The sequence below is a fragment of the Gavia stellata genome, chromosome Z (genome assembly GCF_030936135.1).
Source record: "Gavia stellata isolate bGavSte3 chromosome Z, bGavSte3.hap2, whole genome shotgun sequence".
NCBI lineage: Eukaryota > Metazoa > Chordata > Aves > Gaviiformes > Gaviidae > Gavia > Gavia stellata.
In genome coordinates, this window is record NC_082637.1 from 38780543 (window position 1) to 39024335 (window position 243793).

The 243793-nt window shown below is 40.6% G+C and overlaps 1 protein-coding gene across 1 annotated transcript; it reads right to left on the bottom strand.

Moving 5' to 3' along the window:
- Nucleotides 1-105121: 105121 nt before the first annotated feature.
- MLLT3 (MLLT3 super elongation complex subunit) lies at nt 105122-243443 on the bottom strand. Its single transcript, XM_059833848.1, has 12 exons — nt 243413-243443; nt 242714-242894; nt 172400-172482; nt 168201-168344; nt 153427-153546; nt 141744-142352; nt 123525-123603; nt 118770-118902; nt 117095-117194; nt 113852-113923; nt 112483-112554; nt 105122-105253 (listed from the first exon to the last, which is right to left on the bottom strand). Exons 1-12 carry the CDS (start codon nt 243422-243424, stop codon nt 105122-105124), a joined length of 1737 nt encoding a protein of 578 aa, XP_059689831.1. The 5' UTR covers nt 243425-243443.
- Nucleotides 243444-243793: the final 350 nt, after the last annotated feature.

Consider the following 243793-nt stretch of genomic DNA (forward strand, 5'->3'; position numbering starts at 1 on the left):
AATACATTAACATTGGGTAGCACAAATAAAGGCATTAATCATAATTTTCTATATTTGTGGTTTTCCCCCCCTTTTCCCTTTCTTGAATTCTATTACCTCTCTAGAGGATGTCTCTATGGGAACAGAAGAGGTACAATGAAAGTGAGGTGAGCTGGTGGCAAGTAATAATAATCACAAAGCATAAATTTAGCAGCTTTTGTTATTTCAAATTATAATTACCCTGTTACTCTTCAGTCATTGTGCCTGTCACTTAGGAAAGGACAGAATGAGGCTATTCTGGTTGACTTTATTTAAAATCATTAGATTTTACACATAGTACAGACTTCCAAAACCAGAAACACGAAGAGAAAACAGTTAGTTTAATCTGTAAGCAAAGTAAAACATCAATCACTGGAAATAATATAACTACAAACAATGCTAAACAACACTATTCTTCATGAAGCACCACAGATTATGGTACACAGATAAACAAGAGACAGACGTGTTTTACCATAAGATTCAAATAAGGCATCAATAGAGAACTAGTAATGCAAATTGAAGAAGATCTGAAGGTAATATAATTTAAGTGACAGGATTACCATGGGTTACTTTATATTGCACATCTGCTTGGTTTTCCTTTTTTTAATTAATTTTTTTTTATTGCTTTTCTGCTTCTATTTGCACTGATTTATCATAGTGATTGAGGTAAACACTGGAGGAATGATTCATTACTTGAAGCTACTGTCCCTCAGTCATAGTGACCAAATAATTAATTGTGTTGCCCATCCATTGCATAAGTTATTTTTACAGAGAAAGAAGCTCAGGCTAAGGTAAAACAAGTGACTTGCCCATACTTTGCTGGGCAAAGAATTCAGGAACTTTCTTCTACACAGGGCTCCAATCCCTGACAATGATGGCATGCTGAACTCACACCTTCTGAAAGAGCCATAAGGGATGGAGATTGTCTCAGGTTTTTTGATTTCGCTCTCTAAACTGCTTTCACACTCTGTTCTTTTTATCAGAAAAGCACTTACACATTATACTTGCACTTCATACAGAGCGGCATGGAGGACAAAGGCTATGTATATTTCTTTAAGTCACTGAAGACAGTGGAAGGGGAACAGAAAGCACAGAGGCAGAAACTGAAAAAGCAAAGTAAGAATGGCAGGGATCGCACATGAACATACCAATGGTTAACGCTCTCTGTTTCGTTATGGTGTAAGTTTGCCTCCTGTTTCCCATAATCGGCATAGATACTCTACACAAGAACAAAGAGCAGCAAATGGACAGGCCACTTTAGTTCCAGCAAATGGCATTACTAACATAACATAATGTTATGCTATTTGTGCTTGTGATCCAGTCGTTGATTAATTGTCTTGATGGTATTTGTTGTAACATGCACTGGGAGTCTCCCTGCAACCTTAGCAAACGTCACCGTGCAATTAGCACTGCTTCCTTTTACTGCCAGTTTTTAAACATTCCCATCTGAAATACACTTCAGACTGCTCCAACATATAAGGTAGACACTTTTTCAGCAGTTCAGGGTATGTGCCAAGAGGATTCGCTGCTAACGACTTGGGAACACAGACCCTGTTAACAGTAAGTGTTGAAATGCCACATCTTCTTGTATTTCACTCTTCAGTAATGAATTCAGGCATCTGGAAAGAAAAACTCATCTTTAGCTCTTAATTTTAACTACTGGCAGGAGGAGAACAACCACCAAGTCTGAACTCTTCTATATTCTTAAAAAGCGGAGAGTAGTGCAGAGAGTGTCTGAAGACATTGCCTTCCTGTAATATGCTGGTCACCCAGCTGCTAGACACTTTGCTGTCTTGAACAAAGTCATTAAAAAGTTGTTAAAACACATCATCACATTCGAAGTTCATCATTGTCCTGGATACCCTGGGGACAGACTTTAGAGCAACTCATGGAACACATAGTGTATTGATCAGTGATATTTTTGCACCCATGTAAATCAGCAATATTCATATTAATTTTACTAAGTTAGTCAACTGCCACTATCACAGTTACACAGAACAAGCTGTGATCCAGTCTGTCTCTCCTACAAAGGATAACTGGGACAGTAATACAAATAATTTGTTTCTGTGGTATTTACCAAAAATATTTACCAAAAATATTTATTTATTTACCAAAAGTATTTCAATGCAGAGATCCATAGAGTACAATCCTTTCCTGTTGAACATTTCTGCTACAACACTGGTCTAAGGTCATGGTGAGCTGTTTGCAAAAGTGTATTAAATGGTTTTCAATTAAAAATTTGAAAAAAATATATTGGAAACCAGAAAAACACTGAGGTCTGGCAGCAGCCCAGTGGTTTAAAACACTTTGAAACAGCTGTTCTAGAGGCACAAAGGAAGTCTGTGGTCTCAAGTCTGAACAAAGCTGTTAGCATATTGTGTTTCATTCTCAGGAAAAGACAGCACTGCCATTACCAAAGATACATGGAAATAAACAAGAATCTGTATGAAAATCTTCCAGCTATTTCCATTGTAGCTATTCATTCATTGTCCGGTGCTAGAAATCGAGTTGTCAGTCTTCCTCTAAGAGCACAGTTTTCTATGCTCCCAGGCCCTCAGCAGCCCACCTGGCGGCTACATCTAAGGAGAGGTTGGCAGGACTTCTGATATTACTGAATCCAAGCACCCTGCAAGGAAGAAAACTGGGGTTGCAGGATCTAGTTTTCTGATTACCTCTGTAGGTTGCTGGGGACCCCAGGGAAGTTGGAACAGCAAATCAACAAGGAATCCCAATATGGGTCTTCTGAAGGGGAAAGGTTTTTCTTTAAGAACATCCTCCACATGGGAAAAATTCACATATCTGAATTTTCACCCAACCAACTCAGAATACTAAATAAAAGAAGGAATGAACAAGGTTAGGAAAATGCAAGAATTTCCTCATTCGTTGAAAGGTTCCCTGCACAACGTGATTTTCTGCCACATGTTAAGAGCCACCTCTCTACCTGCAAAGCACATGCTTCGCTAAACACAGTTTTACCGCATTTTACTCTGTGCTTCAGCAGGGAAATTCTAGCCCCTGTGCCACCTGCATACCATTTTCCATTATCTGGCACATTGCATGGCAGCACACAACTGCTAATTACCCCTGTGTGGTAAGAGGAGGTTGCTGACTCTGGCTATGCTACCACAACTTGCTCATGCACTGGGTTCAAGTACAGGTAGTGGGATTAGGATAAAAGCTCCCCAGATGATGACTGGCTGTTTTCCAGACGCTTTGCACTGCTTGACTGGCAGAACACAATAGAAAACCTGGCTTTACATGAAGGAAGGTAAATAGTACGAGAAAAACTTGATGTGAGAACAATATGGCTAATTTAAAATTCTGTGAATAATTGTAGCTTTTGGATTGCATTAACTGCTGGACACTGGACAGAACTTTAAGGACATGGATTGTTTTTCATTTCTTATTGTGGGAGAAAGTTTGCCATTATTTTCTCACCTCTTAGACAGCAAGAGCAGAAAGAGACATACACCTTTTTTGACTGCAGTGAACTTGTATCTCTGAAGTGAAACCTAATTTGTGTATTGAATGAAACAAATGAACCTGTAAGCAATCATTCCTTCTTTCCTCCAGGATCAGGAGGAAATAAACCCCCATTTCAGTTTCAGGAGGAAAAAAATTTGTCTTAAATAAACAATTAAAAACACTGAAGTCTAGAAGAATCATGTGTGAGAGAAGATAAAGCAAACCAGAATTATTTTTTTCCCTATTTTAGCACCAATAAAAGTGATATCCAGTTGCTGAATATTGATAGAAGTGTTTATTTAATGAAAAACTGAGAGTAAAATAGCTGTTTAGTTTTACAGAGTTCCCTTTGCAATTTCTTGACGCATATTATTGCAAATTTTCATCCGAAGCATTAGCTCAAAAAACAAACAAACAAACAAAATGAAACAAAAATGAAAACAGAATTTACTAGATTGCTCTTCAGAAGAATGGGGAATGCTTAAAGGAAAACTGAAAGATAAATGATTAGGTGAGACTGGAGGAGGAAGCTAAGCCCATTCACCCCCAGGTTTGCGAACACGGTTCCAAGAGGTGGGAACTGGGGCAACTGACCTTCCTGTACTTGGCTATGTGACTGCAGTTTGCCCAAACCCAAGCCGAGGTTGACCTCCTCACAGTCATTTTTCAGGTAGGCACAGGCTCAGTTGCTTCCAAGATACACAATGTGCAAACACCACAAGTAAAGGCAAGAGAGTAAACTTAAATGGTGCGTTTGAGTGATTAAATTGCTTTTTGAGTAATTGTTTTTCCTGCAAATTTTTGTTTTCTTTTAATGTCCTCACATTCAGAATCCTTAATGGACTGATTTTTTTCATATAAAATGGTGGATTGGGCTAGTTAAAATATGCTTACATGCACCTCTGCAAGAAGTTCTCCTATACTTTGCATGTTAGAGAATGAAAACAAAAGATTTCTTAGCTAAAGAGCTGAAAAGAGAGTTCTTCCTGCACTCATCTCGTCTGTGGCTGGACACCAGAAAATTAGTCCTTTCTACTCTTGCTGTCTTTCTCCTGCTTGGTTCTCAAGTGATAAGGACATTAATGCTAATTTTAAAGGGCACTTGGTGACATCTCTGGATAATATCCTGGAGCAAGGTGCAAGTATGAGTTGTGCCTTAAAACATCTGTTTGAGATTACTAAAGGTGTTTTCCCCCCTACATAGGAGAAAAGAGATGAAGAGCTAGAGAAGAGAGGACCAGCTCTGTTTTCCTATATACCTGTAAAAAACAGGCATTAGGGCTGAAGTAACTGAAGTTAAACCACTCTGTAAAATAACTGCACCTGAAATCTGTACTCAGTTTTAAGCAGTTTCTGATGATATATAGCCTGTGCAGTGCAAACCTCAACAACTACACTTGGAGATCAATCTGGCATGCACATATATGGGCATTTTCCATCCAGTGTACATTGGCTGAGAATAACACAGCAATTGAACTGAAGAACAACATTCACAGGTGTACATCATAGCCTTCTTCCAAGCTCTTTGCGCCCATTTCTGTGTATGTTAGACACTGGGTGCAGATGTGCAAAAAATAAAAGCCGTTGCTCTGTGTGCTGCCCTTTGCCCCTCACTCACCATTATTGTGAAAAGCTGGATTTTAAAAAAAGGAAGGATACAGATCGAAAGAATGAATGAATGTTCATCCCCTCCTCTTCTTTTTACCATCATCACTTAGGCATGTAGCAAGCATGCAGTACATATTTGGAGACATTTTTGAAGGTTGTCAGTGAATTATCAAATTCTGTTTAAAGCTGTAAAGCCACCTGCAAACCTTCCCCCATTTTCCTCCAACCTGAAATGTTAGCAATCAATTACTGTCCTAGAAGCCGTAAAGCAGACCCACAGGAGCCAGACGATGGTGTATAATCCATCGTATATCCATGCAGCCAAAGTGAAAGGAAAAGAGACAAAAAGTCAGAACTGGACTACAGTTTTAAAGCCTATCAACATTTAATTTTTTTCTTTTGACTTAACGACCCGGCATGATGGTACATTATTTCTTTCCTGCAATGGAGTCCTACCAAGTTCTATCAACATGTTGAAACTTAAGAATTTCTCTTTGTTGTTTCAATAATATATCTGGCCCAGTGCAGAAAGGCAAGTAACATTGAGGAGCTGCATTTTCTTTCTTCTATAAATCTAATTAAATGCATGAGTCTGGGAGATGTGAAGTGCTGTTCTTGGTACTTTTTATATTTAGTAATAACTATACCTAATTACAATGTGCCAAGGCTGGAACAGTACTGTGGCAGGTGTTACAGAAACCAAGAGAAAAAAGACTTGATTTTACACCTTAGTTATAGCTTTTCTGCCTTCAGCACTGTTATTCCTGGTATCGTCCAAAGTTAACAAGAGAATAATCACATGTAGAGAGTTTCAGCTGTTTTACCAGTAAAATAACAAGAGGCTGGAAGAGTGATTTTTCTGTCTAGCAACAAAAAAGCCAGATCTTTTAGATATACGTGACATAGCCTAGTCTTGCCACGGGGAAGTTTAGCTTAAAGTTCAAGTGTTCTTAGCCATGTATGTTTTCTCAATATCAATATTAAAGACATACTTGTGTCCCCGGGGCCCACTTTAAATAGGGGGAAATACCATGTATGGAAGAACCAGTGCACGCTATTGAACGCACTGAGAGGAGTCTTAATTACAAGCTCTTCTCAGTCACAGAAAATACATTTCTGTGGTCTTGAAAGCTGATATGAGCTTGCAGAGAAGACCCATGCCTAGGATAGTACAATGTCAGCATGAGTACTTGGGCAACTGGTATCCTGTGTGCTATAGCAGCATGTTTTTTGTGTTGTTCCAACAAACACACTCCTCTCAGGTCTTGAAAGCATATGCAGGGTGTACCAATATGTGTGGAATGGATAAGTCCAGAATTCTTTCTGCATGTGTGATGGTATGAGCTTGTAAATATGCATTCATATAGACTTCACTGAGATACTTTTTGTCTCTAATAAAAAGTGTATCCATTCAACACAATTTCTAAAATGGACTGTGACCCTTCCAAGGAAATGCTTATGGAAAAATTTCACAGGTAACAGTTTATGCACTGTTAAAATAATGAGAGCTTCATACATAGGAACACTGTAAAAAAAAAAAATCTGTTAAAACAGGCCGTATGATAAGTTGTAGCGCCACAGCCAGTCTGGACACCTTGGGTTTTTTGTCCTGTTCTATTTGTTTCATGTGCAATGCACACTAAAGACTGGAAAACAAATGCAAATGCAACTGAATCCCTGAATAATATCTCTCAGTGATTTACTTTTTCATCAGGGTGTGCCTCAGCACCTATCTTACCTATGTCATATTTTGAGGCCAGTTTGTCCCTGAGTTCATCCAGCTTCAGGACTCCTTGGGGATTCTTCCCTGAGAAGATTCTTCCTGCAAAGAGGGCAAAAGACTTCTGCGACTGGCAGAAGTCTCACAATTGCAAGCCCTTGTTCTTGTGGGGGACTTCAACTTACCGGACATCTGGTGGAAACATAACACAGCCGCAAGGGAACAGTCCCAGAGGTTCCTGAAGTGTGTGGAAGACAACTTCCTGACAAAGCTGGTAAGGGAGCCCACCAGGGGAGGTGCCCTGCTTGACCTACTGTTTACAAACAGAGAGGGTCTGGTGGGAGAAGTGAAGGTCGGAGGCCTCCTTGGGCTTAGCGACCATGAAATGATAGATTTCTCAATTCTTGGCGAAGTAAGGAGGGGGGTCAGCAATACCACTACGATGGACTTCCGGAGGGCAGACTTCATCCTGTTCAGGACATTGGTTGAGAGGGTCCCTTGGGAGATGGTCCTGAAGGGCAAAGGGGTCCAGGAAGGCTGGACCTTCTTCAAGAAGGAAATCCTGAAGGCGCAGGAGCAGGCAGTCCCCATGTGCCATAAGAAAAGCTGCCAGGGAAGACGACTGGCCTGGCTGAACGGGGAGCTTTTGCTGGGACTCAGGAAAAAAAGGAGAGTTTATTACCTTTGGAAGAAGGGGCAGGCAAGTGAAAAGGAATACAAGGATCTCGTTAGGTCATGCAGAGATGGAATTAGAAAGGCAAAAGCACAACTAGAGCTCAATCTGGCCACGGTCATAAGGGATAACAAAAAGAGAGCCAAGGAGAACCTCCATCCTTTACTGGATGCAGGGGGGAACATAGTGACAAAGGATGAGGAAAAGGCTTCTTTGCCTCAGTCTTTAATAGCCAGACCAGGTATCCTCAGGGAATCCAGCTCCCTGAGCTGGAAGACAAGGATGGAGAGCAAAATAAACTCCCCATGATCCAGGAGGAAGCAGTTAATGACCTGCTATGCCACCTGGACACTCACAAGTCTATGGGGCCTGATGGCATCCACCCAAGGGTGCTGAGGGAGCTGGCGGAGGAGCTTGCCAAGCCGCTCTCCATCATTTATCAACAGTCCTGGTTAACAGGGGAGGTCCCGGATGACTGGAGGCTTGCCAACGTGACGCCCATCAGGGCTGTAAGGAGGATCCGGGGAACTACAGGCCTGTCAGCCTGACCTCGGTGCCGGGGAAGATTATGGAGAGGTTCATCTTGAGGGCGCTCACAGGGCATGTGCAGGACAACCAAGGGATCAGGCCCAGCCAGCACGGGTTCATGAAAGGCAGGTCCTGCTTGACCAACCTGATCTCCTTCTATGACCAGGTGACCCGCCTAGTGGATGAGGGAAAGGCTGTCGATGTTGTCTACCTGGACTTTAGTAAAGCCTTCGACACTCTCTCCCACAGTATTCTCCTGGAGAAGCTGGCTGCTCATGGCTTGGGTGGTTGCACCCTTTGCTGGGTAAAAAACTGGCTGGACAGCTGAGCCCAGAGAGTCGTGATGAATGGAGCGAAATCCAGTTGGCGGCCGGTCACAAGCAGAGTCCCCCAGGGCTCAGTTTTGGGACCGGTCTTGTTTAATATATTTATCAATGATCTGGATGAGTGGATTGATTGTTCCCTCAGCAAGTTTGCAGACAACACCAAGTTGGGAGGGAGTGTTGATCTGCTGGAGGGTAGGAAGGCTCTGCAGAGGGATCTGGACAGGCTGGATCGATGGGCCGAGGCCAATTGTATGAAGTTCAACAAGGCCAAGTGCCGGGTCCTGCACTTTGGCCACAACAACCCCATGCAATGTTACAGGCTTGGGGACGAGTGGCTGGAAAGCTGCCCTGCAGAAAAGGACCTGGGGGTGTTGATTGATTGCTGGCTGAATATGAGCCAGCATATGCCAAGAAGGCCAATGGCATCATGGTCTTGTATCAGAAATAGTGTGGCCAGCAGGAGTAGGGAGGTGATCGTGCCTCTGTACTCGGCTCTGGTGAGGCCACACCTCGAATACTGCGTTCAGCTTTGGGCCCCTCACTACAAGAAGGACATTGAGGTGCTGGAGCGCGTCCAGAGAAGGGCGACGAAGCTGGTGAGGGGTCTGGAGCACAAGTCTTATGAGGAGCAGCTGAGGGAACTGGGGTTGTTTAGTCTGGAGAAGAGGAGGCTGAGGGGAGACCTCATCGCTCTCTACAACTACCTGAAAGGGGGTTGCAGAGAGGTGGGTGCTGGCCTCTTCTCCCAGGTGACTAGTGACAGGACTAGAGGAAATGGCCTCAAGTTGTTCCAGGGGAGGTTCAGGCTGGATATTAGGAAAAATTTCTTTACTGAGAGAGTGGTGAGACACTGGATTAAGCTGCCCAGAGAAGTGGTGGAGTCACCATCACTGGAGGTGTTCAAGGAATGTGTGGACGTGGCATGGTGGGACATGGTTTAATGGGCATGGTGGTGTTGGCTGATGGTTGGACTTGATGATCTTACAGGCCTTTTCCAACCATAGTGATTCTGACTCTGTGATTCTGTGATTCTTGAATACAAGAAATATCCCCGTACTGCAAAACTGTTGAGGACATCAGGTACATTTTCCCAAACAAACAGTGGAAACACCTTTTTTCATTGCTTTAAAGGCCACAGGAAGCCCACCAAGCCCCTGTAGCTCAGCCTCTAAGTAAAACCCACAGTGAGATCTCATCACTGTAAGATCACACAGCACCGTACCTCAAAAGTACCAGGAGAGCCATGACCAAAAATAAGAGCATCTAAAGCTCTAACCAGATTTGGGATGGATTCATCCAACCAAACCATAAATTTACACAAGATTCTGCCTATGTGCAGCAGTCTGCTTTCAGCTGACCTGTGTGCTATTTATGACACGTTGGAGCACCTCCTCACCAACTGGGAGAGGCAGAGACAGAGACAGGAAATGTAGGGAGCAGGGACCAGCCTGCACATTGTGACGTCTAGCCCTCTCCTCCTTCACATCACAGAAACGCAACGCATGTGAGAGCTCATCTCAACTATCTGCTGTAAGTTGGTGGATAAACATACACAGGGCAGGAATCCTTCTGCAAATTAACACATTAGCCCCAGGAGACCAGGAGGAGAAGGAAAAACAATGCCTTAGCACAGGAAGTCTTGACAACAATGACTGTTTTACCTTTTGAGACTCTTGTTGATGGTGCCAGCAAGTAAGCAGGTAAGAGAGGCTGTAGTATCTCTCAGGCTGCTGTTCCCAGCTGGGTGGAACTGCAGGTGAAGGTGAGGGAGGAAGAAACATGAGGCATGTATCCTTGAAGAAAAGGGAAATAAATAAACCTGTGTACAGTGAGAAATAAAGCATGAATCTCAGTTGGAAATACTGTGTTGTCCTGAGGAAAAAAAGAAATAAATGGGAAAAAAAAGTTGTTTTCAACTTTACCCAACCAAGTTTTAAAGAAACAAGATTATTTAAGATTAAATTGTTTCTAGGGTTCCAGTAGTTTTCATTGCTATTTCCCTTGAATCTCTCAACTGTGGTTTCGGAGCTGCAGGTGTTGACAGCTCTGAGAAAGACTACCTGCTTTCCAGTGCGCCTTGTAAGAACGGCTTTTTCTAGGGCATGAATAAGGAGTTTTGCGAGACAAGGAGGAAAGAGTACATAAAAGGAGGAAAAAAGCAAATCAAGATGTTTGTTTAAAGTCCATGCATATTTCTTCTTAAGTATTCAACTGCTGAGCAGCTGACAGACTTGCTGTAACACTTGATCTTCCAAGTATTCTTCACTCTACAATCCTATACTTTAGAAATACACAGTTTGAGGGAATTCTGTCAACCTATGTATATTTTACTTTCTTCTCAGAGAAAGAGGTATCGTTGGTGCCTCTAGTGATATTTCAAAAACAGTTGGCTCTTGGCTTTTGAACAAATATTTTTGAGAGTGCCAGGGATTCTAACCCCTCAAAAGGAGGTTAAATGTAATTCATAAAAGTCTTTCTTTGTGCTCTGTCAAGAACACACACACACAACTTACAGAAATGCATACCACAGGACAAAAAAGCAAAAGGAAAAAGGAGGGTTGTATTCAATTCAGAAATAAACCTTAACGATAGAACAAGAAAGCCTGTTGGATTTATTCCAACAAATCTGAGTCTAATATAAAAATACAACCTAAGTTTCAGGGAAGTACCTCTCTGGTTAGTATAAGATACCAGAATGCAGGATATCAGCCTATACCTGAGTGATACAGGATGCAACAGAGGAGAAATGTAAACCATAGAGGCATAGGAACTGAAGGGGCACAAACATTTTTCTACATATCTCAGACCTGAATTTGACCCCGAAGAAAGGCTATCCCACCAAATCAATATTTAAGAAAGAAGAGCAGCACTGGGCACAAAGACTCTACTTTCTTCAAAACATCACGGTAATTAATTCAAGATAGCATTGGGAGACTTGCAGAAATTATTTAAAAATGCCATCCCCATATTGATGACCCAGGCCCACACCATTCATGTGGATAGCTTACGTTCACTAATGGTGTACTTCTGAAGTCAATAGGGGTGCTCACGATGCCTCATGACGTAAAGGAGGCAAGGTTTGTAGAAAGACATACTGTTTTTCCTTAGCCAGGTGATGAATCTGGCATTCCAAGCTTTGTATGCACATGCACTTTTTTATACCTGTCCAAGTAAAAAAAGCATGTGCAAGACAAGATTCTAATAATGTGTCAGATAATTTCAACAGGGTGAAAAGACATTGACAATAATAGGACTAAGAATTCACAATGTCCAGATGTGAGTTTAAGAATGACATGAAAAAAATTCATTAAGGAACATATGACCTGAACAAAAACAGGGTAAAGAATGACAAGTATGTAATGTCAGTATGTAACATAACTACAAAGGCATATTAAGATACCTGGCAAGTACACAGAAAGAACACTGCAAGGGAGACGATTGTTATATGAATGGGGCAATTGCCAATATTCCCCAAGAGGCAGACTTTCGGGCCACTGAAATGTTAGCATTTCATTCCTAGTCATCTGTGTGGACACTGTTAAACTGAAGGATTTCTAAGTTAAACTGGTTCCACGCAGCAGCTCTATGGTAGCTTTGGACAGAGTTTTCCCTTCTAAATCACTTTGGAAATTTAAGAACCATAAATCACTTCTGTGCCTGCATCTGTAGACTAGACATTTGTTTTTCTTCTTTGATGAGCAAGTTTCTTGCAGAAATAGAGCAAAAGGGTTTTTGGATCCAAACACAGCATGTGAGAACAAAGGGACAAATAGGATGCAAATTTTATTCTTTCTCTTGAGGAATATAAGGTTACACTGATGCAATTTTGAACTGCCTTGTCTTGGTTCATTTGAGTATACTACAAATAAAGAGATCACATTTACATGCCAGAAAGAGTAGAATGATTTTGCTTCTTTTCTTTTGGCAACCAGTCCCTAACTAAGCGATCTCACAAAATAAGTTTTGATTATTTTTGAAAATGATCTAATTGTATTAACTTGGGCTCAGCATCCCACATAACAGTACTGAAAGAGACCAATATGATTGCAAAAATGCTCCAGATGGATAGAACAGTGAAAAAGGAGCTACGAGTTTTAGTGGGGAAGGGAAAATTTCTGTGGAGCCCAACTAATACAAATCTTTCTGTTTATTCACTGCAGCTAGAATTACATGATTTCACAGGCACATGGATAGCAACGTGAAAATATTCAGCACAGTAACGATGTCCAGATAAAAGAGATTTGACAGACAAAGACATCACTCAAATGTAACTACTTATTTTGGAGATCAGATGACAGCAATATTTCAGTATGTACATGCTGTACCTCACAAGAACAGCTGCATGCCGGTGCTGTACTATGATCTAACATTCTTCTTGATAATGTTCTAGGAAAACACGCACACTGTGCCTTTAAAGGGTGCTCTCTCTGCTCCACAGATGCTAGTAGAAATATCCTCTTCAGAATGCTCTAAACCCAGAGGCTTTTCACCACCCTCAGAAGAGTTTTATTTTATATAACTGAAAAAGCATACATCATCCTGCCAAACAACGTACATTTTTATTTATCTGTATCCACAGGCAGACTGGCACAGTGTCCAACACCTACACCTGTCTTGCTTTCTTCCAGGGGAACTGGAGTCAGCTGCTTAAAAACTGCTATATAAAATTAATAGCTAAGTGGGAATGCTAATTTACACAAAGTATTAAGGAGATAGGCAGATAAGAAATCACAGAAGTGCCATAAGACATCACAGAAAGACACAGGCATATAATTTAATTATTGTATTGTACAATCTTTGATGCAGAGACTTTACATTTTACCCTACTCCTTCAATGGAAGAAAAATAAATAAGTGCATCTTGTTACTACTTTCATAAAAGAATCTTATTCTGGTGTCAGATAATGACAGCACTTGAGGTGATCATGCCGGAGCTGAAATCAGTTTATCACCACCTGTGCTTGTTTTTTGTGACTTTTGATTTGCCAGCTCTGCAATACATTCAGCAATATGGTATTAAGGACTTAACTGAAGTCAGCTTGGATGATGGGCTGGATGTGTAAGTCACTTTCTTTTGTTTAAGCTGGCCTCTGCAATGGGAGGTACTTCCCACTGTGAAAGGACAGGCTTGTGTTCAAAAAAGTGTGCAGCCATTTAGACTCTGCCCCAGTTACTTTGTCCTAAAAGAATCCATCACACTGAAGGATTGCTGCTCCCTCAGCAGTCTGGTGCATTATGTTTCAAAAGTGACTCATGCTTTAAACAGTACGTCCAGCAGTCCAGGTCAGGGCAGGTGGGATATTCCAATTCAGTATTTTCTTAAAGAAAGACCCAAAATGCTATTGAAAGCAGAGCAGTATAGCATTATTAACAAGCTGCCTTCTTACAGTAGGTGGTTACCTGTTGCACGTACTGCAATTGCTCACTACAGCACACAAAGCCAAGACAGTCATGGCAATTAACACTAACTCAATCTCTATGGTTTAATCAGTAACGATAATAATCCTCAGTGATAGTTGTGCTGTTACTTAATGATCTAAAGAAACATGCAAACCAAGGTTTTTAGGTAAGTATTTTATTAGGCTAACCAGTATCACTGAAAAAAAGTCCTCCATCTTGTGGGCCTCAAAATCTTCCTTCAGATTGTGGCTCTAAAGTTGCCTACTTTTTTGTCTAATAACCGTGAATGTTACTCATTCTAATAAAACACATCCCCACCTACCACAAAGTTTGTCTTGTAAAAAGGTTCTGTGCAATATTCTTGCTTATGAAACTCCCTTGATTCTTCCAAGCACTCTAACACCACAAAGATCACTGGAGTCCCTTTTGACTTTCTGCTAAAATAATACACTCTGTTGTAGTGAGGCATGGTTTACAGACAAAAGGTAGCATCTTTTATTGGACTGACCAATATAGCTGAGGAAGAATACCAACTACAGAGAAGTTCTTTGGTACATAAATGTTGCTCAGGGTGCCTATTTTGATAAATCAGGTACAACATGATCCTTCCACTTAGGAAAATGATTCTGAATGTACAGTCATAACCAGTGTCACTCTTATTCAGCTATCAACTTCCCTCAATAGTCTTAAACTGACTACATCAACATGTCATTGTTGCTTTGGTACTTACTCTCAAAGGGAATTTTGTTTGGAATCCTCATTTCCATCCTATTGGCACAGATTTTGTATTTTATTTATATGCACCCACTTTTTTCTGAGTGTCTCACAAGCATTTACCTTACAGCACTCCAAAGAATCAGGAAAGTAGTTTTAGTGTTTTCCTAATCACAAAAGTGAAGACAGAGAGATTCAGTAATATGCCCCAAGTCACAACGTAAACCCATGACAGAGCTGAAAACAAAACCTATATTCTCCTGGCTGGCTGTCCAAGTCCCTAGAGACATGTCATTAAGGCTGCTTTGCAGTCAAAGGTATGATTGCAGCAGGAATAGAAACACACAGATTCACTTTAATCTGGTTAAGAGGTCTAGGAACACCAGCATGAACTTTAGCCAAGGCAATGCAAGTCAGCTACAGACTATGAGTGGTTACTTATATTGTGAGCTTGCCTGATGTCCCTGGTGCTGTACAATCGATGCTGCTTATAGAAAAACTAGCAGAGCTAGGCCTGTAAGGGCTGAAATTACCCTTCTGACTCTGGTTATACATAGCTGCAGTCTGGTCCTGCATGTTTGATGTGTACTGTACAAACAGAGCTTGAGCCGAGCTGTCCCCCAAGACGAATACTTATTTTCTGTCCACCTGTCACAGGAAGAAGAATGAATCCGTAAAGCAGCTTTTTCAGGTACTGTTGGGTTTTCAAGTACGCTGTTTCTGTCACATCCTAATCAGCTTTACAGCAACTAACTAGTTCATTAGGGGTGAACTATGAATGGCTGTTGTTTAGTATCAGAGGGACTCTATGGCAAATCCACGCAGTGAACTGTCATATGGGCTGAGAATGCACCAAATGCTTTGCAATTTTTCTTAGTAGTATTGCATGTAAAAGCAGTTGTAAAGGACACAACTGCTTGGAAGGACCATCAGGCAGGAAATTCCTGTATGGAGAAAGCCCTGGATAGGAAAGAAACTCACTCTGTAGTTGCGAGGAGGAGAGAGTCAGACTGACCAGAACTGAATGCATTGGGCTTGCTCAACATTCTGCCAGCCTTCAGTCTTGTTTATATCATGTATTTGCTCAGTGAGGTTTCTCTGGAGCTGCAGCTGAGTGCTGGAGCCAGGAACACATACCAGGTGACAGGCTGTGGGCTTCTTTCTGCCAGCATTGAAAGCACCGCTGACAACATAATTCAGGTTTCAGTGCATATCCTTCTGTTGCCTTGCACTTCACTCTTCATCAGGAAGCATAACCCAAGAAATGGGATGGGTGTTGGAGATATTTTCCTTTCCCATATTTATCCATCTACAACATCAAACATTTAATGGACAGCTACTCAGAGATGGATGGCCTTTGCCTTTGAACTAACTGCTGGCATGCCAAAGGATTTGTTAGATGTTCAGGTGATTTAGAGCCTTTCTTCTGGAGATACCACATGCAGCTCCTATTTGGAATACTAATGTTTGACCTCTGTTGCTTCTCAAGTGTTCCTGGTACATAGAGATGGGGAAGGAAAGAAGAAAGAAATGAAGAAGAGTTGTGGTGGTGGCAGAAGGCAGCTGTGATCAACAGTCAAATCTCTTTTCATTTTATCCCCCGGTCATCTTGCACATTTTTACCTGTTCTGGCACGTAAAGGGTGGGAGTCACCACTAGTATGTAGAGGCTAAAGGAAACTCTGAAGTCAGACCACGTTTGCTAAATGTTAGTGAAACTTTGGCTAAGTGATTTGAGTACGGAGGAACAATGTCCTAAAAAGCAGTTTCTTCCTGATTTCACAGCTTTCAACCAATGGCACCATTAAAACTGTACCTACCAATTCCTTCATGCAGCACCCTCAGCAACAACCTAGGCAGGCCCTGAAAACATGGTATCACCATTCAGAACTGTAGGTAATGACTCATAAGCCAAAAAGAACTCTATAGAGGGAGTAAGCCAGCGGCTGCCACCAAATAGTTACTGTCAATTTACTTACAGATAAGAATTTCAGTTGGGGGATATAGAGCATAAATCATGACCCTTCTGGGAAATGACAGCAGAAATAACAGGGCAAAAACTTACTGTTTCTTATCAGAAGACTTGGCTCTAGGCTGCTTTTGATATTATTCCTTCTCAAATGTAGGATTACAGATGCATTAACAGCAAAATTGTAATTCATTCAAGTCTCACAATGTCTAGGAATCATTTTAAGTGTAATTTGGGAATATGTTGATGGCTTTACGATAGCATGCTACCCATTCAAATTATTATTAAACTCACACTTGCAGAGATTTGTGAAGAAAGAAGAGTTATCTTCAGCAAAAGACGATGCTTATGATTGTTCCTTTAATGATTATTCATTTAGGAGCATCTTGCTGTGCACTAAGGCGTCAAATAAATTGATGCTCACTAATCTGGACTCTATTGAGAACTGAACATTGAGTAGCTCATACTATCATTATGTCCCCTTTGATTAGGAAGGGTTTTGTTCACACATGGTAATGGGTGGTTGTATTCCTTAAGGAGGGTGACACTACTCAAATATTTGCTGTGATGCAGAAGTAATTTCCTTTCTTTCTCAGTTACCTGTTAACCCTGTTACAATGAATCTCCAGTCTGATTTTCCTGATAATGAGCAAATGCATCCAATTACCCCTCTGGCAGAAGTGGTGTTACAATGGGAAGCAAAACTTCAGCTTTATTAAAATGTAGGGGTTATATAAAAGCAACTCCCATGGTGTATTGGCTCCCAGATCTGTTTGTATAAATGGCACTGCCAACTCCCATGCTGGAGGACCTCAGGTTCTGCAATTCCCCATTGCACCACAGAGGAGTTTTGCAGTGTGGTTTTGGTCTGTTCACCAGCCAGTGGAGAGAATGTGAGACCAGGTTTCAGTGGTTGTTGACATCCCCCAGACACTACCAGCAGACGTGCTGGGGGTGCAGTCTGAGTGCTCACAAGGCTGCCACTTATGCCCAGATGCCTGGGATCTTTAAACAAGAGCTTCATCCTCATGGTTCCCTTTGGTTAAGGAGATGGGCTCTGTCTGCTACTCTTTCAACGGAGGTTTTCTCTGAACCTCTGACGTCATGAACTTTTAGGGCAATGGGGTGGAAAAGCAATTTCTGCCCGGAAGCAGTGCTCTGGCCATCAGCCCTTCTTTTCACGCCTACATTCCCAAGAGAGGGGAAGGGCAAGAGCAGGAGAGGAAGCTGTGTAAGCCTTAGAGCCACATTCAGCTGAGGCAGGCTTGTGCCAGTCCCTGGTGTGGGGCATTGTGCTCAGCACTGCCTGCTTCTCCTCCACCTTCTGACACAACCACCTTCCTGTCTATCTTAACCCAACCTCTAAGTCTGATACACCATTTCTGAAACAAAACAGAAGGTCTTTCCCTCTCATCCCCAAGATTTGCCACCAAAATCATCTGCCCAAACAGCCTGAAAGTCAGCAGAGCTCACAAACGTGTCGTGGCTGCCTGTAACTGCTAGCATTCGTCTTCCCCACCTCTGTCTTCACACCCCTCCTTTGAATGCAAGCTCCTTGGGACACTTACAGCCTGCCCACCCTCTTTGAAATGTGTTGCTCACCCCACAGCATCATGAACAGTCTATGCATGTAGGCTGAGGGAGATCCTGGACTTACTATCCTATTTATCTATGGGGTTTTTTACTTATTATTTATTTATTTACTATTCATTTCCACTGAAATTTTATAGCTGCCAGCTGGCTTCCAGATTGAGAGCCAGCAAACATCTGGGGAGTTTTCAACCTCACTTCTCCGATCACGTCTTCTGCACTGTACGTCAGGAATTTTTTGAACCAGATTTCTTTCAGTGCATAGGCCACAGATAGACTGGGTGAGGCACATGGGGAACAAAACTCTCTCTCCCAATGCCCCTGGTAACAGATCTGAGTTTGTTCCAAACAGTAGCTCATCATTGTGCTATTACTTTTAAGGTCCCTCCCTTCATACGGAACTGTGAATACAATGGTAGCGCTTCCCAGTGCAGGCTGCCTCACTGGCAATGAGAATCATCTTGCTATTTCTACACAAATGGATTTAATTACATTATTATAATCTGTTATTAGTAAAAGGCCTAAGCAGAAAAGCCTGACACTTCCTTAAGCTCCACTCCAACAGCAAAGCTGCTCTTCTAAGCCTACATTGCAGAGGATAGGAATTTCACATGTCTAGACTGTTCTGTGCAAGAATTTCACAAGTGGAGTGTGCCATAATTCAAATACCCATCAACAGGGCAATAAACTACATTTGAAGTATGGTTCCGACCAAGTAACATTATACAGTAATTTTTGTCCAAACATTTGAGACTGGAAACGCAATCACTTTCCCACTGAAACTGATCACAAAGAAAACACTTACATGTTAATAGGATAATTTGGTCAGGAATGCATCACTAATATTGTCACCCATACTGTGCGTTTGACAAAATCAGACCGTGAGGGTTCTTCGTAGGAGCTATGTTGTATAAAGCACCATCTTCACTGGCAGAAGTATATACACGATCTGAGCTCTATTTACAGTTTTAAACAACTGGGAATGTTTGTGAAAACCCGGGTGCCTCAGCCATTCAAGGTTATATTTAGGCATGAAAAAAAGTGATCTGACTTTTAAAGGTGCTGAGCAAAGCACCTCCAACTGCAGTCAATTAGCGGCATATATAATTTCAAAGTGCATCCTGACCACACACAAACATAAAAATGCCTTTGGCCAGATTGTGAGCTAGCACATAAGCTTTATACCAGTTGAGAGCCCACCCTGGTATTTCAAGACATTTTGCTGTAATTATGTATGTTTTTAGGTGGACCTGAAGCCCTGTTTGCATTTTTGCATGTCCTTTTTTAAGCACAGGACAAGTCCATCATCCAGAAGAGCTGCTTGTCCATTTTTCAGCCCTGGCTTTGTTTTTAGGCAGTTTAAATGTTTCAGGCCTTCAGCACCCCTGAATATAAACTGGTAGTAGTGTTTTCATGCACATGGTGCAAGCATTGTCATTCAGTGAGCTGAAAACATTACCGTTAAGAAGAAAAAGAAGAATTTTTCTGTGATATAAAAGCACTATGGCACACACAGAATCTGGACTGGATATTCCAGGAACACAGGCAAATAGGACCCTTCAGAGAAATTAATTCACCAGTCATCAGAGAAACAGGAACACCACAGATCTCTTCCTAAAACAAATCTCTCTGTGTGTGCCCTTTTATTGTTTATCTGCAGAACAGAGAAATGGATACATTTCAGAGACGTTATTTCAGTAGTCACCTTTGGAAAACAGTTTCTAAAAATAAAATGAAATATATAGTTCTGAAAATACATTCTAATATGGATGATCAAGGTGGACAAATTCAACTTTTTTTTTCCCCACAAGAAACTTCAGAGAAAAAAGCCCTTACTACCCAAATTGGGTTTTGCAACTCATAGCTTCTCCTATATTTCAAAGTCCTTTTCAGCTACGTAAACAGGCTGTAAGAGAAAGGAACTGTTTCACTTATACTGTTTCTGCATCCTCATGTAGACATCCACCTGTACCACTTCAAGCAAAGAGGATGTAGAGAATGTCCATCTACCCTGCAGAGCCTCTCAGCTGAAAACTCCTAGGAGTTTTTCTCTTACAGCATTCTTATAAAAAATTGGAAGGAAATGGCATTGTCTATCTCACAACACCATCTTTTCTTTAAATTCCAAACATAAACCATATGTGGCTTCTATTGCTTTCTTTTCCTTTGCGTTCTTTACAGATGTTGCATCTCTAGAAATACTCCTCTCAAAATAGACACTTTTTTGATTTTTTTTTTTTTTTTTGGAAATGTGTTTTTAATTTTTATCTCATTTTTCCTGGAGTTTAAAGGGAAGCATTAAAGGTGACCTAACATAATGACTGTCTGTTTTGTAAACATACATAGAGAGAGGAAGAAGTGTTGGCAAATAACAATGCAGGCTGGAACACAAATAAAAGTAATTTTAAAACCAGTATAAAAATATAGTTACAGCTTCAAAGAAAAGCAATCAATTTTAAAACCAAATTCTGTTCAAACACTGTTAAAATTTTATGAGTTTTAGTATAATACTATCCTCAGACTGACATGCTGCATACGCACAGCAGAAGTGTAGTTCCAAACATTTTCAGTCATGTTAAACAATCTGACTCCAAAACTAAGGAGAAAGTCAAAGGAAATGGGATTACTGGAAGAGATGTTGAAATGGTCACGCTGACTATCAGAATCTGGACTACGGTAAAAGACAGGGACTGTTTTAGGGAGAAGAGCTCCTGCTCCAGATTATCAAAACAGACTAAGTGGGAAAAAATACCATATTAAGAATGGTTTAGAGGATGACAATTTTGTTCTGTGTAAGTTGCCAAGTTTCAAAAGCTATTTTTCTTAATTGGTACAAAAGTAGAACCTTTCAAAAGCTTTTGTGAAATACAATGATAAAGAAAGCTGCATTTTCAGATAGAAAATATCAAGTGTTTGATTCAGGTCCCTCTGCCTCTTTTTCTCTCATCAGAAAGAACCAATAAGATCAGCACCTCAAAACTTTTCTGTTGAACATTTTATCATAAATGATGGGTGTAAATATTCGTGCTTTAAAAAAATTAGCTTTTTAGAAAAACAGTAATACACTGTCAAGAATACAGTCTGCAACCCATTTACAGAATGGAAGTGAGGAACAGAGAAGGCAAATGGCTGCTCAAGGTCACAGAGAAAGTCTTTTGAACCCAAATCTCCAAAGAATACAGTGCTTCAGTTACAAGAACAAACATCCTCCCACTGTCCCCAAAACTGATGAAGGTGCTGGAAGTACACATCATTTTTCTCAAAAGCTGCCAACTAATGTAAGAATTATCACTTGCTGTTAAAGTGTGTCAGATCTCTCTTTAAGAAGTGTATTATTTATGCTCCACAAGAGAATTTATTGCTAACAAGAGAGTCAGCACCAAAACTGTGCACCATCAAAATGCCTCTGTGAGTGTGAGGAAAGATTTCACCATATATATTTCTTGAGGGTACAAGGACATAAAGGTGGAACTTGACCTCATCAGTGGTAATAGATGGGAAACTTGAAACACAGATGTTTCCTCACCAGGCTGTCTAATGACAGATACCTTGCTGAGACAGTCTGATTTTAAAGTATGCTGACTTCTTAGGATGAGAAGTACAAAGCGTTACAGATACAGATATCTTTAACTCATCATCTGCCTGGCTTTTGAGGCAAAGTCTAGTGAGATTTTTCCTAAGAAAGAATAAGCAGGAACTTTTTCAGCCAGCTAACCCAGAGTAAAAAACTATTTTCTTCTGTCTCACATGAACATGGTGGACTTCACCCAGTACAAGGCTCAGGGTGCAGAAGATGAACCTTCAGTTAAGTGCTGCACCTCAGTCCTGTGTGGGGCTGCACTATTATATTCCTGCCTATCAACAGCTGGGCGAGGGCAATGGGCTCGTGAAACAGCAGCCCTTACAGCTGAGCCTGCACTGTAAGAGGTGGAGAGGTGGAGTGGCCATCTGTGGGCAGAAAAGCCTCTTCTCCACAGGAGGCAATAGCTGTGGCAATCCCAGCATGCCAGGGCATACCCACGGCACTGCACCTGCCGTTGCCAGCTCACTCAATGCAGTCTGGCCCAGTGACTCATGGTAACCCACACTGAAATCAAGGATTTGTTCATTGACAGAGCTTCCCAAACTGCAACACAAGTCCCAGATTCTCAGTGCTAGTCCCCTCCTCCCCAGCCATGGTCACTATCCCTTACTCATTTCAAATCATGCAGGTCTAGCCACCACTGGTTTTCAAGAGCAAAGGACAAACATTGCTAATCAAACTTCCTTCCTATGAGTTTGTTTGCTAAGTGGCCTAAGAGACCACCTTTGTTTCAAAGTGCGAACAAGTTAAGAGATTCCCCACTTGTCCATAGGAAACTTGTTAAATTCTGTCAGCACAGATTACATCCAATACTTTTGAAATATTGGCAGCACATCAGTCCCTGATACTACTGGAAGCTCTGTTTTCCATCTTAACCGTGTATTTGGTCAACTCATTAAGAGGTAAGTCTAATTTTGACAGCCTTAGGCTTACTATATCATGTTTATTTTAATTGACTACCAGATGTAAGAGGTTTAACTATGACTGCTCTTTCTGTGTCTCGTAATTTACCTGCATATAACTCTAGCCTGTGAGGATTTGTGAAAAGACATATAATTCACTGTAATAGTCCCATCCCCTATGCTTTCCCCAGCCAGCCCACCATGAAAGCAGTCCACAACTATTCTTCCTAACTTACAGAAGTCCTCTTCCACCCCAAATCTTGCAGTTCAAACTCAATCATATCTCCCACTGAAATCACAGTTGTGTTTACTGGACAAAGGTTATGGAGTTTGGCCCAGGATTACAAAATCATTAATGGTTTATATCTGAATTAAATCGAGGGAGGGGAAGGTGTTTTAAATTGCCCCTTACATTGGCATCTCCTCCAAAATGTTTACCTGTTTGAAACACATGTGGCTTTTGTGTTTCTGTGTACTAAAGAACCTGTTTGGAAGCTGGGACTGCTGCCAATTTGTGAAATTGGGTTAATGCAGTCAGCTACAAAAAAAGATACTAAACTGGTAGGTAGGAACTTATTTTAGATTAAAGGAAAACAAAGAAATAACTGTTAAAAGACCATTCAGAGGGAAAAACCATAACATTCCTTTTTGTATGCAGGAAAACCTGATGCTATTTTCCTTAATTTCCATGAACAACACATCATTTGAGCTTTTTTATCTCCTGTCATCTCTGCAGAAGACCAGACCTAAGAAAGAAATGCAGGCCAGCAGGCAGATCATCATTTTGATTGCACAAACCTGATTAAAAGCAGAAAAATTAAAAGACTCTAAAAGCAGAGAGAACCACAAAAATCAAAGCAAAAGAGAGAAATGTTTTGCCAAGTCTTGGCAATAAATAAAGTTGAGATTCTTAGTTCAGGATCAGCAGACAGTAAAGGTTTTAAAAGAAGTGGGCAAACCAATAAAATTTGATCTTTGTTGGAGATGAGGACAAGATGTATGGGAAGAGAAGGAACCATGTTTGAACCAGGCTGACCTGAGTTTCTCTCATGAGAAAGTGGCGCAAAACAACAGAAGTGTCCTGAGATCAGATTAGGTTTTGGGATTGAAATAACAGAACCGCTGTTCTTTACTGGTCTTTACTGGTTTGGGAATCTGAAAACCCAGGGGGACACCAAACAAGCAGGGCTCAGACAGGAATATGGGAGTTGGGATTCCCTCAGTCTCAGCTCAAGGCTTCAAGGGCATCAGAGGCTCTGGTTACAAGACAGCAGCAGGCCTGGCAGATCAGGGGCAGTTGGAAACTTCATTTTTAAGCCTTGCTTGTCCACTCTGGCCCAGCGGCACTTGCTGATTATCACCAGTTCACATGGTCTCATGTTTATGCCTGTGAAATAGTATATAACAAACTTCCCTAGATTAGAAAGAAATGGCTGAGTTGAAGCAGTAAGAAGGACAGCTGTAGTCCATCTTTCTGCGCTGATTTTCTCTCATGGCAATTCCAGATAGCCACTGTCAGCTCTCAAAGTGCTTTGGAAAATAGGTAGTCTGCCATTGTTATAGCAAAAATCGTGTGTGTGTCTGTGTATCTGACATGCGCACATATGTGTGTACAGTGGAAGATGCCTGGCTTAGTGCCACCATATGCTCTTTACCTTCGCAGGGGCTCACACTGGATAATAGGCAGCAGAAGAGGAAACAATGGCTTTCTGAAGAACTCAATGTGTTGGTAAAGATGAACAGATGCACACACCAGATTTCACTAACTCTGATAATCAGGTTCATAATGCTGAGTTATCAGCTGCGCTACAGAAGTCACTCTCCCTTTCCCTTTACCCAGGAGAAAAGACCAGGTATTTCTCGACCCACGCTCATTAAAACAATTGCCTGCAAGTTTAGGAAGCTCATGTGACTAAGCTGTTGTTGCAAAAGCACTGCCTTCAGCTAAGGTCCCCAGTGCTTACGGCATTAAAATTATTCAGAACCTTTAAACACACAGCAGATACTGACATTAATGCAAGCCTGGAGCTTGTTGATTTGCTTCTGTGCAGTGATCAGCAGTTCCGATGCAGACCACCAATACTGCTGTTTGAAGAGACTGGAGTAGGGCAAGAGATGACTTAACAACTCTGATACACATGCCTGCTGACAAGTAATAGATTCAGCTTCTTTGGTATCAACCAAGGTTTGATAGAGTCCAACTTAGCTGATCAGACAAATAGTCGCCATGTGTATATGAGATAAAAATGTGTGTTTGGCAGGGGTAGGGCATCTGCTCTCCTGTGAAATTCTGAGTAGGTTTTCCTGAAAAAGTAAATTCACATTTTTTCCCTCAAGTAAATATCACAGTTTTTCTGTGCTTTGTAATGCAATATTAATATTGCATTATGCTATTCTTCATGTATCGGATTAAATGAGTCCTGACATAAGGCTTACTGCAGAGAAGTTTCATTTTTCATAGTTACTGAAATGCACTTTACAAGTGTTAGACTTGCCCCCCCCCCAAAAAAAAAAAAACAAAACTGGCATTGCACTTTCTCACAAGTAGTGAAGTGGGTTTTTTTCCCACCCAAATTGCATGTAATAAACGAGAGGCCACTGCATTCTCACAAGAAACTGTAAACATGCTGTTAATACAAGCACTTACTCCTTTGAAATCCCTGATTCTTGGTAGACAGACTCTGCTATTTTTGCTGGGTGTTATGTCAATACAGAGAATCTGAAGCATTTCCAAGAGGTGGTCTAGAAGAGGCACTAATGCACAGAAATGAGCACTAAGATATTTTTCCCACATTTGACACAGTCAAGAGAAAGCCCCAGTAACTCCAAACCTGTAGTGGGTGGCAATGGACATACTGTGGCTAAGGAACCAGTTTCAGGTTTTGATGCCAACAGTCCTTTACTCAGACATTACTTCTTCAGCCCTCTGGGTTTGTTTTTTAAGGTTGGAGGGGTCATTATTGCCTCCAACATAAGCCTCAAGGCGCCCATCTCTAGAAGGGATCCCAAGCCACGGGGCTTTTATGATGGCTAGGCAGCCCTGTCTGATGCCATTACAAGTAAGCAAAGCACAGTTTACCATGGATGGCATGCAATTAGCATGACATTTTGCTAATGTCACAACTGTTTTGAGGTCTGATGTTGCCAGTCACTAACACATAAAGTGGCAAATGCTCATTCAGCAACCTCAAATTAATAAAAATTTATTATTGCTTGTCAATACGTGAAAAGGAGCTGTCTACACTAGTTGGGCAAAAGAAGAAACTAAGAGGTGTGAGTTTTAAAAAGTGATTTTTAGCTAGTTAAGTTATGTTTGTGAAACTTAATGACACTATTAAAAATGTCTGAACTCAAGGGTGCCATAAAGTATTCATATAACTTTAATCTTGGTTTTGTTTTGATAGCCAGAAAATGGTAAAGTGTAATTTAGTTATATTTATAATTTTGATTTTATTTCAATTTTGATGTTATTTACATTTTATTATTGCGGCAGGTACATATGTAAGGTGCTGCTTGTACTGTTTCTTTTCAGTGAAAGGACATCAAGCAAAGCTGGGTTTTTCGGCACCAAAACATACATCAAAAAGATAACCAACTCTCTTTAAATTATTTTCATTAAGGATTACTTTCCATTTCACACCTGAACCTAAAGATTTACCTGATAATATGAAATAGCGTTTTCATACTAAGGATTTGTTGGATACTTCAGTTGAAAAAGTCCATTAAGTTGAAAGAGTAACACAAAATTTCCCCTTGCATTCAAATGATAAGTTGTCCCACTTTCATTCAGTGGGTCAGAATAGATTTTGACTGATCTAGGCTAATTCTAAGTCTATCTTTATTTATGGAACACATTGGCTTTATTCAGGAAAGGTCAGTCATAATAGTATGGTTACCCACCCTCATGATTATAGTCAGGACACTGATTTAGTCTATTCATGCCACACCAGCACAATCAGACTCAAAACATTGGAATTGTTTTGTGTCCCAACATCGACATTTTTCTCCCATTCACAAGTAACTTTTCAGGACAGCTAAGAGGCAGATTTCATTTTTTTAAGCTGTCCTTCTTCTAATTAAATTTGGCCTTAATGGAGGAGGAAAAAAGCAAAGGGAGAAAAATAATCTTTCTTGGTCCTTCTGCCCACAAGGTACAACATGTTTTTAGAATTTAGGATAAGGAAAAGTGTGCTGGATTGATTCTAGTTACTTGACTTATAGAGGGAATATCCATCCCCAAAATAACTTTCATGGTTGTTACTTGCCAATTGACACAAATTAAGAGCAGATTGGTTTTCATTTGATTTCTTCTTTTCTCCGGTCTCTAACTTCATATTCCTGCTATAGCTTCCCCATCTTATTTACCACCTCCCTCACTTCCTTGCACACTGCTATAAAAAGGAGCATTTTCTTCCTTCTTCACTGCTCAGAAGCTTGATTCAGAGCTTGAGTATGACTAATGGAAAATAATGTTTACAAATATAATTGAGTGAAGAAAGGTTTGGAGAGGATTTTCAGCGTGCGTACTTATGTTTGTTCTGATGTGGTTTTGTGTGATTGTTAGGGAATGTGTAGTTAATTCTATAGAAAAGAAAAAAGTTGGTTTTCTGTAGCTTTCTGTTTACTCAGAAAAAAAAAAAAAAAAAGGAGTTTAATCTCATCAAAATATTCACCTTCCACAACAAACAAGTATGAAAAAGAAAAAGGAAGATACTTGGTAGATCTACAAAAACCAGGGTTTTTAAGACAGAGCTAGGTGGCATTAACATACCTCTGAGTAAGAGGATTTGTTTTTAAAATCAGGCACCAGGTCTGGAAATAAAACTGGTTTTGTGCCATCTTCCCTGCTGTATAAAATTAATAAAAAATCACCTCATCACTTTGATATCTATTTGATCTCACATGCCAGGAGGACTTCCTCTTCATTGCTGTCATCCTGGCAATCAGAGAGGTATGTGGTCTGTAAGAGGGTGTAGATTTACAGAGGAAGAAACACACGACAGGAAGTTCAGAACTGTCGGTGTAAGAGGATAAAGAGGCCATTGTAATGACTCGCATGTTACTTAGTATTTTTTAGCAGCAACTGCTCCGCTCTGTACCTGAGCATCTTCCATTATAAGTTAACCAGGTTTTTAATGTGGAGCTAGAACAAAGAGCACACATACTAGAACTTGCAGTACAGGATCTCTAAAAGCCTCATATGCATTGCTGAACAGCAGCTTGTAAAGGAACAGCCCAACTCATTTCTCGATGACCTGACAGTTTAAACAAAACATATAAATAAGATTGTTAATGTTCAGTGGTAGTGAACAGCCCAAGCTTGCTCTAGGACAATGGAGCACTGCAGGCCTATATCTGTTGATGGGCAACTTAAAAAGTTATTCTGAAATCACATATATATAATAAAATAAATGTATCAAGGTAATGATCAGTCATTTTCTAAAGTGTTGTTAAAAATATAGGATGAGAGAGGGAATGTTGTGGGCTTGGATTAAATAACAGCAGAAAGAAATTCAAACTGAATTTCAGTAGATTTAGCAAACCATTGAGGAATGGCTTAGAATGGTTTGGAACCATTTAGGAATGGATACTACGGATCTTCACAGGCCATTAAGTTAGCATAAGCCATAATGTCAAGAACCTGCTGTAAGCCTACAGCTGTTTCATAACCAGGACCAGACATGGCTGGTATATAACAGACAATTAGTTACAGCTTAGTGTGACAAGTATGCTTTTGTCTCTAGATCAAGCTGCCAACTTCTTTTATTTTATTTTCCTCATTACAATGACGAAGAAATAAGAGAAGAATTAAAATGCAAAGGGACAAGTTAGGTACAATTGCCATGTCTGCACCATGCTGGGTTGAAATCCCTCAGTGGCCTGTCTTGCATCATATAAGATATTTGCATGCCCCTGGAGTGTCATTTATTCCTTATTCCTTCATGTAAATTAATGAAGTTGTTTGGTTTGTGAACAACACGCTGTTAGTTTTTACAGTTGTTTGCAGGGTGAAAGAGTGTTATGTTTAGAAATACATTATCGCAACAGGAGTATTCTCTGGAGCTATGTCCTCAGCTAAAATACTGATATGAGGAAGAAGGGGCCTGAAAAAGCCAGCCCTTTATGACAATGTGTAGGGCAAGGTCAATTTTATTCTAGAAAAGGCTTTAGTTAGGGCTATTTATATTAGCATTCAGCCTTTGTTGAACACCTCCGTCATAAAATTGGCCTATCTCTGCTTAATAATAAAGTATTTCATTTCTCTGGGCTTCTCATTAAAGGAGAAGCAACTGATCATGCCCAAGAGTTGCACTACTGCTATTCAGCTCCCACCTCTCATTAAGTATTCCCAGGTCACTGGGTCTGTGGTTAAGTAACATTACCATAAATTTTCCAGGGGAAAAACTACAGCACAAACAGACTCCAGGAGAGAAAGAAAGGTGCCCTAGCTAATGGCTAGGCTTACACACCGTGTCCTGCAACTCCTTCCATATTCAGGGGACTTTACTAGGGGTGGTCTTGGGGTCAGAGAGGAATCTGCAAAGCAAGTGTCGTGACACCTTTTGCAGAGATAGTGCTGGGGAAAGAAGAGCCAATGTAAGACTAATACAAATCTATAGATTTAAAAGAACTGAACAGCACTGGTGAAAAGCCTTGCAATTGTTTTCTCAGATACTTGTGGAACCTCCTGAGGCAACTGTATGCTAAAAAGTCTCATAAAACACAGGTTTAACAGCTCAGTCTATCTTGTCTGCCTCTGGTATAATAACCAGATTCTACTTCAGTGTGGCCCCTTTCTCAGACAAAAAATGAGAAATCTTTCCTTATGCCTATAACTGCCTTCAGATATTACTTTCCATCTACTACTGATACGCGGTGTTGAACAGACACTGTCCAGCACCAGAAACAGAAAGCATATAAACTTATCAAGATGCTGCTGGACCTAGGCTAATTAGTGGTAGGCCTAGTGAGCCCAGGCAAAACCCCACATTAATTCAGTTTTCATGCTCTTAGGACACAGGCAAGCATGTCCGCAGCACGCATCTGCACCAGCTCCCTTCAAGCACTGCTGTGCTCTGCTCCACTGTGGGGTACATAGATGTCCTCTGTGGACATTCTTCATCTCACCTATGTGTTGTAAGCTGTTGGGGTGGTGGAGGGGTAGGAGGGGCTTCTCTTTTTGTGTCCCTGTGGAATTGAGTTTAGAACGTTTAAAATCTTTGATGGATTGTGTCTCACAGGATTACAGTAAATACGTGCATGATGGCATAATAGGGAACACATTTACGTCATAGACGCAATTTTTTCTAGTTGTAGAAAGTATTTGGAAAGCTATGAAAATGAAAGGGTGCATTTGTACTAAAAACCTAATTCAAAAGTTATAGCTATTCAGTCTACCAAGTAATAGATAAAAATATGCAATTAATGTGACCAATAAAAAATAAAGCCTTTCCCCCTCCTTCTCATTCAAGGGTAATAATTCTTTAAATAGTTTAAAAAAATGTTGAGGCTCACTCGTGGGAGGGAAGCAGAGAACAAGAGAAATAGCAGTTATTTTCTTTCTCCAAACTCTTTGTCATGCAAAGAATTGAGGTCCAAAATTCCCAGATGGGTTTCCCCTGTGATGGAGAGTTTGTGCGTGTCTGATGGTCCTCCTGAGGCAGCTCTCCTAGTAAGCCAGTCCTTCCTGCAGCAGTGTACAGGAGCAGCTCCAGCGGCAGCCGGGGGGGGGCAGTGAATGGACTCGTGTAAAATTTCTGTCATGTTCAGGCTTTGACCTGCTTCTTCTGGGTTGTTACTGCTCAAGTCAGTTGCTGGCCTTGGACTGACCAAAATAGGTGCTGCTTTCTTGAGGCAACATATGGTTTTACAGCTTAACTAGACTACCTGTAGAAATGTGTCTCTTTGTATAATCATCTACTTATCATGAATAAAGCTTAAGACTCCCTAAATTTGAGCTTATCAATGCATCAAACACACAGTTTTCTTGTGCTCATAAGCAACAAAATAGTCTACCAAGTCTAGAAAAGCAGGTAAGCTCACATGGTAATGTTCCTCATGTGAACAGTAGAATGGAAGTAAATGAGAAGTTGCCCATATTAAACACAGGCAAATTCTGTTTATCTGTGCTAATGACTTCATACCAGAAACCTATTACATTAAAAAAAATTTTTAAAAAGAAAGAAAAAATGTCAAAGCAACCACACTGGATGAATGCCAGTACACAGAGTTACAGACATGCAAAATCAGTTTATTCGGTTTCTTTCCTTTCTACATGGACGCCCCATGGCACTGCTGGGAACTCAGTAGCATACTTTGTACTTCGCTGACTGGGATTTTCTGTGTCTACGTTATTAATGGTAAGTAGTTGGTAAATGTGTAAATCATTGCATATCGAGATAATTCAGAACAGTAACCACTGTGGTATTATAAATTTCTAAAATTGATTCTTAAACTAGCTGAGATGTTGTCTAGGGTTGCTTGTTCAGGTTTAATTTGACTTATCAGCTATGATACCATCTGTATTTGAAGAGAAACAGCTGCATTTTCAGCTACTAAAACTGACTTGAGCACTTTATAAAAGAGACTAGTTGAATCAACACAGATACGATCTCTTTTCTTTCATATTCATTAGCTGTCCCAGCTGAAAAATGTTCCAAAGGAAATAAATGAAGCAAAACCAAACAATAATGCAAGTGTAGTGTTTCAGTGAATGGAAAAAATTTCTGTTTCTGAAACCAGTGAGACCCTTCCCCACCCCAGTGACAGAAAACTTTTTATCTAGGCATGCAAGTGACAAATGGGCTCCTAGAGGTCTTCTAAAGAAAAATGCTATTCCCTGTATCTGCGCACTGCTCCCTGCCTCCCAGACCTCCCCAGGGCACAGGTTGGGAGCCCATCAAAGCACACTGGCTCCCTGTACTCGGTCCCCTCAGAGGAGGTTGGGGCATGCAGAGGGCAGGCAATGCCATGCCATGTGCGACCATTCCTGCTGGGGCCCATCGTGCTGCTGGGGAGCAACTGCTTCCTGCTTGGCTGTCCAGCCACGTGAGCAGGAGCAGGTAGCACCCAGGTTCTTTGTCCTGTGACAGCCTTCCCACAGCAGGCTCAGGACTCCCAGTCCAGGGACTCTGTCACCATTAGACTTTCTTGAATGCAGCTTGGTTTATTTCCGACTGGGGTTTTTTTTAGGGAAAAGCTATTAGTTTGAGATTTCCGGAAAGAACTGCTCTTTCAACCAGTTGCGTTTGACTAAAAATTACATACCGGTACCCCTCAGAGAGGGCAATAAAAATCCAGGCCCAGAAGAGGCAATTTTGCCTGCTGCTGTTTTAGTCTTTTGCCCGCTGGATGCTGCGAGTCCCTGAGGTGGAGTCTCATACATGCCTGAGGCTAGCTCCTCCCCTGGGGCCGTGCTGCACATCTCAGAGGTGGCTTGCCAGATCTCATGCAGAGCTGCAGCTGAGGGAGACCAGAAGGGACTGGCCTTGCAGTTAAAACCCCTCTGATGTTCAGGAGGCTGGAAGTGTGACCACCCTGGGGACTCCAACATGCTTTTTCTCCAAGCAAGTGATCTGTCACAATCTTAATTTAAGAAATACTAAATCAATTAATTTTATTGTTGTCCCCTGACTAGTGCAGATCAGCCAAAACTAATCATGGTATCAGAAAGAGAAGCAAGTTTAAAATGATGCCTGAACACAGGCTTGGAAATCACAGCCCGTCCCACACCATCATCTACCAAGTGAAATGCAGGCACTTGGAAAGTGCTGAGGAAAGAAATAGTCTTTATTGCTGTACTCCAATTTCATTATTACTTTTGCCTGTGCTGAAGGGACATGACGGAGATGATTAACTCCCTCTGAATAGCTGAGATCCCTGGGCAAAGCCCTCCAGGTAGCTTGCCAGCACTTTCTCAAAGCTTTGCATGTGGTGCTGACTTACGGCACAAGCGTCACGAATCCATCTTTCCATAAAACATGCTGGAATAATGCAGACCCTCCATGGGCCTTTTCCAAGCCTGGACGATGCTTCAGTACAGCCGTCTGCACCAGTCCACGTCACCACAGGACAGAGCCCAAACAGAGGGGATGAGGAGAGTTTTGTTCATCTTCTGAACACACCTTTCATCAAACACTGAACGCAACAGACATGCTGCCAAAGCTCCTTCCTCCAAACAGCTTCATAGAATGAACGCATCCAGCTCCCCAGGGAATTAAAACTTTTGGTAATATATTTATGTGCAACAGAAATCCTAAATAATGAAGCGTCAAAATGAGACAAACAAGGCAATCTGTTTGCTTGAGCAGGGACGGGCAGAACAGAGCCTCCTGTGCTGTGAATGTCACAAAACTAACTGTAACAGCATAGCCCGAAACCTTGTTCCTCTGCACATCTTTTCTCTCACAGTGTTTACCTGGCCTACTTAAAAACCTTCCTAAGTTTCAATTTTGATGGTTTTGTTGTTTTCCTTTTTAAATACAATAGGCAGAATTCTTTCTCCAAGGATAATGTAGATGATATAGCAGGATGGTGCCACAAATGGCAGTGTGTTTTGGCAGGTTGGAGACCTTAGAGGGTTTAGTTTCCACTTGCAATCCCAGGGCCCGACAAGAATTATATGAAGCATGCTAGCAAAGCCAGGCAATGTCTTTACTGAGCATTTTAATTCAGTATCCTCATTTTAATGAGGCACAGAGAAGAATCTTTATTTTGCAAACCTGACATATTATTCAGCTTACAAGATACACACCCAGCCTTTAAACTCCGCTAAGCAGCAGAGACTGGCTGGAGAACAGTGTGTAAATACACTGCTTAACTGGAAATCTAGAACTTTTAATAAAGAAAAATAAACAGTGTTTCTGCATATATTGTATCTGTCCCATGTAATACACAGCAGAGCATTACAAAGGAAATGACAATAATCAATTATAGCTTTCTTTATACATGCAATGTAAGACAGAAATTTACTTTCCATGCAGACACTCCAATTGGACATTCTGGTGAGCTATTATTAAGTCCAGTATAAACTGATTTCTAGTAACATCTGTGGCAGCTACTCTACAGAAATTAAAAAGATGTGAATTTAAGTGCACAGGTAATTGGAAAATGTACACATGGTTATGAGAAATGGATTTGAATTAAAAAGGGATGCTTCTCGGCTTTTGACTAGAGCATTTTTGAATCTGTGTTACTACAGAGGAAGCATAATGAAGCCTGATGAAGAGAAATTGCAATGGCTCATTGCACAACTACTTCTCTTTCTTGCTACCTTGTGGAACAATAGAAGTGACATCTCACTACACTCCTGACAGACCTGAGATGACACCAGTCGTCCTCTCAGCAGGGAACTCATCATGGGCATTTGAGAACTCCAGCTACCTAGAAACCCAGTATCATAAGATGGCCCCTTAAGTGATGACACAAACTGCCACCTGCTCTGGGTAAAAGGGTGCAGACAGGAAGAAAAGATGAGTGGCTGCAAAGGAAAGACTGTAAGGAAATTATTTTGTGCATGTAGTAGCTGTGGCACTTAGAGTCACCACACTGAGAAATGTGTTCTCGGGTAAAACCCAATACTTGGACACTGATGTCCCTAGCAAGAGCCGGTACACCAGGCAGAATGGCAATGATAACCAATGCATCATTGAGGTGAAAGGGCACACAGGGAGAAGGTCAGCTGCCAGGAAAAGGATCTCCCTTCATCACTCCTTGGTCACCTGTCAGGAAGTTATCACCAATGCACTCCAGAGACTCCCTACCTTACCAGGGTGGCTGAAGTCCTCTGTGAGGACTAGGACCTACAAATGTGAGGCTTCTTGTAGGTGTCTGAGGAGGCCTCAGCTACTTACACTTCCTGGTCAGGCGATCTGCAGCAGATACCCACTACAACGTAGCTCATAAGTTGATGTGCTCACTAATCCTGACCCACACGCTCTCAGCTGGCTCACCACCCATCCCAAGGCAGAGCTCCATCCATTCCCACTGCTTTCGCACAGAAAGGGCTCACATAAACTCCTCCTCCTTGCCTTCCTGGCTTGTCCTTCTAAAAGGCCTGTATTCACCCATGGCAGCGCTCCTGTCATGCAGACTACCCCACCACATCTCCGCGATTCCAGTGAGACCATAAACCTACAGATGCAGACAGGCCTCTGATTGCTCCTGTGTGTTCCCCAGGCTGCGGGCATTAGTGTACGGGCACTTCTGACAGGCACCTAGTCGTGCTGGTTTCCCAGAAAGGATATGGTAGATTTCCTCACTGTGCTATGGTACTTAGACTGAAAGCTCTAACATGCAAGGGTTTTGCTGATACAGCACAGGCTGTACAAAATCATTCAAATCAGACTATTAACATTTTCCATTTTAGTAATGGACCTTGCTCACAAACACTCGTATATAAGCACACACCTATAAAAACTAAAAAAATCACACGTTAGCCAGAAATACCAATTCATAATAATGACAGACAGCACACTAACAAAGAGCTAAGTTAGCTGCCTCTAGTAAGATTCAGTATGTCTGCCTGAACAGTAAGTTATAGTTGCTTTAGCAGGTGTTTGTGAGAAATGCAATGCCATATATTCCCCACATGTAATAATTTTGTGTATTTGTTACGGTTTCATGTTATGGAATGACTGCTCTGAAATACCCACTTGATGTACCTTACAAATCCCCAGTGAAACTAATGGTCCAGAGAAGAAATAAATCTGCTTTTGTGTTTGCACCAGGAATCGTTTCATTTGGCTTGTTGGTTTTTTTCTTTCCTGGAGATGGCCAAACACCTGCCTGACAGTGGGAAGTAGTGAATGAATTATTTTGCTTTGCTTGCATATGTGACATTTGCTTTATCTATTCAACTGTCTTTATCTCAACCCATGAATTTTCTCACTTTTACCCTTCTGATTGTCTCCACCATTGCACTGTGGGGTAGTGAGTGAGCGATTTCATGGGGCTCAGCTGCCAGTCAGGGTTAAACCATGAAAGGACCATTCTCTGTAATGGGTATTCCCTCCCCTGCAAGGGCAGATATATCTGGACACAGTTAATGTAACATGGTGGTTTAATTGTCTGACTCCACCTTCAAATCAGGTACATAGACATCTGGGGCCTGATGATGCAATCACACTGCACCTGCACCTATTTGCTTTGGCAGCTTTCCAGCACACACACAAAAAGATAATAATGCAGTTTCTAAAATCTGTCCGTAAAAGAAACACAAAACAATTAGAGAAGGGTCACTGAAGACTATTTCTGCTGGACCTCCAGAACATGAAGAACAGACTTTTCATTCACCAGCCAACTACACTAAATTCAAAAAGTGGGAAACAGAAAAAATCCAGACTTCTGTAATTTGCAGTTATGCTCAGGAAGGGTATTTATTATAAAAACTAGAACTCAGCAGGTTTAAATGACAGTGGATTAAAACAACAATGTCCACTGCTGTTCTGTCTAGCCTAACACATCTTACAAATACATCCCATCCCTTGCTAGGGCTACGTAAGTCTTAGTGATTGTTAGAAGCTTCAGCAAATGTGTCAACTGCATACAGAATCCGACAAATAAGAAAACTGGAGAATAAGAAATTATCTAAAGGGATAGAAAAACATTTCCCTTACATTTTCTGGATTCTGCTTTCAGAACATAGAAAACTTTCCACTTCTAAAGAATGTTATCAAACATTCTCATACTGAAAACTAAATTTTGATTAGGCTGAAGACATGGCTGCATGTTGCAGGAAATGCTTCAATAACATTTTTATTGTTATAGTCACTAAATAGTTTGATGAAAACACCACAAAGTTGACACAAAGAAAGGAGAAATACTAAAACACTATTAATTTGAGATTTGCAAACAAAGGAAATCCCCACAGTCTTTGCTGCTAGCTGAGTACAAACGGACATGTTGAAAGTAGATGCATTAGTTGCATTAAAAACACCTTTTGACAGTTTATGTCCTGAAAACAAAAAGGGTACTCAGATTGCTGTGGTTGTCAAAAAAAAGAACAAAAGCATAAAGTGTGCTATCATTTTCACCCCTTATTAGTCTCTTATTAGTTTCCTTATCTGAATGTTCTTTTATGTTTCTGTTGTTTTTCAGGGCCATCACCAAGTGACACCAGCTACACTTAGCTAGTACAAGGACTATTTGGTCCTGAAATAAAATAGTAGGAAAGATGTAGACTGAAAAAGCTATATTTACAAGAGGAAATAAAAAAGACAAAAATTCTGGAAAATGAGATATCATTAGTAAGTTAAAAAACTCTGTCCCCACATTGCTGACACCAACAAAAACATGACATCAGTCTGTAAGACAGTGAAAGGCAGTACATCTGCCACAGTTCAAATCATAAAATATGTCCAGTTATTTGGAGTTCCTATATGAGATATTTAAGATTATGGTGTAACTACTTTCTAGAAAACTGACTGAAGCGATGGAGTTACTGTTTTTTTCCTCTCTAATAGTGTTTGGTTCTCATGTGTATACGAAGAAGGGAAAGAGCTCAACAGATGAACTATTCAATCAAAAGCATGGAGCATAGGATTAGGATTTCCCAAATCCTGTATTCTTTGTTTCAGGTTCCTTTCTTTTCATGGCAAATTTAACAAAAGATTTCTCCCTCACCTTTTCATTGCCTTCCTCCCCCCTTGCCTATTAACCTGATCCTTCAGTTACCACACTTGAGTTATGCCAGTAGAAATGTTTGAGGATGCTCAGTGTGAACTGGTCTTGCTGCCTCAACATAAAGACCCCAGGCAGGTAGCAGAAGTCAAATTTTGGAGCCTACACAAGTCCAAGCACAGGCACCTAAAAAGCATCCTGTCTTGAAGAGACAAATTTTTCTTTGGAGAAGTCAGTTCTTCCATTTGAGACTGAAAAGCACTTGGAAGAAAAACAATAGGTAAGTGTTATTGATACTGCTTGATAAAACTGAGACTATATAATCATCCTCATTCTATTTACACAGATAAAGGGGCCAAAGAATTTAGCTCAAATGACTTCTGAAAACAGGTTTGGGAACAACTCAAAGCATCCTGCAGAATATTTACTTTGAATTTGAGGTCCTGTCCAGTGACCATTGACATAGTAAATCCCCACAAAGAGATCCCCAACACATGCTCCCTGCTGGATTTACATGTGGTAGACCCATATGCAAGAGGTAAGTTGTGAGACGACACTATTCTCTTTACAGGAATTTCATTCACAGGATAAAATTGACTTAGCTGGCAGCCTGGAAGTCTTTGTCTCTGTATAATCTTCCATCTCACAGAAAGGCAAGTAGTTTTTTTCCTGATTATTTTTGGTAGAGGGAAGAATCCTACTGCCTTTCTGTCCTGCATGGTATCTGGAATAGAACTACAGGGTAAAACTTCAGGATAGCGTTGTAATAAAATATAGGTACCCCTGTACACTTTCAGTAATCTTTATAAAAGCAACTAAATTTCTTCAGCTCCTATCATCATCAGGTGTTTTCATGAACTGGGTTTCTGTACACTTCTCTGATGTCTAAGCTGCTTCTTGCAATCCCCGAGTACCAAAGCTCTTTCTGTTTTCCTCTCTAGTCTCCATTGCACTAAGACAACTGCAGAATTATGCTTCTTATTGCCAGAAAGGCATAAGAATGCCTTTCTTCTCTTCTGCCCACTGTCTGAATGTTTCATTTGGACTCTAGAAGAGTCAAAACATTTTTATATCCAGCTGAAATTTTCCACTTCACTGAAAACTTGAAAATATGTCAAATATTTTTAAATAATCCACGTATGTTTTTGTATCATTGAAAATACTTTTTAATTGCAAATACCCAGGCAAAAACTTCAGCAAATTGTTGAGGACAGGACAATATTTACTGTAGAGAAACTTCTCTTCTTAACTAATTATTGTTTGTACAACGTAAATTCTTCTCCTTCCTCATTTGTCCATTCCTGTGTCCTTGGGATCTGGTGATTTAGTGAAGCTGGGCAAGGCTTCACCTTACTTTGAATAATTAAGGTTCTTAAGATTTTGCAATGCACAGCCCGCTTATTCTGAACTTTAAGATTAATTTCTTTTTTAAAATGTACTGTTATTTGGGACTTGCTTGTGCTTTTCAATACAATCTTCATACTCTCAGAGTCTGATTAGTCTGTGAAGGCCAAAACTCACATACTAACAATGAAGTTGTCATCTATTGTAAAGAACTAAATCAACAGTTTCAGGCTTCTGGATCTTGGCAACAAGGCTAATCAGTCATAGCAATCCAGGGGATAAAAAAATCCTAGGGCAAAAATGTTTGAAAAAATAGTGCTTTCAATGAAAAAAAGAGATAAAAATACAAAAGTCAGTGCCCTCCCATGAGAACTTCAGAACTTTTTATTAGTGTTGGTTTGTAGCGAAGCCTTAAAAAGCGATGTTAGATCTATCTCTACCATGAAATTAATGTGACATTATGAATCGTAAGGACTGTTTGAGCTATCCATTTTGAAAGATCTCATCAAAAGGAAAGATTTTAAAGGCTTTATATTTAGTATAGCATGGTACTTCCTTTGGATAGCTAACAATGAGCTTGACCAGAGTCCTGAATAGGAGTTCGAATACTACATAGTCTCTTTAGCACCCAAAGCTAAAACCTTTTTTCTCTTCCCAAGTAAAGCTGCTGCAGAATTCAGCTTTTAGAATCATAGAATCATGGAATCGTTTAAGTTGGAAAAGACCTTTAAAATCAAGTCCAACTGTTAACCTAACAGAGCCAAGTCCACCACTAAACCATGTCCCGAAGCGCCTCATCCACACATCTTTTAAATACCTCCAGGGATGGTGACTCCACCACCTCCCTGGGCAGCCTGTTCCAATGTCTGACAACCCTTGAAGTGAAGAACTTTTTTTCCTAATAGCCAATCTAAACCTCCCCTGGCGCAACTTGAGGCCATTTCCTCTTGCCCTATCACTTGTCACTTGGGAGAAAAGACCGACACCCACCTTGCTACAACCTCCTTTCAGGTAGTTGTAGAGAGCGATAAGGTCTCCCCTCAGCCTCCTCTTCTCTGGATTGAACAACCCTGGCTCTCTCAACTGCTCCTTATAAGACTTGTGCTCCAGAACCTTCTCCAGCTTCATTGCCTTTCTCTGGACACGCTCCAGCACCTCAATGTCTTTCTTGTAGTGAGGGGCCCAAAACTGAACACAGCATTTGAGGTGCGGCCTCACCAGAGCCGAGTACAGGGGCACGATCACCTCCCTGCTCCTGCTGGCCACACTATTTCTGATACAGGCCAGGATGCCGTTGGCCTTCTTGGCCACCTGGGCACACTGCTGGCTCATATTCAGCCGGCTGTCAATCAACACCCCCAGGTCCTTTTCTGCAGGGGAGCTTTACAGCCACTCATCCCCAAGCCTGTAGCGTTGCATGGGGTTGCTGTGAGCCAAGTGCAGGACCTGGCCCTTGGCCTTGTTGAAGTTCATACAATTGGCCTTGGCTCATCGATCCAGCCTGTCCAGATCCCTCTGCAGAGCCTTCCTACCCTCAAGCAGATCAACACACCTGCCCAACTTGGCGTCATCTGCAAACTTGCTGAGGCTGCACTTGATCCCTTCATCCAGATCACTGATAAAGATATTAAACAAGACCAACCCCAATACTGAGCCCTGGGGAACACCACTTGTGACCGGCTGCCAACTGGATGTAACTCCATTCATTGCAACCCTTTGGGTCCAGCCATCCAGGCAGCTTTTTACCCAGCAAAGAGTGCACCCATCCAAGCCATGAGCAGCCAGTTTCTCCAGGAGAATGCTGTGGGAAATGGTGTCAAAGGCTTTACTGAAGTCCAGGTAGACAACATCCACAGCCTTTCCCTCATCCACTAAGCGGGTCACTTTGTCATAGAAGTAGATCAGGTTAGTCAGGCAGGACCTGCCTTTCATAAACCCATGTTGACTGGGCCTGATCACCTAGTTGTCCTGTACATGCCGCATGATGGCACTCAAGATGATCTGCTCCGTAATCTTCCCTGGCACTGAGGTCAGGCTGACAGGCCTGTAGTTCTGTGGGTCCTCTTTCTGGACCTTCTTGTAGATGGGTGTCACATTTGCTAACTTCCAGACCTCCAGTACACTTTTGATACAAGTGATGTACTCCTAAAAACTCCTCTTCAGTTTTCGATGCAAGTCCTGTGCTCCTAAAACTCAGTTTTCCCCTAAATTTGTGCACCAAGAAGAATTGATTGACCAGGAAATGGAGAAAGTGTTGGGTTCTTTAAAATACTATCAAAATGGGCAGTCCAACCCCGTGGAGTATCTGTGGGTCTGGTGAGGGTTAAGGTCAGAAGAGTCACGGTTTAGAATTAGTGATGGTTGCAAAAGGAGAACTATGAAACTATCTGGGAAGAATTACAGCTTAATCACAAGCTCCCTCTGTGCAGCAGTGATACAGGTTAATTCATTTCACAGCCACACAACTTCCCATGAGATCTTCTGCTGGCTCACAGCTGCGCTAAACCACAGTATATCCAGCACCAGACCCCATGCAGGGAATGAAATTAACTTACGTGTCACTAGTCATCACTGAGGGCCCATGATCTTATACTGCTTTAACTCCAATTTTTTTGAGTGTGATTACTCCACTTCACGCTAGGGGATTGTGCTGGTTTTGGCTCGCATGGGCAACCCCGACCGCCCGGGAATCCTGGAAGTGATCATGGACTGGCCAGAGGGCCGAAACTTCGGAGTGTTGCTAGAAGAGGTGACTCATGCTGAAGAGGCCCCTCTGTATAATAAATTATTAGAGACTGAGAAGCTATATGCCCTGTTTACAGATGAATCCTGTTGTATTGTGGGAAAACATTGAAGGTGGAAAGCTGCTGTGTGGAGTCCTACAAGACAAGTCGCAGAAACTGCTGAAGGACAAGGTGAATCGAGTCAGTTTGCAGAGGTGAAAGCCATTCAGCTGGCTTTAGATATTGCTGAACGAGAAAAATGGCCAGTACTTTAGCTCTATACTGACTCATGGATGGTGGCAAATGCCCAGTGGGGGTGGCTACAGCAATGGAAGCAGACCAACTGGCAGTGCAGAGGTAAACCCATCTGGGCTGCTGAATTATGGCAAGATATTGCTGCTCGGGTAGAGAACCTGGTTGTAAAAGTACGTCACGTAGATGCTCACATACCCAAAAGTCGTGCCACTGAAGAACATCGAAACAACGAGCAGGTGTACCAGGCTGCTAGAATTGAAGTAGCTCAGGTGGATCTGGACTGGGAACATAAGGGTGAGCTATTTATAGCTCGATGGGCCCATAACACATCAGGACATTTAGGAAGGGATGCAACATACAAATGGGCTCGTGATCAAGGGGTGGACTTGACCATTGATGCCATTGCACAGGTTATCCATGAACGTCAAACATGTGCCACAATCAAACAAGCTAAGCGGCTGAAGCCTTTTTGGTATAGAGGACGATGGCTGAAATATCAATACGGGGAAGCCTGGCAGGTTGGTTATATCACACTACCATGAACCCACCACGGGAAGCAGCATCTGCTTACAATGGTGGAAGCAGCTACTGGTTGGTTGGAAACATATCCTGTGACCCATGCCACTGCCCAGAACACTATTTTGGGCCTTGAAAAGCAAGTTTTATGGTGACACAGCACCCCTGAAAGAATTGAATCAGACAATGGGACTCATTTCTGAAACAATCTCTTTAACACCTGCGCCAAGGAGCATGGCATTGACTGGGTGTATCACATCCCCTACCATGCACCAGCCTCCGGGAAAATTGAACGGTATAACACACTGTTAAAAACTACACTGAAAGCAATGGGTGCTGGGACAGTCAAGCACTGGGATACAAATTTAGCAGAAGCCACTTGGCTAGTTAACACTAGAGGCTCTGCCAGTCGACCTGGTCCTGCCCAATCAAAACCCCTGTGCACTGTGGAAGGAGGTAAGGTCCCCGTAGTACATATAAGGAACTTGTTGGGAAAAACAGTCTGGGTTATTCCTTCCTCAGGAAAAGGTAAACCTATTTGAGGGGTTGTTTTTGCTCAAGGACCTGTGTGCACTTGGTGGGTAATGCAGAAGTATGGGGGAGTCCAGTGCATACCTCAAGGTGATTTAATTCCGGGTGAAAGTAATCCATGATTTGAGTTACATGTTACAGGAATTACTATAGCAGGAAGCACCTGAACCAATGAAGGACAACTCTTACAAGAAGCAGTGCAGGTGCAGCAGTGACCTGACCTAAGCTGGCTGTAGTGCCCAATAACTCCATGCACTACAACACCTCTTCTGTCCTGAGTGACCACCGTAACAGACAGAGCCCAAAGTCATGGACTAAATGAACTCAATGGACATTTTGTGGACATTTGTGAATATTTATGGACACTTCACAGACATTTCACAGGGGTGATCCATAGACTAAGGGAATGATAACTATGTACTGTATCACAGGATGGAAAGGGTGATGGTAGGTAATGAGAATGTGTTGGATAGTGTGTTACCTGAGTATGACATAAATGGTATGGAATAAGGGGTGGAGAATGTGCTGGGTTTGGCTGTGATAGAGTTAATTTTCTTCACAGTAGCTAGTATGGGGCTATGTTTTGGATTTGTGCTGAAAACAGTGTTGATACACAGGGATGTTTTAGTTACTGCTGAGCAGTGCTCACACAGAGTCAAGGCCTTTTCTGCTTCTCACACCACCCCGCCAGCGAGTAGGCTGGGAGTGCACGGGAAGTTGTGAGGGGACACAGCTGGGACAGCTGACCCCAACTGACCAAAGGGATATTCCATACCATATGACGTCATGCTCAGCATATAAACTAGGGGGAAAGCTGGCCGGGGAACTGCTGCTTGGGCTGGGCATTGGTGGGAGGGTGGTGAGCAATTGTTTTCATTTGCATCACTTGCCTTTCTTGTTTGCTGTTGTTATTGTTGTTATTTTCCTTTTCATTACAATTTTTATTATTATTATTATTTTATTTCATTTCATTTCACTTATTAAACTGTTCTTATCTCAACCCACAAGCTTTCTCACTTTTAGTTTTCCGATTCTCTCCCTCATCCTGCTGGGGCAGGGAGGGAGTGAGCGAATGGCTGTGTGGTGCTTAGTTGCCAGCTGGGCTTAAACCACAACAGGGATATCAGAATCAGACCCCACCTTTCACAGAGTCAGTCTCACTCACACGCATGAATATGATAACATGCAGGAGAAGCAAGACTAGGAAGAACTCCTAGAGCAACCTCTCTGGAATCACAGAGTGACTGCCACAGTGTGGGACATTAGGCATTTAGTCTAGAAAGACTTATGGGAAATCCATTCCTTTCTCTTTTGGTGCATGACACTGGCCAACAACTTTCATCATCCTGATGACACCATTCAAAGGTCACAGACAGAGAAGCAGAAAGAGCTTTGCTCATCACACGGTGCTCATAAATAGTTTACCTCACCCTTGTTTTTATAACTTGGATACAGCACTTAAGTATGTACCCAGATTGAATTTGTGTGCCTTGCAAGTTCTACAGTTGTTATGACTAGGTCATACAGCTAGAGAGAGAAGGGTTGAAATATATTTTTACTGCTCCAGAAGAATGATCATACATATGGTCTTCCAGCAGTGTATGTACTTGACGTTGCTGGTCCAGAGGGGCAGAGTAGACTGCGGTGTCCAAATGCAGTGTACTACCATCCTCTGTCTCCCCAGTCTGCTGAGAATCTCCACTGAAGGAAGAAACGCAATTAACTGGTAGCACACAACAACCAATAAGCTTGTGGAAGGATGAAAAAAACCTGAATTGATGTTTCCTGATAAACAGAAGAAAAAATAAAACCGAATAGATATGGCAATAAATAATATCCAGGCAGGAACTCAAAGGCATTTTCAGAAAGAAAAAACTATTTGTTCTCTTGTGATTTAGGGAATTTGTATGAGGTTATACTCAATTACATTGCCTATTAGAATCTCAGTTTGTTTTGCTGTGAACCAAACATATATTTCAAGGAAGACTATGACACAATGTTGTGCACAAATCAGCCCTAAAGCTGTGGACTTGGCTTATAAATTCACATGACAGAAAATAATATTTATAGAACTTTTGTGTCAAGATACTGTCTATATCAAGACAGCAATGAGGCATGACACACCTTGTGGAAAGAGTAGTACTTCAGTCTTTTGACCAAATCAGCATCATTAAAATTATTTTCACATTTCAATGAATAGTTCCCTTTCTTCCTAAAGCATTCTTGAAATTCAAAAGTCTGGTGCTTGAAACTAGACTATGCTATATCACTACCTGGTAATATGCAGTTACATACACATATTTCTGGCTCCTCTTTGCAGAATGCTTTCTTCTTGGCAGGAGTGGCATTGAGGGACTTTCCCATATAGTTGATTAACACTGTATTTTCTTTATCAGGCTGGGATAACATATAGCCAAATTTCCCAGAGCTTCCAGTAAAAAATTCACTAAGGAAGAAGTGCTGTTGTTCACATCTGAACTTTCTGTTCATTCTTAGAAGATAAAACAAACTCTACATCCTTTCCCATCTAAGGAAAAAAAAAAGATCTGGGTTTTGCATTTCCCCTCTCACCTCAGATCATAAGTTGCTCACAGCTGTCTCAATTTGTGATGAGCCACACATCTGCAGACGGTCTTTGAATCTCATCTGTTCCTTCTAGAAAACACAGCTCCTATGGTATATGTTTCCAATAGCGAATGTAAAATAGTAGCTGGAAATCTACAGACACACCAGAAAGCAGGTTCTTTGTGGTAATGCTGTGAGTAGAAAGGGATAGCAGGGGCACAATGACATTTCAACTGAGGAACTGTAGAATGTATGAAGATTTGAACAAAGGCAATTACCATCATTCCTGGTAAACATATTAGCATGTCTGTTTGTTTGTATGTTTTAAACACACATCTCTATGATAAGCACACAATTCTGGTGGAAACTAGTGTTTTTCACCTTAAAAAGACTTAAGCTGAGGTCTTGGCCCTAGATTTAATGGAAAACCTAAAATTTCCTCTTTGACAAAGCTATGGAATTTTTTGACAAAGCTGTGAGAGCAAATGGTAAGTGTCATTGGTCTAAATTTCACAATAGCACTGCACACTTTCCCAAGGTGTACCATATACATAACAGTAAAAGCATGGAACTTGCATTTTTATATAAAAAGCAGATCATACTCACTGATTATGTGTGCCTGTGTATGAATTTCTGACACTGCAAACATATACAGACACCTTATTTAGATTTAGTTTAGCCAGGCAGCATTTACATAGAATAGCAAGAACATATGCATGTACTGAACAACTTTAAAGCTAAGTAGTTCTTACATTGCTGAAAAAAAGATCAGTGGAGTGGTTTAGCTATGGGACAGAAGGCATGCTTAACATGTTGCTTACTAGCGTGAGTAGCAACTGTGACCTTACCCTTGTTTCTAATATGTCTAGAAAATCCTAGAAATCTCAGACAAAATAGGAAAATTTTCTACAGAAATTCCTATAATTTAGACACTTCTAGGGTCAGTTCTGTTCTGCTGAATTCAACTGGAACATTATATCATAGCTATTTGTCATCTAGACTAACATCTTACAAAATGTAAGACCAGATAGATAATTCATAAATAATTCACAAACAGATAATGGTGCTCTCAGCATTGAATTTTACTTTCTATGAAGCACCTACGTTTCTTCTTGTAGTTGTAATATCTAAAAATGGGCAAGATTAAGAGAAATTTATTCCAGACTTAAATTTTTGGCCTTTGGGCCAAATTCTGCCTTTGGCTGCATTCATGAATTCCCCTCACCCCCAACCTCAATACATTGGATCTATTTGTGGAGAGCAGTGAAATAGTCTCATAGACAATAGAAAGCCCTTCAACTATACCAACTGAAATCTGTTGATGTCCAAACGCAGGGCTGTCAGCAAAAATGCAACCCAGAAGCTCCGAGATGATCCATGCTCACATTTCAGTTTCATTCTTTGTAAGTAGGGATAGCTATTAGAGATTTAGGGGTTGTGGTTGTATCTATTCTTGTTTCTGCTTTTTTCAGCAGTATAGCAGATGGTCCACAACACAGGACAAATGACAGAGAAGAACTTCTTCCATGAGGAAAACCTGATGTGACCATTTTCAACCATTCTGTTTTCACCATTTCAAACAAATCCCATCCTCACAAATTCAAGGCCCCTTTCTCCCCTTAAATTGACAAATATTTGAAATTAAGGAGCCACAATGTTATCAGGTGTCCTCCCTTCACTTTTCACTATTGTTTATCATCTCACTTATTTTTAGTGCTAATTCTTCATTCATCTGAAATGCATGAGATCCAGACCTTCGAAAAGACAGGAGCAGGGAAAAAGGGTGGCATTCACAGCTAAATACTGATGTGATAATGTTTAAAAGCTCATTTGCAAAGAGTCTCCAAAAGCTGAATTTCTCTGGAAGATAGCAGCACATTTCCCAAAACCAATGGAGAGACAAAAACAGGGATGTTTTTCATTCCTAAGCTTCTTCCACAGCTCTCTGTGTGCCTTTTTTATCCACTTCTGCATTTTCAGGAGTCAATTTCTACTCCTCCACTTTGCAGCAGTCTCAGTTGTGATCTTGTCAGCTACTCCCACAGGGTGCATTTTTCCTAAACTGTCCACATGTCCACAACTCTCTGATCCTCAAATCCTGCCACTAAAGCCATTTTCATATACTATAAAAACTAAGCACCTAGCAGGCAGCTGTCGTGAATTGTGCTTTCTAGCTGCATATTAGCAAAAAACAAGACACAAGCAGCTTTTAAATTCGCAACATAGCTTTTCACTTTCCCTCTCCTGTTCCTTTTCTTTGTCTCCCAGCAAGCTTTGATTCAGCAAAGCACTGAAGCTTGCAGTTGACTTTAAACTGGTTTTAATCCTCACTCAAATTGCCTCCTCCCCACCACAGACACACGTGTGTGAGTGTACAGCAAAACATGAGTTTTGCTCAACTAGGGCCTTGCACTGTAAGTTGCACCAGGGGAGGTTTAGGCTGGATATTAGGAAAAATTTCTTTACTGAGAGAGTGGTGAAACATTGGAACAGGCTGCCCAAGGAAGTGGTGGAGTCACCGTCACTGGAGGTGTTCAAGGAACGTGTGGACATGGCATTGTGGGACATGGTTTAGTGGGCATGGTGGCGTTGGGTTGATGGTTGGATGATCTTACAGGTCTTTTCCAGCCTTAGTGATTCTGTGATTCTGGGAAGGCATCGCTCTTTCGATGCATTTGCAAAGTACTTAGCACCAAGATTTAAGCCTGTATGGACACTTCAAGGTGATGCTCAGTGAACAGCAATCAAAGTGACACTAGCTGCCAACTTTCATAGTTTGGCAGCCACATGGAACTAAGTTAAAACCCAATTATGTCTTTATGCATTGAAGAGATTATCTGGGGAGTCATAAAGACTAATAGGACACATTTGAATATAGATCTGTATATGGTAGAGAGAAGGCCCCCTGAAGCCCACCATGTTCCCAGCACCAGAGGTGCTATGGTCCCAGCTCATTCCAAGCACCTGCATCTTCCTGTCTGGGGAGTAAGAGACATGGCAAACAGGAGTACATTGTTGGATTTGAAAATCTGCCTCCAAAGGAAGGCAATGGTCATACTTCCGAGGTGTGCAAGATAGCAGTGGTATGAAAATATCTAGATGCACTACCAAGGTCCTCCAGCCTTCTTTACAGAATAGGTGAGTCCAGTAGAGATGGCCAGCTTACCTTACTAACTGAGAGACTCCTTATCACTGTGGCTATGTGTAGGGATCATACAAGTACTTAAAGCTGAGATGGTCACAGCTAGTTGTCAGTAAAATTTGCCTAGTGAGTCAATAGTTCCTGAAGTATCTGTGACAATGTCCCGTTTTGTATGTATGTTCCCACTAAGTTAATGGATTTGCATGTGCTTGCTGATGTGAGCAAAAGTGGTGGTTCATTTTTAAGGCCCTCATTACACATTTTTGAGGCAGTGTGCTCCACATGTTTCCCATCCTAGGCACAAATACACAGATAGTACCAGATGTTGTCCATCGGACAGAGAGAAGCTAAGCTTCAAGTTGACAGCTGTAGCTGATGAGGTCATCAATATAGTTTGGAGATGGAAAGAGTTCATTGGAAAAAATAATGTCACTTTTTCTTTTTCTCTTGTTTGAAGTCACTGAGCTTCAGGGTTCAGGGGAATTGTTGCTTTGACTTTATTCTTCTGTAGGCGGGTGGCTGTCTGCCAGTGGCAGCTGCATATGGGATCATTTGCATTGCATGCGGAGTCTCTTGTTTAAAGGGAAGGCTCTTCCTTCCCTTAGATCATCTGCTTCTTTAGAGTCAGGGCCACTGTTTCACACAGATTGTATTCTTCCTTTAATCTTTTCTCCCTGCTTACTCTGTACTCTTTAACAAGTATCCGAAAGCCAGGTCTAGCAGACTTATCTGGGATAGTTGAAAAAGCCAGTCTATGGACAAAGAGAGAATTATTTGATATTCCTGTGGTTACAGACTTATAAAGAGGGCTTTTGCAGTGCACATATGCTCTCTTACATCACCATGCTACAAGCAGGAGTCTAAAAATCTGTCATTTGCTGCACACAGGGCACAAAATGGGTATTAAACCTGTCTGGGGAACAGTGTTCTGTATTTGCACCTCACGCAGACAGTGGGGCACCCCTCCCAGAGGCCCACATCAAACAACTGAATGACTTTCATCTCCAGGAGCAATGCAACTCCTTTCTTTTGCACCTGACAAATCAGGGACAATCAACTATTTTAATGGGTTTTGTGGGGGCAGTAAAGAGTGAGGGAGAGAAAAAAGAAGTTCCCCTAAAATGACCTTCTAAAAGCTGTGACTAAGATATTAGCAATTTGGCTTCATACCCTGCACACAGGAGAGTGCCTATAAGTAAAATAAGATGAAGTGACTATGATATAGCTCAGGCGCTCAAGTCCAAACTTGCTGGATGGTTGCCTTTTTCAGAGGTAAGGCACACACTGTAAACTTACTCCTTTCCATCTTTAGGATGTAAGTTGTCTTTCTATCCCCCTTTGTTTCCTCCATCTCCTCTTACGTCCCTCCCGGAACTTTCAGTATGCAAGAGTAGGTGTTTTCGTGTTGTCTGCCATACATTTGAGACTTGCTGTTCATTCCCTCTCTAGTTAAAGACAGCCAGCAAGACCCACATACAAGTAATGGCTGCCTCTGAATCCTGGTCTGTAAAGTAATTTTGCCTTCAAAAGGGAAGAATCTCATAAATTATAAAAAGCCCCACAAGTGGACAGACCTAATTAAAGTGCAACGGCATTTTAATACATGGCATCTCATAAAGCAGAGCAGACATGGTTTTAATAAGAACTTTCTTATTGTAATCTGCTGAGCTGGTGAAAAAAAGAAGGAAAAACATAGACTTTTAAAAAGTCTTGTTAACCTCCTCTCTGTTTTGAAACTCCTTTGCACCATCCCAAAAGAAAGGAAAAAAAAAGGAACAAGGAGAACATGCATAAGAACATGCTAGACAGTTTGCTAGTTCACAGTGTCTTTACTGGATATATACACATCAGTGACTGACTAGAAAGGGGGGAAAAAAACCCAAAACCCAGCAAGAGGAAGCATGTCCAGGCGTCTAATCTTTGGGAAGCTAGCCAGACTTCATTTATAGCCAGCCAATTCAGATTTGCCAGCTGAGACTCTCTCCCTCTCTGTGTCTGTAAGCTGGTCCAGACATGGTGAGTCAGGGAGTCGCAGTGACTTGCTGTGGAATACCAGGAAGAACAAAGTGCTGTTAGCAGCAGTTGCAACCCAAACGTATCTCAAAGAAAGAGCTATGTTTTGATCGTGATCTGTTCTAAAAGCAATTCCTATGTATCACAGAAAGAAAGAAGAGAGGGTCCAATTACTGCTTGTTTTGTAGGTGGTTTCTTTTTTTTGTTAACACAGGCTCTGTTAAACCCCTGGCATATAGTAACTGTAGATTCCACGTGGTTCATTCCCTTTGAAGTCAGTTTGCTTTTGTTCTTTACCTAACTTGATACCATTTTCCACAAGCTAATTTGTATGCAACCCTGGTCAGACCCTGCCACCCAGAATTCTGTATGGGAGTTCACCAGCAGGGAGAATGAATTTACTGTAGGGATAGAGATGGATTTTATGAGCTTGTGTGGTTGGTAAGTTGGGAGTAGAAGGAATACAGAAAAGCACACAAGAAAGAGAGAAAGAAAGAGAGAAAGAAAGAGAGAGAAAGAGAGAAAGAGAGAAAGAAAGAGAGAAAGAGAGAAAGAGAGAAAGAGAGAAAGAAAGAAAGAAAGAAAGAAAGAAAGGAAGGAAGGAAGGAAGGAAGAAAGGAAGAAAGAAAGGAAGGAAGAAAGGAAGGAAGGAAGAAAGAAAGGAAGGAAGGAAGAAAGGAAGAAAGAAAGGAAGGAAGAAAGGAAGGAAGGAAGAAAGAAAGGAAGGAAGGAAGAAAGGAAGAAAGAAAGGAAGGAAGAAAAGAAGGAAGGAAGAAAGAAAGGAAGGAAGAAAGAAAGGAAGGAAGAAAGAAAGGAAGGAAGAAAGAAAGGAAGAGAAAGAAGGAAAGAAGGAAAGAAGGAAAGGAAGCAAGAAAGAAAGAAAGAGAAAGGAAAGAAAGGAAAAAACAACAAGAAAAAAACCTAAGTTGTCAGCTTTGCCAGGTTTTTGCAGACACAAATATGGGAGAGCTGAACATGTTTGCGGAAAGGATGACAATAGCATACCACTAACATGGTGGCAGAGCAAAGGGAGGGGGAAACCACAAAGACAAAGAACAACTACAAATCACGCTTTCCTTAAATGTTCCGTACTTTTCAAAATATTCCATATTTTTCACACTATGGTATCCACTAACAGGAAACCAAAAAGCCCCACAGAACCCTGAAACACTCAGGGACTCAGAAAAGTAAAACAACAAAAAAGTAAGTTATGACGTGAGAGTAGAAAAAAAATGTGACCTAGAAGTCTGTCTGCATTACGATGCTATCAAGATTTCTGTTCCCTCTGATTTGCTGTTTTATTTTTGTATTATCAGCAGTCCATAATTTGGATTCAAAACTAATTTGGTGGGGACAGTAGAAAGGTTTTAGTAGAAAGCTAATGCTCCTATGTCAAGGCCACCTATGGGATTTTGCCAAAAAATTACAAAAAATTAAAAAGACATTGCTTCTAGGATGATCACTGTGAATTTTGTTTTGAAATCACCTAGAGGAATCTAACTGAGCCTTAAACAGAAGAGTGGACTTTTATAAAGAAATACTTAAAACAGCAGGCATTATAATCAGTGGAAAATATTTTGGAAGGGATAGTAAAACTCATACTTCAGGGCTCAAGCTAATATTTATTATGGACCAAAATGAGACCTAATACAGTAGTAGAGAAGGAACAGGGTAGCTTAGTCCACATCTGCTTACTGTTATTTTCTGTCTTTGAACAGTATCATCAATGTGAGAGAGAGGAGTCTGGAATAGATGGACCTGAAGTCTGATCTGTTCAGACAATGCCTGTGTTTTATTAGGTTTATTTTGTTTAGCAGCAGCACTGTTTCTGGCATTGTACCACTCCCAAATACAGAGAACCCTGACTAAGCTGAATCATCATGAGATTGAAGTGATGCTGATGGGAAAGTGCAGCACTCTGCAGAGCTCATCATTTCTCACATAAGACTGCCATGAAAGCTTCTGCCCGCAGCTGGCCCACTGCTCAGGATTCACATGGCATCCTCACAGCTTCTCTGAGCAAATAGCACCTTTCCCAAGACTCCTCTTGAGAACACACCACGCCCCCTTGTTGGATTTAGTGGTTCTTCCCTGGCAGCAGAGATGTTTGTTAGGCAATTTCAGAATTGGTTGCTGCACTTCCCCATAAGTAGGTAGGAAATTCCTCCAAGGGTTTAAATGATGGTAAGGTTTCTGTTCTACAGTATGGCCATGCAGAGACCTTTGCCACAGCTCTCGCCTTCCCCCACCAGATCAAGTTCAACACTCACTCACACAGAAACAGCCTGATTTACCAGCAGACCCTCCTCAGCCTGCACCACCCATCATGCCTGCACCGCATATGCAGCCAGAACTCATGTTCAGCCTTATGGAGCCTTCATGCATCTCATTAAGCGCTGAAAATCAGCCTGTTGCGCCCTGTTGCTTGGGTCTGGACAACATGCTGAGAAGGAGAGTCCAAACTGTGGAGCAGCTTCATTGCACCCGAGCCTTGAATAGCCATTTCCAGCAAAACCAGAGCCTGACTGTGGTAGCAATCCTCTCCATGAGCACAGCCTCGCGGTGGACACCTCTCCCCAGAAGAATCCATCAGTGAGGAGCACACCCACCACTGTGCTCAGGACTCAGCCACAGTGCATGGGATGGCCACAGAGTGAGCAGTGCCAGCTGCCCACCGGCCAGCTGCTGGCACTTGTGGGCAGGCAGCTTGGCCTTGCCCACTGGCGGGACAGCGTCACGCTGCCTTTGTGGGGAGGCAGGCGTTAATGGCAGGTGTCTCTCTGTGCCCATGGAGACCTTCTTGGAGCTAAGCTGTTCGGCTCCAGGCTGAGGTGCGGTGGCTGACAGGGTCAGCTTCCCCTGGGTGGAGGGGGCTGCCATGCCTTTGTTCACAAACTCCAGCTAGAGATGGTGGTGGTCCTCCTACCGCTTTGCCTCAGCCTCTACTATTTAAGGTCTAGCTTCAGGCCTAATTTTGGCTCAGTTCTCTCTGCTTTAAAGAAAAGCAACAGTGGCAGAGAGGCTTCCTTCAAGTCTTGTTGTGAAAAAGGCAGATGACGATAGTGTTTGCAATAGTTATGGCTATCTTTTCTTCAAACAGATGATGCAGAGTATCTGTAGTTGTCCAGCTGCCCAGAAGCCAGAAGACTCCTCCATCCTCCCTTCACTTTTCTCATAGACTGATTTCACTAAATCATGAATCCAGAACTCTTAAAAAGCACTACAGGTGTAATACTTTGCTGGAAATATGGTGCTTCCTTCTAGCTTCACACAGTGAACTTCAATGTTGTTACTGGAGGGAATGGCCTGTTTACTGCTTGTTAAAGAGAATGTTTGCTCAATTACAATTTTCACATGCTTCTTCGCAAACTAGCTGACTGACCTGTTACTGTTACTTACGTCATCATATAAACTTCAGCCTCTGTGATTAAAATGAAGTGCAAGAGCCAATGTATAATCAGTCTCAAAATTAAACTAGACAACAACAAATATAAGCCACATTTTTTGCATTAAAGATCACGATATTCTCATTTCACACCTTATCTAAAATTAGTGGCTTGCTTTACAGGCCAGACTTTGCTCACCCAAAGAAGAGCTTTTAGCTTTTAATTCGTTTTAACTGGGAAGGAACAATCCCTAAATTGTCACAAGTGTTATTCAATGCCTTGATAGTGTTTCAGAACTTCTCATTCAGCAATTGAGTGACAAGTATTTCTGCTCATGAACAAATTTGTTTCACCTAGCTCTACCATTTTTTTAAACTAACTTTCCTTATTCCAGCATCATTAAAAGCCTTAAGGGCTCAAGTGAGAACAAATTTTTTTCTGCAGCTGGCTTTATTTATTTCAATTCTAGAAATTGCAAGACAAACAACAAAATTTCTTGTTGAACTCTTTTATTTATCAGATATTAAAACATTGAAAATAGCTAGCACTAGTGAGCTCCCAGTATTGCTACCATTGATAGAGCTTTTCAGACCTGACTGAGAGAAAGTGCCAGGTCAGTAGGCACTATGGGCTGTGTTGCATGTTCAAAATCTCTCATTGTATCTTCTATATACCTAGTAGTATCTCTAAAGCTAGCATGCTTCTCCAGCATTCATTGGCTGACATATAGGGCACATGGAAGCATCCCTATAAGTCATCCCCATTTTCTTCGATTAAAGCCATGAAGAATGTTTGCAAATCTGTAAGTAGTGATGAAATGGCCTTTGCTGCCCACAGTACTTATTAGAAGTATGTTGCTTGGCTTACATAAACAAGGTCAGACACTGCCCAATATTTTTGGAAATGAGTTGGAGTTAAGTTTCGTATTGGCAGCATCAAAGCTAAAGTGTTATTTCAAGAGTCATTTCAAGATACTGCTCTGTGTGTGCCGTGCCACAGCCTCTTCTATTTCTAGCTGTTATATGTATCTGCAATAAACCAAAGTGACTAATGCATGACAATATTCATTCAGTTTCTCCCTGTTTTGAACTGTCATCTATAAGCCTCATTGTAATTGTTATGCGAAGGTGTTTCAATAAGTTACACGTATGTCCACAAGTTACTTTTGAATTGCAGCCCATTTGCACGTGGTCTGTTTCACATACTTAAAGATCTTTCTTGAGATTGGACTTGCAGGCCTTTCAACACACTTTCCAGTCTGAACAAAACAGCTCGTGATATCACACAGCATACTCACACAAAGTATGTTACATGGCTGAATTCAGCAGAATGGGCTGTGTTGGTGGGGAGTCCAGCTACTTGCGTCATGCGCCGGGCCAGGAAGGGTGGTCCTGCAGCAGCACGTGCCCAGTGGAGTTGGGTTCATGTGGAAGACTGAAGGGATATTCCTGAACTTGTTTGCAGTTTCATCTGGTTCATCAGCAGAGATGTAGCATTGCTCAACTGATTTGCACATTGGCTCCTGGTGTTTGCAAGCCCATGCTGAACAATGCAGTTTGGGTTATACCACAGGCCCACTACAGTAGCATGAACTTTGCAGCAGTGAAGCAGTGTTGCTCATGGTTGCTGCTCTCCCTTGTGCTTCCTCCTGCCCTAGCATCATCCTCTCAGTGATGTGTTTGCAGATAACCCCAGTCTCAGTATTGTGAGCTAGATCAGGGAAGGGGTGGCTTGAAATAAAACCTTAATCAAAAGATGTCTTAATCTCAAATCTGGGGCATGTGCCCCATTGCACTGGTAGAGCTGATGGAGCAGTCATTAGTAGGATGGAGGAAATCTTTATGTTAGTATCACCCCTCTCTACCATCAAACTAGAGCCTCAGTTACTTTCAATGCTATGCACAACCCCCTGGTCATGTGGTGGGCATGGTTTTTTTAGTAAATCTTTTTTCAGCTACTCGGTTGCTAGCAAAATACAGCCAGTCTCCAGCTTCTCATTGCAAGTGACTGCATTTGATAGTGATGGTGTGCTTCACGTTCAAGCTTTCAAACAATTGTACTCCTGCACTGGGAAGCATGCAGGTATCCTGTAATGTGGAGGGCACCAGTGTCTGGGCAGGTCGCGAGCGCGTCTATAATGATGGGAGAGTTTCGCTGCTTGCAAATGTCTGGGCAGAAAAACAAATACAAAAGGTCAAAGCTGGAAGAAATTCAGTCTTGGAATCTATTCAGCTGATTTATAAAGATCTGCCAAATGCATACCTGACCTATATTTGCTCTTTGAAAGACCACTGTTACTATCAAGCATCTGATGACGATGAAGTAGTGAAAGACTGTGAAGAACTTTTATTTAGTCTCATTCAGCTTTTATTCCTCTATAGTAAGGCTAATGCTAGAGGTAGCTCACAGCAACAGCTGATGGATTATCTGACAAGTTGTTCAAGAGATTTGGAAGGGATCTATTAGTCCAAAGCCAGTGTACACTAGAACTAGATGTTCCCATATGCCTCTTCCCTCTAGAAGCAAATGAGCTTGTTACAGACTTGAGCCAAGAAGTATCCTGAACAGTGCCAAGTATTTTCCAGAGTAAGAAACTGCTGAGAAGAAAGGTCCTTTCTACTGCTGAATATCTGAGGCCAAAAGGGAATATGGGTAAATTTAACCATAGTAAAAGAAAAATCCAGCAGATATGCAGGAGAGACATTTAGACCAGAGTTGCCTGATGGGTACGTGATGCCATGTAGAACTGGAGTACCTGCTTCTTTAGGCAAAGTATGGTAAGAAACTACAAGAAAAGAAATAGATTGCAAAACCTGATTGTCACCTCATTAGCCAACACTCAGGGAGAGAGGTGAGGAAGGAAGAAAGAGTTGCTGGGAAGTTAGAGTTGCTCCAGATTTCAGCTGGCACAAGGAGGACATACATTATCCATTTGCTAGAGTCCAACACACTTGAGCACCATTCATCTGAAACTGTGAGGGGATCACACAATAGATTATTCATAGCACTAATTGGTTTCCCCCTTGGTGGTCTCTCTGCAAAAATCAAGGACTCAGCAAAAGTCCTTTTGCCTCCTCCCCAAAGACAGCCTGCTTGTTTCACCACCTGTGGGGTTCCCAAGCACCCCTCACAAACAGTTTTGCTCACCTCAGCCTGCCCTTTCCTGAAGTTTGGATTCATTACTGCAGCCCATTATGCCATGCTTCTTGATGCCCATGAACCTGGGCTGCTGTCAGGCCAGATGCTTGGAAATGCCACCATTACCCCCTCTCTCCAGAGGCCCTTAGGAAGCAGTGTTTCCCTTATCTTTCACCCCAGCAATCACCTTTTCCTGGGTGTTCTTTCTTCCAGCTGGCCACAGCATTACAGCCCCAGCGTGCCAGCTTCATGCGTACCCCTAGGATGCCCAGTCACCTGATGACCCAGCCTGATGCCCAAGGTGCTGTCGGTCACACATTGCCTGCATAAGGCTGCTCAGTAAAATGCTCTGCCTTTTTATTAAAAATACCTGGATTAGAAGTTGCATTAGAAATTTAATAGCTCGTTCATTCTCTTAGAAAGGGAAATGCCTTGTACACATTTTTATGGTCCATCTGATGACACAAAACCTTTTATTGTGTGGACAACCAGCATCCCTTTGGACACTCTGTAAATAAAGAAGTGAAGTTACAGATGATTATGGGTGTGTCAGCCCCGCATCTTCCCACCAGGTTAGTCATGGGTCTTTGTAGTGAATACTGGCATTTGTCCTCTAGATAATTAATAAACAATAATTCATGGCAACAGAAAGATAATTACAAGTCAAAGTAATTATATTGTATACGTAAAATATACCTAAATCAAATAAAAGCACTGTCATCAAAGCAAGAACAGTAAGTACAATTCAGCCATCGATAACTTTGTGTTTATATCCTTTAGGAATGACTAGTCACAGGATAAGATAACAGCTCTCTGTGTAAGGCAGTCACAGACGTGAGTCAGAATCAGTTAGTGGGGACCAGATTTTTAAGCACAGAGGCATGACCTTGCAAGACTTCTGGAAACATCTAGGCACAGACATGAAGTTGTTATTTGCTTGGACAATAGGGAAGTATGTACTTAGGCACGCTAGTCTAGCACATAATAGTTTTTTAAGTCATATACTAGTGTCCTATTCTGATCTCCTTAGACATCTGCCAGTGAAGGTCACTGTTCCATGCAACATAATGAGTTTTAGAGTTAAATCTAGTCTCACTTTACTCGTGCCCTGACTTTGGAGGTCCTTAGATAAGAGATCAGTTGTAAAATACCTTGAAGCAGCATGAACTCATGGGGACAGGGCTGGTCTGGTACTCAGAAAGCTCTTGTGGTACTGTTGATGCTCTGCCATTGGCCTGGCAGGCAGCCTTGAACAGAACATTTTCACTTGTCTGTGCCTACTCTTCTCTAGTGGTAGCTGCAGACCAAAAGAACTGCACAAAACCAGAAAGGTACTATTTCCAACAATTTCTTTTGGAGTGGGGTTTCCCAATGCTGCATTGCTTTGTCATCTAGGACAACTCTTTTGAATAGAAAAGTTTGACAGCTAAAAGTATCTACAACAGATAATGATGCCAGAAGTTGCTTTTCTTTGAAGAACAAGCAGAAGCAATAAAAATTTAGCACTAAAGTGGGAACTTCCAGCAAACAGGCAAAAAAAGCAGAGAAAGCATGGGTTTTCTCCCCACACAGGACATGAAGAAAAAAAAAAGAAGCAGATCTAACTCATAGTGATGACAACTTCTGCTTAAGGTGGCTATTATTGGCACTTCTTACTGCCCAGAGGGAATGGCAGCAATCAGTCTTCCAAGGAGACTTAGGGGTGCTGAGACACATTAGGAAGACACAAGCCTTGCTTTTACATAGTGCAAGTAGAGATATTGCCCCTGAAGAGTCCTTGTAGTCACTCGTTCAGTCAACACTTTGCTGGGATGTGTAAACTATGTCCTGAAGTGTTCTGGGCAACCTACAGTCTGGATCTTGGGGTCTGTTTGATTCCAGAAACCTTGGTGGAGCTTTCTCCCTTAACATTTTCTTTTGAATACAGATATGATAAATAACTTTTTTTTAAAAAAAATCATAAATCCTTAAGCAGGTAGACTGGAAGGAAATTTTTTTAAAGGCAAAACAGGAGGCTCTCACATGTATTTTTCCTTATTCATATTGCCTCACCCTACCTCCATTTTCTGAAGAGCCAACAGAGATGCCACAACCAAGGCAACCTGTCTTCCTTCCCCTGTCCCTCCTCCTCCTGTCTGCGAGCCCCTCACTGGTCCTTTCAGCACTGGCTCAAGGGGGCATGAGAAGAGCAGAATAAAAAGGACCTGAAAAAGAATCAACAGATGGCCCTGGAGAGCAGTGGAGATGGAGGGAAAATTCCTCTGACTCACAGAAGGCAGTCTGAGCAAGGTTAGGGAGTGAGGAAACATGGCAAGCCAAGGAAAAACAGCTGCAGCAAGGGGAAGAGCAAACATGCACTCCGCAGTCTTCTGTTTCCTACCAGATGGAAAGGCTGGGCAGCTTTTCTCCCTCCTTCCCCTGTCTCTACCACTGCCCCTTTCATTTATTTCATGTTGCTCCAGCTAATGTTTAATCTCCTGCTTCAGTCTTTCTAAACTGCCTGACAAGAGCATTTGGACTGCTGATGTTAGAATTGGGATGTTTTCAGGTCCTTCTATTGGTTAAGGGCTAACAAAGAGTGCTTTGGAAAAGTACGACAAAACAGAACAAGGCAAGCAAGGTTGTTTCATATGGAAAAATATTAGGCCTCAGAAATGGAAATATTTTGTGGACATGCCTTGGTTTTTAAAAACTTTCCTATTGAAGACTTTACCAGTCCAAGACAGATTTTTGGGTAGAATTGTGGAATTGCTTTAAGAGGAGAGTCTGACCCTATAAAGCCCTGTCCATGGTTAGCGCATTGAACATATGTCTATATACTGCAAACATGTCCTTAGCCCTTTAGCCTTCTCTCTCTCATTTCTTCAAGAAAAGTTTCATTATGAATCTTGTTGACATTTTTGAAGAAAGGGAATTGCAGTTGTCTTACCCGTGCTTGATCTGTTTCAGCATCAAGGACGCTGGACTTACAAATTTGTATCTGGACATGCAATTTGCCCACCAGATCAGCACATTACTGTTCATTGTTGTGAGGAAAAGGAGGCCACGTATACGGAGTACTGGTCTGATCAGAAGAAAGAGCAGGCATTAGAAGTCCACTAGCTTAGCCTAAAGATAACTGGGAGAAAAACATGCCTCGTTCCTCAATCTCCTGTCCATTCTCACTTGTTTCTCTACCAGGGACTAAAGCTGTTGTGCTGACTCGAGACTAGACTGTGGATTGCCTCCTTTCATTTGCTTGACTACCTGCAGCCCCATATGCTTGCTTAGCTGAAGCTACACTAATCTATGGTGGTCTCTGCACCTAGCCTTGTCCCAAAGTCCTGAAGACAGGGGAAGCTGAAGTAGACAAGAGTGGCCACCAGTGTTTGGTGTGAACAGATGTTGATGGCAACTATGGAGGTTTTGCAAGGAGAGCTGCATCCAGCCACCTTGAGCAATATGTGCAAGAGTCAATGGTGTTTGACTGTAATTAGACACCATCAGTTCCTGTACAGTTTTAAGCACACATGCTGTACAGCCTGTTTTGGAGACACTCCATGCTACATCTTTTCATATTCACAGCACTGCAGCTTAGAAAATTGCTGTAGGAAACACCTTATGTCATTATACCTAGAAGTAAATACCTTCAGTCAGCTCTCTTTGCTGTCAATCCTCAGAGAGGCAGATCTGCTGAGGCAACACAAAGGAACTGAACCGTATTTTGAGGTGACAGGATCTGTAAATATCAAATAATATGTGAGCACAATGATGTGTGCTGCAACGCTACCACTTACAGACTGAGTGTTGTAACCTCCATCTCCCCTGGCCACAGGTTAATCCTTGCCCACCAAATGCAGCTTTTTCTGAAAGGAATCACTTCCTTTGTGCAACAGCTGAACAGATTCTGGCTGAGATTTCTGCCAAAGGGTTGTGAAAAACAAAACTGATGAAGACACAAAAGGATTCCACTTGAGAGACAAGGTTAAGTGCCAGCAGTGCGTGAGTGTACACCATTCCTGGTGGTATGTGTTTCTAGGTGATCCCTGTAAATGCACTGATTTTATCATGAGAATTTTATTTACAAGGAACTGAAATCTAGGCCTTCAAATCCTTTTGGAGATATATGTGTTAATGAATGCTGCACTCAACTATGGAACTTCACCTGAAGGTGTTTTTTGGGTGCCCAGCTGCAAGCCCTGTGCTGGTACCTCTTTTGGCAGATTTAGATGCCTCCTTAAAAGCCAGTTGTGGACCAGACTTTCAGCAGCACTGCTCTCCAGTTACAGCTGAAGTCAATAGGTTCAGTAGGACTGTAACATTTTGGAAAGCATGTATTCTGTAAGAACACCTGTCTGCCAGAAATACCACATCTCTGCTTCCTCATACAAACTGATGTCCACATGACTTGCATGCATATTCTTTTTAAATGGCAATGGTGTTAATTCTCCCTTATTTTAATGACTAAGCTTGTTACCACATCCAGACACAATTAAAAATACAAAATGGCTGCAAGCAGAAGAAGACCAGTTTGAAAGTTTGCAGTGAAGGTAACAAGAAGAGCTCTTTCAAGCCCCAGCTGTAGTCACTCACACAGTGACCCCACTTGCTGCCAAAAAGCTACAGGTGTATAGCACACCAGCAGTTGGATAGATGTGAGTGGGTAGGGGAGAAAAAAGGGTGTGCGTGGCAAGCTGGGTGTCCATAATACATTTACCTAAATATATTTTCCTGCTTATCATACACATTCAGCTAATGAATTTGCATATGTTGTATTTTTAGAGATTTAATTAGGAGAGCATTTATTACTAAATTGTTATATGAAGGGTTGTGAGTGGGAAAAAGGGAACTAGAAGCCCAAAGATCTGATCTGAACCACATTTGAGAAATTTCTCTGTATGTGCAAAGATAATAATTTAATAAAAGGGCACTGCAATCAAATATACTTTTGCCTTTCAAATGGCTCAACATGACATTGCCCCTTAGCTTAAGCTAAAGTTTTTTGGACCCCGTAAGCAAATGCATTAAAACCAAGGATTGTTCCCAGAGCCAAGTTCAAATTTACATTGTGAAGTTCCACTTTCTGTATAAACATTCATCTACAGCGAAGCATGAGTCACGAAAACCTATGATCATAACAGGTGCTTCATGTACACACCTTTAGTTGGTAGCTATAGTTTTCCCTTCATGTGGAAAGCTCCCTCACATCTGCTCTCCTCCTCCACCCTCCCCACCCTTCAGGCACTTCATACAAAATACAGCCACTCTCAAAAAGCCCAAGGTTTTTCTACACCAAATGGGTGTTCCTCACCTGTTCAGAAGACTTACCAGATTGTCATAAACAATGTGGCTGTGCCAGCCAGGCAAAAGCCTACTCTCAGAGGGTGTTTTTAGATCCCCTACAATACTTTTGTTCAGTCACACACCCAGTTTCTTCCCTTCCCCTAAAAGCTTTTCCTTTTGAGCCATATGTTAGGAAATATCTCAAGTTGCATCTTTCCTCCACAACGTCAAGTGCTGACAAGTGAACAGCCACCCGAAGTGCTGCGTTGTGTCAAAGGACCCATCCCAAAGCTGCACTCCAAATGGCTACAGGGGAAGCATCCTGGTGCTAATTAAAAACCGTATCTAGGAAAAGAAAAAGTAAACATTATCTAACATCTCTCTCTGTCATCTGCCAAAACATTCATTACTTGCTTCATTAGTTTTATTTATTAGGCCCCCACTGTTGAGCCATTACTATCATGTGGTCTGGTTATTGTTACAATATATATGCGAGTCACTTATTTTGCTAAGCAGACTGGGTGTTATTTTACTTTTTTTTTTTTTCCTTTGGAATCACACATCACAAAAAACACTGTGATTTTGGTCAATTTTTTCTTTATTGTCTGAAAAGGCAGAGCTCTGTTGACTGCAGTTTTTAAAATCTTCTAATCCATTCTCAATCTTAGCACACGAAATCTTAATTATGATAGCATCCCTTCTAGTTTCTCAGTATGCACACACTCTACTTATTTACAGCTCAACATTACTTTCTCCAAAGTATTTACATTATTCTGAATTTAAAAAAATATTTAAAGAACAGACTCTCAGCTAGAATAAATCAACCTAACTTCACTCTCTTCGGTGTATTGACAGTTCTACCAGCAGGAATCCAGCCCTCGAACGGTAAAAAATGTCACTCTTCCCTTTCCCCATTATATTCCAAAAGAGAACAAATAAACCATTCTGCAACTGTAAGGGTATCATCACAAAGACACTTACAGGACTCATGCTGCTTACAAAACCTTTCCTTTCATTCTGTGAGAAACTCACAGTCTAGTCATTATTTATCATTATTTTTTGAGTAAGGAAGTCAAGTTATGCAAAACTTCATAAAAAATGCGACCAAAACAAAAGAGCAACAGCAGCAGCACTGGGGCGATAGAAATAAGCGGATTTGGACTTTCATTATAGCCTGGAGGAAAGTTTTGTATTGAATTAATTCTTCAAAAAAAAGTGAAAGAAAAAAGAAAAGAGAAAGAGGGGGGGAGAATAAGAAGAAAGGAAAACAGAACAAATGAGAGTTTTGTTGTTGGTGGTAGTTTAATGACTTCCCTTTTCAGTGCTCTTTGACTGCTTTCCAGTCGCTCCCCTCCGGGGCCCATTTCTGTGGCACGCTGGGCTTGGCTGGGTGCCAGGGTGACAATCAGTGCCTGAGCAGGCTCTTCGGCCAGAGATTATTCCTTGTGTTCCTTTGTTTTAATAGTGGGGAGGTGAGGGGGCCGCGGGGGTGATTTCTAAACTGAAAGAGGATGTCCCACTGTTGTCCCAGGCTGTGAAAGACTCCGTTTCATTGGCTGTGCCGGTGACGCAAGGTGGCTTAAGTTAATCCAGTGAGACTAGGCTGCAGATTTCTTCTTTAGCTGTTTTCCTTTAAGACACAAAAAACCTCAGAGGGATACTGCCTTAACAGGCAGCTCTAGGGAGGCGGTTCCTCAGGATAATAAGCCAACTAGAAACTATCATGTTAAAACACGTATCTGAATATACCTATTATCCACAGACAGAGCTTTCTGAACTAACTGTGATTCAGTCCCCCAGACATTATATAAAATGCTCCATGCAAGTAGGTGGTTGTGCAGGTATGCAAAATCACAGACAAACAGATATTAGTCAAATAGTTCTCAAATTCAAGTTTTTGATGTTTCTAATGCCTTGTGCAGTGAATGACATGCCAGCAGGTTAAAAATCACAAAATATTTAGTTTATCAGAATTTAGTTCAGCATCTATTGTTTTTGAACAGTATCACCTCAGAAAAATGGTATGGTTGTTACGCATGAACAGTAGTTACCAAGTATATTGGTATTTTCCATGGTTTTTATTAGAGAGAGCAAAGAACAGAGCACTGCATTAGAAAATATTATATATACAACATTGTTAAGCTCTTGCACATCTTTACAGAAAGCCTTTTCAAATAAATAGGTAATTTTTCTGTATATCCTGCTGATATAAAAAAATCTGATATAGGCAACAGCTATCTTAGGTAAATTATGGTATCTGTCCTTATTATGAACAAAGTTTCTTTACGGTTGCCATCAGCAATTATCTGTAAACACAGTGCCATATGAGCTACATTATTATATGGGTAGTAAAAGCTGAAAAACTGTAAAAGAGTCAACCTTCACAGCCTGCCAGCCATTCTCCAATCCCTCACCAGGAGAGAGAGCACCACACCAAGCAGAGATTCAACCACTTGCACAAAATTGACTCACACTGAGTCCATAGCAAAACTGGCGTTGAGCACCAGCCTTCCTCAGATCCAGACCAGCAGCCAGTGTGCTGCCCTGAACTATTCTGGATATGCATCCTGACAGTGGCAGCACACCAAAGAAAGCACACCACAGCAAGACACAGTTTCGGTGTACCTCTCCTACAGCCTACAGTAATCCCTCAGAAGTTTTGTGGTACTAATAGTTATCAGGCAGTCAGTCAGTTATTGTTATGTGAAACTGCAAGTCCAACACCTGAGAGAGACATAAAATTCAAAAGTAAAATAGCATTTTTGCTGAAGACTTCACCAAAATCAATGTGTGCTGTCTTGTTTCCTACGGTGCCAACGGGTTTCAAACTGGCTACTACAGGGAAGAGAAAAATAAATGCACAATTTATGTTCGTATTTTGTAGAGACAATTGAAGAAACCTAACAACAGGGATAAATAATTCTCAATAGAAAAAGACAAAAAAAAAGAGAAGTCAGGTAAGCAGTGACTTGACCTCTCTACCCTTACATCCTAGAGAGTTTAAAAAGCAAAAATAAGAGTAAAAGAGAAGGCTCATCAATCCAGAGAGTCTTAATGGGCGGGCTTTGGCCAGTTCTGAAACATTTTGCAAAACATGGTATGCAGATCTTAATTTCTTGCTTGAAACTATGGATGCTGCTCACAGACATTGTAAGACTAGATATTTCCCATGTACAAACTTGGAGAACAGCTGCATTTCACAGGCACAGCCAGGTGCCCAGGCCAGAAAAATGAATTCACAGGAAAAAGAGCCTTCTATCAGTCATGAGTTTCTGCCATCCACAGAATGGGACTCGCTGCGGTTTGCAGGCACTTGCCTATCCATATGATGCTGACCGTCCCGGGTTTTCCTGCTTCACCACTAACAGCTGAAAACCCTTTAACAGGAATACTTTTTTAGCAAGTGTAAGGCTATTGTAGTTGCCATGGAGACGTTGTAAAACTGTGATTGGAGAAGAGGGTGGCACTACTGGTACAAATGACATGAGATGGCCCAAAAGGCAGAACCTGTATTAGAGTGTAAGGTGCCCTCAGTCCAGGCATGCTGGCCTCTGAAATCCAGACCAGCTTCCAAGGCAGTTGAACAGCATCACACCCTGTAATAAGGATGACACACTGAACAGCTTTGTGAAGAAGAGAAAAACCAAACAGCATCAACATGAATATCTGCATGTTTGAATCACTCTGAGATTTTCCTATTGCTTGACAACAAGAAGTCCATGTGTACCTGCCAGGAAGATGCTTCAGGAGCTACCTACAGTTGGGTTTCAGAACAGGAAGACCCCAGAACAAGGCAGCTTCCATCTTTCCTCTGGTTTCTTTACTTATTTCCATACACCATCAGTTACACTCTTCTGACCTCCATTTCTATTTTTATTTTTATTTTTATTTTTAAAAGAGCACTAGAGCCATTAGATGCAACAGCTATAGTTAATTAAACAACTTGGAAGATACATGTATTCCCCTTTCCACGTGGGAAGCTAATGAGGATTTAAGGCAGCACAGAAGACAGCCACTTTCCTTTCACAGTCAGTGTGAAATGAACTGCTAGTCTCAGGATGAAAACTCAGAGGCATCTCACTGTGTTCACGACCCAGCTATCTGGGAAATCTAGGTAAGGAATACTGTGTGTACGCAGGTGTATGCCCACGCTATGCTCCCTAAGCAGGAAATCACTCCTGAGGAAGGAAGAATGAAAGATGGCAAAAATGTTCAGGAGACACACAGCTGAATGTTGCAAACATCTTTCACCTTTATTATCATGCAATACATCTGCTCTTTATTTCCAGCTATCAAACAATATAATAGATAAACATTTGTTGCCTTTATAACCATAGAAATATGGTGATGACCGCCCCACTGAGCTGTGGCTACACTCAGAGCTGAAAAAGAAACTTGGATGTATCCACAGGTCCCTGTTCAGCATTGTTCCCTATATCCCTGTGGGAAGGCACCATTTCAACCACTAGTAATCCTACCAGCATTGCAAAAGGTCATTACCATCTCTTCCCTTCTTTGGCGGGACTACTTTTCAGTTCAAGTGTAACGTGGATGCTCATACGAGCGCCGATGTTTCTATAAGCACCAATTTTAGTGGCTAGGTGAAACTGCATGCACAGAGTACTTGAGTGAGAGCACACACAAAACCTTTGGTTTCAGCTGCACCGTCTGCAGGAGGATAAGAAGTAGGCACAATAGTCAGCCATGCCCAGTGTTTGCCTGTAACAACTGGCTGTACCCATAGAGCAGGTAGGTACATCAGTTTTAAAAATTCATATGGAAATGAGCTGCAAATTGCCTGTGTGCCCTGGAAGACTCTCTGGAGTTGCCCGCTATATGTACATCAGTCATCAGGTATGCCTGTGTCACATACTTCTTACTCTCCTAGAGCTTTCCAGGTGCTAGTACAGCTTTGCCTCCCTTCCCACCACCACTCAAATGAGGCATTCAGTTCTCTGCAGGCCTTTACAGATAAGAAATAACTTGGCTTAAATTAATGGGGAAGAAATCAGTTCCTATACACGTATACACCAACAAAAGATACAGACACTGAAAAGATCCTGTCTTTCTGTGCTGAGCACACTGACAATTTGCAGTGGAAGAATGCAGCACAGACTATTCCTTTCCTTATGATCAACTCATTTAAAATAATTGTTTCAAGTCTTAGACCCCAACAGCCAAGAAAAGAGAACTCTGCTGTATAATGGAATTTCTTTTGCAGGAATGTGATTATACACACCAGAACAAAATATTATGATCTGTGGGTGTGCAAAAGATTGTTCTGGCTACCAAAAATGGAGCAGAAGTTACTGTACATTTTAACTTACTAAAAAAAATTTTGTGGGACTAATTGGGCTCAAAAGCAGAGGGCTTAATTAAGTGTTATGATATACTGTGATTTTTTAAAGTCACTGTGATTCTGCCAGGTCAGAATTTGTTACCATGAATTGTATGTATATATGTGTGTATGTCTGAAGATGACTGCAAGCACATTTTGCACCAGATGCTGTCTAGGGTGAGATACAGAGCCCTACAGTGCAGGTTAATATTGGTCTCTGATTTTGACTGTGCTGAAATCCAGCCATGCCAGCCAAGTCATTTGTAAGGATCTCCCCAACTCTTGGGACTTCTTCCTCTCTTGAATTTGAGAAAGCCTCTGCAAACTCCATCTTCAGCTGGCACTTCCTGCTATCGTTTAAGCCTGTGCTCCACTGACAGCAGAACCAAACCACAGTAGGAGTTCAGGGCTCCAAGCTCAGTTTCAGCACTGTGGCTGATTTCAAGGTGCTGCAGAGCTTGTGTGCAGTGAAGGTAGTGGGGATTGGTCCCCCACCTCAGGTACCCTGGGGAGAAGGTCCTATTGAGGTGTCCCGGCCTACTGGTCTCTGCCCCAGTTCTTTACAATGTCAGATAGCTGAAGCAATGACACGTTACAGCCAATGCAGCCTGCATGCCATTGCTAGTTTTTCATAGCTTTGTAGGAGGCTTTACAGGCAACACTCACTCTGTGTGTGTGATGGAAGCGAGGGAAAGACTGAAGAGGAAACGTGAGGTGTTATCAGCTCCCTTCTCTCTTTCAGGATCAGAAAGATCAGATAAGTCAACATTCAGCTTGCACAGACATTAGTGCAACGAACTGCATTGAATAAACTACTTTCACACCACAGGGAGGAAGGAGACTGTCTGGCTATGCTGTTCAGTGTGGTTTTCCACAGGTGGGAACGATCACTTTTACATTCTCACCTGCAACAACAGAAAACAGTGGTACACACATCCCGTTTTCCCGCCAGAGAGTATCCAAACCAGCTCCAAGCCCGCTATGCCTCAAGTCATAGCATTTGCTGGTGCTTCCCCCAGGCTCCCTAGAATCAAAGCTAACTGCATGCTGAGGGTGACAAAGCCTACACATTTGGGGTTGTTGTCTTGATTTTTTTTCTTTTTGGTTCATACTCAGAGCTCCTAGCATTTCCCAGTAATGGAGAACTGCTGGCTACCTGTTCTGTCAGCAGCTGCATGTCTTCTTTCAGCAGTCACTGTACTGTGCTGGAAAACAATGATGGAAACACAAATGCTCCTTTCAATAGTATTCCTTCAGCAATCATGGTGCTCTGCTGAAAAATAATAATGGAAACACAAATGCTGTTTTAAATAGTATTACTGAAGAGCAAGTGCAGAGTATTGGTCTTCTAAAGGTGGAGAGAAGTCACAATCAATCTACCTTTTATTTTCTAGACAAAATGCAGTGAAAAATATGCTTGCATTCAAATATTCAACACCTCACAGTGATGGTAAGAATCTCTTTCTTCTTCTATGAACATTTTTTTTTTCTTTTGTTAAGATTTCTTCTCCCTTTCTTAGTTGGCAACATCCCAATCATCTACAATTGAAATGTTGACACTACCATATTTTTTTTTCCTGTTTTTTTGGCATTATTTTCTAGGACTCTCTTTTCCCACAGCACTGTCTCTAAACACACACAGATGTTAATATTGGTGATTTGTAGACATTTCATTTCCCCCCCAGCTCTGTAAAGAGAAGCACCAATCCAATTGTCTCTTTTCAGCTGTGTCATTGCAAAGACCATGTATGTTGAAATCTGCTCAGTTGACCCCAACTAACTCCATTGGCTTAACAGAGCTGAGTGACTCATTAAAATCATAAACAAATTTATAGAGACCGGTGTTAACCACACTGGTTACAAAGGGGTTTGTAAACCTTGTTACCTAAGACGTGCCTTTGATTTCCCAGCAACATTATCTCAGACACTGCTGTTTGAGAAAGCTTGGAAAATGCCTTTTTAAATCACAACTCCTACACGCTTCACAATGTGTTTCCAATATATTAATTAATGCACAGGTGGCATTTACCTACTTCCATAGTTCCTGTAGTGATCCATTACTTTCAAACCTGAATATATGAATGAATATGTGAGTCTGAATACCCACAAAGCTTTTCCTTTCAACTGCCCTACTGACCTATTCTGAAGGATCTTGCTAATGTTTTGTTTCCCTCTCCTGCTGTTGTGCAAGACTTCAGTTGCTGATTCTAGTGTGGAACCAGGTGTGATGGATAAGGATTTTGTCTTCTCACCCTAGGAAAAAATTAGCAATGAACAAACAAGAACATAGGACACTTCTCGTAGTTAGAGAGAAGCACGTTCCTGTAGAACTGCTGCAACTTTTCTCCATGGTCCATGCCTTTTCCTCCCCTCAGCATTACCTTAAAGCCCTCATTAGAATTGCTGTACCAATAAGAATGCAGCAATCAGATTCCATATGGCCCACAAGAGACACACAACTGTCACAGTTATTGCTGCAATGCTGTGTGTGAGACTGGCGCAATGCGGGCTCTCTGCCTTTGCCACATGCAACTGCAGTAGTCTGCTGTGACTTAGAACCCAAGTGGCTGCAAATTGACAGAAAGGATCCCATATATTGCCAAAGGCTCAAAATTATCATCTTTCAAGCATTCAATGGCCTGATACCAAGTTGGTACCTCGTGACAATACTTTGTGATATGTAAAAAGAAAAACAGACAGAGACAAAGCAAAGGGATGCTTGCAAGGATGGTGACTTTCTCTGTTTGAGGCAATGAAAAAGAAGAGAAGAATAACAAGCCTCTATAACCATTTTAAAGGCAAAGACCTTGAGATCATGTTTCCGGCTAGTTGGTTTTTGTTCTTTAATACGGTGACTCTCATTCATTTATTGGTTTTAGGAAGCAGTAAAGATGGCACTGAAAAAGTCTTGGTCATGAAATCTGCATTCTGCTTCCTTTTCTGCCACTGACCTTTCACATGACCTGGAGCAAATAATTCTAAATTTGCCTTTTTCTGTACTCAAGACAATTGGTTGCCAGTCCACTTTCACAGATAATAACTAACTTCAAGACAAGGGTCCTCCAAATATTTGAAGATGGTCCTCTGTAATGCAGTAAGGACCAATACTATGAAGGTGAAGTCATGCTTAACCAATCTGATAGCTTTATGCAAGGTGACCAGCTCAGTGGAGGAGAGAGATCAGTACATTTTGTTTACTGTCAACTTTAGTAATGCTTCTGACACAGGCTCCTGTGACAATCATGTAGACAAGATACTGAAGTTCCGGTCAGGTAAATGGACAGTGAGGTGTACTGAAAACTGACTGAATTTCCAGGCTTAAAGAATTGTGGTCAGCGGCACAAAGCCCAGCTGCAGGCTGGTAATCAGCAATATGCCCCAGGAGTGGATGGTGGGGCCAATACTATTTAATATCTTCATGAATGCCCTGAACAATGGGACAGAGGGCATCTTGCGCAAGTTTGAAGATGACACAAAACTGGCAGGAGTGCTTGCTAGACCAGCTGGGTGGTTTAGCCATCCAGAGGGACCTGGACAGGCTGGAGAAATGGGCTGACTGAAATCTCATGAAGTTTGACACAAGGAAATGCCAAACCACACAGCTGGAGAGGAATTAGCCCAGCACATGCTGGATGCTGACTGGGTGGAAAGAAGCTCTGCAGACAAGGTCCGGGAGGGTCCTTGTGGACAACATCTGACCATGAGTCAGCAATGTGCCCTTATAGCAGAGAAGGCCAACAGCCTCCTGTGCTGCATTAGAAAGGTGCCAGCAGGTGGAGGGACGTGATCCTTCCCCTCTGCTCAGCACTGATGAGACACATCTGTGTGCTGGGTCCAGCTCTGGGCCCCCCAGTACAAGGGAGACATGGACATAATGAAGCAAGTCCAGTGAAGGCCATGAAGATAATTAAGGGACCAGAGCATCTCTCATACGAGGAGAGGCTGAGAGAGCTGTAACTGTTCAGCATGGGGGAGAGAAAGCTGAGGGCGACCTTATTCATATGTATAAATATCTGATGGAATGGTGTAAAGAAGACAGAGCCAGACTCTTCTCAGTGATGCCCAGTGAAAGGGCAAAGGGCAATGGGCACAAAGTGAATTTCAGGAAATTCCACCTAAACACTAGAAAACACTTCGTTGTGGTGAGGTTAATCATGCACTGGACCAGGCTGCCCAGTGACATTGTGAAGTCTCCACCTTTGGAGATTCTCAAAACCTGGCTGGACAATGACCCAAGCAATCTGTTGTGCTTAAACCCGCTCTGAGTAGGGTGGGGTGGTCTAGATGATCTTAAGCGATCGCTTCCAATCTCAATTGTTCTGTGATTCTGTACACGTTGGGATTAGCCTCGCAAGGTAGTGGCAGAGATGTCCTCCAGTGGTCCTCAAAATCTGAAACAGAAAATTTACAGAAGCAACAATCTTTTTTGGTTTTGTTGGAATAGCTATTCTGGTCTGCAGTTTGGTGGGGTTTTGAGGGTTTTTTTCCCAGATGATTAAAAACTGTCAAAAAAGCTTTTTTTTTGTCAATGATGAAACAAAAAGAAAATTGCTAAATGTCTGATAGCTATTACAAGTACATTATTTCTATCACAGATATGCAGGTATCATGCACAGGCCCCTGTGTTCACCTGCCGTTGCTTGCTGAGCCTGATTCATCTACATGACTGTGGCACTGCCACCTCCAGCTGCCAGGGACATGGGAATGATTCTGCCCTTTGGTCATGAAAAGCGCCCATGTATTTCCCCCACTACATAGAATTTGCATGATATAGCTCTACATCTGAGACAAAGACAAAAGACTATGCTAAGAGGATTGTTTCTGTGGGTTCAGGTACACCAGCACTAAAATAGGTCTGTAATCTCTTCCAGTATATTTTTCAACATGATTTCAAAAAACAGTAGCCAGTTTAATGGCTCCGCAAGACAAACCTCTCTCAGCATGCCTGTATCTGTCAGGATGTGGCTGAAGAAAGGTATCCCACATGGATTAAAAACAGTCATCTTACTTTTCCAGTTGGAAAAATACCTAGAAATCAAGATACTGGAGCAAAGGGATTTCCAGCTGTGGCTCACTTCTTAAGCTAGACTATGTCAGTAGGATCTCATGGAAGAGATGAAAGAATTGAGATGAATTTAGATAGTCCACTCTCTTTCTTTGTGTTCTCTTGCTTAATCAGTCAAAATTTAGAGATACTAATTCTGCACTGAACTATGGGTAATGAAAGCATTTCTGTCATGCCTGTGAGAGAAGCTCTAAATTCACCCTGAGAGAGGAAACAGTACCCTGTTTCTACAGGGATTTTTTACATACTTGATATTGGCTTTGGCATAACAACAAAAATTAAAACATTCCACATTGCTATTGCCATGTTTTTGAGGAACATCTGTCTATTTGTCCCTGCCCTCTGTAGTGAAGAAAAAGGTAATATAATGCATTCTCTTTCATCTTCTGATACAGCAGAAACTTGGGTTACGACAACAAACTTAGGCTTTCCAGCCCTGTTGTATTTGCAGCTCAGGGTAGCTCCATGCAGAAATAAAAGGCAGAGTTCATTATTTTTCTTGTAACTTTTGACCATGACGCAGTATAAGGCTAAACTCTGACATGCAACATTTAAGCATTTAAAACTAGTATCAACACTTTAATGGGCCTGCTTTTCAGATAAGCACATTAAATGAGATTTCAACTATGTAACATCGCAAGCATACCCATCTACTGCTGAGGCACACAGCTGTTCCAGTTACTTAAGTAGAGCTTCTTGTCAGTTATTTCAAAGAGAGGGCTTAGAACATATTTTGCGCTTCAGTTTATTCTGATCGTACCAAAAGTTTTTGTCTGTGCTTCAGCACTAGTCCAGAGGACAGGACAAGCAAAAGCAGCTTACCATTCCATGAACAAAATGAAGACCTAGGTTCTCAAGACTATCATAACCTTTTCTATTAAGGCTTACCAAGGGTTTTCCATAGATTAAGGAGATGATAGAACACAGTATCAAGGTCAAGACATCTCCCCCCACACCAGGAGGCTGGGACTGCAAAAACACGGACAACAAAGCAGAAGAAATTTCTTCAGCTAAATTAACAGATGTGATGTATAAAATACTTTACAATTATTAGATTACAGTGTGAAAATGAGCATGTTATCAGAGATCCCTTTTTCAAAAGCAAAACACTGCTGGTTAACACTATAAAAACCTTTTGAGTTTAAATAAGGAATCTGGGCATTCAACTGCCCCCTCTGCATGAATATGCTAACACGAGGGCTGCAGTTATTTCAGATTTCCTACTTACACCAAATGGAATTGATGCCAGACAGCAGCTTTGCTTGTACAGCTGAGCTGAGTTTACAGCTCTTCTCACTTTTATGGACCCAAAGAGCTGACTGACTTGCATGCTTCATCCACTTGAAATATAAACAGGGCACAGTGTGGAGAGGAAAGCTGTTGCCGAAGTCATAAATGATTAGATTTTCATCAGTTCATTTCAGTACAGCAAATGGTGTTCGCAGACTGTTTTCAATGGACTGTTGTCAGCTCTTTAAAAACATTTATTCAGTTCATCATGTTTATTATGCAATAGGTCATGAGTGTGACTAAGTGTAATGCTGATAGCTGGGTAGCTAAAATTAATGCAATGTCTTTATAAATTGCTGAATTTCTGCATCTCCTGTTATCACAGGAGTTACAGGAAGTATATTATGGAAAAATGATGTAATCTTTAATCATATGACTACCTTTTAAGAAAGACTTGTATTAAAAGAAGAAGTTCATCAAATGAAAACAAACAGTCAGGACTTTCAGCATGAGTTCTGAAGAGTGTTCCAGAGATCACGAGGTTAAAGCCTGACCTCTTGAATTTTTAATCTTATTTAAGAAGTAATAATAATAATCATCAGTTTTTCGTAAGTTAACTAGAAAACAAAGATCATATTTTTTTTTAATAAGGATAATATTGATATGCTCTGAACTAGTAATGTCTTTACTTTTAACAGACTACCCCTAGATTAAAATTTTCATTGAAACATCTCAGCTTCTTAAAACAGCAATTATATTCAAAAGATATTACAAAAACATTGCTACTTATTAAATGCCAATTTGAACACAGTAGACCAACACACTAGTTTTTTAATCTAGTATTTTCTTCACCACAGTTACACTGAAATCTCAGAAGTCATCCTGTGAAAGCTGTAGGCTGCAGGAAAATCAGAACTGTCATATCCAGTATGAGAACCAGAACTATGTATGTAGCTGACAGACAGAGTGGTAGCAAGCAGCCTCACAAGGTTTGACACAGCTCATAACCAAGTCATGCTAATCCTACCCATGCCTTGCTCTGATTCTTGTACTGTTGCCAGCTGGTAGGTAATCTGTTCAGTCCAGTCTAGTAGTTTCAAAATGCCTTACCAGTTTCTCCCCTTTCTCAAGGCACAGGAGACGTCCGGGTAAATGCTAGTAAGAATTGCACTCATTTGCCATTGTCTGGGTACCAGCCATACTAGTGTGCTTTGGCTTAGGATTTTTGAGTAATTTCATCCAGCATTTGAACATGACCAAGTCTGGGATACAGGATTTCAGCAGCTGAACAGTGCACAGCATCACAGAAAAGCACAGCGTATCATTTCCCCTTGAAGTACGATAGGAAATTGTATAGGCAGAACCTAGATGATCTGAGACTGGTACTTGACAGAAAGATCCAAACACAGCCTTTAATTAGGATGGATGTCCAAGGCTAGGTTTCACTGCACATCTCAACAACTGGAAAAATATGTTTACAGAGACTGTATATGATAAGAAACCAAGAAGTAAATAAAGCAGCACTTGCTTTTGGCCTGTAGTTAAACTATGGTTACTTGGCATAGCCCATTCTAAAGGTTCTTGCCACATGACGATTATACTTCCCACATGCAAAAGAGGATGTCCAATTTATTGCTAGATTGTACCGTCTAGGGTATTAGAGGTAAAGGTTTTGATTTGCAGGATGCATGTGGGCTGGGTGAGCAGCAGATGACCAAGGGAAGCCTTGCAAGGCCTCGTGCCAGGAAGCCAGTGTATCCAGCAACAGTAAGGGTCAGAAATGTCACAGAGTGGAGAGGATGCATGCTGGACTTAAGTATGGACATTTCCAGTGTGTCTAGAGAGACCCATTCTGAATTGCCATCTGGAAAAGCATAAGTTTGCAGATGATTTCTGTAGGAAAAGATCAGAGATAGCTAAAGGTATGGTGGCTCATCATGCCTGGCCATTTCCACATCTCATTGGATGGTATCTGATGCATTCTCTCAATGGCAGCAGCACCATATGCTACCAATCCTATTAAACATGTATGGACAGAAATTTGTGCAGTATAATGTATTTTGCAGGTTACTGCTGTCTTGTAGTTGTGCCAAAGAAAGCACTGCACTCACATTAAAGAAAATAACACGCAGTGCACTCATTCATAGAAACACTTTCAGCCAACAGAGTCTGCACCTAAGCAGGAAGCAAATGTCAGTGACATAACTTCGCAAGTCACCTTTAAAAGAGATAAGATTTCAGAAAAAAACTCCAAGAACTAAATTAACAAGTATTTAAAAATTATCGAAGGCCTTTCTGAAAATCCCCCAGTTTAGCACTTGTACTTATTTCATCAGTAAGCTTGTGCTTATTTTTAAAACAGGCTGTATTTATATGAAGTAGGAAAGCATTCATAAGGTCATATCATTTCACCATGCCTTATCTGCATTTTGTAGAGCACATTGCATATTCTTGCTTTTCATTTTCACCTTCTAAAACAGATCAACACCAATCAAGAAGTTGAAAGATAGCTCTGTGCTTTGCCAGCAGACACACTATTGTGTTCTCTATTAGATTCAGTTCAGGATTAGCTGGATAAAGTTTTCATCCCCTGTTCACCAGGGGATTAGACTCAATAATTTAATAACTCGTTCTGGTTCTATAAACAGACTGACAAACCATTCAGCTAGCATCCAAGACTGCTACTGAGGAGAAGGCACTAACTGAGAGTCATTTCTAGACACCACATGGTATTGCCATGTTGAAGAAATAAGAATCACCTTAAACTTGTGAAATGTGCCTATCTGTACTACAGCCACAATCAATCATCTGGAAAGTCATCTGCAAAGTAACTCACTACATAGAGAACATACAAAAATTAGATATCTTTAACAATGACAAAAAGACTCTGTCCAAACACTTTTAATTAATACCCTCAAATAAAAGAAAATTATTTGCCACACAGGCTTTAGATGTTTTAAGGCCAGGGCATCATTATCATCTTTGCATTGCAGATCAATACTGAAGAATTGTGGCTTGAGATGTATTTTTTAAACTAGAGCTTGTGGTACAATGTCTGCAAGATACTTAGGATAACTCAATAGAAACAATGTAAATTTCTGTTTATTCCTTTAGAAAAGTAATCAAACTTTTAAGAATGGGTTTTATGATAACAGAAAAAAAAGAGGTTGGAAGAATACTGTCTCTCACTTCCAAATGTTGATCTGCATTTTGATTACTGTTTCATTATAACATCCACTTGGCCTGCTGAATCCATACTTTATGCTCACCATAAGGGAGTCGCTCAATGAATAATAACCCCGAAGATGTCTTAAGTGACAAGGTAAACACTCTTTCAAGACTATCTTTAAAGCATTTACAGTAGCAGGCTACTGCCTATTAACCTTGATGTATTATATTCTGTTTCCTAGGATGAAATTATAAACCTGCTGTTTACAAACAGAGAGGGACTGGTGGGAGAAGTGAAGGTCGGAGGCCGTCTTGGGCTTAGTGACCATGGATAGAGTTCTCAATTCTTGGCAAAGTAAGGAGGGGGGTCAGCAAAACCACTAAAATGGACTTCCAGAGGGCAGACTTCGTCCTGTTCAGGACATTGGTTGAGAAGGTCCCTTGGGAGACGGTCCTGAAGGACAAAGGGGTCAAGGAAGGCTGGACTTTTTCAAAAAGGAAATCTTCAAGGCACAGGAGCAGGCAGTCCACGTGTGCCGTAAGAAGAGCTGGTGGGGAAGATGACCGGCTTGGCTGAATGGGGAGCCTTCGCTGGGCGTCTGGAAAAAAAGGAGAGTTTGTCACCTTTGGAAGAAGGGGCAGGCAACTGAAGAAGAGTACAAGGATCTCGTTAGGTCATGCAGAGAGGGAATTAGAAAGGCAAAAGCACAACTAGAGCTCAATCTGGCCACGGTCATAAGGGACAACAAAAAATGCTTCTATAAATACATTAACAACAAAAAGAGAGCCAAGGAGAATCTCCATCCTTTACTGGATGCGGGGTGAACATCGTCACCAAGGATGAGGAAAAGGCTGAGGAACTTAATGCCTTCTTTGCCTCAGTCTTTGACAGCCACACCAGGTATCCTCAGGCAATCCAGCTCCCTGAGCTGGAAGACAAGGATGGAGAGCAAAATAAACTCCCCATGATCCAGGAGGAAGCAGTTAATGACCTGCTATGCCATCTGGACACTCACAAGTCTATGGGGCCTGATGGCATCCACCCAAGGGTGCTGAGGGAGCTGGCAGAGGAGCTTGCCAAGCCACTCTCCATCATTTATCAGTAGTCCTGGTTAACAGGGGAGGTCCCAGACAACTGGAAGCTTGCCAATGTAACGCCCATCTATGAAAAGGGACGGAAGGAGGATCCGGGGAACTACAGGCCTGTCAGCCTGACCTCAGTGCCAGGGAAGGTTACGGAGAGGTTCATCTTGAGGGTGCTCACAAGGCACATGCAGGACAACCAAGGGATCAGGCCCAGCCAGCACGGGTTCATGAAAGGCGGGTCCTGCTTGACCAACCTGATCTCCTTCTATGACCAGGTGACCCGCCTAGTGGATGAGGGAAAGGCTGTTGACGTTGTCTACCTGGACTTCAGTAAAGCCTTTGACACTGTCTCCCACAGTATTCTCCTGGAGAAGCTGGCGAATCATGGCTTAGACAGGTGCACTCTTCGCTGGGTAAAACACTGGCTGGACGGCTGAGCCCAGAGAGTCGTGGTGAATGGAGTGAAATCCAGTTGGCGGACGGTCACAAGCAGAGTCCCCCAGGGCTCAGTTTTGGGACCGGTCTTGTTAAATATCTTTATCGATGATCCGGATGAGGGGATTGAGTGCTCCCTCAGCAAGTTTGCAGATGACACCAAGTTGGGAGGGAGTGTTGATGTGCTCGAGGGTCGGAAGGCTCTGCAGAGGGATCTGGACAGGCTGGATCGATGGGCCAAGGCCAGTTGTATGAAGTTCAACAAGGCCAAGTGCCGGGTCCTGTACTTGGGTCACAGCAACCCCATGCAATGCTACAGGCTGGGGGAAGAGTGGCTGGAAAGCTGCCCTGCAGAAAAGGACCTGGGGGTGCTGATCGACAGCCGGCTGAATATGAGCCAGCAGTGTGCCCAGGTGGCCAAGAAGGCCAACGGCATCCTGGCCTGTATCAGAAATAGTGTGGCCAGCAGGAGTAGGGAGGTGATCGTGCCCCTGTACTCAGCACTGGTGAGGCCGCACCTCAAATACTGTGTTCAGTTTTGGGCCTCTCACTACAAGAAGGACATTGAGGTGCTGGAGTGTGTCCAGAGAAGGGCGACGAAGCTGGTGAGGGGTCTGGAGCACAAGTCTTATGGGGAGCCGCTGAGGGAACTGGGGCTGTTTAGTCTGGAGAAGAGGAGGCTGAGGGGAGACCTCATCGCTCTCTACAATTACCTGAAGGGTGTTGCAGGGAGGTGGGTGTTGGTGTCTTCTCCCAAGTGACTAGTGACAGGGCAAGAGGAAATGGCCTCAAGCTGTTCCAGGGGAGGTTCAGGCTGGATATTAGGAAAAATTTCTTTACTGAGAGAGTGGTGAAACACTGGAACAGGCTGCCCAGGGAGGTGGTGGATTCACCCTCACTGGAGGTGTTCAAGGAACGTGTGGATGAGGCATTGTGGGACATGGTTTAATGGGCATGGTGGTGTTGGGTTGATGGTTGGACTTGACAATCTTACAGGTCTTTTCCAGCCTTCATGATTCTGTGATTCTATGCTTCTGTGATTGTACTCTATCCAAAATTGATGGAAAGCCATGAAAATGCTGTAATTAGTTTTACTGAGCTTATCACCAAATGCTTTGAGGCCAACAGTTATAGCAGAACCACCAAAACTATTCACAGGGCTTTTATTAATCATGCAATTCCATACTTCTTTGGTGATCATTTTCTGTGGTGTTTCTAGGTGAGTTTTTCACAGGCTTTTGCATTTTTGTTGTGGGCTGGGGTGATGATTACCAGGCAATTGTCTAACTGTATCGCATGCTCCTCAGTGTGCAATGATTTCACAAGGCATAATAGACTCCATGATGCTCTCAGCTAAATTTCAGTACATGGTTATAAAATAGTTCCATGGATTAATTTGTTAGTCTTCGATTATATATGTATCAGAGCAAAACCACTCACCTAACATGGATAGCTCTTGTTTCTACATGCAATGCTGCTGTGACGTAATATGACAAACTGTAGAAGTGATGTATCATTTAACCATTTTCCTCCTGAGTCTTTGCACTCATGGTGTCTGAAAGATGCATCGCTTTCCTGTGGCTTTAACTGAGTATCACAGCCTTTCTGGTAATACAGGAACATAAAACATGCCACACCAGATGACAGTAGCCTTCTGCTTATAGCAAAAATGTTATGAGGCAACTTTTCTTTCTTTTTTTATGCTCTTTCCAGAATTCTTGGTGACACTATTAAAGCTGTAAAAGTGCTAGTAAAATAAACTACATATAAATAAGAAATTTTTAAAAAGTATTATGTAGAACTTGAGCAAGGTTCACCAGCATGTCTGCAGCATATAAGTCAGTTGACATGAAATGTGTTATTTGATGAAACAGCGGAGTAAACTAGAGACTAGCTAAGAACCCTGTGCATTATCAGGGTCTGATGCAAGCCTACATTATGCCTGTTTACCAGCCCTGAGGAAAAAGGGCTGAAATGATCATGCCATCTGTGTAAATACTCTGCCTCACTTCCTGCACAAGTAACTTCTGAGACCTTGCTGGGGGAAGAGGAATCATCTGTGAAAAGGTGGTGTTTCTGGGACCCTGCTCAGGAAAGCAGAGAGCTGCCAAAGGTTGACACCTCTGCATGAGGCCATGGGGAGGCTGTGAGGGCTGGTTGGGTGTGGGGAACTCCCAGGGGCATGAAGGAAATGCCCCAGGAAAGACTTTGACTGCAACTCATGGCTTACATCAGACATGAGAGAGGCTTTCTTCAGGACAAATCCACTATTGCATCAGCTGCTGTAGCCTCCAGCTAAGCTTTTGTTTGGATGATTGACCAATGCTCTTCTGCATTGCCGGTTACAGGTGGCCGGATCCATAAATGCTCCTAATATTCATTTAGTAGTGTAAACTTCCACTGAAAAAAAGAAAGATGAGTTGCCCTTGAAACATTTTCTCCCCTCATGCCCTGCAACCTCTGTATTCATAGCTAACTTGCATGACTCCTAAGCCACCTATGAAGCATCTCTTTAGATCTTAGCCACTAACACGAGAAACATTTGCTTTTAACTCTGAAACAACTGCCTCTGAATACATGGGATTTAAAATGCAAGACACACAATTCCCGTATCTTTGTGTCAACAGCTCCTTGACTGTTTTAAAAAAAAAAAACCAGAATCTTTAGTAGTCAGAAGTTTGGTTAACATTTTATCTTCAGGATCCCCATTTCCTCCCATCCTCCTGAACTAGACATGTAAAATATTCATAAATCAAAGAAGGTGAACACACCCCTCAAGGAGTTTTACTACAAAAAAAAAAGTGACGTTTCGAAAAGGCAAACCGACTCTACATTTCTTTGGTAAAAAAACCTGTCCAGATGATGTCTGTGATCTTCTCCTCCATTTCCATTAAATATGAGGTAGCTGAGAATAAGTCAAGGGGGATTTAAAATCTGAGCAATGTTATTCACTGTGCAGATGTCTATTTTAGCCAATTATTTGCATTTATTGTCCATAGCAAAAGAGATTTCTTTTCCTTTAAAAACAGAAAAAAAATACATGTGAAGCTAGATGCTGAACACAACTAACAACCCAGTGCAGGTACATCTAATGGGGAACATTGCCAAGAACTTGAGAACTTTGACATTTGGTTTCACAGGAGTGAGGGCCTGACCCATGCAAACTGTTTGGCCAGTCCTTCAGCAGAGATGGGGGCCCACCAGCTCCAGGACACAAGAGTGGTCTGTGACAGCCACTTTTCATTAGTGTGCTTTGTGTATTTCATTGCTCTTCCTAGAGCTCTTTCAATAAAGGAAAGCAAAAAGCATGTGGGTGGAAAGTTTTCCCTGTTCATTTTACTCACTCCATCTTGTTCACTAACTACAACAGGAAAATAAAGACAGACTCACTATCTCTTCTCCTCTTTTTAGTCTTATAACCCACTCCCGAAAGTAGTCAACAAGCCGTTCCCATGCATTGTTAATGGCTGAGGAGAAAAACCACCTTGGCTAGAGAGTAAAAAGAAATACTATGTCCTCAAGTCTGGGGTTCGTAAGCCAACAGACTTCCCATAAAAACTAGTTAATCCTTATTTTTCAGCTGTACATTTTCCTTTATTTTCCTCTCAAGGATTTTTGGTGGCTCCTGTGAGAAATAAGGCATTGGACTATAAACACGTCAGTCTGACAGGGATTTCAGTATCATTAGCAGTTAAAATGAGCAGTAGTATAATAATCATATACTCCCCATGTTCTCACATATTAAACCTCCTGGTCCCATCTAAGCAAGAAATGGGAGACTCTTTCACCTCACATTATTTTTAAGAGGTTGTGGTGAAAATTAGCGTGTAACCAAGCAAAATATAATGGATGTTTACACATATATATACACACAAAAAAAACTGTAGCGTTATCTTGCTGTCAAGATTGCCAGCGGGACAGCAGCAACTGGAAACATTCAAGTGGTTGTTTTGCATATTTTAGCATTTATACGCCAGAGTCTCAGTGCAGGACTGAATCTAATTAACATAAATGCATCTACATGGAGATCAAAAACCACAAAGATGTTTTGAAGATTGCAAAGGCTGGAAGAAAAGGCTTAATTGAATGCAACCTCATTGTTCCTTTAGTTTGAAGAGAAACATAAACAAACTGCATGTTTCTAGGTATCTATTTCCATTTTAGGAAATCTAAGACTGTAAACTCTCACTTGCTCTAAAAGGGAGTAACACAGGAACATAAGACACTTGCTGGCATAGAATTACTCACACTATTCAAACTGCCTATAAGTAGATTAATGTGTTTTGTGCCATTAACTTCAAACATCCTGATTCTCCATATCTCAGTGTTGATACAATATCCATAGCAAGATTGCCCAGTAAAACAAAGCTGGAGGACAATAAAAAAATGTAATCAGCTGAGGTAATGTTCTTTTATGCCCTGCATATTCATGCATCGTTTGTTTTAAAATCAAATTTCACTCAACCGACCACCCGCCTAGTTTCCTACTGCAATTATATTTTATTGCTTTTTGAAAGAGTGGGGTCATAATTATTAGCCACAAGTAAATTTCTACATCCTCACCAAAGTCAGTGGCAGCCTAGGAAAGACCTTTCTTCCCCTACCAAACCAGGGCATCTCATCTCATTTAAAACCCAGTGTCTATATCTTCTTTCATTTGTTACCCAGGCATTAATTTCAGCCCAGTGTTATATGTATGTATGTAATGGCATGGAGGCAACACAGAGCCTGCGAGGGGTGGGGGAGGTGGGGAGAGTGCGGAGGGAGAAGGAGAGACCCGTGCGAGCACTCCTCAAGTTACAGGTGGGGTTACAGTGTCAGACACAGCAAAGCAAGCTGATTGCTGTTTGGAGCTGCAGACCTGAGGACGCCAGGCCACAGGACTGGAACATGACACTAGTTCTTTGGAGGGCTGCTGCCGGGGGTTGGTCATGCATGGCTGGGGGTTCTCTGGCACAGGTGAAGCACCTCTACACAGAGGAGAGAGCAGGCTGGAAGCCACAGCTATCCAAGGAGAAAGTCTCCTCAAAGTCTGAGCAACCTTCAGGTCTGCACTGAAGTACAACTAGCAGTGTCAAGAGAGGGTGGAGGCATTTATTTTGCATAAACTCATCATCTGCGACACTGCCACACAGTATTTTCAGTCTCCTGTAGGCAAGTACTTTCCTTAAACGTCAATTTTAAAAAGCAGTAAGCTGAAAATACAAGTCTTACTGTTCATTTTATGTCCACAGCCCACTGCTGCTGAAGGAGCACTGCAAATGCCAAGCTGATCTAGGAAGCCACACATCCTGTTCCACCTTGCCATTACTCTGCTCCTTGACAGCTTCCATCCTGGTCTTTGAACCAGGAACAAAACACAACAGTAAAGACAAGAATCAAAGAAAAAGAAGAGAAAGGAATCAAGACTGAAAATAAAAAGCATGCTAGAAGAAAGAACTTTCTTAATTTTTAAGAGCCAGTACATCATTAACGTTTCAAAGAAATTTTAATGAAAGACAAAAGTCTTGAAACTACTTAGTATTCCAAATTAGTAACAGACTCATGTTTGCACATGCATCTGTATAAACGGTATACACATTTACTCATGAGCTCTCACAAAGATATTTAAATATGATTTAATTGTACCTTTTTTCTTCTTTTTTTTTTTAACTACTGAAACCATGTCCTTTAATTGCGTGCCAAGGCCTGAGAGAGTTTAATGGCACTTGAAAATACTGGCCAAATAAGTGAACCAATTAGATTAATTAGCACCAGAGGTACTGTGTGCTTTTGGATAGTACACAGATGGAAAAAAACCCTCAACGTTTAGTAGTTTTAAAGCTCTGTTTGTAAAGCTTCGCTTTCTTTAAGGATTGTGTCTATGTATCATGCTGCTATTGATTTTTACAGAAAAGAAGGGGATGTACACATCCTGTCACAATGCACATCCACAAAATATCTTCCAGACCCAGAAATAGAGACTCTGAAAAATATTGATCATTTCCGATTTTCAGTCACAAAACAACTCAGAAAACATACTGTGCCTGCTTCTGGAGAAGAGAGGGTAGAGGAGAGGCACACAAAACAATCCCTCAAATAATTAGCAGATCAATTATGTTAGTATTTCAGGAGTGCCATAAACAAATAAATGCTTAGGCTTACACACAGGTTCCAGGTTCCAACTTCCAGAAGTTCTCCACTTTTTCAATCTTATTTTCTTCAGTCCTCACCTTGCAATACCCTAGAGAATTTCGGTAGGAATTTTCTTTTGGGGTTGGCAACATACAATCTTTAACAGCACTCAACATTTTACAGCACCACATGCCTTCTACATTCCTATGTTGCTAATTAGGAGTTCAGACTATTTGCATCTTCTGCAACAGTCACAGTAGGCAGCTGCAAGTGCTCAAAAGACTTCTACAGTTGCAGTAAGTGGCTGGGCATCATGGGATGAAACAGCTAGCCCAACAGCTATTGCAGAGTTGGTGGCATATTTGAGAAGCTATGTAGCTCTTTCCAGCACACCTAATACTCTGAACTCACTCTATTTAACTGAGAAGCAATGAAAGAAAGCACTGACTGACTGTAAATTAATAATAAAAACAGCTTCAGAAGTCCCCTGTGAGGTAAAGGAATAGTCCCACTTTACTGAACTAAAACTAATATTGAAAAACCAAGACTCTGATGACAGTCAAAGAGAAGCACTTTGTGGAAGCAGCATTATGTTCCAACAATCCTTCCCACCCAGTTCTGTTGTGCATATATCTGTGTCTCTTCACCAAACTTGCAGTGAACTGGGAACATACTATCAGCTCAGGAGGACTGGTAACTTAGAATCATAAAATCATAGAATCCTTTAGGGTGGAAAAGACCTTTAAGATCATCAAGTCCAACCGTTAACCCAACACTGCTACGTCCACCACTAAACCACGTCCCTACGGGCCACATCCACACATCTTTTAAATACCTCCAGGGATGGTGACTCCACCATTTCCCTGGGCAGCCCATTCCAATGCCTGACAACCCTTGCAGTGAAGAAATTTTTTCCTAATATCCAACCTAAACCTCCCCTGGCACAACTTGAGACCATTTCCTCTTGTCCTATCACTTGGGAGAAGAGACCAACACCCACCTCTCCACAACCTCCTTTCAGGTAGTTGTAGAGAGCAGTGAGGTTTCCCCTCAGCCTCCTCTTCTGCAGACTAAACAACCCGAGTTCCCTCAGCCATTCCTCATAAGACTTGTACTCTAGACTCTTCACCAGCTTCGTTGCCCTTCTCTAGACAACTTGGTGGCAAGCAGTTAGCAAGGATAGAATAGTTACACTCCTAAGGTTTCAAAATCCTTAAAAAAAATCTAACCTCACTAAGTTCACTGCATAAATGATCCATTACTTTGGTCCCATACAGCACCACAAGGGAAAGGGGAAAAAAATCCCCAAACCTTCCCATGATAGCTACTTTTTTGCTATAGTACATGTTTGTAGCATCCAGTTTGTAGTAACTGGATGATGAGATCACTGATCATGGACCCTGCACATTTCAAAACTCAGGCAGATCTCCTACTTTGATGAGGACTTGCTATGAGACATGAGAACGGGCTATGGCCCATGTACAAAAGAAAGTGTATTATTTTGATCACATGTGAGAAAAACCTTCCCAGATGGGTGACAAGAGAAAATGTCAGGAAAGATGAATTGAACTTCTTCATGATAACTAACTAACCAACTAACTAACTAACTAACATCACTAACTATCCTCAGCTTTCAATCTCAAACATGAAAACATTTACCTTGCAGACCTTTTCAATGAATGCACTTCCGCATTCACACTTCCAGGACAAGGTCTGTGATGGTACGTCATTGTTTGGAATCAGACCTGGGCTGGCTAGCCAATGAGCAATGAGCTAAGACTCATTGAAGGAAAATAGTATTTGATTCTGTTTCAATCATTTGATCTATTTGTTTCCAAAAGCACGGCACACAGATGGAATAGGTCGGCGTTGTCTAACTTTCCCTGGTATAACAGTGCTTTTGAAACTGGTGCATTGCCTACAACAAATTCAGTACAATTGCTCCTGGGCTTCTTAATTTTTTTTCTGTTTTTACTAGCTGAATTATATCTTATTTATATGGTAAACTTCTCCATGATGTTCAGACACCTGTGGAGCGCTGTGCCTACTCACAGTGCTGTGCAAGCAATACTTTGATCTCTAAAGTATTATAAAAGTGATTTACAGTGAGTGACAATAAGTGATTTAATAACTGTTTCAGTTAAGGCTGTAGGGTATATAGTAAACATCTTGCCTGCAAAACCTATTTCAGCTACTGTGGCTCTCTGCAGAACCATAAAAATTCGTGTGTTTAGTTACTTAAATTTAGAGACAAAACAAATTCTCCTGGAAGTTTCAGATGCTGTAAAGAGACCACACTATTAACCATTAACTTAACCATTAATAACCATTAAATTTTCAGCAATAGTAAGAAAATATAACCGCAAAACCTCAAGCGTTCACTAACAAAGGATAGTGGTTGGGCTTTGTGTAATAAGAAAAGTTTAAAAAAAAAGCCAAACACCCCAAGCCTTTAAGCAAAAGCAGCAGACAAAACACTTTCATATTTTCAGGTGCATTACAGTTTCAGACTAGTATTGCAAATCCAGTGTGCAGGCTGTACAGAAAGTGTAGCAAACTGAATGAGTTCTCTGTATGCTTTCACTGTGATACATAAAAAACAAACATTGACATACTCTAGTTGTCTTCTTTACTCTTCAGTTTCACAGTTTACTAAACCTCTGTGGGGACTGTTGTGAAGATTATATATCAAATGTATAGAGACCTACTGCTGTACATTTGTTGCTTGGGGTCAGAGCTCATGGTCCAATATTGTTATATACTCATGCAATTTACATTTAATAGGAGGCACATGGGTGTTATTTTATAAGCCCCATACTATGGTACACAATTTGGGCAACACAGGAGGATACTCACTACAATGACAAACACATAAAATACTTACGCACATGAAGAACAAAATAGAATAAAAGCCTCAGTGATTGTAGGACCCTTTTAAAAAGTGATGTTAACATTGCTCATATACTGTAGAACATTTTACCATGTTACTTTGGCAAAAAGCTTCAAATGGTTGTTATTCCTGTGCACTTCCAGAGGTGGCAGAACAGTGAGGTATAAAGTCCCTAGTGCTTTTCTTTCATCTCAGAAAACAGAGTACAAGCCCTGACTTTGCTCCTTTTAAAGCTAATATTCAATCCAGAATATGTTAGACTAGTTACAAAGAAATTACTTCTCTCTCATGTTTCGGCATATGGGGTTGAAAAACCAGGCAGAATGGTCTGAGTGCTATTTTTTGTTTCTGTTGTTTTGATAAGGAGATGAGAAAAAGAAAGAAAAAACCTCCACCACAGATAAACTGTAGGATTACCAAAGCACATTAAGTAGGACACAATGAGTCAGTAGCTCTGCTGAGAGTTTAACAAAGACACCATTATACTGCCAAGCAACAGGGGCGAAAGGTTAGTCAGAGGTAAGAGCACACTAAAATTTAGGGACAGGAAAAGTTATTAAACCTTCTGAAATATATCAAAAGCTCACTTTTGAACTTTTTCACCCTGATTCTTTGGCTTCTTCACCTCCCCTGGAACAAATCAAGATAACCTCATCTCATTAAATGACTGCTTAACTTGCTTTTCTCAGAAATGTATTCCATACAGCCATCATTCACCATGTGAAGAAATACTGTCAGTTTTCTATATTGACTCAGTTTGCTAGGGTAGAGGCTGCATCTGTGTTTCAGCTTTTGAGCACCAGAAAAAGCTGTGGTAGTTTCACGTTTAAAGCCCCTGTACTGAGATTTAGAAAGTGTCCACAAAACTATGCCTGATATTCTTCAACTTAAAAATACTCTCTGAAGATTAGCCCCACGAAGCCCCATTTTCTTAGTTCACATCTTCCTCTTTCTCCTTCCCACTAGTAAATTAACATGCCTTCATCCACACCAGCCCTTTTGATTTTTTTCTTCTAATGAAAGTAAATTCTAACATTAATGTTAATGCCTCATCCTCCCTCATCTCAGTTGCACATCTGTCAACACCCTGCCTCTCTCTATAGCCCAGTCTCCACCCCTAATGATTTCTTCTGGTATTCCCCTTGAAAACAATTAGCAACACCAAAGCTCATTCCCTCCTTCCTATTAGCAGACACACAGTACCTTTTCTCTCAGCCTGTTTGCCTGCAGGCAGCACAGTTGGGAAGACAGTGTTCCCTGTTCTTGTCACAGCTCCTTGGTGAGGGCATTCCATGTGCCCCCTTTCCCTCTAGGAGACAAAGCCAGTAACTTCAAGAGGGCATTATTAATCATTTTTCATCTTTGGTGTTACAACTGCTCACACCTTCAACTACAGCATCTTTCCCTTCTTCGTATATGTACCTGTACCCTTCACACTGCACCAACACTGCAAATGGGTATATTATCCATTTATTCTGTTCTCTCTGATTGCCCAGATTTGATTTGAACAGCAAGTGTTAAATGTTTCACCATTTTTCTAATGGTCCCATTTCTATTGTCTTCTCCTCCCAATTTAGAGGAAATCAAACTTTTATAACTCCTTAATTTAGAACACATTTCAGCTGAGTTCTCAGTGCTCAAAGGCAAGACGTTTCATACTGGTCAATTTTGAAATACAGTGACTACTGAGTGCTCTCTAAAAGGTTTATATTTTTTCTGGCTTCCATTGAAGTTTAGAGGTAAAATTTGGCCACATCTTTTCAGACCTTCTGGACCATTGTGGAGCATGCTGATCTTGTCTTTCTGGTGACCAGTGATAGGACATGAGGAAATGGAATGAAACTGCATCAGGGGAAGTTCAGAAGGACATTGAGGTGCTGGAGCGTGTCCAGAGACGGGTAACAAAGCTGGTGAGGGGTCTGGAGAACAAGTGTTATGAGGAGCAGCTGAGGGAACTGGGGTTATTCAGTCTGGAGAAGAGGAGGCTGAGGGGAGACCTTATCACTCTCTACAACTACCTAAAAGGAGGTTGCAGAGAGGTGGGTGTTGGTCTCTTCTCCCAAGTGACAAGTGATATGACAAGAGGAAATGGCCTCAAGTTGCACCAGGGGAGGTTTAGGCTGGATATTAGGAAAAATTTCTTTACTGAGAGAGTGGTCAGGCATTGGAACGGGCTGCTCAGGGACATGGTGGAGTCACCATCACTGGTGTTCAAAAAAACATGTAGATGTGGTGGCACTTCGGGACATGGTTTAATGGGCATGGTGGTGTTGGACTGGTGGTTGGACTTGATGATCTTACAGGTCTCTTCCAACCTTAATGATTCTGTGATTCGGAAAAGGTTCTTCATAGAGAGGGTGGTCAGTCACTGGAACAGGCTCCCCAAGGGAGTGGTCACAGCACCAAGGCTGTCAGAGTTCAAGAAGCATCTGGACGATGCTTTTATGGTTTAGTGTTAGGTGGTCCTGCAAGGAGCAGGGAGTTGGACTCGATGATCCTTATGGGTCCCTTCCAACTTGAGATATTCTATGATTCCTGCCAAACTACTTCAGTAAGATGAACAATAGTCACACTAGAGAAACGGAGGAGAGAGCATATCTGTACTCTGTACTTCATGCATCTAGATTAAGGACAGAACAGGCAGTTAAATTAGAAACTTAAGTTGCAGTTAATGGAAAAAGAAAACCATGCCCTGCAGGTACTGAAAGAAAAGTGGGGTTCGATTCAGAGGATAAAAGTTAGGTACTAAAGTAACTAAAAGTATATAGTTTAATTAGCCCGAATTGGCCACTTAAAACAAAGGTAAGGTTAGTGATTTTAGGGACAGGGAACCAGGCACAATTTTCTGTCATGTAGCATTCTCAGATTAAAAGCAAATGTCATTCAGACATGAGGCTGTAGTTCAGCTACGCACAGTTGGGAACAACCACACGGACAAATTCAGCATTATGTTATGGAGATGGTCAAAGTAAATGATCACTAGTGACATGTTGGACATGAAAACTCATTCAACATATCTCCTGGAGACAAACAGATACTTCCCTTGGTTTTTAAGTTTTCTATTTATCATATCATCATCCTAGATTGCTTCAAGTCTTTCTATAGCTTCACTCCAGTTTTACATTTCACCTTTTACGGTAAAAGCAGTCACTCAAGCAAAGATTCTCTCTGCTGAGAGAACTTCCTAGCATAAGAAAAATATTGCCCAGGAGTTTTTCCGTACCACCTCTCATACCTCCTTGATCTTTCCCAGGAAGTTCAAAGAAGACCACAGTCCTCTCTGACCCTTTATGTTACACAGTATTCATTGCTAAGCAAACTTAACATTTGATTCATTAGTTTAAGTTTATATATCACTGTGTTTCTTGCTGTTGTTTCTGAAAAAAAGGATATGCGTGGCCCAGTTTTCTGGCATCTGCCTTGAGAGAGTAGGAGAAAAACAACACAAAAACTCTACAAAGAATTTATCTGTTTATTTATCTATCTTCAGATAAAGAATGCATCCTCAGCTCTCTTCCAGACCCTTTGTGCTGCTCTGACAACAGGAAGAGCCAGAAAATCCTTGTAACTGGTTACCTGACATCCTCATTCAAGAGAAGAAATCCCCCAGACAGGATGATGGATGCTTTTCCTACTCTAAACTGCAGTCCCAGCTCAGACTACATATGATCAAGCTTCATGGTCTGATAACTGTCCCACTCTTAATTATCCAGATACTATTTAGTGACCATAGACACAGATAAGGCTGTGGGATGCTCAGTGCCTTCTTCACCTTGGCCTTTGCTGAAAGGGTGTCCCAGGCCTCTGTGCCTAGGGACAGGGTTCAAGGAAGAAAGGAAGTACTGGGAGCAGATGTGCATTGAGTCTAACATCTCTTGAGAAATCCTGACCCCCATGTATCCATGGGACCTGAAAGCATGCATCCAAAGGTGCTGAGCAAGGTGGCTGGCACAATAGCACAGCTACTCCCTAACATCTTGGACAGGTCATGCAGCTTGAGAGAGCATCTTCTAATGACTAGAGAAAGGCAAATGTGGTACCCATCCTTAGAAAAAACAAGAAGGGTGATGTGCTGAACTACAAGCCAGTTAGCATCTTTTCAGCACCTGGGAAATTCATGTAGTGAGTCCTCTTGGAAATCTCTTCCAGGCACATGAAGGTGGTGGTGGCAGCAGGTAGTGGACAGCATGTATTCATTAAGGGAGAGCAGTGGATGTCATTTACCTCAACTTTAGCAGAGATTTTAACCTATTCTCCCACAGTATTTTCATATTCAGGTTCAGACATTATGTTCTGTGTGGGGAGACAGCTATATGAGTAAAAAACCTGGTTGAGCGGTCAGGTTTAAAAGCTGGTGATTAGTGGTTTGTTCTCTACCTGGAAGCCAGTTACAGGTTGCATTCCTCAAGAGTCTCTGGTGGGATCTGTCCTGTTTTACATGTTTATCAGTGACCTGAAAGAGGAGATGGAGTGCACCTGCCTCAGCTTTACACAGGACACCAAGCTGGGGCGCCTGTAGTCAAATACTTGAAGGCAGGGCTGCATAACCTAGACAGATGGGAGGAAGAGGATGACAGTGACCCTATGAAATTTAACAAAGATGAATGCTGACCTCTGCCCTGGGAAGGCAGAGCCCTGCAGTGATACACGCTGGGTCCGGGGAGCAGCTCTTGGGGAATAGCCAGGTAGTAAGCTGAGCAAATGCCATCCATGTACCCAGGTAGCAATGAGGGCCAGCAGCACCCTGGGTGGCATGAGCAGTACGTGGCTCTAAAAGGCAGGGGAGGCATCATCCCCTCTTCTCTGCATTCATACCACATGAGGAATACTGCCTCAAATGCAGAAAAAACATTGACAGACTGGTGGGAGTTGAGGGGAGGCAACCAAGGCAGTGGGGCTGGAGCCCGTGCCATGCGAGAAGAGCCCATGGGACCAGGGCAGGTTCAGCTGGGAGGCGGGATGGCTTTGGGGGCACCCAAAAGCATCCCAGGCACTGACAGGAGGGTATGGAGGCAGCCAGGCTCTTCACAGCAGTGCATGTGGGGAGGGCAAGAGGCAGCAGCACAAGCTGAAACAGGAGAGGATCAGGCTGGAGATAAGGAGAAGCCTTTTCCCTATGAGGACAGTCCATCAGGCCCAGGGAGGTTGGGTTGTCTCCGTCCTTGGGGTTTTTCACACTCTGAGTGGGACCAGCTGAGCCTGCTCTGGGCAGGGGCTGGGACTGGAGACCTCCCTAGGTCCCTTCCTATTTAAAATATTCCATTATTTTGTTTTTCTGCTAACGTATGTGCTCTCCCTCTTTTTCTCCACTTAGACAGATTACAGCCTTGGATTAGAAAAAAATTAAAAACATCAGGCCTTGGTGAAACAAAAAGCATTCAGGAGCTTTCCAGGAAAGTTAACAAGTCCTACATCACTGCTTCAATCCTATTAACCAAAATAGGTTCTTAATAAACTCTAGAAGGAGCAGTCAGTTCCTCCTATTTCTTAAATTTCCCTTTTAGAAATCACAGATTCATTCTTTATCCAAAGCTACCATAACATAAAAGTCAAAACCATTACTTGCTCAGGATTTCACAGTAGTCATTGTGGTAGGACAGTCAGGTTTTATATTTGCTCTCCTTTAAGAAGTAACCATTGAAAGTTTACCACAGACTCACTGTCCAGTCAGCCATGGTGATTCAGCAGCATTATAGGTTTTCACCGTAAGTTTCTCCTATTCTACATACAGTAGAAATTTGGTAGGAATGCTGAGGGGTCCCCCATAATTCCACCTTTAAGACCCCGATCCTGCAAACAACATCCCCCTGACATCCACGTAAGGGTCATAAAGAAGACTGCAAATCACATGTATCTGTCTTCATAAGGGGGAAATTACATAGCTTTGTCAGCTCTTTCAATAGATTTTTTTAAATCAATCACCATACAATAATGACAGAGGCATATGAACCCAGTGAAGCATGCTGCTGAAGTGGGACTGTTCAGCCTAGAGAAGAGAACACTCAAGGGTGATCTCATGCCTACAAATACCTGAAGGGAGGGTGTAAAAAGAGAGTCAGGCTCATTGCAGTAGCGCCTAGTAACAAGAGGCAGTGGATAGAAATGGAAACACAGGAGGTTCCCTCTGAACATGAGGAAACACTTTTTTCCTGTGAGGGTGACCGAGCACTGGCAGAGGTTGCCCAGGGAAGTTGCAGAGTTTCCATCCTTGGAGATATTCAAAAGGTGTCTGGGCATGGGCAAGTGGCTTTATGTGTCCCTGCTTGAGCGTGGAGGTTGGACCAGATGATGCCCAGAGGTCCCTTCCAACCTCAACCATTCTGTGACTCTGTGACCTCCATCCTGCTAGATACTGTTGATCTATAAATTGTTATCTTGCAGACATACAAGCCATCACTGGAAGAAGAGCAGGGAAGGTGAAAATTGTGCTAGTCTCTTACTACAGCCAGAGAACTGAAGAAGCAAAGTGGCATAATGCCTTGTTGAAGGCCACACATGATATATGTGGTGAGACTAATCAGCTGTTTGCTTGATAGTAATGACATTTCTAGAGATATGTGGTCCATTCAGAGGCATACATATGCATGAAACACAACAGCAAGTTAGCTTGCCAACTCAGCTACTTTCTGATATTGTGTAGTGCAGCAGTGAAAGGCACAAGGCAGTCATACTCTTGACCAGTAAAATCTTAAAAAATGCAAGCTTCTGAATAATAGCACAGGTAGATTATTGAAGATAGGTAACTACACCATGACATGACTGCTAGGAGGAAATAAGTAGCCAGTCTGAGATAATTTCTGGAGCAGTATGTTACTTCTGCCAGGAAACACAACAAGGAATGCAGGCATACAACTGAAAAGGCTGGATCCTGTCCAAGCTGAAAAAGAAGGCAACCAGCCAGTGACACCCAACAGTTTCACTACATTTGCAGTAGAATGGAATTCTGCAAAGAAAGTGACTAACACCACCAGTGTAAAAATGGGAGGCTGTCATCCGATATAAATTTGGGTGAGATTTAAGGACAACTGATTCTCACAAAAAAAAAAAATCATATTTATAGGAGATTCCCTTAACACTGGGCTCTTTGGTCTTCTAGGTGATGACTACCAGAAGGGCATTTTTCACCAAACAAGAGCAAAGGCTACAGTCTCTTAAGGGACATCACCAGACTAGCCACTAATACTGTAAGAGAGGCATTTGGTAGCTGGTAAGACACTTCAGTGAATTCCTTTTAGAAACCTTATGGCTACTATGTGCAGATAATGTCAGCCATAAATTAATCAAATGAGCCTTTTTTCCCCAAAGCACTACAATAAAGCTGACTTACAATTCCACAGGTTGTAGGGTGAAGTTTTCTAATGGAAACAGAAGTCAAGAAAGATGAAAAAGATTGCTAACCAACCACAGTAAAACAAGCTCTTCCAACCTTCCCTGCAGGTTTGTCAAAACTCTGTTTTGGTGTGCTAGTCTTTTTTTTGCATCTACCAGCAAAGGTGTCCCTTTCAACGACATTTGATCCAGGTAGAAGAGAGATTATTGTGCGATATCAAAGTTCAAACTCATGATGAGTTTGATGCCCCAAATTAGTCATCTATCCCATGCTAAGGTGTGATTATGTTGCTATACACAGTGTCTTTTCCAAAGTACAGAAGAAACCAACAGGAGAATAGGTCATGGAGCGAAGAAAATCTTTTAGTTATCTTCTCCAGAAACAGAAGTATTTTTCTGCTGCTGTAACACTGCAAATGGACTGTCTGTAAGAAATCCCTATCAGAAAAATACTGTAGTTTGTTTAAGACCAGGATAACTCTCTATAAAGTTGGTTCTCCAAGCTGACAAGAATTCTGACACCCGGTGAAGGTACCTGACAAAACAATATGAGCAAGATTTTCACAGGTTCCAAGGAGAGATCCAATTTTGAAATGGCACAAAGTACTTATCAAATTTCTTCAGTCAGAGGATGATATAGTGGGGGAAGAGGAAGGAGTTTTGAGCAACAGATAATAGCCAGGGGCTGACGACATATTAGGAACCACAGGGAAACACCTGTGAAATGCCTCAAAGGGTGTAGGGCATGTTCCTCTAAAAAGGTGACACAGACAGTTACCCAACTGAAGTGCCTCTATACCAATGCACGCAGCATGGGTAACAAACCGGAGGAGTTGGAAGCCACTGCATAGCTAGAAAACTACCATCTAATTATTATCAGTGAAACGTGGTGGGATGAACCACACAATAAGCGCTGCAGTTGACGGCTATAAACTGTTCAGCAGGGACAAGACAAGAACGAAAGGGCAGGGTAGTTGCTCTTAATGTAAAAAAATTGACCACACAGAGCTGTCTTTGAAAACCAGTGATGAACAGGTTGAGAGCTTATGGGTAAAATTTAGGGGCTAAACCAACAAAGGAAACCTCATGGTTGTTGTTTACTACAGGCCCACCAACCAAGGGGAGCCTGTTAACAAAGCATTCTTACTTCAGGAAGCATCACGCTTGCAGGCTCTGATCCTGCTTGTGCATTGAGGATCGTTTCTTAATCCAGGTGACAGACAGCCCAATCAGAGAAGTGTTAGCTAGACCTGTTGCTTACCAACATGGATGAACTAATTAAAGATGTCAAGACTGGTGACAGCCTGGGCTCCAGTGATCATGCCCCGGCAGAATTCACAATCTTGAAGTACATGGGACAGGTGAAGAATAGACCTCAGGACCCTGCAGTGTAGGGGAGGAAACTTCCAGCTGTTTAAGGAATTAGTGGATGGGACCCCCTCGGAAACTGCCCTGAGGGACAAAAGAGCTGAACAGAACTGACAGCTTTTTAAGGACACTTTTCTTAGACTGCAAAAGCTCTCGGTTCTCATGTGCAAGGAATCAGGAAAGAAAGACAGGAGACGGCATGGCTGAGTAAGGACCTCCTAGTCAAACTAAGATATGAAAATGCAATGGAACCAGATGCAATGGAACCACATGCAATGGAACCAGACACATATATCCTGGGAAGAATACAAGGATGCTGCCTGGATGTGTAGGGATTGGATCAGGAAAGCTAAGGTAGAGTTGAAGCTGAATTTGGCAAGGGATGTAAAGAATAATAAGGGCTTCTGCAGGTATGTTGGCCAGAAATGCAAGATAAAAGAAAATGTACATTCCACCTCCCCACCCCACCCCAGATAATACAGAACTAGTGACATCTGAGAAGGCTGAGGTATTCAAAAAATTTTTTGCCTCAGTTTTCAATGGTAATCTCTCTTCCTACAGCTCTGAAGCCTCTGAACTCAAGGCAGGGACTGAGGGAATGAAGTCCCTCCCATCATAAGTGAAGATCAGGATCAAGACCAACTGAGAAACCCAAACATACATATGTCCATGGGACCCAGCAAGATGTATCCCAGGTTCCTGAGGGAACTGACTGATGTAGTTGCCAAGCCACAGTCACTCTCCACCGTCTTTGAAAAGTCATGGCAGTCAGGCAAAGTCCCCAGTGACTGGAAAAAAGGAAATATCACACCTATTTTTAAAAAGGGTAAAAAGGCAGACCATGAGAACCAATGACCAATCAGCCTCACCTCTGTACCTGGTAAGATGATGGAAAAGATCCTCCTGGAAGATTTATCAATGCATATGGAAGACTGCAAGGTGATTAGAGACAGCCAACATGACTTCATCAAGGGTAAATCATGGACTCCATCAGTGGCAAAGGTAAGAGCTACAGTTGTCATTTACCTGGACTTCTGTAAGGCCTTTGATACAGTACCCCACAACATTCTTGACGCTAAATTGGGAAGATATGGGTTTGAGGGATGGACTGTTAGATGGATAAAGAATTGGTTGGAGGGCCACACCTGAAGAGTTACAGTCAGTGGCTCAATGTCCTAGTGGAAACCAGTAACAAATGGTGTACCTCAAGGGTCCGTACCAGGACCAATAATATATAATATCTACATCAACAACACAGACAGTGGGATTGAGTGCACCCTCAGTAAGTTTGCAGATGACACCAAGCTGAGTGGTACAGTAGATTCACTTGAGGGAAGGGATGCCATCCAGAGGGACCTTGACAGGCTTGAGGAGTGGGCCCATGAGTGGGCCCATGTGAACCTCATGAGGTTCAACAAGGCCAAGTGCAAGGTCCTGCACATGGGTCAGGGCAATCCCCAATATCAATACAGACTGGGGGATTAAATGATTGAGAGCAGCCCTGTGGAGCAGGACTTGGGGATACTGGTAGACAAAAAGCTAGACATGAGCTGGCAATGTGCACTCGCAGACCAGAAAGTCAACCGTATCCTGGGCTACATAAAAAGCAGCATGGCCAGCAGTTCATGGGAGGTGATTCCCCTCTGCCTAGTCTGCTCTCGTGAAACCCCAACTGGAGTACTGCATGCAGCTCTGGGGTCCCCAGTACAAGACAGACATGTTAGAGCAGGTCCAGAGGAGGGCCATGAAAATGGTCAGGGAGCTGGAACATCTCTCCTGTGAAGAAAGGCTGAGAAAGTTGGGGTTGTTTATCCTGGAGAAGACAAGGCTCCAAGGGAGACCTTATTGTGGCCATTAAATAGATAAAAGGGGCTTATATGAAAGACAGAAGAAGACTTTTTACCAGGGCCTGTAGTGACAGGACAAGGGGCAACAGTTTTGAACTGAAAGAGGGTAGATTTAGATTGGATATAAGGAAGAAAATTTTTTTTACAATGAGGGTGGTGAGACACTGGAACTGGTTGCCCAGAGAAGTTGTGGATGCCCCATCCCTGTAAGTGTTCAATGTCAGAATGGATGGGCTTTGAGCAGCCTCATCTAGTGAAAGATGTTCCTGCCCCTGGCAGGGGGTTTGGACTATGTAATCTTTAGAGGTCCCTTCCAACCCAAACCAATGTATGATTCTATGATATAGTATCTGCATTAATAAATACATAAGAAGAAACATTATCATTAGTATAAAATCCACAGCCAAGAAAGTGCATTTGGACTGTAAGGCGGTATATCTAAATTGTTGAAAAGGCTCCTTTAAAATTATTTCCATATACTGTTAATAGAGGGAGACCTGTACCAGCTTCGGTCCGTAGAGAAAACCTCCTTATCCAGGAAGAAAAAAGCTTGTTCTTAAAGGAACAATGACATAAGGTTTCTAAGAGTCTGCCTAGATGCTCAAAGCATTATTTCATTTACTTGGTCACTCAGTGCATGAGAAAGGCCCAGTATCAAGAGCTTCCCAAAGGGTCTGGCAAAAGCCCAGTAGGACTTCCATAGAGGAACCATGGGGTTGGACTAGATGACCTCTTGAGGTCCCTTCCAACCTCAACAATTTTGTGAAACAGAATCGAATCAATCTCGCTTTCCTTGCTTCAACTCCTTTTGAAGAAAAAACTGAAGATCCAGTGTTGATTTAGGTCATTGAAGGTTCACCAGATGTCTCATGCATCACATTGTCAAGGGAAGAGCTTGAGTCCTGATGTTTTATTGTTAACTATTTTAAGAATGAGAACCAGGAAGGAAGGAAGACATTGCATAGACGGAGAGAGAACAACTCTCTCTCTCAAAAAAAAATTAATCTGTAACTGCAAAAGAGTAAAGGATAAAGAAGATTTATCTGAGCAACTAACATCATGGTTATTCCTGAACATAATTCAACCTAAAGCAAAGCACTGCAGAATTCTGTTCCATAGTTGCAAGACAGTAGCAAGTGCCTATTCTAGCCACCCGCTCCTGATACCTGTGATAATGGAAAGAGAAAGGGCTGTTCAGCACAGAAAAATCCGAGCAGATGCTCATAATAATTCATTTTTTACATAGGTGGTATGCCGATGTCCAAGGGAGCTTAGGCAACAGACAGTCAAAAACTGAGTACCTTAATCACTTACTTCGCTTGCTACACAGACTGAGATAGTCTTATTCACACATTGCTACACTAATAATAAAAATAACACGGCTAGGATGCCCTGCTTGCAGTGGTCCAACAGACCAAGCACTCCAGCAAGCAACACCCTAATCTCAGATGCGTACACTTTCACATAAGCTTCATCTTAATTCATCCTCTTATTATACACTGTACTAACAAAAAGTCACACTAATGAAAGCAGTATTAACTTCTTCCCACACATAAGAGAATTTTTGAGGGAAAACATTTCAGAGGTTTCTGTTTGTTGGACAGAAGTAGAAAATAAAAATAATAATAATAGTAAAAAAGAAGTCACTACCACATTCTACTTATATCTTCTCATGCCCTGCCCAAAAAAAGTAACAACCGCATCAAAATAATCCCACCCCAAACCTAACCAGGTCCCTAGCAAGCATGAAACTTCTGAGTGGGGACTAATACAGTTGCAAAAAAGAATTCAAATATTTAGATGAATAAGCAAGTGAAAACTTAACTGCTCATGAAAGCTGAAAGAAAACTGCTTTACCTTGGACAGCCTGAGTGGTGCTGGCTGAGCCTATCCTGAATGTCTCCTCTGCACTGCTCAAAAACTAAGCCCACCTGTGGCATTTTGCACTGTTTTCTAGACCACCCACTCAGACGTGGATACACAAACCACATGTGCTAGGAACATCTGCCCAGCACTGAAAGCAGTATCAGCATTATAACCTTATTACTTGCACAGCCAGGCTTTTAATACAACTTATTTATCTTTTTAATACCTTTGATTCCTTAATGGTTTGTATTGTAGTCTGTCTACTGACCATTAGATGTTTAAGGATTTGAAAGAGGAATATAACTGTTGGAAAAAAACACCATTATCAGAGTGAAAATATTTTCAGTGGCTTTTTCCTCCCCTTCTTTTCTTCCCCTAAAGAGATAGGCTTTATTTCCAGGTCTTACTAAAAAGATAGCTGACAGCTTCACAAACCTACCATTTCCTGAACAGGACCCAGACCATGAATTGTCTCCCTATGAGCAATGATAAAAGGTAATCATTTATTCCTCACTGTGATGAGAAGGGTAAAGTTTATTAATGAAAATTCCAGCTTTATAGCATCAGTCCTCTGAAGGAACATAGGAAAATGCATAAGCCATTTGATGTAACATTCGGGAAAGGGTTACTTCCCCTCAGAATTATACTGAATTATGATGAAAATACATCTTCTGCTCTATTCACAGACCTACATTTGACTTTGCTCAAATTTCCAGGCTGGAAAAAATAAAAGTAAATTAAGAATTAAAAATGCAACATTATCACTTTGCAGTAGAATCAGTCTGGCTGAGGTAAAACACAGAATACAAATAAGATGAAATATTCAAACAAATAGACATCAGAATCTCAAGCCATAAGACAGCTTACATTTTTGTATGATGCTGCAATACATCTCTCTCTCATCAAGTCAGCAACAAAATTATTACAGCAGTGAACCGAAGAAGCTGCCACTCTGCAAGCTGTCACCCTGTCTTAGAGCAGACAGAACTGCTGACCAGCAAACTATATTCTCTATGTTAATGTAAGGAACCACATCCAGCTATTAGGGGATCTCTTTTTTACCTTTTTTTTTTGTCCCCCCCCCGCCAAAGGGTATTATTCTCACTGTGGTAATACTTCTTTTTCCTGTCTAGTCACAGTGGCATTTCTTGCTGCTCAAGTAAATGCAAGGCCCTTATGTGATTGTGCTTTGATGTTAATTTATCTGCTCACTCAGACAGAGAGGCAGCCTTGTAAATGTCGTTTGTTTAGGTCTGTTAATGCACTGATTAACTCCCAAGCACACACAAAAGCATTGCAGATAGATGAGTTTTAGTCCCCATCATCTGTTTATGCCCCACAGTAAAGCTTCTTGGTACAGTATACAGAACAACATCCTGGTGTACACTACATTCTACTGTATACTGCTTAACAATTAAGAAAACTATCGAGGGTCATAAAAACATATGCCTTGCGCTTGTTAAACTTTGGAACATGTTTTGCACTGCTTATTTTTGCAGTTCCTGCTAGCTCCTGCTATGGCTGAAAGTCTGACAACATTTTGACCATAAATCTCAATTTCAGTGCATTGCACTACAGAAAACTGTGCAAATCAATGGACCAATGAGAAAACACAAAAATAACAAGTCCCTCTACAGACTGAAACAAGAGTGTTTTAAAAAATACACTGTTTGCCATTAAACTGCAAGTGCTAAAAGATGGGATACGATGTGTATGAACAAAGACAGTATGAAGCAAGTCAAACATCCTACCATCAGAGCAGTGTCTGGAGTAAGATAGTGCACACAATAACTGAACAGGGCAGTTTTCTCTTCAGACCATTCTACAGCTTTCCTATTAATTTTGCTACCTGAGTAATGGGGCTTGAAATCAACGGGTTGTTCAAGAGACCCCAAAACACTAGTATAGCTTCTAAGAAAACAAGATGATACTTACCAAGTAAGGACCAAGAACTCAAACCAGATTGTGAACATACTTTCTTACCCATTTCTCACAATGAAATAAAGAGAATGGGTCAGGCAAAACCCAAGAACTTTAATAGAAATATACCAGGCTCTCCAACTGCACTGTACTCTCCTTCTGAAACTGAAAGGATAGACTTAACCTAAAAACACCCAATCAATGAAAAGAAAAGAGAGAGAAATGATCAGCGATTTCTTAAGATCCAAAAGCTGGAGACTGAGCATGGGTTTTATTTTACCTTGGAAGACTCTCCTCACTTCAGTCTATGCCCCTTCCTCTTTTCTTGCTCTTTCTCTTTTGCATAGACTAAGATGGCCTTCAAATCTAGATGATATTGAACTTTTGTAAAGCCTCTCAGTGGATTCAAACTTCTACAAAGATATTAAAACTTGTCTACTCAATTGGACATCCACTTTCTGAGGTGAAAAGTTAGTGGCGAGATGAAAGCTGTCCTTACTATTGGATACTGTTCTAGTAACAGTGACTCACTTATGCTGAAAATGATTTTTTAGATATTGCAACTTACTGCTAACCTCTGTCTGGTCACCTCAATGCATTAATCCAAATTCTCACATATAATTTTGTTTTAAACAGATTGATGTTAAGTAAAAGTCCAAACATTTATTGCCAAAACATTTTAACCCATCCCAAAGATCAATGCTCATATACAATAAAGACTTGGAAGGGTATCTTACTATTTTTTCTTTAAGAGAAATATGAATGTCTGAAATTAAGTGAACAAGGATTTATTTTGTTTGTGCATACAAAATTAGATCAAAATTGCTAATTCTTCAAAAATTAGATCAACACTTAGTAACTCTTACTCTATCAGAATTTTGTGAAAAAGTCAACATGCACACACACACGCTGCAGTTTATTTTCTTCCCTCTCCCACTGAATTAGAAAATTTAAGAGATTAAGGATGATCCACAATTTGCATGAAATTCAGCACTAACTTGATACTATAAGTGCTGTCATCTCCCTTTTATGACTATTCTCCTATTTGCTGTTTTCTTCCACCCTGTTCTCAGTGTATAATAAAGCTTATCTGGTATTTTAAGGGTAAAATGATTCATTTCACCATTTCTAACAAAACAGTGCAACAGCCACACTAGAAGTATCATGGGATTCTTCCCCTCCTGAAACTCAGTGAGTTTTTACCACAAAAATCAGAAAAGTAAAAATGGACAAAAGTCCATATGTATCTGGTATAACTAAAAGATAGGAAGTTGAACACACACTAGTAGATCAAATGTTTTTAAGGTTGCTTTTAGATTTCCAAACATTTTCATATAAAATAATCAATAAAAAAAATTGAAGTTTATCCCCTTCACATGCACGCCTTCCCTCTCCCCACCATCACCTGCCTTATGTCAAAAGTAACTTTAAAATTACACTCCCACTCCCCACCCCCCTCCCCAATTGCACATTAAGACATGGACTTAAAAGAACAACATAATGCTTCAAGTATGCTTCATGCCAATCGTCAATAAGAGTCATAACATTACTGAAAAAGTACACTTATTCTTGGGAAGCCTGAGAAGGGCTTCCTGCAGAGTGTGGTCAAACAACATTTTAAATAAGAAAAAGCCCCTCAACCCAACGTGTATCCCGCCCTCTCAAAAAGAGTTAAGTGTAAAATCTTCTTTGGACTTAAAGAAACAGTATTAAGATTTAACATCTGAATAAGAAATAACCCCAATAGGAACTTAGTTTTACAGTGCTGCACAAACTGTGTGCATGAAACAGTAAGTCATACAGATACTACTGTTCACCTCTACACATACAGACTACATGTGGCATATAAGCGTACACATGACATACTGGCCTATCCAGAAACAAGATACATTTTTTTAAGGCTGGTAAACCTGAATAAACCTTTGCATCCAGAAGTATTTTTTTAATTCTTTTCTCTTTTCATTGGGGGATTTGAACTTCTAATAGAAGGCTGATGATTTCATCAAGAAACCATCAGCAATATGAGAGCATGGAGCTTTGATGTGAAAGTGAGTACACATCCTCTCATTTGATCATGCATAAACAAGGATCCTGATTTTAAGAAATAACAGGTGATAGGAAAGAATACTCATTTTTATAGACAAGAAATCCTTCTGGAAACACAAGCAGGTTATTGAACAGATACCAAAATCTGGGAAGTGTAAAAAGCATATATGCATGTGTGTGTATACATATATATACACACACACACAGAGGGGTGTGTATATGTATATATACACACATATATATGATATATCACATATGTATTTATTGCAACATGTAACTGTATAACGACATATTTTTTCTTTTCAAATAAATGGTGTTAATTTAACAGTTGTAAAAAAACAACAAAAACAGGAACAAAATCCCAAAACGAACTAAGCAGACCAAATACTATATGAACAAACAAAAATGTTACGCAAGTAGTTTTATGGTAAGAGTGAGTCACATACTGGCAGCAAAGGAGTGTTGAAACTCATAGTAATAAATAGGTCCAAATTAAGAATTTTCTACAACATTTCCTTAGAAGACAGGACCAGTACTACTTCTTTTATGATGATCCTGCGGAACACCTTCACTCTTATATATATTTAATTTTATAACATTAAAAACAGACACAAGAACGTAGACTGCAAATGATGCTGGATTCAGGACAGTATACTTAATATTTTTTGTGAAAAGTCCTACTGGTTTATTCACTAAGGCTAGACAGCAAGTCATATGATCCTATTTGGTGCATTTTGTACCATGGTCAAGATCAATAAATGGATAGAGCCAAGGCCCTGCTGTCCAGCCTGCTGTGGTCCAACCCACTGTGGCAGATGGGAAACAAAATAGAGGACCACTGTTTGGTCCTCAACTTTGTTTCTTGTTTCCTGGAACTGCAGAAGTGGAAACAAGACTGTAGTGTTTTAAGTGACTAAAGAAAGGTAGCAAGAAGCGACACTTTAACATGAATACGGTTATTAGGCTTGTGATAGTACTGCACCAAAAGAGCACACATGGGACCCCACTACTTGCAACATCTGGTAGTGGCATTCAATGACTCATTGACTTTAGAATACATGTATGCAATAATAAATAGATCAGTTATGTAATAAGGCAGTGTGTTGAACATGCATTCATCTTGTGGACTGGAACACCACAGAGAGAGATACATGATACCATACACATTCATTAAGACCAAGTATTTTTGTTTGTTTTTGTGTGTTTGTTTTTCAAGGCTATCCAGGCAAACTCTTCCAGAGCATTTTCTTCTTGAGAAAAGCAGTCCTGTGAGTCATGTCACTTTTCCTCTCCCTTTTCAAGAGATGATGACTGGCTTTAAGAAAAAATAAAGCTGAAGAAGGTTGTTTAGTTTCTTTTCCCCATTTTGGTTGCATCATTCTGGATGTTTCATTTAAAGAACAATTTTTGATGCAGCCAGATGCTGAATCCTCAGGATGTTCCAGATGTTTCCAGATAACTCTGTAGTTTACGAACTGTAGTTTTGTCCAGTGAGCAAAGATCAAAGTCAAAGGTTGTATTTGTGATATGAAAGTGTCCAGTTTCTTCTATAAGATTTACTATCTGAAAGAAAAGATGCAGTTGAAAATTTCAGCAGTTTTACATGCCCACTGAATGTATTAACATGCCACTAAGTACCATATGAAAGGCATAAAACAAGCCCAATTGCCCCAATACAAGCAAGTTAAACCATTATCCTTATCACTCACTTCATTTCTGACACAAACTATGGTCCAGACCACAGTCCTTCAGGGGTGGGGTTTTTTTTTTTCAGATCATCATTGACCATAATGCCAGCCTAGCCTTCTGCTGTTCCAGCAAACATTACCACTGAGAAAATATTTTTCAAATGTTAAAAGAAAATCTGCATATTTTCTAAGTCTTTTTTTTTTTTTTTTTTTTTTTTTTTGGCAGGGGGGAGCGGGAAGAGCAACACCTTGCTCCCACAAGCCCAAACAAATAAAAAACCCCAGGTAGATCTCTGTCTGGAATGTTTACTCTGTGCATAGCTGCTAAGCAGGTTACTTTAGAAAATAATTGGGGTAAGCCTTTCTGCAAGCAAGGGTAGGAAATAAATCCTTATAGAATCTAGTCCATATCGAACAAAAAATTTATTCAAGAGCTCTCACATCAACTGTTAGTTAGTTGTTTCTTGAGTAACAGACTTAAATCAATTTTTTTTTAAATGAAATCAACCATGAAAGACTCCTACCAATGGCATAAGATCACTTCTTCTGGTGACTATTTAACCTATAATCACAGCTTTCATTCAAACACGAAACAAAAGAGCTGTTAGGAGTTCTAGAGAAGAACAGGGACTAAAACATCTCTCCTGTGAGGAAAGGCTGAAAGAGCTGGGATTCTTCAGCCTGGAGAAGAGAAGGCTGAGGGCAGATCTCATCAATGGATACAAATACCTGAAGGGAGGGTGTAAAGAACACTGAGCCAGGGTCTTTTCAGTGGTGCCCAGTGACAGGACCAGAGGCAACGGACACAAACTAAAATACAGGAGGTTCGTTCTGAATATCAGGAAACATTTTTTTTTTTCTGTGAGGGTAAACAAGCACTGGCACAGGTTGCCCAGGGAGGTTGTGCGGTCTCCATTCTTGCAGATATTAGAAAGCCATCTGACATGGTCCTAGGCAACTAGTTCTACATGTCCCTCCTTGAGCAGGGTGGAGTTGGACCAGATGACCTCCAGAGGTCCCTTCCAACCTCAACCATTCTATGATTCTGTGAAATCAACAGTACGTATCTAACTTGTGCCCTTCTGCAGTTTTGACATTTTTAGTCTCTGAATTGTAGTGTACATTTTTAAAGCACGGTCATACTCCACACTGAATTGCTGTAACAAGTGACTCCAGATATGTTAAGTTCTAGGATGTGCACCTACCTAAAAAACCCATCCAGCATCTTGGAAAGCCAAAGCATTATTTGTCAGATAGGGCTAAACCAGTGCCAACACACTATGGCTGTGAATCTCTTATGCGTCATTTCATTGCAAGAGACAGACATCCCATGTGACCGCACAGAAAGGCACCCCATTCTGAAGCAGGCCTCTAAGTAGTGTCATGGACTGAGAGAACATTGCTCTTCTGCTCAGTCTTTTCAACCATCCCTTCTGCAGCACTCAGGCTAGGCTCAATGTCCTGTTTGCTTCCTTCAATTTGAAATCCATTTCTAGGGTTCTAGTTCTAGGGCTTCCACATGTACCTCCACTGAAACGCTGCTGGTAGATATTCCTTGCTTGTTTGAGCTTTACTACTCTGACTGTAATTCCTTTTCCACAGCTGGAGGAGATAGAAATGTATGCACACATGGTTTACAGAGTATATCTTAAAATGACAAATCTGGTAGGAATACACCAACTTGAAAAAGAACAATGAATTTAAACTAAATATTTTGTAATTTTCTGCTCCCCATTTCATTATAAAAACAGATGTTTTTTCTCCTCAGACCACAGAAGAAGAGACTATGTTGATGATAAATGAAATAACTTCATGTGTATTGTCAGGCATGGAATGACACTGCTCAGGGTGGATTAAACAGAATGCAAACAAGATAAAATAATGAGAGAGAAATGCCTGTTACAGTAAAATCTCCCTTTCCAATAACCTCCCATTTTCCGGATTGGAAAAAAATAAAAGTAAAATCTGTTTAATTTGGTTTGCAGCTGTCCAAAATTCTGAAAGTACTTAGGAACAATCCTGCTTTATTAACACTTCATTTAAATATGTGCCTCTTGGCTTTAGTTTTTTTTTTCCAAATGGGAATTTTTAATCTAAAATTGTCAACTTCATTTGTCCACTTGTTCATTTAGAGATTCTTGTAACACTTTTCCATCTCTTACTGTTCTGCAATTAACATGAGAAAAAAATCAAATGGGAAAAAACCTGATTGCTACCAGAAGGAAACTTTGATATGTGTTATTTGCCATTCTCATTTTTAGCACTCTCTTGAGCCTCATCTAATAAAGAATCTAAGGAGTCAATGCAGCCTCCTTTTGTAAAGTTAGGAATCTAATCTCAGGCTTGGTCTCCAAATATCCACTGTGTAATAAATAAATGGCTGCATAATAAGTTTACAAAAGCCGAGGCCAGGAAGATGTAGCTACGCTGAACAATTCTGCCTACCGTGTTCAGCTATGCTGAACAACTCCAATTCCTTGTGTTACAGTGGAAGAATACGTGAAACTGTTAACACATATATTTTTAAACAGCACTGTATATTTTAAAAAAATTGATAAGCACTTTTATTGATCAGGTTCTGATTTGGGCTTTTAAGCTCTAGGCCAAAGCAAATATAAACATTTTAAACATATCCATCATCCACCCCTCAAGAAATATAGCCACTGTGTCAGGGCACCTGGTAAATCAGACTGAAATGAAACCCAAATGTTTTAATGGATGTACAAAAATGTATCAAGATAAACCAGACAGCTCAATGAAAAACACCTGCCTGTGTGCCAGTCAATGAGGAATTCATGACTTACAGTATTACCATATGCACCCTTATGCTATTTAGGAATACTTGAAAAAGAATAAAAGGTTGAGATCAGTTGCCAGGAAGTCTGACAGCTATAATATTAAAAACACAGCATTAAAATGTTTTATTCCAAGGGCTCAGGCTGCAAAGAGCAAAAATATCCCATTTGTTCCCGCTATAGTAAGCTTTGCTTTTCTGCTGTAATGTACATCTCTGTTTACGTCATGTCTCTCCAGCTCAGTTTCATCATTATCCATCATAGTACAACTATTTATCTGCCTTTAAACAAGCAAATGAGTATGTGTGTTTAAGGAAGCCAAAGTGCAACTAATGACATAGTCATTTTTCAACTTATGGAGGGTTTCAGGCCATTTGATAGTTTCCAGACCTGCAAGCTGCCCCTTGCAGAAAATTCTCAGAAGATAGTTGCCATTTGAAGTTAAGCACCTTGTGGACATGAGCAATGTAATTTTCAGCAGTGCTGCATACTCTCAATTTCTTCCTCATGCCTGTGCTGTCTAGTGCGCTGGCTTTAAGGAGATTTTTCACCAGCTGAAGACAGAACTTCTGATGCCTCAAAATAACAGGCAAAGTCTTACCAGAAATCTTGTTGCCTTTCATGGGGTCATGCTAACATCACCTGCACTGAAAATGCTGAGTTAGGAACCCAGCTTTAGCCAGCCAATTTGAATACATGGGACATACAGCATTAACATCTGATTGCAGACTCAATTATCCCTACTATTTTACTGGAAATCACAGAGTTAAAAAAAGCTGCCTCATCTCTATAAATATCAAATCTTTTCTTTACAGTGAAAGACTTGGGAGAGATATTTCTTTTTAAAATGTAATTTCAGACCAATTTCTGTCTAGCCATGGTCCAATATTAATATAAAAATTGCTCAGGTGATTTTCACAGGACTAATTTCTTGGGCAAATGTTCTTTTTCACCTGCCTTCTCCCTCCTGGGCAACTGTTACATATCTATAAGTATAATTTTGCATTAGGATTACTTAGCTACATATGCAGGCACTTGCAGTTCAGTATCACATCTCTCCGGCCTCCTCCCTCTTTTTTGCAGATTTATTTCAGCTTCCTTTACAAACTGTCTCAAAGAGAAATGCCTCTCTTGGGAAAAAGCCACATTCTCAGATACATTTTTCTCATTTCCAACTCAAATGCATTCCTGTTTGCTGTCGTGCCTATAGACTTGGTAACAACTGAGACTGCAAGAACCTGTCATCTCTTTTTCACATCTCTCAGCATAAGTTTCAAAAGCCATTGCTTTTGAATGATCAGTGCCTTCATTCTTCTCTTGTAAGTCTTTTCTCTAAAAATTCCCTAGAAGTTTGTGACTTTGACATATTACCTGCCCTGACATAAGCCAAAGAGATGCCAATCACCAGTCAGGAACATAGATCTCTATCACTGTTCAACACCGCCATCGCTTTTAAAACTCTTGCAGCTATTTACAGTTTTCTGTTGCACATTTTTGCATTCAATCCCTCTTCCCATGTAGTAAACACCATCCCTTTCAGCAGTTTTATCCCTTGCTCTCCTGACCTCTGTACTTCCTATAGTCTCTATATACTTGTATGTCTTGGTCTAGAAGTTCACATTCATTCCTAAAAACTTTCTCAGCTCTGTACTCTTTTTATTTCTGTGTTCACTGGAAGTATTTTACGTTAATTACTGCAAAGCAGTAAAGATATTTAAGATGGGATGACAGTCTATATGTAATGGAGAGAAGCACTGATTCTCTGCAAGTTATCCATCCAATATTGTGAACATATTTCTGTAAACTGATAGAATCATACGAACTAATGCATTGCAGAATATTAAGGGATTAAAGGCTTTAAAACTAAACTGCATTATTCGATTTGTAACAGCATAGACCATTTGCAGACTGGCTAACAGACAACTGGTAAGTAACTTGGCTCTTTCACTGAATGCTGGTAGACCTCTGTAGTCAGTATTACACAGTTACCAGCTATCAGTACAGAACTGCACCACTGTGCTAGCCTGCACAGTCCAGCCATAAATCCAGCTTTCAGGAGGGCTGTATAGACAGCCTGCACACACTCCAAATGAAGGGAAACAATCTGCAAGAACAGTCCCCCTGGAAACAAGGCAAAACCGACTCTACATCAACCTAAATTTTATATTATAACTAATTAAACACTACGCTATGAGAAGTCATGGGCTACAGTACTGAAATTATACTCTTCGAGTTGTGAGATGAAAGACAATGAATGAATGCTTTCTCTTGTCTGATAAATACACTGAGGAGAAAAGAAAAAGTCTATCTTTAGTTTAAAATGCAAAAGAATACACTGTTCTTTTTTCATTTACTCGGAATAGGAGACTCTAAATTTCCAGCTCAGTTTTGTCTGTTTTCACACAGTTTTGCCTTGTATTAGCAGCTTCCCATGAAGCAGATTATGACAGTACTCTTACATCAGACTGAAGAAGCTTTAGTGGATGAACCCATCATTTTTCTAACAATGGTAAATATTTCTTCTCAACCAGATACATTTAAATGCTACTAGATTTGACAGAGGATTATGGATTCAACTTGAACCACCTTATTTGCTTGGAAAGTATTTCTTAGGATGACAGGAGAATTCCAGTTGGAAGGGCTTTTGCCAGTCTCAGCCCCTGTCCAGCGCAGGCTCAGGCATGGGGTCAGATGAGGCTGCTCTAGGCTTATCTAGTCAGGATTTTAAAAGCTCCAAGAATGGAGACAGCACAGTCTCTCCAGGACTCTGTTCCACTGCTAGACCACCCTCATGGGGAAAAAATGTTTCTTGCTTGATTTTATCCTAGCTTTGCAGAAAAGGTTTTGAAGATGTTTTTCTTTTTCAAAATTTCACGTGAAGCCACCTAAGCCCTGTGCTCTGCAGGCTGTTGATAGAGCCCCAGTGAAAGCTGGATTTATGGCTAGACTATGCAGGCTAGGAGAGTGGTGAAGTTCTGTACTGATAACTGGTAACTGCGTAATACTGGATACAGAGGTCTACCAGAAATGAAACCTTTAAAAAGCTATGCCTTGGGTAACTGGGGAAGTAAGTGCTCAGGGAGCAAAGCTAGAGCATGAATTTACAATACAGTGGCTTTTTCAGATTCACTTTTTGTGTGAACTCTCTAAGAATTAATGAATAATGTAAAGTTGGAGAGGGTGTTGCAATTCCTCCCTTTTAGCCTCCTGCACAGTAATTTCCCAATGTACACAAAAATTTGCCTCTGCCACCATTCTGAAAGTGTGCTTTGGTTCCCTTTGCAGACAAAAGGGAACTTGGGAAACAACGGTACATTAAATATGACGGGTAACCAGTATGCATCATTGTGTATCGTAATTTATGAAATCTGACAAAGCTATCAGAATTCCTCTTCAACTAAGAATATCCATGACCAAGGTATTCCTTTTCACTGATCCCTCAATTGTTTTCTCATCTTTCCTCGTAATATTGAGCCTGAACTAATAAACAGTTTAAGGCTGGGGCCTACAAAAGGTTTTTAACACACTTATCCAAGCATTGAGAAATCTGATGAATGATTGCAATCATTTAGAAGTGGTACAAATTTCCCTCTTTACAACAACTGGCACATAATTGTGCTAAACGTAGTAAAACCATCTGTGCTACAATTACATCTGCTTTGTTAACAGTGCTTATTGTTTCATCTTCACAATTTGTAATGCAATAGTACCTGACAATGCTGCCCAAAACAGAGAATACTATTCTTTATTCTTACTATTGCATAACCTTTCAATAAATTTGGAGCCTTCTTGGTTTGCACATTTTCATATTTTACTCCTTCCATGACTTCAGAAGACTCAATTAATATATTGTGGTTTTGCCCAAAGTGAGTTTTGCTTTGAATTCCATGTTTTCTGTTTGCCATAGAAAACATGTTTAATTGTTTCTGAGAAAACGCCAGTCATTTTCAGGAAAAAGCAATAATATTTTTATCAAGTCACGGTGCACAGCTGTATCCATTCTCCCATCCTGTCTTCATAATTATTAATACAGTATGTTGAGAAACATAACAATGAACTGGTGAAAAATTTCGCTCAGATAGGCATTTTTTAAAATTTGTCATTTAGTGTGACAACACAATTTAAAGTATGTGTAAAAGTTCCCTAAGCTGCACTGAAAGTAGTAATGGGCTGTATATGGATTATACAGGCTTGAAGGCTATTAAACCTGATTATAGAATTTTAGATGAAGGGAGAAAAAAAAAAAAAATAGATGTGACTTCACAATTTCAATGAGCACACTGTGATATTGCATGAGAGGGCTCCTCACCTGCTGCAGTACATGCCTCTCTCTCAACGTCATTAATCTTCTGTGGAGCTCTACTAGTTCATCGAGATATGCCTAGAAACAAATCCCCCCCCATAAACAACTTGTTAATTAAGTCATAACTATGTATTTCAAAAACTTCAGATGTCTTCAAAAACAATACAAATTGAAATTTTATTTTAAATCTTGTTTGAGCTAAATTTTCTTATTTAGTAGTCTGGCTTTCTCTAGCTTAATACAACCCAAATATAAGTTTCTGTGGGTTTTCTTAGATACTTCATGCTGATGAAAATCTTATCGGCTGGTCCTTTGCTGTAGAAGATAACCTTTATGTCTCAACTGTGGCAAAAAGTGTCAAACAGACGGAGGATGCCAAAACAGCATCTTTGAAAAAAGATCTCCTATCTTTCCACGTAAGACGCAGACCACGTAAGGCTCACAATCAAATCCCTCCTTTTCTCTAAAACTACATAATTAATTTGCTGTGTCAACAAGGAGATATAAGGGGAGAAAGATCAAGCAAGATTAATCCAATGGTAAATTCCACTGTTTTCCTTCCTGGGATGTCAAACATGTCCCACCTCTCCACCCAGTTATCAACTTTCTCCTTCAGCCTGAGCCATTAGAAACCCTTTTTTCTTTTAAGCAGAGAGAGATACAGCACCCAGCCTAAGAAACCAAAAAGCGTATGGATCAGGCCACGGAAAATCTAGCAACATATACTGAGACTTAGGTCTCCTGCCGCACGTATCAAAGTTGACACCAATACCTTTAAAATATGAACCTTCAGAGAAACTTGTCCACACTGGGAAATTGTGCTATGTTCACTCACACAAGGACTTAGAGCTCTTACCTATGGCCAGCTGACATGATTTCAAACAAAACTGTCTTTCTTAGTGTTAAATGGTAACTGTTGCTTCATATAATTTTAGTTAACATGCCATCACACCGCCATTTCCTAATGCACAGCCCTCAGAAAGGATTCTGGAAAATATTTTTATTTTTTCTAATTGAGTGATTTATTGCCTAGGAATACATCTGTGAATTCTCCTCTTCAAAAATTATCACTTCATCTATCAAGCACAATGCACACTCATGGTAGAGAGTAGATAAAATAAATAATAGATGGCAGATTCCCACCTGGTGACATTTGCCAAATCACCACATAGATTGAAGAAAAGGAAAACACTTTCAAAATAAGACAGAAGAAAAAAGGATTACGAAAAAAAAAAAGGAAGATCTGCACCTAAAGGAAACCAAAGCAAAGATGTACTAATTACTAAGATTTTCATTCTGTAACAAAGGTTGCAGTTTAGTAAATACATTAATATCCCATTCTGTACTAGTTTACTTTTACCTCATTCTCATTTACCTTATCACAATCCCCATTCTTTATTTGTTTATCAGATTTGTTTTGCTTTACTGGACTTTTCACTTCTAAAATCTGGAAAAGAAAGAAAATCCTGTAAAAATTAAATGCATCATTGGATACAATTATATATGAAAAATTCTGCCATCTGTTAATAACACAAAGAATGTAACACCTGGAGAAAATGTAATCAAAACTCAAAACTGAGCTTTTCGTTCTTTAACCCATAGAACCTACTCATATTTTTCAGAAAAAAGCAGCTTACAGCAGAAAATGCTGAGCTGCTGGAATGAGGTGATATTGATATTATCAATCCTTAAAAGAATTAATTTCATATCATTTAAAGCCTTCTCACAACACTATCTTTTGCATGCTGGTAGGATAAGAGGTCTGATTTTGCAGACACAAAATGATGCTGAGGTACTCTCCAGTGCCTTTGAAATGTCACATGACCAGTGTATTTTTCCTTTTCTTTTTTTTTCCCCCAAAATTGTCTCTTTAGTTCTACAATAGAGATTTTGGAACACAGGTTTTGAAATGACTGCAAGAGTTGTAACTGAAAGAAAAAAAGTGACGGTAGTTTCTCTTGCACTTATACGGTACCCTTCCTTCAATGCCATACAAAGCCATTTACTACCACATACACAAAACAAGAATGCTTCATCCAATACAGAACCACAGTCAAGAAGAGCATGTCAACAAGCAGCAGAACACCATGCTTCATATGAAAATTTGAGGACTAAAGTGATAGATATTTTGGGGAAACAGAACTGTTGATTGTCCTTCCAATTTTTTTCCACACATAACACACATTTTTGGAAGCTAGAAGTAGAGTTAAAAAAAAAAAAAAAATCACCATGTCATTCCTAACCTGGAATGTGATCAGTTCTTCTGAAAAACATCAAAAGAAAATAAATGATCACGGATCATTTTGTTTCACATTTCATTGTAAGTAAGACTAACATCACTAGCATGATTATCTCCAAAACCACACTGGACAGTCACAACACAGGAAAAAACTCAGCAAATAAAACAAGGAAATAAGGCCTGTAAAAGCAAATCTTCTAGACTAGCAAGAAGCATCACTGACAGCTTTCTGTAGTTCCCTCTCATTTCTACTACCCTTGGTAAAAATGACTAAAACTGCATATATGCTCTCCAGGGTGACAGCACCATAAGAATACATCAGGCAGGCAGCTATTTCCCTATATATAGAAAGTGACTGAAGACCTGAGTTAACCTTACCTAAGGATTTACTTAGCCAAGAGTGATGCATGCCAGAAAGCAAAACATACTTTTCGAAAGAAAAATCCCAGTTCTTCGATTCAACACTCCCTGGGGTTACTGCTGTGTAGGCCAGTGGAAGAACAAGTCTTGTTTTGAAAAAAACCCAGACCTCTAGGCATGGATCCAGTACCTTTTAGATGCTTTTCTTGGTTTTAAAGGAAGAAAAGTCTTGGTTTCAAATAGAACCTTAGCAAGGACACAGTATATTTTGAAAAAGTGGCTTCCTCACAGTGCTCTTGATGTGTCGTTGAAATCTAACATCTTAAGCACTTTCATTTAGATGAGACACAGCACTTATCACACCTGAGGAAGCTTATAGAAATAGTAACTCTGTCTCAGCTCTTTAGTTGTATGAATGGACTTAGTCAACACAAACATGATTTCATCTGTCGAAAGCATCATCCTGACAAGCAGCACTATGCCACCAAGCAGAGATTACAAATGTGGCTACAATCCATAAAATTTCAATTCTCATAATGCTTCCCTAAATTTCTGATTCTCAGCTCGATTGTAAAATTCAGCTCAGTTGGAAAAATGGAAGAAGGTATGTGACTATATACTTAGCTGGGACACTACTATTGTTTGGAATGTCTAAATGCACAGGTAGACCTTCTGTTACATCACTGAAGCAGAAAGGAACATGAAAGATGTGACTTAGTGGGCTGCTGATGTTGAGACTTACAATTACTTAACAATTACATCACTTCTGTAGAAGTTAGTCTTCATTAAAAAACAAGCCATAGACAGGTGTTTTGTTTCTCCTGTGCTTATGTCTCCAGTAAATGCAATGTTCTTCACCTTTATAGTTTGCTTTTTTACGAAAGACTCTTAAAAACTCCTAATTTTTGTACAGGTCAACTTAGAAAAGCCTACAGAGTTTCTGGTGGATAATAAGAATGCTTTCTGGACATGCAATCTCCTCCCTCTCTCTGCGCACAAACTACTCCGTAGATTTTTTCCCCATAGTGTTTTTGAACTTAACTGACATGAATAATAACGTTTCGGTTCTGCACTATCAGTAAGCTTGTATCGGAAACCTTATTAGAAAAACAATGACAAGTAAATAATTTCTGCCAGATAATTGAAGCAGTTAACCTAAGAGACATAGGAAAGACTCATCCATAAAACTCACCATCTAAACCACAAACTCTTGTTAATTCATGTAGACACTATTCTAACTACATCAATACTGTAAGGAGCCATTTATTGCCAGTCAGTAAATTTCACGACTGCTTTGTGTATGGTCCAACTGCCAGTGCGAGTGAATTATGGCTCCCTAGAATAAGAGACAAATAATTTTATGAATTATGTTTTTTTTAAAGAGTATCAGCTTTTATGTTTATTTTTTCTGATAGAGAGCCTTACTTTATTGGTCACTGGGGGTGAGGTAACTCCCAAACTCTAATTCTCCTTTGTCCCTGACATGTTTTGTAGCTCTAGATTATTTAATTTCTTTTCTCTGAAAAAACAGAACTACCCTACTTTCCTACCTCAAAAATAATAACAATGTTAGCTGTTATAGATATGGAACAAGTACTCTGATAGTGAAGCAAAAACTGTTGTGTCTTCTAGTGAAGCAAAAAATACTGTATCTTCTAGATAAACACTGGTGGGGTGAGAGGGGAAGAGATCAATGAATAAACTCCTGAGAATAAGCCTCTTGATGCGAGTTGTGTCTACTGCTAATACAAACCCAAACCTCTATCAGCTGAACGACTGATGCTGTAAAAGCCAGTTTGCATTGTTTACCTTACAAAACTAATTCATACAGAAAGGACGCATTTCTTAAAATACTGATGAAAACATTATGTTGGTCTATAGTATTTGCTAAACCAAATACTTCTCCTGAAAAAAAGCTCTTTACAGAGCTAGTCAGTTTACAGACTAAGTAACCGCACTGAAGTAATCAGAATGTTGTCATCAGCTCCCCAGGACTACATTTATGAATCCTGACTTTACCTGGTTGCTATTGGTTTTCAGTAAAGGTGGTGCTGGTTCATGATGTAACGGAGAGGAAGCTGAACTGCTGTCACTGTCACTGCCATCACTCAGACTAACCCTATGGAAAAACAGAGCCAAGAGATTACACCTTCAGACAAAGGGCTGTTAACACGGGTGAACCGAGCTTGCACTTTGAGGTAGGACACTAAGAATGACCCCTCGCTAAGCAAGCCATCATTAATCAAGGTCACCTGGAAGAGAGGCATCCAAGCAGGGCTGCAGTCTGAAAAAAGTTCTGGGGAGCATGGAGAACAAGGCTGTCTGCATCCATTTAGCTGAGATGACACGTCCGGTTAACAGCAGCTAATGTTAGAGAAATGGTTAAATACTTAGAACATTAAACTGCTGTTTCCAGCACTCCTGGAGCAAGTCTGTATCTCAGTTCACAGCCATGGGGAAGGAGAAAAATTTCTGGTGGAGATACTTTCCTGCTCTTCTAAAAGCTTTCTAAACAGCTGTACTTCCCACCTGGACAAGTGCTTCACTGAAAAGTTCCTTGTTTCTTGTCATAAATAACACTCTTTTTCCTGGCTAAAATTTAAAAACTTAGTATCTCAGGAGAGGCCACATGAAAAAGTTCAGCTCCTAGTCAGTCTCACCCTTCATTTACTTATGAACAACAGGGAATATTTATGTGTTGGAAGAAAAAACAATAGTTATTTGGGATAAAAGGAAGGTAGAGAAACATTAGCCTTAATGCTTTGTTAAAAAACTGAAACAGAATCTCCACACTTAGAGACAAGTTGGGCTTGAGACAATCCTTTATACAATCATTAACTTGAACAAATTTCGGTAACAAAACTGCTAGTGATCTTGGTCTTTTTTCCTTGATTCCAGCTGCTAAAGCGCCCCAGGGAAGCAGTTGACATTCATTAATATTTTCCTATACCTTCCCACTTAAGCAGCAGCTGACACTGGCTTTCAGGTGTTATGCACTCACAGCAAAACCTTGTGAATCAGATAAACAATCCACTATGAAAAGGTTTGAGAAAGACTGTGTCAGGTTTTCGATAACTTTCAAAAACATTCAGACAGAGCTTCAAGCTTCCTGAAGAACAGATGATTTTTGGAACGCCCTCTTAAGGGTGCAGCTAGGATGCAGAACCATTTTTAAAAATAAGTAATTTCTGTGACAGATGCTTGCTTTACCTTCTGTCTGCACTTCTACACATTACCTACTGCATGCAGCACAGATATTACTTGGAATTCAAATTTCATTGACTCTGATCCGATTTAACAACCTAATTTAAACTGGCAAGCAGAGAGATCTTGAAAATGAGACACTATGGACAGAATAGCTCATCCAGCAATTGAAGGACTTAATTTATCTCATTTATGCCAGAGAGTAATTATGACTACTCCCCTGAAGTCACAACAGCATGAAATCAAGGAAAGTGAAATGAATGAAGATCATCATAACCATATGGATTAGCACAGAAACAGTTTCTATTGGGAATGGCTAATTCTGATGGTTTTTAGAAGAGGTACTTTCACATGCATATGCTTTAAAAAAAGAGTCTGAACTCTCTGCCCATTCACTACTCAGCGCTCTTTGAGAGCATTAGACCTCACCCCATTACTAACAAGCACAACATCTTGGCCACCAGGCTACTTGCAATCACAGGACAATCACCTGCGACTCCTGCTTCCTCCTCGTGTATTTACAGGTCGATCCAGCTCAGAATCATTGTCATTCTCATCTGCTCCATCTGATTCACCTTCATTATCATCTGAATGCAGATCTTTCATTATAGACCTCAACGGACCTGAAACGACAGAGACAATAAAATACACAAATTAAGTTCACTTTGCAGTGTTCCAGGCAATGCACCCAGCTTTGCAGATGATAGAAACTACCCTCCCCACACAGTGTTCGGAAGGGAGAATCTTAAACATTAAACAAATGAAATAATGCACTGGGGGCTTATACTGCAGGGACTTAGCCATGAATCATTTACTCAAAGGACCAACTCAGTCAGCTTCAATAAGACTTACTCATGGCAGTGAAGTGACTCATATGTTCAAGTGTTTGCACAGTTGGCCCCCCAGACTACAGACAGCTGAAGTAAGTAAAATACTGTCACGCCAGAAGAAATTGACTATTACTGTATTATTACTAGAAGGAAGATTCTTTTGCATTGCTGGGTTTTAGCATTTTTTGCTTTCTCAAAGGGTATATACAAGTGAAGATGTACAGGGACATGCTGGTCAGTAACAGTACATTTGTTAGGTTAATCCATGTATTGAGAAGCAGAGTCTAACAAATCATTCCAACTAACTCATGCTGGCCAAGGCACTCTTTGTCTTCCTGTTTTTTATATGTTTAGCTTTAGTTGTTCCATTTCTTTCAGGGTCAATTTCAGGTCAAGTAAGCACTTTGCCAATATTCATACCTAGAAAGTGCATCAATCCCATGCAACACCATGCTATCTCTTTTCCTGAATTAACTGAAAGTACAAAGCTTGACTTCCTCATAAAACGCATTAAATTCAGATTGGGATTTTGGTTTCATTTTACTCAATTAATTTTGCTGCAAAAGACAGTTACAGAAAGAGGAGTATGTTTAACATATCTGGGAAATACGAAACAACAGTTGCTTGTAATAAGAATGGGCAAAAGCATCTTAGAAGAGGCAAGGAAGCAAGACAGATGCCACAGGGCATTTAACTCTGAAGTCCAGCACATCTGAGACACAAAGCAGCAAGTAAAAGCAACAGTGATGGCTGCAGGAACAGCGATTACTATTAAGGTTCTGTAATTCCTTCAGCCCAGGAAACACAAAGTACTAACATGAACGAAGTGAGCTTCAGAGTGTTCTTCAAAGGGAGATGAAGCTTGCAACTGTCTATTTGCTAATGGGGAAACAGAGCCAAGGACTGTCATCCCTGGTGACTTCCACAACAGAAGACAGACCTCTGTCTGCCAGAGTCATACTCCTAACAGGGAGGGTGTCCCCTTCATGGGAGGAATGGCTTTATGGATTATTCCAGACCTAGCAACGTACAGGTCACAGGCATTTTGACTAGTTTTGTGTGAGTGACTTCAAAGCCGATGTTGAGAACGATTTACCACTAAGGTTGCACTAGAACTTCAGTAAATTGGTGCAGTTTGGGAAGGTTCAGATCAATGGTTTCTTCTCTCTGTTTTTACACCTTAAGGTTGGCTGGGAAGAAGCCCAGATGGTGCTGACGGGCAAAGTCCTGTTGGACCAGAAGCTTGTACAGGTGACAAGGAAAGGGGAGCTGTACTGAAGTGCTTCTTGTCCATGCAACCACTGCAGAGGCAGCTGATGTGTGCTCCATTTTCTCTTCTTGTTTTGGTCTCAGGCAGACAATGCTCAGCTATTTGCAAATGGTAACTAATGAATATCTAATCATCTGACCCCTGAAGGAGGAAAAGCACTCCTTCCTTGCCTTTTAATAGGAGCAGTAATAAACATATTCCCTTTAACAGGGAGGAGAGAGGGCACTGTCAGCAGCATCAGCACAGGGATGAAGGAAGAATTTGCCCATCTTGATCTTTTGGAAAATATTCCTATTGACCCTTGACTGTTAAGGTTGGTCAATGAGACACATGGCACAGGGAGCTAAATGAATTGAGGTAAAGGGTTAGAAAAGACAATTAAATTATAAATATATGAAGGATTCCATGTTTCAAGAGAGATAAAAGGGTAGAACACAAAGGTATTTCCACAGGTTAGGCTCAGCCTAGAAAAGCTAGTTTCCTTACACCTTACTGGGCAAAGACACTAACAAAAACACCAACAAAGTCCTACTGAAGATGGTCATCTTTGTACTAAGAGCAGATGAGTCTCACTCCACTTCATAGGCCAAAGTCAGCTTCTGAGAATGCATTCTCCTCTCCACAACATACAGGAGGAAGAAAGTGATAGGAAAGACTTGGTAAAGGACAGCTGAAAGGAAAGCATCATCACAGAGCAGAGGAAAAGGTCAGTGGGAGGAAAGGTAAAATAATCAACCAAATCCTAATTTTGTAATGAAATTTAGTATGACATATGAATAGCTGATCTTGCATAAAACACCAGCACGTAACTCTACAACATGGAAACTGGTAGCTGTGCTTGCAAGTCATACAAAACATCAGTCCTTGATTTTATTTTTAAATGGAAGCAGAAAGAAAACCAGCACATTCCTCACGATTCCTACACAGCCTGTTCTCCCAAACTTAAGCTAACTCATTATTCTTGCCTATGTCCTTTTTCCAAGTATAACAGAGGGCCATTTTATCCCAGAACCCTTGCTGTGTTCACAGACAATCAGACAGTCCTGTGTCAAGTTGCCAATAGGCTTATTCTTCTTACTTGGAGAAAAAGAAACTTGGACTCCTGAGACACATGCATCACTGACAGCCCCACAGGCATTGAAAAACCTGTCATTCAGACAAGTTTTCACTTAACGTAGGACCATGTCTGGGACTCTGAATAGGCATTTTGTACCCAGCCAGCTAACTTTTTCCGTAGACTTTCCTAACAATCAGCAAAGCATTAATTTTTAGGTCTTTCGTTTCTAGCACTGATAGTGATGTCGCTGTTAATCTGCTCCTTGCTAACACTTAATTTAAAATTCCATTACAACCTTTGTAAGGGTTTGAGAAGTTGATATCTCCTAAAGGGTCAGAATAGTTAAGGAGAAACCAAAAACTAGTAGCTGCCCAACAGCAAGTGTTCTTGGTAAGGAAATGGAGAAATATCAGAGTAAGCCCCAAGGGCAGAAGAACTTGAAGAACCTGAGGTTAGCCCACTGCTTATGCAAAAAGAGGTGAAAAAAGTTCATGCTGCAGTTTTCTGACACTTGAGTGAGCACTGGAGTTTGAATGCAATGGAAAAAAAACCATGGCCCTGTCAAGTAACTTCTAGTTAGGGAAAAAAGCACGGGTTCTGACCACAGCACAACATACAGCGTGAACATGCCACATTATGCCTGGTGCTTCACCCCTTTAATATACAAATGCATGGCCTGGGCAATGAAAGCATTTAGTTAACTAGGACTCACAGAAAGAAGCAGTAATCACTATTTACTGTGGCAAGAAAAAGGAGACATATATACCACTTGCACTTCAGAGTGGTTCACATCAGAGGAAAAGTCTCCCATCTATTTTTGAGAAGGTACAAAAAATTAAAAGAAAGTCTGTGATATGTCTTGTATATGACCCAGAAGAGATGGATGGATCCAGTCTGCTCAGAACAAAACAGTAAGCCAACGGGTTTTTGCCCAACATAACAGAACAGATACATGAATGGGTATCCAAATCTTTTGGCTTGTAATGGAGAATTCACACCACTAATGAGGTTTTCGTGATTTCATGAGGGCTTCAGCAAGAAGGGATTCTGTTTAGCCTTAGATAAAAATTAAATGCCTGAAGCCAGTCATCAACCACAGTTCACTTCAGCTCTTGTTTGCCTTGACCTGGAGTAACGCTGCCAGAACACATAAGAAAATCAGTACCAGTCATCCACAGAAAGGCAGTAGGACAGATATGCATCATGTGTAGATCTATTTAAAAACAAACTGTCTGCCTGAGGCACTAATGTATTTTCATAACTTTAAATCAAGTCTACCACTGAGGAATATAAATGGATAAAACAAATGCAATTTTAATTAGTCAAAAACTGCTTTTTTAATGCTCCTGATCCAAAGAACAAAACAAAAGCTGATTAAGCATGTATCAGTTGTAAAATCTTATAAACCCAGGGAAAAAGGCCAAGCAGGAACTAAGTAGTTTAACAGATCACGTGGAATGAATTTCAACTTATTTACAGAAAACCTGCCTTGGCAAGTTCTCTGGGAAGAAAAATGCATTTCCTTACTGAGTTCCAAGTAAACCGTAATTATTAGCCAGAAAACCAAAAGGCAAACTTAAAGTCAACTTAAAGTCTAACCATGATCTTCCCCCAACACGTATCTAAAGTAAATCCTGTATGCTTCTAAAACATTCCAATAGGATGGGAAGATCACAGCCCTTGGAAAGGGTCCACATACACACATGCTTGGGCTTCCCATGGAAAGCCACACCTTCCTGAGCAGGGCTTCAGATGGAGCTAGGTGCCATGGTATCTAACCCTGCAAAAGGATAACCTCAGAAACAGAAGCTCTTTTGAGTTTAGCATCTGTTAAGTGACTGGCATGTATTTAATGCTTCAGAACAAATACCCTTCACACCCTTTTCTCAGATACACATTTTCTCCCTTTTTATTTTGCCCTTACAGCCACATCTGAAAACAACCCAAGAAAAAGTCTCTAAAGCAAAACTGTGGCCAGTTCAGGCTGTGAAAGGCAGCAGAAAAATGATAATGAGATGCCACCAGTTCTGTTTTTATTGGTCCCTTCATTGCACACGTTCCTTTCCATTTCTTTTCCTTTGCTGGTACCTTGTTGTCTGCTGTTTTGAGAAGGCGTAAAACTGGAACTGGAACTGGAGCTGGAACTGGCAGGACTGGGCTGTTCAGACTTAAAAGGAAAAAAAAAAAGAAAATAAATAACATTGTAAGAAACATTTTTGCCTAAAACTCTTACTGTTAGTTACTACCTAAGGCACGCTGTCAAGAAAAAAGAACTATGGAACAAAACAATACTTGAAGATCTTTATTTTAGGTGTCAGTGAGGCAAACATTATGGAAATTGCTATGCACTCAACATTCATACACACTACTACATCATGTCTACCTCTTTACCAAAGCCAATGTCATAACAAGGAGTTCCCAACACCTTGTTTGAAAGGCCATACAACATGAGAGCCTAAATGAGTTTATAATAGACCTAAGGCTCCTGTGTGCTTGTCATACTGTAGTTGCAACATTTTCCAAATTTGTAATGATGTAGTAGAATAAAAAAAACAGAGGAAGACCTGAGCAGACCACACTAAATGCCAGAAAACCTCAGTCAGTTTTCTTTCTTCTTCCTTAGAGAATAAGTCTTAAGCTGAGGACTCAGAATAAACTTTTCTGCTGTTACTGGATTTCTCCTCAGCTACACACTTCCCATATGCATTAAGACCCCACAGATTGTGACAGTGATTAAACCAGAAAGACTGCCTTGTTACACATGGAAATTATCTGGAACCCACACATTACAAAAGAGAACAATTCTGTTTTAAAAATCTAGTTAAAATCAGTTTACGTTATTTAACAAACAGTTCTATACATTGTTTTTCCACTACTGTTTAAAATGTATAAATTTCTCTCTAAAATTCTATAAAATTACTGAGAAAGGCCTACTACTTCATCTAAAAATTCTGTATATTTTTTCTCATAGTCATTATGGCTTATGCGGGTTATACTGACAAGTCTTGCTTCCTGCTGCTATGTTACATGTCTCCATATACTTTTTTGCTGTTTCTTAGGCTCAGTGACTTGAAGTGTATGGGTGTCAGTATGCACTTGCACACTTATCTGTGTACATGAGACAAAGAACAAATCCGGTATGTGGGCACAGGGGATGCTAACAGAGAACATAAAACAAGAAAGAAGTGCCCATACAGAAGGAATGGTGAAAATCAGGTTAGGAAGTAACAATCTAAAAATCTACGATCAAAAAGAAAACGTGCTTACACTTTAAATTTTATACAACTGTGTTATCGTGACATGTTATCCAGGCTATCAAAAGTTTTCTGACTCTCCTTGCCTGTACAATATCCGTTGTCATTAAGTTCGAACTAAATTGCTCTCAAAAATAACAGCAGTAATATCCAGTCACTGAAAAACTCCGTTTTCACCCACACAGGTTACCTAAGCCTAACAGTTGCTTTTTCTCCATAAATCAATCTATTGTTGCATTTCATAATGAGCAGGCAGATTTATGGCCTTTTACTGCCTTTTCTCACAATGAGAGATGCCTATTTGGACAATAGAATGCTTGAGAAAAACACTGTTAACATCTGCTCTCCTCAAATCAACACCAGCTCCAGTTCTCACATACACTCAAGTCAAAATACAAACTCTGGACCTGACGGTATGGGTATACACAGCTTGTATGCAGGTGAATCAACCCTGTGCAAGGCAACCCAACCCAACCAACAACGCAACCCATTTCTGAGTACCGAGAGAGATTCTTACGTGGTCCACAGCATCAGACCTTTTTGGAAGACACTGCAGCATCACTTGACGCTCCTCCAAAAATCAAGTAATTCTGAAAGAACTTTTTTTTTTTTAACTGCCTGAACTTCTGCAAAACCATACAAGGTTTTTAGCTGTAAAATAATTATAACATGAAACAGACTGCACTGATGAAGAACAAGAGTCAATGCAACCTTTAAAGACATTACCATTCTGGAAACTAATTTCAGTCTTCCAGCTTCAGGTTACCCTTAAACATCTGGTTTATCTGTCACTTTCTGCTTTTTGCAAGAAAAATACTAGGTAACAGCTGGTTTCTGCAGATCTCCATTAACTGTATTTTTCCTTTATTAATTTCAACATGAACTTTAACTTATGCAAAATCCATTCCTTAAAAAAGTAACAAACACTAAAAGGCTATCATAGTCAGTTTAAAATACTTGAAGAGGTGCTAAAACTGTAGGAAAAAAGTCACACAGGTGTGAAGATATTTGTCACTGTTAAAACTTCACTACTTACTTTTTGAACCAGTTTACTGGAAATGAAAAAAGGGAAAAGGCCTGGTCTCATTCATATTATACCGCATGCAAACACCAGTGAAATTCTTCCCTGTCAAAATTTTCTCCCAGCATTAACTGAGACAGGATCACAAGAAGGAATGGATATAAATAAAGTTGTTATAACAACTTCCTGGTAAAAATTTTGCTCTGCTTTAGCAAGATAACTTTGAGAAGCCAAACCACAGAAAGTCCCAGTGAAATGCAAACGATCATCCATACTCTTTTAAAAAAGGTTCTTAATGCCTCTTGAAACAACTTACGTTATTTCCTTAAATGGCCCTGTCTGAAAATTTATTCCAAGAAATGCAGATTAGCATGAATGTTAAAATTGTTAAATATTGGCAATTAGACCTAGCTTTTTTGACTTTGAGAAATCTGGAGTGAGAGCACAGCCAGAGGAAACAGCTGCTTTTAACATAAGAATGAACATCTTAACCAAAAAGACTTGCCTTTTTAGAAGGAACTAAAAATATGCCTTACATATATGAATATGGATTAGTGCCGACAGCCCTGATGCTTCTAGTTACCAGAGGCTATCTTTTGTCACTTAAGCAATGCTTTTTGACAGTTTTACAGGCTGTTATCCCAAGGACTTTGGTATTTATGGCTTTATTCACTTGGGCTTTCTGCTCTTATCCACTGGTTACTAATCACCAGATTTTTTTTCTTCTTTTAAATGTGACTGAAACTAGCTAAAGGGTGTCCTTCAACAGTAAAGCTTTAAGACAGTACCAGCAAAGAGCTTCTTTCATATGTCCTTTTCCTGGTTTACTAGTTTTCTCTTCCTGCAGACAAGCTAATGAGAGTTTGGGCCCAAACGGTTCATTAGTGCATTCTTAGACAGTCTATTTCATTTTAGTGCTCTCACACCGATGCACAGGAGACACTGGCTTCTTTATTAGGCCTGGTTGAGGGATTCTGTGCTTTGAAACTGTTCAGCAAGAAATGGGACTTCTCTTTGGCTCAAGTTTTCCCTGAAAGGCTACCTTTTTCATCAGCTCTAAATCACTTGGCTTCTGTCACTTCCAAACTTTTGTCTGTTTTTACAAGTAGTACAACAACTTACTCTTGAGCTGCAAACAATTTTCAGGCAAACTCACCTGCTTATGACACAGGATATAATAGAGCTGTTTCTGTAATATTTCATGGTTTTCCGGATTCATGTGACTTCTAAAAATAAACCCCATCATTTCAAGCTCCTTATTTATATTAAAAAATAGAAAACATCTGTATGTGGGTGACGATGACTTTTCTTGCCTTCCCCTGAACTGTTTTTAAAGGAAGCTTACATATTGTTTCCTGAAATAAAATTTAAGTGGTGTAGTAATATCCCATTTCATATCAGCCAGTCTACATATTTCCTATTTTTACGCACTATAGTCTAAAGATTTATGTTTCCCTGTGCCATACATACTGAAAAGTCTATCTACTTAAAACTGCTTACAGCTGAGTATTAATTCCATTTCCACTTTGTCCGAAAGTTAGCTTCACAGGGAGCAGGAAGATGCTCCTCCAGGACAAGCCTTCATCTTCTAAGTACAGGACTCCTGTACTTAAAACTTCTACTGCCGCTCAAGTGCCCTGTCACTGACCACCACCTCAGCTTTTAGTAGAGTAATCCAAACCATCTGTAGCTCAAAGGACAGAACAACCTCACCTCATCCAACAAGTGTCCACATCTGCCACTGCCAAGGGAAGACACTGTTTGGGCCCTGTGATACCATTAGCCTGAACTGAGCTGCCTGTACCCTGCCCAAATTCTGTATCACCACATCTCCTGTCAAGCTGCTATGTTAGCAACTAACCTGCAAGGCAGGGTAAAACTATTCCTTTTTAATTATTCACAAAAGTTAGCTTGCAGATTGCAAGCTCACAGGGAAGATGGAAGAACAGGGGTAAGGAGTGGGAAGTGGAATTAATTATTTTCTTATAGAAATGGAAATATTTATTCATAACTATGACATTTAAGGAACTAAAACATTATTTTGAGAAGTAATTTAAGATTAAGGAGACGTAAAATTTATACAGGAAATGCCAGATTATTGATTTTTGAAAGGAGGCAGAAACAGTCATTTGGCAGAGAATGTGACCTAAGGTATTGATACAATTAGCTGCCTTAATTATTTATAGTAATTTCAAACAAAAATTCCATATCACTGATGGAGATGAGGTTATTTGTTTATTAATCCGACTCTGTATCTGCTACCTGAGCAAGTCTATGGGCTGATGGGATGTACCCGTGAGTGCTGACGGAGCTGGCAGATGTCATTGTGAGGTCACTCTCGATAATCTTCGATGGATCATGGTGACTGGAAGAAGTGCCCAAACATCAAAGGAAAGCAAGTATCACTCCTGTCTTCAAGAAGGAGGACCTGAGGTACTACAGGCCGGTCAGCCTCACCTTTATCCCTGGGAAGGTGATGGAGTAGCTAATCCTGGAAACCATTTCCAGGCACTTAAGGATGAGAAAATAATTAGGAGTAGTCAGCATGGCTTCATCAAGAGGAAGTCACAATTGACCAACCTGATGAACTTCTGTGATGAAATGACTGGCCTGGTAGATGAGGGGAGAGCGGTGGATATTGTCTATCTGGACTTCAGTAAGGTCTTTGACACTGTCTCCCTTAAGATCCTCATAGACAAGCTGTTGATGTATGAGCTGCATGAGCAGATAGTGATGTGGATTGAAAAATGGCTGAATGTTTGGGCCCAGAGGGTGGTAATCAGTGGTGCAAAGTTTAGTTGGAGACCAGTAGCTAGCAGTGTACCCCAGGGGTCAATACTGGGTCCAATCCTGTTTAACATCTTAATTAACGATCTGGATGATGGGACAGAGTGTACCCTCAGCAAGTTTGCTGATTACACAAAACTGGAAGAGTGGCTGATACGCCAGATGGTCATTCTGCCACACAGAGGGACCTTGACAAGCTGGTGAAATGCGACAACAGGAACCTCATGAAGTTCAACAAGGAGAAGTGTGCAGTCATGTACCTGGGGAAGAATGGCCCCATGCATCACCCAGCTGGAAAGCAGCTTGGCAGAAAAGGACCTGGTGGTCCTCATGGATCTTTTCAATGTATATAAATACCTGAAGGGCGAGTGTAAAGAGGACAGAGTCAGGCTCTTTTCAATGGTGCCCAGTGACAGGACAAGTGGCAATGGGCACAAACGGAAAGACGGGAGGTTCCCTCCGAATGTCAGGAGACAGTTCTGTACTGGGAGGGAGACCAAGCACGGGAACAGGTTGCCCAGGGAGGCTGTGGAGTCTCCCTCCTTAAAGATATTAAAAAAAAAATCTAGATATGGTTGTAGGCAATCAGCTCTAAGCGGCCCTGGTTGAGCAGAGAAGTTGGACCAGATGACCATCAGAGGGGCCTACCAACCTCAACCAGTCTGTGATTCTGCACAGCCTTCGTTTAACAATTAGTATCCAGAAAAGACCTTAAGCCAAACATTACAACTGTTTCATATGAACAATTGCACCAGATGAAGCAGGATTTGCCTTTCTTTAGAGACCCCCCTACTGAAACATGTATCTACTTTTGAAAGAAAATCCTTTTCCTTCAATATTTATGTACATATTTTGCTTTGCTTTATAAATAAAAAATAAATTTGAGACACTGCTAACATAAAAACTCAGAAATACTCAAGCTAGTTAAGACTTAGAGAAGACTCATGCACAGGAGACTGAGCTAACACATGTGGATAAAAAAATTCTTTTGCAGTACACTGCACAACACAGTTGAAAGATGAAGCACTAGTGAAGGCTGTTGCCTGTGGGAATATTTTTGCTGGAGAAGTCTTACCAGTAAGAGTAGAAGACACACAGTAAAGCAGGCAAAGAAGTACAGGCGAGAAGATCATAATTTCTCATGTAGAGCAGCTGAATACTAGTTTCCATGGATTTCATGCCTACAAGATAATGAGTAAACTAAACTCACATGGTCATGTGAGTATGAACAAGGTCCTTAACAAGCTGAAAGAGGCAGAGTGCGAACTGATGGAAGTTCTCATCAGATAACCCCAACCAAGGATGAAATCTCTGTTCTGAATATGTAGGTAATGCTGGCAAAGACAGGGTTGTACAAAATCTTAGGCTTTTCAAAATTTGCACTAAAAACTGTCTTATCTGGACCACATTTCTCCATAAATGTGTGAAAAGACATCAATATTTGTGAAGAATTAATAAAGGACGAGCAGCACAACATGGGGAATTTAACAGCTCTATATTCTATTCAAAGTCTGAATTATGTGGGAAAAAACCCACAAAAATGGGGCCCACTGATGGAAGATGAAGATATCCATAATGAATCACTTGTTTGAAGAATATCGCTTGTCTTGTAAGCTCAGTGGCATGAAAGCCCTGTGATGAGAGAATCGTGACTGTCTGTATTCTGTACTCTGGTAAATGTGGAAAGACTAAATTAAGCTGACAAGCAATACTCACATACTGATTTTCTGGGAGTTTGACTTTACAATTTTAAAATTTTCTCTTTGAGAACCTTCACACGTTCTACACAAAAAGCTCTGATAAGCCAACAGAGGAGAGAAAGGTGTTTTAGAAAGAAAGTCTAACCCTCAAGTTTAGTACCAGATACAAACTAGAAAATTCAGCCTAGGTATTAAAGCCAATGTGAGTTTCATTCAACTAATTGACATTTTCTGCTCTAATGGGAATAACAGCAATGGTAGAAGATAGGTGGTAGCTGTTCGGGCCAGCCCTGACAGCTGCTGTATCAGAAGCCAACACTTCCTGATTCTCTTCTCTTGCCCTATTTTCTCTCCCGTGCCCTATTTTATGTACCAGCACTGAGAAGGGCAGATGTTGATGCAGTCCCAGTTCACTGTTTGGGAAACTGAACAGTTTGCTCTCACTTTTGCTACAGTAAGAAGGTTGTTCACCTAAATTCTGCCAGATCCAAGGTCCTGACATTAGGAATTCATGCACTCATATTAACAAAAGAAGCAGCTGAAGAATTATCTCACTACATGTAAAACTTCTTCTATGGATGTTATTCTGCACTACAATACATTTCCACACCATTAGAGATCTGGTCTTCTCAGCAGGTACTTACAGACTGCAAATTCACCATAGTTCCTCTCTCTTATGTAGCTCAAACTCTGTAAAGTGCTCCCAGCATGACCCTACACTAAACCTTTACTATGCAGAAGTCTTGTCAAGGTCATGCACATCAAGTAAATACAGACCTAAATATATGAAAAACAACAGCTTTTCTTCTGAAGTGCTGCCGCAGAGTCCCTATGCACTGTCTTTGCTATTGCAGACTGCTGGCTCTTGAACCCATGTCCCAGAAAATAAAAAAAAATTGTCCAAAATTTCACCATAGAGAGATCTGGTGCAGCTCTTCCATGCTATCTTTGTTGGCCTTGTCAGTTTTACAGCAAGCCTCATTATATTTACTTTTTTCTCAAACTTAACTCCTGGGATTTAAATGATTATGTGAAAAATCTCAGCTTTCATTTCTGTACATTCCAGTTTCAGTGAAAAGCTGTAGAGTGAAAAATAAAAAAACTATGTTGTACACTAAAAAATTCTTAAGTCCCTAAAACAAAACAAAGCCCCTCAAACTATTTTTTCAAAGTTTCATAATTTTTAGCCAATCTTGTGATACTGTAGACTGAACAATGATTTTTAGATGTCATGGTTGGCAACAGTATGCTCTACACACATTTCTCTATAGATATTTCTGAGGCATCTGTCAGTGTGGTTCCTAAGTAGTTGCTCTATGCTAACACTATCATGTATTTGTCTAGTAGTTTTCACAAAAGATCATGCATATTACACACACAGAGAACTATATAATGCCAATTCTCCGAGAAAAAAACACAGAACAGACTGCTGTCATCTTACTGGATTTTACCATTTATGGCTGACACATCTGTGTGCTGTAACTTTGCCTACACATGTACTTTTACTGATTACTACAAAAAATAATACTAATTTAAAGCTCCTTGTCCCTGCTGTGGAGACTTAAAATAGTTTTTTGGTAGTGTGATCTCCGCTTTGTATTGGTAGAAAGAGTTTTGCAGCTGTTTCATAAGGTGTAGTAAGTTACTAACACAAGATAAAAACAACCTCTTTAAAAATAAGAATATCTAATACTTGTTTATATTTAAACTACATTTCACTCAAACCTTTATAACGTAGTGTAATATATTTGTAACATAATTGATACAGGTAACTGAAGTTATGAAAAGTAGTGGCTAATTATTATTACTATTATTTAAAATATTGGCTAAATTAAGATCTCATGTGCTACAACCCTGCTCAATCTTGAGTTTTACAGTGTTCAAACGATCAAAAAGGCTACCTATGGCACTAATAAATCAAGTTGAATCATCACATCTACAAACCATTTTCTTTAGCAAAAATTGTAACATTTAACTCGCAAAAAATTTACTCTTAATGGTCCTCTGCCAAAGCAAATGTAGGTCACCAAGAGCACCAAGAGTGGCTATTTCCTTTTGCCTTGAACATGTCTTTCCCTGCCTTGAACCTGAGAAACCGAAATACTTTCCCTGAGAAACTTTGCAACTGAACTGTTGTTGTCCAGAATATTCAGACCATCGTTCTTTGTTTGCCATTCTTCCCCACTCGTGATATTTTGCTCTCCTTGTGGAAGATGCAATGCAATAAGCACTGTGCTGAAACCACATCCTTTTCATCCATAGAATAAAGTTACTGTGTATTAACTAAACTGCATTAAAGCAGCATGGGCAATGGAAAAAGATTATTCATACAATGAAAGAAATTAATAACCTCACAGCCTGTATCTACTCTTTTCTTGTCATGGTTTAAAACATAATACTTTTGTGGTTGATAATTTGAATCATTAAAAACACACAGGTTGGACTCATATGTAATCTCCCACTATTTAAGTATTACCTAAAATGACCTCACACAGAGCAGCAAAGTTATTTGATTTACTTCTGTCCTAATCACAACTGCTCACCAACAATGACATTAAAGGGCATAAACTTTGCAGTGATTTTTCTGATCAGGGTAATCAATGTTGAGGCCATCGACCCAGGTAGTGCTGCTCTTGGTATCCATTATCCCCAGATATATGAGTAATCTTTCCTTGGGGCTCTCAGGCACCAGTAGAGCTGCCTGTTAACCTCAGCTACAAAACACAGCTCTCCTGGTGATAGGGTATATATTATCAGTTACCTTTAAACGTTCTTCTCTTTTGTCACTCTAAGGTGATGATACAAGTCTTGTGGATATTGAAACAGATTCAGGTAAGTGCAAATAGCTCCATTTATCCTTATCTTCTAACTCTGCTGTCTGAAACATTAATTCCTACAACACAGAACATAATTTCCTTGACTTTTGCCAGGTGGTTTGCAGCACAGTTAGTACACTGTATGCAATTCCTTCATGGAGGTTAGGACATCCACAACAAGAACAGGTAACACGTCTCAAGATTATTTGAAAAACCCTACATACATGTCCTAGAATCATGCAGCCCTGTCTTGCTGTGCTACACGTGTGCAAGGACTATCATTTTCAATGGGATAAAGTCAGCATTAATTAGGAAATTTCTTTGTCCCTTCATAGCCACACAGTCTTACAACAAAGAAGTCTGATCTCTGAAGCTATATGCATCTACTTGTTTTCAGCCCCAAATGGCGTGAGATATTGCTGCTCGGAGAGGAGCATTAGAAATCCCACTAACATACTCAAGGCCAGAGGAAGTACAAACTACACATTTCAGCTGAGCAGATAAGGATTTCTATTTTCAACGGAAGATGCAAGCCTGCTTAGAGACTTTTAATAGAAAATGTTAGATTTTATAAGAATTACTACCAACAGAGCTGAATGTTTTACTCAAAGCTTTTTGTTTGTAGGAAAAAGTGTGAAGAAAATTCATTTTGCAACATCTTTTTCTAACAAAAACATCAGCTGTACTAAGGCATTGACTAAGCCAAGAGAGACAGCACTACTGAATGATTACACAGTGAGTTAAACCAAATTCATATCAACACTTCTTAAAGTTTAAGTGAATGACAGTTTTTCTATTGCTGGTGTGGTGGTGTAGGACCACCTTCAGTGAACACCTGAATTATTGTTACAATTACTTGCAGGCATGAGGCCTTTCCTAAACAGTAACTGCTGCCTGACATGCCTTGACTTTGCAGTGAAGGAGTAGACACCGCTGTCGTGAGGGAACAGGCAAACACACACACACACACAGAGGGCAAGGAAGAGCACCACTGGATTACATCTGCTTTCACTTATTCCACCCCAGGGTTACATGCACATGTCAATAGTGGAAGAACAGTGACACACAGGCACTATCACGCTCGAGTTCCGTGCAGGCACATGATGTTCATCAGGAGCATCCTTTGCCCATTCCGAAAGGGCCCTCCAGCATTCCCCCGCAGTGTGGCATTAAGTGCCAACACCCAGCACAACCCCAGGGCTTCAGAGCCTGGAGAGTTGAATGGCAGCCCCTCATCAGCAGCCAATGAATTGTGATTAATTCTACACAGGCATGATACATGACACACTCACAGCAGTAGTGAGTTCAGGAAGCCTTTATCCTGCCTTCATAAAATTGAAACTTTGGGGGATTACTCAGTCTTTAAAATGTAAAAATTAAATTGTGCATTTATGGTATGTCCTGCAGAATTCACATCAGTCATCACTAGATTACAAGCTTCTGAATGGGAAGTGTTATGAAAATTATCTAATGAATTTCATGGGGTGTTTGGCAGCAAACCTTCAAAAGCACATGAGTAAAACATGCCATTTTTGCCAAAGAAAACAACTGTAAACTTGATGGTTCCACATAAAAAAATAAAAGGGCATAAAAGCCTTGAATAGATCTAACTATTGTAGACATAGTTAAACTCTTTCAGCTGATAACTAACGTGTTGGATTTCATTTTAATTATATGGAGTAATTTCTCTGGATCACAACATAATGTATATAAGTAGATAAAGCAACTTCAAAGCAATGAAATCTATTTCAAAATGTCACCTGATCATGATTAAAGTAAAATATCCTTTCCTTAGCATTTTGACTGCAATCCCCTCAGCCTCATGAAACTGTCATGACTTTATTGGACCAAGCACAAAGTCTTTTTTTGCCACAAACCAAAGAATATTATGAAAATATTGGCACTGGACATATCCAGCTAAAAATCCTTACTATTCACAGGCTACCAGATGAACAGAATTTTTCAGGGTTGAAATACAGAAAATAAGGCCCCAATCCAAAAATACATTTATACAAATGATTGAGTTAATTCGCATGAGTAGTCCCCACTGAAACAGATGTAGCCAACACTTGTGAATAAAGTAAAATACTGAAGCCTGAACTAGTAGCCTAATAACATATGTTATCTCTGTGGTCAAAATAGGACATTGCCTAAAACTGGAAAAACCAACTCAATACCCATGATTTTGCCTCAAGAACGCAAAATTTCCTGACTCTCACAAGATTACATTTGCAACCTGGACATTTAACCATATCTACATATTGTCTCCACCATTTCATTTCTAAATCCTTAATATTTTTGCAAGCCAGTGACTTCCCAATGCACCATGGTAACGGAAGTATCTCAGTTTAACATCTGAGCTTGCTGTTACGGAGGAATCACTACCTGTTGATCTTGCTGCTTCCTCATTCAGCAATGCTTCATCTCACCACATACAGAGCAGCTTAATATGCACCTAAGCTTTTGCCAGTGAAGCCAAAGCATTTTTCCCTTCATAGGAACAGCTACTAAAAATAGGCTTAGTATAGCAGCTGAATGGTGCCATACTACAGTTGATGCTGATGGCCATAGAGCATACTTGTGCCTACTACCATTTCTCTAAGGAGGTCTGATTATCTTAGGCCACTACGTCTCTCTGCGCACATATCTGGAAGGAAACACCTTGGACTGTACAGTATTTACATGACCTGCTAACACCCACCTGTTTGTGATGACTGAATTACCTCCTCGACACAGAAGTACTATGGGCAAACAATCCCGCAAGAGTGGCTGGCAGGGTTTTAAGAGCAGCATTCACATCTGGACTAAAAGTAATCAAATGCGGAAACAATGCATTAAGATATTAAGCAAGAAGTAAAGATTCTAAGAATAAAACAGGTTGCAAACCCACTGTGCCCAGCCTGCAATGAAGGACATCAGTATCAACCCTCTTCTGCATCACAAGAGATCTTAACAGAGTCACAGTTTCACAAAAAAATTAAAACCTATCTTGTTTTTTCCCTGGGTAACTACATGAAAATTCCACATGGAGCTCTGTTTCACTACTGTTATGTCTAACTTTAAATATTATCTGAAAGGGATCTTACTTTGGCTCCCAGCCATGGCAGAAAGCAGGATTTTTTCAGCTAATGAGGGCCTTGACATTTTACAAGACCATGGGTGTTTTCAAAATATTCTTTCACTTTTGTAACAGTCAAACTAATAGATCATGTGCCAGATCCAAAGTGGCATTTTGTGGATTACTTTAAAAAGGTACTCATGTTGTCACTGTAAGACTGCTTTAAGATACACAAGCAGTTAATTAAGTACAAACCCATACTCCATGTGATCATTACTATATTTTCATTGTTCTGTAATGGACTTCCTAAGAAGAAGCTGGCATTTTTTCCAAAGGCAAAAGACCCGCTGAAGTACTCTGCTTTTAATAACTGAAACTCCTGACTCCCGAGCTGTCACAATTTGCTAGCCTGCATTTCTGCTCAGTTTGTATTTCCATACAAACATGCCAGAAGGCTGCTACTATTACTAATGGCAATGCTACAATTACAGGGACATATACAGGCAGGAAGGGAAAAAACAGTACACATCACGTGTAACATAATCACACCAGGAGCAGAAATTCATCCAACAGAGCCACATGCATTATCTAAAAAAAGTCCACCAAAGCACTTTCATGCACATTTAAGAGTTTTTATTTAGATCACTGCAACTGGAGATACACTAAGAACATTTGTTAACACCTAAACATGTATGTATGATCTGCCTGATCTCCTTTGTGTCTTTCTGCTGCAGAAGCTTCACTTAAAGCTATGCACCTTTTTTTCCTCCCTACCCAGCACAGCAAAACGAGTAATAATCAAATAAGTAGTATCAGAGCATGCCTTCTGCAATGGCTCCACAGCTCAGAAGGGGCAGCTCCAGCCATGGAAAATGCCTCACTCAGATCCGAAACTGTATTTCCCCATCTCACACACCACTTCGCAGGTCAGACAAATGTTATGAGAACATCATCATACTTCATGATCAGACAGGCAGCAAAATCAAGAAGGTCAAGTCCTTTTTTTTTTTTTTTAAAATGTTCCTGCACTGTCACACATAGGAAGCAAACAGCTGGAGTTTCCCTTAACTAAAACATCCTGACACTGAATTTAAAAGCAAAATCTTTGGAGTTTTCAAGTGGACTGTGCTAATATTCCTAAGCCTCGATGAAACCATAAATCTGGCATGCTTTCACTCCACACCCTACTTTACACGCTCCATACCAAAGCCAGTAAAATAATTCCTCAGCCTTTATGTGTAATTTCTAACTGAATATACTACACGTTGCTCCTGAATAGCTTTGCTAGCTCAAATGACTTAAAAAAGACCACACTGTTTTGAACACCAAGTCTATCACTAACACTGAAGTCCAACACACTTGGACTCATCATGGATGTATTTGAAAAGTGATACTCAAAGCAGTGTGAAGAGAAATGGAGACACACGTTTCACTTGCCAACAGCTCAAAGTCAACAGAAAAACAGAGCTAAAATAAATACATCAATGCAGCACACTACAGCATATGCCAAATAGACCATCCATGGTCTTATTCTTTAAGTCATGCACAGAAAGTCTATTAAACAAGGGCAGAAAGTTTATCACAAAGGAAGGATGTGTTTCGCTTTATTCCCACTGCAATTTTATAAAGGTATTTGGAGCTCCAAACAGGGATTGACTGCAGGGCATCAGAGAACAGTGGCTGGCTTTCTGAAATGCCCCCGAGGCAACAGTATGCTAACCTTGCTGTGTTCTTAAACCTGAATTTTAAGGGACAGCTAGGAGGGTGGATTAGCCATTGGCAGACATGCTCTACCACATGAAAAAGAACATACCTCTCTCGGAAGGCACTTAACCTCTACATCCTCTACTTCGTGAAGGCGAAGGCCATTATTTCCAGTTGGAATGCCCAGAACTAGGTAGAACAGATGCCAATATTGAGAAGGGTTGAGCACACCCTGCTTTTCTGTCTGAAATTAAAGCCCATTAATTGAAAGGATACATCCCACCTCAATTCACTGAACAGGGGCTGCATCTGAAGAAATTAGGGGAGCAGCAGCATTGCCTTCCTGTAGCACCTACCCAGTGAAAGAGCATCTCTCTAATGATGCTTGTCAGCTTCCATTACCATGAGGACTTCTCAGAACGCCATCCTTAATTTAAAAACCCGAACCGAGCCTTCACAATTGAGAACTGATCATGGACTAACCCTAGGTCTGGAAACAGTCTTCGGTGTGACCAGCAGTAGGAACAAAATTACTTTTGCAGCAAGTTCTAGCTTCTGGTCAATACATTTGATAAAAGCAATACGAGTTCATCTGAACTTCTACTACATGGCTTGTTGGACAAATTTCCAGAGAAAATGCCAGCACTGTTTGCTGATGTCCCACTTCTACTTGCTTCTCAAATATTATTAAAAAAAACCCAAAACCAGTTAATGGGCAAAATTCAGAAGCAATGAACATTTGCCAATGGAAGACTCCTCCAAAACCTCTAAAATAAAGATCTCTACCATCCCCCTGACTTTTTTTTTTCTTTAAAGAAATGCAGACACAAATACTTGGTTTTGTGCACCTACTGACAAACTGAACTCTCTGTAAAATATAAAAGCTCAACTAAAATAATTCTAGGTGAAGTAATATAACCTTAGCTACAAGACCAGTTACAGACAGCTCTACACCTTTTATTACAATTTTATCATCTTTGATATGCATAGTTGTGCATATGAGCTAATACCAAGAAGGGAGACAGTCACCATTTTGGGACATGTGTGTTTGGGAATGAGAACACCTCTTACTCCCTGGAGTGAAGAAAATATTGTCCTCACAAAGTTCTTAGCAAAGTTATTCATAATTTTATTACAACAATTCATACAGTATTAGGTTTGCACTATGTCATAAACGTAACTTAAACTAGAAAAAACGCACTTGACTCAAAGTTAATATTTTTGTGGTAACCTAACAATTTTCTTTTAGGTATTGATTTGTAATCTGATTTGTTAATATCTAACCCAAATTTGCTGAGTTGGGTTTTGTGGTTTTGCTTTTTTTAAAGCCACTTTAGGAATAAATCCTGGACGCTTTACCTCCAAATATACTCCTAAATAATAATACTTTGTTCATCAATGCTACGATACCGACCGCTGTAACTGTACCAGAGTAAGAAATAACATTTGATTGAGTTGTACAGCATATTATTATGCCAGAGCACGCCACTGAAGAAGTGTCTTCCCAGCTTCAGGCAACTACGTTGGTTTGTATCATGAAGCATTAACAGACCTGAAATAACTGTTCCTGTATAGTAAGAGCATTATCATTTTTTCACTTCCATTACTCTCTGTGTAACATTGCAACTTTTTAGGTTTTTTTTCTTTACATGACTATATTTATAGGATATACCCTCTGTGGATCTAGCTGTAAAATCTACTCCTTTTCCTGAAATGCTTAGAAACCCACCAACACAGACAAAAAGTTCAAACTATTTTTTTTTTCCTACATACAGAATTACCTCTATTACACCACTTGGTCACCTTTCATTAGGCTCCCTGGTTAAAACTAATGAAGGGTAGATGGAACGACTCTTTGTAAAATTCTGTAGACACTCATGCACTAGGCTGCCCAGCTCTTTCTCCCACAGCACTAACAATGGTGTGAATCCAGAGGGAACTTAGGGAATTATTAACGGGGTTTCTAGATACCTTTTTGAAAAATAAATATATTATTGACTTCCTAAATAGTATCCATATACTGACTGGAGTCATACCTAGCCTGATTTATTAAGGAGCACAGTCCCAAAGTGGCAGATATCCTTTTCACCCATGCAGATATGGACCACACTGGCCCTCCCACTGAAGACCTGTCTGTTCCATGATCCAGGACATCAGTGTTAAAATACACCAGAGCCCAGACCAGCAAGATCTGCTTCTCTTTGAGCGGACTCCAGTAGTACACCCTCTTAGTAACAGTGGCTCACAGAACTAGAAAACCCTGAATCTGCTTTTTCGCTTTAGTATAGAATTAAGGAACCTGCAGGTCAACTGCAGATGGATGACAAACAGCAGTGCAAGTGGATTTGTGTCAACCTACGAAAAACACAAAGGTGTACCGACTATGCCATTGGTAATGGGCAAGAGGCTGCAAGACAAAGAGGGAAACACATGTCAGCAATTAAAAAGGATGGGGTTTAAGCACCATCCATACCCTTCATGCATCAGTTATCTGCAAGGTGCTACACAGCGCACACCTCTGTAGTGTCTGCATTTGTAAAAGTCCAGTTACATCGCAGTTGCTCCTCTCAATTTTTTTGTCTTTGAAGAAAAATGGAGAACTGCTGTTGCCAGTAAAAGTGGATGTGCCACTACATGGCACCTATTTGAATGAATAGGAAATCTGAAAGCAAAATCTGTACTAATTAGTTGGCTATACTGAGGGTAGGTAGCAAGTGTTAAGGGTACTGACATAAATTAAAATTGAGGATTCAGCTTATTCTGAAGACATTAAAAATTAATTCACACCGAGGCTGACAAATGTGAACGTTTTCAAGTTTAAAGAAAAATTCATAAGTTTTAAGCCAGAACAAGAATGCCACCCCAACTACAACATCACCAGTGCCACGCTGTAAAGCAGAGCCTGTCCTAGTCCATACCCTCTAAATTTTACAGCCTTTGCATGCCCTAAGGGACCAGTCATTAAGAGGTCACTTCAGAAATAAATTACTTTCTCCCTCGTAGCAAGTTTCTATGAAGTAAAAACCTAATGACGCTGCTCCTCGCAGCAGGTTATTTATTGTCTGTTCCAGAGAGGGCAAGCAGGGCTATGAATCTGATGGCAGTAACAGAGGCACACAACAGAAAACAGAAAAATGAGAGAATTGAACAGGCACGGCTGGGAAGACTTCCTCTCTACCACTCACAGTACCTCTAGCCATAAGCACAAATAAAGGCACCAAACAAGCCTTCTCTTCCCACCCCTCTCCTTCTCTACTCATCTCTTTATAAAGGATGCTTCTGAAAACTGAAGTCTGCTAGGAGAATGATTAAAAAGCTAATCATCCAGAGCAAATGGTGCTTGAAACAGATGAGCAGGCATGGTAGACAAATATTTTCAGCAGGCAGGCATGGTAGACAATTATTTTCAGGACAGCAAATTTCCATAAATACAGTCTTTCTTCTTGGGTAAGCCTGTTACTTTGGATAGATTCTTCTCATCAGAGCGAGGATTCTAGGAACTCTTCCTCCTCCACAGAACTGGCATCATTCACAGAACTGCCCTTTGTAGCAGAAAAATAACCAACAACTGTCTGATTTACTGCAACCCTTTCCTGAATTTACTGAATCCTCTAACACCTGAACACAAAGACTTAGGGTGTGAAATACAAGCATTTAAATCAATTTCCTCTTCTCTCAAGAAGCATGAAATTCAAAAGAATAAGGTCAAAAGAGCAATATTATTTATAGCCATCTCCCATATGCCCATTTGTCATAATGTTGACAGATTTATAAATTGAGTAGACTTGAATAGCCAATACAATTCAACTAGAACATGTGTAAGTTTGAACAGCTGGCAGTCAACATCCTTCAGTTTGAACAATCTGCCAGTAGACAGGAGGAAGGAAGGGGAAAATACAAATACGGTGCATAATCCCACAAACTGGGAATATTCAACACATATGAAGCAAAACCCAACACCACTTACTTCAGATTTGGAGGACATGTTTTCCTCCATATCAGAATCATTAGGATCTACAATATCATCAAACGGTGGCAGAGTAGGCGTCTTCTTTTCCAGTGCATCATTTTCAATTTTGACTCTCCCCACCTTGAGTTGAGATCTATCCTTTGCCTGTTTTTTGTCAGCTGAACAAGTAAGAATCAGTGGTGGAGTGTTAGAAAAACTTTTAAATAATGAATCTGAGCCACTTCTTTTTCTTTTTTTTGCAGAAGGTTCATCAGAGTCCAGAACAGAGGGCCTTTTTGTGGGGGTCTTCTTTTCTTGCTGCTGCCCACCTGTTATGGTAAGGATGGGGGTGTTTTCAGATTTTGGCTCCTTGGACATGGGCTTGGGTTCCTTGAAGGCCATCTTAGGAACTACTTTTTCATCTTTTAGTGGTTTGTTTTCTTTGGGTTTCTTAGAGGATTCTTTGGAAGATTTGTTGTGTTCCCTGGAAGGTTCTTTGAAGGCACTTTTATGTTCTTTTGAGTCTTTAGAAGTTTTTTCCTTGTGCTCCTTTGTTAATTTGTGGGTCTTTGAAAAACTGTTACAACTGCTGCTGCTGCTATTTGTGTTCAGAATCCTAGTTGGGTCCTGCAAAAAGAAGGTGCAAAATTTTACTTACAAAAGAAAAAGAAAAAAAAAAATAAAAAGAAGAAAAAGAAAAAAAAAGAAAGACAAAAGAAGAAAGAGAAAAAAAGACAAATAACCCTTAAAGCTCCAAAAGACAGACACAATATGGACACAGGATTCATATTAAAAACTTGGAACCACAGGCTGAAAACCAGAAACTACAAATACCTATATAACAACAGAAACAAACCCCATCATTTTGGTCAACTTATCTGTTACAAAGTGGTGGAACATGAGCAGTTACCACTGCTAGTCAATATCTGCAACACAAGTTATGTTTGATCTTAGGAATTAGATATGTTTTTTAAGAAACATCAAAAGATGAACATAAAAACAGTTTAGGAAATGTTAACTGTGACCATTAGCTATCAGAAAAAAAAACAGCATCATACGGAAAGATCAGGATATGAACCATATACTGTCAACAGAATTACTTCAGAAACACGTGCTCCTGATGACATTCCAGGCAAAGCTTGAATTCTCTGCTGTGACCCCCTCTCTCCAGCTTTTGCCAGACCCTTTTCCTCATACACAATAACAACTCTGGGTCCAGCCTGGCTATGGAAGGCTTGATTTGACAGGCAACATCTCAGCAACCAGTATCTTTTTATAGAAAACCTCTGTTACTAAAAAAGCTTTCTTCTTTGTATTTATTGCTGCTGTCTCTGCTGAGTATTTCATTGCATTTTTTTAAATTCAACTGTTACAAGTGACATGGGTTTCTGAGAGCGAGATTACTCAGAGGTCCCATAACACAGGCAAAAGCAAAAATTTCAGAGCAGTATCATTCCTCACTCATAGTTAGGGGTGTCCCAATACACAATTTTAGAATCACAGTTTTAATGAAATTCTTAGGTTGAAAGAGAGGATGATGAACAATGCTTACAATAAAGTGTTCTTCCAATATAATTTTTATGCGAAGAAAGCATTATTGGAAATGGGGAACTACTGAAAAGGATGCTAGTCAGTATAAATATTAAAAATGCACTTCCGGCCTCGACTTCCAATAATTTGGTTGGTTATTCATCGAAGTCCTTTGCAAGCTGCAGATGAAAGTGGTGCCCAAAATTCTCTCATCTGTGTGAGATTGGATATGCTGTCATCTGTGTAAAATTCAGGTACAAATTCCTAGCTCTATTTTATTTTCCAGCAATCCACACTTACCATTCTACAGTGCTAAGAATCTGCTCTTCTTTTTTTACCCTTGTACTGGTTTTGGCTGGGATAGAGTTAATTTTCTTCATAGCAGCTTGTATGGGGCCATGTTTTGGATTTGTGCTGAAAACAGTGTTGATAGCATGCTGATGTTTTAGCTATTGCTGAGCAGCATTCACACAGTGTCAAGGCCTTCTCTGTTTCTCATGCTGGTGAGGAGGCTGGGGGTTCACAAGAGGCTGGGAAGGGACGGAGCCAGGACAGCTGATCCCACCTGACCAAAAGCATATCCCACACCATATGACATCATACTCAGCAATGAAAGCTGGGGGAAGAAGGAGGAAGGAGAAGACATTTGGACTTGGTGCATTTGTCCTCCCAAGTAACCATTATGCATGATGGAGCCCTGCTTTCCTGGAGATGGCTGAACACCTGCCTGCTGGTGGGAAGTGGTGAATTAATTCCTTGTTTTTCTTTGCTCACATGCACAGCTTTTGCTTTCCCTATTAAACTGCTTGTATCTCAACCTGATGCCTGATTGTTATAGGTTATCACAGAATCACTAAGGTTGGAAAAGACCTGTAAGATCATCAAGTCCAACCAAAAAACAAAACAAAACAAAAACCACACCACACACCCACAAAAAACCAAAACCACCCACAAAACACACCACAACCCACACCAAAAACAACCCACCCACACCACACAGCACCATGCCCATCAAGCCACATCCCACAATGCCACATCCACACGCTCCTTGAATACCTCCAGAGAGGGTGACTCTACCACCTCCCTGGGCAGCCTGTTCCAATGTTTCACTACTCTCTCAGTAAAGAAATTTTTCCTAATATCCAGCCTGAACCTCCCCTGGTGCAACTTGAGGCCATTTCGTCTTATCACTTGTCACTTGGCAGAAGAGACCAACACCCACCTCTCTGCAACCTCCTTTCAGGTAATTGTAGAGAGCGATGAGGTCTCCCCTCAGCCTCCTCTTCTCCACACTGAACAACCCCAGTTCCCTCAGCCGCTCCTCATAAGACTTGTGCTCCAGACCCCTCACCAGCTTCGTCGCCCTTCTCTGGACACACTCCAGCACCTCAATGTCCTTCTTGTAGGGAGGGGCCCAAAACTGAACACAGTATTTGAGGTGCGGCCTCACCAGCACCGAGTACAGGGGCACTATCACCTCCCTGCTCCTGCTGGCCACACTATTTCTGATACAGGCCAGGATGCCGTTGGCCTTCTTGGCCACCTGGGCACACTGCTGGCTCATCTTCAGCCGGCTGTCAACCAACACCCCCAGGTCCTTTTCTGCGGGGCAGCTTTCCAGCCACTCGTCCCCCAGCCTGTAGCGTTGCATGGGGTTGTTGTGGCCAAAGTGTAGAACCCGGCACTTGGCCTTATTAAACTTCATCCAATTGGCCTGGCCCCATCGATCCAGCCTGTCCAGATCCCTTTGCAGAGCCTTCCGACCCTCAAGCAGATCAACACTCCCTCCCAACTTGGTGTCGTCTGCAAACTTGCTGAGGGTGCACTCTATCCCCTCATCCAGATCATCAATAAATACATTAAACAAGACCGGCCCCAAAACTGAGCCCTGGGGGACTCCACCTGTGACTGGCCGCCAGCTGGATTTCACTCCATTCACCACGAGTCTCTGGGCTCGGCCATCCAGCCAGTTTTTAACCCAGAGAAGAGTGTACCTGTCTAAACCATGGGCCGCCAGCTTCTCCAGGAGAATACTGTGGGGAACAGTGTCAAAGGCTTTACTAAAGTCCAGGTAGACAACATCCACAGCCTTCCCCTCATCCACTAGGCGGGTCCCCTGGTCATAGAAGGAGATCAGGTTGGTCAAGCAGGACCTGCCTTTCATGAACCCGTGCTGGCTGGGCCTGATCCCTTGGTTATCCTGCACGTGCCCTGTGAGCGCCTTCAGGATTAACCTCTCCATAATCTTCCCCGGCACCGAGGTCAGGCTGACAGGCCTGTAGTTCCCCGGATCCTCCTTCCGGCCCTTCTTGTAGATGGGCGTCACGTTGGCAAGCCTCCAGTCATCCGGGACCTCCCCCATTAACCAGGACTGTTGATAAATGATGGAGAGTGGCTTGGCAAGCTCCTGCGCCAGCTCCCTCAGCACCCTTGGGTGGATGCCATCAGGCCCCACAGACTTATGAGTGTCCAGGTGGCATAGCAGGTCGTTAACTGCTTCCTCCGGGATCATGGGGAGCCTATTTTGCTCTCCATCCTTGTCTTCCAGCTCAGGGAGATGGATACCCTGAGGATACCTGGTCTGACTATTAAAGACTGAGGCAAAGAAGACATTAAGTACCTCAGCCTTTTCCTCATCCTTCGTGACAATGTTCCCTGCCGCATCCAGTAAAGGATAGAGATTCTCCTTGACTCTTTTTTTGTTAATGTATTTATAGAAGCATTTTTTGTTGTCCCTCACGACCGTGGCCAGGTTATGTTGCTATTGCTTACCTTAAGAAAAAATGTACCTAGATAAGACACCCCAGGTAGGATTTTAGGAAAGATGAAGGGTAAAACAATTGATACACATCCTGGAGAACTGGTGTTATTTACAAACCAGATAACAAAACCAAATTGGTGCCCTGAGGATGAACTGTCTCATTATAATCTGAAAATCGCATCTCCTAGCTGGAAAGAGATCCCAATCCAAGTAAGCCCCCCACTCTACAAGCATGCATAATGAATTAAAAGAGAGCTGTACCTTTAAGCTGAAATAAGAAAGAAACTAACCAATAGCTAGCTAAGGGGTGTGAACAGTAGGCATAACCAACACAGTTAACTGTTTAAATACATGCCATGATTTCAACCAGGTGTGCTAGCTTTGTGGAGTTACCTCCTAGCATCCATCTCTGTGCAGACATGAAATAAAATACCTCTGCTCTGTGTGTGTAAATTGGCGTCTCAGACATTGGGTAAACAAGCCCACTTGTGGGACAACAAACCCACGAGTTTTCTCACTTTTACCCTTCTGATTCTCTCCCCCATCTCACCGTAGGGAGTGAGTGGGCAGCTGCGTGGGGCTCAGCTGCCCTCTGGGGTTAAAGTACAACAACCCTCTAGCATGTATGTAGATATGGTATGTCTGGCTGTCTAACACTGCGGCAGATTTACAGAACTGCATAGCAGAAAACATATTTAGCTCTTCTTCCCCCTTACTTAACCACCATTTTACCCAAAACATAGATGGGATAAGAGCAGCGTGCTGGAAATTGAAGGACCAAAGCAGGACATGGCCAGCCTCAACCTCCATGGGGGCTGACTAATTTTAAAAACACAGTCAATAGGACTGCTCTGAAAAAACCCCACCCAATAAAGCAGAATTAGCCTGTTGAATGAAAGTTGCTTCAACAAGAGGAGAAATTAAGACTGAGAATACTGAGTTGGCAGATAACTAACTACTTATGACTTGTGCAATCAGGATGTGTTAAGCCAGTATTTAGTGCTGTAGGACCTGAATGGTTTACACATATCATATGTGCAAGAAGAGCAGTATCTCCCTTCTCCTTTGTAGCAATAGGGGGAAACAATTAATTAAAAATAATTCCTTTTAACTGTTTTTCCCTTCTCATTATCTTAATTAGTGAAACACTGAATTTTCACACAGTGCTGAACAAATTACTCAATTGTGCTTTTTGTTCATTTGTTTCTTGCATCAGTAGTGCGAATGTATTTTTGAGTCAGATTTGGAAATCTATGTATCTATATAATATATATGCATCATCATTAACAATGGGCAGAAGCATCAACAATGAACAATATTATGATGACATTTGAATGTCTCAATGTAAGGCACTTCCTAATTTCCCAGGCCAGTAATTAAAAAAAAAAAAAAAAAAGAAAGCACTAATCATTCCTTGAGATGTTTTACTTTAGTGAAAACTCCTTTCCTGGTGGTTTTCTTTTTAATTAAAAAAACCTCTCCATATTTTGTTTGATGCAAGACCAGCCCCAAAGGTTGACATATGAACTAATTTTTAATGCTTTTATCTTCACATCTTGTTCTATCATGCCAGAGCTGTAAAAGTTGTCCTGGGGAGGAATAAAATATGTGCCATTAATAAACTAGATGGAGTCCTTATGTTTCTTATTGGTCTCCTTACCATGTATTTTAAATTGCCCCAAAAGGAGAGACTCATTTTAGTGGTTTTCCAACAGATGAAAGCTGTGAAATAGGTTCTGGGGCGCAGCAGTATCAAAACCAATAGGAACTTTAGATCTTTCTTGCCTTATCAATTTTAAACCCAGTCTTCCTTCCTCTTCTACAACATGAAAGCTGATGTTTTCACAGAAATCATAGTACAAGTATATGACATATATACACACCCCTGCAAAGCTCTTTGAGAGCCACGCTTTCATTAAGCCAACCCATTGCTTTTATATCTGCATTCATTATCTAAGTAAAAAAAGCATCTTTTCTTTTTTTCCTAAGTTTCTGCAATGACCCTAACAGAAGCCAACAATGACTTAGAGGAAAGAGCAAGAGAAACATAAAATTTGTAAGACAGGAAAAAAACCAAATATATTCACCGGTAAAATTATATCAAAGCTAATGATGAATGTGGAAGGCTGGTAGGGATGAGATGTGGCTAAATATTCCCATCATGTAGAGCATATATCTTACTGAAAATCAGAATGTACTTTCAATCCATTTTCTTATTTATCAAAGTCTAACAGTGTGTTTAAATGTTTCTTTTCCTTCCCACCTTAAGAAGCGTTGCAAGGAGTAAGAGTGAATTATGTATTTCTGCTGAGAGGGACAAATAAAACAGTCTTTTCTCAAGTTCATACGTAAAATGGAGATTGTGGGGTTTTGACAGGTAAGATAGTTACACACCATACCTTACATCTGTGTATTCATGAAATATTGAAGCAATCCAAGTGAATGTGAGACTTAGATACATCGCATAACAAACATCAAAATAATAATAGAGGATTATACACATGTTCAAGTACCTGCAGATGTTTTCTTTTCTTAAGCCAAGTAACACCATGTAAATACAGTACTTCAAGATAAATAACCCCTTTCGTAGAGCAGTACTAACAGATCTTTAAAAATAAATATTTTAGAAGGCATGACAAAAATCTAAGGTTTTACCAACAGAGAAAAATTGTGCTCCTGTGACTGTTGCACTCGACTCCTGCTCAGATTTTGGCTAACACAGCTCATGCTAAGGCCTGATGTATGCTGGGAGCAAGGAGAGCATCACATAGGCAGGACAGGTGGCTAGAAAGAGCCTAAAGGGCCATTATGAAGCCATTATCACCTGCAAATTGCTGTCTCCTGCAGCCATCATCTTTGTCTGGCAGTTTTGTCAGAATCTGCTAACTTAGGGAAATTATATAACCAATCCTCCAGGCTGGAAGGTATAAAACATCAGCTTAGGAAAGAAAAGGCTTTTGAAGTGGATTCATCAGCAGCTGGACTGCTGAGGCTTTCATGTTTCCCAGTGTGATATAAGGGACACCCGCACCACAATGAAAGGGGAAGGACGAGCACTCTCACATCAGCTAGGTAACTATTTTTGTTTGTGGTTTTTTGTTGTTTGTTTTTTTTTTCCTCCCAAGTGCATGGATTAAGAGTTACAAGTTATAAGTTATGAAACCATATGACTTGAGTGGTGAGTAAGTGAATTGATGTGATAGACTAGTCTGGGCAAAGGGGACTGAGCCCTGTTTGTCGTGTTCGTTTGTTGTATTTCTTAATAAATTCATGAAATAAAGTTTAAATCACAAAGTACATTGTCCTGTAAATTTGAAGGATTCAAGTGGACCATGACAGCTGCTCAATAGGTAACACATTTGCAAATTAAAACAATTCTGTAACTACAAGGCAAAAAATGGTGTTGAACTCTCTGTACATCTTGCAGGGTCAGATTCTGACTTCACACCACATAATGTAATTCCCAACTTCATTGAACATGAGTTTGAATAAGCAGTATCCTCTGGAAATCATTTCAAACCTCTCCAGTTGCTGACAGACATTAGGAACCCAATTTGCAAATGAAGCAACTGCGGGGAGACAGGGGTGGTTCATTAAATTTTATGAAGTCATTAAACTGAGCACATTGGCATGCCATGCCAGTCTATGGCACCCTGGGTTTAGTCTACAAACTTAGGACTAGTGATCATAAAAATATGCATTATTTTCATTTGTAATAAAAAAGCATTTCTTCAAATGTTACGCCTATTGAAATAATGTCTCCATCTTAAGCCAATGGACTGGAATTAGTCTCAAATATACCTCCTGTTCTTAAGAGGAAAAGAGGATGAAGATATCTAAAAGGAATTACTTGCTCATGAAAATTCAGATTTCTGTTGAAAACAAATGTGTTTATTATTGAATAAAAACACTAACTGATTTGGGAAAAAAACCCCACATTATTTTGAAAGCCTCCACAAATACTGTCTTATTCTTCTACTTGTTAGCTGCATGGTGGAGATTAATTTACCTGCTGCTAGTTCTCCTTACAGTTTATTACTGTGTCACACATTTACAAAGCTTTCCATGCTCCAGCTTATCCAGCCCACCAAACTATTATGACCAATGTCATCAGGAGAATCAGAAGCAGATGGAGAATTACAAGGCTCACTGGTTTGATAGAGCCAAAAGAGGGAGCATAAAACAATGTTGTGGGTTTTTTTTCCTCGTCACATATGGGAATAAAAGCTTTTGATTTTGTTGTTTATGAAGTAAACCTCATTTCACTGCAGCTGACACTACAGTTCATTCCAAGAGACATAATCATCCCAACAAAACTGATCAAGCTGTTTCACTATACTCTGTGCATGTAGGATTTACATAATACAAATAGGCACAGAAATACAACTGATTTAAAAGTAACACAAGTATCTGTAGCTAGCCTGCAGCTATTTTTATATTCTGAAAAAAATGCGTAAAGTAAGGTTTCATCCATTTCTGCCTGTCTTTTGTATTTCCAGGACTAAAGCTTTGTTTTAGAATCACTAATACCATCTCCATTAAATGAAAGACAAAATCATGGGACTTTAGAAATACAAACTTCCATATTTTTTAATAAATATTTCAGAAGAGGATGTGACAGAAAGCAAACTGACAGTTCTCTCTTCATACTGTATTGTATTTTTTAATAAGTGAATGCTAAACCAACAATACCACTTTTTTGCACTGGCTTTACCGTCTTGACTGCAAATCTCTAACCAGAAAGTCCATGTGGTGCTTTGTAATGGCAAATGGGTAAGCAAATATTCTTAGGTTCTGGCTTTCCATACCCAGAGTTTAAAACTGACCTCAAAGTTTACTTTGGTATTCACAGACACAAAACAAACCAAAGCCAAGCCAAGCACATCGAAGGGCTATTGCTGCAGCAGAAAAATCCCCAAATCATCCAGTAGAGACGTCTGGAGTACATCCACCCACTGTTTTGGTACAGAAAACTTACACCCAAGAACTACCAAGACCCTTCTACATCTCCTATTCTAGAGGCATATCTAAATGAAATTTGGACATTGAAGTTGTTCCATCACTGGGGTTACTCCAAATTACAAAAAGAAAAATCTATTTACACATTGGTTAGAACTTTCCTGCCCCCCAACCACAACAAAAACCCTAAAGACAAAAATCCAAGGGTTCTCAGCTCCCAGGATTTATAATAAAAAACAGAATTTTTTTGTTTTACTAAAACCAACATGACTTCATGTTTCTGTTTCTCAAAAACAGCTGGTGATCGTCAGTAAGGCAGATATTTACAACTCTTTCTTTATGAGATAGAAGAACAGTTGCTCACTAGTGTGTGTTTTAAGTTGGGCAGGAGACAAAGATTGCTGGGGGAGGGGAAAAATTGAATATTCACACCAACTGGCAAGAAACACTGTATTAACATCTCCTCCCACTACTAAAAACTCCACTGAACAGCATACAAGATTGAAAAAAGTATTATTTCAAATAGACAGTATTGCTGCTGAACATCCCTATTTTGAAACCAAATAGTTAAAAAAACATTCCTGGGTAACAATTTTACAGATATTGAATATAATCCTGAGATGTGATGCGCATCTAACATCCTACTGACTCCCGTAACTTCCTGCTATGGGTCAAACCCACTGCAGGTGGCTGGGTTGCTTCAGCAAAAATGAAAGATTTCAAACGTTCTTTTATAAGGACAAGTGCAGCAAACATGCAACACTCCCTTCCACCCTGCTTCACCCCAACCACACTCCGCACTTGTCAGGCTTCTACACCAGACAGTTCATTGTCTGAATATGGTTCAGAAAATGACATCCCAGGTTAGCATTTGCTCATGAAAGAATTTACGCTGGAAATTCAAGACTTACCATGGTGTACAGTTACTAGATGGAGCATTAGTGTAGGACTTGGTATCATGTCTGTACTTCCCTGAAGTCCTTCTGCAGGTGTTTGGGTTGCTTATTTAGGCCAAGCCTCAGTATGCCTGCTCTGGCATGCTATGCAAGACATGAGTGAATCAACATTACAGCTGAACCCGAAGAAGTAATTGGAAAATGAACTCTAGAGAGCTACCCAACCTCACAAGAACCCCTATTACAGATCATAAAATGTAGAAGTAACAGATCTTCAGTATCTGAGCAGATGGAGATGCGTTCTAGTCTAAGCAGTCAGACAGTTATCTTCAGCATCTTGCATCGTTTTGGTGTAGCCAGGTGCCTTCCTTTTAGGCATTAAGCAGTCATTTTAGGACACCAAAGTAAGCGCCTTCAGTCTAATCCTCAGATTCAGTTTACCTCAGCTCCTCATTAGGACAATAAAAATAATCACACTCCCATGTATCCTTTAAATGTCCTAGGAAGACCTACATTAGAGATCGTGAGGCACTCAGATACAACGTAAACCAGGCAGGAACATGTCAAAGAACTTCTTTTTCCCCTCCTCTATATATCCTCACTGTTGTGATACATTCTTCTCAACAGACACATTTAGGCATACCCATAGTGCATTACCTGACAGTTCCAACAAGATACAAGATTTGCCACAGCTACAGAACATGAAAGTTATTGCTAAAAACGGGTATTGCCCCTTGCAGTACATGCACTGCAAGATTAAGTAACATATTTCAACTTGACAAGATGCTAAGAAAATCAAAACCCCAACAATTTAACAGAATGGAGAAAAGGCATATTTTAATTCATTTATGAAGCAAGTGATTGTGTTGCATTTCTTATTTGAATAAATAAGAAGATGCTCTTTATTCTTCCACACCATTAATTCATTTTGTGAAACTGAAGAAATTATCTACTCTTTTGAAAAGGTCCGTTTGTATTACTCAAAACATTCACTGGACTATACCTTTTTACCATGTTCTAGGTTCAGGATTCAATTTGATGTCCTAGTGACTGATGACACATTGCTACCTTTGAAACACTTAGTAAAGAACTAACCCCTGAAATTTAAACAAAAGTAAAAATCCTAAAGAACACAACTTCAAGTTTCACTCCATCCAATTATCTTAAAAAGGATTCAAAAATACTTAACAAATTAAACAATTATTATAGTATTTTCTCATATTCTTTACATTTCTGTAGACCACAGTTCCATCAGCAGAATCCCCTAGTACTACAACAGACCATTCGAATTCCTTCTGGAAAAGGAAGAAAACAATTGTGCATGTACAAAAAACAGAAAAGCAGTACCTTCACTGTCACCTGTTCTCCCAATTATCCTTGTTCTGCATTATTTTCATGTGGCAAACAGTAAGTTCACAACAAAGAAATGCCAAGACCTATTATCACTGGACTATGTCATGAGACTGCAAAAATACCTAGAAGTATTTTTTTTCTCAAGTTAATTCCCAGGGGAAGCACCACTGGCTCAAGTATCTTCTAGCAAAATAAGGCTCACCTTTGGCCCATGAGATGATTTCTTCTTCACTTCAGAAAAAGACAGGGAGTTACTTAGAAGGTTGGGGAGATGAAGGCTCTGTCCTGAAGAGAATGATGTGCCATCTGACATTACCATGATCTGTTGTAAGAGGGAAAGCATGTCAGTCAAACATTACCAAGAGAGAGAGAGTCTCACCTGCCTAAGGAACTAGCAAATCACACTGGTAGGAGAATAAAACCTCTCCAACAAACTGTATCCATGTTTCTTCTCAAGAGGGGATGGGTTAATGAAACCACAGTGCCATCCCCTATTTAATAAGCAAATCACATCTTTCAATTTCCATGCAAATACAATACAAGCCCCTCAGAAAATGGCAGAACTTGTTCTATTACAGCTGCTTACACACCATGGCACTCGAGTCCTTAGCACTCTTTCTCTTGTCCTGAGCAATGTCTAGTACACTTGAAAGTTCATCCCAGCTGCAGTAAAAGGTTCTGCATGCTGCTGACATCCCATAAATATTTATGTGCAGCAGTCTTCACTTTCAAGTAGAGCGATGTGAAGGAAGACTCTAATAGGTATAGATGGCAAGGTTTGGGTGGCAGGGGTGGCCTCTGTGGGGAGAGGCCAGGGACTCCCCCGTGGCAGACACAGCTGGATCCAGCCAGCTCCAACAGACCCACCACAGGACATGTCTGAGCCCCCCAGGCAAGATAGTGGCACCTCATGGGAAACAGGTTTAAGAAAGGGCAAAACACAGCACAGGTAGAGGACATGAGGGAAAAAAAAAAAAGTGTGAGAAACTGCAGTGTGAACACCAAGGTCAAAGAAGGAGGGGAAGAGGCGCTCCAGGCGCTGGAAGAGCTATTTCCTGGCAACGCATGGAGAACCCATGCTGGAGCAGTTCTTGAAAGACTCCAGCCCACAGAGAAGTCCTGTGCTGCAGCAGGGGAAAGTGTGAGGAGGGAGGAGCGGCAGAGAGGAGCTGTTATGGATTGACTGCAAACCCCATTCCCCATCCCCCTGCGCTGCTCAGGGAGGTGGAGGAGATAGAGAAGTCCGGAACGAAGTAGTAAAGTTGAGCATGAGAAGGTGGTGTCAGGGCATGCTGGTGGTTTCTTTTTTTTTTTTTTTTGTTTCTTATTACCCAAATCTATTTTAATTTGCAACAAATTAATTTAATTTTCCCCAAGCCAAGTCTGTTTTGCCCATGACATTAACTGGCAAGCAATGTCCCTGTCTTTATCTTGGCCCATGAGCTTTCTCATCCTATCTCCTCCCCCTGCCCCGTAAAGGAGGCAGAGTGAGTGACCAAGCGGCTGGGTAGGAGTTCAGCCCTTAGCCAAGGTTAACCCACCACAAAGATACACTGTAAAAACAGCCTGAGGTTTTAATGTGAAAGAAGTACAGCTCTGACTTCAACTTCTAAGCTTCTGCTTTATGTGGACTACAGTAAACTGGATGGCTGGTGAGCAAGCAGCATTTTTGCTGTAACAAGGGTCCAGCTCCCTTTCTTGATTTTAAAGACTCATAAGTACAGACTGTTTCCAGAGACAACAGATAAATCAGCCATCACACAGCAGTTAACAGACATGTAAAGATGGATGTGTTCCATCTGAGTGAAATTCAGCTAGCTCCTGTCTTCTGCTCTAGTGTTGCTGTGCCTAGATTCTAGCACAGCTATTAATTTATCTACTGTTTCAGCACCCTAGATGCCAGAAACAGCTTACCTGCTGTCTGACAAGCCCTGCAAAGCTGTAGAGAAGTTGCAGAGCTCAGCACCTGCAATGAAGTATCTCTCTCTTTTCACAGGTTCCCATGCATGAAGTCACATTTGGGTTTGTAAATGCCCTGTATGGTCACCCTTGCCTCTTCACATGACCAAAACACCCTCTGATATTGGGGACAGGGAGAGACTGACCCATTACATGCCTCATGCACATTACATTAAAGAAGGAATAGCAGGTGCAAAATTGGGACATCTAGAATGTAGATATGTATACTCCACATTTTACCTTTCCAAGTGAAGACGGAATTTACTGCCTACAGCTTCTGCACAACAGGATTTTAATTTTTTTTTTAAATTTTTTTTAAACACCGCTCTGAAAGAATCTTGTTGCAGACAACTTTGTTCAAAAGATCATGTGGTAGCCTGGAGAATATTAAGGGACATGTCTAGGTAAATAAAGGTTACTTTTATCAGCCTTTAAGTTCAATATTACCTTTCAACACTGCTGCTAGAAGCCAAGGGTAGCGGAACAAGGCAATCAAGTTCTTCTCCTTCCTTGACTATATGTTCATGTATTTAAAAAAATATATATAAATCTTTAAAAGTTATTCATGTATTCAAACATTTTGTGAAGTAAGATTCCACACAGGGCATGTAACATTTTCTCCCCAATTCCTTGTTTCCATTTCTCAGACACCTAAACCAGAGCCTGCCAGGAGCCAGAACTCTCAAAAGTCAGCTGGGCAAAAGCAATGGTATCCTTCTTGTAATCATGGTAATGCCAATAGCAGTTAGCTATTGTGAATCACAGTAAGCGACTTCATTTAGCCTGACAAATACTTTTCAACCTCAACTTGCCAAGGCTTTTAGCTTAATTCAACCCATCTGACTGCAAGAAGAAGGCAGAAGCTAACAAAAAATGATCAGCAACAAGGATAAGGAAAATCTGTAGCCACACGTGCCTACCATAAACCTGTGCAACAGATAGAGAAAATGCATTATTAAAATGCATTGTCATTATTTCCTCTCACAAACTGTGACAAATGGGTAGTTAAACAGGATTGTTCTCCTTTAAATTAAACTCAATGCAATGTTTTAAACCCACAAACTTCATAGAAAATACCAACTGCATCAAAATCAAATCATCTTTCAGAAGAAATAGACATAAGGTTACCCATTAATTTTAGGTTTAAGCAGGTATTTTATTAACACGAAGTAGTTTTGTTCATACACTCATATGACAGAAAGATGCATATTCATGTGGAAGAGAAATACATAGTCAGGAGGATCAGGGTTTGCCCTACCTTGAAATTAAAAGCGAAGAAAAAAAATTCTGCCAAGGATTCTTTCTCCTACTGTTGGAAGCTGACATTTTCTCCCTGAAGCATACAAGTCTGACTCACTAAAATAAACTGAGGTTCAACCACTGCATAAATTTTCTTTTTAAAATTCAGAAAAATTCCAGTTTAAAAATATTTATATATTCATCATCATACACAGACATTCTTTTAAAGCTGACATTTTAAAAAAGTGTACGGACTTCTGAGATATCTCAGTTTCTGGGCAAATATTTGGGCCATTAACAGTCTCAGTATTAGACACTGTGTGTTTAGAAACAGGATGACTGTCCATAGAAAGATCTACAAGGCCGGAATGAACAGCATTAGTACCACCTGAGGTCTGGCAGATTTGGCAAATCTAGTCCCACAGAGAGAGAAAATAAAGCCCATACAGTTTCTAGAAGACAAAATCTGGACATTTCAAACTATGAGCCGGAAAAATGTCAGTGTGTGGAATCCTGCAGCCTGTTATTTCATTATAAACCCTATGAAAAATGGCAATTGTAGACTCAAAATTTTAATGTGATTAACAATGTATGCAGTAAGACAGAACTTCAGTTCAGACTACAGACTTCACCATCTATAAAGATGACAAAAGACCAAGAAAGTCTCACCTAAATTTAACTTTTTGGTCCCTATGAAAAAAACCCACACCTCTGGCTTCCAAACTGATCTCTGTCACAAAAAAGGGTATGGTCCTCATTAAAGTCCCCTATAGCGGGGGGGGGGGGGGGGGGGAAATCACTTGCCTTCTCCTCCTGCTCAAAGAATAAAGTTAATATTAACGTTCAGTAACTCTCTAGAAACTCTTCCAAAATGTTTGTTTCCTTTGCCAAGATTATCTATGTAAAAAGCTCCTATATTACAAACACTTTTTGGAATTGAGATGCATTTCTCTTTTGGCTAAATTTAGGAAAGAGACAGCTATACATCCAGTTTAAGTACTACTACCGAAAGAGCTCAGCTGACAGAATTATAGCAACTTCTGCAGTGGGTAACTGCCCTTTGCCCTCCCATTAGTCAAACACAGAAACACACAGCCTAGCAGATGTATTTCAACCAGCTTTTAGAGCAAGTGCTTACTTTTACAGTGCCACTATCACACTGGCAGCATATACTGCTTGTGTGTGTGTGTGCGCGCGCATGTATGTGGCTATATTAAGTCAAGGTTACGCAAGAGAAGCAAAAGGTGGGAATAAGCATCACACCAAGCCACTAATTCTGCAGCAAGAATGCAAGCTCATCAAAAGCATAGCAAGAGTTCTCCAGTACAGCTGTACTATACGTACTTTTTTTACTCATTTCCTCCTTTCTGCACTGGAAGTTTCCTGTTAGCTGCAAAGAAGAGTACAACCCAACAGCTTGAGGACACTGCTGCAGCCCACGCTTAAGCCAGGCACCCAAGACCACCTGTGGCTGGTACCTGTCTGCTCCCACAATGAATCATTTCAGTCACAAAAAACAGGAACAACAGTTCAGTGGGATCAGACAAGCTGGTGGAATAAGACACCAGTGCTGGTGTTAATGAAGCAAGGTGAGACAACTGGACTTTAAACAAGTCAGTTTAAACAGCTATGTAATCACACTCTGAATTCACCAGTATGTAAAGCATGAAGTACTCATTATAGTTTTGCTCTTCCCTCAAACATTTAGCTTGACTGTATTTAAGCAGAGCAGAGGTCTAGCTAATCTCACAGCCTGTCTCTGATGCAGTCAACAGTGACAGTAATACGCCATGTAAAAGTAGGGAGTTAGATGTCCTTGTTCACAAATGTTAAAGGGTTTTAAAACAGTTCAGTGGATTGGAGTACCTAATTCTGGATAAGCATTAGAAACATGGCCAAGACAAAACAGTTAATTTCACAGTTTAATAGCGGGGTACAAATGATATGGGAATTACAGAATAGGTTGTACTAAGAAGGAGCAGCTGAGGTCTGACACGCGGAAATGAACCTCACAAGTCACAAAGAGTTATAAAGCAGGCACGTTTATTGCGGCGCCGGGTGCAAGGGCATTTCTCCACAAAGCTTGCACACAGGGTTAAAATCATGACAGGTATTTAAAGCAGTTAACCAAGTTAGTTACACCTACCAGTGCTACCCCTTAATTAACTATTGGTTAATACTTTTCTTACTTCATCTTAAAGCTACAGTTCTCTTAACTCACCACACATGCTCAGAGAGTAGGGGGCTAAATTGGGTTGGGGCTTTTCTAGCTAGGAGGTGTGTTTTTTAGTTTTAAAATGAGATTATAATGAGACAAGTTAACTCTGGGGCACTATTTTGGCAGTCTATTCTATTTTTCTACAATTCGTCCTTGTGCTAATCATTATTGCTAGTTAGCAGAGAGTCAGTGGAGACAGTCTTTATCTCTAATATGTCTAAGTACCAGGTGCAGTTGTTACAAAGTATCTTCTCTACATTCTTCTTTCTTACTTTTAACCCTTCTTTCTCAAGATGCCCTGTAACAGGTCACTTGGCTTGTTCAGCTTGGAGAAAAGAAGGCTGTGGGGTGACCTCATTGCTGTCTACAACTTCCTCAAGGAGGGCAGCAGAGGTGGAGGTGCGGATCTCCTCTCTCTGGTGACCAGAGATAGGACACGAGGAAACAGAATGAAGCTGTGTCAGGGGAAGTTCAGATTGGGCATTAGGAAAAGGTTCTTCACTGAGAGGGTGGTTGGTCACTGGAACAGGCTCCCCAGGGAAGTGGTCACGGCACCAAGCCTGTCAGAGTTCAAGGAGCATCTGGACAATGCTCTTAGTCAAATGGTTTAGTTTTAGTTAGTCCTGCGAGGAGCAGGGGGTTGGATGTGATGATCCTAACGGGTCCCTCACAACTTGAGACATTCTATCATTCTATGTGTCTGCATTGTTTTTTTTGATTTTTTTAAAGTTCAATTAAAAAAAAATGTATTTTAGCTTTTATCTGTTGGCAGGAACTTCATAATCCTCATGAATGAAAATTCTTTGGACCCACAGGAAGCAGCTAATATTACATAGTGTGACTGACAACAAGAAAGGCTTCTAAAAACAGACAGGCTGTAAAGGGAAGGCTAAAGAAAGTGTGGGCCCACTGCTCAGTGGGGCAAGAGACCTCATGACAAAGAACTTGGCTCTTGGCTTATGTACTCAATGTTCTTCTAGCCTCTGTTTTCACTAGTAAGATCTTGTTTCCTCAGGCCTCCAAGGTACCTGAACATCCTCACAGAGTCAGTGGCCGTAAGTCAGTGCCCACAAGACAGGAGGATTGAGTTAGGGTGCACTTCATCCACAGGGACACTCAGGTTCATGAGACCAGACTGGATGCAAGCAGGGGTACTGAAGGAGCTGGTCACTACCATTGCAAGGCAGCTCTCTATTATCTTCAAAAGGTTGTGATGATCAGGGAAGGTTCCTGATGACTAGAGTAAGGCAAACAACACACTCATCTTCAAGGAAGAAGATCCAGGGAACAAGAATCCCATCAGTCCCTGGGAAGAAGATAGAGAAAATCCTCCTGGAAGCCACTTCCAGCCACTGGAGGGACAAGAATGTGATTGAAAGCAGTCAGCATAGGTTTACTTAGAACAATCCTGCGCCACTTACAGCCAGATCGATGAGATATGGATTGGATAAATAGATGATGAGATGGGTGGAGAACTATCTGGACTGCTGGACTCAAATGGTTCTCTTCAGCTGTGTGAGGTCCAGCTAGATGCCAGTGACTACCGGTGTCCCTCCAAGATTAACACTTAGTCCAAAACTGTTTAATGTCTTGATTATCGATTCAGTAGGATCAAGGGAACTCTCAGCAAGTTCACAGAGGATACACAGATAATTATTTTTCAGAGATGCCCTGTGCTGTCCAGGAGAAGCTCCACCATACAAACTGACTGTTGGGTTACAAGATGTTCCAAGAAGAGAAGAAAAAAGGTTACACAAGCTGTTCCATAAGGCATACAGAACCTCAGTCAGCAAGTGAGGTGAACTCCCAAGAAAGCCAGCCTGCAATCTAGTGAAGATGGAGATGATGTTGACATGGCAGAGGATGCCAGTCAAGACAAAGAAAAGAAAGACCAATAGCAACACTGATTAATGGAATAACTGCTTGATGTGACTGGACAAAAACATGTAGATGCCCACTGATGTTTTTCCCTGTCCTGCTCCAAAGCCCATCTGTTCCAGTGACACCAAAGACTGCAGTTAATGGACAGTTTTGAGAGGAGATTTATTTTACTAATGCACGTCAGAGATGGAAGGAGACACACTCCACTTCACTTTCTCTGTGAAAGGGAAACTGGAGCATCAGTGTGGGCAGCTACTTAGCACACAATACTAAACTTGGACAAGAGAAAACTACCTTTCTTAATTTTGCTTTCTTCTGGTTTGCACTGTAACTGTGAGGCTTCCTACACCACCATTAATAAGCCATTCCATACAATTTTTAGCTCAAAAAAGGAAAGAGATGATAACATCAAAATAAGGTTTACAAAATCTCATCCTAATAACGTATCTAAAAAAACATTATGAAAACAATGCAACACTAAATCATATTGGAGCATACAAATATCACATGAATATCACGTTGATACTATCTACTACAGTAAACAACTCCTACTACTAAGCAAAAGAGTAAGTGTACATAAGCTGCTATCTTTTACTTTCTTTGCTGTTATGGACAGATGTGTGACAGCTTTTTTTCGGTCCCAACACTCTTCTCACCAGTCCACCCTCAGAGAAAGACTTTTCTCCTTTTGTCATATGTGCCAATAAAACATTATGCATTCAAGCATTCACATTGATCGGCTGGTACTTGTATCTTGCCTCTAGGTCAAACACCCACTTTGCTAGCCTGCAGCTGTTGAGCTCATATTTAAAACCTTTGCCTACCAGTTGCTTTAAATAAAAGCCAGCTTCCTGGGCAAGGGCAAAGGAAAACTTACTTTTCCCAAAACGACAGCGAGTAGAGGAAATCCACTGCTATTTACATCATTGGGTATGAATGATCCTACCTGCTTAACCAACCTGAAGTGACCAGTCTCCATAATACCTGAGCTGCAGGCCCCTTCTAAGGGCATTCCAATTTGCTACTCAAAGATAACTGAGTGCTATGGAATGAAAAACCGTCATGTATTTAATACGTGTAGTTCCATGCACTGCTGAAAAAGGAAGGGATCAGGGAACAACAACTGCACACCAGCAATTATCTTAATAAAATCAGGAACCCTTTTCCACTACTCGTCTTCCAGCAATTTGGGAAAAATTATGAAATTATAATACCTGTACTTAAAGCTACTAACAACTGATTCAGAAGTCTCTTTATGAAAAATTGACCTGTCGAAGACAACATTTATCTACCAACACATGTTTGGCAGCTTGGAGTACCCAGGTACCCAATAAGAACCACCCACTTCCAAAACACAAAAATTTGCTTTTCAGATCCCAGTACAGAAAGCATGAGGAACAGCCTCAAAATATTCCATGGAAGCTGGTCTTCCCTTATTGCCAATTTCTACATATGCACATCATGCCACCCCTGAAGCATAGGAGTCATAGATCTACCACCCCACATAGATGTTTACACCCCACATAGATGCTTACACAGTTAGAAACTGCACAAGCTATCACAGTTGCCCCAGATCAACACAATCTCCTTTACTAAGGCACATTAGAGCTTCCGCAGGGGAATGAACCACTACCAAAAAGCTGTTCTCTGTCTCCTACTTTTTCATTTTCCTGAATGAAAGGAGGCCATCAACAAAGCTGGAATAACCTTGCTTCAAACTGATCCACACCAAGCTACCTGTTGTAGTTTCATTTACTGAGCCGGTAATCTAAGAACACCTTCATACAGCAGCCTCAAGACAGGTTGGTGAGCTTCCCCACAATGTGCTGCAGAAAAATTCAAACAGTACTTTCAGTAAGAGCTATGAGATATCTGTTAGAATTCCAGGAAAAAAATGAACCATTACTGCGTTTCTGCAGCCCTGCAGATGAATTATACTCATCGTGCATCAGTAGCAGACAGATGGACTTCTTTGGGTGGTCCTGGGCTGCCACACCCCACGTCGTTTTACAGTGAAGAGCAAATTCATTCACCACTGAAAGCACTAAGAGTTACAATAAAAACCCAGTTGTCCTAAACAACTATTATTCCTATTTGAACAAAAAAATTCACAAGGGAATAGAAAACCTTTTAGAATTCTTTTAAGTTATTTGCCTGAAAGTAATGTAGTGTTTAAGAAAATTCAATTACTTAATTATGAAAAGCATAAGATGAGAGATAATCCCTTCCCTAGGGCAGCATTATACCTAAGGTTGACTCTGGGTACAAGCCAACTATTCCAACTGTCACAGAGTAATTGCAAGGAAAGAGAGGGAATAGAGAAAAGCGGAAAATCCTCATGATTTCGTCTTCATTACATGGATTAGGAATGTAGATTTCAGAACAGGCATTATGCAGGCATCTCAGGTGACTGAAAAGACATTTCTCAACTGTTAAACAGTAAAAACACAAAGATTTTAAAAAACTTAAACAGAATGCAGTGGGTTTTGGCAAACCCTGAATTTTTACCTTGATATTATTTTCTAAAAATTGCACCCCTCTCAAAATGATTCTTGCTCTCATCTCATTAATAGATCAGCTGTCTTCAAGTAAAGAGTTACCTTGCTACAGAAGCAGAGCTGCTTGTACTTCCAAATTAATTTTATAGAAAGCAGACAAAAAGGACACCTTTGTTGCTAAAAAGAATCATTACTACTGTAAAAGTGACCTACTCTTTGCATCCTCTAAATATGAAACCTCAAACCATATCATTAATACACGTGTGCATCTGTAATGATGTTATGAATGTTACTATTTTTGTCCACAGTGGTAACTGCTCTTGAAGGGGCATCTATAAGGCTTTTCCTTTTATGAAAGAAAATTTAACTATTAAATGTTGTCTGTGTACTCCTGGATTAAACAACTAATTTTAAGTCTCCTTCCAAAAAGGCAGGATTACACAGTACAAACATTTTTATTTATAGATTTGCAGCTATGTGAGAGTGGGCTGTATAAACTGCCATCTTAACATGGACTGAAAATATTTTCAGTACTTTTTCCTGCAAGAATAAAAATTAAGTTATTCATAATATCATACACAAACAAGTGCTGCCTCAGCAAGTCTGTACTTCCACAGGCAAAATTCAATTTAACTTTAGTTAACTGACATTCAGCATCTTCAAAATTAATTTATTTCTACTGGCTCAATAAGCAAATTAGGTGTAGTTTTCATTTTTTTCTTGAAATTGAAAAACATGCAGCCAACCAGCACTACTAACAACACAAAATACATCAGTAGAGTCAGCCCCTGTTTATAAATGGTTTTAGTGGTATTCAACATGCAAAATCTACTTCAAATTTGAAGATTATTTTTTAATCACTATAATTTCCCAGTCAGTGTCATCCCTCTTCCCATATCTGTAGGCAGGAACCACAGTGCTGCCTCTTCTCCCTCAGGCTCTTTCACATTTAGAGGCTGAAACTAATCAGATAAGCTAACTGACAAATCTAGGAAGGAATGACCACGTAAGGATCAATGCTTACTGGTCTTTACTTGATGAAAACTTCAATCCTACTGTACCTACTCATGCATAATTCCATGCTGTGTCTAGAGGATGAGCTCTGTAGGACACTACATGTACATAGTTCTGTCACTACCAATAGCTTGATGATTTGCTTGGTAAGAAATGGATTAACTAAAAGTCATCATTTGTATACAGGGTGTCTTTGGGGATTTCAAGCAACAGTTTGGATTACGGTATACGCTGCTAATTCACATGAGTTGTATCTATATACATGTTAGCTTCACATCATTAGGTACTACACTGAGTAAATGGTGCAAAAAATTCTCAGTGGCATCATTTCCACAGCAAACTTTTCTAAAAGAAATGTCATTTAGAATACATACACAAAGAGATGGAACATAAACAATGACACTGAATGGTTTGATAAAATTTGTCCAGCATACTCTTGAAAGTATTTTATTTCCTCTGTAAACATTTATTTTTACATTTATGAGAACAAGGTCAACTGAAAGTAGGTATATGGTAGAGATGGACTTGAGCATAACTAAATCTTTTCAGGTGTGGGGGGAAGTTAATGATGACTGACTGCACATTTATGTTTCAATTCTGGTGATATCAAATAAAATGCTAAAACAGAAATATTCCACAGAGTTAATATATGTGACTGGCACCACCCTAAATGTCCTGCTTGTCTTAACTAAAGTGGCCACAGCGGCACTACAAAGCTGTGCTACAGTTGTGTTCTCACTTGTTTAATTACTCGGGATATCCAAATGTTACTCTTATTCTCTTCCAGTGAACTACAGGATAACCAGTCAGACCTTTAGGCACATGCATCCCATCCTGCATATGGTGAAGGGTAACCATGAGAATGCACTGGCAGACTACTAGCACTTCATTTTAAAACAAAACAAGTTCTTAGCCTGAAAGACTAAAGAACATTGGCTATAGCAAGTATACCTAACTACTTCACATTTGGGATGCCACAAAATGTATGTGTGAGGGGAAAAAGGGAGTTGTGGGCATCCAAGCGATAATTCAAGGAATCTGCAGCAAGAGACAAACACATAGACAAGTCTATACTGAATATGGCACCATGCAGGTGCCAGGTGAGCCTGCACTTTTCCCTTCAGAAGGACATACTATTTGTAAGATACATATATTTATGCAAATGAGAAATAAAGAATCATGTTTAGTAGTTTATGTCAGTGGAACAAGATGTCCCATGACTTTTGCTTGGAGAAAAACTAATGAGAGAGCTGGGTTTCGAGGTGCACAGAAATCAAGTGAATTATACCATTATTTAAAAGCATGTAAGCAAAAGCCCACCACCTTAGAGTGCTTTTCTTAAAGCTACCACTCAGCGTTTTACATTAATATGTTATCTTGTTCATTTTAAATGACATGAACTTCATTTTGCTTGACGTGTTGCCTGTCAAGGAAGTTCAGTGACTTGTTACTTTTACCTTTTCTTGAAGACAGCCATAAGCTATAAGTATTAATTGCTTTGATTATAAGCAAGTGCAAACCCCATCTCCTACTTTATTATCCTGTAAATGCTTTTCTCAGCCTAAAGCATCGAAGTTACAAGTGAGTTAATGTTTCATGAATTCATTCAGTGGTCTATTCTATTTACACTTGGAAGTGAGAGCCAGCTTTCCAGGGCTTCTAAAACAGTCAAAGAAAAACCTGTGTACAGCATTTCATAAGAGTGTAACAGGCTTTTCAATGCTGGGAGATGTAAGCCTTTCACAGAGACTTTTAGTAAAAAGACAGACAGAATGCAATTACATCATCTCTGCCAAGTCGATCAGACAAACTCCTAGGTCAGAAAGCCTATAGAAAGAAGCACAAAACACCAATAACTTCAAAAAAGGGACCCATTTCTTAGAAGAAAATTGGGAAAATAGAGGAGGAAAAAAAAAAAAGCAGGCAGTCTGTAGCCTCCAGAAGACAAAAGGCAATGACACAAAGCATTTTATAAATGACAACACTGATATATTCAGGGAAATAATTTGATCAAAATGCCCCACGTTTCATTGTTTACAATTAAGCAACATTTTTGTCTTTAATTCAGGAAAACTAAAATTAGAAGGCATGGAAAATGAGCAATAAACACGATTGCTTCCTATTTTTACCTTTTTAACCACCCCTGTCCTCCCCACAAAGTCCATGCTGGCATCATTTAGATTTATTACACTGGTGGGTAAAACTTGTCCATTGACAACTGACCTTGTATGATTTAATATTAAAGTAGTGGCTCATGAAGTTTCTCAGAATACAATCTTGATGTTTTATTTGCAGACACACTAAAGAGCCAATACATTGTCCAGATATGGATACCCCCTTGCACCTAATAAATGTAAACACAAAACACAGCTCATGCTTCTATTTCAATAAAACTACGGTTGTAACAGTTATCTTCTCCAGGTAACAAGGTCTTTCAGACTATACTTGCTACCTAATTTTTGCTTTTTCAAAAAGCCTCTTCAGCAGACTGAATATTCTCACACCACCTCCCTCGTACCTCCAGCCCAGAACCTACTATTTAATTGTACCAAATAGGGCTACCCATTTTTGTTATGACTGTTCAAAAATATGAAGATAAGCATTGGCATTTACATTAGTAAACCCACAATATGAAGTCTTAACAACTCTATCAGTGACCTGGAAGGGGAGACAGAACACACTCTTACTCACGAGTTCTGCAGATGACAACCAACTGGGGAAGGGAAGCAGCTGACACTTAAGAGCAGGGCTGCCACCAGGAGGGACCCAGACAGTCTGGAGAAATGGTTTAACAGCAGCCTCATGAAATACAGTCAGTACAAATGCCAAATGCCAAGCCCTGTCCCAGCAAGACAGAACCCTGCAGCCATGAGGCTAGGGCTGGGAAAAAGCTCGGCAGGGTTGGCCCTAGGCACTGGAGGGCAGCAAGCTGAGCCAGGGGGACCCATGTGCCTGGGCAGCAACAAGTGCCAGCACTACCTAGAGTCTCATGAGCAGGTCACAGCCCTGAGAGTCAGAGGAGGGCAGGGACTGCACCCTCTGCTTGATGCTTGTCAGACCCCACCGGTGTACTGTCTCCAGTTTGGGTCCCCAACACAGAAACACCACCAACAAAACAGTGGGAGGTGAGGGGAGGCCACTGAGACAGTGGGGCTGGAGCCTGTGCCCTGCGAGGAGGGACTGCAGGACCAGGGCTGCTTCAGCTGGGAGGAGAAACGGCTTTGGGGGCACCCAACAGCATCCCTGGCACTGATGGAAAGGAATGGAGGAGACTCAGTCAGGCTTTTCACAGTGGTGTATGGCAGGAGAGCAAGAGGCAGCAGCACAAGCTGACACACAGAGACTCAGGCTGGAGATAAGGAGAAGCCTCTTCCCCATGAAGACAGCCCAGTGGAGGAGCTGGGGCCCAGGGAGGTTGGGCCACCTTCAGCCAGGGGAGGTTTCACACCCTGGCAAGGAGGGGTGAAGCCCTGAGCAGCCCGGACTGACCCCATGGCTGAGGCTCTGGTGGTCCCTGCCAGCATGGATGATACTGCCATTGTGTGAAACACAACAGAAGAGTTTCCACTAATGGATAAAGCGTAAAGGTTTGGCCCTCTCCTCCCTCTAAATCAGCAAACTTCCTTTGGGCTTTTTCATATCAATTAATTCTACCAACATGTAAAGAAGTCTTGGTAAATTTTCTGGTTCAGACTGTGTAACATATATTACATAAATTTAAGTAGGTTTATTTATACTTAAAGTTTCTAACCTGTTCTACCTTATAACTACTGAATTAATTCTGCTCAATATACAACCATTTAAATGAGAGACACTTTATTTTCTTATTACTTCCTCCCATCACAGCAGCCCTCCTGTATTTCATTGCTGGAAAGTCAAGCAAGCAATGCTTCGTGTATAACATCTAAGTTCTGCTTTTGCAGAAGTAAACTCGAATCGCTTGGCTGTGAAGACAGATACCTAATCATGTAATTAAGGTAGGCATATGCTCATTTGCTCACCCATTCCACTTAAAGACAAGCAGCACTGAGCTTTTATACGAAGTTAATCACAAAAACACTTCACTTTGTTTTACTGTCAGGTCAATCTTTACTATACTAATCATGCACCAGCAATAAGCAGCAACATCTTTATTGTGATGGCTTTTGACATGGGTGCAGGACTCACCCCTCCTGCCTTTAGCAGCTTTCTTCTGAATTCCTCTGTCGGGTTGTTGAATGTGAGCTTTTCACAGCGGAGGTGATTTACAGGTGGGTGGCCTTCAAGGTGCAGGAATAAGTCATAGTCAAATCGAACTTTCTTAGGTTCTTCCTGAGGGTTGAAAATAACCAGATAGAAACATCTAGCACCAAAACTAACTAAGTTGAAAACAAGGGCTACATAAAGACTGTCAATTAAAATGAAAATTATGTCATTTTTAACCGTTCTCTGTGTTCTTGGACACATGATGGAATTTACCAAGTGTCAGCTGAGCTACAGTACATCAGAGAAGCTCCTATCAGCCCATGATAACACGTGGTAAAATGTATGAACTTTATGAACTTCAAGCTGTCCTGAAGAGGCTTAGTTGAACGTGTTACGTCACATTTGACACAGGCTACAGACATACACATAGGCAAGTATCATGATTCAGCTGACACAAGGTAACTCAGCCACCAACACAATCACACTTCTGAGCCCTAGATAGTACTGAAGAAACTGCAGAAAGTTTTGAATGCAAATGCCTTCACCAAAGGCAAACACTATTGTTTTCTTCACAAGTTGTAGAAATGGGTAAGAATGAAACTGCTGCAGCCAACTATATTTGATCTCCTATGTATGAGGTCTGCTCATTTATTAATGAAACTCCATTGCCTTGAATGACTGTGGCCAGCCAGATTTCAAGTGTTCCACCACAGCTTCCAAGCGATTAAAATTCTCTGCCACTGCAGTGAAAAAAATGAAACTGAATGTTCCCTGTACCAATATGGAGAGAGAAAGAACAGGAAAGGCAAATTTACCTTGGAAGAAATCATCACTGTTCTACTGTCCTGAGAAAGCCTCAGCTGAAAAAGGACACTAATGGCATTGAATAGACTTCAGTTTTTAATACCAGAGAAAAGATACTAAGTACATTTTGTGTTACACATTTACACAGTCCCTTTTAGAAGCTGCATATAAGTTAAGTGCTCTTTTAAGCCAATATTAAGTAGCCCTTCCTCCAAAGGTCCTGATGTGCAACAGAAGCCACCAAGCAAATGGCAGTCTTAAGGCAGAACACAAGTAAAAGGTCAAATTCAGGAAAAGCTCTAGTAAAAAGGGATCCATCAGGGAAGAAGAGAAAGAAATACAGCAAAATCTTAGTACATATCCAACACTACATGTAATCAAAATGTGTGCTCTGTTCAGTGACGGATATTTTAAAAATTCACATGAAGAATGTTTAGTTTTGATTCAAGATTCCAACGATGTGAAGAACAGAAAGCACAGAAATCTCAGTTATTCTAGAAGTGAAATCAGGGGTTTCAAACACAGCCAAGGGACATCCTCATCGTCCCATCTCTAGACTTGGAGCAGAGACCACAGAAGTGGACCTGAAATAAAAGGCCTGCAGCAGTCTGTTTCTGAACACAGAAGAGAGTAGTTACCTTAGATAAATTATCTTCCTAACGGACCATTTTCAAAGGCAACCATGAATGAAGATACTTCTTATTGTTAGAAAGATTAACACATGATTTCTTGCAGAAAAAAAATGGAAGTGATTTGCTCCTTGGTCTGCTTAGAAAACTGTGATGTTGCTACAGGCAAACAGTTGGTACCAGCAGCTTTGCTATAAAAACAGAGTTAAAAAAATTTATAAACAGGAGTCTTTCAAAGAATTCTGTGGAAAGTTAGATTAACATAACCAGTTATTTCAAAGCAGACTTTTACTATACAAAGGACTCCCAGTACCACTGCTATTATTTCAAAATGAGGTGACAGTGAAGGCAGAATATACTGCAGTTTATGAGCCTTATCCTAAACGAACTGCATTTTCCAGAGTAGGAGTCTTTTGACCAAAAAGCATTTTTTCCAAGGACTTCGTCTCAATGGCTAACAACTATAGCCTGCTGCTGCTGAATTTGGGAGGGTTTTTTTTTTTTGTCATTTCCCTAATATTTGTCATTTCCCTAATACTTTAAAGCTTGGAATATTTTCCATCAGGGTGAAATACCTGTTATATTTTCTATGAATTAGTCCTGGGAACAGGCACTCTTTAATTCTCCATGGTCCAGGTGGCTTCCTGTACCCCTGCCTTCTCTGTTCATTAGGGTACTTTCTGAACCAGAAATTGAAAAGTTGTCTACCTTGAATAAGTGATGATGGTCTGTCTCCTCTTCCTCCTTCTGTCTATCTCCTCTGTTTCTGTACTGGAATACCTGTGAAGTGGCTTAGGGGAGGAAGAGTAGCTGAGCCAGGAGAAAGCAGTAATTTGCCTCAGGAATGCCAGCTCAATTTTTGTGCCACTTTTCCTTTGTATTGTATCGACCCCAGGGAAGGGCATGCTGCTGCAGCTGTGTGAAGAGCTAGCTGACTCACAGTCCAACTGCTGCTTGCCGTATTCCATGACACCAAAATAGGGGTGAGGGATGTTTGCAAACTTCCTAATTCCACATGGTGCTTGAGGGTGAGGTGAGTTGTAATCACTGCTGCCCTCTTGATCTCAGTCTAAGCCACAACTCCTGCTGGAGAACTCCTGAGACTTGCAGGTCTCCACAGTCAGCAAAGGCAGCCAAAAGTCTGAGTGGAAAACAAAAAAAGAAATGTCGGGCGGGAAGCTTTCTGTAGAGATGCTTCAATGATTGACTCATTGTCTTCTGACTTTGTCTGCCCAGTTTGGGGACGAGCTCTTAACAGAGGAGTTAAAGAGAATGGGCTGCTTTTCATTAGATTTCCTGAATGAAGCAAAACTGCTTCCCTAATGGAGACAGAGCTAAAAAGCATACTAAAAAAGCCAGTCAACTCACTGAGGCAGTTCTGTTTCCTTTTCCAACAGCAAACAGGGTAGACTAAGCCCTGCTCTTCACAGATTGATACAGGGAACATTTCAGAATTACCTGTTCAAAACCTACAACTTAGAAAGTGCCTGAGAAGAATTATCCACATGTCACACCTTGACAGAGCTTTATGTGAAAGACAAAAGAATACTGGAATATCATAGAATCACAGAATGGTTTAGGTTGGAAGCGACCTTAAAGATCATCTAGTTCCAATGCCTGTGCCACGGGCAGGGACCCCTTCCACTAGACCAGGTTGCTCAAAGCCCCATCCAACCTGGCCTTGAACACTTTCAGGGTTGGGGCATCCACAACTACATCTATATCTACTTGAAGGCATACCCAGCTAACAAAGTTGCACTCTAACACAAGTTTTAAGTGACCAGGGTTCCAGCAAAAGTCTTTTACTATGCATTTTCTTTCAGTTTTATTTTTTCACCAAGCATTCAACACATTAAAGATGTAACACTGACGTGATTAAAACAATTACGTTAAACTACATCTTAGTAATATAAAATAAACACACATATCTTGGAAGTGTATGCGAAGTATAACAGCAGCTCCACCGAGGCACATGACATACAAAAGGAACCTAAAATATTGCCGTTATTAAGGTATTATACATTAAACCATGCAAGCTTTCTGCTTTTTTATTCCCCACAAATTCAATTCTTTTTATTTGAATGAGTTATTAGTAATACGACCCTGTTATGTACATAAAAGGAAAACTCTGTATTTGCTACTTAACAGACCCAAAGTAAGTGCAGCATTTACTTAGACTCAGATTTGAGATACCACAATAACGCAAGCTTTGTAGAATGGCACTGGGTTTGCTTTTAAACCGTGGCCTTGGTAATGTTAAGTTGAGTTCACATGAAGTCTAAAAGAAAGATTTTCAGATTGATGATGCAGGATTAAAAAAAAAAGAGACTGTTTTAAAAGAGCAAAACCCGAACAAATTAAAACGATCAGCAAAACTAAAATAGAACAATGAGTTCATTATGAAATCAATATAATCAAGATCAGTTTCCTTCCTTAAAGTTTAAGTGGCTCTTGAACTTCCTTCAGCATTATTTGAAGTCTGTCTCTTTTGACAAGGGCTAGTAACTCTTCTGAATAATTACATTCAACTTCTTTATTTTATCAGGTAATCCTAATTTCACAGTTATCTACTAAATACAATCATGCATTTCTAAAAGTTACAGTGACTTTGAATTGAGGAAGAGCACTGACAAAGATAGCTTTACACCTAATTTTTCACTGAGTTTATGAATTAAACTGTGAATCTTTAAAAAACCCTGACTTCCACATGTTTTTTTTTTTTAAAATGAAAAGTATGGGATCCCATACCTTGTTTTTGAAGTAAACCTCAATTGGTAAAATGAAACCAGCATACCCAGATTCTTCAACTTTGTAGGGTGGATCCTTGCACACTGAAACAAAGAGGAAAAACCTGTATTTAACACAAAAAAATAATGTTTTAAATGCACAAGCAAAACATATGAGCAAATAATTTGCGACAACAGTTATACCGCAGCACCATTACAAAACTGCACACACACAGTAGGACATATCTGTGCACAACTCAATGTGAATTTTGCAAGCAAATTGTTCCTGCGTGTATACAACCTACAGTTCAGGGACAGCAAATTTGGAAATTTTTTATTTTTTTTTTCCCCCCCAATCCTTTCAGACTATTAAAGGGGAACCACCAGGTACTTCAACACCAGGTGAACCCACTGAGTACCCACAACAGCTCCACACGTACTGCAGCCAAGATTTGTTCTGGGAATGGAAAAGATATAGGATTCCAACCTGAGAAAGTTAAACCATGTAGAGGACAGAAGAACTGCCGATTCATGTATTCATAACCTAATACTAATAAAATCCTAATTACAATAAATGTAATTTAAAATATATAAATTGAATTAGAACTAATGCTAATAAATTTGAAATCTGTATTATTGCGGGGAGGGAGGACACAAAACAACATTCCAGTATATAGTGGAGAACCTCACGAAGGTTAACTATTATGTTAAAACAGTATCAAGGTTTACCCTATAGGATTCAGACTTCTTCAACATGACAGTAAGTATTACTAGCTCCAATATACAATCTTCTTTTTCAGTTCGGTGTTCCCTTTCAGCTTAATGCAAGAGCTTTTAGTTACATGAAATCCCCATAGTACTGAACATGAGCTCTCTGAAGAAAGTGGCACTAGCCTGCCAACTCCAGCCAGTGACAAAAAGCAGGTTGTTAGAGAACTTGGAGCAGAAGCCACCTCTTCCTTCTCCTGTTTGGCTGCGTGACAACCCCATTACAGAATTCATGCCCACGTAACACATAAGCACAAAAGTAGGCTGACCTTGAGAAACCATGCATCTCCTGCAGCAACTCAGCTGCTTCCAAATGCTGCATCGATATGTATAACAACTCATGTCATGTGCACTACCATCTCAATAACATCATAGGACAACGACAGTGTCTCTCCTGTAGACAGGAAGAATGATGCAATTCATACACAAAGGGTTGACTTCTTCAGAAACATTTGCTCAAGCTCTATCAATCTTGCTGACCAGAAGAAAATTCAGACTCCCAGATGGATCACCATTTGCTAGGATGTATGCTCTTTTCAGAACTACCTGCTAACTGCTCACTGCCCTGTATCGGGTGCAACTTAAACTATACTTTACAAAAAGCGTGTCTTGCAATCAACTGTGCAGGGCCTGAATACCAAAATCATTCTTTTTATCAAAGCATCACAGATGGGCACTTACCACCCTCTTCATCCTGAAAACATGACAAGGCCCATCAGACACATCCAGGAATATAATCTCTGCTACATTCTCCATAGTATGATCAGTATGTCAGCTTTCCGAGGACATGCAAGCGTGGTTAATCCCCAAGTAAATAAACACAGCAGAATTTTCTCCTACTACCTGGCCATTCTTCTCCTGCTCTGCTAGCCCCAAACCCATACAGGGACTTCAAAGATGAGGAAGATTCCAAGTCCTTGCTCACCCACTGCAGCTGGCCATATCACTACCCAGTTCACTTCATGCCATCAATGGAAAAGGAAAAGGATGACAAAAATGGAGCAAGAATAATCTCTTTTCCAGACTCTGCAACACTGTCCTCTTGCAGCTACAGAATTTATTTTGTTTTTCTTGGCAGGAAAAAAGAGAACCTATAGTTTATAAAGTGGGATTTGAAAGATTTTGAAGAAAAGTGTTAAGATGATAGTTCAAATCTGTATGTCTGAAACCATATCTCAAAGCTTTTAAGTCGGAAACTGAGTATTTTGTGTTAGAAACTCCAAGAAGTAGTATTTCACCTTATATTGTCATGTATTCCCTTAAAAGGGCTTACCAGCATTTGAAAAATGTAAATATAATAGTCCTATTTAAGCACAGTGACAGGTTACAGTAATACATACCAACAACTTTTTCAGCCAAAGACAGAGGAGCCTTCCTGCTCCTCCTCTGCCTTCTGAAGACAACTAGAAGAGAAAGCCTTCCCAGTATTATTTTAATGGCCATGAAGGATTCAGAAGACTGAAATCCAATTATAAAAAAACAGGCAAAGACTATACAGCAGATATTTATCCAGATGGAAACACAGAAACTTTAGAAATTGTAATAATACATTAACTGTTACAGAGATTTCAGGCTCCATTACACGACAAGTCACAAATGACTTTTTTTTTAAATAAATATCACATCAAGGTCTTCCTGAGCACGTAACTGGCGCAGAGAACACTGTCAGCATAAATATTCTTCATTCTCTCTCTCAAATCTTCTTTCAGATTTACTCAGCTGTTAGCCACACCGAATAGTACCTTGTCAAGGTTTCACATTACAGTTCTGAAAACAAAGCCTGTTACACTTGCAGGCTTTGTTGAAACTTGGGTGATGGGTTACAAAACACTTAATTACAAGGAAGCCACTTTGGGTAGCTTGATAGATGGGCTTTTAATAGAAAGAAAATTGTACAATCTCGTGAATGAAACCTTCCTGAAAAAAAAAAAAAGCAAGGGACTGAGCAAAGCTCTATGCTATTGCATACATGTAGGCTGCAACTAAAATTAAAGCTATTACATTTTCGTCTCCTTTCTTGTGGTCGCTACTACTCTATGTACTGGCAGAAACAGCATCTTCGTGCACTCTGAACCAGCACCCTCTCAGCATTTCTTTTTCTTTCATTGAACTGTTACAAGTAGTAACCAGGGCTGCAATGACATGTGTGGTTTAGTTGAGCCAACAGGCAACCATCCAAGGTTTGTTGAGTGGAGAAGAGAGAGGTGGCAAGAGTTAGGTAAACCACAGAAAAGGTAAAGAGAAAAAAAAAAAAAAAAACAGGAGAGGGGGAAAAAAAAAAACCTGTAGTGGAGAAGGAAAAGAGAAACAAAAAGAAATTGCAAGTTAGACCAACAGAGCAAAACCAACAACAGAAACTAGGAAAGAGTGATTTTGAATAAGGAAGCACCTGGAAATCCTAATATGCTTCTCAAAGCTCATTAAAACAAAGCAGCTACACTAGACCAGGTAGATAAGCAGAAAACACTGCCCCTCCACAGACAAACAAACAATTCCCTCTCCATCAAGGGACAAAGGCATTTCCCCAATGACTGCTCCTCGCTTTTGAAACGGCACCTACAAATGCAGTTCAAGCACCAGATAAACAAAGCTTCTTGCACACATTGTCACTAAGACTTAAATTATTTTTGTCAGGTGTTTTCCCCATGGAAACAGCTTGTATGATCTTAATGCATTTCCTCCCTCTCATATCTTTTGACTAGGTGGTCCAACTTCAAGACAGTCTCTACGACAGTTAAGGCCCTACAGAGCTAGTGAAAAATTAGTGCCTGCACTGAGAAGGCAGTTCCAGAGAACATCTTCACTGAGATGTAGGGAGAAGCAGCCAGCAGAAGCTGTCAAAGGATGGAGGAAAGAGGGGAAGGTGCAGAAGCTAGAGCAAAAAGGCTCAGGTCCTAGGACAAGAAGTAGTTGTCATAGGTGGAATGCCTTTTTTCCATAATACTGAGGAAGCATACACATGTACACACATGTGCAACTGCACAGGTACTGACTTCCAGCACTGCATATACCTCAGTGCACACCTACAGTACACTGTCACTTAACATCCATTGATAGAGGACTATTTAGACACTTAGCTGCAATCCTAGCTGTATTACAAACACTTCACAAACAACAGGAATAGTCAGAAGCATATTTGCTATGCTGATCCATTTATTTTGACCAGCCTTCCCATACATAAAAGTGCAGTAATTCGCATCTGACAAAAATCATTGAAATGCTCCTCAAACAAAACATGCCTTACAGAGACCAACTGCAAGACACCAATGTGCATCTTTTAATGAAAGCTCAGTATCAACACTATCAGTACTAATACATTATTTTATTAACAAGGATTTCTCCTCCGTAAGAGCTCAGTATCTGCTGGTAAAATTGCCTGTCATACTCATTCTACACATAAGAGATGCGAATGCTCAATTCTCATTCAATGCACCCAACAACTAAATTCTTTCGATAATGCCAGCATAATGAGGTACTCAAGATCACAGCAAGCCAGGACAGGAATTTAGGAGTTGTACATTATCTGTCCCTTATTTGTCAGGGAATATGCCTTCTCTGCAGCTCACATAAATAGCTTAAACCATTTATCTCAAATGTTTTGCTTCTTTACGCCACAAATGAGTGCTTTTTCTTTTGTTGTGTTCACGCATGCATTCCCATGTGTTTCATCGGGCATTAACTGACACCTAAGGAACAGATGCAAATCAGGCCATGGTGATCCATTTTAGTAACAGTAACTACAATGAGGTTTTTGGAGATAACAATAACAAAATTCTGCTAAGAGCTATCTTTTTTAAAAGCTTTACCATGCGATTCATTTGCTACTCCAACACTGTTAAACACTTCATTGTGAATAGATATTTCCTTTCTTAAAAATGCAGTCAGAATGAGTAAGGAAATGTAGGAGTTCCTTTTAGGCAGATGCTGACACAACAGGATCAGGACCATGAAGAATAATGACTGTAACAATTCACATATTTTATGCACCCTGCAGGATACACCTAGTGGGTGTTTGGAGAAAGTGAAGCCTTCTGATGCAGAACTGGTTTAATCTTAACTTCTTTGTACCGGTATTTTATAGATTCTTGCCTATAATTTGCTCATATCGGTCACCCTTTGACCAACTCCTCCCTGTATTCATCACCATCATCATTACAAGTCGTCTCACAACAACGGGGTGGCATTCACTTTCAGAGGAAGGCAAATAGCAGTACCAAATCCTTTCTGCAGTAAGAAGTCAGCTTTAAATATTCAGCTGTGATTTCTATAAACTTTGACTCTGCTACTCAGTAGCTCACCTTCCCAGCTAGTGCGCTCCAGTACTTGGACTCTATACAAAAAGAGGCAGGAAGACAACAGGTCCATTATGCCCTACCTTCAGGCACACCTCAGCCATTAATACCAACAAATTGCTAGGCAGGTTCAAACAAAAGCTAGCAAAAATTACTACGTTGAGTGTGGGTTAAATGGTGCCTCCTATGCTAGGAATAAGGAATTCCCATTTGCTTAACACCTTATGCTGACAAGTATTTCATGAGACAGAAACAACCCTGAAATGAAAGCACAGAAGGCAATAAAAGAGAACTAAGACTGAGCTTTCAGCATTGCATTTACAATCGTACTAAGTTCCCCGTCCAAGGAACTGAATGCCCAGATTCCCACGACTTCTACCAGGTGGATAGGTAGCAAGATACAGTTTATAACCCCTTAAATAAACTGAGCCCTAACTAACTTTTGGAGTGACATTTTCTATATATAATGTCTACTCCCTGACCATGGGATAGCTTCTTCATCAATTGAGATCAAACTGATACACAAGACAGGAAGGCAGGGAAAGGGAAAAACCTCCATCATGCCCAACAAGGTTTCCAAATGCAGGTCTTACTGGAGTACTTAAATCAGCACTGGCCTTCAAAGATTGCTAAAACACCAGCAGAGAAAGTAGTGAACACCCCCTCACTCACAAATTTCTTATCGCTCCAAACAAAAACGGACTAACAAAGACAAGGTTTGGGGTTTGGGGTTTTTTTGGTTGGTTTGTTGTTTTTTGTGGGTGTGGAGTTTTTTGGGTTTTTTTTTTTTTTTGGGGGGGGTGGTTTGTTGCTTTTTGTTTGCTTGGGGTTTGTTGTTTTGTGGGTTTGTTTTTTGTTTTTTTAACACAGTTAAAAGGCCACATATGTCCTCCTCACTCTTCCTGTTAGCACATGAAGACAGCAGTAAGCCTTGAACACACAATTCTGAGTTTCTGAAATACAGTAGTGAGCTTCCTACATGCTCTGATTCAGGTGGAACAACTTGCAGTTTTGCATTTACAATGCTGTCAATAATTTAGATAACATGAAAGGTGTTTTTCTGTAGTTTAATGGTTTCTTATAGTAATTCTCAGAGCACATATACTACTTGTCTGCAAGTACTAGAAACAATTGAGAATATGAATCCAGGAATTCTTAATTTTGATTTTTTTTCCTGCAGCACTTATAAAATAACCCCTGGCCTTTGAAAATACAAACACTTAGTGTTTTGACATTAACTGTTTGAGATTAGAAGGGGGACCTAAGGGATCCTCATTATTTCACAATGCTGTGGGAGCCCATTTAATGTACACATGCTGCAGATGGGAAAGAATGCATCTTCACTCATCAACTGTAAAGGAGAAAGCAATCTGTACTGCCAGAAGATAGGGAAGGGCAACCTTAACTTGGAAGTTACCTCTTCTGTAAAGTTATACTGCTGAAATTCATGCAACTTAATTTTCTACTATTTTCCAGCTTTGCTAAAATGGGAGAAGAGAGGGAAAGGATTTAAAAGCTCCACCTCACATGCCAGATTCTGGAGATATAGTGGCTGGCAGCAAATCATCCACCACACCTTGAAATGACATATTAAACAGTGTTTTCCCACCCCCTCCAGGACTTCCAGCAGGAGCAGCACTTCTCTTGACTGCCCCACCATACACAGACATCAAAAGATCCTCAGTCATCTGCAAGCTTTCTAACTTCAGCACACATCACAGCTAGTGCAGAAGCCCCTCCTACTGACTCAAGGACACAGAAAGCTATTATCTATATTCTACACTCCACATGGAAGCAACAATCCTTAATGAGATATAGGGAAGTTACTGGAGATGTCTAGGACCAGTCACAGTTCATGCCTCCCACCCCTTCTGTCTGCTCCCTCAGCTTTCCTCCAGATATAGAATCATAGAATCATTTAGGTTGGAAAAGACCCTTAAGATCATCAAGTCCAACCGTTAACCCAACACTGCTACGTCCACCACTAAACCATGTCCCTAAGCACCTTATCCACACATCTTTTAAATAACTCCAGGGATGGTCAACCAACCATCTCCCTGGGCAGCCTGTTCCAATGCCTGACAACCCTTGCAGTGAAGAAGTTTTTCCTAACATCCAGCCTAAACCTCCCCTGGCACAACTTGTGGCCGTTACCTCTTGTCCTATCACTTGTCACTTGGGAGAAGAGACCAACACCCACCTCTCTGCAACCCCCTTTCAGGTAGTTGTAGAGAGCGATAAGGTCTCCCCTCAGCCTCCTCTTCTCCACACTGAACAACCCCAGTTCCCTCAGCCGCTCCTCATAAGACTTGTGCTCCAGACCCCTCACCAGCTTCGTCGCCCTTCTCTGGACACACTCCAGCACCTCAATGTCCTTCTTGTAAGGAGGGGCCCAAAGCTGAACACAGTATTCGAGGTGCGGCTTCACCAGCGCCGAGTACAGGGGCATGATCACCTCCCTGCTCCTGCTGGCCACACTATTTCTGATACAGGCCAGGATGCTATTGGCCTTCTTGGCCACCTGGGTACACTGCTGGCTCATATGATGGGAATGAGAGAGAGAGAGAGAGAGAGAGAGAGTGTGAGAGAGAGAAGAAAAAAAAAAAGGACTATTTTTAAACTAAAGTTTTTCCTACATTGCATTTCACCTTTTAATTCTAGGTTGTTGGTGTTTTTTTCTAAACAGGAAGTGGTTCTCAAAAAAGACTGTTAAAAATATATATATCTCTATCTCGAGTATCAATGGATCAGAGTAAATTACTTCCAGAAAGTACCTCATCTGCAAGTCTTCCTTAGAAAAGCATGCCACTGAAGCAAAAGAAAAACCCTTGAACAGCAAAGATCCTTAACAACTGAAGTGTAGCTAAGGCTGTCTGAATAATAACATAATAAACCAGACAATTATTTTTGATGGAAAAGACATTATAATCAAGTTTTTAATGTTACATCTAAACTTCAGTTTGTCTTGTAGATACCATTACCACAGTGCATTAATGCATCTTCATATTTGCATAGAAAATACAGCCCTTTATTCTTCTCTTCTACTGAGGAAAAGAGGTCCCACAGTTGCAGGATTTGAAGTAATTTCTAACTCAATTATTAACTATATACTTCTCCCTGCTCAAAAAAAGACTTTACATAGAGAATATTTTTTCTTAACTCCTAGACAGACACTTGATATAGTCAAATAAATATCTATTTCTCTTTTTTAACTTCATTACACTATGCAAAGATCAAACCGGGAACAAAGATTTACAGAGCTATCAAAATTACTCTGTATTCCAGTGATGTCATACTTGTGTCAAATTTTGTCTGTTCAGCTACAAGCCAAGGCTAAGAATGTTTCCATCACACCTCTCAGTTCTTTGTGGTTATTTTACTTGATGAAGTAAATACAATTTCTTTTATTTGTAAGGCTTTCCGTTCTATGGAGCACATACGGTAACTTAGGAAAATACCAGAACATTTCTCTTGTTAAGAACAGTGTAACATAAAATCTGTGTTTGCAGTAGCCTTGCAAGGTAAGTCTCCCCATCTGGGAATGCTTAAAAATGGAAAAACTGGCTGCTGCCTAGTGCTGAAAATCAGTACAAATCTTCCCATTGCATTAAAAGACAAAAGCTGAGAATCCATGTCTGTAATGCCATCTGGTAGAACTTCTGTGAAAATTCAGTAGCAAAGAACTAAATCTGCTACTGCACTCACCATTCATCATTATCACTAGTTATCACAAATCTAAATTACTTTTTGCGTGACAATTAAGAAGAAACCCGTAATTAGTTGCACTAACAAAAGCAAGTGGATTTCTGAATGGCTACAATAGCTCCTAGACGGCATCAGCACTCTTCAGTAAAAGCCAAGTAACAGAGAACTTATCTTCACAGAAGATGAAATGAAGTGTTTAAAACTAAGAAACCAAGTTAGGAGATTAGGGCACATCTCCATGAAAGTAGCGTAATTTAGTTACTGTTCACAATGAATACCGAGTTTGGATCTGAAATAATATTAACTAGGATCTAAGAGCAAGACAGTAATTCAATGGAGTTAGCACATCGTCATTATTTACCTGTTGCATTAGCATTTTGCACTTGGAGGAACAATACCCAACATATATTTTTATTGCCCTCTGAAGCCTGCAGACAGACTGCAGTATTTTTTAAATTAGGTCAGCAGGAAAATGCTTCTTACGGAAGTATTTCAATATTAATCGCAAAGTTTCTTTCCTCATATTAAATATACTGGAAAACACAATTCATTTTGCTTCTGTGGTCTGCCTGATAGTCTTCTTGTTCCTGTTCAGAGCAGCCGTATACAAGATCATGAATGCAACTCTACATTTCATAGTCCCACTCTCCAACTGCTAAAATAACTAAGACAAGGAAAAGAAATATACCTCTTCAAACACATTTTATTAATACCATTCATTAGCAAATGGAAAAATACAATAAAGTATGCTATACTAATATAAGCAAAACATTGACGTATTAGTATGATATGAAATTAAAACTATACAAGTGTATTGCTAAGGCTGGAACAAGTGTTTACACAGTGTGTTTACATGAATGTACCTGCTTTTTGTGGCTTTACATGTAGCATTACATGTGTTAACAGACCACTACAAAGCTCTCCAACCAAAAGTACCCTGAAATACAGAGATTTGAAGTCTGTGTGCAAACACATTTATAATAAATACGATGTAAATGTATGCTCCAGGCATAAACACATCTTAAGAGGTATGTTTGCATGCAGATAATGCAGATTTTGTATATGTTGGCATGCAGGTAACCATCACAACAATTATACTATTCAGCTGTTTGACATTTTGAGGGAAGAGAAAAGGAGAACATCATTAGCCTCACACGGCTACCGAGTGGATTATAAAGAAGGGGCATAGAAAACTAAGATTTTCTTCAAACAGAAATAGTTAAAATTGCAATGCTGTTTCTGACCACTATAGCACACCTACAGCTTTATTTTTCTGCCTAAGAGAGGTCCAAGATATTAATTCCTGAAAGTCAGCCACATATAAATTTTTTCTCAAATTCTGCAGCCCTACATACTATGTAGCTGACAAACTCTCTTTCGTACACAGAACAGAAGAGGGAAGGAGAAGAAATGTATCTTGGGCCTAAAAAGCAGAAAATCTTCGATGTGACGCATGGTCTCATTCTGAATAATTGGGTTTGTTCTAGGCCAATTCCAGTATGAAGTGAACAATTACAGTTTTAAAAAATCCTCACCTTAAAATGCTACATTCATGAGACTGCATTCACACTACTAATCTGCAAAGCAGTAACAAAAAACAACATGACCATGCTGTCCAAATAAACATTTGATAGATCCTGGCTATTGTTCTGTCTAAGAAAGCAAACTACTTTCTTAGGCATGAAAGCCATTCATTTCACAGTCTTTCAAGTCTGCTCTTTTAAAAGTATCAGAAAGAAGGGGACAAAATCATGGTTGCAAACTGGTCTTTAAAAAAAAAAAATCACAAAGCTATTGACTGAAACTTCAGCAATGTTTTATTTGTTTATACATTATAGAATAAAACCATTTCTCTGTAAACCCTAGCCTCTAGCTGTGTCTGAGAGAAGAAACATACAGCATTGTTTCCAGTTTTCCTGTCAGTGACATCTTTATAATTCCACTGTTGAGTTGCAAGCATTGTGTAATAGGTAAATAATTTCGTTGATAATTCTGGAGGAACATTTGTGGGGCTCTTAACTGTTTTAGTTCTGCGTATCTGGAAAAAGTGAAGTGCTTCCTAATAGACCTCAACATACCCAAATTGCTAACATTCATTTTTGCTACCAAATATCCCAAACTTTTGCTTCAGTGTTTAGAGAGCATTAATACATGAAAAATAGTTCTAGAATCACTGGCAAAGGCAAGTTTGGTTTTGTGAAGAATGATGCCATACTCCTAATCTATAATGTGTTCTGCTTCTACAAAACTGTTTTAAAAGAACTTCAACGTCAATGAAACAGAAGTGTTCCAAAGTGACAAAATTGTCATTACAAAGTTATCCTGTGGAAAAATGTATTTGCAACGCTGAAAACTAACTGGTACTTAAGCTGCATAACAGATTTCGCATGACTGTATAGTATGCAAGTATGTTTAAAGCCATGTACAGACAAACAAGCTGTATCAATAAAAACATCTGAGTGAATCCTCTAAAGTTTAAGAGGTGGCACTTAACAGACTTCTTAAAAATCAATAGTCTGATTGGTTTTTGTACCTCATTCCTTGAAACACTGTTTTTCATCTCTTCTCCTCTTGTTAGCATTCATTACCAAGGTATTGGAGGTTTGTTATTTCTTAATTTTCATCACTGAATGATCTTATTTTACTCTATCAATCTTCCCAATACAAATGATTTTCATTTTGGTTGTCATTCCACCTTCAAGTTGATCAAACAGGAATTCAGTCACACTGTCCCAGTCTTAAAGAACTGCTGAATATCTCTGAAGTTTGATGGTGTGTTTGAAGAACAAACTCCATGTCTTCGGACTTTGAATAGGACATTGACTATATGGCAGGTATTGAAAATATTTCCAGGACAAAACACGTGCCTCCCTTTATTTCTTCAACAGCTCTTGAATTCATCTCATTAAATGAGTCAATTTGAAATAAACAAAATGGCCAAATGAGAGGTGGTTGCTTGGACATTACATGCTAAAATGACAATTAAAATTACCCTTGACAGATTTTCTAGATCAGATTTTGTTCCTTCAAAACAAGTCAGGCCTTGTTTACTTTATTACAGTTGCACTAAATCAGTGAAGTTGTGAGTCTGAAGTTTAAATAACCCAGGGCTGAGCAAAACATGAAAATTCTTCTCAATTCAACACAGGTTGTTCCTTGCCAGATTTAAACTGAAACTAACATAAGGGAACACTGAATTAATGAGATACTGGCTTGTACTGAACTCTGTGTTCTCACTCGTATCAATACAATTGAACTTCAAACCTACTCAACAATTACACATTCAGACAAAGCCTAACCAGCCAATGAAAATGTGAATACAGTGAACAGCTTAGGAAGAAGATTTCTGAACACCTTTTGCAATTCATCACTTGACCTGAATCTGAACTGTCGACCAATTCAACTCTAATCTTTTCCTTTGCTCATAGCAATGTATTTCTCTTCTCTTGGTATTCCTCTGGCCCATGTTTCCTCCACGTATTTTATTTGATTAAATAACTTGAAAAGTTTGAAAAGCTTGAAAAACAGAAAACATAAATATCTTGAAAAAAAATTAAAGTGCATGACACCAGCAAGACAAGCAGGAAGCAAGTCATCTTATACCACCATTGTTTCATTAGTGGTCATGACTCAAAAACACTGCAGAGAAACAGAAACCTTTACATTCCCTTCATCAAAACTGAAGTGTAATGATTTACTTTGGGTGAAGAAAAGCAATTCAAACCTGCAAAATTATGTATGCCTGACAAAATTTGCTTCAATCTAACAAAATATCCCCCAGTTAACACTAATTTATAATTCTTTCTGGAATGAGAATATACATTGCCTAGAGGACATGAAATTAGTCAAAATGGAAATCAGCATTTCAGACTAGCGTATCAGGTGCTTTCAAAAGAGTCATGCTGACAACCCTTCTATATCAAAACAGACTTCCTTGCTTGGACATAATTTATCCAAAACATTATTTCCCATAGTAGATTTTATTGACAGTAACTAACTGCACAAGAAGGGTTTTCAAAATCTAGCATGTTTAATTCTTAGGTTTCTTAGATTCCTCATTTTTGATTTCTTGGTTGGTTTTGATTTGTACTGTTTTTTTAAATTAGCAGTTGCCCCAGGAAATTGTCTGGAGAAATACATCTTAGATTTTGTTCCCAGTCTGATCTTCACAGGTTTGAAGAAACACACACACACACACCCCGGCAAGTACAGTGTGTATGAAATCCACTGTTAAATTAAGAAACAAGAAGAGAAAAGGAAGAACTTCTAGAAATGTAGCCACATCAAGGCGAAACTCTAAGGCAACTTCCCCACTCATTTTTATGTAAGTTTTCGGAAGTACAAGTTTTTCCACCAATCAGGTGTTTTAAAAACATCATGCTATATCAAAAACAGGTGATGTTTGATTTTAAATTCAAGATATTCCTATTAATTTAATTTCAAACTGGTAAGCAGGAAACAGGGCCAAACAGCAGGTGCAAGTTTGACTGCCTCATTTTTACAGCATCTGCTTGTCTTTCTTTAGAATTGCCTTTCAACCTGAGCTAGAACTCCCAAGCTAGACAACATGTTGGGGAAATTGCCTCCTAAAACACCTGAACACCTCCCCCCTCCACCCCCTCCTTTTTTTGTTTTTCTTTTAAGATGGTGTTCAGCTGCCATTTGCCATAGCTTCACTGCAGGCAGGTTACAGTAGCCTTTGGGCACTTTTGGAGACTTATAAGGGATGGCAGCCTTCAGTAAGTACCTAGACCCAAGGATAGCAACCCGTAAGTTCAGTTACCAAGACCTCTGCCTCTTCACATGAACGGTAAGGAAGCTACAACTTGTGATTAAAAAACACGCATCCTTATCCAGGGCAAACAGAAGAGGAAGAAGGAACAGACAACGGCAGAAAAGCCTTATTTGGCTCAAAAGTTGCTCAAGCAGCATTACAAGCTGCAGGCTCTGGGTTCAGGGGTGCAGGAGCTGGAAGGGGGTTCTCCCATGCAGATGCTGCTCTGCCCTACCCATCCCCTGCAGGAAGTACTCTGCGTCTGCTGTAAACCTGCATATGCCCTAGTACTTCTCATCTAAGGCAGATCTCACAGTGAGCAAGGGCTGAACCCCTGCCACCTTGCATCCCCTCCTGCAATGGTGAAAATACATGGCCTCCACCTGGCCTGGGCCTGCACCCAAGACCACCTCCTTGCTCCATCCCACCCAGAAGCGCTCATGCACTCCCCATCGCTTCCTGCCACCAGCCGTATTAAGGGCTACTTCTAATTACTGTCTTCTGAGAGAAATGAACGCAACAAAAACCGCTACTTTTTCTCCAGTAAAAAGTGTCAGAAATGTGCCCATCCATGGCCTCATGCTGGATGAGCATTGAAGAACCCTCTCCATACACATAATCCTATATACTACAAAGAAAACACTAAAAAAAAAAAATTGAAGCTGTGAAGACTCTCAGTGTTCAGAAGTACAAAAACCTGAAGCGAAGCCAGTAACACGCGCCAGTACAAGCCCTGCAGCTGAAAGGTTCAGAGAACCATGAGGTGGAGCAGGGCGAGGAGAAGGCTTTTGTTCCAGCACCCAACTTCCACCTCCATCTTCGGGAACCGATTGCTGTCAGTAGCAGAACTTCAGCCACGTACTTCAAAAACTAAAAATACTTCCGTAGCCATTTGCCAGGATACCACATGTCAATATGCAGTGTCATTTAGACAGACTGAGATTACAGGAAACGCTGAAGGAGACTGAACAAATCAGTCACACAGCTGTCGCCTGTAGGAACAGATCAACATGCTTTTTGTAGGTTTTGAGGTATGAGACACACACTCAGAACTCTGCTATTTAATAATGATTCACTTTTAAAAATTCTCCAAGCAAAACATAGTTAACATAATTAAAGGGACCAAGACAAGCAATGAAAGGACAGGTAGTGAAAACATACATAGCAAAATCCCTGTTTATAGAACTCTCTACTACCTTCCAAAATGTCCTGAAGTTACTTTGTGAAGAATATTTACTTATGTACACAAAAGACGGCATGATGAGAAACAATTAAGCTGTATTATGGTCCACATAAGAGTAGAAATTGAACATTCTTGATTCTCCTCAACTGTTTACATTCCTCTTAGAACAGCACAAAAGATCAAACCACTTTCTGCTCCAGGGTAGACTTCAGGGAAAGGAGAAATTAACAGCAATTTTTTCTTGCAGGGAACATTTTGCTTTAAGAGTGAAAGTAAAAACAGACAGAAAATAACATTTGAGCAAAGAGTGCTCTATCTAATTCAATTTTTCCTTCAAGAACAACCATCAGCACCAGACACTCTTAAGCTTTTCCACAGATAGAAGAAACTTAAATATTTAAGACACCAGAGACAAGCATGAAAGATAGTAGAGATGTCCACTTTACAGGTAGAGAAATCAGGTATACACAAGAAGAGAACTGTCCAATAATACAGAACACACATGGCAAAGTCAGTCTAAAACTCGAATGCAGAGTCATGATGGCACAACCAACTCTTACTTGAAAACTTCAGAACCAAGAAAAATATCAGGGTGGGCTGGAGAAGCACATAGACAGACATAATGTACTGCAGGAAAAATATATTCCCTGAAACTGAATGAACACAGAACACTCACTCAACCAGACAGCATCCTTCATCTTATTTATTAAACCAGCAGATTGTTTTGACTTTCATGATTCCTAATGAGGTATTTTTCAATATAGGAGTGCTATTCACAACATTAATAAATGACTGGATGCAAGGCACATAGCCTACTGGGAAGAAAACATCTTGATGAAAGAAAATTAGGTTAAGCTCCAACTGAGCATAATGAAGAAAACCAGGTGACTTAACGTAACTTCCTACACTTAACAAGGTAATAACAAAAGGGAATCAATGTAAAGAGAAACATTAGTATGAATTTTAAAAGGACACCACTTAAACTGTAATTCCATTTTAAGTACCTATCACTTAGTACTATAACCTACTTATGAACATAAGAAGTCAAGACAATCTCAATATGAATCCAGTAAACTGGATGAACGGCTATTTCAGTTAATGATATATCTGCTTTTCTGCGGTGTAACATAATTACTCTGGGTAACTGAATTGCTGTAACACACATGAGGTTTTATCTTCTCCTCCCCATCCCTTAAAAACCAGAACAGAAAACACACTTCCTGGATCTATTTTCTAGGCATTTCCCTACAATTTAATCTTGCCACTGTGAGTTTAGGTATTAGCTCATACTAACCCAAGGTAAGCCTTATTTTATTATTTTCACCTTTCCCCACCCCCCCCTTAAACTTCACATCCCTTTAAAGTTAATTCTTCTGCTAATAATGCCTCTCTACATAGCAACATTTGCTATTTCACTAACAACCTGCTTATACCTGTGACACGGTTAAGGAGTGTGTTTTAAGTAAGATGCTATACAAAATAAAACCCCTTGATGTTTCTGTTGAACAATACCCCAAGCCCAACATACTTCTGTATTTAACATCTTCATTTTGCCTCTGAACGTACAAAAAACAGCTTGTGAAAGTGTTTATGTTCAAGCCTATTCCTTACTTGCAGAAAATACATATGCTTGCTAAGTTAAGCTGACAGATCTCCTTTGTTATGTTAATGTAAATATTGTAACTATTGTAATATGCTATTTTTCACCTTTGTAACCTTACTGACTGATTTTACAGTATACAGTTTTCCAGGAAACCCCCAAGCTTTGTCTGCCAGTGACCTAAGCATTTGGCATAGACTTTGGGGTATGGCTTCGACACAGCTGATTACATGGGTAATTTCCACGGAGCTACAGAAAAAACCCACCTTAGACTTGTATATTGACCTGTATCGAACACTTTCTGCTCTTCCCTTTTCTCATCTCTCAACCAGTTCTCCTTCCAGAGAAGTACACAAGGTTGTACAAGAATCCATACTTCTACCTCTGCCACTGCTGTTTCTTGTAGGAACAGCCCAAAAAAACACAGCTATGACCCTTCTAAGTGTTCAGATAACCTTCACCATTCCACACCAAACACTTCACAGCCACCAATACATTTTATCCTTTGAAAGCACACACAATTGTGTAGGAAACGTGATGTCTGGACTCCAAGTCAATCCATCTAACTCATCTAGGACACTAAACCTGCATTAAGATCCCCAATCTGAGGCTAAACAACCTTTGGTTTGTCTCTCCTATCTTCTTCCAGGGTCCCCCAGATCCTTGAAACAATTGTTTTATACATACATTGTTTTCAACACCCATGGTCCCTCAGTTTGTGGCTAGGAGTTCAGGGGTCACAGAATAAACTCTATTCTGGTTGTCTTTCCTAGAACAGAGGTACTGACTAAAAACACTGTTTTTCAGGAACATAGTGTAAAAGCTTTGCTAATATCCCACTTCCCCCCCTGGAAACAATTTCATTTAATAACTGAACGAGACAGGAGTTACTTATTACAGATTTCTAAACCAACCCTTAATTTTTACTTTAATGCTTCATTCAACATTCATTTCATGTTGTCTGCTCCCAGGAAGCACAAAGAAGGATCTTTGTCACAACACTTAAATGAGAATACTATAAAAGAAAAATGGTGAAGCCAGTTATAGTCTGGCACCCAAACTACTTGAAAATAATTCAGATTAAGTGTTATGACTGGAAATCTGTTAGCAAATTCAACTGATCCAGAGTTTTTTTGGCTATAATTCCTCTAGATAGTTTTTTACTTGTGAGCAACATGTGGATATGGAGTTACCAACAATTCTTTCTACCTCCCAACGCTCATCCTCTTTCTTTGACTGTGATTGTTCTTACCCTGAGAGAAGCTCTTGCTTTGTTCACTTCCCTCTGGATGTTACTGACATATTCTGAACATGTGACATGTGCAAGCTGACATGCTCTACAAATGGGCTCATTTATCCCCTTACTCCCAGCAGCAGTTAACTGGCTTCATCAGAAAGCAAAGACAGACAGACAAACTGTGCTCGCACTGTTGTTATCCATTCCTTCTCCTCATGCTGAAGCAGAAATTCAGAAGAATGGCATTCAAAATTTACTCTTCTGCCTCTGAGGGGGTTTGGACTACAGAGAAAGCATGGTCTGTTCATCGTTCCCTAGATCTGCTGAGGTCCACGCTAAGAAAACTAATATTACAAGAAAGCAGCATGATTTTTTGGAAGTTACAGAAAAAACCTACAGTGTCTTGCCTCGAGAGTTTCACACAAGGTAACAGATCTGTAATACTGTTTCTTCCATTACATTGTCAGACTGTGGCTACACAACAGGAGGACAACAGAAAAAAGAATCAAAGTCATTAAAAGCTTAAACACCTAACATGAAGAAGGAAGGTCTCTGCTTTGACTAACTGCAACAAGCAGTTCTCAAAGCAGCAGAGTTACTTTGTCCAGATTTTGTATGGCTGTATGACCTGTGTGCCTTGGGCATCTTCACCTGTTCCTAAGGCTCCTCTCCAGTGATGTCTTCCAGCTTCTTAGCCTGGCAGGATTATCAGTCAGCCTCCCGCATTTCTAAGCGGGAGTTAGCAAGTGCTGATGTGTATCCAGGCTGATGGATCAGGAAAAGGGCCAGTGGAAAAGGCCAGTATCAACCTCTGTGTTGCCTGTCCTCCACTGGTGGCGCTAATTTGCATCTGTCCTTCCCTCCACAAGTTGCCAATTCCCACAAAATATGGGAAAATGCAACATCCTCGAAGCTCCCTTGTCAAGTTTGGCTGAAACTGGCTGGCTTTCATGGGGGTATGTAAAAATGAGAAAAAAGCCTTGGTCCTTAAGGAAAGCAGTAAGGCTAACATGTTTCTTCTAGTCAGCCATGCTGGTTAAGATTCACTTATCCATTGTTTATACTATAACCTAAATTTTAATTCATCTGTTCCCACTGAATTTGATCCCCTGCATGTCTGCTCTTTGCTTACAGTAAAAATTCCTTTAACAAAGCATTTGTATTCTGATCGTCTTGTGAATTACACAGTTTTTTCCTTCACATTCTATAAAACAGAATTTTCCCACAAGAGCCCCTAATAGGTACCATGTGTATCAGGATGAAATTCCCAGAGGCTAGTAGCTCATTCAACTTGTGAGAGTTTCCTTGGCACCTACATATTTTTCCCTGGTTGAGTCAGTTGTTGCAGTAAATTAAGTATAATTTAACCCCTTGGTTACATTTTACATTTAACCCCTTGGACTTTGAAGTTAGGCCACAGCTAGAAAAATGCCTCTGTAGAATGGCATGTGGGCACTGATTATTTTTGTTACTCAAATATCCTCCATGTTTCAGTCACTGGCTAATGTCTTGTACTACTACTTTGTATTAGTAGCTGCAGAAACCAAAGTGATATTAAGACATATTACATGAAGGAAGTTATGTACATTATTCAGTATATTGTCCCAGACCATAGCCATTCTGATCTTTTAAAAAGTCTATTCGTTCGTCCTCTCATCAGTAACATGACTAACAGTAGAAAGAAAGCTTCTTTCCAACTCAAGCTAATAGAAGCTTGAAATAGCAAGCTATTACTTAGAGCAGATTAACAAAGTCCTTTTGGGAAACTTTATTAAACTATTTCCTCCCTTGGTGAAAATATGCTGCTCTACTGAATTCCATGTGTTTTGTTTTCCCTAACACAGCAAGTCTACAATACCCTAGACATTTAAGAATAATACAGTACCTCAAATACTTATTTTTGTGGTTTTGGATCATGAGCAGCTCTCTGTGCAGCTTGAGGACTTTCCATGACAGTATTCGCTGCTTTCTATATTACCCTTCTTCTATGTAATACACACATCATCATCATCATTTCTCCCTATCTGCAGATATCCCACTGAGTTCAGAATCATCACTGTCCTATTTTATAGGATCCCAAGTACAGCCTACCCCTCTCTCTCCATAATTTTCTCAATACGTACTGAATCTGTGGCTTATTCAACTTAAGTTCTTCACTCTAAGGATCCTCACTTACTCTGAAATACTGTAGCTGCACATAGCTACTACAGGAACCTCTGAAACAAAATGAGGAGAGGCAAGTAATTTCATTTTCTGAACCATTTTCTGAAAAAGTGTAATTCTCCCTGCCTACTTTATACTAGAGTCAAGCCACCAAAATAATGCCCAAGTTAAACTCTCCCTTCACATGTTTACATATACCACTTATGAAAAACAGCTCTACAATAAAACCTACAGCTGGTGCATGTACTGAGCATCTTAATATTAGGGAGAAAAGTATGGAAAGATGGTGAAGAATCAACTTAATAATGAGAAACAGCTCTGTAAAACTTCATATTATTATTGAACCTGCAGTCTAAAAGACACCAGAAAGTGCTCTTAAAAAACCACCAAAACAACACATAAAAAAGGTTTGCAGCCACATGAAATTCCACCCTTACAAGTGAACTAAAACTGAGGAAAACCCAAAAGCTGCAAAGAAACATTACATTTCACTTGATTTTCATCCCATCAGTACAAACTGACATGTCATTAGCATCTTTTAGTGCCCTTAGGCAAGCATAGTCCAGCCTTGCTATTTTCTTTCACATGAATTATCAAATTTTAATTTAATTAATTCATGTTTGATAATTAGTCCAGTGACTATTTTGTAAAATCCTATTTTGTTTATTGCATGCTGAGGACATGTTAGTACCAACAGTCCTTCAACCCATCTGGGGGGAAAGAAAAAAAAAATCACCAGAAGTGGCTTGCAGATCACTGGAGAGGGACATAGTTATTAAAAGATAAAAGGTCCTCCAATTTAAAAAAAAAAATATACAGGAGCACCAGTTTAAAAAAAGTATACAGGAGCATTGTTTCAGTGTTTCACCATAAAGATGACATTAACATGGAATCTCATCCCATTTGTTTTCAGCTGAACAGAAAGCTAGAGTCAATTTTAAACCACTTCAAGGCAAATATAGTAATAACTTAGTTTACCTCAAAGTGTTTGACCAAGGAAGCTAGTATTATTGGCATCAAGTTAAAGAGAATTCAGGGGGGTGAAACACTTTTTACGAAGTCATCCACCAAATCAACAGCAGAATCAAAAACGGATGCAAGGGCTGATGACTACCATTAAGACAGGGCTCTATCCACAAAAAGCCTCCATTTTGCCAGACCTTACCAAGTTGAACTTGAACCTGGCCACATATTCAACATTCCCAAAAGGCACAAAGTAAATCAACAAAAACAATCTGAGACCTTTCACACACTCCTGCCCCTAAGCTGCTTTGAATACAACATATCTTCTAGGCAGCAATTACCTGACATTTTCCACAATTCCTTTCAAAGAAAGCTTAAAATTCTGCGCTAACACCTGGGGATGTATCACTCAGCCACATGCATTATTTTGTCAGTCTTAGCATTATTAAGCATCAGTGGCAAACCATAATAATTTTGGACACAGCAGATTTGTAAGACAATATTCTCAACTTAAAGATAACAAACCTATTCTCCCAGTAAAATAAGGGTTATTTTTTTAAACCCAAAAAGTTAAGGGGGAGCACTTTAAAAATAATCACAAAATGTTTAGAGTATGAGTTCTCTGAACAGCACACAATTTGTCTCATTACTAAAACAACAAATGTAAGACAATGAAGCATTAACTTTTAAGAGGTAGACCACTGCAAATCCGACTTGTGTTTAAATCACAGCACAAGACCTGCAATTATCACCAGACAATTAGCAATGGAATGAGGTCATACTCAATAGAGATATTACAGTTAGGAATGTTTATACACACATTATACAGCGTTAAATGGTAGGAAGCACTTAGCTTTCTCCACAATGTGACAGTATGAGGTATTACTAACAGATTTCCTACCCGGTTTCTTTGAGCAACATATCAAATAGTGGCAATATTGTTTCTACGCTAAAACTTACTCACAAGTTTTCCTAAAAACCTGTTTGCTCAAATATTCTTACATGGTAAACAATGTTTTCATAAAAGTAAAGAAACTTTCAAGCTTTGATACAAGTCTTAAAGGGGAAGCCAGAATCCATATGCTGGCCTGACCCAACCCACAGGGAAGTCTGCTGCCTCCCTGGGGCCCGGGTGAGAGAGGTCACGAGGAAACTCCCCAGTCTGGTATGGCCCACCGATTACTACCCGCTGGTAGTTTTGCAGGTTGGCAGCGAGGAGATAGAGCAAAGAAGCGTGAAAGGGATGAAGAAGGACTTTAAGGCGCTGGGGAGACTGATTGACGGATCGGGTGCGCAGGTGGTGTTTTCTGCAATCCCTTCAGTGGCGGGGAGGAACACTGAAAGGAATAAGAAAGCAAACATGGTCAACGCGTGGCTCAGAGACTGGTGCCACCAGAGGAATTTTGGATTCTTTGACCATGGGGTGGTCTCCGTGGCACCAGGCCTGCTGAGTGCAGACGGTGTTCAGCTGTCCCCAAGGGGGAAAAGGATCCTTGCCCGTAAGTTGGCAAACCTCATCAGGAGGGCTTTAAACTAGACTCGAAGGGGGAAGAGGATGAAGCCAGGGTACCCAGAGGTGAGCCTAGGGGTGACATGCCATTGTTGGGGGCAAGACCGATAGCCCAGCTCAAGTGCATCTACTCCAATGCACGCAGCATGGGCAGCAAACAGGAGGAGCTGGAAGCCATCGTGCGGCGGGGCAGCTATGACGTGGTCGCCATCACAGAAACATGGTGGGATGACTCGTATGGCTGGAGTGCTGCGATGGAGGGCTATAAGCTCTTCAGGAGGGACAGACAAGGAAGGAGAGGCAGTGGGGTAGCTCTGTACGTCAAGGAGTGCTTTGATTGTATAGAGCTGGATGATTGTCACGACAGGGTTGAATGCTTATGGGTAAGGATGAGGGGGAAGGCCAACAAGCCGGATATCCTGCTGGGGGTCTGTTATAGACCACCCGACCAGGGCGTAGAAGCTGATGAAGCGTTCTACAAGCGACTGGCAGAAGTCTCACAGTCGCAAGCCCTTGCTCTTGTGGGGGACTTCAACTTACCGGATGTCTGCTGGAAGTACAACACAGCAGAGAGGAAACAGTCCCGGAGGTTCCTCGAGTGTGTGGAAGATAACTTCCTGATGCAGCTGGTAAGGGAGCCCATCAGGGGAGGTGCCCTGCTTGACCTGCTGTTTACAAACAGAGAGGGTCTGGTGGGAGAAGTGAAGGTCGGAGGCCGTCTTGGGCTTAGCGACCATGAAATGATAGAGTTTTCAATTTTTAGCCAAGTAAGGAGGCAGGTGAGCAATACCGCTACCATGGACTTCCGGAGGGCAGACTTTGCCCTGTTCAGGACACTGGTTGAGAGGGTCCCTTGGGAGACGGTCCTGAAGGGCAAAGGGGCCCAGGAAGGCTGGGCCTTCTTCAAGAAGGAAATCTTCAAGGCGCAGGAGCAGGCAGTGCCCATGTTCCGTAAGAAGAGCCGGCGGGGAAGACGGCCAGCCTGGCTGAACAAGAAGCTTATGCTGAGGCTCAGGGCAAAAAAGAGAACTTACCACCTCTGGAAAAAGGGGCAGGCAAGTGAAGAAGAATACAAGGACCTCGTTAGGTCATGCAGGGAGGGAATTAGGAAGGCGAAAGCGCAGCTAGAGCTCAACCTGGCCACGGTCGTGAGGGACAACAAAAAAAGCTTCTATAAATACATTAACAACAAAAAGAGAGCCAAGGAGGATCTCCATCCTCTACTGGATGCGGCAGGGAACATTGTCACGAAGGATGAGGAAAAGTCTGAGGTACTTAATGCCTTCTTTGCCTCAGTCTTTAACAGCCACACCAGGTATCCTCAGGGTATCCGTCTCCCTGAGCTGGATGACAGGGATGGAGAGCAAAATAGGCTCCCCATGATCCAGGAGGAAGCAGTGAATGACCTGCTATGCCACCTGGACACCCACAAGTCTATGGGGCCTGATGGCATCCACCCAAGGGTGCTGAGGGAGCTGGCGGAGGAGCTTGCCAAGACGGTCTCCATCATTTATCAACAGTCCTGGTTAACGGGGGAGGTCCCGGACGACTGGAGGCTTGCCAACGTGACGCCCATCTACAAGAAGGGTCAGAAGGAGGATCCAGGGAACTACAGGCCTGTCAGCCTGACCTCAGTGCCGGGGAAGGTTATGGAGAGGCTCATCTTGAGGGCGCTCACAGGGCACGTGCAGGATAACCAAGGGATCAGGTCAAGCCAGCACGGGTTCATGAAAGGCAGGTCCTGCTTGACCAACCTGATCTCCTTCTATGACCAGGTGACCCGCCTAGTGGATGAGGGAAAGGCTGTTGACGTTGTCTATCTGGACTTCAGCAAAGCCTTTGACACTGTTCCCCACAGTATTCTCCTGGAGAAGCTGGCGGCCCATGGTTTAGACAGGTACACTCTTTGCTGGGTAAAAAACTGGCTGGATGGCCGAGCCCAGAGAGTTGTGGTGAATGGGGTGAAATCCAGCTGGCGGCCGGTCACAAGTGGAGTCCCCCAGGGCTCAGTTTTGGGACCGGTCTTGTTTAATGTCTTCATTGATGATCTGGATGAGGGGATAGAGTGCTCCCTCAGCAAGTTTGCTGACGACACCAAGTTGGGAGGGAGTGTTGATCTGCTTGAGGGTAGGAAGGCTCTGCAGAGGGATCTGGACAGGCTGGATCGATGGGCCCAGGCCAACCGGATGAAGTTCAATAAGGCCAAGTGCCGGGTTCTACACTTTGGCCACAACAACCCCATGCAACGCTACAGGCTTGGGGACGAGTGGCTGGAAAGCTCCCTCGCAGAAAAGGACCTGGGGGTGTTGATTGACATCCAGCTGAATATGAGCCAGCAGTGTGCCCAGGTGGCCAAGAAGGCCAACAGCATCCTGGCCTGTATCAGAAATAGTGTGGCCAGCAGGAGCAGGGAGGTGATCATGCCTCTGTACTCGGTGCTGGTGAGGCCGCACCTCGAATACTGTGTTCAGTTTTGGGCCCCTCACTACAAGAAAGACATCGAGGTGCTGGAGCGTGTCCAGAGAAGGGCGACGAAGCTGGTGAGGGGTCTGGAGCACAAGTCTTATGAGGAGCGGCTGAGGGAGCTGGGGTTGTTTAGCCTGGAGAAGAGGAGGCTGAGGGGAGACCTTATCGCTCTCTACAACTACCTGAAAGGGGGTTGCAGAGAGGTGGGTGTTGGTCTCTTCTCCCAAGTGACTAGTGACAGGACTAGAGGAAATGGCCTCAAGTTGCGCCAGGGGAGGTTCAGGCTAGATATTAGGAAAAAGTTCTTTACTGAGAGAGTAGTGAAACATTGGAATAGGCTGCCCAGGGAGGTGGTAGAGTCACCCTCCCTGGAGATATTCAAGGAGCATGTGGATGTGGCATTGTGGCATGTAGCTTGATGGACATGGTGCTGTGTGGTGTTGGGTGGGTTGTGGCTTGTTGTTGTTGTGTGGTGGGTTTTGGGGTTTTTTTTGGGGGGGGGGGGTTTTTTGGTTTTTTTTTTTTCCTCCAGGTTGGACTTGATGATCTTACAGGTCTTTTCCAACCGTAGTGATTCTGTGATTCTGTGATTCTAAGCAATGGCTATAGACATCTCACTTATGCCCTCTCCTATGAAACACTTGATTAAAAAACTGGAATTCAGCTCAATACAGAAGCAAAAGCTTGCTGCAATTGTTTCAATGCCACTAAAACTCAAGATGCTACAGCACTGCTGGGCTGCCATTAATGACAGCTCAAGGTTTTCAAGGGAGAAACAGGATTTGGCACAGTTCTCTTTGCTGGGGTGAATTCCATTTGCACAGAATAAAGTCATCCCGACCCAACTTCACTGTACATTGGTTCTTACTAACTGATGGCAAAGAGATGTAGAAGGAAAAAAAAAAGGATTGGGAAGCAGTCTGTAATCAGGTCCTGCAATCAGAAAGCTAATATGATTAAGCTGAAGTATCAGTTAATAATTTTCTACTAGTCTTGCTTATTTTAATCAAGAGAGTAGTCATCCATACTCAAGAAGCCTTTTCTTTCTATTCAAAGCAGTTGTTCTGTGCAATTTGCAGAACTATTATTTTTTATGTTTTATATTTTGAGGGGGTTAATGTATATCAACAAAGCAATCATCTGTCACAAGGGCAGATCAGAGAAGTGAGAAGTTTACATTTTGCCATCAATATCCACATATTGCACCCAACATGAAAGGCAGTAAGTGGGTCAGTGTAACTGCTTTTAATAGCCTTTATTACAAGTGCTGAAAATAGCACAACTGAGCAGTGATCCTAAAAGCAAAGCACAAAAACTGAAAAACATCTCCTTTAGGAAAGGACCACACACTTTGTCTTATCTAACAGCTAGGATTATTGCCGCATTCATAGTTTAGGTGACTATAACATACTTTCAGAAATTATCCATTTTTCACTTAATACATCAGCACTGCTAGAGGGATTGAACAAACTGCAGCGAAACACGGTAAGGTCAAGATACGTGATGTTTTCTTCCCCTCAGTTCCAGCCTGCAATAAAAGGCTAGTAAAAAATGAAGTAGTTTCCTCACTCCCTTCCATCCTACAGCTTTGCCTACATAATTCTGATTCTTCAGTTTTGCTGTTGGAAATTGGCTAGTCTTTATGTGCCATAAATATTATTGCTGCAAATCCACTGCAATCACTTGTAAAAACATGATTCTGTTAAAGCATCCCTGACCCTTCCTTCCCTCACTTTCATAAATACCCCAAACTTTAACCATCTTAATTCAAGATTCAAAGTGAAACTGATGTTCAAATGTTTTGGGGGGTTTTTTTGCAATATTTTTTCATTTTTTGCAATAAAACCTCCATGTACTACCGTCTGCACAAAGAAGGAAGGTGTCTGCATCTTCATGGCTATGGAAGTATAGGTTCTCTCTGCCATGCAACTTAAAGGCCTGGCATGTGGATTGCGTACTTAAGCTGAGTAGCAAGTGGATACGAAGTTTGATATTATTTCATGATTGTGCTAGTCTAACTTTTATATCTAAAACCAAGGAGAAGAGAAAAATTCACTGACAGCTTGGGTTTATTATCTCAACAATACAAGATTTGGTTTTGCCTACCCAAAAGCATCCAGCTATGGCTTTCCAATTTTTCTTCTACCTTCTAAAAGTCATACTTGCCATACAAGGTAATCCTTCCCTCCTACACAAATGTGCTAATAACAACCATCTTTATACATATCCAAAGCCAACACATTTTCCATTTCTAGGGAAGACTGCAGAAGGCAGACTCCCAGGGTCCCATTCACCTTCATGCAGAATTTGGCTCACGTCGTACCTTTCTACAAAACACTGATGCTCTGTGAAGCCATGCATTTGGTCCAAACTATCTTGACTGGCACTACAGCTTCTATCCTCAAGGTCTCTAAATAAAGAAGAAAATCTCATCTTTCAGAGATACAAGAGAACCCCACAATTAATTAGAAGAACAGCACAGGAAGTTATCCCCTGTAAGCTCTGTAACTAGCTCAGTTCAAACAAGTTTCTTTGTTTCTCTAACATAAGAAAAAATATCAGAAACAAAACTATCTATGTTAACAGCACTTTCAATTTGCTCATTTATACAAATCACAGAGTGTGTGTGCAGGCAGGAGGAAGAGATGTTAATCTGTTGGTCTTGTACCTGTGTGACATTTTCTATTTTTTTTCCTAGTTAGTATTTTACTATTTGTTGTATAATCTATTTTATGTCAGAAAATATGTACATGGTTGAGTTAGTGCTTCTCTTGGCTCTCAGTTACAACCATAAGAAGCTGGTAAATGTAATTGTGCAGTCTTAGCACTGCATTAGTAATTTCTCACAGTTGCTGTAAAACAGAATTAAATGACGGCTCTACAAGAGTTTAACACTGATCTGCTGGTGGTTGTTTATGCTGTGGACAAGACAGCACACACACACACACTCTCCCTCCTCTCATCCCTCCCACACCTACTGCAATCAGTGGGTCAACCTCTAGGAGAACCAGACACTCTCACAGATAAGGTCAGATATCTGGCAGATGGTCACAGCAGAATACTATATGAGTGTACGCACTCAGAGCACTACAGTAATTGGTGAGGATGATTTAATTTGTCTCCCCCATTTTTGCAACTTGAATTCATTCCAAGCTCTCTCAATTATTTCCACATCTTTCTGGCACAATGCTTCCTTTCCAAGTTCTCCTTATCGAGAAGATTTTTTTAAGTGACTTCACATACATTCTAGTTCACAACATCCTGTGAGATATTCCGTATTACTTTAGTTAACTTCTGATTTCTGCTTAATAAAGAACACCTTTTTTTAGAACTGACTATTTTAACATGCATTTACAGTTGTAACTACTGACCTTACTCTCACATGCAATAAACAAAACGACAGAGGTTTTCTGGCAAAAGCTATCAGCACCCCCCAGTTCAAGATCAAAAGGCAAACCAAGAACACCAGGCCTTGCTTAATCCACCTTTGTCTTTGACAGAAGACAAATAGAGTACCAAAGCAGTTTCTAATACAAATATTGCTCAACCTATAGCATCTAGCAAAGGTGATTAAAAACATTGCCACCTGATCCTCCATTCTGAATACATGGCAAATTTTCCAATAGTTTTCTCCAAGTCATTGATGTGATTATCTCACAAGACACTGAAAAAATGTGGGAACATAGATAGTCTAGCCTATTCAGTGGAGGTTGCTGGGAAACACATAATAAACTTGTGAGAGCATTTGGTTGTATTATGTTTTATCTTCAATGGCCTGTTTCTTTTCTCTTCACTGTCCATACCAGAACACAGATCCTTGCTCACTCATTTCATGACTAGGTATTTTCTACTAACTATCCACAGCTGCTTCTAGCAATGAGGTGAACATGAACTACCAACAGTTCTTGGGATGGCAAGCAAGCAGAGGGGCTGTCAGCATCCTTAAACACCAGCTGGTTTTGGCTGAGAAGTTGAGACATAACCTAGGCACTCAAACACCAGTGAACTGAAAAGGAAAAGAGGTTCACAACCAAAACTGAGACCTCGGCCTATAGGAAAGCTCCATCTCCAGCTGTGACTGGTCAAAACTCCAAATTGAAGAGAGGGAACAAGTGGAAGGGGAGAGTTTGGTCTATTAGCACCTTTCCTAAAACTATATCACAGCACTTAAGATACATGCATGCATGGAAGGCAGAAAGAGTATGAAAATGAAGCAACTTATTCACAGTCATGTGATGAATAAACAATAGAGACAAAATCTGAATAACCCTATTCCCTGTTCAGCTGAGCACATACGCTACACACTGGGTGCTTAAACACACATATTTCTGCAGTGCTGGCTTCTTCCAGGTTTTAATACTATTGCCATCTACATAAACTGGTAAACAAATCCAATGAAAAATACCCTTTGTCACTACTCGGTACATACCCAGTCTTATTCTCCTGCCTGTCTTATTTCCTTTATGCGGTATACAGCTCATCATGAAAAGCTTACTAGCCCAGCCATAAAAGTTAATTTGGCTTAAAAAAAACTAACAAAAAAGAAAAACCTCTGTAAGGTACCAGAGACGTAGAACATGGTATATGTCCGGCTGTTCTCTGACTTCCATACATATTTTCAGACTCTTAAAAGCACTTTCATCACTGAAGAGGAGAACAACTTGGGCAAACAAATGACAACCACAATTTTTGTAGTAAAAAAAAGTGCAGAGAACCTTAAAATAAGCGCTGAAGTTCTGTTTTTCATTCCAGCCATCAAATGTAACTGTATACTTACTACATATGCTTTTTATTTCTCTGATCTGCAAACCATTCCTGTCAAATCCCTAAAGCAAGCGTTCAGTCCCAAGGTCACTACAAACACATACTTCTCTCTTTTCTCTGTAAATCAGTTTTGGTACATTTTTGGAGGATTTTCAGTCTTCTTAAAGTAACAATAAGGCTTTTCACCATGTAAAATTGTTATTTTAAATCCCTTACTGGCCTTTATTACAGCCTTGCAGGCCTTTGTTATTGCAGTGTAACTCCTATCTTCCAGCACTGCTGTTTGAAAAAGCTTGTTCACAGCCACTTAGAAAACTAAGCAGGAAAAAGTGTTAGCATTGTATTTTGAATGGCACTAAGTATGAAAAGATGCCTCTAACCAGAGCTATGCAAGAGATGAGCAGCTAGTTATGCTCTGGTAACTCATGTCTCTGTTGCTACCTGACTCAAAGGAGGAAAACCACAACATACAGCCAAATCACTATAGAAACTTATGCCCTAACTCCCCCTTTCCATGCACCAGATTTTACATGGCAAGCCATTCGGCCTTTGAGTTAGCTACTTACAAGCCTCTCACACCATCTCTCCTCCCAGTCCAACACCAGCCAAGTCATGATGCTTTATGGTGGTAGTTCCTTTCCTTGAATTCAGATTATCTCTACTTCTCAATGAATCTTGTTTCTACTCCCGTGCTTATTACTTTCTTGTGCTATTTAACAAAGGTTTTAGTCTCCAGTTACTCAAGGTGCTTCCCCGATTTTTTTTTTTCCATAGCTCTTCCATGGCACCTGTCTCAAAGATGATGCGTTCTCTGCACTGCCCACACATAAATGAACAGAAAGAGAACAGAAGCTACATTTAAAATTTGAATTTAAAATATTACAAGAAATACTCACCTCTGGCAAGGAGAGAAAGTCTCTGTTGCTGTTACGACAAATCAGCAAGCACACTTCTCATATAAACACACACCTATGAAAGATGGTGGGAATGTCTACCCGCTGTGTGAAGTCCTTCACCTCCAAGTGAAATTGTAAATAATCTTTTTAGCTAAAGTAGTAGTACTACTGAATTTTCAACTCAGTACACCCTCCCCTCTTGTCTACTTTCCTGGAGTGATCTAACATAGAAATGCCAGAATTTATTGTTTAAAGAGCCTGGTCTGTCTGATGTTCATCTTGATTTCTAAGGATTTTAATTTCATTTCAATGTACCAGGGTTTAACCAATTTGATTTATGCTTGCCCTACTCTATACTTCCTATCCATTTTGCTGTTGCTGGGAGATAAAACTTTTTTCTCATGACATTTTCAAATAAATAGAGAGATTACTGTCTAGCAATTCTTTATAGAGCTTAGTAGACTAGCCAATCAGCACTTTCCTTCAAGCTATTACTTTTTTTAAGCAGTGACATCCCAGCAGCTTTTTGCTTTACATTCTCCACCTATTAATTATATTTATTAAACATCTGATCTGGTTAACAAGAAACTGATCCATCAATCAAGCAAAAGACACAGCTGCAAAGAAGAACCTTCCAAACCCTGTGTATGCGTGTTACCTACAGGCAAAAAAGCTTACCACTTAAATGTTTTGCATCTCCATACTAATGAAGACCTGTTGTGCTACCATAATCGATCCTCTTTTCAGATTATACTGTACATCACTGTTTTGCATCTCTAATAAATCTTTTCATATTAAAACCATGAAATTGTATAAAATTAAGGATCAGAGAAGCTTAACTAGGATACCACTTCCCAAACCACACTGTAATTAGTAGCAATTATAAGGGTGAATTTTGAAGGTTTGGATTACTTATAAAATATGGGGGTTTTCATTAGAAGTCAAGATAAATCATACTGCCATGTCTCAAAGTAATTTTTCCTATTTTTGTGTGGGTTGTTTTAATCTGTGAGAAATCCCCACATGACGATGTAAATGTTGAGACTGATCTGCCTATACTTTCTCCCCAAGAAGAAAAAACTTTACAATTGTTTATTAGAGTATCTATTTTTTATTTTACAGAGAGAAAATACAAGTTAATTGGATCAAATGGCAGAAATTCAATGCATTCAAACACCACTGTCCCCTTGCCCCATCATGTGCTTGTGGCCATGCCTATGGTTCCAGTCCTGTCCTGCTAGCTCTCACAAAAGGAGGACTGAGCAGTTCTTTCCCTCCTCTGTGAGGGAGAGCACCTATGTATCTGCCAAGATCTATTTGTGCATTGGAAGCACCTGCCCCTCACCCCATGAATTTCATCCACCTTTAAAGCATGGTACGTAGCTGTAAGAGAGCTAGCAATAGTATAAAAGATCATCCACAAGAACTCTGACAGGAAAAAAGCAGTATCTACGGGGAAGAGTGAAAGTCTGTGACAATGTTTTGTGACCCTTAAAGTCTGTACTTGGAAGCTATTCCATTAAGAACTAGACTTGGCTTGCTTTTTGCAGATCCAGACATAGCTTCTGAAGGAGAAGTAGCAGCTAGGAGTCTTCCTAGTGTAGCTTATGAAGAATTAGTATACTAAGTGCACTTGTTAAACATATGATGCTATGTCTGCTTAATATAGTTTATGTACTGTCTGGTACAAAGTACTGCCGAGCACTTTCTCCAAGATGAGCTTAAGAAACATCTACCTGTGAAAAGGTATGACATAACTACAGCTTCAGAAATTCAATCTTCACTTCAAACTTCACTTCACGATTGTGATCTCATAGCTGTGAAATAAGTTTGCTATTTTTCAAGTAATATTTTGAAAATACATTCTAAGCATACAACAAGAAAGGGAGCACCACACAAAGACTAGTTTAACTGTTGGCCGTACAAGAAAAAATGGTCAGACCACTGCTTAACTGCTCTCAAGTTAAAGGGCAGAATTATGACAGGCACTAACATCTCTTGTTCAGATTCCACAAGTACATCATACACCTAACTTCATTCATGGCATTGGCTCCATTTTCTTTGGCCTCCTTACAAGTCTGCCACATCTCACTACTTTGTTAAATCACCATCTTGCATAGAACTCAAGGAAAAAGGCTGATGGAAGATGAAAACTAGAAAGCCACAGACATGCAGGCCACCAATACGTTCTAGTGAACCTCTTAAAGGACTAACTAGAGGCATCATATTTAAGAGAAGCAGTGTCCATTTACAACACACAAAAAGGGTTCTGTGCGAAGTTTCATTTAAGCAACCTTACTGCAGATGTGTAGTGAGTTGTAGCCATGATTGTCAAAGCACACGAAAAGTTTGTGGCAAGAGTCACCTGACACACCAAGATAATAGATGAGTTTAGAACACTGCCTATCCTTGTAAGTCACATCAAAAGAAGAGGGTGCACCTGAAGCTCATTCATTTTCCCCCCAACTCTAATAGCAGAGACCATCAGCATGTTTTCACTCAGAGTGAAGGGGGAGACGAAGAACAGCAAAGTGACAAGGAATGTCTCAGCCTTCAGACTTTTAAGTTATCCTGGCACCTGATACAAAAACTCCAGAACCCAAAAGACATCAAGAATGCCTAAATGACAAGACTAAAGAAGAAATACCACATTAATGCGTTAGGGCTTTAGCAAAACTGGTCTTTCCCCAGGACAGGCCTTCCCATATTTTTCCACCAGCTTTGAGCTCAAATACTTTTTGAATGTTTCCTTCTTTTACGGAAAAAAAATACATTCTTTACAGGGGGAATGACTTATAAGGTCTGCTGTATGCTTACCTTCAATTCAAATTCCCAGTGATCTTAAAGATTAAGAATTGGGAGACAGTCAGTTTTCTTCTGTGATGTTCTTAAAGTTGGATTGCTTTGTGGTTTTTTGCTTTTTAAACATTAATAGGAAGAACTGAGGAGGCTTCCAACACCAAAAGTTCTGGAGAAGAGAACTATCCACCACAATGTACCTTCAGAAGTAAAGAGGGTGTATACGAAAAACATAGCTAAAAATAATGGGAGCAGACAATGAGTGTGAGTTACAGGTACTGACATATCCTCCCCACACTCAGGATGTTGGTTTTAACACAGATGCAGTCACCTTCAGCACATGGCTTATGGAAATGTGCACACATAAGCTAACCTAATTATGATGCCACAACTTCTTAGTGCTGACATGTCTTGCAACTTAGAGAGGATCATACACCCCTGTCCTCCTCCAGCAAAGAACAATTCTTTCTTTGATCAGACCAAAAAAAATATGCTCAGTTTACATGTACTCTTAAAAGACAGGTTATAGAATAATCAGAGATCATATCTGTGCAGTTCAGAGAAAAAAGCAGCCATCATTGGGAAAACCAACGACACAGCTCTGACCTCAGCCAATTTTTAGGCCAAGCGAGGAGTACATGCACAAAATGTATGAACTGAGGGTTACTAACAAAATGGACCTTCTTCTTGCTCCTGTTAGAGATCACAGTTTCTCTCTCCAAGCACAAAGAGAGATTCTAGCACCGAGCACACAAGTCTGAAGTGAGCTCAACTCTATGGACACCTTGTAGAATCTGTCGTTTTTGTAGTAGTTTTATAGAGAGGCCGTTATTTGTAGTTGAACTAGTCAAAGATGAGAAAGCATTAGTTCGGAAGTATCAGTTTAAAACCATTTCTAGAGTGCATTTTGATGACTTTATGTGACATTTCTGTCCTGTCCCTGTCCACCCCACACCCCTTAAAATTCAGCCAGACCACTCCTTACCTCCCTTCAAAATCATTCTGGATTTGGCAGAACATGGCCTGAAAAACAAGGGTTCTCCTTTCCCCCCAACATACATGCATTTTGATGCACTGAGGAACAAAGACCGGGAGAAAAGACAATAAAAAAGCTTAAAAAATTTATTTTGCAAACTACCGAACATCAACTTCAAATTTGATTATACTCAGTTTTTTCTGAAGAGTAAAAGGTGGAAAGAGAAATTCCATAGTGAAAAAATCCACAGCTTTTAAAGAGTGGGGTTTTTTAAACAGAAAAGGTTTTCTCAAAATTTCACCCACCTCTAATGTCATCAATTTCAAGGTACCTTCAACTCTCTACCAAAGACTTCGGCATAACAGGACAGGATCTATCACAGCTAACCTTTCACTGACCAAAAAAGGGGCAAACAAAACTGGAAACAGCCCTCCGCCAACACACACCAGCACACTAAATTTCTCAGGTAGAAAGTATGTTTTAATCTATAGTGCAAGTTCATCTGCAAGTCAATTCACAATGATGTGATATACACATACGCGGATTTTCAAAACAAGTCAGCAGTTTAGGCACAAAACTCACCTTCCTGTGAAGAGACTACAAAATGAGAAGCCACCCTCTTTAAGAGCTAAAAAGTCTGTGAGGAGACATGCTTACCACTTCATTCCACTTCTCACTAGGTGGCAAGCCTGTGTGCAATTCCCCTTTCCACGCCTGCGCCCAGGAGCAAAACAGACTAGTTTGGGAATGGCAACGGGTCCCGCCATAGCAGCGGCAAGACACTGTATTCCCCCACAAATGCACTGCTGCTGAAAAGAAACCCAGAGGTTCACTTGACATTGAAGGTGGTTCCTAAAATACACCACACACTTCCACAACTATCAAATTCCACCTTCTTCACTGAGAATGACACACTGAAAAAAAAAGGAATTATGCTAACTTAAGAGAGCAATATTTCACAACATTGTTAACAGCGCTTCTGCCTAGTATCTTCACCTTTTGCAACACTCCTATTACATTCACATATGAAAAAGCCATGCCATACCAGCAAAGTAACATTCAGAAATGTGAATTAGGTAAAACAATCACTGAGCTTTTGTTCTGAACGTGGACAGATCTTACTTGCACACCAGTATTGTAACCCCAAAGCAAAAGAGAGAAAGGAAAGAGTTTAACTAGGAATTGCAATTGGTTTGTAAACAGTTTAAGGCCAAGTGAGGATTACTCCCAGTTGTCTTTATTAATCTAAAAATTAATGCTTATAGACACTTGTTTTGAGAACTTAACAGGGTAACGATTTAAAAGGTTTAGTTCAAAACTGATGGGTGGGAGGTGTTGGGCGGGGGGGTGGAAATCAGCAATATTTATTTTCTGAAATTATGGTGCTTGAGTTTATGTCCACTGGAAAAGTTTTATTTTCCCTGCCACAGTCATTTAATAATCACTAGAGTTTGTGGACAGGAGTAAGTACTAAAGGGAACACAGCAAACACCCACCCATGCAATCCGAACTTTGGCACTTGTAATAGTCATTATTTTCATCTTACATTTTGGAATTAAATGAAGGGACTTGTAATACACTAGGGAACCAAGTATATACTATTTCCAAAGCAACACGTAAAGAGTAGTACAATAATACCAAGGAGCAGTGAAGCCAAATTGCCACACAGTTATCTGGCCCAACAATACCAGTCACTGGAGCTCAATTCTCCAGCAGAATTATTTAATAAACATGAAATTCTCCAGATTTCTATTAAAGGCAACATTATTCAACCCATTTACACAAGGGAATACTTCAGCCACAGCATATTCTCCAAGATGTTGCAATTAATCCCTGCCTTGTAAGAAAACTCCCATCCCCTCTGCTTAAGTCCAAATGCTAGCTGCTTGAAGTTGCACATTCGCATTATTTAATTGGCACCACACAAGGGACATCACAGCTGCTGAGTAACATTCCTTACAGGCCCCTCATTACAGGGGCATTAATGACTGCAATCAGCCCAACCCCACCTCCCTGCCCTATTTCCTGTACAGTACAGCTTTCGGCTTGCCTTTGAAAGCCTCCTCAGCCGGGAGTGCACAGCAGGCCTCTGTTCCCTGAAACAACAGAGAGCCTCTCATGGCTGGTGCACAGCTACGCTGCCAGTTGTAACCAGTTATGTCACTCACCATCTTCCTGAAGATCCCTGCTGAAACAAAGCTGCAGAAATGCTCAAGTGATTCATGTTCGCTGTTCAGGCTTGCATCGCTCAGCCTAGCAGTGAACTGAGTAACAACTTTAAAGGGAAGCACACGTAGCAAAAATATACAAAAAGTAAAATATTAGAGCATCTCAAATGAAATCCCTACACTGGAAAGCCTGCCATCAAAAAGTTGAAAACCAAAACCCAATAAAACAAAAACCTATTGGTTCCAATCAGCTAAACTTTTGCCAGAGTTGGAACACAGAAAAAAGGCAACGAAACAGTAAACTCTAAGTAAATACAGATGCAGAACCTGAAGGAAATACTAGGTTTTGGAACTGCTCATGAACAGGATGGGCAATGCTGTCAGTCATGTCACACACAAAAGGAAATGAATGACAGAAGCAAGATTTTTGACATTCAATGTATTAAAAATAGAATCATTTTCAGTTATTCTTCCTTGTTTTACTTTACAAACTTCATTTCTATGACAGTGTCTGCAAAGGTACTCCCATCTTAAGAAGATGTCACAACTCCCAGAATACTTTAGCTGCAATTATTTAAGACAAAATTTTAGCAATTGCAAGAAACAAGGGAGAATGGGGGGAAAAAACGTTATTTGGTGCAAATTACTTGCATTTGGCTTCTTGAGCAGCCCTGTGGCTTCTTGAGAACAACTGCAAAAGAATTGTTACAACAGGCACCTTTTTAGTGATGTAGACTGCTTGAGCCAAGCTCCCATCTTTCCCTACTATAACAAAAGCATCCCATCACTGACTCCACTTCTGTGAAGCTGTGCGTTAACATTACAGCTGAGAAAACCCCATGGTCTGGGGAGCCAGTGAGAAGCTGACTGCTATAAACTAAAAAGAATTTACCTCTTCTCACTTCTTGCAGTCAGTCTAGGATTGCCACCAAGATACTGTGCCTAACGCCTCTACGTGTACATGGATATCAAGAAAGGTTCGCAAGCAGCATGAAATACAAAGTCTGCCCCTCAATCCCACAGTGTGTGATGCCTGTTAACAATTATGGACGAAGGCCCTTTCTCCACTTCAGTCACATGCTGCTGGAGGGTAATAAAGCTAGTGGTTGTGCTTTTAAATTTTTTTAAGGGCAGAGCTTGAACTGTGTATAACACTGCTGAAATGGCAAAGACGACTCACAGTATATGAAGTTAACAAGTGTCTCTTCTAAGGAATAGAAATGTGGTGCAGGCTTCTAATTAGGGTTTAGGAAGGGAATATATAGCAGGGGAAGAATGTGTCTTTAGAACTCACATTTCAGTGGTTCCAAAATATAAACCAAATTGCCTGATGGTCAGCAACTATTACTTTACTCCTGCAGCTTTAATACCTTCTTAGTACTCAATGAAATCAAAGGATTCCTTGGATAGGAAGTCTACAATTAACCCCTAAGCATTTTATAGTCAGGTCAAATACCTTCTGCATAATTAAGATTTATTATAGAACAACTTCAGTCAGGTTATCGTAAAAGAAGGCATTCTGAAAAGACACAGTAGCTGTTGGTCATTAGCAACTTGCTACGCTGACAACATCTGGAACACGTCTTGAAATAATTTGGTAGTTAGCTGATGCTCTTGACAGATTCAATGTGAGCAACTGCTGAAATAGCCAAGGACAGTAGATATTGTGTACAGGGGAAAGAGGAGCTTAAAGATAAAAACTGGTAAAGAACTAATTCTCAAGGCTAGAGACTGGGCATAATGAGAGGAGAAGGAACTGCACAGGCGCAAGAAGAAAGCTCAGCTAGCGGACACTAGAAAATGACCACCAGAGACCCCCGGAGACCCCTGAAAACCCCCTCAAGAATTCTAAACCGCATGCGTAAAGACTGTGCAAATATATTAATTAGTTCCCAGAAATAAGGTGAATATGTATAACAATTCTGGGAAATCTAATGCATATGTATGTAATAGGCCAATATAAACTGCAAACTAACACTGTTTAGATATGCACACGAGGTAGAATTATCCCCCGTGCATCCGGCACCACAATAAAGAATGCTTGCTTTCTAACATAGAAACAAGTGTTAGTTCTTTTACGACTGACTTTTCTGGTAACATGCTTCCATAAAAACAGGAAAGAAATCTACATTACAGGACTAACTTCCTGCAGCAGTTTAGAATTACCCAACCAGTGCTAAGAAAAGCACCAAATCTGGTACAGTCAAGGTTCATAAGCAGTCACTGTTCAAAGAACAGCTAAGAGCACTTAAAAAATCTCCCTGCCTACTACTACTTGCAGTGTGTGAAAAGTGATCCAAACTGGTCACCACAAAGTGATCACTGGTCACCACCAAAGTGATCAGAAAATGCAGCCAATCCCTGCAGTTGTTTATAGATTTGTGTGTATGTAGGAAGCAGACTATTAGCATTCCTTTACTAACCTCAGTTGGGCAAGTGACCTCAGTATATCCTGTCTCTTTGGGCCTTAAAAAAAGGTACTACAGACCAAGCTGAGAATGCACTGGAAATTCACATGCCTGTAGCACAGGCATACTATATGACATATCACCAGTTTTTTATGGGACTGGCAGCTCAGAGGGAAATTCTGTAGTCACTGAACCTGACCCACAATGAGACACAGAATCACTAAGGTTGGAAAAGACCTGTAAGATCATCAAGTCCAACCATCAACTAACACCACCGCGCCCATTAAACCATGTCCCACAATGCCTCATCCACACGTTCCTTGAACACCTCCAGGGAGGATGACTCCACCACCTCCCTGGGCAGCCTATTCCAGTGTTTCACCACTCTCTCAGTAAAGAAATTTTTCCTAACATCCAGTCTAAACCTCCCCTGGTGCAACTTGAGGCCATTTCCTCTTGTCCTGTCGCCAGTCACTTGGGAGAAGAGGCCAACACCCCCCACTCTGCAACCCCCTTTCAGGTAGTTGTAGAGAGCGATAAGGTCTCCCCTCAGCCTCCTCTTCTGCAGACTAAACAGCCCCAGTTCCCTCAGCCGCTCCTCATAAGACTTGTGCTTCTGTAGCCTTCAATGTCCTGAGAAAAGAGAGTAAATTTTGCTGAGGTCCAACTGTGAAAAGCACTGTTGGGAGTGGGAGGAACAAAGAATGAGAAGAGAAATGAATGTCACCTGAGGGACTAGAAATATGACTGGGGTACTATATAAATCAGCTGAGGCACAAATAAGGACTGTGTCCATGCTTTTAGCTCTTGGTAAGTGAGGTAGAACATGCCAGTCTCACTGCACAAGCACATCACAGTGATGACAGCTGACACAGAAGCCCACCAAGCCTGCTGGTGTGCCAAGAGTACAATGTTGTACCTTAAATGTCTACTGCACTATTGGAAAAAGTAAGTTAAATAACTTTCTTTGGGTAGAAGAATCAAGAGACAGAAAAGGGACAATAACAGTAGGAGAGAAATTTCTGTCAGAAGATGATGAGAGAAATAGGTCATGTGCTAGTTCCACACTCCCTCCTTCGTGTGGGTGTGCAAGCACACAGAGCCACACTGCTGTGCTGAAGAGCCGTACCATGCTTAGGAGAACTGGGGGTACACAGTGGGCAGGGCCTTTTCAAATATGACTCAGTAATTGCATGGTCAGAGGGGCCTAGCTGAAAAGAGGGGAAAAGCAATGTGAAGCATTACCTGTGGATAGTCCATGAAGGGCTCTGGGGCTCGATTTCATGCACAAAGGAAGCATATGATCCTCTCTAGGAAACTAGTAAGATTTGCAACTCCTATGACTACAAATTCTCATGCTTGCTTTTGTAACAGTTCAACCCCTTCCCTTGAACAATTTAAATGCATAACCACTAGCTTTATTACCCTACAGCAGCATGTAACTGAGCTGGGAAATAGGCTAGATACCTTCCATGCCAACTGGTCTGGTGGGGGGAACCCTGGACTCAGTGCCAACTCAGCAGAGTTGGACTCTCCCTGGTTCTCCCACCAGCCTCTCAGGAAAATTTGCCACTGTGTCTTGGGCTTTCCGTATCTGTAAATAGAGATACAACTCTCTCCTCTGTGAAATGCTTTGACTTCAACAGTTAAAATTCATGAGCTAAATATTATCATAGCTGAACCCCACAGAATCTTAGCTGAAAACTGAAAAAGCTCCTGATGCTTTAACTATCCCATACTGTGCTCTGATAAACCAATGAGTCAAAAAAAATTCTTGTTCCTAAACATCGAAGCAAACCTCACTGACACCTTGTCTCCAGAACACCACAGTCAAAACATACAGAACCATTAAGACCAGGAATGAGAAAGGAAAGGTATACACCAAGAACTTGCTACTCCTCCCCTCCCCTTCTTTCCTCCCAAGAGCCAGGAACAGCCAGCAGAGTAGCTGTATTCGCCACGCTGATCATACTGAATACAAAAGGCTGGATGAGAGCTGCCTGGTAAAGCTGTAAGTGTGCCAAAGGAGCCCTCCGTGTGTTGGTTTAGACAAGAGGATGCACTGTGCTAGCAATCCCACATAAACGTGGGGAGCGACATTCTGGTGTTTTATTAACCATGCAGCATAAGCATATGGGTCTTCCTTGCTATGAGAGTGAGAAGGGTTATGAAGCCAGAATAAACTCGAACATGAAGCAGCCCACATGCAACTGACTCTAGTCACATGAATGGGGAAAGGGAACACAACAGAGACTGCTCTGTTAAGATACTGTTAAGGACATGATATGAATGGTCTTGTGAATAATTTTGTGGTAATGAGCGCTTTTCTGAAATGCCCCATATATAATTTGTCTGACTGCTCACTTAAACTTGTACATTTATGAGGACATACAACAGGTGCGCATGGCAGAACTTTTATCTATGTATTAGCTTTAATGCTACTGGCTATGGATTTGTGTATGTGTGCAATTGTGGGCAGGTCAAACCTAAACTAAGTTTGCAGTACTACAAGGTGTGATTACTATATGACAGGCAAAGGTCCTGGATGAAATCAGTCAGAAAGCTCCAGACATTGTTTCGCAATTTGCATGAATAGCCATATAGTACATTCAGAAAACAATTGGAGAAAGTCAATTCAGAACTCAAAGTGACAGACTTCTCTCTAGTGTTGGAGGGCAATGCTTCAATACATACAGTTACACAGATATGCAAGTGATAGCCCTTCCTTACCTGTTCAAACTGAATAAAAAAAGGATACCTTTATTTAAAACAGTAATAAGTATCAACAAAAGCTTCCATTTCCAGCCCTCCCCCTAAGTTGTTGTAGGTTTTGGGGAGGTTTTATTGTGGGTGGTTTTGGGTTGGGTTTTTTTTTTGGGGGGGTGGGGGAGTGGGGGGTGGCGTGCGTGCACACAGAGAGGGGAGAGAGCCTACTCTATTCCCACTGCCTATGCTGAGACTAATAACTTATTGCCAAAAACATGAGAAGCACTGAGTTTGATTCTTAAACTTCCCTGTGGTAAAGTTTACTTGTAAGAGTAGTGGTCTACCTGACTTTCCCATTCTATCAGGAGAGAATCACAAAAACTTAAAACTCTTTCCTTTTATCCTCTAAGATAATGCATCAACTCTTTTTCATCCAATACTTCATTTGAAGTGTTTCAGATCAGAAAAAAAAATTTATGAACCTAGAGTTTTTAGCTAGGCAAAAAGATCATCGAATGGTTTGGCTTTGAACGGACCTTCATAGGTCATCTAGCCCAACCCCCCCGCAATGAGCAGGGACATCTTCCACTAGATCAGATTGCTCAGAGCCCCTCTGACCTGACCTTGAATGTTTCCAGGGATGGGGTATCTCCCACCTCTCTGGGCAACCTGTTCCAGTGTTTCACTACCCTCATGATAAAAAATGTCTTCCTTCTATCTAGTCTGAATCTACCCTCTTTTAGTTTAAAACCACTACCCCTTGTCCTGTCACAGCAAGCCCTACTAAGAAATCTGTCCCCATCTTTCTTACAGTCCCCCTTTAAGTATTGAAATGCTGCAATGAGGTCTCCCTGGAGCCCTCTCTTCTCCGGGCTTGACAACACTAAGTCTCTCAGCCTTTCCTCACAGGAGAGGTGTTCCATCCCTCTGATCGCTTTTGTGGCCCTCCTCTGGACCCGCTCCAACAGCTCTGTGTCTTTCCTGTACTGAGGACTCCAGACATGGATGCAGTACTCCACATGGGGTCTCACCAGAGCAGAGTAGAGAGGTAGAATCACTTCCCTTGTCCAGCTGGCTATGCTTCTTTTGATGCAGCCCAGGATACCCATTTACATCACAAAAGCTACACAGCAAGACTGGCAGTCCTGCAATGAAGGTAGCATGATAACAAGCAAGTCAGTACTGAAAACTGTTGACAGCAAGTTGACATGTTTCAGGAATGAGTGGAGATGTCTTGGTCCCATTTTAAACAGCTATCCAGCTTTTAGCAGCTCACTCTATATACTGCATACACCAGAAAGTGTAAGTACAGCTGGGATTTCAGAGTGCAAATCCACTGTGTCATTAACAGGCTCTGTTCAAATTTCATTTGCTAATGATTGTGTTTCCTCGGGATTTCTTTCCTCCCTTTCTTAACCTGCGATCAACTCCTAAGTCTATGCAGTAGATTTATTTCAACTACTACCAAGCACTTACATACCTTGCCTCTATTATAGTTCCAGTGAGTTCATACTCAATTTTTCTCCATACATTTAAGTGAAAACAGGAACTGCCGTGAAGAACTTGGTCTCTTCAGATCTTGACATCAATAACCTGCTGATCACACAGCAACTTAGCCTGTTCCTCTGCATCTGTTTCAGTAAAATTCCATACTGCTTCACCATTTAATTAACACAGTCTAGGAGAGCAACACTAAAATATTGCTACTACATTTTCAATACCTCTGGAAGCTCAAAGGAGGATCCATACAGACCACAAAGCGTGTTTGCATGCATCAGTCCTGCTAATAAACTCACATCTGAACTCATGTTTCCTCTGGATTTTTTCCTTAAGTCTGTAGTTCCCAGTCTTGAATACTTCCCGCTGTCTCCAAGCTTCTGCCAGAGCAAAAAGCCTACTAGTGGTTTTACCTGCCCCCTCCAGCTAGGGCCCTGTTTATACCTCCAGTCTGCAGAGGTAAAGAGTAGCTGCCAGCAAGGATTACAGATTTTTGTACTTGACTGTCATTACATAATGAAGAGGACATCTGTAACATTAGTACCAAGTAGTATGTATTGCAGAATGCTCTTCATAAAAATATGTTCTATCCCCTTGTAGACAATCTATCCCTAACGTCTGTTGTTTTACTCTATCCTTCCAGACAAAAACTTTGCTCAACCTCAGTTGTAGTATCCAAAAGTTAACACAAAAATATGGTACTGACTCATAAAACCCATAATACCTCTAAATGCCCCATATACATTTGCCCTACCAAATGTAAAAACACTAGATTTGCTTTACAACTAAATGAATTCCAGGATATAGACCAAACCAGAAAAGGGAAGATGATCAGATCTTTTTCAAGTCCTGAGCTATACTTAACGCTAATAAATGTACTACTTACCACTAAGTGCAAAATGGACCACTGCTATTTTCTTCCTTTTACATATATATACACACACTTCAGCAATACATATGTGCCTAATCAGTCTTGGATGTAATTTCTGCCCAGGCTAAGAAGCCCGACTATTCTTATACACCTTATCTCACCACGAACATTAAGAGACATCTAAAGAAACCACAGAGGCACTCTACTACACATATTAGCACCAGACCCTAGCATACATCTGCAGCGCACAAAAAGTCATAATGAAGGAAGATGACACTGCTTGGCAGGCTCCTTGCATGCTATGTCCTATCTACATCCCAAGTTTACTTGGTCCTCTCAGCTCAACTACCAAATCAAGTCACAACTTGGAGACTGAAGTTGCCCACGCTTCCTGCCACCTGCCTGTTCCAGCTAACAGCACTGCCTGAAGACAAGCCATAGTCCTAACAGCTCCCTGACTTCCAGAAAAAGTTTCAATTATTTTCCCTAATACATAGGCTACAAAGTAACAAAGTGGTTTTTGAAAGAACCATTGTTTTTCTTGATTAACAAGTTTGAACACAGAAACATAAACACTGTACACGTCCCCACTTCTCTTGCAGTAATTTCCTAAGTAGTGGATGGTAACAATAGGATATCCTTAGGTCTCTAGGATTTCTTGTATACTCACGCTACCAACTGAAAGGATGTCATTGGAAAGGGCATCTTCATGCCTTTTCAGCTCTACCACAAAGCATTTTTGCACAAGTTATTTTGAAGTTTCACAATTTGCACAAGTTATTTTGAAGTTTCACAATTACTACGGCCATACCTATTCTGCTAAGAAATTGTCTTTTCAGCATGAAGATTCTCCATTTTACAAGGCCAAACTCTGGCTCCACAAATGACCATGGAATTGACTTTTGATCTCAGTGGGAGCAGGATTCAGCTGCCTCAGTTCAGTTTCACAACTTTATCTCCCCAGCTGGATTACTGATGGATGAAAAAAAAGCAGTATAAAAAGGGGTGAGGAAAAGACTCTTTGCACCTTCTCTTACTGTTGTGTGCATTTTAAACTAAAGTATCCTGTAATAATGTTAACATGGGAAGCCAAGGAATGAGGACTCCTCACATTTCAGAGGCAACAAGGAAGAAAACCCAGCAAAAAGATCAGCCCCTTAATAAGCATGTCTGCCTGAAACAAAGACAAGTTTCACCACGTGATGAAACACATGGAAGAAAAAAAAAGGCAATTTTTTTTTAATAATATATATGGACAAGGCTGCAAATGATAGTCTATATCAAAAGGAGGAAAGAAAGGGGACTTTAATAAACACCCAAACCAGTCAGGCTAATCATCGACAGACAGGTGAAAAAAATTGTTAACTTTTTATGAAATATTTACAAATTTAAACAATCTAATACTAAACCTAAAAATACTACCAATCTGAAAGAAGCCAACATCAGCACTGTATTTCACTGTACAGTACTATCATCAAAACACATCTGGAAGACTTGGAACCAAAATGCTGTAGCTCCCAATTGTCTAGGAAAAACAATAAATTATACAAAACAGCCTCAAAATTTTCACAGAATATGCTCCTCTATAAAGGTTGCCACACACGCAGCTTCTTACTGAAAAAAACTCTTGAGAATAAACATTCAATTTCTTTATGTGTGTAGAATGATTCAACAATTTTTGCTTTGTACATTAAATCAGATTTTCCAATACTATATTCATCAAAGTTCTACACCATTTGTTTTTTGTTTTTCATAGTCTCTCCTGCATAAGTTTAATCTCATTCTCAGAATATAAAAAAAGATTTCTCACAGCAAGTGGGTAAGGCATGATTTAACCTTCTGACAATTTAAACATCTATTTAAAGGTTCTATGTTTACATGCACAGCATTGAGGCGCTTCCTTAAAATTCACCTGCGCTCTTCTCCCACCTTTCTCCCCCCAATTCAGCCGACAGCTCATTTCAACAAGGAACCGACTGACCCAGGTGAGAAGCAACAAGAGACAACAGACTCAAAACAGACAGCTCTTAATTTATTGCAGATATTCTGGTGTTAACCTAACAGAAACACAAAATCAAAAATTTGGGGCAGATTTATCTTCACTCCCAAATACATGGAATTGTTACAAGCACAAATTTGTATTCCTATACGGCTCTGTGTTATTCCCTCCAATTCCTTGATCTTTCTTTAATGTAAAGGGACTCTCAACATTCAGCATCATTTGCTTTCTTCAGGGATCAATCTTTCAAATCTCTGCAAATCTCAAAGGCAGCTTTTCATATACAGTTAATCACTCAAACATGACAGGCAGGAAGAAAAAACAAATTAGAACTATGAATACACAAAAACAGGATGAGAAGGGTTTGGATTTGTTTTTTTGAAATAGCTGGAAAACTCCTTTTCAGACAGGAAATACTTTCATTCCCTAGAAAGGGAACTTCAGCATCAAGTACAGGAGAGAAACAACCCAGGGCTGAAATCAACTGACTTATAAGGAAGGAAAAAAAAGAAAGAGATAAAACTGGAAATTTGTCTTGAATGTCATTAAGATGCTGTTACATTTGCATCTATTTCCTAAGCATTTCCTGGGACAGCAGTGCCTCTTAACTCATATCTTATAGACGTGAAATCTCAGCACACTCCAGTTTCTCCACGTTTTTATTTAACTTCCTATCTTTCTTTTCCTTATAAAGCCTTCCAAAAAGCCTGTAGTTTTCTAGCAACAGACTTAATCCTCTGTTCCTATTACAGACCCCAATTTTTCCCATGCCAAGTGGGACAGTCTCTTCTGTAAGTCGTAACAGAGAATTCCAATACTTAAGGGTCAGAGACATAACCCATAAGCACTGTGTGGCTTGTAAGTCAAAACAGCCTAGGCAAATCTGCAATATCACAAAGAAGGAAAAATGAGGTTTCTCTTGTGATCTCTGTTGAGACAGTGGAACACCCCATACAACAATCCAATAGCTGGTGAAACCAAATGGCCATAGGACTCATTATACCTTCTCTGGCAGTAGCCAAAAAACTGTAAGAACAAGGAAGCATACAGTGAGGCTTCACACATACATTGTCTCAATTTGAAATCAAGTGTCACTGAAAATTACAGTGAAATTTAAACAGGCAAAATTTGAGCATTTTAACATTTATCATAAACAGTAACTGCTATGCTATACTATACCCCTTTGGTCACCTTTCCTGATACCAACTTCTTTCATTGCTTTCCGAAAATGAGCAAGTTTGTGACATTCAGAGTACTGCAGCCATCAGTTTCACAGCACAGTTTCTGACAGGGTGTGAATCAGGAAGACAGCTTTGGATTGCATGCATCATTTTTACAGAAGCATCAGGTCTCCATCTACATCTTCTGCTACTTCACAGAATCACAGAGCAGTCAACATTGGAGGGCACCTCTGGGTTCCCTCCTTTGTCCTGAATTCTGGTCAGCTCCAGTACCTCTTCCCCTTACCACCACCACACACCCCACACCACTCACCCCCCCACCCCCCCCCCCCCCCAAACAAAGCAGGTTTCTCAAGGACTTGGGCAGTTGAGCTCTGAGTATCTCAAAGGATGGAGACTTCATAATGTCTCTGAGCAACCTAGTCCAGCGTTTGACCACCTGCACAGTTTAGAAAGAAAAAATGTATTGTCTGTTCAGGTGGAATTTCCTATATTTCAACATATGCCCATTGCCTCTTATCCTGTCAGCAGGCACTATACTGACGAAAGCCAGGTCCCATCTTCCTTGCACCTGTTTGTTACTTACAGTAACAAAACTGGAAAACTCATCAAAACTCAATGCTGATCTTAAAATTAAAATAAGACGCTATTCGTAAGTATATCTCTGTGTTAACCATGTGTTACATTGCCTTATCTTTATTACATCTTCTATAATTAACTTTAAAATACATCAAGTGCTGGATATTATTAAGTTACAATACGTACACTGGTATGTCAACAACTATGTTTTCAATACCTTAAGCTAATGTCAACACCTTCAGCTATCAAGACCACAAACTCAAGCTTAACAGATACTTCAACTTTCTGGGCAGAGTTACCTCCCATGAAGTCCAGTTATTTGTTATATTTTTAAAAACATACCCATGACATAATACACATAGATTTTTTTCTTTGTATTACAGTATCATAATGGCAAAGCCTAAATCATCATCATAAGTATTTCACAATAACTAAATGGCTGTCTGTTTTCAGAAAAGCCTTCATGACTAAATGAACCATGCCATGAACTAAATCAACAATGTAAACTCTAAATAAATAATAAAAAATACATTTATATCATAATCGTCCCCAAACAACTTCTAGTAAGTCAGGCAGTCTAAGGTCACCTTTAAGTACAGAATGAAATGTGATGCAGAGTTTTCCCTCTATGAAGATTTAGCTGTAATACATGACTTTTCTCCTGTTAACATCAGATTACTGGGGGGGCGGGAAGGGGGGAGAAGGAGGAAGAAAGAATAACCCCAAAACAACATATTTCAGAAGGAGGTTAAAGAGGAGCTTTTGGTAGTGGAAAAGGGCTAAGAAAAAAGCTAAACTATTTCAAAGTATTACATTAATAACAAACTGCTTAAAATCATAGTAATCAACACTATTTTTACATATTTTACAGAAATGAAACAATACAGTAAATTCCCAAATAGTGTATTGTAAAAAGAAAGTTAGATGCCATTATTGGGAGAATCTCTTTTCTACAGTAATGCAAGGGGAAAAGAGAGCATGACAGAAATTCTAAAACAAAGGCTTTAGGCCTGCAAACACTTAAGCAAGTATGCAGCTTCATGTATACGCCTTGGAGGGTTTTACTGCTATGTTCAAGAATTTGTTATTTCAGGACCTAAGGTGTTGGGATTTTCATTGGTTTTAAGTTACAAAAAACCTGATGTTTCAAAGCAAACTAACTATGTGAATAAAGTTAATAATCTTAAAAACTAAACATTTTTGACAAATTTCTCAAAACAAGTAAAACATGCAAGTCCACTGTAGTAGCCTTTTAAGACTGCTGGAGGGGGCAGAGGGGAGGAGAGGGCTGCTAATTTTCCAAACAACATCCAGGTGTTAAAGTACAATTCTCATTGAACTCAAACTGCTGACCACAACAGCTAGCAACCTCAGTAAAGTGATTCAGACTCCTATTTAACAGAAGCTTAAGTATCAGATACCAGGATTAGTCACATACACAGCATGAACAACTTGCTTGCCAATTTTATGTATGAGACAGTGTTGTCACTGACATCACACACAGATGTTAACAGTTTTGACCTGTCCCAAAGCAGATAAAAAACTGAAATGACGTAACAAGCATGAAGCTTTTTAACACGAGGAAAAAAACATTAAAAACCTGAAATTACAACACTGATCTAGAACTAAGTAGGTGAAAGAACAATCTGCTTTTGCAAGAGGATTTCTTTATGACACTTAACTCAAATCCGCTTAAGAGCGAACTTGCACCATTTGGTTTTGCTGTGGAATGGTTTTTTCCCCCTTGGTCCCAGGAACAGGTTCTCATCTTTAGTGTCAGGTATTTTTATAGCAGGTAAAGGTATGAGGTAAGTAACAACCAATTGGATTTCATAAAGGAAATCTCCATTCTAGTTTTCCACTCATTGTCGTTTATAATCTCTTCCTCTTTGAGGTTTCAAGTTTCCTAAATTTTGCAGAAATTTCTCCCCCCAACAAATTGGTATGTTGCAGGAGAACCAATTTCACAAGCACGGCAATACTTGCAGACAGCCACAGTAGTTTCTGCTTCTCACAAGAGAGTTAATGCATGTCTGCAGATGCAGCTCTGTTAGTCAGTTCTTAAACAATTACTTGAATAAGACTGCTTTGCTTAACACTGAACAAGGAAAAATGCTAACCTTAAAGCTTCCAGTCTCCCTGTTCTACTGATGAGTTTGTGCTCACCACTTTTCCCCCATACACACCCTTCCCCTGACGGTCGGCTCTTGACAAATGCCCACAGTACACCTTCCCTCCAGAGAATGAAGGGGGAAAATACAGAAGGCTCGAGCATTTCTCCGCTTTCATTAAAATGCCCATCACTTCCCTCACCTTATCTAAGCCAACTCTAAAAGCCAGCAAAAGTCTGCAATAAGCATTTAAATTTTGAGAAATGGAAGATCAACATCAGCTAACCACTGCATACTATCCACATTTTGGACAACCAAGACCCTCTCTACCTTTATTTGCTTGCACTCTTGTTGATTCCAAAGCTATACCTTCTCAAGGTAACCAGCTTGAGAGCTTGGTAAGAGGGTTTGGTTGTACTGACATTTCATGTATTTCATTTCTGAACAGTCCAATCAATTTGTTTCCAACTATATGCTATGTTGAAAAGGAATAACTACAATTCTGCCAGAAGTGGTCAGATAAAGTTTTAAGCTTTTTGGTAAAATGCTTTACGGACAGCTGGATTTTAAGGGCTTGTATGATGGAAGTTTAAAACTTCCAATTACTTCGCTGTAACCCGAGAGGGATTGCATGCAGCACAGTACCACAACTTCAATTGTTCACTAAATAAAACGACTTTAAATAGGCCTTTTGAGAAATTGTCAGAAAATCTTTGCATCTGGCCCCATTCATATCACTACGGACCCAAGATAAGCAAATTGACCATTCTGACAGAGAAATTTTTAGACATGCCATTTAAAAAGCTTTCTCCTCCCTCACCTTGCTTAAATGAAACACCTCTGCATTCCACCTTTGCATATTAACCCTGTCCTGACGTCACCAGCTATCTCCATTGCTCAACTCTGTCCTGATGTGACACCCTGTCTTTTGAACACTGATAGCCTGGGAGCAAGCAAAAGGAGAAGGCAGCAGACTATTCTACCTGTTTGAATACTTATTGAAGCTAACAGCCACCCTTACTAAACAGAAAACAGTCCCAGTACTCGTACTTACCCTCAGCAACAGAAGCCAAGATTTTTCTCCTGTTGCTAGCGAGGCAACGAAACTTGTAATCTAAAAGATCACAGCAACTAAAAGAAGGCCACATATTTTTTCAAAAAAATATTATTTTATATAAGCATCAAGTCATGCATTCTGAGGCAGGCAGAAACATGGGAGAGGCCTCCAGACTGGTAAACACAGAAGCAAATTAGTAACCAGTTGCTGCTCTGCAATTTGGCAAGAGTATTTAGTTTTTGCCAAGCGATTGGCGCAAGTCTTCAGATTTATGTGAAGCAACAGTGTTTGCAGTACTCTAGCCCATCCAAGTCCTGCCATTGCCAGCAACCTGAAAAACACCCCATGATTCCTAAAAATGCTGCTCCTTGGCTAGAATGCTGTTGAAGGGTCACTAGATGTCTCTGACACAGTGTAACATGTGCCAGGAGCAGCACTGGAAGCATTACACCCTTAAGTCCTGCAGATTCAGGACCAAAAATTTGTTTTACTTTCTCCGATCTGGAAGATACTTTTCTGCAATAGAGGAAAGCAAGCAATTTTATTTTTTTTTTAAAAGACTTGACAGCAACTAAGAAACTCTCAACTTTAGATTTCCACCAAACTCAGGCTGATTGTATGAGTTAAGAAGTGATGAGTTATCAATAAAAACACTCACTACTAGAAATAAAAATGTTTGCACTGCTTTTACAAAATCTAGACTGTTTCCAAGTCATGATTTTCTGTAGGAAAGATGAACAGTTGTTTCAGCTTCAGTATGGATCAGTTCCTCTGTAGAGAGTGTTAAACTAGTAGTTTTGGTATACAACTGTCAAAACCATGAGATGCAGCCCAAGTCAGTGCTGGCCTCTTCTGTTTATCCATAGAGACAAACATTTAAAGAAAAAATTAGCAGTCCAGTTAAATCTATCACAGACATACCAAATCAATAGTGCTGTCACATTTTAATTACATGTCCACCTTCAACCAAAATGTGGTAAAAGCCTACTGAGTTATGAGCCTGTAGTAGAGAGAATTCTCAGAGGCAGGCAGGCAGAGCTCAGCTCCTGCATCACTGACAGACTGCAGTGTACTCTCCATCACTAGTCAGCCATTCAGTTGATGAACAGTGTTATCACTGTGCCAAGTGGAGGCTCAGGCACATCAAAGCAAGCAGCTTATCTTCAAGTATCCCTGCAGTAATCTTCATCTCTGCCATCAGTGAGTTTTGTCTCTGGAGACAGGAGATAAAAAACACTTGCTCATTTTGATCAAATACTGTAGGAAAAAAAAGACATTCGTCAGGTCATTTCCCTTCTTCCCCTGCAAATACTAAACCCAAGAAGTAGTCTGATAAATTTATTTGGGGGTTTAAGATTACCAGTCAAGAAACCAATTAGACAGTTTAAAAGCTCTCATACAAAAACAAACCAACAAAAAAAAATTCAAAGATGTACTTAGAACAAAAAAAGGAGGAACAGAGTTGCATGGATATCACAGATATATGAAGGAGTAAGCCTAGCTTTGGCACAACCACTGTAGACAGTTTCTCTTTAAACCCTTTGCTTAGTTGGGCAGTGAAATTCCCTGGAATACTACTGCATGCCTCGAATACTGGTAACCTTTCAAGCATTCAGAAAAAGAGGGAATTCACCGCTCTTCAGAATTGCCCAAACCCTTGAAATACAAGACAGACAGCTCCCTTTACTGGCCTTCCTTATCCACTGAGTAAACAGAGTATCATAGGCCACTTCAAGGAAAACGAGATGTATAATTGGAAAAAATCAAAGAAAAAAGCTTTATAAAATATTACATTTTTCTTTTTAAGTGTAAAGCAAAGCATTCAGTTATCCTTTTCTTATTACAGATCTGTGTGGTTCTATTTGGTGGTTCTATTTGGTAGATAACCTTTTGTCAGATAGAAAGAAAACTTTTCCCCAAGCTCTTTTTTTTTCCTTTGGATTTCCTTTGGATCTTAAAAATTGATACTGCATCGCCCTGTACCTGCCAAACATGCTGCAAAGTCTGCAGCACTTATAAATAAGTGAAATTTACTAAGACTATGTACAGTTCTACAGTGAGTTAAAGTTTCTTGTACATAGTCATAAGTGTCCGAGCCAAGACCATAATACATCAGCAGCAGTGCCAAAGCAACAATTATGCATTCAAGAACTCTAGGGATGTGCTTTGTTTTAACACAGTATCTCATCTTATGTGACTGCAAGCTGCCACTGAAAGAAAATCTTATTTTTCATTCCACTCTTAGCCATGCATTCCCACCTCTCCTGGTTGCAGTGGATGACACTGTAGCTCTAGAGCGAGTCAGTTCAGCCCAGGGATCCAGCAGAAAATTAACTTCTCGGAGTTCGGAGTCAGAAGCGGTAGGAGAGGCTTGGAAGTTGTTTTTTGTTGAATCAGGATGCTGGCCCAGCTTACACCAATGTCACATGGAAAACTGCAGCAGCGTGCAGACAGGAGGAAAGATGAGCCGTCCAATTTGGCAGCAGCCTGCACCCAGATCTACGACGGCATACCACATAACCGCACTCTAGTAAGCTGTTTGCTGTCTGTATGAATCTAATTGTATTCACCAGAGCTCTGAGAATAAAAATAGTTATCTAGCAGCTGGAAAGGAGAACAAACTATTTAAGTGACATACTGAGCAGCTCCAGAAGAGCTTACCTTCAGCTTTAATTAAGGCACAGTAAGACTGGCCATAAGGAGTTCAGTTTCGTAGATAAGCTCACAAGCTGCAAATCTACTATCTGCAGCTAGAGAACTTATTTTATAGATGTTTTAAAGGGATCATGTTCCTTTTTGCTTAAACTTTACACAGGAAATAATGACATAGCAGCAGCATGTTAAAAGGAGTGGTATAAACAAGACCTCTTGTAAGGAACCATTACCATTTAAAGCTTCTCAGGCACTCTTAGAGCTAAGAATAAGAATGGATGCACTTCAGATTCTTCGCCAAGAACTACACTGCATGTACAACTGCAGGATAACACATACTAGCAAATAGAAAATAAACTCCTCTGGGTGCCTCAACTAGTGCACACGGACCAAGATAAACAGAAATGCCACATTGTTCCTGGTTTAGAAACTGAGACTGAGGACAGTATGGAATGGAAAACGCAAAGGCACTACACCTGCCACATGCTGTGTACAGTTCCTTGTCCACTCTTTACACAAAGAGGAAAGACGGGAAAACTGCGACCACTGAGACCACGTGAGCACATAGAGCAGAAGATACACAGCAGATGCACCTCCTCTTCTCTAGTGAACTTGCCACCGGTCAGAGATGCCCACAAAACACAATGATCTACAGCACCTTTAACGGAATTCTATTTCAGGACATGAGCCAAGTAAGATCTCAAACACATTTATTACTAGGAACTTGTTGAAAGTCAAATGGCTATAGCATGCTGTTAGAACCAACAGCTGTAGAGTTTACCCTAGAGTTTACCCAACTGGCATATGCCAGTTGACTTTAGTGTGCCACAAGTTTGAAAGCTTCTTGAAAGACATTCAGTCTTCACTTCTTCATTGCTTCACAACTGAAAGACTTGTTATCGATTTAGAATGTAAATGAGATGAGAAACAAAAACCACTTAAGCTACACAATGTTCAAACAATCAACCACATTGCCAAGTTGCACTGAAGTTACTCGAAGTGCTAACCCTCTGAAAACACAGTTTCAATAGCAAATCACATTACAATATAAGCTATATAACAAGTTTTGCAGTTGCTCACATCTCATTGCATAGAAGTCGCTAGCTATTTGGCCTTCAACTTGGATTAACTATATGGTTTCCATTTCTGGCAAAGTTTTTCAAAAAGGAAATGGTAGAAGCATTCAATGCCATATAAAGTTCACAGCATCCAAATCCTCATCAGTTACTTTTGAGTAATCTTATCTCAGCAAAGACACTGTTAGTTCAGTGAGAAGCCCAAGAATTGAAACTCAAGCACTGCTTTGTGAGAGGGAAGATACTCACCAGCCAGGCCAAATTACAGATGTTAGCAAGACAACTCAAGTTAGGAGGCAACATTCCAACAAACATCATAAACTGATAAGAAATAGCTATGCCTTCAAAGCAAGATTTAGTTATTGAAAAACCCACAATCTATATGACAAGCTCACCTACAAATCTTAAAGTGTTTCTCCCATCTTTGATAGATGAATGTGAAAGCTAGAAACCAACTAAGGGCATAGCCAGACAACCTAAAAACCATTGAGAGGAAACAGCTTTAAATTAATAGATCTAGAATAATTTAAGACAAATCCCACAGCTTATTTATATGTTCAATCATCTCCAGACACCAAAAGACAAAGATAGCTGAGATTATTAAAAGAGAACAGTCTTTTTAGTGACAGAGTGCCACCAGTAGCAGGAAGGATGGCATTAATTCTTGAGATAAAATTTCCTTCCTTCTTAAAGTTAACAAGAATACTGTGAGATTTGCATAGGACAGGCCAGTATTAGAGGTGCCCAACCTTGTTCGTACGTTAAGTGAAGTCCAACAGTAAACAGAAGTTTCATTGCTTGTTAGACCATATTAACACTCCAACAAACATCAGTGCTTTCAAGAACTAGAGAGAGATCAGGGACAAAAAATATCAGGTGTGCCTAATCTCTAAAAATAGCTTGGATATCAGCAGGCTCACCTAGATGAACAAAAGGAAGAGCGCAGGAGCAGAACTGCTAGCCTCTGCTATGCTGAGCGTGATGTACTGGGTCACTCATTTTTCTCGGCCTCAAGTTTCCATTTTTAAGTTGGAGCGCTTCATTCTTTAACCACCTTGAACATGCTCTGCTTCATTTATAGAGTAGAGACTACTGCCAGCTAAACACTAACCACCTCAACAGTCCTCATTTTGAGGAATACTAATGCCTTGATGCCCCTGTAGTTGTAAAGTACTGGAATTTACATCAGTTAGCAAGTGGTTTTGTTACTTTCCCAACTGACAGGAAGTTCCACATCTCTTTAGACATGTAAGGAGACATGGTGACAGGTTCTCCTACCTGATATTTACACCGATGCCAAGTCACTTCTCTTTAAATGCTGCTTTTATCTAAGAAAAGATGGTCTTCCAGCACAAGCCACTGAACGTTATCTTACAGAACACTTCTTCCCTACATTGCCCCCCTACACAGCCCACTGGGATACCCCACAAACATACTCACATGTTCAGCATACTCTGTACAGCCTGAGTGAAAAGCAAGGCGAATGCAAGGAAGTTAGCGTCACCGGATGCTCCTCAACATACTGGAAAGCAGCAGAACACCCAAAAACTCCTTTGTGAGGATCCAGTGCTTCCTAACCTAACTCCTGGTTTTCAAATAAGATTGCCACACATTTCCAAGATGGCTTCTCCAAGCAACTGAGAAACTACCCTGCTAGAGAGTTTCAGGTCTGCACACTTAACTGTTAACTCATGAATGGTACCTGGACAAGTAATTCGGAGTAAGACTTTCGGAACACAGCAAGGGCATCATGCTTATATTCACAACAGAGAACGAAACTATTTCCAGTTTTCCAGAAATGAGGTCACTTGGACTACTTACTGATGCTGCTGCATAAGTTTGCATGAATTTTCCTTCTGAATTATTAGTAATCAAGTCCTTTTTAATCTGTATGTTTTGGATGATATGATCTTGTACTAAAGGAACAAACAAATGTGCAGTTTCACACTGAGAGTACAGTATTAAATATTCTTAAAGTAGACAGGGTCCTTGTTAACTTTGCTTCAATAAAGAGCTTCCTAAAACCTGTTTCCTTTTTGTTCCTTTGAGAAAGTGGAGAAGCAATTTGCATTTACAGCTTAGTTCCTGCTTCCAAAATACCCCTTTAACTTTTTTTTATTATTATTTTTATGGTGGATATAAATGGCACCAAATTGCCAAAACACAGCTATTTTCTATGCTACCTATACAAATAGGTCCGATTTCTGGCAAGCCATAAAACAATTATGGCTGAATTCCTGTAGCCCTTTGATATCCCAGCTTGCCTGTAGTGCTTCAAAGCCATCTTAGGGTGATGCTAAAAATCTAATTTCCAGAAGACACAGAGAGAAAATAAAGCATTTCAACTCCCACACGTTCAAACATGAACACACCAAAATCTTAGCACTGGGAGGATTATGTTTGAAAGTAAAGTGACTTAGAACAAACACGAACAGGTAAGATACAGACACGGTTTACATCAACACTGCCCCACAGAAGGCAGAGATACAGACAACTTGAGAAAGCAGGGCAGCGAGCATACTACACCTGCCTCTGATTTCCCAGTACTTACTGGAAGTTGGGAAGCTCATTTTCCTACTTAAGCATTCAGCTCTCACCCCTTTTTGTGTGGATGGCAAAGAAAGGGGTGGGAAATAATCATAAACAGTAAAGGGAAATGGTGAAACTACCTAAGCATGCAGAAGAAGCCAAGAAATAATCTTTCCCTTTAAGGTGCTAATATTGCCAGTAGTAAGTTTTAAATACATTGAAAGTCAACTATCACAGGTACCTGAGGATTTATATAGCTATATTTTATCTTCACGTTCTTACGCTATGAAAGGCTCCCTTCCTTTTAAAAATAGGCATCAACCTGGTGATCTCTAGCAAGGAGAAGAATCGGTCGATAAAGTGAAGTATCAAAAAAGGAAGAGTAACCTTTAATCCATTCCTTTTCCTGACACTGCCCCCCCCCCCCCCCATTCTTCTGTGGCACTTTTAAAGAAACACAGTTCTCATGATCATTTAGCATTTTGCATAATTTTTATGAAGTCCACTATTCTTAACTTTGGCAAAGAGAAGTTGCAAAAACCCTTTTAATCCCCTATCTGGCCATGGCTGGAAGGCATTTTGTACTTAGTGTATCCGTAATTTGCAGTTAAACCACTGGGACCCCCACACTGGCTTTGTGAAAACTATTACAGAAATGGTTTAGACACCACTTATTTAAGATTAATGTACAGTACAGCAGGCTGCATTAAATGTATGAAAGAACACAACCCTCTAGGGAGAGCAGGAAGAAAAGCAAGAAGTCCTATCTTCAGTGCCTGATTGCACGCCAGTCCTAAACACCCGTATTTTGCTTCAGCGTTTTTCATACAAAGATACAGATGACAGTTCTCTTTTATTGAGTACTTTTATTTTCAAATAAAGGATGTGCCAGAAACCTTCTGAGTTTAGAGTAGGTGACTGAAGCCTCAAGGCAAACACACTGATCTAATGACTGCATTAGATTAACAATAAGTGATTTTGGAAAGTAAAAAAAAAAGGTTGTTATGCCTCTATAACTACAATACGTAAAAACACATTTACAGACTACATGCATTTGATAGGCAAATACTAAATTAAGCTATTTAGCTAGCATCATTAAAAATGCATTCAAAAACCAGAGGTTAGTTTAGATTTTAATCAAGAAATTACTATTATCTAGATTTCAGGACAGACCACAGAGGAAGAAACTAAAACCAAAATGTAAGATTTTCCATTGTCTAGACACACAAATTGACAGCTTCGCAGATTTAAGCTGCTCATAAACACAAAAGAGAAACCAAACCATTTACATACTCCACCTGAAACAGGGATAGATAAGTTTTAACTGTACACTTAAAATGTCAGTCTACAAGTAGTTTATTAGTATTTCAATTCCCATAAAATTGTAGTTCAGGCATTAAGACAGAAGCATAAGGAAATATGCCTGCAGACGAAGATTAGTAGACTTACACAACTTAACTTTTGTTACAAAACCTGCAAGGTCTGCCATGGTTGTTTAACACTGCCTTTATTATACAAAAAATTCAAGGAAGTAACCTAATGTAGATCTGCTTCATAGAAACCAGTTTGTTTCTATTTAGTTTCCAGGCTATAGAAAGGATAATGAAAACAAAAATCATACTCAGTTTGACAATCTTCTTTTTGTCAAATATTAACTTATTCTCATGTACACTCAATGGAGATGTTTAGTTTGTCTAGAAAGAATTTTTTAAGTGAAAAATAAACTTTCCAGTGTGGAATGACTCAACATAAAACAACAAAGCCTGAAGCACATACTAAAATAATTGATGACTACCATTTTAAGAACAGCCTTTGATTAAGTGCAACATCCAACAGATACTTGGAGTTTTCTGAAGAACAGGCATTTAAACACAGTAGGTGCAACATATCATCTCAACTTAAAATGTTGGACAGCTACAGAATCCATGCAAAAAAAGCTGTTCATGTCTATGAAACAGTCAATATTTGTAAAAAGTGAGTGTGTGTGCACATATGAACATATGTGGTTTTGTTTATGGTGGGTTTCTTAAGTCTACCCTCCCATTAAAATCATTTGGTCATTGCTTCTCTTATGTTTGAGCTACACAAATGCTGTAATTGAATTCACACAAAACAACCTGCCCACGCGGGTCCAGCTTGAAGATCACAGGTCACTGCTGCTTCGCCGGAGTTATCTCTGATTCACCCCAGGCATGAATCAGGTTCTACTTCAGGACACCTCTGTACAGGAGAGCCTTTTTCACTATCATCTCTACTGCCTTAATGATGGACAGAGCAACTCACAGTGTGTCCAGCCACCCACTGGAAGAGCAGTGCTACGATCACACAGCAGTGCCTGCAGAAGCAAACTGAAGTGTTTTACTGTTGCTGGGCTACCTTATTTGATTTAGGTTCAAGGGCTGGTCTTGGTGTACTTGAACAAGACTGCGAAAAGGCACCCAGAGCACTTGGATCGAGTTGCTTCACAGTAGTTTACACACAAATACTTTACAGCATTTATATCAGTCAGCTGTAAGTAATTTCCTTTATTAAAAAAAAATATATCTAGGGAAGCATTATAGAAAGGATAGCACTAAAGAATAATAAAAGCCAACATCCTTATAAGAACAGATGCTAGGTAAATCTAGAAACTAGTTGAAAGGCTGCTACCTCCCCATACTTACACAGAAGAGAGAAGAGGCTAAGACCACAAGATAGAATACCTTTGTGTGTTCTAATTGCCTTTTTATTAAGCAAGGGAGTGCACTGGTTCTCACACTAAGACCAATCTCAAAAAAAAAAGTTATTCACAGTCTGAGAAGTCAAACTTCCTAGACTATCCTATTCTTCAGATAAGGATGTGCAATTAATTATTTTACTATATTGATGCTTCTATTAACCTAACTAATGAATTACTGAGTAGACTATATCTTGTGGGTAAAATACTTTTTGCTGAGAAGACATCACAGCAATATTCTGTAGAATTGGGCTAAAACCTACCTGGCTCAACTGAAAGGGGCAAAAAAAAGCCTCATCAAATTTAAGAAGTTGGACTTCCTGTTCTGGAATATTTGCTAGATACAAATGGGAGCATTTACAGCCTGGCAAATAAATAACAACTTGAGTGTCAAAAAGCTTTAAAGTCTTAACAGTACAGAAATTGTATCACAGATGAAAGCAGACCTTTGCATCTCTAAGAGACATAACCTTCAACATAGCAGCAACAAAACAGGTAAGGAACTTTCACATTACAGGGGAATTCACAAGAATAATATTTTCTCACTCCAGTATAGCATACAAAGAAATTTCTTTTAAGATTGTATTTTAAACAAAAGGCTACACAAAACAGAATGGTTATAAAACACACCTTTTGGGTTTTTTTTCCTCTCAAAAATGTATGCATATGCTTTCTAGATACTACTTTCATCATTAGATTCTATCTTCATTCCTTGCCACGGCTCACCATTTTTGAGATAAACTGTAGTTTACCTGTTGGGGTTTTTTTTTGTTTTGGGCAAGGCCAGTTAACTATACTAGTACAACTGTAGTTCCATCCTCTGGCCAGCTACTGAATTTAGGGAACAACTTGCATAACTGCTTTTGGCGTTCAGTCTTCAAACACACCAAAACGCTTCCACAGCTTTCCACCTCACTTCCCAGAACTCCAGGAGCTGGGCTGTGGAGTGCAGCACGTACTTGGTTGGTGGCCAGCAAAACAAAACCCCCAAGCCCTGGGAGAGTGCAGACGGTGTGCAGATCCAGGGCAGTACCTCCAGTTTCTAAGTAGTCCCCTAATGAAAGGCAGCAACTGGGTATTGGCTGGAAAAGGCTGGGCATTGGATCTGGCTAAAAAGAACAAATCCATGCTTATTAGGGTCCGCTTATTTCCCCAAGTAGAAGTTTACATTCCCACAGAGGCAAAACACCACAACACTGGCTCAAAAAACATAACAAGGGCATGCTGTTCTTGGAAAAGTGGAAGCTCTTCAGCTTTATATGTTTAGGGGTATTTAAAGAAATACTTTAGAATAGTTCTAACGAAGTAATTTTCCTTAAGATCTTTTCATACAAACAGATTTGAGACTGTTTTCTATCCCACTAATATGGTAGTACACATTTCAATATACTTGATTCTTTCATGCGGTTTTGTATTTCCTTGCAGTAGTCTTAAATCATTTTGAGTCACCAAGTGCATCCAGAAATACAGTGTGCCCCTAGGTTGGGCAAGCAAAAGAAAAAAACAAAAACAACCTACGAAACAAAAACCCAACCCCGACAAAATAAATAATCAGGCAGTATCCTAGTTCAAAAAAAAACACCTGCCCTTGAATATTATGCCAGACCTATGCATCTCCACAGTCAGAGAGCACAAAAGATTTCAAATTCTACTTCTCTCCTGCTTTTCAGTAAAGCATGATGTTAGCGTCGTGATGACTTACAAACAGCCATTCTGTAAACGGTTTTACCAAATGCTTCAATAAAATATTCACTTGGAATTTACAGTATGTAAGACAAAATGTGCAAGTACTTTTTTCTGTTAATTATAGAACCTCGTACTGGATTTTAAGAGGAATTCAAATGCTATTCACCCATTAGTATTTATCAGTCAAAAAATTCCTCAAGAAAACTTCTGCCCTCCACTACCAGAAAGGCTGTTCTAACAGCAAATATTTTTGGACCTGCCCTTTTTCCCCACACACATGATGGAAAACATCACATTTGCTGGCCTGCAGCCCTCAATATCAAGTAGTTCTGTCTCAATTGAATCTCAGCATTACTTCTTTCTGGATCATTTGCCCTTTAAAGTTAACACATGAAAAGTAAAATAATGTCTCCCTCTAAGTATACAAAAAAGTCCTCAACTTCCCTCACAAGCCTACAAATGCAGAGCACCTTGTCTGTCAATCCTTGTTTCAATATCTAAGTTATGTCCTCACTACTTCTATCTAGAATGAGGAAAAGTATTAGTGTCTCATTGAGTCAGGTGCAGTTTTTCTGCATAAGCTTTAGAACAGCAGGCACAAATAGTAAATTTAGACTTACTACAAACCACTCAGTATCCTAACAGTAATCAGCAAAACCAATCCATCTGACATTTCTTGCTCAGCTGTCCTTTTTTTGTTATGTGTAATAATACAGTTTGCACTACAATCTCTGCCATCATAACCACCTGAAAACAGAAATCTTGGTATTTACCCTCATGAGCAAGATTCCATAACACACATCCTACTGTATAGGCATATGCTTTTTTAGATAGAATTATGGACAAGTTAGTGAAGCCATACAAAGCCAATTCATTTGCATCAACCACTAAAGAACACGTCTGAATTGTACTTAAGAGAAATTAGATTTGATCTCTCATTTACATCATGTTACAGCTGTGAGACCTCTGTTGCCACAATCTGCCACAGATTTTAAAATCAAACTCGACCAGCACCACTGGGCTCATTTGGAGAGCTCAAAGAAACAAACCTGAACTCCTCAAGAGAACCAGAGCCAGTGCAGAAGCTCAGAGCAGGATTAACAGCATGATACAGCCTGTAGCTGGCAAGCAAGGGAGAGAGTTCAGCGCTGATGCTCTGCCTAGGAACACCGTCACAATAATGCTGACGAGAAACTCTGATGACTGATTCTGCCTGGTACTAACAGTCTCGTCCACTAATATTGTTTAAAATAAATGGCATCCCAGAAGAGTTAATGATTATAACTTCTTTAAACAGTTACTGAATAACAGGTTTTACCCAGCAGTGTTCAGTTTTTTTAATTATTTTCTACATTGCAAAAAAACGGTATTTTAGCTGTATCCTTTAATAGTAGGCAGTATAATATATTTAATTTTAAATCTCTGTGTGGGGATTTACTTTAAGTAAGCACAGAAATATTTTAAATACCAGCCTGTTCTTCCTCCCCTTTATGTACTAGAAAGCACAACAAAAAGCCAACAGCCATACAAAACAACATTTTCAATTAGAAGCTAAGTGTTTTGTGACAATATGAGAAACCATGATTTTCATACGCATATACTGAAGTGCTAGAATTTGACCTTTACATTGTTTTCATATATACCTATCAATCACTACTGGGAAGGGAAGAAACAGAATGATCACACATGAAGTAAACTCTGCTGGTTTAAAAGTGCAGGTGTGCATCTTAAGAATCACAAAAATTAATGTAGTCAACAGCCTACAGAGTTAATTCTGGCTCAAACCTTTACAAATTAATTTGTGCTTTCCACACCCATCACAAGTACTATCAATAGGTTTTGCAGGTTGCAACTATCAAGTTGTCAGTCTTTTCCACAGATTATACCAGAACAAAGGAGAGAATAACCCTCTCCAAAACCTGAATTTAAAAAACAAAACACCCAAACCCAACATACGAGAAAACAACCCTAAGCATACTGCACAGCATTTTTACAAGAACAGCCATCATACCTTGATCAGTACCACAAAAAAAAAACACAAATCGAATTTCCAAGATTTCACAGCTTACTAATACAGCACTGAAAAATCTTAACAGACATAATTACACCTGCAGTTCAGATTGTCTAACCTGTAATACTAAATACATTGTTTAAAGATTTCTTACATACTTATTTTTCTAAGGGTAAAAACTGCACCGAAGTAAACAGAGTAACAACAATAAACAGCAATCAAATAACACAGCTGTTTTCATTTTCTCAAATAAACACTACAAAATTTAACCAACTACTGATTTAAACATTTTGAGGTATCTCCCCCCTCATCTTACTAAAGAAGCAACAGAGCTGATCTTAACACACCAGAACCTGGCTTTCTGTACTTCGAGTGAGTATTATTCTACAGCTATCCAAAAAGTCTTGTGTATAATAGCCCTGAAACTGGATTTGATTTCCTACCATCTAAAAATCCGCAAGATCTACAATCACAGAGTATTAATACTGTAGCTTTAGAAAGATGTAACCCTAACTTCTTAAAACTAAAAATACCATATTAGCAAATAAATGCTATTCAAAGTTAACTTAATATGAAATAAATAATCTAGGTTCATCTTTTAAGAGTTAAGAAACGAGTGTCAGAACTGACTGGCAGTTCTGACAGAAAATCAGCATTTGCACTTGCAGAAACACAGAATCACTAAGGTTGGAAAAGACCTGTAAGATCATCAAGTCCAACCTTAAAAAAAAACCCACACCACCAACCCACCCAACACCACACAGCAACATGCCCATCAAGCCACACAGGGACAACACACTGGCAGGGAGAGGAAATCTAGCCTAAACTAGACATCCCATGCAGGAGAATGATAAAAAGCACGCACTGAACACATAAACCACACAATTAAACCACACAAATAAATGTGCAAGTAAGTAAACTTGAAGAACTGTAAGTTTGTGACAGTGGAGGACGTAGCAGCCTTGTTATTCACATGTCTCGTCACACTGAGGTACAGTCACTGCATGTCTTGAGGAAGTGTAAGAGCCCATTGCCACACTTCAGTCTGCATTTAACTTCATTTCAGTTGGATGCAATGCAAGTGTTCACAGACAGCAAATCACTTATGATGGAAAGGCATCATCAGATTTGTAGCCTCATAAAACAGATGTATACTGCACAATCTAGGAATTAAGTCCTCAGTACACTGTATACTTCTAAATAAAGCATAAGCATTGACATGGAATGCCATCATTTTTAGAGACATACCAGGGAGGGGAAATTATTAGAAACAGGTTTTCCTATACAGGTAGCATCTTACCAAAGCCACCAATCATTTACTGATGGCACTCATGTGAAGATGAAACTTGATAGCTTCCCTAACATTCAAACTCTTCTCACTCTCTTTGAAAGAGAAAACTGTGAAATGCCATTGTGATTTCCATCAGGCTGAATTAGAAAGTGCACCTGAAAACACATGTGTACTCTCCAAGCTATTCAGCCTCTTATTGAAGAGGTAACAACATTAGGTCTCAAAAGTTTCCTGTTAAACAAATGAAATTCTTCACTAGACATCAGAAGTCTCATTTGGCTGCAGCTAAAATCCACTGTTGAGCAAAACCATGCCCAATAACACAACCATTTTTTAACTGAAGTAACACCATCTGACCTAAAAGATGCAGTACCAAACCTGTATCTGTAAGACATGGAAAAAATAAACTCCCACATGCCTATCATACCTAGAGGGTTAGGCTTAGGCAAAATTTAAGAGGGTAAAAAAAACCCAACCAAAACAGACCTACAATTAACCTAAGCTATTCTTCTTACAAGTGTAGCTAAATATTCTACTAAAATATCCAGCAGAGAACTGTTGGATCAACTTTATTGATCTTGACCATCTGCCTGTGGTTGTTGGTAACAAAGGGAAAACTCAAGTCATATGGTAAGAATCTGCTTCTGAGTCCCTATCCTCACACCACTCAATTTACTGAAATTAATAGAGAATTAAGTCTCTCATTGAATTTAAATGGAGCAGGGACAGACTTTTTTTCTTTGTTTTACATATAGTATTTAAAAAAGTTGCCAAAAGAAAACAAAAATTAAGCAAGAGTGAGATAATATTGTTTGGTCATTTTCTCCAAAGTTTTACAAGACAAAATGCAAGCTACTAAAAGAAGCAGCATTTGCATTGTGGTCAACACATTAATAAAATGGGGCTAGGAAAGGAATGAAACATTAAGGATCTTCTTTCCCCTCCCTTCCACTGATGTGCCTCCTAGCACAGCAAAATATTCAAAAAGCAAATAAAAAAAATTAAAAAAAAATCACGAAGTAACCAAGGGAGAAATGCATCATTTTTCCTAATAAAAGTTCATTCTAACACATTTCACTGATTTTCTTGGTAAGCGTATAATCACTAAATACTTCTAGGGACCTTCATGAAGCATTTTTACAGCCAAAATATAGATAGATCACTAGAGACTGTTTTATAATATAGTATGAGATGTGCTTTCACAAGAGGATTAAGCTGTCACTGTAAAAAACGTTGTCTAAATTTTAACATTCCTCTAAAGCAGACCAAAACATCTCCATGGAGGAGCCTATCTACATGTTGAAACTGCACAAATCTGTTCATCACAAGTTGAGCAACTGATGCAGTCAACTTAGTTCAGTTTTTGTACAATGAATCCAAATGCACAGAAGCAGAATTTGATTGGAATTTTTTCATTTCAAGGTAGTGTATAGGGCACAAAAAAGCCCTGAGATGTAATTTTTTGAATCAAAAAGAAGTTTCCCCTTTATAAATAACATTCTGCATACTGTATTAGGGTTTATCTACAGATACTTATGCTATAAGCATTGTTCCCCTCAGCTCCGCAGAGGAAAGCAACACCTCCCATTTTTTAAGTTACAACATTCCAGTGTCCAAACTGCCATTTTCATAGTGAGTAAGTTATTAGCACAGAAATATTAGCCCATCCCTTTTTTACAAGAACTTAGTTTGTCAAAATGCACCCCTGATTAATAGAAACTCAACCATTCAGGCCACCCTAGTTTAAATGTAGTTTTTGACCTGTACTTATAATTAGTCATTGAAACACAAGAGATTCATTTCCTTATCCAACTGAAATACTGTAAGACAAATAGTAAGTTGGGCTACTGTTGCAGAGTACCAACATTGATTAGATAAGGTAAAGAAAATATTTCTATAAACTGTTTAGCAAGTCAGACTGTTGTTGCAGAGCACCAACATTCATTAGGTAAGAAGAGGAAGAAAATGCTTATACATTGCTTAGCATCCAAAGAAACCGTGCGACACATAATCAGACAATAGCAACAGCTCCTCTTTAGAAGGCAGTATTGAAGCAGATCAAAACTAACCATAACCTGGCAACAAATCTCATTCCATAGACATGCTTTAAAATACTGCACTTCTACACACAGCACTACTTTCTTCACATGAATAATGAAAAGTAAGCAACACATGCTTTGAAATAAATTTAGAATTTGAGAAATTCACCATGTCTTTGCTTAACAAATTTACATCAGCATCACGAAGCGAACAAGATTTGAAAACTGGTATTTGTGATTGCACAGTGATTTTGGAGAGCTTTTGTCTTGCAAATTCCACTGAAAACTAAGTCTGGGCATGAGTCTACTTTCTTTAACCTGACAAGTAGTCCTGTAGCCACCCACCATGAAAGTACTTATGGAAGTCAGATGGCAGGAGCAGGCCATTAAATGGGAAGGCACAGGGAACCAGTCACTGCAAATGCCTGTATGCTCCACTGTGCAAGGATAAACTGAAGCACTCAGACACCGTAAGACAAAAGAAAACAATAAAACCGCTGCCAAGCTCAAGCTTTTAAAGGTGAGACACAGTCAAAGATGAAGGAGACTATTTGATTAGGTCACTGTAGCTTACCTACACTCTGTTCCCTATTAGTCACCACCACCTTCCCATCCTATCTACACATACAAAGCAACCTGCTCTGCGCTCCAATGACAGAACACTGTTCCTAGCTACATTTCCACCTTAAAACTGACGCAACTTTGGGGTACAGGACCCTGCTTGCTCTGCGGCAGCTATTAGTAGAACAAACACCTGGACACGCCTTTGCAAACTTACCACCGACCTCTAGTATTTCCATAATCCTTAGTATAGCCAGAAGAGATAAGCAAAGCCAGAGTTATAACCAGCAAACTGTCAGTTTATCCAGCTATTCTCATAAATGTGCAAAGCAAATGCACTCAAAGTAATTAATTTCCCTTGCTAATCTTGACATTTGGAATGACCATGCCCCTAATAAAAAGTAATCTAGCAACAGAAACACATTATGAGCTAATAACGCCTATGATAGCCTACCCGTTTATTATTTTCAAATTGATCTGTGAGGTCAACAGATAGACTTAATGAATTAAAACTTTTTCTAGCAAGCATACATGTTAGAGCAGCCATTCACAGCATGAATCCAGAGAGGAAAAGATCACTTATCAGAGAGCTAAGTGTTATTATGGCTAGTCAGTATACCAGTACTCACTTTTCCTAAGTATTTCACATCTACTTCAGCTTGCTAATACCAAGGCTCAGGATTAGTTTGAGAACTTACCGAGTATCTCCAAGTGATAAGTTACCTTACACTAAAATAATGACTTTTATAACTTACTCTGAAGTGATGGAAAACAGGTAGTTTGACTAATGCTACAAGCATCCATATAATGTCCATTAAATATGCAACACTTAAGATACGACCCTGAAGGCCATCTGAGGTCAAATCAAACTAAGAGCACTGATTTACAAAGCCAAGAAAACCTAGAATATTTCTGTCAAAAATTTTAACTGTATTTGCAAACTAGGAAGACAAACGAAACCCTCCCATTTACAAGGCACCCATCACCACCATTCTTTTAAACATTTATGAACAGCAGAAAATATACTAGGTAATTCACGCATAGATCACTCTTGGCAACACAATGCTCATCTTTCCCCACTGTGATTTCAGGGGCCTGAAATTTCTTCAGCACCTATTTTTCACTCATTGCCCTAGTTTTAGAACGCTAGGCAAAGCCCAGAAGTCAAGTGAGTGCTCACCATCTGAGCTTATGCTCTGCTGGATGGGAGCGGCTGCAGTGTTCTCCTACAATTCAAGTCGTGTGCAATCACAGTATGACAAGTCCCCTCCCAAGCTATATAAGCTGGCATCTTTCCCAGCAGTTGCCACATCATGAAAATGATGCATACAAATAAAACCTCAAAATAAACACTTTTAAAACAATGGCTTAAATGACTGCATAACTAAATTCAGCAGCTGGAGACACAAAGCACTCCCAGTGGCAAACCATGCATCTTTCACTTGCAAAAGTCCTAAAATATATTCCTATTAGCAAGCTCCACATCACACCTAGCAACCAACAACCCCCAAGTCTGGGCTGCAGAATCATGTTCCCTGAGGCCAGCCAACAACAAGTAAATAAATAAAGCATGGCTAATAACAGCAAAGAACATCAAAAACACCCCCTATGCAGTCAGAGCTTCAAAGTATTAAACGTACTTTCTGCCACGGATTTCAATACATCATCTAAGCTCATCTATTTAGACTACTCAGACCTGTTCTCAGGAGTTGCTCTGCCAAACTATTTAGATTGACTTAAAGTCATGGTTTTCTGTACAAGAAACAGAAGAAAACAGGAGAAAGACTCTACAGTAGAAATGGGGCAATTTAATTCACCAGAAACACTGCAGTATTATATACGACCCACTGAAAACTGTGCAGTACTGTGCTGGTTTACGGTAGACCTAAAAATGTATCAACTCTATGATTATAAAAGGGAATTAACAGCTTATACTTTAGAAGATAATATCAGCAGTTGAAATACTGAAGTTCTTAAATTCCATTGCTTAAGGGAAGGAAAATATTCTAGAAGAAACACAGTAATTGATGTAAAAAGGTCACAGCTTGGTATCTTCAAACAGAGCAACACTAAATCAAAATACACATTTTTACCTTACCACAAAAAAAACTTTTTTATCCCAACACTGAGAAATTTCCTGTTTTTTGCTCCCTGAACATTCAATTTTTCCCCACCTAGCCATAAGCAGAGAGGATTTATTATAATGTTGTTCTAAGGAACTGCACGAGTTCTAGGATGCCAAAAAGATTACAGATCAAATGAAAGATAATTTCCAACATTGTGTCTGCATAGATAAATAAACCTGTTCATTTACTTAATTTGTACTGTTACCTCTACTAATCCAACTACAACAATCAGGGCAGTAAGGGCTCGGGAATCAGCTCTGAAAACAAAACGCTTCTCGTACCTCTCCCATCCCAACTTACAAGCGTACGTATGCAAGACACATACACACCTTTCAAGAAGTTTTCATGTACTTAGGAAACGCTGAAGCCCGGACAATGGACTAGAGAACGAAGCAAGAAGCTAACTGCTGCGGGAGTCCAAACACAAGTACCAAAACTGGAGCAGGAACACATTTCCAGATATCCCTGTCCCAGTCAGACATTTAGTACATTGGGAGAAAGCAACACCAGCCAGAAGCAAGCAACACGTAGGCAAAAACCTCCGATGCAGGCCTACCCCGAGACAGAAGCCAGCCCCACGCTACCGACAAGTGAGAAAGACCGTGAGGAGCAGGACCCAGACCCACGGCTGGCCCGGGCTCTGCGGCTGCGGGCAGCCGCGAATGGAGATCCCCGCGGCAGCAAGTGCGGGAGAGGGGAAGGGGCAGAAAGGAGACCGCCCCCCTCCCCGCCGACCTCGGGCGGTCCCAAGGGGGTCGGGACAAGGGCCACCGGCAGCCCACCACGGCGCTGACGGCCGCTTTTGTTCTTCACGGAGACCGGCACAGACCCGTCCGCTGCGCCCGCTCCGCGCCGGCTTGGAAGCGCTCAGCTCGGGGGGAGACCCCGCCACCTGCCGCCCGGCGCCGGGGAGGCCGCCGGCAGCGGGAGCAGGAAGCCGGTCCCGTCGGGGCGGCCCGCGGCGGGCCCTACCTACCTCTTTTCGGCCTGGGGAAGCTCTCGTGCAGATGAAAGACGACTTTCTCCACAAAGTGCTGAATGTTGCTGTGCTCGGGCCCTCTAACAAACACCATCCAGTCGTGTGTGAAGCCCTCCACGGTGGGTTTCTTCCTGACCTGGGCTCGGTGACCCAGCTCCAGCTTCACCTGGACGGCACACTGTGGGGGGAAGACACAGGGAGCGCCCGGTGAGCGCCCGAAGAAGCGGGGCTGGGCGGGCGGCCGAGGGGAACCATGAACCCGGCAAGAGGAGCAAAAATAGAAAGGCACCACAGCAACCCTGCAACAAAAAACCGGCCCTACAGGCGAGGGCGTAGAAGAGCTCTCGCTGCCACAGGGAAGACGCGGGGAAGCGCGGCCGCCGGCCCGCGGTGCCGTCCTGCGGGCGCGGGCAGCCGGGGGCCGCTGTCAGGGACTCACCGTCCCCCCTCCCGGCGTCTCCGCGCTCGGCGCCCCTGGTGCGGCGACAGGAACATGGCTGAGGCGACACCCGCCGCCTCCCTTCGGGTGCGTGCGTGCGTGCTCTGTGCCGCTGCCGGGAGCGGCGGGGAGGCAGCGGGACGCAGGGAAAGCCGCACGCAAAGAGGAATTCCCCGTCACGCCAACCCCTTCCCGGCGGCGAGCACACGGCCACGCCGAACAGCGCGGAGCGGAGGCGGCGGGTCCACGGTACTCACCGAGCTGGCCATGCCTGCGGCGCCGGTTGCACTGAGGCGCTCGCTCCTGTCCCCCGCCCCCACTCCGCTGCGCTAATTCATGAAGACGTGGAGGCGATGGCAGGCGCGCAGAGGAGCGGCGGGCGGGCGGCGGACATCCTCTGCCTCGCTGCTGCTGCTGCTGCTCCCGCTGCCGCTGCGGCCTCCGCCGCCTCCTCCCCTCCCTCGCACCGCACCGACCCCGCGGCAACGCCGGCCTCACCGCTCGCCCCGGCCCCGCCGGCTGGATGAACGCCCGCCGCGCATGCGCGTTGTCGGCAGGACTGACACCGAGACACAGACATAACAGTATGCGGAGGGGGGCGGGCACCGGGGCGGCGCGGTCAGCCAATGGCCCGCGGC

Coding starts and splice junctions, on each gene's coding strand:
- MLLT3 (XM_059833848.1), bottom strand. Junction 123,604..141,743: donor ACATGTCCTCCAAATCTGAA/GTAAGTGGTGTT, acceptor TTTCCTTTTAAG/TCTGAACAGCCCAGTCCTGC. Junction 113,924..117,094: donor TGAAAACCAATAGCAACCAG/GTAAAGTCAGGA, acceptor TTTCTTTTCCAG/ATTTTAGAAGTGAAAAGTCC.